Below are 278542 nucleotides of genomic sequence, written 5' to 3'. Positions count from 1 at the left end.
AGTTCCCACTTTCTGATCATGCTGAGGAAGTCAAACATGAAACGAAGGGTGATGAATCACGCTAGCCAGCATGCTTTCATATGTATGTAACAAAAATTCACACTTGATTTGTTCTTGGTTGTTTCTAAGAATTAGCAATTGGGGGGAAATGTGAGGAGAGAAAAGATGAACCTGTTTTCATGACCTTAAGTGTCGCTTTGAGTAAAACCCTTATTTTCATCATTGGCAATGATATTTTGGTCCCTGTTTCAAATGGATTGACTTTGATTAGTTTTCTGTAGTCCCAGTCATCTCAGATAAGGGCCTCCCTGTCTGCGTGTAACTTACCTGCCGGTGTGAACTGAGACAGTGCAAGTCCCCCGGCAGCCTTGCTGGCCGCCCCCCGCCGCTGACCTGGAGGAGGGCCGGCACTGTGGGTGTGACCCAGCTCTCCTCTGCAGTGCACTTGCTTCCGTGGCCGCCATCATCCCCCCGCCCCCCGACATTCAGCCCGTGATCGACAAGCTGGCAGAGTACGTGGCCAGGAACGGCCTTAAGTTTGAGACCAGCGTTCGTGCCAAGAATGATCAGAGGTGAGTGAAGGAGTTGATGTGGGGTAGATGAATGGTATTTGGGGTTTGGTTTAGCTTCTTTTTTTAATCTAGCTACATAATTGTTTATATATATGTATATATACATATATATATATTTTTATCCTTATGTGTTTAGATAAATATATCTTGTTAAATTACTTAGAGTTGGGGTGGTGGTCTTTTTTATTGTTATATTTTTTTTGTTTGTTTAACTTGTTTTGCTTTGTTTTTTAAAAATGCTGACCCTACCTAAAATAAAAAGCTGGGATTCATGCTTTTCAAGAATCTACTGTGGAAATTCAGACACACACTGCACTTTGTTTTTTCATCAAATAATGTTCCATGCTCGGGTCGTAGCTGTGGTCGCAGCATGATCTGTGCGATCGCCAGGGTCAGTCACTGCGCAGCCTCCGAGCAGCAGGCGTGGTCCGTCGGAGCTGAGGGGCGTCACAGCCAGCGAGCGTGTCTTGTTGAATGACCCGTCCCCTTCTCTGTTCCTAGGTTTGAGTTCCTGCAGCCGTGGCACCAGTATAATGCCTATTACGAGTTTAAGAAGCAGTTCTTCCTCCAGAAAGAAGGGGCCGAAAGCGCACAGGTACGTGTCTGGGAAGAAGTAATCCTCGGGATGTGCGCTAATAGGGTTGGTTGGTTTTACGCTCACTTTTAGGTGTAACGTATGTCTTGCATTTGCCGAATTTAACTTTTCCCACCTCTCTTGTCTTACATCTGTTGGAATCTTTGCCCCGTATTCATAGTTCATTGAGGATCATTTGTCCAGAATGTTGTAAACAAAGTAATCCTGTCTCTTCAAGCATTTGGTGTTTTGGTTGACTCTTATTTTTAACTACTTTGGATGGAAGCTGTGTATTATACTTCTGTTGTGTTAGCATGTACTTAAATGCCCAAGTGTAACCACAGGTGCTCCCAGCTGACAGGCTGGAGCCACACAGGTGCTGCCCACCCACTGGCCTCGAGCGCCACCTGCCAGCAGCTCGCCTCACGACTCCCATCCCTGCAGACGTCCCGCACTTGGTTCTCAGGCGCCTGTTGGAAGCATTGCCTCCTGTCCTTGTAATCCTTTTTCTGCCTCTCCTGTCGTCTCCTCAATTACATGGACACCCTAATGTCTTTCTAAAACCTGTTTTGGTAGAGAGATGACGTAGGCTTTGCGTATCCGTGGATTTCTTCAAGCTTTTATCTCTGACTGCTCCTGAAGAAAATGGACTCATCTGTAGGTGCTGGGCATAATTTGGTCTTCTAAACGTGTTCTCAGCGATCAGTCTCCAAAGAAGAGCTAGTTGGCATTGGTTCCCAAAACAGTATTACAGGGAAAATACCTCCTTCCGCTCCTCTTTTCATTCTGTTGTATCAGAAAGTAGTAAATCTGAGTTGAAAGTATATTCCGTGGTGTTACTTAGGCAGTAGCGTAGCCATGCCGTTGTCCCATGAAATGTATGTGCTGCATATCTTTTCTGACAAATCCTGTGTCATTTCCAATGGAGCGGTTCAGAGTCACGTTTAACCTCTGCAGGCTGTGTCAGCACCGGAAGAGGCTCCTGCAGAGTCTGCTCCTGAAAAGCCGAGTGACGTTGGGGACGATAGTGTGTCTGAAGACGTTGCCGGCGCAGGGGGCAGAGGTGGCTCCTCGGGGAAGAAGGAGGTGTTGTGCAGCAAAGCCGTCCCCGACGGGAAGCTGGTGAAAGGTATGCTGCCCTCGCTACCGAGGGTTCCGGTGTTGACCTTGTACCTCACAGGTGTCACTTCAAATTAGCAAGGAAGAAGGCTGGACCGCTTAAGGTCAGGTGCCTTTAGCCACAGGACAGGAGGAAATGGCTGCGCCTTTTAAGTTGCTGTTATTAATACAACTTGCTTAGTTCATAGTACTTTCCTGATTTCGGGTTTGGGGTCATTTGGATATAAGCTCATCTTAGGTATGCGTTCTACAGGCTGTTGCTAACAGCCTGTTCTAGCAATTTAATGGAAATGTTTAGAATTTTTCAAATAATGTTTTGTACCGCCCCCCTTGGACTTCTGAAAATATATGCAAACTATTGTGCCAATGGAATTAGTTTTCTTTATTTGTTAAGGCAAGTCCCTTGAGGGTGTCTCTACCAGGCGGTATTCCACTCGCTCCGTTCCAGTTACCTTTTATGTTCTTGGGAGGAGTTTTTCATCTACCAGGACAGACATACATGAAAAGAGCAAATATAAATAAATAGAAAGAAAAAAAAGCTGACACAGGCACGGTAGCAGAGAACTCTGTGGTTGGACGTGTGAAGAAGCAGTGAGTTGCACCAGGTGGGAATGAGAAGGGCTGTGCAGAGGGAGGAGGGTTCCCAGAGCCAGCGGAGCTCCCAGGCGGGACAGCGTGGTCTGAGCCGTGTGGCCTGTTCAGACACGGGAAGTGGTCTGAGGGACCTGGGTGTCAAGGGGGGCACACCTGCCCAGGTAACCATGGCCAGCTTGTGGGGCTCTGCCTTCCTGCCGGGTCCCGGGGCTTCCAGCAGGGGCAGCACACCTTACGGCTTAGATCAGAGGAATCACTTTCTGCAGTATGGTGAGTGTGTGAAGGGATGGAGGCAGAGAAGCCATGCGGGAGGTTCGGGGTGGAGCTGGTGGCCTGAAGTGGAGGAGGGGGCGTGGCCGGGACGTGCAGGAGCCAGTGCCCGGGTTAAAGGAAAAGCAGAGGAGATGCGGGATGGGCGGGACGGGCCAGGATTGCAGGAAGGCCTTTTCTGAGCATACAGATGCCTTTGCTGGTACAAAGATGGCGATGGGTAACGGGGAAACTTCAGTGATTTAGGAAAGCATGGAAGTACCTGTGAGCCTCTCAGTCCAGGAGGTCACCTGAGCACACGTGTTTAATCTCTCACCCTTCCCAGCCGCCTTCAACTCTCATTGGAATAACCTAAGGAATGTATTAGTAAGGAGAGAGTAAAAACAGTTACTGCTCCAGAGGCGGGGGGAGGTACTGTTCGTGTTTAAGAGGGACAAGCCAGGCCACCGGACTTCAGTTCATAGGAAAGAGCAGGACATCTGGGGACTCAGTGGCAGTGACCCTGGGGGAACCCACTGTCAGCCAGAGAAGGGGGCGGGCAGAAGGCCAGAACCACCGGGAGCATCCACGGGGCTGCGGGGCCCCAACAGGGTGTGGTCGGGGCGCAGTGGGCCAGCCCCCGCCATGGAGCACCCTCCACGCTCCCGTGAGCAAGCTCCCTGGGACTCGGCAGACGAAAGAGCGCTCGCCGCTTCCCTCGTCGTGCCCTCTGAGCCTGAGGCGCCCGAGAGCTGCGGATGTCCGAAAGAACCCACCGCGCCCTCAGCTCCGTCAGGGTGAGGACGAGGAGGCAGAGAATCACGGCTCCTGCAAAGAGGCAGGAGCTCAGAAGGACACGATCCGAGCCTCGGAGCATGTGGGCACCTTGGAAAGTTACTAAGTGACAGGAAAATTCTTTTAGTCTCTGATTCGTATTCTCACAGAATTAAAGGTACTGTAAAATGAGTGCAATCGGTAATCTGACATCTGGAAAAGACTGTTTAGAAAAAGATTGCCAAATTTTAAAATATAATAAAAACACTAAAAATCGGATTGGATGAGAAGACAAGTTCAAAATTTTCCTCAAATTTCCAAGGAAAAGGATAGAGATGGAAGGAAAAGCATCCAGATGGGAAAATAGGTTGTCCTTCACGGGGGAGAAAAAGCAGGCTGGCACTTCAGATGTGTATCTATAGCATTAAATGCCAGGTAGTTAAGATCTATCTGAAATTTTGAATGAAAAATATTCTGAATGCTGGAGGACAAAGATTCTTACAGACGTGTCAATGCCCTGAAATTAATCAGTCAAAGAAGGTGAGGACAATGAGAATATTATCCAAAAATTATCAAATGCAGTGAAAACTTAAAAGAAAAACCTATAACCTCATATGCTTATGTTGGTAAAGAAAAAGTAAAAACAGAACAAGCATTCAACTCAAGAACCTAGGAAGAAACTTTATATAAAATGCATGTAAGAAAAGCAGAAAGGGAGAATCAATAAAAATCAAAGCAGAAATGGGTGAGGATATAATAAAAGACCAGTAAAACTTATCATCATTGTACAAGTTTACAGAAAAAAAAGCAAATGCACAGCATAATGAGAGAGAAAACGGTATTTTTTAAGTACACGAGAACAATATATTTAACTAAATTTGAATAAATTTGAAAATAACTGAAAAAAATTGTCTAAGAAAATATATTGATAAATTGCTAAAATGTCTCCAGAGAGGCAGTATGATGACAGATCTATAGGCCTGAAAGAATTTAGAAAACATCGGTCAGTGAAATACCTCTACAAGTAGGCAGGCCAGGACAAAGTCACAGTCAAGGTAACTTCCCTCAAGAAAGAGAAAAACTTGTCTGATTAAAGCTACTCCAGAGCCCAAAGATGGGAAGTTAGGAAGCTCTCCAGCCCTAGTACCTTAACCCCATAAAGCTTAGCAGTGTGCAGGTCAGGACCCCTGGGAAACCCAGATGTTAGCACCTCAGATGGAAGCAAGCTTGGAATGACAGTGAGAGCAGGTATGAGCAGGTGGGGTTCCTTGCAGCCATCCCAGTGCGGCATCCCACCAGAAAAATCTCCAAGTACAGTCTTACCTTGCTAACAGATGCTGGAAAAGCACCAACATTTCCTGAGACTTTTATGATAAAGCTTCCCTAGTATGACAATAATTGATGTTGGAAAAACAGGCTCTCCATTTTGAAAAAAATAAGACTCTTACATTACCTCTGACAATTATAGTGATTCCAGATAGATTTAAGTGTTTAAACGTAAAAAATAAAATCATAAAGTAGAAGAAAATAAAGGTGATTTTTTTCTAGTCAGAGTGGAAAGGATTTTCTAAGAATTGAAGCCATGAATGTTAAAGAAAGATAGGTCTGATGGGAACTGGGCCTGTATAAAGTTGAAAGACAAATGTCAGGACGGCAGTGATGGCTAATATAACAAGATAAAGGTCAAAATCCTTGCTATAGAAAGAGCTCTTGTAAATCAGTAAGGAAAGTCACTGCAGTGGAAAAACAAAGGACATAAAAAGGTAGTTCACAAAAGAAGGAAAACAGTTGGTCAGTGAATAAACTTTTTTTTTTTTTGGCTGCATCAGGTCTTCGTTGCTGCGCGCGGGCTTTCTCTAGTTGCAGCAAGCGGGGGCTACTCTTCATTGTAGTGGCTTTTGTTGCAGAGCACAGGCTTCAGTAGTTGCGGCACGCGGGCTCAGTAGCTGTGGCTCGCAGGCTCTAGAGCGCAGGCTCAGTAGTTGTGGCGCATGGGCTTAGTTGCTCTGCAGCATGTGGGATCTTCCTGGACCAGGGCTCGAACCCGTGTCCCCTGCACTGGCAGGCGGATTCTTAACCACTGTGCCACTGGGGAAGTCCTAAACTTTTAAAATACATCCTCACTAACAAGATGCTGTTCTTTGCCTCCAATTTGGTAAAGTTAGAAAGTAAGAGAGTGGGTGCGAGTGGCAGGACCCTCACTCACGCGTTGTCCTTGGAGTGTTGTCGGTGAGGGCTCTCCAGGGGAGAGCCCGAAGATGGGGACCAAACCCTAAATGCAGATGCCCTCCCACTCCTAGAAACGTCTGGCTCACCGGGACGTCTCGACCAGGTGTTCCTCCCAAGGCTCATGGGCTTTTAAAAATAAAAAATTGGGAACCATCATGGGAGACTGAAATCAGTTGGCATATCCATACTAAGAAATATGATTGCCGTTTGTTAAAATGATGTATGTTGACGTGGAAAGGTGTCTAAACTTCTTCTATGGAAAGGTGTCGCTTACTAAGTGAAAACAGCAGGCTATAAAGTATGGTCCCATTTTTCGTGTGTTTGTACACGTGCACACGTACGTGCCTCGGAACCATCGTGTTCAGATCATTTCTTTCCCATATCTGAAGAGCAGTTGGTCTTTCAGTTTGTTCACCTGTGTTTTCAAAATTTCCCATAGAGAATATATATTACCTTAGAAGTTAAAAGTTAGTAATGAAACTTGATACCTTAAGAAAGGAAGCATATTTGATGTGGAAGGTGGAGGGCCGGGCACCGTCGGCTCCCTCACGAGTGTTTCCTGAGCACAGGCTACTCTGCATCAGTGCGCACCAGGGCCATGTTAGTCCTGCGGTCCTGCCCGCTCCAGGCTCCGGGGTAACCAGACCACGCACACAACACAGAACGTCAAGAGTGGCGTGAAGGAGAGGCCGGGCAGGGCCTGTCTGAGGAGAGGCTTCATTTGAGATGAGACGAGCAGGAAAGCCAGGCATGAGAAGAGGATGACGGCTCCAGGCAGAAGGCAGGGCGGGGCTGGAGCGCAGTGCAGAAGACGGGAGTGGGAGAGGGGGCCCCTCCACCGCGGCTGTTCATCCTTAACACAACAGGACACCGCTGAAGGCTGTAGGAAGTGCTCTTCACGTGTTGTGATGTGACTTGCAAATAAGGTTCCAGGTAGAAGCAGTAGTTGTGTAATTGAACAATTCTACAAAGAAAATAGTTCCTGATCCCCTGCCTTCTGGCTGAGCTATGCTGGGAAGGTTACTTGACCTTTTTAGCCTCAGTTTCCTTATCTGTAAATGGGGAGGCCTGGTAGTATCTGTCTCCTCCGGGGGTTGCAAGTGTTAACTGAGGTGAGGCATGGAGACTCTGCACATTAGTCAGTTCTTTTATTACGTCACTATTTTTTTAATATAAATTTATTTATTTTTGGCTGCGTTGGGTCTTTGTTGCTGTGCGCGGGCTTTCTCTAGTTGTGGCGAGCGGGGGTGACTCTTCATTGCAGTGCGCAGGCTTCTTGTTGCGGAGCATGGGCTTTAGGGCTCGCGGGCTTCAGTAGTTGTGGCATGCAGGCTCAGTAGTTGCGGCTCGCGGGCTCTAGAGCGCAGGCTCAGTAGCTGTGGCACACGGGCTTAGTTGTTCCGCGGCATGTGGGACCTTCCTGGACCAGGGCTCGAACCCGTGTCCCCCTGCATTGGCAGGCGGATTCTTAACCACTGCGCCACCAGGGAAGTCCCTAAATCACTTTAAAGTATGTGTCAAACAGTGGTGCTGTTTGGCACTGTATTTGACATGCATTAAACTGTGTTCCAGGAGTTTTCATTTTAATATATTTGTTGATTGCATATTTTTTAATTTGGAGGAAGAGATTGGGATTAATTGTTTTAAAATTATTTTGTGATATAATACTTTAGCCCAAGTTAACTTGAGTAATTTTGATTAACATTTAACTGAAATTTTCTTTTCTATGTTTCTTTGACTCTATTCTTAAAGAGACCATATTACTAGAGTATAGCCTATATAGAGAGAGTATATAAACGGTTAATATTATGAAGGTATTTTCTTACGGAGAATTTCAAACAAGTACAGAAACAGAGCCTGGTGTAATAGTCACACAGCGCCACACGCAGTGCTCAGCATCCAGCTCCTGTGGCCGACGCAGGACACATCTTAGAACTCTCAATCCAGCCCACCCCCAGGATATTCTGAAGCAGATCCCAACATCATGGCATTTTATCCATCAGTGTGATCGCACTTATCTCCAAAAGATAAGGGCCGTTCCTAACATAACCACGGTAAAATGGTTAATATTGACTCTCCCAGCAAAGTGTACTTTTCACCCTGTGTTACATCTTTGGGGGTTGTTAGGAAGGTAGACCTCAGCGCACCACGTACAGTGCAAGTGCATGGCGTTGCATAATCAACACAGAGACTGATTTTGCCCCCTTTTCATTCTGACTTATAAAATATCACTTTGCTAACATTTAACATCTTGGGGTGTGCTCTGTAGCTTGAGAGATTATTGACGAGAGATGATTATATGTCAAAGATCTGGGTTATTTACCAGCTTCAAGTCACACTTGGGTTTGGAACCGTAAAATGCTGAAAGTGGAGAAGCCCGGGGTTGGGGTGGGGGTGCCGCTGGGTGAGCTCACCTCCACAGTTATAGCCACATCAGAGCCTGCCTTAGGTAACCTAGATCCACTTCCCTCTCAGAGTCAGCCCGTTTGCACTGCACTTGACCTTGCCCTTCGCTGTGGTCTACTTGAATAGCTTTCATCAGTAATAACACATGGTTTTTAAAAATAAAGTATCTCATTACAACCAGTTAGGTGTTGTTAAGAGCCATTTACCGTAGTCTGAGGAGGAAGGGACCCAGTCAGTGAGTGTTGAGTAGATGGGGGGAGGGGAAGAAGATTGTTTCCTTTGGGGCCTTTGTATTTCTCTTAAATTAAAATTTCCAAATATTCTAGGAGAGAAAAATTGAACCACCTAAATTTTCGTTACACTAGGTTTAAAATTTTCTTAAAGGTTCAGAGAATAGTCTGACATAACGCCTAGCACAAAGTAGGCACCCAGTCAAACGTTTGCTGAATAAAGGAACAGTGTCTGCAGCTTGCTTTTGTAAGAAAAGGTTACCTTATACGGTTGGGATTTTTTAGAAGTACCTTTTCATAGTGGAGTCCCATCATATGCTTACTTCTGCAAACTCAGCAATGTGCTGAGCCCAGAAAAAAAAGGAAAACACCAACAAAAATTGACCATTTGCCCATGGAGTGACCCCAGCTGGCACTCAGTGTGTGCGTCCTGACGTGGCCCGAGGTGGAGCCGGTCCTCTGCCTTCCCCTCCGTCGGGCTCAGCACGTGTGATGTCCTTCTAAACGCCCTCTGACATCACAGGCACTGCCTGCGGCCCCTGAACCTCCCTCTGCGTAAGATGTGGCTCCACTCAAGACGGTGCTCGTACCAGCTCACGCTCATGTGGATGGTGGGGCCCGCGTAGATTTCTGCTCTGTGCTTCCAGTTACTTTAAAATGTATTACCATTTTCACCTTTTCTCAATAGCTTCATTTGCTCCAATAAGCTTTGCAATCAAGGCCAAAGAAAATGATCTACTTCCCCTGGAAAAAAATCGTGTTAAGCTAGATGATGACAGTGATGATGATGAAGAAAGCAAAGAAGGCCAAGAAAGTTCTAGTAGTGCTACAAACACTAACCCGGCAGTTGCCCCACCCTGTGTAGTTGTTGAGGAGAAGCGGCCTCAACTTACCCAGGAGGAGCTAGAAGCAAAGCAAGGTTTGTCAATATGTTTTAAACTTCTTAAAAGAAAAGTACATAAATACAAGATTAACCTACTAAGCCAAAAATACGAGACTGCCAACTCGAGTCTCCAGCCTTTGGAAATCAGAACCACTGGGGAGCCGTGTGGTGTTTTTGCTCATCTGAGAAGTTCTCTGTGGAGTGAGGAGCCCTGCTGTTCCTTAAGCTCAGATGCAGTGCCCTCGGCGGTTTGTTTTCAGTGGATACGCTGAGGGTGGCCAAGAAGGCTTTAATGGCAGCCTTGGGGCAAATGCCCAGCCTGCGTGCCCAGCTCGGGCTAATGGTCCGAGCTGGGAGACACCTCTTTGTGAGGCCGTCTCCCTGCAGAACCATCGGACCCTTGAAGGTGCTGGGGCCCAAGCTGGTTTTCAGGCTGTGGCTCGTCTTCAGGGGTCACGATGTGGCCACCGCTTGCCTCTGACGCATGGCTAGCAGTGTCTGTGGGGAACGTCTTGTCGTGTTCTGTCCCTCTTCCAAGATAAATTCTGTTCTGCTCTCACTAAAGTAGTGAATTAACAGTTGCGTTTGCAGTACTTATCTGTTCTAAGTGGTTTTGTGGATTAATTTTTCTTTGTATACACAAACAGATCACGCAACATTGATGGAAGGTAATTCTTTAACCACAGGATGCTCTGCCCTCGGGAACGAGCATTGCACTGCTGTCCCCGAGCACACTTGTGTTCATGCATGTGTACCTAAATCTGCATTTATTGCGTGTGAACTGAACAGTGTGTCAGATCATTTGGAATAAAACACTTTTCACGGTGTTCCTTACCTGGTAATTTGGGCACATGTTTATGAGAACCATTCCAAGGTTTTCATCATTTCAGGTTTCACTGCTGTGGAATCCCATCAACTTTCTGACTTTGATTTTGAATGTAAAATATGAGAAGTACCAATAGTAAGCATTATAAACTAATTCTCTGAGAATTCTCTTTGCCCGATTTGTTGACCTTTCCTGAAACCTGTATCATATTCATGTATGAAAATAACTGCATTATATTTCATGACCCTTTTACTGCCCATGGAAATTAAGATAGCAAGATATTTATACAGTACTGCTTGCTCTAAACATCTTTTTTTCTGTTTATTCCTTAAGCAAAGCAAAAGTTGGAGGACCGACTGGCAGCTGCTGCCAGGGAAAAGCTTGCCCAGGCGTCTAAGGAATCAAAGGAGAAACAGCTTCAAGCAGAACGTAAAAGGAAAGCAGCTTTATTTTTACAAACCTTAAAAAATCCTCTGCCAGAAGCAGAAGTCGGGAAAGTGGAAGAAAATCCTTTCAACGTAGAGGTAAGTTAAACAAGGGTCCATGTCTGTGTTCTGGGCAAAGCGCGGTTGGTAAGAGTGCCTTGAGTGTGGACTCCTCTGGCCACTCAGCTCTCGAGCCTGCACGAAGGCTGTGAGCAGACGCTGCTCTCCTGCCACGTGGGATCGCGTGCTTTTCCGGGCAGACCTCGGAGATACCATGGTTTCAGGTCCAGACCATAGCAGCGAAGCAAATCACACGCATTTCTTGGTTTCCCAGTGTGTATAAAAGTTACGTTTACATTAATCTGTAGTCTATTAATTGTGCAATAGCATTATGCCTGAAAAATATATAGATACCTCAGTTTAAAAACCCTTTATCGCTAAAAAATGCCAGCCGTCATCTGAGCCTTCAGCGAGTGGTGATCTTTTTGCAATAGTAACATCACTGATCGTAGATCTAATAGTGAAAAAGTTTGAAACATTACGAGAATCACCAAAATGTGACACAGAGACATGAAGTAAGCAAATGCTGTTGGGAAGGTGGCCCTGATAGACTTGGTCGACGCAGAGTTGCCACAAACCTTCAATATGTAAAAAACAAACAAACAAACAAAAAACGCGGTATCTGTGAAGTACAATAAAATGAGGTCTCTCTGTACTGTATAGCTGGGGTCAGTAAGAACCTGATGAAAACTCCCTGAATGCACATGCACACCAACTACTGGGTGCAGTGTCAGAGACACGGACCTCTGGGTCCAGGCTAGGAGCCGGTGCTTCGTGGTGAGCCTCCCAGGAGCTGCAGGAGAGCTTCGGCTGTGAGGGCCACATCAGGCCTAGACAGACTCGCCAGAGCACTGATGCTCCTGCCACAGCAGTGGCCCTTGAGCTCACACTGACGGCCAAGAATCTTGCTCAGGGGTCTGTGTTAATAGCAGCACTTTAATTAAAGTGCTTTAATTAAATTAAAGGGCCTCTGTATACCCACCAGATGAGGATCAGATTGCATATGCTGTTGGGAAAAAACGTGTTGACGTAGATGCTGAGAGAATAAGAAAGGCAGAAAACAAAACCATGTGTTGGGTTTGGGACTGTCATGTGAAATGCAGAATAAAACAAAAAAAAAGTTATTTAAAAAAAATTTTTTTAATTAAAGTGCTTTTAATTAAAAAGAAAAGTAAGATATGGTTACCATCGTCTTCTCTTAAAGGGGTCAGATCCTCACAACTCTTTCCTAAGCTGTAGAACCAGAGCTTAGCCCCCGGCCCATTTCCTCCCTTCAAATGGCAGTGGGGCGTGGGGTGTTGGACTGCTCAGAACACGGCCTGCCCCGCTTCTCTAGGGGTCCCCAAACGTCTTTCGCAGCTGCCTTTTTCCTGTAACATAGAACGAGCGCTGTGCGTTTTTTACTTTAATTATGTTGACATTTCTTAGCGTCTAAGGCCGTTATTAAAAACTGATTTTTGCTGCATGTAGCCATTGGTTTATTTGTTTCTCCATGGAAAGCAGCATTCTAAGTTCAGATTTTCAGCATTCTGTTGAAGGTCGAATCAGCTTTCTCACCTCAGGAGTCGGTCTGAAATTCAAATCTGGCAGGAGACCTCAAAAATATAGCTGGGTCAGACTGGGGAGGACGAATGCCAGCTTCCGTGAGAGCTTGTGGCCTGTGGGCTGCGCTCTGGCGGTCTGGGTGCTGTTGCCGTCCTCCTGGGCACCCGGCCGCCTGCTGGAGCACCGGCCTGGCCGCCTCTGTGCTTCCCTGTGCCGCTTCCAGAGGCAGCCGCTCGGGGAGACCAAAGGCAGGCGGGCCCAGAAGAGCACCTGCAGTCATGCCCTGGCTTTGGAAGCACCTCTGCGCCAGGGCAGGGATGAAAACATGCAGCCGCTAAAACCGCCACAGATGGAAAAGCGGGGAGAGGCAGAATATAGAACAGCTCCACGGTTATGGCTGCAGCTGTAAAAGCATGCATATAGTGCGGGGCGCGGGGGGCAGGGAGCTTAAGAAGGTGAGGAAGCTGCCACATGGGAGGGGTGTGAGTGGACTACTTTAATTTCCTTTATTGTTTTGATGTCATTTGTGCAGGGAATATAGGGCTTAATTAAAAGGTATCTGCATACATAGATACTGTAACCCATTATGTTACACGGTTACATCTATATTTTCTAATAAAACTGTGAGGTTTTTGTTCATTTTTGTTTTTTTTTAATAGCTATATTGGAGTATAATTGTTTTACAATGATGTGTTAGTTTCTGCTTTATAACAAAGTGAATCAGCTATACACATACATATACATATATCCCCATATCTCCTCCCTCTTGCGTCTCCCTCCCACCCTCCCTATCCCACCCCTCTAGGTGGTCACAAAGCACCGAACTGAACTCCCTGTGCTATGTGGCTGCTTCCCACTAGCTATCTGTTTTACATTTGGTAGTGTGTATATGTCCATGCCACTCTTTCGCTTCATCCTAGCTTATACCCTTCCCCCTCCCCATATCCTCAAGTCCATTCTCTACATCTGCATCTTTATTCCTGTCCTGCCCCTAGGTTCTTCAGAACCCTTTTTTTTTTTTTTGGATTCCATATATATGTGTTAGCATATGGTATTCGTTTTTCTCTTTGTGACTTACTTCATTCTGTATGACAGACTCTAGGTCCATCCACCTCACTACAAATAACTCAATTTCGTTTCTTTTTATGGCTGAGTAATATTCCATTGTATATATGTACCGCATCTTCTTTATCCATTTGTCTGTTGGTGGGCATTTAGGTTGTTTCCATGTCCTGGCTGTTGTAAATAGTGCTGCAATGAACATTGGGGTGCATGACTCTGAATTACGGTTTTCTCAGGGTTTATGCCCAGGAGTGGGATTGCTGGGTCGTATGGCAGTTCTATTTTTAGTTTTTTAAGGAACCTCCATACTGTTCTCCATAGTGGCTGTATCAGTTTACATGCCCCCCAACAGTACAAGTGGGTTCCCTTTTCTCCACACCCTCTCCAGCATTTATTGTCCGTAGATTGTTTGATGATGGCCATTCTGACTGGTGTGAGGTGACACCTCATTGTAGTTTTGATTTGCACTTCTCTGATGATTAGTGATGTTGAGCATCCTTTCATGTGTTTGTTGGCAATCTGTATATCTTTTTCGGAGAAATGTCTATTTAAGTCTTCTGCCCATTTTTGGATTGGGTTGTTTGTTTTTTGGATATTGAGCTGCATGAGCTGCTTGTATATTTTGGAGATTAATCCTTTGTCAGTTGCTTCGTTTGCAAATATTTTCTCCCATTCTGAGGGTTGTCCTTTCATCTTCTTTATGGTTTCCTTTGCTGTGCAAAAAGCTTTTAAGTTTCATTAGGTCCCATTTGTTTATTTTTGGTTTTATTTCCATTACTCTAGGAGGTGGGTCAAAAAGGATCTTTCTGTGATGTATGTCATAGAGTGTTCTGCCTGTGTTTTCCTCTAAGAGTTTTATAGTGTCTGGCATTACATTTAGGTCTTTAATCCATTTTGAGTTTATTTTTGTGTATGGTGTCAGGAAGTGTTCTGATTTCATTCTTTTACATGTAGCTGTCCAGTTCTCCCAGCACCACTTATTGAAGAGACTGTCTCTTCTCCATTGTATATTCTTGCCTCCTTTATCAAAGATAAGGTGACCATATGTGCATGGGTTTATCTCTGGGCTTTCTATCCTGTTCCATTGATCTATATTTCTCTTTTTGTGCCAGTATCATACTGTCTTGATTACTGTAGCTTTGTAGTATAGTCTGAAGTCAGGGAGCCTGATTCCTCCAGCTCCATTTTTCCTTCTCAAGATTGCTTTGGCTATTCGGAGTCTGTGTTTCCATACAAATTGTGAAATTTTGTGTTCTAGTTCTGTGAAAAATGCCATTGGTAGTTTGCTAGCGATTTCATTGAATCTGTAGATTGCTTTGGGTAGTAGAGTCATTTTCACAATGTTGATTCTTCCAATCCAAGAACATGGTATATCTCTCTATCTGCTTGTATCATCTTTAATTTCTTTCATCAGTGTCTTATAGTTTTCTGCATACAGGTCTCTTGTGTCCCTAGGTAGGTTTATTCCTAGTTATTTTATTCTTTTTGTTGCCATGGTAAATGGGAGCGTTTCCTTAATTTCTCTTTCAGATTTTTCATCATTAGTGTATAGGAATGCAAGAGATTTCTGTGCATTAATTTTGTATCCTGCTACTTTACCAAATTCATTGGTTAGGTCTAGTGGTTTTCTGGTAGCATCTTTAGGATTCTCTATGTATGGTATCATGTCATCTGCAAACAGTGACAGCTTTACTTCTTCTTTTCCAATTTGGATTCCTTTTATTTCTTTTTCTTCTCTGACTGCTGTGGCTAAAACTTCCAAAACTATGTTGAATAACAGTGGTGAGAGTGGACAACCTTGTCTTGTTCCTGATCTTAGTGGAAATGGTTACAGGTTTTCACCATTGAGAACGATGTTGGCTGTGGGTTCATCATACATGGCCTTTATTATGTTGAGATAAGTTCCCTCTCTGCCTACTTTCTGGAGAGTTTTTATCATAAATGGGTGTTGAATTTTGCCAAAAGTTTTTTCTGCATCTATTGAGATGATCATATGGTTTTTCTCCTTCAGTTTGTTAATATGGTGTATCACATTGATTGATTTGCATGTATTGAAAAATCCTTGCATTCCTGGGATAAACCCCACTTGATCATGGTGTATGATCCTTTTAATGTGCTGTTGGATTCTGTTTGCTAGTATTTTGTTGAGGATTTTTGCATCTGTGTTCATCAGTGATATTGGCCTGTAGTTTTCTTTTTTTGTGACATCTTCGTCTTGTTTTGGTATCTGGGGCCGCAGGCAGTGCCTGTGATGTCAGAGGGCGTTTAGAAGGACATCACACGTGCTGAGCCCGACGGAGGGGAAGGCAGAGGACCGGCTCCACCTCGGGCCACGTCAGGACGCACACACTGAGTGCCAGCTGGGGTCACTCCATGGGCAAATGGTCAATTTTTGTTGGTGTTTTCCTTTTTTTTCTGGGCTCAGCACATTGCTGAGTTTGCAGAAGTAAGCATATGATGGGACTCCACTATGAAAAGGTACTTCTAAAAAATCCCAACCGTATAAGGTAACCTTTTCTTACAAAAGCAAGCTGCAGACACTGTTCCTTTATTCAGCAAACGTTTGACTGGGTGCCTACTTTGTGCTAGGCGTTATGTCAGACTATTCTCTGAACCTTTAAGAAAATTTTAAACCTAGTGTAACACACTCCAAGGCATCATTAAAAGTTATACCTGAGTATGTAAAAATCACCTCTCCTAAGAGATCAATGGAACCGAACAGACAACCATGTACTAACAGAGCATGTACAGCTGGGATTGAGTGTATAATAAAGGGGCCCTTGAACTAGTGCAAAAAGATGTGTGATTTAGTGGGTTGTGTTGTGTCTAGAATGAGCTTGAGAGTGTTCCTCCCTCTGCCATATTTTGGAAGAGTTTGAGAAGGATAGGTGTTAGCTCTTCTCTAAATGTTTGATAGAATTCTCCTGTGAAGCCATCTGGTCCTGGGCTTTTGTTTGTTGGAAGATTTTTAATTACAGTTTCAATTTCATTGCTTGTGATGGGTCTGTTTATATTTTCTATTTCTTCCTGGTTCAGTCTCAGAAGGTTGTGCTTCTCTAAGAATGTGTCCATTTCTTCCAGGTTGTCCATTTTATTGGCATAGAGTTGTCTGTAGTAATCGCTCATGATCCTTTGTATTTCTGCAGTGTCAGTTGTTACTTCTCCTTTTTCATTTCCAATTCTATTGATTTGAGTCTTCTCCCTTTTTTTCTTGATGAGTCTGGCTAATGGTTTATCAATTTTGTTTATCTTCTCAAAGAACCAGCTTTTAGTTTTATTGATCTTTGCTATCGTTTCCCTCATTTCTTTTTCATTTATTTCTGATCTGATCTTTATGATTTCTTTCCTTCTGCTAACTTTGGGGGTTTTTTGTTCTTCTTTCTCTAATTGCAGTAGGTATAAGGTTAGGTTGTTTATTTGAGATGTTTCTTGCTTCTTGAGGTAGGATTGTACTGCTGAAAACTTCCCTCTTAGAACTGCTTTTGCTACATCCCATAGGTTTTGGGTCGTCATGTTTTCATTGTCACTTGTTTCTAGGTAGTTTTTTGATTTCCTCTTTGATTTCTTCAGTGATCTCTTGGTTATTAAGTAGTGCACTGTTTAGCCTCCATGTATTTGTATTTTTTACAGATTTTTTTCTTGTAATTGATATCTAGTCTCATAGCGTTGTGGTCGGAAAAGATATGTGATATGATTTCAATTTTCTTAAATTTACCAAGGCTTGATTTGTGACCCAAGATATGATCTATTCTGGAGAATGTTCCATGAGCACTTGAGAAGAAAATGTATTCTGTTGTTTTTGGATGGAATGTCCTATAAATATCAATTAAGTCCATCTTGTTTAATGTGTCATTTAAAGTTTGTGTTTCCTTATTTATTTTCATTTTGGATGATCTGTCCATTGGTGAAAGTGGGGTGTTAAAGTCCACTACTATGATTGTGTTACTGTCGATTTCCCCTTTGATGGCTGTTAGCATTTGCCTTATATATTGAGGTAGTCCTGTGTTGGGTGCATAAATATTTACGATTATCATATCTTCTTCTTGGATTGATCCCTGGAGCATTATGTAGTGTCCTTCTTTGTCTCTTGTAATAGTCTTTATTTTAAAGTCTATTTTTACTGATATGAGAATTGCTACTCCAGCTTTCTCGTAATTTCCATTTGCATGGAATATCTTTTTCCATCCCCTCACTTTCAGTCTGTATGTGTCCCTAGGTCTGAAGTGGGTCTCTTATAGACAGCATATATACGGGTCTTGTTTTTATATCCATTCAGCCAGTCTGTGTCTTTTGGTTGGAGCATTTAATCCATTTAAGGTAATTATCGATATGTATGTTCCTATTACCATTTTCTTAATTGTTTTGGGTTTGTTATTGTAGGTCTTTTTCTTCTCGTGTTTCCTGCAAGGAGAAGTTCCTTTAGCATTTGTTGTAAAGCTGGTTTGGTGGTGCTGAATTCTCTTAGCTTTTGCTTGTCTGTAAAGGTTTTAATTTCTCCGTCAAATCTGAATGAGATCCTTGCTGGGTAATCTTGGATGTAGGTTTTTCCCTTCCATCACTTTAAATATGTCCTGCCACTCTCTTCTGGCTTGCAGAGTTTCTGCTGAAAGATCAGCTGTTAACCTTATGGGGATTCCCTTGTGTGTTATTTGTTGCTTTTCCCTTGCTGCCTTCAATATTTTTTCTTTGTATTTAATTTTTGACAGTTTGATTAATATGTGTCTTGGCGTGTTTCTCCTTGGATTTATCATGTATGGGACTCTCTGTGCTTCCTGGACTTGATTAACTATTTCCTTTCCCATATTAGGGAAGTTTTCAACTATAATCTCTTCAGATATTTTCTCAGTCCCTTTCTTTTTCTCTTCTTCTTCTGGAACCCCTATAATTCGAATGTTGGTGCGTTTAATGTTGTCCCAGAGGTCTCTGAGACTGTCCTCAGTTCTTTTCATTCTTTTTTCTCTATTCTGCTCTGCAGTAGTTATTTCCACTATTTTATCTTCCAGGTCACTTATCCGTTCTTCTGCCTCAGTTATTCTGCTATTGATCCCTTCTAGAGTATTTTTAATTTCATTTATTGTGTTGTTCATCGTTGCTTGTTTCATCTTTAGTTCTTCTAGGTCCTTGTTAAACATTTCTTGTATTGTCTCCATTCTATTTCCAAGATTTTGGATCATCTTTACTATCATTACTCTGAATTCTTTTTCAGGTAGACTGCCTATTTCCTCTTCATTTGTTAGGTCTGGTGGGTTTTTACTTTGCTCCTTCATCTGCTGTGTGTTTTTCTGTCTTCTCATTTTGCTTAACTTACTGTGTTTGGGGTAAGTCTCCTTTTTGCAGGCTGCAGGTTTGTAGTTCCCATTGTTTTTGGTGTCTGTCCCCAGCGGCTAAGGTTGGTTCAGTGGGTTGTGTAGGTTTCCTGGTGGAGGGGACTAGTGCCTGTGTTCTGGTGGATGAGTCTGTATCTTGTCTTTCTGGTGGGCAGGTCCACGTCTGGTGGTGTGTTTTGGGGTGTCTGTGGACTTATTATGATTTTAGGCAGCCTCTCTGCTATGTTTGGCATAGGGTGTCCATGAAGCTGGGTGCTGGTGTTGAGATGGAGATCTCTGGGAGATTTTCGCCGTTGGATATTAACGTGGAGCTCGGAGGTCTCTTTTGGACCCGTGTCCTGAAGTTGGCTCTCCCACCTCAGAGGCACAGCACTGACTCCTGGCTGCAGCACCAAGAACCTTTCATCCACACGGCTCAGAATAAAAGGGAGAAAAAGTAGAAAGAAAGAAAGAAAGGGGGAGGGAGAGGGAGAGAGAGAGAAAGGATAAAATAAAGAAAATAAAATAAAGTTATTAAAATAAAAAATAATTATTAAGAAAAAAATTTTTAAGTAAAAAAAAAAAAAAGAAAGAAAATAAAACCGTGCGGTCAGAACCCTAGGACAAATGGTGAAAGCAAAGCTATACAGACAAAATCTCACACAGAGACATACACGTACACACTCACAAAAAGAGGGAAAGGGGAAAAAATAATGTATCTTGCTCCCGAAAGTCCACCTCTTCATTTAGGGATGATTCGTTGTCTATTCAGGTATTCCACAGATGCAGGGTACATCAAGTTGATTGTGGAAATTTTATCCGCTGCTTCTGAGGCTGCTGGGAGAGATTCCCCTTTCTCTTCTCCGTTCGCACAGCTCCCGGGGCTCAGCTTTGGATTCGGCCCCACCTCTGCGTGTAGGTCGCCGGAGGACGTCTGTTCTTCGCTCAGACAGGACGGGGTTAAAGGAACCGCTGATTCGGGGGCTCTGGCTCCCTCAGGCCGCGGGGGAGGGAGGGGCACGGAGGCGGGGCGAGCGTGCGTGGGCGGAGGCCGCCGTGACGTTGTTGCACCAGCCTGAGGCGTGCCGTGCGAACGTTCTCCCGGGGAAGTTGTCCCTGGATCCCAGGACCCTGGCAGTGGCGGGCAGCACAGGCTCCCGGGAGGGGAGGTGTGGAGAGTGACCTGCACTCGCACACAGGCTTCTTGGTGGCGGCAGCAGCAGCCCCAGCGTCCCACGCCCGTCTCTGGGGTCCGCGCTGATAGCCCCGGCTCGCGCCCGTCTCTGGAGCTCGTTTAGGTGGCGCTCTGTACCCCCTCTCCCCTCGCACCAGGGAACAATGGTCTCTTGCCTCTTTGGCAGCTCCAGACTTTTCCCCGGACTCCCTCCCGGCCAGCCGTGGCGCACTAACTCCCTGCAGGCTGTGTTCACGCTGCCAGCGCGCTCCGACCGTAGCCCGACCCTCAGCTCCCAGCCCCGCCCGCACCGGCGGCCGAGCAGACAAGCCTCTCGGGCTGGTGAGTGCCGGTCGGCACCGATCCTCTGTGCGGGAATCTCTCCGCTTTGCCCCCTGCACCCCTGTGGCTGCGGTCTCCTCCGCGGCTCCGAAGCTCCCCCACTCCGCCACCCGCAGTCTCCACCCGCGAAGGGGCTCCTAGTGTGTGGAAACCTTTCCTCCTTCACGGCTCCCTCCCACTGGTGCAGGTCCTGGCCCTATTCTTTTGTCTGTGTTTTTCCTTTTTTCTTGTGCCCTACCCAGGTACGTGGGGAGTTTCTTGCCTTTTGGGAGGTCTGAGGTCTTCTGCCAGTGTTCAGTAGGGGTTCTGTAGGAGTTGTTCCACGTGTAGATGTATTTCTGGTGTATCTGTGGGGAGGAAGATGATCTCCGTGTCTTACTCTTCCGCCATCTTCCCCGTCTCCGAAGTATCTGTTTTTAATTCATTTTTGATTGCATAAAATATACATGCAGTTTATCATTTTAACGCTTTTTAAGCATACAGTTCAGTGGTATTAACTACATTCATGTTGTGCAGCCATCCCCACCCACCATCCATCTCCAGAACTTTTCCATCTTCCCAAGCTGAAACTGTCCCCATTAAACACCAGCTCCCCACTCCCCTCTCCAAGCCCCTGGCACCCGTCATCCTATTTATCTAGGTATAGATTTTAAATATTACAATAATAGGACTGTGCCCTATCCATTATTCTGGTATCTCGATTCTTTTCACTTCTGCTAGGGATCTTTCCATATCAATGCCAGAGTAGTGCTTGGTGTGTAATAGACACTTGGTAACTGTTTACAGGATGAGTGACTATCAGTCCTTTCATACATCAGTCCTGAAATCAAGCACCACCTGCATGTGCCATACTTGGTTCACCCCTCCCTGCTGGTGGAAATGCAAGCCGCTCCTGGGGTTTTACTGTTACAGCAGTGCTGCTTTAAGCCTTGTGTACTCACTGAGGTGAGTATATCCACAGGATAAATCCCTGACTATGGAATTGATTTTTAAATTTCAGATTTAAATTTTTTTAAATTTATTTTACTGCTAAATTAGTGCCTAGAAAGATTATAGCAGTTTGGGGGGGGGTTTGTTTTCGTTTTGTTTGTCTCTGTGATGTGTGAATGTAACTGTCTTCACGCCCTGCCGTCACTGGCTGTCATCCACCTTAATTCTGTGAGTCTGATAGATGGGAAAAGATGATATCAGTTTGGTTTAACCTACATATTTTAATTATAGGTGTTAACTGAGTAACTTTTCATGGGTTTTGTGGCCTTTTTATTCCCCTGCTGTGAACCCCTTCCATAGCCTTTACTTTTCTCCTGGCTGGCTGGCTTTTCTCTCCTGTTTTGTGTTAGCTCTGTATCACCAGAGTTACCAACAGTTTCCTTTTTGTCTTTTAATCTGCACCACTGAGAATTTATTTCATTCTAGCATATAGCTAGACACAACACAACCCACTAAATCACACATCTTTTTGCACTAGTTCAAGGGCCCCTTTATTATACACTCAATCCCAGCTGTACATGCTCTGTTAGTGCATGGTTGTCTGTTCGGTTCCATTGATCTCTTAGGAGAGGTGATTTTTACATACTCAGGTATAACTTTTAATGATGCCTTGGAGTGTGTTTATTGATGTGGACAGATACTAGTATATTCAATTTTTAAGCAGTATATAAAATATTTAAAACACTATTCATAAGTAGTACTTAGAAATCTGTTTATATACCATCCAATTTTTGGTGTGTGTTTGTGTGTGCTCTTAATTCAAAACAAAGAGAAATCAGAAGTTTTGAATTGAATCCCTGTTGAATCATGCCGTCATTTACGTGGTAACAACAGACTTCAGGACGTTGTTTAGATAACAGTAATTTTTTCAAGTTAATGATCCTGCCAGGTTTACAGGTCCAACAAGAGTTTGAAAAGGAAAGGGGAACAAAAATCAACCCATGTTTGTTGAGCTTCTGTTACAATTCAGGGTGCTTTGGGATGTGAATTAGAAGCCTGTTTCTTATCCCGTGACCAGTCACATTCGTGTGGTTGGCATCTGCCTGTGGACATTTCCACCAGGTCAGCCCTGCGGGGCACAGAACAGCTCTGAGCAAGAGGGTGAGGGCCCCGGGCCCCCAGGACAGCAGAGGTGGCACAGGGCAGGGTCCGTAGAGTGCTTGGGGACTGGGCAGGGTCTTGGGGAACCGCGGTCATTTGGAGAGGTGACGGGGGTGAGGGCACTCTGGGGCCAAAGACCCACAAGCTGCAGAGGCGGGTGAAACCTGCGCAGGCAGCAGTGATTGGCCCAACCCCGCACTGAATGAAGGGTCTGTGGAGGAAGGGGGAGAACCAGCACGGCGGTGGGGACAGGTCTGGGAGAGGCTGAACCGCTGCAGGACGTTTCCACGGAAGAATATGGATACGGCGGCAACAGCAGTCTGAGTGGGCACAGCTGATTAGAGGGCAGGAGAGGGTGCCAGCAGAGTGGAAAAGGCGGAGTCATCTGGAAAGAGGCCTCAGCAATCAGATCTGGGCGATTGCCCTGCCTGGGAGGTCGACTCGGGAGACTCCGGCTTGACGTGCGCGGGTAGACATTTGCAAATGCAGTTTTAGAGGATGCGTTTCAAAGTCCGATTTCAAACGTATAAAAAATCTTGAGTCCTTTGTATAATTATCCCGTTTCGTGGTTAATGTAGTGTTACTTCAGAAATAAGATTTTATTTTAAAATGTATGTTAGTCTGCTTTTGAGCAATTTATTTTCCCACAGCAGGAAATAATAGTTGCTGGTTTGTGTGCTAATTTGTTGACAATACTTCATTGTGATCAAAGACTGATCAGTATTATTTCCCACTGTTACCAAAATAAGGGACACAAGTTTTTAAATACTCTTTTTTTTTTTAATTTACTTATTTTTGGCTGCGTTGGGTCTTCGTTGCTGCACACGGGCTTTCTTCTCTAGTTGCGGTGAGCGGGGGCTGCTCTTCATTGTGGTGCGTGGGCTTCTCATTGCGGTGGCTTCTCTTGTTGTGGAACACGGGCTCTAGGCATGTGGGACTCAGTAGCTGTGGCTCAGGGGCTCTAGAGCACAGGCTCAGTAGTTGTGGCCCACCGGCTTAGTTGCTCCACGGCACGTGGGATCTTCCCGGACCAGGGCTCAAACCCATGTCCCCTGCATTAGCAGGCGGATTCCTAACCACTGTGCCACTAGGGAAGCCCTTAAATACTCTTATAAATGACTAATCTTTCTCCAGTTCCTTCCTGATTTTGCCAGTCGTGACTCAGACCAACCTGTGTGTTCTCCTCCCCCATGATGATCTGTGCTTTGATCATTTTTGCTGGAGTATTAACATTCCATCCCCAAAGGGCCACTTTGCTTGTTGGACACTGGTTGCCGCACGGCTCTGTTGCTGTGTCCCCCGCGGGCATCACAGGCACATCCTCACGGGTCGCCCTGTGCAGAGCCTCAGCCAGGCACCCTCAGAAACCAGACAAGGGAGGTGTGGGGCTGCAGGGAGGGTGTTGACTCGGCAGTGACTGGTCTTGGGGTTTTCGTATAATTTATAGTACAAATTATCAGGGCCATTGACTCCTTCAGGATGCGCACCGTGCAGTATGGCCACCAGCCACACGTGGCAATTTCAGCTTAACCCAATTAAAATTCAGGATTCAGGTCCTTGATCACACTGGCCACATCTCAAGCGCTCAGTAGCCGCACGTGGCTGGCGGCTAACTGCAGTGGCGGGGGAGTGCAGAAACAGAACGTTTCCGTCACTGCGGCCAGCTCTAGATTACAGAGCTAGCTGAGTAGTTAAACCCCTTTTCCGGTAGTTTGAAAGCCTGGATTGCTGCATCCGTCAGGGCCCTGATTACACACGCTAGAAAACCACCCGACTGCCCCCAAATGACTTCAGCCAGTCCAGTAACTAGTTGGGTTCACTTTCTGAGTTGTGAGGGCGGCGCAGCTTGCTTGGGGCTCACGTATGTTGCTTGGGGCTCACGTATGGATTCCTCTGCGGGCTCAGCCTCCCGGGCGGGCTGGGCTCCACAGCTCTGTTCCCTCCGGCCCCCGTCTCAGCGCCTCACTCCGCAGCCCCGCCCCGCTCAGCCTGGCCTTGAATCTGCTGACCTGGGCCAGACTCGGGTCATGTGCTTCTCCCTCAACATAGCACGGTGGCCGGGGAGCGCAGAATGTCTTCTGCTTCAGCTGGAGATCTTCATCCAGAATTCACGCACCAAGAGGGCAGGAAGGGCCATTGTCCACATCAGCGGTGTTTTTGCAAGTAGGAGAGAGGGTGCCAGGCTGCAGAGAGAGCAGGTGGCCACCGCGCTTTTCTCAACAGCCCGAGGGACGTTTTCCTGAAATAGTCCTGTGGCTCATGTCGTTAATATCCACGAACCACTCCCTCTGTGTTGTTGAGTCCGTGCCCCCTGCGCCAGCTGTGCACCCAGGAACGCCTTGGATGTAGTTGGAGAGGCCAGAACACACTCCTGTCCTGACGTGTCCCAGGTGCTGGCCGCTCCCCGAGACTGGACATAACGGAGGCCCTGCCTCTGAGCAGCCCTGTAGGCCCGGGCAGACCAGGCCCTTCGGCTTGTGTTTGGGTAGAGCTCCTGCATCCAGCCGTCCTGTCTGGCAGTGCGGGCGGCCTGGAAGTCTCTTCAGCCTCACCCTGCGTGAGAGGCGTGACCTGCGCCTGCTTCCCCCTGGTGCGGTTACGAGAGCCGCCGCCCTGCGTGGTGGGATGCCTCATGAGGTTGGCTTGGTTTCAGAGGTGGAGCCGTGTTGGGGAGAGCATACATCTCAGGACCCCGAGACGGGCTGGCACAGACAGCCTGCCCCTGGGGTCACCATTGTTGGGGGGCTGCCCCTGGGCGTGTGGGATTGGTTATCCTTTCTTTTTTCTTATTCTCAAGTCTAACTACCAGGGTTTTTTTAAATATCCTCTTAGTACTTTTAGGCTGAAGAAAACAGTGAGGTCGTCACAATGCATCATCTTAATTCAGCCCAGCCAAGGCCCCCCACCTCAGTTGCTGATTTTCACTTTAATGGTGAAGGGTAATCAATCATTTTATTGGAATAAATAGACCCCATGACTTAATTACGAGTTATATTTTGAATATATTGATTCACTTATTCCCTCGCCTCAAAATGAAGTACTAAACTATAACCACAGAGGTGAAATGAGTACTCCTAATGACGGGCGTTAGTTAGGATGAAGGCAAAGAAGCAGTAATAAAGTCCAGAGGTACAAAGTATCAGGTTGGCAATAACGTATAAACAGGACTTCATCCACTGAGCTGCCACTCACCCTCTCCTGCTGCCCCGGCCTGGCCGCCGGCAGTGCCTCGCCCCCCTGGTTCTTACCCTTTGCGGCCGTCCATCACGGGGGGGGGGGGGGGTGTTTTCCCATCTCTCGCCGTTTAGTGCAGCACGAATCACCACTAATTAGTGTCGTGCTTCTGTTCTCATGTGCAGGGAGGGAGAACCCTGAGGGAGGAAGACAGCCATTCTGTGCTTCTCCTCACTCAACAAGCCACTTAGATAAAGGATGGAAACCATGTCTCAGTTCTCCTAAAATAGACTCTGCTTCCCGGGAGGAAATCTCCGCAGCAGTCCTGACTGCCCTGTGGCTCCTGGGGCCATGACCACTAACTCCCCATTGCTGGAGGCCTCGTGCATGCTGGCATGGAAGTGCTCACTGGCGGCTCTTACCCCTAATTCCGTCTCCTTGTTCATGCAATGTATATTCCTAATTTAGAGTCCACAGTTACTGGGATTTTTTTAATGCACTAAAAGCTGGTTCTTCCAGCCGAGCAGCAACAGCGTTCTCTACTGGGCAGCACGGCGGGCGGCACAGCCAGCATTTCCCTTCCGCCAGCCTTTAAAGTTAGAAAGCTCACTACATTTTATTTATTTCAGTCTTAACATACCATTTTGTATATATGTTTATGGAGTGCCAGAGTGGGAGTTAGGTGTTCTTAGAAGTAAAGGTTCATTTCTACATGTTAGAATTGTTTAACAGCAACCAATCATTTTTAAATGTAACCCCGAAAATATTACTGCACTAAAGGAATTTGAAGTGAGAAAGACCTTTTTGATAGGAAGAACTGTCTCACGATGACATGGGTTCCCTGGAGACAGTTTAGGCAGAGCCTTAAAAGTGAACTGGGCAGCGCTGACATGGAGGAGACGAGCGAAGCCCAACCGGGAGCGGCAGGCGGCCCGTGCGCCCCCCCTTCTGCGGTGGCCCCGGCTACAAAGAGCAAAGTGCTTGGGAACAGGGCGTACAGTTCTTGAGCGACTCTCAGCACTGCTGCCGCTCAGCTCACAAGGAAGGGAAGGTGTGCGAGAGGGTGTTGTGCGTGTAAACGGCAGGCGAAGCAATGCCCTCGGGTCGCAGCCCCGACCCCTAACCAGGGTGGCACCCTCGTCCGCCGCAGGAGCACCGCCGTGGATCCTCTCAGAGCCAGGGCAAGAAGCGCAACTTCAGAAGAACCATTTGCACAAAGTTGTTTTCCCTCATCCAGTTGGCCTTGTCCAAATGGACCTGCGGAGAAGAGAGGGGAGGCCGGTCCTGCTGGAGCCCAGCGCCGGCAGCAGCCAGCACCCACGCGGCCCGCGAGACGGGACCGGGCCGCAGCCCCTGCCTGGGATTGTTTTCCGTAAACCGTACAGCTGAATCCTCCAAGGCACGAGATGATACACTGCAGATTTCTCGGTATATCTCTGCGTGTGGTATTTACTGGCTGTAGTTTAAATTCATGTAAAATGAATTGAGGAAATGACCTTTCTCAGGACAAGGGGAAGGGCTGCAGGTGGGTGGCCACAGCTGCAAATATAAAATACTGGTGGTGGTTTTTCGGAGTTCTGGGTTTGTTGGGGTTTTGCTTTTTTTTTGTAAATTCATTTTTTCATTTTACAACGTGATGTGGACAAATGTTAACGTCAATAAAAATAGGGTCACCACATCATTTTTTAAAGTTGAGCACTAATTCACTGGTTGGATGGACCATAGTGAACCAGGAGTACCCTTTTGATGGTCATTCGGGCGGTTTATAATTCTTGTCATCACAAAGTGCGATGTGGTCCTTAGGTGCGCGTCTCCAACACTTAGGTGACTGTGTCTTTAGAATAAAGTCCTAGACATGGGAGCGCTCTGGTGCCACAGCGCTGAGGGTGGTGGCTCCTTGATGTGTGTGCTGGCGTCCCACTGTGAGAGTTTAGCAGGCGGCGTCCTGAAGGTCTGTGCACTCTTCTGTGTTCTGTCACGCTTGGGTAAAGAGGTTTTTAGGGATGACTGACCACTTACTAAGTGCGGTACCGTGGTCTGGTGCCTTCACACGTGTGGAGCACGGCTGACTTGCACCGATGGGAGTATCTTGTTTGTGATTCCCTTTAGTGGCTTTCTTTTTTTCTTTCAGTTTTACTGAGATATAATTGTGTCAATGGAAAAAAAGTGCACCACGTGAGAGTTGTGAGTTAAGTTTTATTTGGGGCAACATGAGGATGATAGCCCAGGAGACAGCCTCTCAGGAGCTCCGAGGAACTGCTCTGCAGAGGTTGGGGCCCGGGGGTCAGTAGACACGTGACTCTGGAGAGGGGGTGCATGCAGTCGAGCACACATCTTGGCAGAAAGTGGCAGCTCGTCACGAGGAGCCAATGTCACCATTAATGACATTAGTGCTTTTCTAGGCATGAGGAGGTGCGAGAAATCAGGCCCATAAAATCTTCTGAAACTGTCTATCTGAAGGCCTGTTCTGCCAGCTTTTCCCAGAGCACCGAGGGCCTCCTTCCTGATCTCCACCCAGAACTCCTTTCAGGGGGTGTCAGAGGTCCGCGACGGCAGTGGCCAGTGACTTCATCCTTGTAGAGCAGATGGCGAGTGACCGTTTTCTGGTTAGCAGTTGACACACAGCATTGTGTGTTCAAGGTACACAGCATGATCTCACTTGCATATAAAACAAAATAACTACCACAGTAAGTGAGTAGGAGTTAGGAGTTAACATCCATCACCTCACACAGGTACAGAGAAAGAAGGAAAGAAGTGTATTTTCTTGTGACAAAATCAAAGAGGAGCCTCTTTGGGTTCAGGCAGAGCAGAGGTTCATCAAAACGCGACACTAGAGGAACCTCCTTTTCGCTGGAAAGTCACAGTTATTTACGGAAGAGCAAGCGGGGCTCTTCTAACACAGAGCACTTCGTGCCGCGTTCCTTTCATCAAATCCAGCTGCCACAGCCCAGCAGGCTTGGGAGGGAACCCTGCGCGGGAAGGTGCGGCTGGGAGAGGCGGGCATTCAGCTCTTGACTTCGAAGGAGCCATCGTTTTCCCTAAGATGCCAGGGCAGTATGTTTAGCACCACAGAGGGAGGCGTGGTCTGCTCTAAGAGGTGTTGGTTTGTTATTGGTGAGAGGGCCCCAAAGTCGGAAGCTTATAAACACACATCTTTAAATGTCGCATTTTCCCTGTTAACATCCAGACGTTTGCTTCTGTTCCCAGGAAGCCAGTACTGTGTCCTGCCCTCTACTGGCCGGAGGCAGACCTCTGCCCACTTTAGACATTAAGCCTCCGGAAGGGCGCTCAAGCAAAAGCAAAGACCCGCCGAGAGAAGAAGAGAGAGAGAGGAAAAAGAAAAAGCACAAAAAACGGTCTCGAACAAGATCACGCTCTCCCAAGTACCATTCGTCGTCCAAGTCCAGGTCTAGATCCCACTCAAGAGCAAAGCATTGTCTTCCCAGTGCCTATCGGACAGCACGGCGCTCGAGGTGGGTGTGCAGGGCGCCCGCGTGGCCGTGCATCTGGTGTGGGTGCAGACCCCCGCACCTGGTCACCAGCAGAGCTGGGCGGAGCCTCCCTAGCCCAGCTCCCCGAAAGCACAGACCCACACACCTGCGTGTGTTGACGAGAGATGCGCCCTGCCAACCCAAATAAGATCTTTTCAAAATATTTTTTTAACCTGACTTTCTAAGGTTCATCAGCTACTGCCAGGTTTTTTAAAAATAGAGGTATTTACATTTTAACAGGTCTTAGAAGCAAGCCTAGCATATCGGCTGAAATGTGTGGAAGATCCACAGGGTTGGGGGTCTTTTGCTTGGTGTGCACGCGTAGGCTTTCCCAGGCTGACTCCTCATGACTGTGCAGACGGCGAAGCAGGAGGAATGTGTACTGTGCCTGTGTTCAGCTCCCCTGGCACAGCACCTACAGGTGCACGTAAAGGAGGGAGCACAGCGGCGCACATCTGTTTTCTCGATTAATTTGCTTCTGCAAACCTCTCACTCACAGTCAAGGAGCTGGCTTTTGAGGAAGCAGCCTAACATTTCAGGCAACAGAAGTAGAAAACCTGTAAGGATCACAGAATTTGCTGCTTAGTAAAGCAGGTATTTTTCTTTTTTTTAAAGCACCTGGCTCGCAGGAGGTTCAGGAAAGCAAATTTTTAATTTGAAAACTCACCTCACGCTTCTGCTTCATCCCTGAGTGTTGACTGGACGTCTCTCAGTTTCTCCTTAGTGCAGCGCTTGCACTGATCTAGTTCCTCTTCTACCGCTGGTGTTAGTTCTTTCCTTTCCGTGGGAAAAATGCAGGTGCCCTATATACCTTTTATTTTTTAATGTTTAAAAAAAAAAGTGTACTTGTATACACATCTGCCTGTCTTGAATATATCCTAGAGCAACATGCTTTCCCTAGAACAACATGCTTTCCCTATTTTTACCCAGACCAGACCTTAAAGGCTTGACAAGTATTTACACTTGTCTACAGTGAAATTAGAATAAATTTGATCTTTGGCTCTCTGCATTTCTTTTTAATAAATTTATTTATTTATTTATTTATTTATTTTTGGCTGCATTGGTCTTTGTTGCTGCACGTGGGCTTTCTCTAGTTTTGGTGAGCAGGAGCTACTCTTCGTTGAGGTGTGCAGGCTTCTCACTGCTGTGGCTTCTCTTGCTGTGGAGCACCGGCTCTAGGTGCACAGGCTTCAGCAGTTATGGTGTGCAGGCTTCAGTAGTTGTGGCTCACAGGCTCTAGAGCACAGGCTCAGTAGTTGTGGCGCACGGGCTTAGTTGCTCCGCGGCATGTGGGATCTTCCCGGACCGGGTCTCAAAACCGTGTCCCCTGCATTGGCAGGTGGATTCTTAACCACTGCGCCACCAGGGAAGTCCCGTTCTCTGCGTTTTTGCTAGTTCTTTAGAAGTTCCATCACTCCTCCCTCTCTCTCCTTTCTCTCTCTCTCTCTCTCTCTCTCTCTCTCTCTCTCACACACACACACACAGAGCTTGTTGTTGTTTAATTAAATGAACAACTTTGCTGACATATTTTTAATTTTTGAAAGTCCCCAGAAACTTATATGTATATATCAAAATTTTTAAAGCTTCTTATTTGAAAAAATTTCTTGTAACATTATATAGTGGAAATAAATAAATAGGCCTGTACCAGCCCTCTGAGTAATAACATACCCAGTAAAACTCTTCCTAGTTATCCTTTATTCCAGGGCTCAAAGAGAAGAGAGTATAATGCATTCATAACCCCCTATCTAGGGGACTGGTAACTCTCAGGGTTCCTTAGATTGTTTCCTGGTGTAAGAAGTGAGTAGGGTTTCATGGTGAGTGATCAGCATGTACAGTAGGTGCCAGTGTCTAGTACTGAAGGGAGCCTGTCTGGTCAGATGTGATGGCCACAGACCTTTCCCCCAGGTTGGTCCGTTCAGAACTAGAAGTGTTCGTGAAGCACTTGGAATTTTAACTTTCTAGGATTTATGTGATATTTATTGACTATCTATATATAATAGAGTAAGTCATTTTGTATGTTATTTTAATACATTTAAAATATTTTTTTATTTTAGAGTAGATTTACATATTTTATATGCAAGTATATTTTATATTGTTTTCATATATTCAGTGCTGACAAGTGCAAGAAGCAAAATCCTAATCCTTAGTTTGTAATTTTCAGTTAAAAGAAAAAGTTAAGTTCAAAAAATTTTTAGTGTGAGTTCTGTGAAGGCAAACCACCAATTTTACCTTAATTTGACCTATAGTTAAAATATTTGTAAAAAGAGCTGAGTATTTTCGTAACTCCCAAACTGTTTTTTTAATCTCAATAGTATCTCTGTGATACTTTTAATTTGAGTTAAATCAGCTGACTTAAGTTCACTAAATAAGTCAGATCTTTGATGTTTGATTTTGCAGTTTAGATAAAATATCAAGGCAGAGTGCAACTGTATTATAAAATTTTTTAAAAATAATATTATAAAATAAAACCTTCAAAGTATTTGTCCAGGAGTATTTGCCTTGAAAGCTTATATGTGACAGCGATGCTCCTTGAAATCAGACCACCTCTGAGCTCAGGGCCCAGAGGCGGGTTGCAGGTCTCTGATCGGAGGTATGGAGGAGAGACCAGCTGTCTTGTGGTGGGTCTCTGGGCCCTGGGGACATAAGTCAGATAAGTCACCTTCACCGGGTAGAATCCTGCCTCAGCTCTTATTTCTGAGAAGAGTGAGTTTTATTTGATAATACTGCCTTTTTTCTTAAGCTGGTTACAGGCCTGCTTTCTTAATCCAGGCTCACACTAATAATTTCTAGGGATCCAACTGGATTTATAAAATAAACAGTTATAAAATGAGAGAGGTTGGTATTCTTGGTGATATGAATTGTATGAAGTATAAAAAAAAGAAATTTAAATTTTAACCAAAATATTGAAGTTGCTAATGATACTGTCATAATTTTCTCTTTCACTATCTGTCTTTTCAGATAGACTAACCCATGACAGACATAATGTCTGCATAGGATATATGAGACTTGTTTCTTGGGCCTGACACAACTTAATCAATTGTTCTAAAAAGACTACCGCCAGCTCCAAGTAAAATGACTTTTGTTAATATTTCTTTCTACTTGTAGGATATTACAGTTGAAATATATTTTCTCTTGTATATTAAATTACTGAAATCCTATATAAAATGTAGAAAGTTAAGATTAAAAAGCTTTTATGTCATAAGTAATTTTTATGTTAATATGTTAATGCTCGTATGGTTGAAGTCCCATTTATCAAATATGTCTAAATTATAGATGACTCTGGCTCTCCAAAGGTGAATTCGTCATAGAAAAATCTTTAGTTTTGGAAATCAGTCTTTTGCTTCTCAGAAAGCATAGTGATTACCGAAAGACAGTATTTGGTGTTTTTTAAATCAACATTGATTAAAGTATAATATGACTTCTTTCTCTGTTGTTTTCTACTTTTATATCACATTAGGTTTTATACCTTAATGGGATGAAGATGTACTCATGCAATTCACTGCCTAAAATTAAAATCCACTTGTAACAGTGTAGGTATTTTAAAACAAAGTTCAATGAGACTAAAGCTTGAAATTCAGCTTATTTGTAAGGCTTTTTGATGAGATCACCTACGGCGTCGTGTCGTTGGTTAGTTGGTGGGGGTTGGCTTCGCCCGTTCTGAGGTTGGGGGGATTCTGGGTGGAACTGTGCAGCCCTGCGGTGTGAGGTGCTCTGTGTGGAGGAGGGTCGGGGGCCCCCAGGTCGCTTCCAGAAGTCAGGCTCCCTCGGGGCTTTCACCCGGGGAGGGGTCTGGGAGCTGGGGGTTGATGTGGCTTTTGCAAGTGCTATATTTAATGTTCAAAAAGAACTCAGGCGGGCAGAATTGGGGTCGTACTTTAGTTTGAAATTTGTAATTCCTTACGTTTTCCCCCTGGTAAACTGCGTAGCAAACCGGTGAGGGTGGTTGGTTTAATCTCCTGATCCTGGCCCTTAAAGGAGGATGGGGTGCTTGACATTCCCCCCGAGGCACTGGTCCACGTGCTGGTGTCCAGGAAGTGAGTCGTAACCCCAGGCAGAGCCCCGGCTGCCGGCTGCCGTGTTGGTAACCACGCTGGGGGAGAAGCTGTCCCCGCAGGAGGGGGGAAGGGCTTGCGGGTGAGGTCGGGCCCACAGTGCAAGCTTGAGAAGAACTAAAACCTGGGAGCCTCTTCCTTGTTCAGCCTGCTTGGTACCAGATCCTTGCTGCCGGGTCCCCAGTGCTGCTTGTGCAGTTCCGTGAGGACCTGTGTGTGAGTAGTAGAGTAACAGGAATGGAGGAAGTGGGTTCCTGAAATGGTTAAACGCTGCTGGAAAGAAGCTATTTGTAAATATCACTATCATGCAGATGAGAAGTCTCCTTCGGACTCTCTTTGAAAGCAAACCATTGTGATCATTTAAGAAAAACAATCTGAGTTGCATTATGCTTGAAAATTTTTTAATTCAGACTATTTCATTTTCTTTATGAGAAGGCCTCCGGTCACATTATACAGATGATTTACTTACAAACTGGAACTCCTGTTTCTTGCACTGTGCCATGGTAGCAATATTCAGACCCTACTTAACAGAATAAAAGCATTGGAGCTTCTTTAATTAAAATAAAACCTAAGTATCATCTGGTGGAGCTCATGGCCCTTCGTTCTGAGATGGGCTTTTTCCCAGGTAACTTGGAATCTACTGGTAACAGGCACTTCACTTCAAAGAAAGCTAGTACCAGTGGCCACTGCAAAGTGGTATTGTATGTCAAAGTTAGGGATTTGCAGACATTAAAAACGAATTTATTTTCCTGATTGTTGAGTTTCTTGTAGAAGTCTGTGTTTAAGCGTTCCGTAGGTGCTGTGGCTTTGATTGAGCAGAGCTTTTCTCGGGGCTCTGGCGCCGCGCAGCCCAGCACGTGTCTTTCTGAATGTGAAGGATGTGCCTCCGTGCTACAGACCCGTGGCCTCCCGGGGATGCTGAGCTCGGAGCCTTGTCAGAGCGGCTCACAGTGGCGGCAGCGCAGCAAGGCAGTTACCGGGCAGCCTCGACCACGAACAGATTTGACTCCTGGAGCTCTTTTGAGGGAGAGCCTGGTAAACTGTCAAGGTGTCTGACTGACCTCACCTTTGTAATCTGTTACTTAAATCTTAGGAAAGCTCTGGAAACAAAAATCACAACCATTGTATAAGCTGAAAAGCAGCTGTGTCCGAGGAGCCCCAGAGCCAGGGCGCGTTTCTCCCGGAGCAGGTCATTCCGTGGCTGTGGTGTTTTTCAGGAGTGACTCAGCGTTCCCCCTGTGACACAGAGGGTGGAATGTGATTACAAGCTGATCTTTGCAACATCGGTGTGCGTTGTTGGGGGTTTTACTGTGACTAAAATGATTCCGTGTAGAACTTCTTTAGATGACAAAATCAAAACACCTCTTCTGTATATCATTTTTTGAGTGGGTTGTCATAGAAATAGAATGGAAAGAAATTCCACCCCCCCAGATTTCTGCTTATTTCAGGTCTCCCCAAAACAGTAATTTCACTGAATGGACAAAAAACTAAAATAAGAGTCCTAAACCCATTGTTAAAGGGCCCTCCGTTAGGACCTTGACCCCGTGGGTGAGGGTCTCGAGTTGGAGTTCTGCGTGCTGGTGTCTGTGGGGCATGGTTGCCCTGTGTGGATCACGGCACTGCATGAATAGAAGAGTCCTTCTCCAGGCACAGGAAAGGGAAGAAAAAATATTAGACATCTCATAAACAAATGATTTAGCCAAAATTTTCATGGGAACGGCATGGTCTGAATTGGATTGAAGGTTCAGGCTTCCTGCCAGTGGGCCTGCAGCCTGTTCTTCATACTGAGAGGCCATAAGATGAGTGCAAACAAGAGAGACTTCCAGGGGGTCCTCGAGCTTCATCACGTTTCAGTTTCTTCCTCTCGCCAGTGTTCAGAACACGTAGAAACAACTCACTTGGATCTTGTTGCCTTTCCTCACCTAATTTTGACAGCAACACCAGTGAGCCGAACATGTTTCAGGGAGACCAGATGGGCAAAGGCAAGAGGAAGGAACAGCAGCAGCGGGCCTGTGTCTGCCGGGGGCCGCAGGGAGAGCCCGGTGGGCGGGGCTGGCTCCTGCTGACTGTGCACCAGCAGCCTCAGCATGAGTTGTGCCCCACTTAGAAGCTTAGCATTGGTGTGAGGAGCGTTCTGCCTCTGAGCCTGGATCCAGTTCCGGGTCAGCAGAGTAGGGAGGCTGGGGGCGGGCCTTGAAGGGACAGGCAGGGACCCACCACGCCCCACGGGCTCAGGCCAGGGCTGGCCTCCGTCTCAGCAGTGGAGGTGCTCCCCTGCCCACCCCACACAGGACTGAAATGGCTGCTTTCCTCTGCCAGGTCCCGGTCCCGGTCCCCTCGGAGACGAGCGCACTCCCCCGAGAGACGGCGGGAGGACAGGAGTGTCCCCACCGCCTACCGAATGAGTAACAGCCCTGGAGTCAGCAGGAAGCGGACCCGATCCAGGTAGGCGGTGGAGCTTTCGCAGACACGGGACCTGCGCTGGAAGGTGGGGCTCCCACGTCTCCGGCACAGAGCTGTCCGGAACCGGGGAGCAGCTGCTCTGGCCGATCCCGAGTCACCCTGGCAGTGTTTTCACTGCTCTGGAACTCAGAAGCAGAGGGCGCTTGCCTGTGCTGGAACACGTCTGTCTTTGCAGCTGGCTGGGAACTCTTGGGGTCACATTTCCCCCAAGTCTAGCTGCCCCTAGACCCCCACACACAGCTCCTTGCCCTTTACGTGTTGAGAAGGGAAAGGAGCGGAGGGACGAGTGACAAGGAGAATCCGAAGTTCAGGTTTCAAGTGGATCCCTCCTGCTGCCCAGGTGGCCACGCCTCGGCTGCAGCTCCCAGGAGAGTGCCACAGGGTCCTCGTGGGGTCTGAGAGCAGGGAGAGGGCCCATCCTCTGGCCCCTTGACCACTAGGAGAGACCTGTCTAGTTGAGGAGAGTGAGGGAGGCTGGGTCCCATGTCGCCATCACCCCCAGTCTGGGCCTTGGACGCTCAGCAAGCCAGGGCCCCTGCCCCCGCTCCCAGGAAGAGAGCTCCGGGGCTGACCTCTGCCACCAGAGGCCCTGGCACCACCACTGACTTGAGGAGACACAGGACCCAAGCCAGGAGCATGGCCGGTGGACCAGTGGGCGTTTCCCTCTCGGCTGAGGGGTGCCATCTGGGGATTGTCCCGTCCAGCGTGGATGATGCCACCTGAATGCTTTATGTCACTTGGCTTCTGTATTTCCATTCTCTCTGAAAATGAGGGCTTCCCATTTTTTGTGTCCCTGCACTGGAGTTAAGGCAGGCCCTGGCTCTGGTAGGTAGACAAGGAGCATTGCTGTCCCAGTGACCAAGGCACCCAGAAAAGGGCAAGACGCCATTGTTGCCTGTCGTAGTCTCAGAATTCATGATGCCATGCTGCTGAGTGTCAGGACACCCGGGGTTCCAGAACCTTCCAGAGTCTTCCAGAGGACAAATCTGCATTTCAGGTGTCCACCATTCTTGGACAAATGAACCCAGCCATCACCCAAACCTGCCTCAGAGACGCCCCTCCATCAGCAAACATCCTCAACAGGAGCAGTTCTTTTTTTTTTTTTTTTTTTTTTTTTTAACATCTTTATTGGAGTATAGTTGCTTTACAATGTTGTGTTAGTTTCTGCTGTATAACAAAGTGACTCAGCTACATGTATACATGCAGGAGCAGTTCTGAAAGGCGTTTCTAACTGAAAAATGTTCCTGCAGTCTGGCTACTTATGCAATAGTTCCATTAAATGATAAAATGTCATCTCTGTTTCTTAAAACAGAAAAATCAGGAAAGGAGCTGTAAAACTGATATATTTCAGTGAAGGCTTCATGTACAGACTCATTCCTTCTGTTTGTAAATTTCATTTTGTGCCTTGGAACTCACACACTAAGCATACGTGACTGTTGCAGGATAAAATGATGAAAATTGAAGTCCATTTTAAATTTTATTCCTTATGCAAGTAATTGACATTTGAAATTTATCATCACCCTTGGTACATGTAAAGGGCATGGTCTAAAATTAATTCCTTGTAGCCAAAGATCTCTCCTAACAGAAGAGTTCTTGCTTTGCCCTCAAATTAACCTTTGCATTAAAAGAGCTGTCACTAGAGAAGATGGTGATTATATTAGGATTCATCAGAGCTTGTGTTGTCATCAGAACTTTAATAAGTCAGACAAAAGAAGTTAAGATTCAGCTTACTGCAGGGCCTAGCTTCCCTGCCCTGGTAGATGGGATCAAGCCTGTGACCTGACTCAGGGGTCATGGACAGTGGTGGACTCAGGAGGAACCCAGTAGAAGTGAACACGTGCACGATTACTGGTCGATTTCCTGGGCTTGATTCTAAACCCAGAGTTTCTGTAGGCCAAGAATCTGTTCTGTTAGCAGGCGAGTTGTGTTAGCCCAGCAGTCAGGCTGTCCCCTCCGTCCTTCTGCTCGGAGTAGCTTCGGGGTCTCTGCTTCAGTGTGGCAGCAGGTGACTGACTCGTCCACCAAGTCAGGGTCACTTTAATCCCGTCAGGTCACCCCAACTGAGGGGAAAGTGCCTCCTGCCAGATTTGAAGGATTATTTCTACAAGCTGATCACTGAATGCTTCTTTCACTAACTTTTTTTTCTATTTTCTTCTTCTTCTTTCTTTAAACTTAACATTTTTTTAAATTTATTTATTATTTTTGACTGCATTGGTTCTTTGTTGCTGCGCGCGGGCTTTCTCTAGTTGTGGCGAGCGGGGGCTGCTCTTCGTTGTGGTGCGCGGGCTTCTCACTGCGGTGGCCTCTCGTTGCGGAGCACGGGCTCTAGAGTGCAGACTCAGTAGCTGTGGCTCGCAGGCTCTAGAGTGCAGGCTCAGTAGTTGGGGCGCACGGGCTTAGTTGCTCCACAGCATGTGGGATCTCCCTGGACCAGGGCTCAAACCCATGTCCTCTGCATTGGCAGGCAGATTCTTAACCACTGCGCCACCAGGGAGGTCCCTGACTTCTATTTTTGAAAAACTTTTAACTTACTAGAAAGTTTTTAACTTACTACTTAAAAATACCCATCTGCATGTAACTTGTAGCTGGATTCAGTGTTAATGTTTTGCCACATTTGCTTTCCTTTCTCTCTCCTCCTCTTCCTCCCTCTCTCATGCCCTCCTGTGAGTGTATATTTCATGACTTTGACAAGCCCAGGTCACCTGTATCATTGAAGGTCCCACACTCTGGATTTGTCTTACTGTGTCCTTTTGGCTGTGTTCATGTTAAGTATTTTTAGCAAGAATACTCTATAGTGATGCTGTGTAACTTCCCATTGCATCACACCAGGAGGCACACAAGTGTCCCTTTGTCCCATTGCCAGTGACACTGAGTTTGATCACTTGGTTAAGGTTGTGTCTGCTGTGTAATTGTACCTTTTCCTCTTTGAACTAACGAGTCATCTGTGGGGTGGCACTGGAACAATGTGAGTGTCCTGTGGCCAGCAGCTTCCTCCTCATTTCTTCTCTAAACACCCGCCTTTGTTTTAGTGTCACTGTGGACTTTGGGTTTGGGGGTTTGTTCTTTATTTGTTGTGCAACAGTCTGTTGCCATGATAATCTATTTGATGGTAACATTGTCTCACATTTGGCCCCATTGTTCTTTGAGTACTTTGTCACTTTTGGCCCAAGATATTCCAGGCTTAGCTGGTGCTTTCCCTGCCCCAGACCTGGAGTCAGCTGTTTCTCCTAGGAATCCTGGTTCCTTTTAGTGTTTGGAGATCCAGATCTGGGCAGAGTGAATATTTTTAAAAGTAAAATTCATGAAAATGTTTAGCCAAATCATATTACAGTACACTCCAACAGGAAGTCCCAGTTACTTTATGACAGTAAATAGTATGTGATTGGTTAGGGTGGGGGGCAGGGTTTAGCATTGAATCCCTACAGCTCAGCACTCACCGAGCACATCAGCAGACACTTGTTGAGTGAGTGAATGGGAATATGCTACTGTTCTGTGGTTCTTGTATCATAACATGAAGTGTTATTAATTCAGTGTAGATTATGACAATTGAAAGATGCATATCGTAATTCCGTAAAGCAACCACTAAAAATAAAAAGGTTAAAAATCCAATAGAGACTGTTAAAGAGAACCATAAAAATGCTTTATTAATGCAAAAGAAAGCAGAAAAGTGGGGAAGAGGAGGAAAAAGAACAAATGGACAGCTAGAAAACAAGAAGATTGTTAACACCATCCATACAAATAATTACATTAAATGTAAGCAGACTAAAAACTCTAGTTAAAAGGCAGAGATTTTAGACTGCATTAAAAAGCAAAACTTAATACTAAGCTGCTTATAAGAGATACTTTAAGTATACAAATAGGTTAAGATCTAAAAGATACACCGTACAATGCTAATAAGAAGAAAGGTGGTGTGGCCGTATTAACAGGAGACCATGCAGACTTGAAAAAGTGGTGCTAGAGATCAAGAAGGCAGTTTCATAATGATGAAGGGGCCAGCCCTTCATGAGGACATAATGTTTTAAATGCGTGCATTGAATACAAGAGCTTTAAAATACTTGAAACAAAACTGACAGAACTAAAGGGAAAGGCAGGCAGTAGAACACTACAGATGGGGCACATATGAACAGCACTGTTGACCAGCTAAACACTTCCACCTGCAGTGAAGCGTGCACACTCCCGTGACATGCGCATGGGTCAGTCACCTGGCTAAATCGTTCCCTGTAACACTGAATGAGTCCCGGCACATTCCAAAAGACTCAGATGATACAGAGTATGCTTTCTTACCACATAAAAATCCGTAGAAAGGTATCTGGAAAGTCCCCAAATACTTGGAAGTTAACACATTTTAAATTACCCATAGGTCAAAGAAGAAATCACAAGAGAAAGTAGAAAATATGTTGAAATGAATGATACTGAAATGATACTTCCTTCTGCAGCTGTACTCAGAAGGAAGTTAGTAGCTTTAAGTGTTTATATTAGAAAAAAAAAGGTCTAAAAACTAATCTTCTGTCTTAAGCTAGAAAAAGGAAGAACAAATTAATCTCAGAGTAAATAGAGGCAAGGAAATCATAAAAGTAAGATCAGAAATCAACAAAATAGAAAACAGACTGACAGAGGAAAACAGTAAAACCAAATGATGGTTCTTTTTTTTTTTTTTTTTGCGGTACGCGGGCCTCTCACTGCTGTGGCCTCTCCCGTTGCGGAGCACAGGCTCCGGACGCGCAGGCTCAGCGGCCATGGCTCACGGGCCCAGCCGCTCCACGGCGTGTGGGATCTTCCCGGACCGGGGCATGAACCCATGTCCCCTGCATTGGCAGGCGGACTCTCAACCACTGCACCACCAGGGAAACCCCAAATGATGGTTCTTTGAAAATGATTTTAAAAAATGATAACTCTTTTTTTAGATTGATCAAGAATGAAAGACCCTATAGACATTAAAAGGATAAGGAAATAAATCTCATTCCGGTTAATTTTTTTTTTAAAGACACATTTATTCAGCGTCATGATCAGACTATTACACTTAGCAATCAACAGCATGGGTGCAAAAAAAAAAAATCTACATTAAAACCCTTTGTTGGAATGCTTTACACTTTCCACAGAACAGAAACTAAAATAACCTGTTATACAATTAGTCACAAATACAGTCCTCGAGTTTTTTTGCCCGTACACATGAGTATTGTCTAAAACGTGTCTTCTTGGTAGCAGCTAGGCCCTGCCACCCCTGTGCTTGGCTGAGTTCACAAATCTGTTGTAACCTGTAGCTTCCCTGTCACTTCTCTGGCTCTCCTCTCCTGCTAAGCTTTGTCTCCTGGCAGTCATCAAAACCTTCTGCCACTGCCATAGCTACTGCTGCTGCGGGAACCACCACAGCCACCTTGGTTTCGGGGTTTGGCAAAGCATTGGCCTCCACCACCACAGGGGCCAGCACTTCTGCCTCCAAAGTTTCCTCCTTTCATGGGTCCGAAATTGGAAGATTGATTGTTGTAACTGCCCAAATCGTGGTAGCTTCCACCACCTCCAAAAGGGCTTCCATCATTACCAAACCCGTTATAGCCATCCCCACGGCCACCAAAGCCACCTCGGCCACTGAAGTCTCCTCCACGACAAAGCTGTCATTCCCACCAAAACCACCTCCACGACCACCACCAAAGTTTCCAGAACCACTTCGGCCTCTTTGGCTGGATGAGGCGCTAGCCATCTCTTGCTCAGGTAGGGCTTTCCTTACTTCACAGTGTGGCCGTTCACAGTGTGGCATTTCTGACTGACAGTCTTGTCTACAGAGTCATGGTCATCAAAGGTTACGAGAGCAAAGCCTCTCTTTTGGCCACTGCCTCGGTCAGTCATGATTTCAGTCACTTCAATTTTCCCAGACTGTTCAAAATACTCTCTTAGATGATGTTCTTCAGTGTCTTCTTTAATGCCACCAACAAAAATCTTTTTCACAGTTAAGTGGGCACCGGGTCTTTGAGAATCTTCTCTTGAGATGGCCCTCTTTGGTTCCACAACTCTTCCATCCACCTCGTGTGGCCTTGCATTCATGGCCGCATCCACCTCCTCCACAGTGGCATATGTGACAAACCCGAAGCCTCTGGAGCGTTTGGTGTTTGGATCCCTCATGACCACACAATCTGTGAGCGTTCCCCACTGCTCACAATGGCTCCTCAGACTCTCATCGGTTGTTTCAAAGCTCAAACCTGCGATGAAGAGCTTCCGCAGCTGTTCGGGCTCTTTGGGTGACTGTGACTTAGACATGACGGCAGTGGAGGGTGGCGGGGGAGACGTTAACGATGCTTACTTGGGGCTGTCCAGGAGCAGAAAGTCATTCCGGTTAATTTAACAGCATAGGTGAAATGGACAAATTCCTTGAAAGAAACAAACTACCACATGGACAGCAGAAGAAATGGAAAATCTAAGTAGCTCCACATCTGCTAAAGAAACTGAATTTATAATTTAAAACCTTTCCACAAAACTCCAGGCCCAGGTGACTTTTATCAGTGGAGTCTAACAAACATTCAAGAAAAAGGGGATAACCAATGTTATAGACACTTCAAAGGAAATAGAAGAGAGAACACTTCCCAGTTCACCTCATGAGACCATCCTAAAGCAGATGGACAGTGTATGCACATCTGTGTGGTGTGGAGTGTGGTGTGTTTTGTTGGGGGGGTGTGGATGTGTGTGCACACGCATGTGTTTATTCATAAACTAATACTCTCAGGAAAATAAGTGCAAAAATCCTTAACAAAGTATTAGCTGATTTGAGTCTAGCAATTAACTAAAAGGATAAAATACACCAGGACCAAATGGGGTTTGTCTCAGAAATGCAAGGTTCTTTAACATTCAAAAACCAGTCATTGTAATTCACAGTATTGACAGAATAAGTGAAGAAAATCATATGACATCTCAATAGATGCAGAAAAAAATATTTGACACAATTCATCACCCATTCATTAAAAAGAGAAAAGGTGGGGGAGAAAACTTGGCAAAAGCAGGAATAGAAGGAAATTTTCTCCATCTGGTAAAGGGCATCTTTTTTTTTTTTTTTTCTGGCCACACCCTGGGCTTGTGGGATCTTAGTTCCCCAACCAGGGATTGAACCCGTGCCCTCAGCAGTGGACATGTGGAGTCCTCATCACTGGACCGCCAGGGAATTCCCAAAGGACATCTTTGCAAAACCTACAGCTAGCATCACACTTGGCGGTGCCTTCCGCCTGAGATCAGAGACAAGGCCAAGGTGTCTGCTCCGTAATAGAATTCATAGCCTCAACAGTAAGGCAAGAAAAAAGAAATAGAAGGCCTAAAGATTGCAAAGGAGAGCGTAAAGCTGTGTCTTCTTACATAATCGTAAAATCTTGAGGAACCTCTAAGTTTATTTCTGTATACTAACCTAGAACAACCGAAAAATGAAGTTAAAAACAATACTAATTGGAACAGTATCAGAAAAACAAACTACTTATGGATAAATGTAAGGAAATATGTCTAAGACCTCTCTACACTGAAAATCCCAAAACATTCAGAGAAAATGTTTAGGAAACCTAAATAAATGGAGAGAAAGTCCATATTCATGGATCGGAAGGCTCAGTATTGTTCCTATGGCTCTTCTCCACAAAATGACCTGTAGATCCAATACAATCCCAGTCAGAACTGCCCTAGGTTTCTTGTAGATGCTGGCATACTGACTAGCAGTCAAAACCACCTTGAAAACTAAGTTGGAGGACTCTTACTACCCATTCAAGACTTGACTAGAGAGCTACAGTAATCAGACAGTGTGCGCTGTACACCTGAAAAAGGTGAAGAGGCAAAACAGTGCAGTGAGGAAAAGTCGTTTTTCAGCAAATCTTGACTGAACAGCTGGACATCAGAATGGAAGAAAAGTGACCTGTACCCCAAATACCAAGCTTAACTCAAGATGGATCACAGACCTAAACATGAAAACTAGAACCATTCTGTTTTTGAAGAAAACAAGGAGAATACATTTATGAGGTGGCAGAGATTCCTGAGGATGTAGAAAATGGCACCATAAGAGAAAAAAATTACAAATTTGACTTCATTGAAATTGAAAACTTCATTCAAAAGGGACAGTTAAGAAAGCGCATCGGCAGGCCCCGGATGGGGAGAAATATTTGCACTGTGGATCTTTGACAAAGGTCTACGTCAGTTCCAGAAAGGCAGCCCAATTAGAAGAGGGGCAGACGGCTTGAAAGACATTTCCTAACAGGATGTGTTTCGGGTCCATCTCTCCATCGGCCTGGAAGGCTGTTGTCACTGCGCTGTGAAGGAGAGGAGCTTCCCGTCCCATAACGAGGCCTCGGCCGGGCAGCCTCCTGGCCGAGCGCCTGCACTTTCCTACTGCCGGGGCGTTCGTTGTGTCCCCGGGTGTTGCAGCTGTCTGTACGCTTGCTGTGGCTGAACCAAGAAAGAAGGCGTATGCAGAGGTCGACAGAAGTTATGATTCCATAAAAGATTTTGAGGAGATGAGGAAGGCTGGTATCTCTTAGAGTGCAAAGTGATTTTGGAATGTAAAGGATTTATCTGGGTTGAGTTCCACAGTAGTTTGTCACATGCTTGTGTTTTGAAACTATGAACTATGCCTATCTGGGCTAAGGAATAATTTCTCTTGATAAATAAACCATAAATACCTTGGTGGAAAAAATATATTTAAATAGCCAGTGAAGGTAGCATATGAAAAGGTGCTCAGCTTCCTTAGTCATCTGTCAGGGAAATGCAGATTAAAACCGCAGTGAGATGCTCTTCACACTGACAAGAATGGCTGAAAACAAGCAAGACGGACATTACTAAGTGTTGAAATACTTGGGAAACAGTTTGGCGGTTTCCTACAGAGTTATGGCCTGACCGTGCTAGTCCCAGGTGTTTACTCGCCATAAACATTTGACCACAGACGCAACTTGATTTGTAATTGCTAAAAACCGGAAACAACCCAGATGTCTGTTAACAGGAGAAAGCCTCAACCAGTAATGGCAGATTCATACGGTGTAATGCTACCCAGCAGCGAGAAGAAACCCACCTCATGAAGCATCTCAGAAACATCCTGCTCGAGCGAAAGAAGCCAGTCACAAAAGACTAATACTGTGTGATCCGATTTATCTGAAGTTTTCATTTATGTGATAGAAGTCAGAGCAGTGGGTATCTGTGATGGTGGGGCAGGGGATGCAGGTGCCTGAGGGCATCAGTGGAAGAACCTTCTGGATGGTAGAAAGTTCCTGGTTGTGACAGGGTTCTGGGTTTCACCATGTCTGCCAAAACTCATCAAATAGCACTTCAGACCTTTGCATTTCGCTGGATATAAAGCACACCTCAATTTAAAAAACAAAAAGATTAGTTAATTCCTTAAGCGAACGCTTAGAAAGTTTTGTCATGAGATCAAGCTGTAGTGAAATTGAACGTGATTTACAGTTCAGGATTGCTCACCTACCTTTAATTAATTCATGTAGGCAGCCATCGGAACTTTAGCCGGATTTGGGGCTGAAATGATTTGGGACGTATGTCACGTGCTACTAAGTATTTTATTTATTGTTTTATTAGCTGCTTCCTTTGAAATCCTAGCCATGTGTTTACAGACAAAAAGTCACAAAATGTCTGCAGTGTAGGAAGTAGGCCTGTGGTGTGCACTTCCCACTTCTGTGTACCCAGCACCGGGAACAGCCTCTTCTTTACGGGCCACTTCTCTTGCTCCTGTCCTGCACGTAGGCCAGCGCACCAGGGACACTCCCCACAGCTGAACTGAGGTTGCCCAGCTGCCACCACCCAGGGCCAGGTCCTTGTTGTTGAGGCGGAGCCCGAAAGCCGCGCCCTGCCCGGCGGGAGGGTCAGCTTGCTTCCCCGGCCAGCAGCCTCCTGCACCAGGGGTCCGCGGGAGCTGCCCCAGGGAGGTGCCCTGACGAGTGACAGGCGGGCTGACAGGTGCACTGGTCTTGGGGTGGGTGGGCGTGTAGATGGGCCCCGGGGAGTCTCCAGGTTGGGAAGGGTCTGTGAGCCACCTGAGTCCCGAGGAGCCAGGAGGAGTGTGAGCTGTGCAGGCGGTGACCCAGGACGTCCGTATTTAGAGCGGTGACGGCACGCGGGGAAGTGACAGCGCCAGGAGCCCGTCATCCACCCTCCGGCCGCGCTCTGAGGACGAGGGCGCGGGCATCGGGTGGTGTCTCCCGAGGTCCAGTTCCCGTGCTGTCGCCCAGCTGCCCACGGCCAGGGATCCACCCTCTAGTGCTTTGCAGCAAGTCGCAGCCCGGGAGGAAGTGGGGAGCGACAGAAACTGAGACGGGGGCTGATGAAACCAGCGGTGACCTGTGCCTGCAGAGACTCTCCAGGAGACGGTCCCCGCAGGAGGGCGGCCTGCAGCCCAGGCGCCCGGCGGGTTCTGAAGGGCGGGCAACCGTGGTCTCAGGAGAAGCGGGCAGCGGCCTGCAGCTCAGCGCTTCCTCCACCTACACACTCCCTCTTTCTTGCTGTGTTTTAGGGCCGTGGGGAGGGGGGTCACGGGGCAGGGCGTGGAGTGCAGTGAGAGCTGCCTCTGGGCGGCAGGCGGTGGGCCCAGGCAGAGTGCGGGCTGCGGGTCTGGAGGGGGCAGGGGCCGGGGGGCGTTTCTGACGTGGAGTCACGGGCCTTGGCAACTCGGAGGACGTGGGCAGCGAGGCGCGGTGGGAGAGCGGGTGGCCCCGGGGCCCGTCAGCCTCAGGCCAGAAGGACACGCCGAGCGTCTGTGCTCGCAGTGCTCGGTTTTGATGATTTTCCACTTCTGGTTGGAAATTCCCATTAAGTCAGCGTAAATGAACAAGCAGTACAGACAGCACTTGGTTACTTATCTTGGGTTATTTTAAATGTAGATAAAGTGCTGATCGTGTTTTAAACCCACAGGCATCTGACTTCAGGACTTCTGCCGATAAGCTGGTCTACGTTTTTGCTTCTGCACGACTTTTATTTTGTTATGTCCATCCGTTTCAAGTTAATTAACTGTGTATGGTTTTAAAAAGGAGTCCATGTGTGTAGAAGGGTGGGTGGAATCGCCGACTTGTCCCATGGAGAGCACTCGGAACGCCTTCAGAGCCAGCGCTGTGCCGTTGTCTAAACCCGCTTTCCTTCCAGAAGCCCTCATGAGAAGAAGAAGAAGAGGCGCTCACGGTCACGGACCAAGTCCAAGGCCGGCTCCCAGCCAGCCTCCCCGAGCAAGCAGGCCGCGCGCCGGCACTCGGCCAGCATCTCTCCTGTGGAGAGTCGGGGCTCCAGCCAGGAGCGCTCCAGGTAACCCCGCCCTGACCTCTGGGCCACGGGGCGGGGCGGGGGGCACCGAGAAGGGGCGGGCTGGCAGACCCCCGGCCCCGGGCCCTGCGCTGCACATCGCCCCCGGGTGTCACTTGGGCTCCAGATGAGGAGAGGGCGCACACTGAGGGGGGCGGCCAGAAGCCGCCCCCGGCGCCCTGGGCCGCCTGCCCTGCGCTCAGGCAGGGGGAACCCTGCGACCGGGAGTGGGACGGCTGCATAGTGTGCCAGCGGCCGGTCCCCAAACCAGTGTCTCTCCAGGCTCCCCGCCGATGGTGGCTTGTGCTCACGTGGGCCGTATGGGGTGGGAGCTGGGGAGCCCGGTGTGACCGAAGGAGGGGGTCGGGCACTGGGCTCCGCAGTGACAGGGGCCCGGGACCCCCACCCACCCATCACTCCCTCTCAGCCCGAGCGGGCAGGGGTGAACCCGTCACTTCCTGACCGCGCAGGCCGTGGGGATGTCGGCGTCCACACTGATCGTCCCGCGGTCTCCCCGTGCCAGCGCAGGTGACCCCCGTTGCCTGGCTGCCCGTGGTTGTCGGGGGACATTTGCCAGACAGTCCTGTTTCGAAAAGCCGCCTGCCCACACCCACCCACCCACCCAGAGCCTGGGCGGGGGTCGGAGGCAGGGCATCAGGTCCCCCATCCCCCTGCTTCCGCAAGTGTGCGTTACGGTGCCCCGATGCTGGCGGGTGAGTAGCAGAGGCCACAGCTCACTGGAGGTGGGTCAGAATCTAAGGTGCGGCTTCTTTAAAGGTAAAACGTGACTCAGTACAGGCCCCGACCACCACTTGTGTGTGGTGTCCACGGCCCCGAAAGTCCTCACGATGCACCAGAGGCGCCCACTTGGGTTGTGGTCAGGCTCTGGGTGTGTGGCGCCAGCTTTCTGTGCTTTTGTCCTTTTCTTCATCTCTTTTTTTTTTTTTTAATGTGCCTTATATAATGTTTATATGAACATATCTTTTTTTTTTTTTTTTTTTTTTTTTTTTTTTGCGGTTCGCGGGCCTCTCACTGTTGTGGCCTCTCCCATTGCGGAGCACAGGCTCCGGATGCGCAGGCTCAGCGGCCATGGCCCATGGGCCCAGCCGCTCCGCAGCACGTGGGATCTTCCCGGACCAGGGCACGAACCCGTGTCCCCTGCATCGGCAGGCAGACTCTCAACCACTGCGCCACCAGGGAAGCCCTATATCTTTGAGTAATGTTGCATTTTATGAAATATTTCAAACGTGTTACATAAAATATAAAAGTGAAATACATATATTTATAATGTTGATTTCTTTTTTAAGGATACTGGAAACAAGTAAAACAAAATGGCTTCTTAAAGTATTTTTTAAGCCTCTGATCTCTCTCTTTACTTGCGTTAGGGGAGTTTCTCAGGAAAAAGACGGTCAGATCTCCTCAGCAATTGTTTCTTCTGTGCAGAGCAAAATCACTCAGGTAAGGTGGGAGTGGGTCTCTCTTTCCTCCCATCTTCCTCTCAAGGGGCTAGTCCACTCCCTGTCCCCTCATCTTGTGGGTCCTGACGGGGGGTCCCGGCTGGTCCCCTGGAGGGGGTGGTGTCGGCGTTGCCCGGGGCAGCTGGTCCCTGGGCCCCCCTTTCCGGTCAGCCCCGTCTCCTCCTTCCCGGCCAGGCCTGAGCGTCTCCTCCTGGGCCCTGAGCCTGCCTGGGTGTGTCCCCAGCCACCCAGTACCTTGCCCCCAGTTTCCTCCGTCTTCACCCGTTAACACGTTCGCGAGCTACTTCCCTGTGTGGAGCGTCCGCTTCCCGAGTCTTAACGGGAGCCCGCAGGGATGCCCTCTGTCTCTCCTCGCACAGGACCTCATGGCCAAAGTAAGAGCGATGCTCGCAGCTTCCAAAAACATGCAGACCAGTGCCTCCTGAGATTCGGCCGTGGGCGACTGGGCCTGGGGCCCCAGGAGCTGGCAGAGCAGAGCCCCGTCCCGCACAGACCATCCCGCTGGGGCTCCTGGACGGTTGGCGGGTTTTGTAAATTAATTTTTGATGACATTTTAGGTTTAAGATTTTTGACCAGCAGTCTCTTACCTGTATATTTGTAAATAATATCCTGTTTCTGTGAAAATGTATTATCAAATAAAATGGGAGGAAAACACCTTTTCTAGCTAGTAACCGTGGGCAGTTTCTTCCTTGTTTGGCTTGTGAGTTCTTTACTGTTTGCCGTCTGTCACTGGCCTCTAACACTTGCTGCCTGGGTGTCGCGCGGCATGGGGACGGCTGTAGGGGTCGCCTGTCCTGCTCCCCCGGCCCTGCACCGGGGCACAAGGCCACAGCCGTTTCAGCCCCGGCAAAGCAGGAGAGGCAAGTCTCCGGGAGGTCCCGCCCCCAGGGCAGGTCGTCGCTGCCGTTTGGGTGGGTTTCTTTCTATCTTTAGCACCAAGATGTCCTCCACGTTCACCCGGGTGGATGGTGCCGACTGAGGCCGTCCCTTCACTGGGCCCTGCTCAGCTGGCCCCTGGTGACCCCTGATGTTCGACCAGCCATACTGACCCCACCGCAGGCTGCAGCCATGCCACGGAAGGGCGCTTGGTGGCGTCACGCGGGGTCTCGGGCCTTTTTTTCTGCAGAGTGCTCACGGCCCCGGGTGGTCTGTGCCTCCTCTAGAGCCTCCGGCCCGGCAGCGCAGCCCCGCTCACACGCCCCTGCGCCGGAGTCGGAGTCCGCCTTCGTTCTGCCGGTCGTCCGAACCCCAAAAATGGAACCTTGACACTTTCCTTCTTAGAAAGTAGCCCCCTTCCCAGGAGTCTTGCTCCAGAGAGTCGGGAAAGCAGGACACGCCCCTGGGGGCTGTTTGTGGGTGGATGGGCGGGGGCGGGGCCATGGGGGCGGGGCCGAGGGCGAGGAGCCACTTCCCACTCCGGTGGAGGTCCCGCTGCCAGGCAGACGCGTGTGCAAATCGGTGTCGTGCACACCTGTCCCTTCGCACAGTGGTGGCCACTTCACGCCGAGTTCTGTACTTTGTCCTACGTGTTTGCCTTTGAGACAGGGCCGTGTGGGCACTTAAGGACCTGCCCTGGCCATCGCCGTCCCCTGGACACGGTCCTGGCACACGGACCGGGTCCGTGTGTGTCGGGGGCATCCTCCCGGATGGACGCCAAGTTTCCTGCTGTTTGAAGCGTCCCCCCACGAGAGCCAGCCACACTGGACATCCTGGTGCAGGCGTCACCTGTGCACACAGGTACCGCGGAGTCTGCAGACTCCACCCCTAGCGGTGGACGTCACAGGGAACGTGTGCTTTTGATTTTGATGCAAGTAATTGCCGTCCAGAAAGGGCTCCCTGCCAACCAACCCCGAGTGCCTTTTCTGCACCCTCACCAAAGCCGTGTGGCGCAAACGTTACCTTGGCTGAATCAGAAAGATACAAAGTTCTCACATTTTAATTTCATTTCTTTAATCATGAGTAAGATTGAGCAACTTCTCTATTTAAAAATCCATTTGTATTTCTCCTCTGTAAACCAACCTTGTACTTTGGCTGTTTGTTACTATTGAGTTTCTTACTGCACTATAAGCACTCCTTTCTGGATTATTTATTTTGTAAATAATTTTCTCCCAGTTTGTCACTTCTCTCCACTTTATTTTGTGTGTGTGTGTGTGTGTGTGTGGTACGCGGGCCTCTCACTGCTGTGGCCTCTCCCGTTGCGGAGCACAGGCTCCAGATGCGCAGGCTCAGCGGACATGGCTCACGGGCCCAGCCGCTTCGCGGCATGTGGGATCTTCCTGGACCAGGGCACGAACCCACATCCCCTGCATCGGCAGGCGGACTCTCAACCACTGTGCCACCAGGGAAGCCCTTGACTTTATATTTTTAACCTGCAAAAATTGCTTTTTTTACACGGTCCTTCATTTTTCTCATGGTATATGGGTTCTGTGTCCTTAGACAAGACTTGTGGGCTCCGACCGTGACTTTCTTTCTCTCTGCTACTTGTACGCCTTTGCTGTTTTGTGCAGAGCCGTCGATTGGCTGTATCATTTCCACTGTGAAGGAACTGGGATTATGAGCCAGAGAAAGAGTCTTGGCAGGAAAGTGACCACTTGGGCCAACACCAGCAGGACAGTCACTGACCGAGCGCTGTGGAGTGGGCGTCTGTCATGGGGGTGCATCCTGCGACGTCAGCTGCGGGGAAGCCCTGGCAGAGGACGCCCGGGCTGGGGCCGTGGGCTCTGTCCGGCGTCTGTCAGGCCCCGTCTGACACGGTGGACATTTCTGTTTGCAGCCAAGCGGGCTGGAGTGATGGCGGGTGACATCAAACTGCCAGGGGAGCTTCGTGGTGCAGTGAGGAGACGGGGTCTTCACACGGACGTCACCCAGACGACACCTGCCGTGGACTCGGTGGGTGGGGGGGGAGCAGCAGAGAGCGTCTCCACTGACCTGGCTGAGGGTGGAGTCGAGCAGGGCAGCTCCCGGCATGGGGCTGGGGGAGCCCGAGTAGGAGCGGCCCTTCCACCTCCCAGCGAGGGAGCGGGCGAGCGGCTGCCCTGCTCGGACTTCCTCCAGCTCTGTCTGGGCTCAGCGCCGGCAGGGGCTCCGGCGGCACGGCATGGCCATAGGTCCCCGGGCGAGAGAGGGACGCAGGCCAAGCCCCAAGGAAATCGGGCGCCGCTGCCCACAGAAGGTGTGAAGGACGCTGGGCCCTCCGAGAGCCAGCCGTCCACCCCGCTCCGTGCCCGCGGGTCGGGGGCTGCCCACCTGGCATCTGGGGCCGGTGCTGAGTCCCCTGACAGGCCAGGCCGCCCGCCGTCCACGCAGCCAGCAGGCGCCAGGGGCTCCGGCTTCGCAGGGCTGGCGGGACAGGACGCTGGCATGCGTTCCCTCCACAGACGGCGCGCAAGGGCAGGCCCCAACTCACTCCACCTCGGGGGCGTGAACTACTCATTGCGGGCAGCTCAGGGGAGCTGGGGGGTCAGGCGCTAACCAGGGGGTTGAGGAAGCACGGCCAGTGGCTCCTCGTTCACTCTGATGTTCAAGCTGCACAACCAGCGCCGGGGTCTCCGGGGACAGAGGGGGCGGGCGGGTGGCGGAGGGCAGGTCGGCTGCGCCCTCTGTAATGCGGAGACCTTCTGTGGGCTCACGGGGCTTCCCAGCTCTCAACTCAGTGTGCAAAACCCACCCCAGGGGCCAGCGCCCTCCAGCCCAGCGTGGGCCCGGGCTCAGCACACGAGCCAGGCGATGACAAAGCCCTGGAGGCGGGAGGCCCGACAACAGTCTGGTCCACAGCAGCGGTCGGTGGGCCTGGGGGAGAGGAGAGGCCAAGCAGAGGGCGGGAATGGGGGCAGGGCCAGGCGTTCCGGGCTCAGGGACCAATGAGGGAGACAGACAGAGACACAGAGAAAGAGAAAGAGGAGCCCCAAGTGACTCCCAGGGTCCCAGGTCAGCAAGGGGAGAGGCCGGATGATCCCTGTGGTGATGGACTAGATGCGGAGACCGCAGCGGGAGCACACGCTTAGCTGAACGTAGCTCCGGAAGGTTGCATGTGGAAGCGGTTATGCGTATGTGCGCGCACACAGGTTACTACACACACGGGTTACTACACGCACATACTTCTTTCAGCTGACACACGAGACCCCAGGAGCACCTGCCTGGGATCCCAGAACAGAAATAGGACGTTGGGGGGAAAATGAGAGTGTCTGATACAGCAGGGACCTCAGTTAATAATAATGCGTGGACATCAGTTCACTGATGGTGACAGCGCTCCACAGCACGTACGATGGTAACAGCGCAGGAAAGCAGGTGTGAGGTACACGGGCCCTTTCTGCACCATCTTCACACGTTTTCTGTAAACGCAAAACTGTTCCAAATTTTTAAGTTTTTTTTTTTTGGCCGCACCGCGGGGCACGCAGGATCTTAGTTCCCCAGTCAGGGATCCCCCTGCAGAGGAAGCAGAGTCCTAACCACTGGACCGCCAGGGAATTCCCAAAGTTTATTTTTTTTTAAAAAAAGAAGAAAAGAAACTCAAACATGCGAACTCTGCCTTCTAAAGCGGGCACCTAGGAACGCCGCGTTTTGAATGCGCGTTAGCTTGTACGGTGAGCGCACATAAGCCATCAAACCTGCTTGCCCAGTGTGCTTGGAACCCTGGGACCCAGAGTCCGGCGGGGAGAGGACAGGGGCGTCACTTGGGAAGAGTGGCCTCAGTCACACACGGCATCCATCGTATGCAGAACGCCTGGTGGGCACCGTTGCCTGCTGATGAGGCTGCCATCCGAACGCAGGTGCCCCTCGATTGGGCTCCAGAGCTAATCTTCCAAAACGTCGTGTGAATAGAGAGCTGGAACTAGGGGCTCAAACGCTACCAGAGGAAATATTTGTTGACTTCAATCAACTCAAGGTGTAGAGCTGCATTTCCTTTTGCCATTATTTGTAACAGACTTGTTCAGAATGAGCACTTCTGGGTTAAAGACACAGTAAGCAATTCTACAGAAATAACAATCACGCCCGGGTTTCCAGCCTGGGCTTCAGGGTTCACGGCTACACCTGCCATGGAGTCAGGAGTGCAGGGTGTGTGGTGGGGAGGTGATGCACCGGCGCTGAGGACACACGGGTTTGCCTGGCGTGGCTCATCCATGGGACTGTCCAGGGAGGAGGCTGTCGGCCAAAGGTCTCAAACAGGCCAGAGCTCGGGCGGCAGGGGCCTCATGCCCGCAGCACGTGGCTGGTAACTGGAGCCTCCAGAGTCAGCAGGACGGGCATCAGAGCAGGGAAAGAGCGACCCAGGACCAGCCTCTGGGAGCCCCACACTGAAGGGCTGAGCGAGGGGAGCTGAGGGCCCAGGAGACCTGGGGACACCAGGCCTCCAGAGCCCGGGCAGTGGCTGGTCCCCTCAGTCCCTCGCCGCCTTGGCGGTGGGCTGGGGCAGCCTCCCCTCAAAGGTGGAGCATCCCTCCTGCGGCCCTCATGGTGCTGCTGAGAGCCACTGAGGGCAGGACAGCAAAGCCCCCCGGCCTTGAGGGGCGCCCGGAATGAACAGACGAGAAGGTACCAGATGGCGGGTGGTGGAGACTGCACAGCGGGGACTGGGGCAAAGGCAGAGGCTGCTTTGCAGAGGCTTCAGCAAGGAGGCATCTCTCAGGAAGAGGCGCGGGCAAGACCTGCGGGAAGTAATGAGGGTTGGGGGGAGCTCTGGGGCTGGGGGGGCACGAAGAGCGTGAGCAAAGGCCCTGAGGCAGGAGCAGGCCTGGGGGGAGGGGGCAGGGGCGGAGCGGACTGGGCCCACAGGCTGGGGTATGAGCTGGGACTTGCCCCCCGAGCACAACGGAAGACCCTGACGCTGATGCAGGTGGCACCATCCCTCCACATGTGGGGAAGGTCGCCCTGGCCCTGGTTTAGGGAACAGCAGGAAGGCAGGGTGGGCACAGAGGACAGCTGGGAGGTGTGTCAGGGTCCTGGTCAGCCGCCCAGACCACCACTAAGCAGGGTTTGAAAACTCAGGAGTTTGCCCGCTCAGTCCTGGGGGCCAGAAGCCCGAGGCCCGGCTGCCGCAGGGCTGGGGCTCTGTGGGCGGATGTGCTGCTGCCCGTCCGCTCCTGGTGCTGCCGGCGTCCTGGGCGCTGCTGTGTCCTTGGCTCGTGGCCGCACGGCTTCTGGCTCTGCCGCCACCTGCCCATGTGTTTCCCCGCTTCTCACCTCCTCTCCAAGGACTCTGGGTTCAGGCCCCACCCGGACAATCCAGGATGGGCTCATCTCCAGCCTCAGCTTTGATGCCATCTGCAGCAACCTCTTTGCAAATAAGCTCATATTCTCAGGTTCTGGGTGGACGTGAATTTGGGGGGACACCACTCGCCCAGATACAGGGCCTTGGAAGGAAACCCCAGATGCTGTGCAGGAGCAGGCTTGAGCTCCGAGAACACACGGCTATAGGCTGAGGGCAGTGGGAGCGTCAGACCCTCTGCGTGTGTTCCCAGCCGGCTAGGCTCCTCCCGGACTATTTAAGAAGGAGAATCCCTCCCCCTCCCCCGCCCCTCCCTCTCCCCCTCCGCCCCGCCCCGCCCCCTGCCCCGCCCCTCCCCTCCCTCCGCCCACCCCGCCCCCCGCACAGGGACCGAGCACAGACCTGACAGCGCCTCCAACACCTCACCAGCCTGCTTAACTTTCCTTGCCCTTTACTGTGTGTTTCATGGGGATGCACGGTGAAGAGCTGAGTCTAGAAAGCTCTTCCCATAAGTCGGAAACCAACTGCACGTGACAAAGCAGCTTCCCCTTCTTGGCGCTCTCTGAGATCGTGGTACCGCTGATTCAGTGACGCACAGTAACTTGGCTTCTCAGTTTCACAACCTGCTGAGCCCTGCGAGCAGCTGTCAACTGTGCAGCCGGGGCCGGAAGAGCAGCGGCCACACAGCACAGACGGGGCAGGCGGGTCCGACCTGCCGGCCCTTCACCAGCGCGCCTGGGGCAGAGCCCCTGACCCGTCATCCCCGGTTTCCTTCTCTCCTTTTAAGCAGAGACTCACACACCATGCCATTCACCCCTTTAAAGTGGCTTTTGGTACACTCACAGCACCGTACAGCCATCAAGCACTATCCAATTCCAGAACATTCCCAGCACCCCAAGAGAAACCAACCGCCTACTCATTACCAGTCGCCCCCTTCCCCTCCCCCAGCCCCTCGCAGCCACCGCTTTGCTTCCTGTCTCTCTGGATTTGCTGGTTCTGGACATTTCCTATAAATGGAATCGTACACCTCGTGGGCTTGTCTTCCTGTTTTTTTCCACTTACAAAGTGTTTTCCAGGCTCTTCCACGCTGCAACATGCATCGAAACTTCATAGCTTTTTAGGGCCGAATAATATTCCATTGTGTGGATATACCACATTTGTGTGTCCATTCTTCACCGGTCAATGGATATTTGGGCAGTTTCCTTTTGGCCATTATGAATAATGCTGCAACAGACACTCATGCACAAGTTTGTCTGTGGACATAGGTTTTCAGCTTTGGTTCTTTTTAAATTGGGAGTAGCTACATCGCCTCCAGGTAGGGCAGCCAGAATTCACTGAGTTGGGTCTGTACGTCCTTAGATCAGCTCCCAGAGCACAGCGACCGGACGACAAGCCTGGAAAGGGTGCGGGAACATGCACTGTCGGCCGCTTTCCTGCCAACACCCCTTTCTGGCACCTGCACCCCAACTTTCCTCCGGAAAGCTGCCCCTCCCCGACTTGGCCCACGTGGTAAGGGTGGGGCTGACAGGCCCTCAGCCCAAGACCCCAGCCAGACAATCAGAACTCACCTCTGCTTGGCCCAGTGATGGGCTCAGGGAAGAGCACAAGACCCAAGTGAGACAATCCAGGACCTTCCCTGAAACGTTAGGAAGGGCCTCCTCAGGACTTCGCTGGCGGTCCAGTGGCCAAGGCTCCGAGCTGCGAGCACAGGGTGTAGAGGTTTGATCCCTGTTTGGGGAACTAAGATGCTGTGTGCCACGTGGCATGGCCCGAAAGAAGGGGGGCCTCCTCTTCTGGGCAGGGTGGGGGAGCACGCGAGGTCAACCAAAGGGAGGAAGCAGAGTCTGGGCCCAGAGCCCCTGGAACCAGCCATGCCTGAAACCAACCCTCTAATTTTTCCTCTTAAGCTGGGTTTCTCGGAGGCGCCTGAAATTGTTCCTCCTGCACAGGGACCAATGGGGCCAAGGGGGCCAGAGACTCGTCCTGGATGGAAGACAACAGGGAACGAGACAGCCTGAGTGCCAGAAAGCACGTCCCACAGACAATCCCAGCAGTTAGAGCATCTTCTCTTCAGATCCCAAGAGATGAATACAAGTATTCTGAACCGGAACTGATTTCTCTTGTAACGCCCTCTCTGGAGGCCGTGGCACGGGGACCCGCCTCCCTCTCAGGCAGGTGCCCCAGAGAGGGAGGGGCCGGGGTGCTCCCCGGGGGCACGGCCTGGGCAGAGGGTCCAGCTCCGGGACCAAGAGTTGCACTTGGCAGCTGAGTGGGGCGGGGCCCAGGGACACCAGCGACACCCCATCCCAGCCCCCACGGCCACTCGGCCCGCACAACCCCCTGCACACACGGTCCCCGCCCTGACGACCTCTCACCTCCAGCTACGACCCCCTCCCCCTCCATCTGGGCGTCTGCTATGGGCTGAACAGTGTTCCTCCAAAACCTGGATGTTGCGGTCCTCAAGATGTGATTGTACTTGGAGATGGGGTCTTAAAGGTGATGAAGGTAAAATGAGTCCATAGGGTGAGCCCCAATCCAGTGTGACTGGTGTCCTTATAGGAGGAGGAGGTCAGGGCACAGACATGCACAGGGACGACCACATGAGGACACGGGAGGACACGGCCGTCTACACGCCCAGGAGAGAGGCCTCGGGGGGACCAGCCCTGCGACACCTCCATCTCAGACCTCCCGCCTCCAGGACATGGGACCATAAATATCTGGGTGCTTGTTACGGCGGCCCTGGCAGACTCACACGGCATCTAGATACCAGCAAAAACATCCCAAATGTGGCGGTACTAATCATCTCTCAGCCATCCTGAGTATCTCCCACGGCTGCGGCTGTCCGGGCTCGGCCGGGCAGCGCTCCTCAAGGCCTCCCTGCAGCCATTCCCAGACCATCTGAAGCTTCTTCACCCACAAGCTGGCCCCTGAGCTGGGAAGACGCAAAGCGCCGGCTAGAGCAGCTGGGGCTTCTGTGCATCCTCTCTCTCTCTCCTCCTCTCCGCCCCCACTGAGATGGCAAGTGTCTTGCACTGAGTGCTGGGGGTCCAGGGAAGCCCGTGGCCTTTTCTAAGGCAGGCTCAGAAGTGAGCCTTCAGGCCCATCTGTTGATGGAGGTGGACACGAAGGCCAGGGGTGTAGCCCCCGCTGGGAAGCAGAGCCAAGAGTCCAAGGACAATTTTGTTGTTGTTGTTGTTTTTGGCCATCTTGGGTCATTGTTGCTGCGCGCAGGCTTTCTCTAGTTGCAGCAAGCAGGGGCTTCTCCTGTTGCGGAGCATGGGCTCTAGGCGCGCAGGCTTCAGTAGTTGCAGCACGCGGGCTCAGTAGTTGCGGCACACAGGCGCTAGAGTGCACGGGCTTCAGTAATTGCAGCACATAGGCTCAGTAGTTGCGGCACACAGGCTCTAGAGCGCAGGCTCAGTAGTTGCAGCACGTGTGCTTAGTTGCTCCGTGGCACGTGGGATCTTCCTGGACCAAGGCTGGAACCCGTGTCCCCTGCATTGGCAGGTGGATTCTCAACCACTGTGACACCAGGGAAGTCCCAAGGACAAGTTTTAAAACCACCTCCCCCTCTTGGCGCTCCAGCCCCATGGCTGAACCTCCAACACACAGAGGCTGCCCCAGGGCCTTTGCACGGGCTGGCCCCCTGGCTGACTGCTCTTCCCTCAGGCCTTTGCGAAGCTGACATCTCATCCTCCCGACCCCGCCCATGAGATGCACAGGAGTTTCCTGTGGCTGCAGTAACTGTGACCACACACCTAGTGTGCAAAGTGAGGCACATTTGTTCTCCCACAGTTCTGGAGTCCGGAGGCCTAGAGACAGTTTTGCTGGAGTGAAAGCAAGGTGTGAGCAGGGCTGGCTCCTTCTGGGGCTCCCGGGGAGGCTTGCTCCTTGCCTCATCCAGCTTCTAGAAGCACCTGCATCCCTCGGCTCCCAGCTGCATCACTCCGACCTCTGCTTTCATCACCACGTGGCCTCCTCCCATGACTCTGAACCTCCCCCGCCTCCCTCTTTCAAGGGCCCTTGTGAGGACGCTGCGACCACCCCCATCTCAAGATCTCTAACTTAATCACATCTGCAAGGCTCCCCCTAACACATAAGGGGACACATCCGTGGATTCCAGCAGTGGGGCCTGGAAACTCTGGGAGCCACTGTTCCACTTTGCACCCGATTCATCTATGCCCACCCTGCCGGGTGTCAGCCCCATAAGGGCAGGGATTCAGGCATGCGGCCAGTGCCCCGTCACTCTGCTAGACTGAAGGCCTGGGGCCTGGTCTAAGGGCACCACATCCCCTTGGGGCCCATCTTGGAGCAGGGACCTCCCTGAGCAAGTTGACCTTTCCCACCCAACACACACATGCACCCTGCTCTCCCCACTGACCTTGAGTTACACAAGCAAACCAGGAGTAGCTGCTCCTGGTAAGAATGTAAAACTGTGCTGAGACACCGAAGGCCTCGGTCCCTTCACATCCTGGTACCTACGTGTTGGTCCTCAGCTGGTCCCCTGAGCAGACCAAGCTCAGAAGAGATGGCACGTGTGTTTGTACATGGTTCACATGGTAAATGTAACTATGTAGTTGCTTCGTGGGGTTTTTCTGCTGCTTTTTTTCTCGTAATTTTTTTTTCACTCAACAATAGGCCTGAGTAGCCTCGTTGGTGCACCTGGATCTAGTCCGCTCTTTCTCACTCAGTGTAGTGTTCCATCTTTGGGGTACGTCCCAGTGTGGTCATCCCAGGGCAGCCACCAGCTTCCACAGCACCTGCGGGTCTTAGAAAAGGTGCCCTTTTCTGCAGTGGGACATGACCCCACCGCAGCAAACACAGGCCGGCAAATGGGCACAGGGGCTCTGCCCGTCACCCTCGTCCTTGACCACAACCAGCACCAGAGCACACAGTTAGGCAGTTTCTGGGTTTATTTATTTATTTATTTTGGTTAACCATTACATCTTGCATCAGCCGTCTTGTACAAAGATGGGAGGGTTTTTCTAGGGCAGACATCAAGAATGCTGGGCCATAGGAAATGTACGTTTCAAATTTTAATAGCTGCTCCCTGATGGCCTCCCAGCGAGGTTGTACCAGCTGGCACCCCCTCCAGGAGCACCAAAGTCCCCACTTCCCTCCTCGGTGAGTGATGATAGATGACTTTCTCAACGTCGCCCATCTGATGGGTGAAAAGTGGCCTCTCGTCAGCGCTTGTATTTGGGCCACATTCAAATGCCAGAATTCAGTGGCAGGCTCGAGGAGAAAACAGCAGCCGTGGTGCCACACGGCCCCCGCCATGAAGTGACATGTCCCCCGACACCAAGCATCCTTGGCTCCCGCACCGTTCACCAGGCACCATCTGGACCTACCTAGGGAGAACCATGTGTGTCTGTCGGCCGCTTCTTATGCTTGTGGCCCTGCCACTGCCACTGCCATGGCTCTTCACCGCCTTCAGGGCCTCCTACAGCTCCTCAGCCAGCGTCCCCTCTCAAATGCAGGAAGAACGGTTACACCATGGGGTCGACTGCTCCGGTATCTCTTCCGAGCCCCGTGAGCCAGCCCTGGCTGCCACCCACCCTCCTTTACTCTGATGTCAGCATCTCAAAGTTCCTTTAGAAAACCGCTTCCTTCCCATCATCAGTGCAGGTGGTCCTGCTCACTTCCGTCCCCCAGCCACATGCTTGGTGAGGATGGGCACACGGCCCACAGCGTCCAATGAGAGATGGCCCTGGGACTGTGGCCTGAGAATCGGTCGGCCGGGTTTGCTAATCTGGAAGAATGTCGGGTGCAGCTGCCCGCTCTGTCTTTGCTGCCATTTGGAGAGATCTCGCCTGAGGATGAAGCCAACACAGAGATGGGGAGAGAAACCGTATTCTGATCATGTCCTTGTGCAACTTGATCCAGCCTTGCCTGACGTCAGCCTGCTCTGAGATGGCCTAGTTTAATGAGCCCATAAATTTCCTTTCCCTGACCAGAGCCAGTCTGAGCTAGGTTTTTGCCAGTAGCACTTGAGCAAAGCTGGGGGATGTGCCTGTGAATGGTCATCGTATGCAGGGTCTTCACTGCAAGTGATCTCAGCGGGTCAATATAACGGTCTTCTGAGCAGGTGCAGAATCTCCATGCTCCAGAACAGACCACTGAGGCTTGGAGAGTAACAGGGTAGGATGAGCAAGACCCCAGCCACGGGAGGACAGTGGAGAGGAGGCTCTACCGGAAAACCCAGCCCTCACCTGGATGGAGGGGCCACCACTCCCCTTAGACTGGGGGAATGTGGGTCAAGCAGAAGCGCCTGGGCCTCAGTTTCCCTGTCCGTAGAATGGGACCTCAATCTTGATAGCACCAGCTGTGATGGGGGGGAGGGGAGCAGCTGTAGAAACAGAACTAAGGTGTAGGGGTATTTACATCTGAATGCCCTGCCCAGGATCCTTTGGCTCTGTGACCTCCCACAAGTTATTTAATTTCTCTGGGCCTCAGTTTCCTCATTTGAAAAATGGGAATGATAGTTTCTATCACGAAAGATGTTGTGAGAAGTGAACGATTATATATGGCATGTTCTGAGCTTGTGCCGGGCACGCACTGACCTCCCAACAGACGTCACCCATTTACATTCTCCTCCCCAAACCCACAGCGACCACAGACCCACGGCCCTCGCTGACTCCCAGCTGCGCCCAGACCCCACCAGAGTCAGGGCCGCCGCCCGCGCCCCTCTTAGTCTCTCACCCCACCCCCTCCCGCAGTCCCTCCCGAGCTCCCACCCCCAGCCCCGCTGCAGCCCGGCTCCTCGCACGCCCCCAGCCCCTCCCTGCTCCCACCCCTACCCCGACCCCTCCCACTCTCCCACCTCAACCGCCACCCGACCCCACCTCCCTCCTACCACGGTGCAAAGGCTCCCCCAAGCGTCCGCCGGGCGCGCTGCGGCTGCCGCTCCGGGTCCCCAGCCCTGACCGTGAAACCATGCTTGGCGCGGGGTCCACGTACGCGCGGTCGGGCGGGAGGCGGGGTCCGTTCCCTGGGGGCCGGCACAGAGCCCCGGACTGTGCCCCCGCCTGCATGCCTCCGCCGCCCCGGGGCCGTCTGGGGACACACAGGAAGCGTCTTCCTTCGGGCCGCCGCAGCCAAGGTCCCCGTGTGGACTCGCCGGGCGGGGCGTGGGTGAGGTCTGAGCATCCTCCAGGGGGCGCGGGACTCTGGCGGGAGAGGGGCGCGGGCCCTTTAAGGCGGGGGGAGGGAGCGCCGGCGGCGTTCATTAACATATATTAGTATGCCCCGCCCCGCCGCTGGGAGGCGGCGCGGGGCTCGGTTGGGCAGGCAGCCTGGCGCGGGCTCGGGGAGCGCGGGCGCGGGGCGCACGGGCGCGGGGACTGCCACCGCCGCGCCGTCCGCCCTATGAGCGCGATGCGGCGCCGCGCCGCCCGGGGGCCCGGCCCGCCGCCTCCCCGGGCCCGGGTCCCGCCGCTGCCGCTGCTTCTACTCGCGCTGGCCACCCGTGGGGGCTGCGCCGCACCCGCGCCCCGAGCCGAGGACCTCAGCCTGGGAGTGGTGAGTGCGCGGCCGGGATGCGGGGCTCCCGCAGGCCGGGGAGACCCCATCGGGGCGCCTCGGTGCCTGCGGGAACTCGGACGCCCTGCACCCATTTCCTGGGCAGGAAGGCTGAGGCTGGGTCACAGTCTGAGTGTCTTACGCGCGCGCACCCGGGTCTGGGAAAGAGGCGGCGGGTCCCTCCCGGGCTCCGTGCGCTCGGAGCCCGCCGCAGTCGCCGGAGCCCGCGGAGTTTGGGGGCTCACCTGGCCTCAGCCCCGTTTCCGGCTCCGTGCAGCCCCAAAGGGGCCCCTGAGGCGGGTGGGACAGCAATCAAAGCCGCCCAGAGCAGGGCGGTCCCGAGTGCGTTCCCCGTGGGAGTGGCGGGGGGGAGGGGTGCGCACCCACAACCGAGAAAAAGACAGGGCTGCTGAGTGTGGGCGCCCCGGAAAGTCGGTGGTTTCGAGTTTGCTCCGTTGAGGATGTTGAAGATGTCGGGGAGCAAGGGAGCCGGCCTCCCAGCCCCCTGCTGGGCATGGATCTTGGCCCTAGTCCCTGTCCCCTTCCACCCCAGGGTGGCCAGCCCTGCCTTGCCACCCTTGTCCCTGTCCTGAGCCTGGTGGAGCCCCCCTCCCATTCCCAGGCTCGGATGTAGCCGTCCAGGCTTCTCCTGCGCCCACCCCCCTCAGTATCAGCTGTCCCACTGGCTTGGAAACCATACTGGGGGACTGCGCAGTGTCTTCTTCCCACAACCCCTCCCCCGTTCAGCCCGCCAGGCTTGGAGCCTCCTCTTTGGGACCTGGAAGATTTAGATCAGACTTTGTGGGTCTCACCACCCCCAGGCCCCGGGAGGCCAGGCGAGGGCGAGAGCAGGGCGGTGGATTAAGCAGATTCCTTCTGAGGCTTCCGCCCCTGCAGTTGCCCTCACTTGCACAGATGAAGGGACAGGGCCGGGGACCTTGGCTCCCTGCCCCCGCCCCCGGCCCACGGCAGTCTCCTAAAGGGGTGCTGATAAGGCTCCTCTCCCAGGCCAGTGGCATTCTCGAGCTCCAGGTGGCTTTCGGGCCAGTGCAGGCGTTTGGGCGGCATCCGCAGCCCCGTGGTTGGCAGGACTCGGCCACCCCCGCCCAGCTGCCGCAACCCCTGCAGCCGCCTGGGGGGGAACAACCACAGTCCCTGCCGTCTGCATCCAGACGCCAGAGGGTCCCCAGCGCCGCTTCCTCCCAGCCAAACTGCTCTGAAATCGGGGTGCCTTTGCCCACCTCCTCCGGGCCCTGGGGTGTCCTGGACCCCCTCCCGGGGCGCACGCTCTGAGGGCATCAAGTCTCTACGTCTGGGCTGGGTGGTAGTAGAACTAGGCTCCCACCTTCCAGCTGTGAGGGGCCTCGCGGGAGGGTTCCTGGGGGTCGGGCCCGCACACGCAGGGCGTGGAGCTCCTGGCCCAGCCAAGTGCGTGCATCTCGTCCAGTGCTGTTCTGAAGTTTCTCGCCGCCCTCTCCCTGCTCTCCTGGGTTCCAGGGGACGTGGCTCCCCAGCCTGGAGCCCCAGAGACAACAGGGCCCTGGTATCCGACCCGGCGCGTAAAGAGCAGAGGATGCTGCCGCTGCCCAGAGAGACCCCCCACCCGGGGAAGGCCAGGCCCCCTCCAGCCCGAGTGAGAGAGACCTTCCTGCCTGCTGCCCCCGACTTGCGGGCCGAGGGCGGTCTCTGGTGGCCTTCGGGGGAATGACACCTCAGCGCGTCAGACCCGGAGGTGCAGGAAGGCTGGGAGACCAGCAGGGATTTGCCGGGAGGAGGGAGGACTCCTCTCCACCCCGCTCTGCAGGCTGCCCCCAGGGGCCCAGTGACTCTGGATATTCAGGTCTAGGGCTGCCAGTGAGGAGAAGGGCCCCTTTGTAAGTGTGACCCAGCTTCTGCCAGACAGAGCCGTGCCCAGCGGGTCTCTTGTGCGCTGGCTGTCCCCGGGAGGGGGCTCCCCAGCCCAGCCCGCCCGAGCCTCAGAGGAGAACAAAGCACCGGATTGAGGCCTGCCGCGCCGGTCCAACGGTGGTCTTTCAGGCTTCGGCGAGCGGGACAAAAGGGCCCCGTGCCCTCCTGGGGTTGTCGACTGCGCCGCAAGTCCTTCTGGGCCCGTTTTCATCACTTTATTTCTGAGTAGGTAAAACCCACAGCAAAATATTCAGGCCGTACAGAAGGGTCCGCGGGGGTCGTTGTCTCCCTCATTTCCCGAGGATCCTTCCAGAGGTTGTCGGCACGGAAAAGGGCATGGGGACCTCGGTCCCTTATTTCTGCGGATGACAACCTGCTGTCCACTGCTGTGTGCCCTGCTGTTTTCACTTCCCAATGTGTCCTGGAGAACGGTCCACGCTGGAACGTCAGGTCCTCCCGGTTCATTCTTTCCACGCATCGCATTTCACTGCACGGATGTCACATCCATTAGCCAGAGCCCCGCACGGACGTGCAGGCTGTTCCTAATAGTTCGCCATGGCCAGGAGCTGCCAGGACGCCCGCTTACTGCGACGTGAGTACGCGAGGGACCCGGCCCTGGGGGAGCCCAGGTGACAGGCGTGCACGTAACATATCGTATGTTGGCAGATCTGCCACCATCCTCTACAGTTTGTTCTCAGGTTTCTATCCCGGCAACAAAGTCTGTGAACTCTTGTGCCTTGTACCACGCGTGTTGGCAGGTCTTTTGATCTCTGACACCCAGACAGTGACAGTGGTTTGTGACTGAGAGTATGTGAGGGTGGCCGGGAATAAGCAGGGCCCTCAGCGGCCCAGGGGGCTGGGCAGGGGCTGGAGCTCCTCTGAGCACATGTCCCCTTCCAGGGGGTAGGGAGGGGGGTGGCGGGGGTGACCGTCGCCCTGGCCTCAGCCAGTCGCCTCTGGGTCCCCGCTGCTCAGTGCCAGCCCCCCAGCAAGCCTCTGGCACCTCGGTGCACTCAGGACCCGTATCAGACCTGGCTTGGGGCCAGGAACATCCCTCTCTGCTGCGGTCAGGGAACCCAACCAAGGGGACCAGGGGTGGTCTCACTGAGCCGGCAAGAGGGGAGCCTCGGCTCCCGGTTCCCCTCCCAGAGCTTGAATTTAAATGTGATGACGGTCCTAGGACCCAGCTGGGCCCCTCCCAGACCCTGGAGGCACGTTGTCAACAAGTGAGTTCATTTCCCAGACACTCATGGCCTTGGGCGTCTGGATGACTGAGAAGTCTTTGTGGTGCTTTCGAGGGGGCCTGTGGCGTGGGCAGGACCGCACTGGCCGCCTGTGGTCTGAGCCCGGGGACTGTGGATGCTGACTAAATGGGCTGGCGACCAGCTTGGCAGCTGGCAGCTGAGGAAATGTCGTTGCTCTTTCAAGGGGCTCTGGGACCAGCCTCTGGGTGTGGATCCCAGGCTGCTGCTCACAGCCTGGGATCTGAGTGTTGGGCCTCAGTCTCCTCGTCTGTAAAGTGGGGCCATGAGAACGGAGCAGTGAGGACGTTCCCTGGGTGATGCCCCTGGATCTCTCACCGCAGCATCTGCAGGAAGTAAGCTGCCTTCGTGTTCTGAGGAGGGGGTGTGGGAACAGGGACAAGGGCTTGAGGGCTCACCAGGGAGCTGCCTGATGCAGTGCCCTCCTGGGGGTTTCCGAGGGTGCTTTGCGTGCGTGTGGTTTTTGCCTCTCGGTTAATGGTGGCTCGGAGCTTCCAGTGAGATGCTCTGGGTGCAGGGCCTATGCTGAGCACGGGAGGGGTGACGGGTGCGTCTGTCACAGGCTAGCCGACAGCCTGCTGTGTCCCTCCCAGGCACTGTCCAGCTCTCAGGAGGGATGGACAGTGGCCTGGGCAGGATGCGGAACCCACTTCCCCCCTTGACCTGGCCCGCCTGCCCACTCCTCCATCCTCTCTTCCCTCTGTACCCCAGTCCTACCAGTTCCTTTCTGCTCCCTGAACTTCCAGGGCTGGTTCCTGCCACAGGGCCTTTGCACTAGCTGTTCCCACTGCCATGAATTCTCACCTCGGCTCATCATCTGACCAGCTCCTTCTCATCCTTCAGGTGCCACCCCCCCGAGCACCCATTTAAGGAGCCCCTCCACCCTGTCTCACTTCCCCTCATAGCACAGCGGTCCTGGGAATAGGCCCTGAAGCCAGATAGCCTGGGTTCCCCTCCCAGCTCTGCACTGTCTGGCTGTGTGACCGTGGGCAAGTGTCCTGACCTCTCTGCACCACAGTTTTCTCACCTGTAAAATGGTCATAATAATAGCGCCCACCTATAAGATCATTTCAGTAGTTCTCTATTGAGCGCCTACTGTGTGCCAAGCGTGAACTGAACCCCACAGACCCCTGTTCTCACAGCTTTCCCCTGTGGGTGCTGTGAGTAATTGAGCAGCGCTCAATAATCGTTGGCCATTAGGATCACTTATCACGTGTTTATCTTTGGCTTTTTGCGTGAGACTGTCCCTCCTGGGTAGACAGCAGGACGGTGTCTCCCCAGACCTACCCTGTCCCCTGGCACCTGGCACAGGGATCCCTCGGTGAGGGTGTCGGATGGATGGGTGGACCGTCAGAGGGGGTTCTGGGAGCATCCCCCTGGGGAAGATGCTGGGGCAAGGCGTCATCCCAACTGCCAGCAGCCCCTGGAGGAAGACCCACCTTGCCGGGGGGCCACCAACTCCTTTGTCTCTGGGTCTTTAGCGCCCTGACGGCCGAGCGGGTCAGACACAGACTTGAGCCAGAGCTGCGCCCTGTGACCGCGAGCCATTTCCGCAGCTGCATGTGGAGGTGATGGTGACATCGCCTTCGTGGGTGCCGAGGGATGAGTGGGTGAAGCTGCAGAGCTGGCGGCGCGCAGTGGGTGCTGAAGGGTCTGTTATTGTTCGGGTCTGGGGGTGGGTGCTCTAAAGCCACTGCCCGCCCACCTCCGCTGCCCCAGTGCTGTGACGGTGTCTGCACTGCCCTGGGCCTCCATGTCCTCATCTGTGCCGTGGGGCTGATGACACCCGCTCTCCATACCCCCTACAAACGAGGCTGGCGGACTCCAGTTAGAGATGGGGGGCGAAGGGGGACGCCGACAGTTCAGCCGTCCGTCCCCACTGTCCCGGCCAGACACAGGCCCCTCACGGGGCATCGGCGAGCCGACAGGCGTCCCGGGGTCCCGGCTGGCTTCGCTCCAGTCCTGCTCCCACGGCCAGCACGTCCGGTGAGCCCTCACTTCCCCACTTACAGGTGTGGCCAGGGACACTGTGGGAGCCGTGGCCAGGCCTGGGGCTGTGGGAAGGACCTGCGGCGGCACCGGCACCGGAAAGCACATCACGGCGCGGCCTTCCCTCGCCCGCGGGTCCCCCCTGTCTGTGGAAGGTCGGTTTGCTGCGCCCCCTGGGTGCTTGCACTTGATGGCTGACCTGCTGGGCGGAGGGGCCACCGAAGACGTGAACGCGGGGCCGCTCGGTGGCGGCGATGGCCCACTTGCCTGTGGCTTTGCTGAGGTCAGGAGGGGAGTTTTGTGGTGTGTGCGTTAAACATCGCTCAACAGCGTTAACGCCGTGAACAAACGCACGTTGTGTCAACCAGCAATAAACGATACAGAGAAAAACAAGAGCAGGCAGGGGCTGGGCGGGGGGAATGGGAAAGCCATGGGAGGGATGGTAGGTGACTGCGTTTGCGGGAGGGGCCGGCGCCCCACTTCCTGCCAGTGCCTTGGGCAGGACACCCACCTCTCTGGGCCTCAGTTTCCCCATCTGCAGTACTGGCTCAGCTCACGGGGGTCCTTGCGGGGAGGAGGGTGAGAGCATGTCCTTGGCTGTTAGGGATTCTCCAAGGCGGGGCAGCCCCTGCAGGTTTGGGGCTCCCCTTGCTCCCCCCCCTCCCCTCAGCCTTCTGGAAAGTTCACCCTCTGCCCACACAGCCTCGTTGCCCTGGAGACACGGTAGCCGTGGTGACAGTGAAGGGAGGACCAGTGGATGAGCACAGGAGGGGGCTGGCCCAGGCGACCCACAGTCTTTGTAGGGTACTGGGGGGCAAGGGGCAGGGCTGGGGACAGCTGGGGGGCAAGAGATCTGGGCCCCCACCCCAGGGGCTGTCCTGATGCAGGCACCACTGTGGTGGGTGCAGGGATCGGCGCTGTACGGGCTCCAGGGCAGCCGAGGCGGGGCTTTTGTCAGCCTTTGCCCCATGCAAGGACCCCGGCCCTGAGGACGGGTTCTCAGCCTGGTTCCTCTGTGATGTTCTAGCGTGTACGTACTACCAGGAAAAAAAATGAAACCCCGGCCCTTTGGGAATTTGCTTGTCTCCCCTGAAGTGGGGAACGAGCTGGCAGGGCGAGAGGGAGAGAGAAAGAGAGAGAGAAAGGGGCTGTCCGAGACGCCCCCTCCCTCCCAGGGCTCTAGGGCTGACTGTTCCTTCCCAGCAGGGATGGGGGCTTCTTGTTGGGGACACTTGTGTTTCCACCGAAGGCAGGAGAACAGGATGGCTCAGGGCTGGGCTAGGGTCCCCATGGGCTCTTCAGGCCCCCCTGATCCATGCATCACCTGAGGGCCGGTGACTGCCAGCAGCATCCCCCCAGCAAACCCACCAGGGGCTCGTCCTGTTGTCAGACACCTCCTGAGGATTTCCGCCAGCGAGCTGTCCAGGAATCGACACAGAAGCCACCACCACTGGGGGGGCCACGGGGAGGAGGTGGGCCGGGGGTGTGAAGAGAGGGGACCGGCTTTGTGATGAGGAAGGGAGCTGCGCTGGGGGCAGGTGGGATGTCTGAGCCCAAGCCTGCGGGGAAAGTGGGGAGGGAGCCCCTCCCCCCCGCCAGCCCCTCAGATCTGGTCCCATTCTTGCGCTCTTGCACGCAGCAGGGGCTGCAAGCTGCAGTGCCCAGGGCCCGGGCAGGCGCCAGCAGCTGCTGGCCGTGGTCAGAGCAGTGCTTGTCCCAGGCGGGCACAGGCCCTCAGCTCTGCCCTTGTTATGCAGGTTGACACAGAGCCAGCCACTCAGACCTGTAGCTGAAACCTCCTGCTTTGCAATGTTAGCAAACGTTTCCAAACCACCTGAAGTGCTCTTGAGGCCTGAAGCCCAAAGGTGTGCGTGGCCTCCTGGCCAGGCTGCCCAGCCCCAGAGGGCGCAGCTCCTCTGTGAGCCCCGTGGAGCCCCACGAGGGCTCGGAGCAGGGGTCTGCTACGATCAGACACCCAGCTGTTCTCCCAGCCTGGAAGGGGACAGCCGGGAGATGGGTGGTCCCCCCAGGCTGTCTCAGCCCCTGCCCACCCAAAGCACCTGGCCTGGGTGGGGAAAGGCACTTGCCTGGCTGGACCATTACCTGGTGAGGAGAGTGGGGATGGCACCCTCACCCAGCATCGTGTATGGCCTGAGGACACTCCCAAGGGATTCCTCGTGGCGCTGGGTGCCTCCAGGCTCTGTAGCTCAGTCCTGCAATCTTAACAAAGAGCTGCAAAACGTGTGTGTGTATTTTCTGACTTTCAGAAAGAAAACGGCAGAATCAAAACCTTAAAGCATGTGTAAAACTTTTCCCCAAAATGTGTAGCCACAAGTACACTTTTTTAAAAATAATTTTTATTGGAGTATAGTTGATTTACAATGTCATGTTAGTTTCCGTTAGTACAGCAAAGGGGATACAAACACACATCTGTCACCTGGAATGCTCTCTTGGGTATTTCCAGGGCCCAGACAGTGATTAGCCAAGGGACTCAGTAAATCCTGTTGACGGCTGACGGGATGCATTTAAATGTGTTTGAAGTGATGTGAAGGGTGGTCCTCCCAAAAGAAGGGTGCTCAGGGGTGGCAGAGGCCTCAGTACCACAGAGGGCCCAGCCCAGGGTCAGGGGTGAGCCTGCCCGGCCCTCGTGCTCCCCTCGTCTGAGCACAGGATGTCACTCGGGTGTCCACCGGGAGCACCCCTTGGTTGCTGTTCACTGTCCTGCCTGGGTCTAAGAGGGACCCCCAGACCTGAGGGGGGTCTCCCGGGTCCCCCAGTTCTGCGCATTCTGGGGGTTCCTTCAGGAGTTGGGGAGGAGGTAAAGGAACAGAGAGAACCCCAGCGAGGACTCAGTGTTTCCTGGAAAGGAGGGAATCCAGCTAGTCTGCTGCAGGTGTATGCAAATTATATGCAAATCATTGAGGACCCTCCTGGTCAGTTGCGTTCCCTAGGAATTCCAGGAGGATAGACCCCCTCCCACTGAGCACCCTCTGGGCCCCCTGTGGGGACAGGTCCCCGGGGCGGGGAGTCCTCAGGCAGGGGCTGCAAATGTGCAAGCTTCTGGGGGCCCTGCAGGTAGCATAAATGAATCAAGGATTTCTTAAATGTCCACCAAAAAAAAAAAATAGACCTGCAAGTCGGTGCATTTCTTGAAGCCTGGTCTGGGAGGGGGTGGAGCTCAGAGAATCTCCAAAACCCTGCCTTCCACCCACCTGTGGGTCATCCTGAAGCTGGCTGATGAGCCCACCCCCAGCATTGCGTCCATATGACTGAGTGCTTTTTTTTTTTTTTTAATCCTTTAGGACTTTTTTTTTTTTTTTTTTTTTTTGGCTGCGTTGGGTCTTTGTTGCTGCGCGCGGGCTTTCTCTAGTTGTAGCGAGGGGGGCTACTCTTCGCTGCGGTGCACGGGCCTCTCACTGCAGTGGTCTCTCTTGTTGCAGAGCATGGACGGGCTCTAGCGTGCAGGCTCAGTAGTTGTGGCACATGGGCTCAGTAGTTGTGGCGCACGGGCTTAGTTGCTCCGCGGCATGTGGGATCTTCCCGGACCAGGGCTTGAACCTGTGTCCCCTGCATTGGCAGGCGGATTCTCAACCACTGCGCCACCAGGGAAGCCCGGCTGAGTGCTTTTTATGGGATTGTCACACAGCTTGGGAAGTGGGCATGAGCACTGTGTGGCAGTTGAAGAAACAGAAGCCCCCCAGGAGGTCCCCACAGATGGCATTGGTGCCCCCCTGTCCCCGTCCCCCCACAGATGGTAAAGGGGTTCTATGTGTGTCTGTGGTATAAAGGGTTGCCCCCCATTCCTGCTCCCTGTTTGGCTCAGAGGACCCCCAGCGGGGCACTTTGCATCAGAGCTGTCCGCTGGCAGCACACACTTTATGTGGAGGGTACCTGTGTCAGGGCTGGTGTGAGCATTTCCACGTTCTAACCCTTTATATCCTCACATCCATAGGCGAGGAAACAGCCCAGAGGGGGTGTGACTTGCCTCAGTTGCACAGTGAGGAGGGGGCTGGGTGGGATGTGCACCCAGGCAGCCTCGCTCCGGAGTCTGGGCTCTTAACTGCTGTGCACATGCAGCTCATGACCGGATCCCTAACCCAGGTTCGGAGCCCACTGCCCTCAGCGTGGGTTTCAGACCTCGGGTCCTAAAGTGATGCCTCACGGCCAGCTCAGGGCCTGAAGTGGGCACTCACGACGTTACATAACCTCTTAAAATTTCACTTTCCTAAGTGTCCCCTGGGCATTTTGCTGCCTCAGGAGGAGTGAGGTGGGGCAGGCTGCCATGGGCAGGCTGCCATGAGCATTCGCACAGGTTGTGCACTGCTCAAGCCCGCCCATCTAAGGGGCATCAAGTTTATTAAGACACTCAGGCAAGGAAGGAGCATGAGACGCCCTGTGGGCTACTGGGCAGGGGCTGGAGTGTTGATCAGAGCTGGGAGAGGCCTGCCCCTCCCCGCAGTGATGGCCCCAGGCAGGCGGCTCTTCTGTGGGGCTGAGCACCCCCCTCCACCCCTCACTGTACTCTCTGCCCACAGGAGTGGCTGAGCAGGTTCGGCTACCTGCCCCCAGCAGACCCCGCAACGGGGCGGCTGCAGACGCCAGAGGAGCTGTCCACGGCCATCGTGGCCATGCAGCGGTTCGGAGGCCTGGAGGCCACTGGCGTCCTGGGTCAGTTCTCAGGGTGCAGTGGGAGATGGGTGAGCTGAGCCCAGTTCCTCCTAACTGCCCCCTCCAGCCTGCCCTGCTGTCCTGGGATGGAGGGAGGATTCCCGCCGCATGGGAACCCACCGTCATCCCCCTCCCCGTCCCCGGGCCGTGGGCACAGCCGGGGGTGAGTGTGTACCAGCTGCACCCAGACCCCCTTTCCACACTTTCAGTGGGGTCTCAAACTCCATGCCACGGGCCAGGCAGGCCAACTGTCGGAGTGGGGTCTGGCCACCCACGCCCCAGTTGAGTTGCCCCATTGGGGTGCCAGGCCTGTGCTGTTGAAACTGCCCGCTTTCCAAGAAAATCGGGGGGGTTTATGTGAGCACCCCACTTTTTACATTTTGGCTACAAATTCCAATTTTGTAAAGACTCTTCAAAGGGCCAGCTGATCAAAACATGTCTGTCCCCAGGCCTCTCAGGAGTAGACACGTGTGTCACACACAGAACCGGTCGGGTGTGTGTCCCGTGAGATGCAGGGAATGTTGGCCAATGGTCCAAGTTGGGGCCATGCCCCCTCCGACTGCTCAGGGCCCTGCCGTACATTAGTGAATGCTTTGAAAGCCCTCCATCCTGGTCTGTGGACGTACCCCGGCAGGGGGGCCCGACATAGGTGGAGGCCTGGGCCTCGTCCCCCCAGACCTGGTGCAGGGAGCTTGGTGCCGGCTCTCGGGGAGCTGCTGGGAATCCCCGGTTGGGGGTGCGCGTGTGCTGGGCCTGGCTCCTGACCCCCGCCTGCCCGTCCGCCCTGCAGATGAGGCCACCCTGGCGCTGATGAGAACCCCGCGCTGTTCCCTCCCTGACCTCCCAGCCGCAGCCCCGGCTCGAAGGAGGCGCCAGGCTCCGGCCCCGACCAAGTGGAGGAAGAGGAACCTGTCGTGGAGGTGGGCAGGCGGGGCTCCACCGGGCCTGGCCTTTCCGGGGGTCTGGGCGTTGGCCAAAATGAGCACCCACAGACCGGGGCTTAAGAGACAGGAATTTATCCTCTCGGTTCTGGAGGCCAGAAATCTGAGATCCAGGGGCCACAGGTCCCTTGGTGGCTGTGAGGGAGAATCCGGCCCAGCCCCCGTCCGGGTGCTGCCGGCAACCCTGGGCCCGTGGCTCTGATCCCTGCTTCCATCTGCACGTGTCCTCCTTCCAGGTGTCTGTGTCCCCTTCTGTCTGTTGTAAGGACACTCACTGGATTTAAGGGCCACCCTATTCCGGGATGAGCTCATCTCCATCCCCGCCCCAGTTACGTCTGCAAACCCCCCATTTCCAAATAAGGGCCCCGCTGCCCCCCACGACCCCAGGGCAAGTTGTTCCAGGGAGTGCAGTCCAGCCTGGGGCGGGGGCGCTGGGCCTGTCCCCATGACTGACCCGGCTCTGACCCCGCCTGCCCCAGGGTCCGCACGTTCCCGCGGGACTCGGCCCTGGGCCGTGACACGGTGCGCGCGCTCATGCACTACGCGCTCAAGGTCTGGAGCGACCTCACGCCCCTGAACTTCCACGAGGTGGCCGGCAGCGCCGCCGACATCCAGATCGACTTCTCCACAGCGGACCACAACGACCGCTACCCCTTCGACGGCCCCGGCGGCGCGGTGGCCCACGCCTTCTTCCCGGGCGACCACCACACTGCAGGGGACACCCACTTTGACGATGACGAGGCCTGGACGTTCCGCTCCTCAGGTGCGTCCGGGCTGGGGTGGCCCCGGGGACCCCGCAGAACCCCCAGCCCCTGACAGAGCCCAGGATGGTGTAGGGAGCCACACCAGCCCCCCAGGAAGAGGAAACCGCCACAGCTCCCCTGCCTAAAGCCGTGGGCACCTGTCCAGCTCAGGAGGACAGCTCTGCGTCCAGCCGTCTCTGCACGGGCAGCCCACCTGGCAGACCCGGGCTGGGCTCGCAGGCCTGGGACATGACTCCATGAGCCAGGCTTGTCCTCACCCTGGTCCAGCTCCCAAGTGGGAGTACAAGCTTGTAAGGCCTCTGCAGGCCTAGGCACGCCATCACTTCTGCTAAGTCCCATTGGCCAAAGGAGTCGCAGGCCCCTAGCTTCAAGGCGGGACGAGGGTCAGAGCCGCGTGGCACAGGCTGTGGGTATGGGCGGGGTAGACGGGGGCCTTGTGGGGTGAGTCTATATCCCAGGCTGGGGAGCCCATCCCAGCTGGAGGAGCCAGAAGTGGCCCCATAGAACCCGTGGGTTTTATACCTTGATGGGAGTCCAGGCCCATCCTGTGGGGCCTGGAGCATCTATTCAGTGCTGTGGGGTTGAGGGAGCTTACGGTGACCCCTGTAACTTGGGATCGTGATGGCCAGCAAGCCCTGAAATACTTACCATGTGGCCTGTACAGAATAGTTTGCCAACTTTGCTGTGAGGGGCACGTGGGAGGTGAGGGGGACCAAGAGACCCCCAGGGCCCGAGAGGCCCTTGTGAACTCCACAGGGCCTCCTAGGAAGCAGACAAGCCCTGAGTGACTCCATAGGACCCGTCTGTCAGGACCGGGGCCTCCTCTGTAACCAGCTTGGTGGACTCATCTCACCCCACCCCACGGGTCCCGTCCCCGTGGCCCAGCAGGACCTGGTGGTGCCTCCCCGGGCTCACTGGCTCCTGTGTCCCCAGATGCCCACGGCATGGACCTGTTCGCAGTGGCTGTCCATGAGTTCGGCCACGCCATCGGGCTGAGCCACGTGGCGGCCACACGCTCCATCATGCAGCCATACTACCAGGGCCCAGTGGGTGACCCGCTGCGCTACGGGCTCCCCTATGAGGACAGGGTGCGCGTCTGGCAGCTGTATGGTGAGTCCTCCCCACAGAGCCGTCACGGGTCAGCCGGGGATGGGGACAGCAATGCCGGGGACCCCCAGAGCACAGAGCCCCATGGAAGAGGGCTGGTTCTGTCTTGTTCGCTGCGTGCTCAGCATCTGAGACTGCCTGGCACACGCTGGCTGCCCCGCGGTGTGTGTGAAATGAATAAGCAGGTGGGTTGTGTCGCCAGGGGTCCCTAGGACCTGGGGCCCCGCTGCCCTCTCCACGGAGCTCGTCTCAGAGCCCCGGGCAAGATCCCACGTCCAGTCCCCAGACGGTTTCGGGTCGTGACAGCTGACATTGATGGTGACCCAGGGCCCACGCAAAGCACTTACATGTATTAAGTCATCCAGTCTTTACAACCTGTGAAGTGGGTACCACATCCCCACTGAGAGATGGGAGCGCTGAGCCAGGACTGACCCAGGGCCAGCGCCGGGCCCCGTTCTGCTGGGGACACATCAGACAATGTGGCAGAAGGGGCTGTGTCCTGGGAACTGTGAGAGCGAGGAGGGGGGCTGAACCTCCCCCGGTCACCCCCCCACTCCCTGCTGGGCTCCCCGACCCCACGCCAGACCGCCCCTAACACAGCGGCCAGAGCTACCCTCTGAAAGCCTGGGGTCGAGTGCCTCGCCTCGGAGGCCAGCCTCCCCTCATTCCACGTCGCAGCCTCTCCCCTCCGCCTGGACACCCCCCCCCCCCCGCTTCACTGTTGCCCCAGCGCTTACCACCCTCTGACGTCTGTGGACGTCTTTTATTGAAGTAAAATTTACGATTTTTACCCTTTTAAACTCAACTGTTCAGTGACATTTGGTACATTCGCAATGTTGTTCAACCGCCGTTTCTCTCCACTTCCAGAACGTTCTCATCCCGCCCCCCATCCCCCCCGCCGTCCCACCTCACCCATTAGCAGTCACTTCCCATCCACTCCCCCGCCCCCGGCAAACACTCGTCACTTTTCTGTCTTTCTGGATTTGCCTCTTCTGGGCATTTCACATAAATGGAATCATACAATGTGTGGCCTTTTGTGTCTGGCTGCTTTCACTGAGCATGTGTTTTCCAGGGTCATCCCCGTCATAGCATGCATCAGTAATTCATTCCTTTTGACAGCTGAATCATTTTATTTATCCATTCTTCCGTTGGTGGACATTTGGGTTGTTTCCACCTTTTGGCCATTATGAATAATGCTGCTGTGCACATTCATGTACAGCTTTTTGTTTGAACACCGGTTTTCTGTTATTTTGGGTCTGTACCCAAGAGTGGAGCTGGGGGGTGGGGCGGGGTGTCAACACTCCTTTAAGTCAGTGGGGCACCTGTACCTTCTGCTTATGCATCACGATGCTCTGGCTCCAGGGACGGGAGTCTCCCCTGCCCTGCTCACCGCCGCAGCCCGGCGCTCAGCTCAGTCAAGACGCAGTGCCACCCACCCGATGGCCCCGGCTCCGTCCTGGCGGCTCCAGGGAGGGTGGTGGAGTCTGCAGGGAGGCGGGTGTGCTGGGCCCGATGCAGCCTCCTTGTCTCCACAGGCGTGCGGGAGTCCGTGTCCCCAACGGCACAGCCGGACACCCCAGAGTCCGAGGAGCCGCCCCTCCTGCCGGAGCCCCCTGATGATCGTTCTAGCACCCCGTAAGCCGTGGGCCCCTTGTCGCCGCTCTGCGGCCAGTGCGGCCCCCAGCAGCAGCTCCGAGTCCTGAGCTCGTGGCTCTTCTGGGCCAGCTGAGCCCTCAGTGACAGTTAGTTTCTTTTCTTATGGACAGACAGCGGAGGGGACCCCCACTCACTCCAGCCCAGAGCCGTGCAGAGGCCTTGACTTTCAAATGTGCGATTTCCTCTCACCCTTCATCCCAGTCCGTCATCGACGGCTGCGTAACAAGCAGCCCTGCCTCGTGGCATGAAACCACCACTATGTCGTTAGGCTCGTGGGTTCTGTGGGTCAGGAACTTGGACAGGACACAGTCGGGGGTCAGGGGTCGGCTACACAGTGTTGCGGAACATCTGCTGGGGGCTGGAATCGTCTGGGGGCATCTTGACTCAGGTCTGGTGCCTGGGCTGGGCTGACTCGAAGGCTGGGCTCAGCTGGGCACCATCTGTGTCCCGTGCCGGAGGCTGGATTCCTGGAGTGGCCGTCCCAAGGGAGCATCCGGAGGACTGGCGGTGCTGGAGGCCACGCAGCAGCTGTCCGCCTTTTAAGGCCCAGCCTTGGATTCGTCTAGCCCTGTGGTGAAAGGAGTCAGAGCCTGCCTACTCTCACCCCCCTATCCCCCAGTGGAACAAGTGCCACAGAGTCTGCAGGGGGTGTCCCCGTCCACCCCTCCCACCTTTGCCCTCACAGCCTGGCACGCCTCCTTGCCACCTTCAGGCTCACACTAAACACAAAAATACAAACAGAAATCTATGTATTTAGGCTTCCGTGGTTTGGCTTGTTTTGAGGTTTGGTTTTCCAAACGTGGGATGTTTTTATGCTTTTCTCCCTCAGCTGTGTGTGGTGAATTTCCACTGAGGTCAACAGATGTTGCTCTGACTTGTGTTATTGTTCTTCATTGCATTTATTTATTGCATAAGTAACACCTGCCAGCAGTACACGATTCCACAGGCACAAAAAGCACTCACAGTGAAAAGTTAGTCCTCACCGCTGACCTCCCAGTGCCCTCCCTGGGGCAAACATTTGTGCGTGTGCGTGACCTTCTAGAGAGATTCCACATGTGTATAGAAAGCCAAGCGTGCAGATGTACGTGCGTGAACCCAGTGGGACATCTCCTGTGCTGCTCTGGGCCTCAGCTCTGGCCCCAGGGCCCGTGGAGGCCTCTGGGTCTGTGAAGATGCCTGGGTCTCGGAGCTGAGCTGCACTGCGGTACATGTGTGCCCTGCCCTGTTTTTAAGTCCTGGATCGGTGGGCATTTAAGTTCCTGACCTTTGGTCGTCACAAATGATGTTGCTGTGAGTACTGTCTGTGGATAGAGCTCCACATTCAGAACCGGGCTCCCGGCACGCACGCTCAGCGTTTCTGTAGGACGTGCCCAGCTGGCTTCTCGACGCTTCGCTGGCAGCGCTGAGAGCGCCTGCTCGTCCAAGTGCTCCCTGACGCTCGCTCAGCGATCCATCTTGCATCCTGCACGGCGAGCGTGGGGCTCAGTTTCACCTGCTTTTCTCTCTTGACTAAACGGCTGCGGTCGCTGGGCCTGCAGGCGGTGATGCGGGCGTGCAGGGTCCTTCGGGGATGCTTGTCCCCATGGCCTTGCCCAGCCCAGCTCGCCGGGGCAGCTCGGAGTGGGGCTGCCTCCCAGCCCGGCCCTCTCTCTGCCCCTAGGCCCAGGAAGGATGTGCCCCACAGATGCAGCGCCCACTTTGACGCAGTGGCCCAGATCCGAGGCGAGGCCTTCTTCTTCAAAGGTAACCCCCTCGGGGTCCAGCAGCCGCTGGACAGAAGAGCAGACCCCACTCTGGGCCCCAGGCCGGCCACCTGCAGCCCCACCCCCTGTGTCCCCCCCAGGCAAGTACTTCTGGCGGCTGACCCGGGACCGGCACCTGGTGTCACTGCAGCCGGCACAGGTGCACCGCTTCTGGCGGGGCCTGCCGCTGCACCTGGACAGCGTGGATGCCGTGTACGAGCGCACCAGTGACCACAAGATCGTCTTCTTCAAAGGTGGGCGCCCCCCCATCTGGGTGCCTGCTGGGCATCGCTGACCGGGGGCCACAGCCCGCACTCCCCAGGACCCCCAAAGCTCGCGTCCACACAAGAGGCCAGTCCTGTGCTTTGCTCCGTGGGTCCAGAGCTCGGAGCAGAGAGTGTCCTATTCATGTGTGCACTCAACCAATTTGTAGTTATTGAGCACCTGCTCTGTGCTCTGCACGGTGGTAGGCCCTGCAGACACACAATGGGCAAGACACGAAAATCCCTGCCCTCATTCTGGGGCGGGGGACACACAATAAGCACCTGCGAGTAATGAGGGAATTAATTTCAGATAGACCTGGGGGAACAGCATACCAGGCAGAGGGAGCTGCCAGTGCAAAGGCCCTGAGGCAGGAACAATCTTGCTGATTGAAAGAACCTGGAAGAGGGTGATAGGCTGGATCAGAATGAAGGGTGAGGAGGCGGGGGTGGGAAGTGCGGGTCGAAAGTGCAGGTCGACTCCCAGCGGCCGTGGGAAGGAGCTGGATTTAGGCTAAGAGCAGGGGGAAACTGCTCTCCCATCTCAGTGCAGGGTGACCGGTCCACTGGAGGAGGGGTGTCACTTCACCCCCAACAGCCCCGCTCCCGGGCTGGGCTGGGGTGGTGGTTCCTGCCCTTGGGGAGCATGCTGTGTCTGGGGAGAAGGCAAGGTGCCCCGCCTGCAGCAGGAGACTGAGCTCTGCCAGTTCTGTGGGCACTTTGGGGGCTGTGAGCCTTCCTCAGTCTCACGCACTGCTGTGTGTACGTGCAGCTGTGTTTTGGGGGTGCAGGGTCTGTAGCTCCCCAGAGTGAAGCCACCCTGCTGCCCTGACCCAGGCTCTCCAGCCTGGCCTCCCTTGTGTGGTGCTTGGGCTCGACCCCTCCACACTCACCCTGACACGCCCCCTGACAGTGGAATCACCGTCTCCCAGGCTGGATGTCAAGGGCCGGCCACAGTCATGGTGGGGGGACCTGTCTGGCATCTTCTAAGTAACTTGGATTATTTCTTAACATTTAAAAATCGGGAGATCCCCACGAGAAACCACAGCTCCAGACTTGAAATATGAGAGAGTGTGGGCACTTGGGGCCTGTGCACTTGCCCGGCAGCGTCAGGTGGAGCAGGTCGGGCTGTCCTGTCAACGTCACCCCGCGTGTGTGCCCACTCAGAGGAAAGCCTCACAGCCCTCCTCGTTGTGATTGCACGGGGGGCCCTGTCTGCAGCTGTGCTATCATTTCCTTCAGTTGTTGCCAGTCTCTGACAGATGATTTTTTAGAAATTATTGTTAATTGTGGTAAAACACACACACACACACACACACACACACAATGTAAAAGTTACCGTCTCAACCATTTTTAAGTGTAGAGTTCAGAGGCATTAAGTTCTTTCACACTGTGTGCAACCATCACCACCGTCCATCTCTAAGGCTTTTTCATCTTGTGAAGTTGAAATTCTGTCCCCGTGAAACACTAACTCCCCATCCCCCTCCCCATCCCCCGGCACCCACCAGCCTGCTTCCTGTCTCCATGGATTTGCCTGCTCTAGGGACCTCATATCGTGGAACCACACAGGATTTGTCTTTTTGCGACTGGCTTATTTCACTGAGCATAGTGTCCTCAAGGTCATCCACGTAGCAGGTGTCAGGATTCCCTTTTTTAAGGCTGAGTAGTGTTCCATTGTACGGATGGACCACGTTTTATCATCTGTCGATGGACACTTGGGTTGCTTCCACCTCTTAGCTGTTGTGAATGATGCTGCTGTAGACAAGCGTGTACAGATAGCCCTTTGAGGACTTGCTTTCAATTCCTTTGTGTATATACCCAGCGCTGGGATTACTGGATCCTGTACTATTTCTATGTTTAACTTTTTGAGGAACTGCCAAACTTTCTTCCACAGCAGCCGCTCCCATTTTACATTCCCACCAGCGGTGCCCAATTCCCCCCATCCTCACCTACGCTTGCTGTTTTCTGGGGGCGGGTTTGATCGTGCCCATCCTACCGGGTGTGAGGTGGTATCTCATTAGGGTTTTGACATGCATTTCCCTGATGACTGGTAACGTTGAGCATCTTCTCGTGTGCTTACTGACCATTTGAATATCTTCCTTGGAGAAATGTCTATTCCAGTCCTTTGTCCAGCCAAAGATTTTTTTAATGTTTTGCTTCTTTTTCATTTGTATCTTCTGTTTTCATTTGTTTCTTTTTGCATTTGTTTTGTTTTGTTTTTTTTTTGGCCACAGCTTGCAGGGTGAAAGCACAGTCCTAACCACTGGACCGCCAGGGAATTCCCTCATTTGTTTTCTAAATCACAGGGTTGATTTGTTGCTAAACCCCGGTGGGAGTGGGGGACCTGACAACACATACCCAAATTTAATTCCCGCCCTTCTGCGGCAGAGCAGCTAAGGATGTTTCCAGAGCCCAAAGTCAAGGATATACCCAACAAGGATCTCAGTCACACCATTTCCCGAAAGCTTTACATGCAGGTTTGAAGTTCTCGGTGATTTCTAAAGCCCTGCTTCTGTGTAATCTGACAAGGCTGCACACATGCAGGTCCGGTGGGCCTTGACCCAGTGCCCTTCCTGCTTTGCCCATGAACATGCTCAGCCCGCCTCACAGCAGAAGTGGACAAGGCCCCACTGACCGAAGTGGCTTCTCGGGGTGGGAGGGGGGAGTCTTGCCCCCTGACTGTGATGTGGCCGCCTCATCTGGCCCCGCGTCCCCAGGCTGCTGGCACGTGTGGGACCCCTGCCGGGAGCACAGCAGGCGCTCGGTGAACCCTCCTGGGACTTACGTGTGGGCACTGCGCATCGGGGTTCCCGTCTGTGGGAGGAGCAAGGGCTGGGGGCCCCGCCCGGCGGGCTGGGCGAGCTCCGGCCCACGGCTCTTTCTCTCGCCCCCAGGAGACAGATACTGGGTGTTTAAGGACACTAACGTAGAGGAAGGATACCCGCGGCCCATCTCGGACTTCGGCCTCCCGCCGGGCGGCGTCGATGCTGCCTTCTCCTGGGCCCACAATGACAAGACTTATTTCTTTAAGGACCAGCTGTACTGGCGCTACGATGAGCACACACGGCGCGTGGACCCTGGCCACCCCGCCCAGAGCCCCCCGTGGAGGGGCCTCCCCAGCACGCTCGACGATGCCATGCGCTGGTCCGATGGTGAGCCGGGCGCCGGGGGAAGGGCGAGTCCGGGGCAGCCTCAGCCTCCACCCCTGGGGAGCGGGGATCCAGGGGCAGATGTGTGCGTCTGCCCCGCCCCCAACCCCCGCGCCGCAGACACCACCCGCCCCCGGAGGGGCCCCTGGGTCGCCCCCTCTGGCGCTTGCTCACCTCTCGGGGTCCCTTCCTCGCCCCCGTCACCCCTCCAGCCATAGTAGCCTCGCCTCCTGCTCTCACACACACACACCCCCAGGGCCTTTGCACCTGCCGTGCGTCCCCCCCCCCCCCAACACTTTCCCCACCGGCTTCAGGGCTCCGCCCAAACGTCATTTCAGCGCCCCCTGGCTGCAGTGAGAAGTACAGCATCCTCCCACAGGGGCAGCTCCACCCGTACGGGAAGTTTCGTTTGTTCTATTTGCAAAGCCAAGTCCCCAGTACCTAGAACAGCCTGGCACATAGTAGGCCCTCAGTAAATAAATAGTAGGGAAAAAGCAGAGGTCATCTCATCCATCCCCCTGCCTCCAGGCGGCTCCTTGAGCTTTCCCAGGCCTGTAATGCTCTGAGTGCCCACAGATGGGCTCCCCGGAGGCTGAGACCAAGACTCTGACTCTCACCTGAGACGTTCTACGTCTGTCCTTCCTGCTGGCCCCGCAGCTCTCTGCATCCCGTCCCCCTGCCGTCTACACCGAATCCCGCGTGCTGCAGCGGCCGGAGCTCAGCCGCCTGCCCTCTTCTCTCCCAGGTGCCGCCTACTTCTTCCGCGGCAAGGAGTATTGGAAGGTGCTGGACGGTGAGCTGGAGGTGGCGCCCGGGTACCCGCAGTCCACGGCCCGGGACTGGCTGGTCTGCAGAGACCCGCCCGCTGACCCCGAGGGCGCAGACGGAGAGGCTGGGGCCCACGCCCGGCCGGGGCAGCGCGACCACAGCCGCTCCGAGGACGCCTACGAGGTCTGTTCCTGCACCTCCATCGCCGCCGCCGCACCGCGGGCCGCGGGCCCACTGCTGGCCGCGCTGCTGAGCTTCCTGTGGACAGCGGCCCGGGCCCTGGCGCTGTGACATTCAGCGCTGGCCTGCGACAGGACAGAAGGGGCCATGGCCCAGAGGCACAAAGTGCAAGGACTGATGCCCGCCCCTCCAGCGCCTGAGCCAAGCGTCCCTGCAGAGCGGACCCCGCCTTGCAGATGGGGACGGCGCCACCAGCCCCCGGGCCGAGGCCACCGGGTGCAGCCTCCCCGACTCGGCAGAGGCCAGCAGAGGGCGCTGCTCCCCGGGCGCGGATGCAGGGGGAGCGCCCGCCTGGCCTGCCTGCCCTCTGCCAGCTGGGGAGATTGCGTCACGTCCCGGCCGGGTCGGGGCCGGGAGCCGTCCTTTCAGCGAGCGAGTGACTGAATCTCACGGAGATTGACCGAGGAGCCAGGGGTAGGCTGGGCTGGGGGCGTTACATCAGGTCCGCAGGCCCACGGGCACCCCCTCCCCATCACCTGCCGCAGAGCCGCCCCTGGTGCTTCCGCCCGCCCGTGGGGCTTCCTCTCCTGGACCCAGTGGGCCTCCACGGGCGAGCCCCCAAGCTGGGGCCGTGGTGGGCTTCCCTTGTGACGCGTTTCAGACAAACACGATCTCTTTCTGCTTTGTAACGGCTCAGGCTCGGCTCCCTGACGCGCCCAGGCGGTCTGAGCGTGGGCGTCCTCCGGGGCCTCGAGGGGCTCTGCAGCCCTGGCCCCAGACCACCTGCACTCTGGGGTGGGGGGCCTCCAGGAAGGCCTGTGCAGTGGTCACCAACACCTTCCTGCCCAACGCCTCGTTGACGACTCCATGACCCCTGGGTCATTACACCCATTTCACAGATGGACAAGCTGAGGCCCAGCTCAGGGAAACGAGCCTCCTGCCCGCAGGCAGGGGTCGGGCCGGGTCAGGTCTCAGGACCTGGGGTTCTGGCACGTTCGCCCAACCTCCCTGATGGATGGAGTGACTACCTGCACGTGCAGGTACTGTGCTCAGTGCGGGACGTGCAGAACGAGACAAGGTGTTGGGTGAGGCACCTGGGACGCTGTCTGCTACCCCGAATGCCCCCGAGGGCCTCCCAACAGGAAGTGCAGGGAGGTGGCTCCGTCCCATTGCTCCTTCTGCTTCTGGCTCCAAGGCCAGGATGGCAGCCACCACTCTCCCACCCGGAGGGGCAAAGAGTGGGAGCGGTACCCCCTTCACCCAGGAGGGCGACCTTTCCCAGAAGCCCTGTCTGCCTGCCCGCTCTCACTGGCAGGGAGCGATTGATCAGTGCTTCTCCTGGGGGTGCGTGGACATGGGGGTGGGATGGTCCCTGCCCATCCCTGTTGCAGCCATAGATAACCCCAAAGGTAGGGTCACCTGGGTTGAGAACCTCTGGTCTAGAGGAATCACCACCCCTCCCTGGGGCTGGGGCAGGTGAACGCCTGCAGCAAAAATGGTGTCGGTTAGGAAGAGAAGAGTAGGTGAGGTGAGCGTCAGGCCATAAGGGGGGTGCGAAGAGCCCCTGCAGGGGCCGCTTTGGAGCAGGGGTTCTCCAGGCGGGGTGCCCAGCCAGCAGCATCCACATCACCCAGAGCCGGTAGAAATGCAGATTCTCGGGCCTGGCCCTACCTGCTGATCAGAAGGCTGGGGGTGGGGCCGGCCATGTGTTACCCTCCCCCCTTTCTGTGAGTGTGATACACAGGGAAGTTTGTGAACAGCTGCTTTCCAGGGGGCTCCGGAAAGGCCTCCCTGAGCCAGGGAATGAGCCGAAACAGAGGAGAAGGAGTTGGTTGTGCAGCGATCAGAGGGAAGAGGCCAGCCGGGGGGCGGGGCGGGGCAGGTGCACACGTTCTGGGGTGCAATGGGCCCGCTCAGCAGAAGACCCTGCATCCTGGAGATTTTCCACAAGGCCAGCCCACATGGGGGATGGTAGACTGCTCTAAGGTGCTGGCACTCATTCCCTGCATCGTGGGAGTTATCACCACCCCCACCCCCCCGCTCTAGGGTGAGGCACAGACGTTTGCATGTTCAGGAGAGGGCTCAGGCTCCTGCAGCTGCACACCTCCACCCCGACCTGATGCCTAGGTAGCAGAGGCAGGCTCAGGGCCCGTCCCGGGATGCGTGGATGCCACGGCCAGGCAGGCAGTCTCCGGGCCAGGCCCCATGCTCACTGAGCCAGGCCAGGCCACATCCCACATCCGTCTGTTCGCCATCTGGTCCCTGGACCCAGGAAGGGTCTCCGCCCGTCCGACCACACCAGATGGACTAAAGGTCCCTCCTGGGGGAACAGGCTACCTCTGCTCATCAAGGACAGCCCCGCGTGGTCCCACTTCATTCTCCAGCAGCCTGCGATGGGGGTGGGGGGGGCAGTCCTAGGCCCTCGTGTATTTGGGGAAAGGGCACACAGCCCGTGGGTCAGAGCCGGCAGTGGACCGGGTCTACAAGAACCCAGGCTCTCTCATGGTGGGTGGTGGTCTTACTCTTGTGTTAAAGCCAAAGACCATTTTATAAAACGTTCCCACTAATTCTGTCTCACATGAAGTAAACAGTAGACACAGAAGTGGTGCATCTCTGTGTTCAGTCCTAAAGGACAAATTAGCAGTAAAAGTAGTAGCAGCAAGAGCTGCTCCCACCAGGGGCTGCAAACCAGGGGTCTGGGCACTGAACAAACCCATGGAAATAATTGGCTTGAGCCCATCTTTTTATAAATACACATGCTTTTACATCTTGAAATAGTCTCACATATACAGAGAAGATGCAGGTAGAGTACAAGACTTTTTTTTTTTTTTTCTTACCTAAATTATTTGGGAGCACACTGATGACCCCGGACACTTTTCTGTGTATTTCCTGCAAACTAGGACTTTCTCTCAAGTCTCTGTAAAATCAAGAAATAATAGGACACATCAGACCCCACTTGGTTTCTGCATTTGTCCCAGCAACGTCTTTTATTGACAGGACCCAACCCAGCATCACACTCAGCTGTCCTGAGGTTTTATGCTCCCTGAGCCTTGGTTTTCCCTTGACCTCCATGACCTTGGCCCTCATGAAGGTCACAGGCTGGCTGTCCTGTAGACTGTCCCTCAATGCCAGCGGCCTTAAGTGTCCCCGTGGTTCAATTCCGGTCCTGCATCTCTGGTAGTAATGTCACAGAAAGAGAGTACGCTCACATAAAATTTTCAATTTTAGGTGAGTCACTATTTGCACACCTGGAGCTTTCATGTAAAATTTTAGGTTTTCGGTCAAAAGTCTCTATTTTCACCCCAAGCTGTGCTGGCGCTACTTGGAGAAGCTGTGGATCCCCCAGGGAGCCGGCAGCCATGGTGAGAGACCCAGAGAGATCCCTCAGGAGGAGAACGGGGCTCCCACCCACCTGTGAGAGCACAGACCCCAGGCGAGGTCAGCCGTGGAGGCCCAGGTGCTGGCTGACCTCAGCATGACTGGGCCTTGCAGGCAAACACTCATATGCCTGTGTGCATGGGCGTCAAGTATACAAAACGCGTCTACACAGGGGACCCCTGGGACCAGAAGGTCTCTGTTCTAGCTCCCATTTTACAGGTGGGGAAACTGAGGCTCTGGTCTTGGCTCAGGCTGTCATAACAAAGGCCGCAGTGCAGGCTTAAACAGCAGTTATTTATTTCTCACAGTCTTGGAGGCTGGACGTCCAAGGCCACGGTGATGGCAGATTGGGTTCCTGGTGACGGCCCCTTCTGGCCGTGTGTTCACATGTGGTCTCTTCTTCTTATAGGGACACTAAGCCCATCATGAGGGCCCCACCCTCATGACCTCATCTCAGCGTATCACCTCCCAAGGTCTCATTTCCAAGTACCATCACGTTGGGGGTTAGAGCGTCAACACACGACCTTCGGGGGGCACGAACATTCAGCCCGAAACACACAGGGAGGGGGGCCCCCAGCACTGCAGCTGCCCCTTGGATGGGACCGAGGCCAGACCCAGATCCCAGCCACACCTCATCCCCTCCTGCCACCTTTCCTAGGAGCCAATTATGGGAGGTTAGGAGGCTCTGGGTGACTCACCCTAGAGAATAATCATGATGGTGCAGTTACTGGTTCTGTTCTGCACTTGACAGGCACAAGGGAGGGAATGTGCTTAGTTTCATTTTCCAGATGAGGAAACTGAGGCTCGGAGAGGAGCGGTGATTTGCTGAAGCTCAGGCATTTAGTGGGTGGGGGAGCTGGGAGTGAACCCGTGATGCTCCTGCTCTGGGGGTCCTGCTCACAAGCTGCTGTGGCCCCTGGGTGGGGAGGGGGTGTGATTATGGGACAGCAGTGTGGGTGCCCCTCGTTGGAATCCCAAGGACGGTGAGCGGGTTTTCCTCCAGGCCTCTGGGACCAGGCCAGCGCTGGGCCGGTATCCTCCTGCCTCCCAGGTGTCCCTCACGACTGTGTGCCTGTGGGCCTCCCACCCCAGCTGGGCATTGGGCCCCTGCTGGCTCTGCAGCCCCTGCCCTCTCTGGGTGGACCCAGACAGGGTCCCAGTGCGTCCAGAGAAATGAGAGGAAACCAAAGCAGATGGCCCCCAGCACAGCTGCCTGCTCCCCTGCCTCCCAAGGCACTGGGCAAGCTCGAGGCTACAACAAGCACTCCCACCTGCCCTCTCCCATTTCTGGGTTCTCACCCGGGGCCGTTGTGGACTTGCAGCCAGGTGGTGACCAGGGCCGCGTCTTCCTCACCCACATGGCAGTGATGCTGGCTGTCTCTGGAGCCCCCGCCTGGCCTGGGCTTCCTTACCCGGCGGCGGCCAGTGCCAAGGGCAGGAGTCCCAGGAGGCTGAGCGGAAGCCACAGGTCACTTCTGCTGGTCTCATGCCCACTGGCCCCAAGGGAAGGGGACAGACCCCACCTCTCAGTGGGTGACAAGTGTCAGTCCACAGGCTGAGAAACCATGTGAGATCCAAGGACTTTTGCCCCTCTTGGAAAACTCAGCTGGCCACACTGCTCCCCTGAGCACCCCAGACCTGCTCCTCCACAGGCAGACAGCAGGCCACCCCGTGGCTCAGACGGAGACCTCATCGCCCTGCTCTCACCTCCCGCCCGGCCTCTCAGCCCCTCTGACCCCCAGGCAAGCCACCATCCGCTCTACCTCGTAACTGTCCTCTGCATCCGCACTGGCTACTCTCCCGTCTGTTCTCCACACGGCAACCACAGGACCCGTGAAAAGCTTCATCAGGCCAGATCCCTCTGGTCTCCAAACCCTGCCGTGGATCCCCTGGCCTTGGGAGTGAGCGTGAGGGCACAAACCCAGGCCTGACCATGGCCTAGATCAGGCCCCTCGTCCCTGCCCTCCACCTCCCCTCCCCGCCTTCGCTCCAGCCACCCGGACCCAGCCCCTCCCAGACCACAGCTCCTGCCTCAGGGCCTTTGCACACGCAGGTGCCTCCAGTGTCACCTTTGCAGTGGTACCTCTCCGACCACCTCCCTGGAACTGCAAACAGCCCTCCTTCCCCATAAACGCACCCACACCCCTTCCCTCCTTTAGTTTCTCCATGGCTCCCACTACCATCTGACCCACTCTATAGTCAGTGTATATACTCAGCTTGTATTTTGTCGGCTGTCTTTCCTCTCCACTAGAGTGTAAAGATTTGGCCTATTTTGTTCAACGCCGTGGTTCTGACTTACTAAATGTTTGCTGAGCGAACAAACAAAATGACAGAAATGCTGCAGGTGGACCCAGGCCCCATGCTGGTGGCTGGGCCAGGCCTTCTTTTCCCTGTGCCGTCTCAGGACTCCCCTCTTCCTCCCGGCCCAGGAAGCGGCCTTTGGGAGGGCGGCCGCTCAGTTTGGATGAAAACCAGGACTGTCCTGGATGGACCTGGACGGCTGGCCCCTCGTTCTAGGCCAGACCAGGAGTGCGGCGCCTGACTCGGGGGTAGACTCCCTGGGACTGAAACAAGCTCCATGCCCGGAGCCTCTCTCAATCCTGACTCCCTCCTGGGGTCCGTGGTGTTTGAATCTCTCTCCGTCCAGCGTTGGTTTCAGAGGGGAGAGGTAAGCCTCTTGCGCTCCGCTATCGGGAGGCCCGGGGATGGTTCAGCAGAGGCCGCCTGGCTGATTGCGGCGAGCAGCACGAGGACCTCGAATCAGCACCAGGTGGAGACACGAGAAGCAGCGTGAGACAGAACAGACTCAGCAGACGGACGCCGCGCAGCAGCCTCAGGGTCTCCTGGCCCTTTGTTTAGTGATGACACATGAGATGTGAACAAGTGATTCCTCAACGATGCGGCCACTCCCTGCCCGGCAGAGCCCTTCTCACAGAGACACAGGGGCAGGACGCAAAGTGCTGACCGAGCCCACAGAGGACACGGGCAGGCCCCCGAGACAGACTGCACCGCAGCATTTACTGTCAGACGCACTTCACAGTCGCACCCAGGAACCAACGGGTAAATGTAAGTCGGTGGCTCTGCAGGGACGGGGGCGCAGGTTGTGGGGAAAGTGAGTAAATAACAAGGAAAATGGGCGGTGACCTCACACCGTGAGTGAGAGGCGGGAGTTCTGGGAAGGACGGAGCCCCCAGGGGTCTGCGCGGAGCAGCCGGGGCTAAGAGCTGTCTGGGGACCATCAGAGGGTCATGGAATGTGGAGCTCCCAGGGCCCGCCCTCATCACAGTCACCGCCCAGGAAGGCGGCCACCGGCCAGGGTTGCATCACCCCAGCGAGGCCCCAGGCAGCCCCGGGCCACAGCAGCGTGGACCCTGATGCAATCCCCTGCCTGGACTCGTGTGGCCTCACTGGCCTGCCGGCCTGGACTGTGCCCTTCCGGGGGCCCCGGCCCCCAGCACAGCCTCCAGCTGCCCCCTCCTCGCAGGCTCCATCTAGAAGCACTTGGGGTTATTGCCTTGCGGTGCCAAGCAAGTCACTAGCGGCCTCCGAGGCTTCCTTTCCCACATCCCAAGCGGCCCGGGGGTTGGGGAGCCAGGTGCGTGCCTGTCGGGAGCGTGGGTCCCCCGGCCAGGCCCCCGTTCACACCTGCTAGTCTTCTCCTTGACGGTGTGACTCTGACTAGTTACTCAGCGCACCTGCCCGGTGGGCCGGATTAAACGAACAGCCACACCCGGCCGGGGCACAGGTGCAAGGCCAGAGCCTGCTCGTGTCACGACCGAGTTTCACCGAGTCCTTGATGAACAGTTTGTCACGTGAAATCAGGATGTGTCTTAAAGCTGATGGAGGGTCAAAGTACACCACAGGGACTTCCCTGGCGGTGCAGTGGTTAGGACTCCACACTTCCACTGCCGGGGCGCGGGTTCGATCCCTGGTCAGGGAACTAAGATCCCGCATGCCGCGCGGCGCAGCCAAAGAAAACAAAGGTACAACCCGCAACGTTGTGTTCTTTCTAGCAGCTCGTAAATGAATGGGGGTCTTACTATCAGAGGCATTTAGATTTGACTGAACACAGAAGTATTACTAAGCCGGAGAGCACAGGGTGTCATAGACTCCACGGAGGGGAAGCGGGGGAAGAGCTCTGTGAACCAGGAGTGGCGTTAACGGTGCCTGGGCTCGGGGACCCCAAGAAGGTCCCAGGCTGCCCCATGGGCACCGTAGCCCCTGGACACCTGGCCCCTTTCCTGGGGTCTCAGGGACTCCAAGATGCCAGCAGACGTCATGAGCTCTCATTCCAGAGGCAGAAGAGAGAAGTCAGTGCCGCCGTCAATAAAAGGAAGGTTGTAAGTGGTGATCACAGCGGCCGGGATGAAGGTGGGCGTGGGGCACTTTAGACCAGGTGGTCCCGGAGGGCCCCTTGGAGTAGACGACATGTGAGTGAGCCCTCCGTGATGGGAGGGCATGGGGGCAGTGTTCCAGGCAGAGGGAACAGCCAGAGGCCTCAGGCTGGAGCCAACTTGAGAGGCGGGGGAAACAGAAAGAGGCCAAAGGTCAGGGTAGCTGACCCAGGTCACCCGGGTCCACTAGGTGGATTTGAAGCCAGGGCCCAGGCACGTCCAGCTGCACTTACCGCGTTATTGGTTCTAACGAAGGAGAAGAGGAGGACAGGGGGCCGCTCCGGGCATTTGGGAGGCAGGTGGCCGGGAGCGGGTGGAGGGGGGCCGGCAGAGGCACATCTCGCATTCCGTCCCACGCACCTCTGACCGTCCCTGAGGAAGGCAACGCTCAGACCCATGGGGTCCCAAGGCCAGGTGGTCCTCCAGGTGGAAACAGGCAGCCGGGCACTGGGGGAGGAGCTGGGGGGAAATTCAAGGGTCTGTTTCTTTCTGAGCCCAGGCCCCTCCCCGCAGGATGAGATGCCCAACTGCAGGGGCGCCGGCCGCACCGCAGCTCACACCTCAGGTTATTTCGCCTCTCCACTGAAACTGTTGTATTGTTTCTGACAATGTAGATTTGACGTTCTTTTTCGCTTATCCATACTTTATTTCAGCTCATACCTTTTTCAACAACTGTATGCTCATATACACGACACAAAATTTACCATTAGTGACACTGAGTACACTCCCGGTGCCCACCCTGCCCTCCACCCAGCTCCCGACCATTTTTATCTGCCAGAGGGAATCTCCGTGCCCCCGAGCGGTCACCCCCAGCCCCTCACCAGCCCTCAGCCAACACGAATCTACTTTAAGTCTCTGTGCATTTGCTTATTACGGTAACCTCATCTGGGAGGAAATCCTACAATAGTCGTCATTTTGTGTCTGGCTTCTTTAATGTAACATGTTTTCAAGGTTCATTCGTGTTGTAGCGTGAATCAGAGCTTCATTCCTTTTTACGGCTGAATCATGTTCTCTTGTATGGCTGGCCCACATTGGTTTATTCATTCATCCCTGGACGGACATCAGGGTTGGCAACTGTGAATAACGCTTCTATGAACGTGGGTGTGTGTGTTTGCTGAGCCCTGGTTTTTGTCCTCCGGGGAGTAGACACGGAAGTCTAACACAGGCTTTACCGGGGAACCCGAGTGGGCTTCTGACAGCACAGCAGGGGTGCAGATGTGTAAGGTGCTGTGTCACCCAGCCTGAGTCAGGTCTGGAAGAGTAAAGCTCCTCATCCTTTCCCGCGCCCCTCCACCCAGCTGTTAGGGGAACCACTGACCAAAACGCCCCGCCCTGGCCAGACCCAATAGTAACCACTTGCATGAGTTATCTTACAACTGGAGGTCTTGGTAAGGAACGTGGAACTAACAAGCTACCACCAACCGGAAGAATTCGGGAAAGGCCCAAAGGAGAGAGGGAACGCCAGTCCGTATGTCCTACCAACTTCCCAGAATCCTTCTCTCTGGAATCCATCCAGGCTGAGCGATGCGTGCGCTACCAGCAAGGACCCTGAGTCAGAGTGATTGGCCAGAGACAACCCGGAAACTAACCCCGTCACCATAAAACCCCAGACTGCGAGCCTCGTGGCAGAGCCGTTCTCCTGGGGTCCCTCACCCCGCTGCTCTCCGCCCGGGCGCCCCTTCCCAACAAAGTCTCTTGCTTCGTCAGCACGAGGGTCTCCTCGGACAATTCATGTTCGCGTGTTCGACAAGACCCCACTCTTGGGCCCTGGAAGGGTCCCCTTCCTGCAACACAACCGCGACCCAGAAGCTGTGCCCGGGGAAGGGCTGCTGAATGGGTCTGACCTCTAGGCTGGAGCAGCGGAGTTCCAATCCACCAGCTTCCCAGACAGTCTGCTGCTCAAGAGTATAAATGCATGTGACAGCTTTGCCCGGGCCGTGTGCAATGTCCTGCACCCTCCATCTCCTGCAGAGGCTCTGCCGTGTCCCCGAGGGCATCTGTATTTGAGACCCGGGGCCTGTCTTGGTCTGGGGAGGGGAAAGGGGTTCCTGCAAAAGCCCATCAGGTAGGTCCTGGAGGCTGAGTACCACCTGTTCCAGATGAGTCCAGGGATGCCCAGGTGTGGACTCTGCAGTGTGGCTGAGCTGGACTGTTTCCTTGGGGTCACTAGGGGGTGAGGAGTGGGAGAGTCGCCAGGACCACAGAGCCAAGCGGATACCTGCGGGGACCCTGAGGTAATGACCCGCAAAAGCCACGTGTTAGGCAAATTGATTTGGAGCCTGTACCAAAGTTTATCATTTGTCAAGAAGGGAACTAGCAGGAGATAAGAGAGTGCCCTTCTGAGAGGGTTTGGAGAACGCGCTTTAGGTATTTGGTACACGTGCCTGTTGGATTTCATGAGGTCCTAAATCTTCTCACCCACATCGGTCAAGGATGTTGCGGCCATAAAGCCAACAGCCACTGAAGTTGCACCTGTGGTGCACCCTGAGGGGAATTCAGGATGCAGAAAAACAAGATACTGGCCCTAGACAAGATGCATATTAAAAAAGAGAGAGAGAGAGAGAGAGCCCATGCGAGAAGGAAAAACAAAGAGGCACATCAAAGGAATGCTAAACAGGAGATGTGATTTCCAACTCCTAACCCAAAGCGCACACAAAGGGGCCATCGAACAGCTTGTGGGCTCTCGCCCTGGGCAAGCAGAAGGATGGGGAGAGGGTAGGACTGACTTGGGACGGCCAGGAGCTCCATCCTTCGCCCCTACCCCAAGCTAGAGATGCCTGGTGGCCCAGGCCCCTCAGCTTTGCTCTCCTACCTGGGCAGCGCAGAGCAGAGGTGCCTGAGGTCTCGGGGAAACGTTGCCCGCATGCATATGCATTCAGTAGGCACTCACCCCCGTGTTCATTCACCGCAGAACTATTTGTGGAGCACCTACTCCGTTCCACGTTCTGTTCCAGGCACAGGGGATGGCAGAGAACTTGAGCCCCAGGGGCAGCCCCTCCTCCACCCTGGGCCGACCTGCTGGGATATGAGCAGTCACTTCACAAAAGAGGCTGGAAGAGCTGAATTTGAGGCAGCAAAGAGATGCTCTTTGAACTGGACACTGTCCAGTAGTGAGTGCTGTCATGGGCTGGTGTTAGCAGGGAGGACCCATGGGTCCGGGGACTCTGGTGGGTGTGTAGCCCTCTGCAACCCCTTTGGAGCATAAATGGGCATATGATTTTGTAAAGTGGAAGCTTTGCATACTTTGTTACTCTGCAATTCCACCCCTAGGTACGTCCCCCAGAGAAACTCTGGCAGGGGACAGTAGGAGACATGAGTGAAAGTGTTTGTAGCAGCAGCCAGTTCCTAACAGCAAAGATCTGGAAACGACCTACGTGTCCATCATCAGAACGGATCATGGCTCTGGGACGGACCTTACAGGGCAGAGTGTAAGGCAGCCGTGACGAGAACGGGCTGCTGCTGAACAACACAGAATGGATCTCAGTGACAAAATGTTTAGTGAGAACAGCAAGGTGCAAAGGACTACAAATGCTATTGTTAAAGATGATCAAAAAAGGAAAAATCATGATTCAGAGCTATAAAAAAGAAGAGGTGTTAAAGATTTTGCTCAAGGAGGGACCCAGGCTGATGTTAGAAACTTCAAAAGAAAATAAAGAGGGACTTCCCTGGAGGTCCAGTGGTTAAGACACCTCGAGCTTCCACTGCAGGGGGCACGGGTTCCATCTGCCCCTGGTGGGGGGGTGGGGGGACTAAGATCCCGCAGGCCCAAAGTTGCGGCCAAAAAGAAAAGAAAGGGGCCTCCCTGGTGGCGCAAGTGGTTGAGAGTCCGCCTGCCGATGCAGGGGATACGGGTTCGTGCCCCGGTCTGGGAGGATCCCATATGCCGCGGAGCGGCTTGGCCCGTGAGCCATGGCCGCTGAGCCTGCGGGTCCGGAGCCTGCGCGTCCGGAGCCTGTGCTCCGCAACGGGGGAGGCCACAACAGTGAGAGGCCCGCATACCGAAAAAAAAAAAAAAAAAAAAAAAAAAAGAAAAGAAAAAGACACCTTTATAGATAAGGAGTATTGAAGTGCATATGTAAATGGAGGAAAATCTGTATTTTTCCCCCTGGGGTGGAGGGAAGATAACTGAACCTCTGTGGATAAGAATTCCCATGTCTGTCAGTTATGTGCAATTTACAATGAGTTGTAAAACAGCTCAGAGACAACGGAAGCCCAAATTCCGATAGCCCTGAAGCACCTGAAGCAACAGGGTGTGTGGCTGACCCTTGGAATATTTTTCCATTCCTTTCCTTTCAGCCTGCCTGTGTCCTTAAATCTACAGAGAGCCGCATATAGCAGGCAGCACACAGTTGGGTCTGTGTTTTTAATCCACTCAGCCATTCAATGACTTTCAATTAGGAAGTTTAATCCATTTGCATTTATGGATTTACATTTATCCATTTACATAATTACTAATAGGGAAGGATTTGCTCTTCCCATTTTGTTCATGGCTTTCAGTTCACCCTGTAATCTCCTTTCCTTGATTGGGTTTGTTGATTTTTAAAATATTGATATGCTTTGATTCCTTTCTCTTTCTCTTTTGTATAACTCTATAGGTAATTTTTTTGTGTGGTTACTTTGGGACTTACATAAAATATCACAGTTATAAAAGCCAATTTTAAGCTGATAACAACTTATGTTCAGTTGCATACAAAAGCCCTATGGTTACCTCCCCCCTACACATATTTCTTTTTAATTGAAGTATAGTTGATTTACAATATTATATTAGTTCCAGGTGTACAACATAGTGATTCAATATTTTTATAGATTATACTCTATTTAAAGTTATAAACTATTGACTATATTCCCTGTGCTGTACAATGTATCCATGCAGTGTCTTTATTTCTTTGGAGTAGTTTGTACTTCTTAATCCCCTGTCCCAATCTTGCCCCTCCCTACTTCCCTCTCTTCACTGGTAACCATTAGCCTGTTCTCTATATCTGTGTTCCTGTTTTGTTATATTCACTGGTTGGTTTTATCTTTTCGATCCCACATATAAATGATAACATACAGTATTTGTCTTTATCTATTTCACTAAGTATAATACCCTCCAGGTCCATCCATGTGTTGCAAATAGCAAAATTTCATTCTTTTTTATGGCTGAGTAATATTGCATTTTATATGTGTATACTACATCTTCTTTATCCATTTATTTTAGATAAGCATTTAGGTGGCTTCTATATCATGGCTACTGTAGATAATGCTGCTATGTATCTTTTCAAATGTATGTTTACATTTTCTTGGGGTATACATCTGGGAATGGAATTGCTGGATCATACAGTAGTTTTATTTTTAGATTTTAAGGAACCACCATAATGTTTTCAGTAGTGGCTGCACTAATTTGCATTCCCACCACACACACACACTTTATGGTATTGTCACAATTTATATCTATTCATACTGTGTACTTTTTGACATATTTATTAGTTATAGTTATTGTTTAATACTTTTGTCTTGTAACTTTCAAACTAGAATTAAAAGTGATTTACCACCACCATTACAGTGATATTCTGTATTTGTCTATATATTTACCTTCACCAACAGTTTTCTTATGCTATCGTGTTGTGTTTTTTGTACACTAAGATGTCAGTTTTATAAAGCTTAAAAACAAGCAAAACACAATGTCAACGTATATGAATATACATATACAAATACATTCATACACATATATATATGCTAAGATTGTTTTGCAAAAGCAAGGGAAGGATGTGATCTCATAGGTGAATCTTATGGACATACCTCTTCCTGAATGAAGCCAGACACAGAGACTGAGCTCTGTATGATCCTTTTTTTTTTTTTCTGGCCACACCATGCGGCACACAGGATCTTAATGCCCCGACCAGGGATTGAACCCATGCCCCCTGCAGTGGAAGCTCGGGGTCTCAACCACTGGACCGCCAGGGAAGTCCCTGTATGATCCATTTTTATAATGTTCAAGAACAGGCAACACCAATCTATGGAGAAAGAGGCCAGGGTAGTGGTTCTCTTGTCAGGAGTGAAGAAGAGTACCTGAGAGCTTTCTGGGGCCTGGAAAGCGCTGCATCTTGAGCTGAGCAGTGGTTACACAAGTGCAGACATTTGTAAAATGAATCCATATCCTTAAGATTAGTCTACTAACTGCGTGTAAGTTACACCTCAATTAAAAGTTAAAGCAAAGGAATAATAAACATGAAACTCAGGCACTGGCAACCTCTGACTGAGGGGTCAAGTGGACAGGATGGGAAGGCACACGGACAGAAATGGAAATTATCAGGAATGTCGCCCCTCTTTGGCATGGTTTTCAAGGTTGTTCATTCTCTGGTTATGCCTTCCATGTGTGCTACAGATATTATTTTGTATGTATTGAATGGTAATAAAGAAGATTTTCAGAGTAAACATATAGGGATGCCCAATAACAAGTACTTTTCTATATCTCTTACACAGTATTTCTTTCCAGTTGTCGTGAAAAAATTCAAGCTTAGAAAAGAAAATAGTTCAGTGAGCAGTCACATACACAGCACCTAAATTTAATTATTGTTAGCATTTTGCCATATTGCTTCCCTTATTTTTGGTCTTGCTGACGTAATTTTAAAGTAAAATAGACCTCCTTGTTTCATTCTTACTGCATTTTATAAGAAAGTAGACTTGCTTTTTCTGCATCAGTTAAGGTGTTAGAGTATTACATTTCTTGGAAAACATAATTTGGTTTATCAGGAGCCTTCATTGTCTTAATGCAAAAAAGTTCCAAGTGCAGTGATTTCCAAGGAGCTAAGTTCTGACGTTTGTTCAATAAATGTTTCCTGAGTATCTGGTAAGAGCAAGATACTGTGTATTAGGTGCTGTGAAAGAAATCCAGTTGAGAAAACCATAATCCGAAAGGATACATGCACCCCAATGTTCATAGCAGCACTGTTTACAATAGCCAAGACAAGGAAGCAACCTAAATGCCCATTGACAGATGAATGGATAAAGAAGATGTGCTACATATGTACAATGGAATATTACTCAGCCATAAAAAAGAATGAAATAATGCCATTTGCAGCAACATGAATGGACCTAGAGATTATCACACTAAGTGAAATAACTCAGACAGAGAAAGACAAACATCAAGTGATATTACCCATATGTGGAATCTAATTTTTAAAAAAAAGAGAAAAGGAAAAAATGAACTTATTTAAAAAACAGAAACGGACTTACAGATATCAAGAACAAACTTACGGTTACCAAAGGGGAAACATGGTGGGGGAGGGATAAATCAGAAGCCTGGAACGAACAGGCACACACTACTATATATAAGATAGATAACCAACAAGGACCTACTGTATAGCACAGGGAACTCTATTCAATATTCTGTGGTGACCTATATGAGAAAAGAATCTAAAAAAGAATGAATATGTGTACATGTATAACTGAATCACTTTGCTGTACACCTGACACTAACACAACATTGTAAATCAACTAGACACCAATAAAATAAAATTTTAAAAAAGAAAGAAAGAAAGAAATCCAGTTGCATGAGACTTGGTCCTTGCTTTCACAATTTGGAAAGTAAAATAAAATATTTACACATATACCCCCCCAAATTTTTTAACATAAAGTAACATAATGACATATTACTCCTAAGTACCTTGTATGAGAATACAGACATTTTAATATGTCAATTATACGTCAGTTCAAAAGAAAAAGATCATTTTCCTGCATGACAGAGACAGCAACTCTCACACTTCCCCAAATTAACAATAATGCCCTAATGTCATTTCCTACGTGACCCTATTCACAGTTGCCCCCTTGTCTCCCCAAATACCTTTACAGTGGATTTGTTCAATCAATCCTGGTCCAGAACTACGGTTGCATTTGTAAATTTCTTTTAATCTACAACAGACCCCTATCTTCCCCATGCCCTTAACTTGATGAGCAACTGGGATTGATTGTCCCAAGACAGGTACTTTATTTTTTGTTTGTTTAATTTTTATTTTATATTGGACTCTAGTTGATTTACAATGTTGTGTTAGTTTCAGGTGTAACTTATATGGTTACTACAGAATACTGAGTATAGTTCCCTGTGCTATTCAGCAGGTCCTTGTTGGTTATCTATTTTATGTATAGTAGTGTGTATATGTCAATCCCAAACTCCTAATTTACCCCTCCCCGCCACTTTTCTCCTTTGGTAAACACAAGATTTTTTTTTTTTGAAGTCTGTGAGTCTATTTCTGTTTTGTTGTTGTTGTTGTTGTTGTTTTTTGTTTGTTTGTTTGTTTTTTTGCGGTACACGGGCCTCTCACTGTTGTGGCCTCTCCCGTTGCGGAGCACAGGCTCTGGTCGCACAGGCTCAGCGGCCATGGCTCACGGGCCCAGCCACTCCGCGGCATGTGAGATCCTCCTGGACCGGGGCACGAACTCGCGTCCCCTGCATCGGCAGGCAGACTCTCAACCACTGCGCCACCAGGGAAGCCCTGTTTCTGTTTTGTAAATAAGTTCATTTGTGTCACTTTTTAGATTCCACATATGTGATATCATATGATATTTGTCCCAGACAGGTACTTTAGACAAGGCAGACCAGGGTGAAGTGATGGAGATGGAGGGGGCGTGGCTTTGCTTTAAATGGTCAGGGATGCTCTCGGAGGAGGGGCCACCTGGGCTGACCCAAGAGCCAGCCACGCAAAGTTCTAGGGGGGAGAGTGTGCCCAGCAGGGGCGAGGCACAGGCTCAGCATGTTTGAGGTGGAGCGTGGAGGCCAGAGTGGGCGGGCAGGCGAGCCCGAGGAAGGGCTAGAAGTGCAGTCAGAGGAGCCGGGGAAGCAGGTCACGAGGAGTGAGCGAGCCAGTGGACAAAGGCTGGCACAGACATTCCAGTTGGATGACCGCCCGTCTCTGTGAATCATCTGCTGGGCATGTGCTACGTGCTGGGCACTGCAGCGAGCATTTTATGTGGTCAAGCCACCCGATCCCCACGACAGCCCAGTGAGTTCCTGACCATCAGTCAGGACCCGCTAGGCTCTGCAGCAGTAACAAACTGCTCCGAAAAGCTCTGCCGCTCGAAACCCTGCAGGTTTACTTCTTGCCCCTGCTGTGTGGTGATCCAACCCAGTGTTGGCTAAGGGCTCCAGAATGAATGTGGGACCATCTGGCATTGCCACACCAGGGGGGAGCTCAGGAGGGGCCATTAGGAGCTCCATTCCGGAAGCTTCTACTGACAGCTCATCCGTCAGAACTGACCGCACGGCTCTAACCACAAGAAGGACAGGAAGTTTCTTCCCACTGGGCGCCCAGAAGCTGGGAACCTGGAAATATCCTAGTAGCATTGTGGCCCCATTTTACAGATGAGAAAACTAGTTTAAAGAAGATAAAAGTAAGTTGCCCAAGGCCTCACACCTGGTTGCTGGAAAGGCAGGGAGAGCTGGCCTGGACTTGGGCTTTGATGGCAGAGGCCTCGGCAGAAGGATGGTGATGGGCGTGGTGGCTGTGGCTGTTCTTCCTGCCCCACGACACAGGGCGCAAGCGTTTTGCCCGTCTGCCTCCGAAGGCTGGAATCTGCCTCCGGACACTTGCTTCCTAGCCCAGAGGCACCCCAAGTCCCCAGAGGGCTGTGAAGCTGGTGGTGAGGGCTGGGACTGGGACCCCGGGCCTCCAATTCCCCCCCGAGAGGCGTGTCCTGCACACGCTCGGTGCCCCACACCCAGACCAGGCTCTGGGCCCTGGAGGCTGCGTCGCCCGGGGACCTCTGGCTTTTCCTGGGTTTGGCCCAGCAGAGGCCCTTAGTCCCCGATCCTCCACATCTGTGAGTTCTATGACCACCTCCCACCCGGGCCCTCCACCCAGCTCCAGCAGCCCCTGCAGGCCTGGCGAAGCCTCAGGTCCCCACAGCCCTGTGACTCCCTTCATTAACGTCCAGTGAGACCCTGCAGAGTGGGATTCTGTCTCCCGTCAGGATATTGACTGATAAGGTCCCTTCACCAAGAAGGTCTGGGAGGTTAGGCAGGGACCACTCACACAACAACTTCGACTGAGGGCTGCCTGAGGGCCAGGTACCGCCTGAGGTTCTGGAAAATCCCTTCCGTCATGGAGTTCCCGTTCCACTGGGAGACAGACAAGAAACGCCATTAAACGAGGTCTGTTAGATGGTGCTGGGTTTCCTAGAGGGAACAAAAACAGGGAAGGTGCGCGAGTGTGCGGGAAGGGTCATAACTCTAAACAGGGAAGTCAGGACCCGGGGTTGGGGGGGCGGGCTGGGTGACACGGGTCCCTCCCACCAGAGCAAATAGCAAGTGCAAAGGCCCTGGGGCAGGGGCAATGAATGCCCTGTGTGTTCAGGGGAGGCTAGAAGGGGGAAGCAAGGGTGTCCAGCCTGGAGCGTGAGGACCTGGGCTCCAGCTCGCAGCGACCTGGGCGTCCTTGGAGAGGGGCTGCAGGCTCTGACTTGGATTTTCCAGAGCTGTGGGCCTGCACAGGTGAGAAGAGACTGTGGTGGACCCCGGCTAGAGGCTGGGGATGCGGCCCAGGAGGGAGATTCTGGTGGCAGAGGCCAGCACCTCCCACCTGGATTAGGTGCTGCACTGGGCTGCATGGTGTGCCCACAATTCATGTCCACCAGGGACCTCAGAATGTGACCTTGGACTTCTCTGGTGGCACAGTGGTTGAGGGTCCACCTGCCGGTGCAAGGGGCGCGGGTTCGATCCCTGGTCCCAGAGGATCCCGCGTGCGGCGGAGCAGCTGGGCCCATGCACCAGGGCTGCCGGGCCTGCACTCTGGAGCCCGTGGGCCGCAGCTGCTGAGCTGCCTGCCGCAACTGCCGAGGCCTGTGCACCTGCAGCCCGAGCTCCGTGGTGGGAGGGGCCCCGCGGTGGGGGACATGCGCGCCCAGAGGGGATTGGCCCCGCCCCCTACCGCCCCCTCACCCGCCCCCGCTCACGGCGGCTGCAGAGCTCCCGCGTGCAGCCAAAAATAAATAAATTAATTTTTTAAAAAAAGGAATGTGACTTTATTTAGAGATAAGGTTTTTGCGGATGTACTTAAGTTGAGGTCATGTTCAGCTAGGGGGATTCTAAATCCCGCAACTGGTATTCTCACAAGAGGAGAGGATGCACAGTGGTCTAGGGACTTCCCTGGTGGCACAGTGGTTAAGAATCCGCCTGCCAATTCAGGGGACATGGGTTCGAGCCCTGGTCTGGGAAGGAAGATCCCACATGTTGTGTAGCAGCTAAGCCTGTGCGCCACAACTAGTGAGCCTGTGCACTAGAGCCTGCGAGCCACAACTACTGAGCCCACGTGCCACAACTACTGAAGCCTGCGAGCCTAGAGCCCGTGCTCTGCAACAAGAGAAGCCACCACAATGAGAAGCCTGCACACCACAACGAAGAGCAGCCCCCGCTCGCTGCAACTAGAGAAAGCCTGCGCCCAGCAATGAAGACCCAACACAGACAAAAATCAATCAATCAATATATATTTTTTAATAAAAAAATAAAAATTTAAAAATGTGGTCTATCCGAGCAATGGAGTATCATTCAGCAAGAAAAAGAAATGGGGGCCTCCCTGGTGGCGCAAGTGGTTGAGAGTCCGCCTGCCGATGCAGGGGATACGGGTTCGTGCCCCGGTCTGGGAGGATCCCATATGCCGCGGAGCGGCTGGGCCCGTGAGCCATGGCCGCTGAGCCTGCGCGTCCGGAGCCTGCGCGTCCGGAGCCTGTGCTCCGCAACGGGGGAGGCCACAGCAGTGAGAGGCCCGCATACCGCAAAAAAAAAAAAAAAAGAAAGAAAAAGAAATGAAGCACCAATACGTGTTCCGGTGCAGATGAACCTTGAAAACAACATGCTGAGTGAGAGAAGCGAGACACAAAACAAACCAAAAAAATAAATAAATAAATAAATAAGAAAAGAAGGAAAAAAAGAAATAGAAATAAGTCTGACACAAAAGGCCACACATCGTATGATTCCGTTCATACAAAATGTTCAGAACGGGCAAATCCAAGAGACAGACTAGTGGTCACCTGGGGCTGGGGGAGAGGGAGCCTGTCAGTGGGTGTGGGGTTTCTTTCTGAGGTGCTGAAAACGTTCTGAGATGAGATAGTGGTGATGGTCGCACAACTCAACATGCTAAAAAACCGCTGGAGTGTACACTTTAACATCCTGAATGTTATGGTATGTGAATTATAACATACATTTTTAAAAAAATGAAGACAAATGCAATAAAGATGTTTAAAAAAGAAAAAAGAAAAATGGGGTACTGCCTGACCCGCTTGCCTCCGGGTGCAGAGATTGGAAAAGCAGCCTGGGGTGGGTGGACGTCGAAGGCGCCACCGCTGTGCGCTGCCCACAAGACAGGCTGACCTGTGTGGATGCTGGTCCACAGCCGGGCTCCAGGACCTGCCAGGGTGTGGTTCTGGGCCAGCCAGGCCTCTCCTTCATCACCTGTAGAATGGGGAAGGTAATGGTGCCCACTTGGAGCCGGGGGTGAGGAGGAAGTGGGTGGGTTTCCGAGAAGCCCTAAGAGCAGGGCCTGGACGGGGCGCTGTGTTACCCGTCCATCCACAGAGCCCTCGGAACGCCTGTCCCCAAGCCAGAACCCCTCGAGATATTTTTTTCTGAGGTGCGATTCACACAACACAAAATTACCCACCTTAAAGTGAACAATTCAGGGGCGTTTAGCACGTCGACAATGCTGTGCAACCACCACCTCTGTCTAGTTCCAAAACATTGCATCACCCTGAAATAAACCCCATCCCAGTCAGCAGCCCCTCCCTCTCCCCTCCTCCTCCAGGCCCTGGCAACCAGTCTCTGTGGGTTCACCTCTTCCAGGTGTTTCATATAAATGGACCACTTGCGATATGGGACCTTAGACTTTCCCTCATTTGAAGCTGCTGGGAGATGAGAAAATAAAAATATGTCTCCACATGGTTATATGAATTGTCCTTTTCAAAAAAATTCTAAGCAAACCCCAGACGCACTGCTTGGATGAATCTTAGCTCGTGGTGCGTTGTCACCATCAGCCTGGACTTATTTATAACATAAAAATGCGTGAGTTCACCAACCCACCCAAGAACTAGAGTATCAACGATAACTTCCACCCGCCTCTGCGCCTCACACCTTCTCGTCCCTCCCAGGGACCACTGACTGTTGCACTGTGACCTCGCCTTTGTTGGATGGCAGTTTTAACACAAATGGACAATCACCCAGATATTCATCACACACGCGTTACAACGTCACGTTGCGTTTTAATTGTTTTCAGCTTTGTCGAAAGGGTGTCTGTCATGTTATAGGTCATCTTCTGGGACTCATTTTTTCCCACTGCATATTATGTCGGTAAGAAGCATCTTTGTTGTTGCAGGAAGTTGGCATCTGTTCCTTCTTTTCCACTACGGGGTAATATTCCATTGCAGAAACAGATCATAACAGAGGTTTGGGGAGGGGAGGGTTCAGTATTTTTCCTTTGATAAAGACCACTGCTGCCATAAAAAGGAACGAAATTGGGTCATTTGTAGAGACATGGCTGGATCTAGAGACTCATACAGAGTGAAGTTAAGTCAGAAAGAGTAAAACAAATATCGTATATTAACGCATATATGTGGAACCTAGAAAAATAGTACAGATGAACTGGTTTGCAGGGCAGAAATAGAGACACAGATGTAGAGAACAAACATATGGACACCAAGGGGGGAAAGGGACAGGGGGTGGGGGAGTGGTGTGATGAATTGGGAGATGGGGATTGACATATATACACTAATATGTATAAAATGGATAACTAATAAGAACCTGCTGTATAAAAAAATAAATAAAATAAAATTCTAAAATTCAAAAAAAAAAGACTACTGCTGTAAACATCCTAGGTTGTCCTCTGTGAGTGTGTGTGTGTGTGCATGTGTATGTGTGTGTGTGTGAGTGTGAGTGTCTGTGTGTCCAGGGCACAGGCCTGGAGGGGGCTCAGCAAGGACAGGAGCAAGAACAGGCTCCCACAGCAGAGAGGAGAGGCGGGTCTCCGGGGATGGATGGGAAGGTGGGAGCCTGGACACGCCCAGCCCCTGTGCCCCGTTCATTTGCTCATTCATTCATTCAACAATAGCGAACTGGGGACTTCCCTGGTGGCACAGTGGTTAAGACTCTGCGCTCCCAATGCAGGGGGCCGGGGTTCCATCCCTGGTCGGGGAACTAGATCCGACCTGCCACAACTAAGAGTTCTCAGGCCACATCTAAGAAGCCCTCGAGCCACAACTAAGACCCAGCACAACCAAATAAATAAATAAAAAACAATAACGAATTGAAGGTTTCCTAAGTCCCTTTTAGGCTAGTCACAAATTCAAGCTCCCTGTTTTGGAGCTTCCACATTGGTGGAGGGAGCTAGAAAATAAGAAATCAACAAGGAGAGTTCCCATAAGGATAAGTGAGGAAGGAAGTGGGGCTGAGGAGTTCTAAATTTTTTTAATCTTAAGCACTTTGGAGAGGGTGAATGGTAAATTTCTGCTGGAGGTGAGCGAAATAAGGATGTAAGTGTGTCTCCCATCCCACCTCCCAGACCCTTGACTGTGCTCCTTGGCCCACAGTCCCCTTTGTTAGAGTGCCAGAGGGGACCGGCTTCTTTAGATGGAAAGGCAGTCAGGGAAAGCCTCTGGAGGAGGTGACTGGCTGAAGCCAGCGTTTTGACCAAGAGCCGGTCAGTGCAAAGGCCCTGCAGCTGGGGTAGGTTGAGTGGGGCTGGATGAGGGAGGTGAAGAGGGAAGAAGACAGCGATGCTCCGAGCACTGTGCCCACCAGGAGGCCCCAGGCCCCAGACAGTGGTTTAGACCAGGGCGTGGCCAGGACTGGAACTGGGGGAGGAGGAGGACAGCAGGTTGAGGCAGGGAGGTGGGGGGGGGGGGCGGGGGGGCATGCGCATCATCAGAAGACACACCTGGCTGCCCCTTGAAACGGGGCTAGAGGGAGGGCAGGACACCACAGGATTCTGGAGTTGGGGCCCAGGCGCTTAGAGGAAGCCCAAAGTCCCGATCCTTGCTCCAGGCCTGGCAGGGGCTTCTGCATGCCTTTCCGATGTCCCGAAGGGCTCCTAACTCTCTGTCGTCCATCAGCAGGGTGGCAGTGGTCCGTGTCAGGTTGAGTCACCCATCTGGCAGGATGCAAAGGCCTTGGGGCACTCTGCTTTGACTTCTGCAAGAACCAGCAGCCGCAGGCTCTGGGCCAGCTTGGTTCTCACTCAGGAGCTGCTGACTTCAAGGGCTGGAGCCCTCTGGGCCTGGGAAAATGCGGGCTAAAGCTCGGCGCCCTGGACACAGCAGTCACTCACTCCTTCTCCCTCCAGGCCTTCGAGGAGGCTACTGGCACCCGATGTGCCTTCTAGAACCAGAGCCGCCAGCCCCCAGCACAGCCGCCCATGCCGCGGGCACAGTGGGAAGCCCCTACCCCTCAGCAGTCCCTGCCCCTCCCCCTCCCCATAGCCCCTGCCAGTCGCCAATCCTCTTTCTGTCTCTATGGATTTGTCTGTCTGCGTGTTTCATGTAAATGTCTTTGTACAAGATGTGGCACTTTGTATCTGGCTTTTTCACTCGCAGGATGTTTCCCAGGTTCATCCACACTGTAGACTGTGTCAGTGCTTCTTTTTATTTTATTTTATTTTGGCCACGCCACGCGGCTTGAGGGATCTCAGTTCCTTGACCAAGGATCAACCCTGTACCCCCTACAGTTGAAGCACGGAGTCCTAACGACTGGACCGCCAGGAAATCCCCAGTGTTTCTTTTTAAAATTAACTTTGGGACTTCCCTGGTGGCGCAGTGGTTAAGAATCCGCCTGCCAATGCAGGGGACACAGGTTCGAGCCCTGGTCCGGGAAGACCCCACATTCCGCGGAACAACTAAGCCCATGCGCCACAACTACTGAGTGTGCGCTCTAGAGCCCACGAGCCACAACTACTGAGCCCGCATGCCACAACTACTGAACCCGCACACCTAGAGCCTGTGCTCCGCAACAAGAGAAGCCACCGAAATGAGAAGCCCACGCACCGCAACGAAGAGTAGGCCCTGCTCGCCGCAACTAGAGAAAGCCCGTGCGCAGCAATGAAGACCCAACGCAGCCAAAAATAAAAAATAAATAAATTTATTAAAAAGTTAAAAAATAAAATTAACTTTACTGAGGTATAATTCACACACAGTTAAATACTCGCATTTCAAGGGTTTTGACAACTGTATAAAGCCATGTATCCACCACAACCCCAATCACCATAGAACACTTGTCACCTCCAAAGCCCTGCCTGTCCTTTCCCAATCAATCCTCCCAGCCCAGGCAACCAACAAGTGATCCATTTCTGACGGATGAATCCCTACAGCAGAGGTCTTCTGGGTCTGGCTTCTCTCGCTTTACACACAGGGTGTCAAGGTTCGCCCGCGCTGCTGCGTGGACAAGATGCTTATTCTCTCTACTCCAGAGTGCGGATATCCCCATTTCTTTCTGCTTTTGCCTGTTGACGGACATTGGTTTCCAGCTTTGGGCTACTCTGAATAAAGCTGTAATGAACATTTCCCATCAGGCACCCTCAGTAAACACCTAGGAGCGGGATTGCTGGGTTGTAAGTTTATGTTCAGCCATCCCTGCCTGGGGGACACAGGTACAGATCTTCCCTCTGGGCTTGAGGCTGGAAGGGGCTGGCTGCAAGGCCAAGGTGGGTGGCGCCCTGAGGTTACTCAGGGCTAAAACCAGCCCGGAGCCCCCTTAGAATCCTGGCTGTCACCATCCCAACCTTCTGGAAGCCAGGAAGCAAATTCCCATCCTGCCCCAAAGTCTGAAGTCCTTGAGATGAGCCTATGCCCTGAGAAGCTTTGCCTAAAGTCCCCTAGAGGAGGACAAAGACCTTTTCGGGATGAGATCACCAGCTCTCCCTTCAGCAGTGCTCCTTGATGGCTGGAATTCGCTTGGGATGGGGCTGGGAGGTGGTGGTGTTCTAGGGAACTCCTCTTGAGGAAGCTGGCTGTCTCCATTGTTCTAGTTAATCCTCTTTATTATCCCAGCTGAGATGACCTAGGCACAGAGAGGCCAGGTGGCTACCCAGGCTTCCCCGCTGTGCCTAGAGAGGACCCACCCAGACACTCACCCACTCTGCCGTCCAGCCCATGGGCTGGAGGAGGAGTGTCCTCCCAACACACACACCAGTAGTGTTTCAGTGGCATTTGAGGAGTGGATTCACCTCTGGGCATCGTGGACTGGGGTGATAGAGACAGGAACTCCTAGGTTTTGCTGGTATCCACTACCACTGTTTGGAAGAATGATCCAGAACTTGTAAGTAATGACTTCAGCATGCTCTTTCGTGGTCCAGTTGGAGCATCATTGAAGGACTACTTAGTAATTCAAGGCCAGGGTCACCAAACTCATTCTGTAAAGGGCCACATGGCAAATACGGCTTTGCAGGTCGCATGGCCACCTTTGCAGCTACTTAGCTTTCCAGGTGCAGCTTGAAAGCAGCCAGAGACACTAAGTAAGCAAGTGGGCGTGGCTGGGTTTCAATAAACTTTATTTACCAAAGTAGGCAGTTAATCTCTAGAATATATAAAGAACTGCAACTCAAACAATCCAATTAGAAACTGGTCAAAGAACTTGAGTAGACATTTCTCCAAAGAAGATAAACAAATGGTCAATAAGCAAATAAGATGCTCAACATCACTAATCATTAAGGAAATGCAAATCAAAACCACAGTGAGAAGCCACAACCACTAGGATAGCTATTTTTAAAAAGCAGAAAATAACAAGTGTTGGTGAAGATGTGGAGAAATTGTGATTGCTGATGGGAATGTAAAATGGTGCAGCTTCTGTGGAAAACAGTATGGTGGTTCCTCAAAATATTAAAAATAGAATTACTAGCAATTCCACTTCAGGATATATATCCAAAGGAATTGAAAACAGGATCTGGAAGAGATATTTGTACACTCACGTTCATAGCCGCCTTATCCACAATAGCTAAAATGTGGAAGCAACCCAAGTGTCCTTCACTGGATGAATGGCTAAACGAAATGTGACGTATACGTACAATGGAATATTATTCAGCCTTAAAAAGGAAGGAAATTCTGACACATTATACAACACGGATGAAACTTTTGGACATTATGCTAAGGGAAATAAGGCAGACATTAAAAGACAAATACTGTAGGATTCCACTTTTATGAGGTACCTAGAGATGTCAGATCCATAGAGACAGAAAGTGGGAGGGTGGGTGCCGGGGTGGAGGGAAGAGGGAGTAGGTGTTAGTGTTTTCGCAGGGGGTGGCATTAGTGTGTAATGGGGGCAGGGTTTCAGTTTGGGAAAATGAACAATTGCTGGAGATGATGGTGGTGACAGTCTCACAACAATATGAATGTATTGTACACCCTGAGGTGTACACGTAAAAATGGTTAAGACGGCAATTTTTAAGTTATGTGTATTTTACAAATATTAAAAAAATAAAAAGAAAGAAAAAACTGGGACTTCCCTGGTGGTTTAGTGGTTAAGACTCTGCACTTCCACTGCAGGGGGCACAGGTTCAATTGCTGCTTGGGGAACTAAGATCCCACGTGACGCAGGGCACGGCCAAAAAAACAAACAAACGAAAAACAACAAAAAAGGAAAAAACCAAGAGGAGGGCTGGATTTGCCCCCTTAGACCATAAGTTTGCTGATCCTTGATGTAGGGGTTCTGCACCCGTGTTTACCTTTCTGTTGACAATTGATTCAAAGCTCTGAGTCTGTGACATTATCTCCATGTTAACGTGTAGGTTTTTGTCAAACAGAAGACAGATGATTTCTCTGAGATAGAAAAGATAATCAAAGGTTAATGTTTTGCCCTGGGAAACAACAACCAGTTTTGAATCGGCCTGACCAATCTTACTCTAACATTCTTCTTTTCAAATCCCTGTAAATAAACAATCCCTCAAATTCTCCCCAGGAACCATCTTTACTGTCTGGCTGGTTCCCTCCTTACTGAGTTAGCTAAACCTCTAGCCCACTTTTTTGCTCCGTATTCATATGAGAGTTTGTTGGTTTGTTTTTTTAATTTTTCAGTCACACCATGTGGCATGTGGGATCTTAGTTCCCTGACCAGAGATCGAACCCACACCCCCTAGATTGGAAGCACAGAGTCTTAACCACTGGACTGCCAGGGAAGTCCCTGACAGTTAGTTTTTAACTTCTTGAAAATTACACTGGTGAAGTCACACTGACACAGGAATGCAGCCCTCTGTCTGTTTTAAGGCACACAAACCACCCCCCACCCCCAGCATCCGTGACAGACATTACTAATCCATCACAGAATTCTCAGAACTCTTAAGCTTAAGACTCTGGGTAGCTGCCACCAGTCCCTTTGAAACGACACCCATTCACCATTCCTTTCGTAGAAGTTGGCAGCAGTGCTGGAGGCCTGTCTGGGTGGGCAGGTGGCGCCTCCATGGAAGGTGGTGTGTTTTGGCTTGTTGAGTAAGCAAGTCAGGGGTGGTTTTCTTCACTCAACATCCTTTCCACAGGTTTCTTTACTGACTGCTGGGCGCTGGGCTGAGCACCAGAGGTCAGAGATGAACAGGATTTTGTCCTTGCCTTGGGAGGTTTGGAGACCTAGGAGGATGAGGTGCAAGTGCTTGCAGCAGAGAGGTATCACGTCTTAGTTGTATGACCTTGGGCAAGTCACTTCTCTGGCCATCAGTTTCTTCCCCCATTAAATGGGAGTAACCATAGGAATCTACCTCCCAGGGTTGATGTGGGCATAAGAGTTATTTCCTGTAAGGAGAGTTGCCTGCACATAGCAAGGGCAGTTGATTCTCACTGTTCATGGTACTGTGAATGAAGAATGTTTCCTGTCATATCAGTAAACAAAGGATGTTGCAGCCATCAAGCCATCACATTACAGCTGCCCCAACGGTGTACTCTGAGAAGACTCAGGATGAGAAGCAGAGGATACTGGCCCTGGATAGCTGAGGTGCATATCAGAGGAATGATTTCAATGCGCCCAGACTTTGCATCTTCCCATACACAGCAAAGCGCTTAATTCCTTAACTTGTGATGTCTGGTTTTCCTCATTTAACAGTAATCTTTCAATGTTCCGACTACCTGGTCTTTGTTTCAAAAACTCCTATAGATCCTGGCTCCCCGCCCCTTGCCCATTTGGGACAGTCTCTCAGAGTTTCTGAGATGCTGTGTCCCAGGCTTAAGTCCTTAGTTTTGTCCATCGAATAAAGCATAACTCTGAACTTTTAGGTTGTGCATTTTTTTTCAGTCGATAGTACTCATGCTCTATAACGTTGCCACCAGCACAGGATTAGCAGATTTTGAACCTGCTCTGGGAAAAATACATTTAGGTTCCTGCCACCCTCTGGTCACAACATTTTTGTCAATCGTTCAATACATCACTGTGTGTTTATGCGTGTTTCTGTTTAAAAGACATCTTATTTAATATATGCTGTTGATTCATTTAACATTGTTTACTTTTGAACAGCGAAATCACCAACAAAAAGCACAAAGATCCGAAGAATGTTGTAGGGCTCCAAGGACAAAGGACGACCCTGCTTGAAAAGGTGTTAGCGTCACAGCCCCTAGGGACTCTTACTCACCCTCCCCACCCTGTTGCGATGGTTACAGAATTCCTAAGCCCACCTGGGCGACACCCATCTGAGCAACAGGGACCTGTCCCAAATAAGGAAAGGCATCTGCCCTGTCCCACTGCCACCCTACAGAAGGAAGGTATATGTGCCTCGACCAATCAGTAAACGAAAATTTCACCTCGGACCATTCCTTTGTTTCCTGGCTATAAAAACTGATCAGTAGCACATGTTCGGGCTCGACTCTCCCAGAATGCTAGGAAGTCAGCCCGCTGTTCTGGCAGCGATGCTTCCCTCCAATAAATTCTATCTTCTTTACGTTCTGCCTTGTGTCTGGAAATTCTTTTCCAGCCCGCGTTCGGGCCGCGACAGATGTGGCCCCAAATAGACCACAGGACCCTTGTTTACAGTATGAGAGCTGCTGACGCAAGGCAGTGGCCTCCCTCACCCTCAGCTGGGGAAGAGGGCCTGGGGCAACAAACATTTTGCCCACAGAAGCATGTGAGTACTGATTTGGGGGTTACATGAAACACTTAGCGAATAGGCAAATTCGCAGATATGGAATCTGAATCACGAGGGGGGACTTGGCACAGACCATGGTGGGTGTGTCACAGAGAGGAGGGTGGCAGCCTGAGCAGCTGAGCTGGGCCCAAGGCCACGGGAATCGAGCATAGCTCGCCTCCCTTCTCTTCCACTGTCGAGGGCCCAGAAACCTTTTCCAAACGCACATCCCATCTCATCTGCCCCCTTCCTAACTTCTGCCCTGTCACTGCCCAAGTTTAGGGCAAATATCTCCTTCCCAGGGTGCGCTGGGATCCTGGAGGCATGTCTCCAGGGGAGCTAGGCTCCCTCTAGCAATCGTGGCTCCCACCATCTGCCCTGCCCATTCTCTGCACTTTCCTGGGTTGAAACTTTACAACTGTCTGTGCAATCATTGCCCGCCTTGTCCCCCGACCCCAACCACTGGATAGGAAGGTCTTGAAGGAGGGGATTCTGTGTTTTTCTTCTGTGGTGACTCTGGGTGTTGAAAAAACAGTCATTGGATGAAGTGAGGGGATGGATGAGGAGGTGAGGGCAGGCTACAACTGACCACATGGCACTGCAAGACCTCGTCTTTGGAAAACAAAGGTGTTGGGCCAGGAGACCCATTGTCCCTTCCAGCTCTGATGGTCTCTGGCCCCAGTCCGGGGTATGGAGTGCCTGGGAGCCTACCCCTCAGAAGTGTGTTCCCACAGGTTGGTGTAACCATCCAGGGCTATTACTGAAGACTGGGAGTGGCAGGGAGGATTGTTTAGAATTCTGCATTTGCAAAAGCAATAATGGAAGGTTATAGGAGCAATTCACACTCAAGGTGTAAAGTGGAAGGGACCGGCTCTTCCCAAAGCAACCACTGTTAACAGTTTCTCCTGTGAGAATCCAGGCTCTTTCTCTTGCTGGCTGTGTGACATTTTTTACCTAACTTCTCTGGGCCTCAATTTTCTCATCTGTAAAAGAGGGATACAACAGCAAGTACTTCATGGGATCATTGTGAGGAATAAATGAGTTAATATATGGAAAGACTACTGCCTGGCACATGGTAAGCAATGGGTTAGCTGTTATAATTACCCAATGTACTATATATGCATACATAGTATAGTACTAGGAACCCTATATATGTAGATACATACATAAAACTATATACACACGTAGGTATGGTATACACACATCTCTCTCCAGTGACTTTCTTTATTTTTTAATTAATTAATTAATTCATTCATTTATTTATTTTTGGCTGCACTGGATCTTCGTTGCTGCACGCCGGCTTTCTCTAGTTGCGGCGAGCGGGGGCTACTCTTCGTTGCGGTGCGCGGGCTTCTCATTGCGGTGGCTTCTCTTGTTGCGGAGCATGGGCTCTAGGCGCGTGGGCTTCAGTAGTTGTGGCTCGCGGGCTCTAGAGCGCAGGCTCAATAGTGGTGGTGCACGGGCTTAGTTGCTCTGACGCATATGGGATCTTCCTGGACCAGGGTTTGAACCCGTGTCCCCTGCATTGGCAGGCGGATTCTCAACCGCCACGCCACCAGGGAAGTCCCTTGGAGCACTTTTTATCTGAGCATCTCTGCCTCTAAGAATCTGCTGTGTATTATTCCATAGAAAGGATGCACCAGGATTTACCTAACCTTAGGACTTGTGGGCTATTTCTTAGGTTTGGTGCAGTTTGGGGGACAGTTTGTAACTATCGAGCGCAATTTTAAATTCATCACCTGCAACTCAGTCGTTCCCTTTCTAAGAATTTATTCTATCCAATCTCCAGCCTTGGGGTACACAGGCCACGTCCCAGGCATTAATGGCGGCTATGGCACATGTGCGCCCCCCAGATGCGCAGACAAGGGACGTAGTGTAAGGCTGCAGCAGGAGAACTGGTTGGAGGGCGACCCCTGGCTCATGCCCAGGCTTGCAGCTCCCCTGTCATTCCCAAGGAGGCGGGCCTGCTACTGACCCCGCCCCAACCATCTGGTCCCGCCCCAACAGGCCCCGCCCCGCCGCCAGCGCCACCACCCACTGAGCGCGGCCGCCCGGCAGGCCCCGCCCCGCCCCAGCCAGGCTAGCCCCCAGGCTCCGCCCCGCCCGGCACTCTGTGCGCTTGCGCCGGCGTCTCAGGCTCACGGGCCCGGCGGCCGCGGCTCTTTTGTCTCCCGGCCGGAGCCCGAGCCGGATCCTGAGCTAGGGTCGGAGCCCAGGTCAAGACTGGGTTGGAGTCGGATCGCGTCCGCAGCCCGGGCTGCCCGATGGGGCGCTCCCCCTGCCCACCACCCCCGGCCCGTGCCGTCGCCTGAGCCCCGGCCTGCCTGGCCCGGCCCGCGCCATGGAGTCCGGCCGCGGCGGCCTGGAGACCGTGGGCAAGTTCGAGTTCTCGCGCAAGGACCTGATTGGGCATGGCGCCTTCGCCGTGGTCTTCAAGGGGCGCCACCGCGAGGTGAGGGGCCGGCCGGCCCGGACAGAGCGCCGGCGAGGGCGGCCCCCCCGCCCCGGGGTCCCTCTCCGCATCCCCCGCTCCAGGAACCCCCCCTCATCCCCACCGCCGGCCACCCCTATCCCCACCTCCACACCCCAGAGGCCCCCTCATCCTGCCGGGGACCCCACATGAACACAGCCGGGCGCCCCTCGTCTCACCTCACAGCCCCGGGACCCCACGTCCCCCTCACATGCACGCCTGACCCCCTCATCTCCAGGGACCTGCTGGGCGCTTACCTGGCTTGGGCAAGGCCTTCAAGGGGTTCCCGGGTTCCCCGCCCCCTGAGGGACACCCGCGCTTGGTTTTCAGAAACACGACCTGGAGGTCGCTGTCAAGTGCATTAACAAGAAGAATCTCGCCAAGTCCCAGACGCTCCTGGGGAAGGAAATCAAGATCCTCAAGGTGAGCTGGCCTCAGAGGCCGGAGGGGAGAGGGTGATGGGTGAGTCCGCTTCACTCACGGGAAACTTGGGTTTCTGTCCTAGGAATTGAAACATGAAAACATCGTGGCTTTGTATGACTTCCAGGTAAGGCTGCGGGCCGCCGTCTTGGTGGGGAGGGGGTGTGCTCCCCTCTGCCCCCGCCCCCACTGGCCCCAGTACAGTCTCAGGCCCCGGTGACTTAAGTCGCAGTCCAGCCAAGTGCTGGAGGCCCTGGCCAGGAGTGGACTGTTCTAGGCTAGCATCTCGTACTGGGGGAAGGGGCTGGGCACCCCCCTGTGTGGATGGGCGTCGGAGGCCTGCGGGGACCTTGGAGACCCCGCCCTCAGCCCAGTTCTTGGGCCTTGGTTTCCTCTGGGCACGTTGGGAAAGCTCCCACCGTCCCCGGCCACCTGCGTGCCATGGGCGGCAGCGCCGCTCCACTGGGGGGGGGTCTGGCTACAGCGTGGCCCTCGGGGGGGTCTGGCTCAGTGGCTGCGACAGTGAGTCCTGTCCCCAGCGCAGGCTCAGGGCAGCCCTGCCGGCCTGGACCACCTGTCTGGGCCAGCGGATTGTTTGTTGACATTACCCCAGCGGCCCGGCATTGGCCACCGTCTCCCTGTGTCAGACTGGGGGAGGGGCGGGGCTCAGGGAGATGCCTTCTTGCTGGCAGTTGGGGCCAGCCACCCGGGCAGGAGGGAGGCGGGTGCCCAGCTGATGAGGCCATCTCCGGCCGAGCTGGCCCAGAAGACCGCGGCCTGTTTCCCCCAGTGACCCCGGGCCCCCAGGCCTCTCGGCCCAGGTCTGGGACCCTGGAGCCCCAGTTTGGGGACCGGGAACCTGAGGCAACAGATCTGAGGGCCACAGCGCTGACTAATGGTTTTGAAACCTGTTTACTGAGGCCACGGGACCAGCCCCTGGCCGAGGGGAAGTTCCCAGCCTGGCTGTCTGTGTTTTCGTGGCCTCCTCCCTCCTTCCCTGTCCTCTCCCTCCCCCTTCAGAGCTGGGCTGCGGCCTTGGGGGCTGTGGCATGACGTGAGGTGACTTGGGGAGGGCCCAGGTCCGATGTGACAGCGACAGGGGGAGTGCCTGGAAGCTGTGTTCTGGGGCCAAGAGGGCAGCCCCCTTCCCCCTCCTCCTCTCCCACCCTTCCCTGTCCCCTGCCCCCGCCTGTGTGCACCCTCCTTCCCATCCTGGCTGGGCCACACACCTGGTTGTGGGCAGTGCCACTTCCTCCAGGGCTGGCAGTGCTGTGGCTTCCCTTGTGCAGAGGAAGTGCTTAGAGGCCAGCCAGCCTCTCCCTTGCAGGGCCCCCCCCCCACACTGCCGGGGCTCTGTGCTCTCAGCCTTTGGGGTGTGGGGTGGCTCCCCAAGTCCTTAGACACTTGTCTGAGACACACGTGGGACCCAGGAAATTATGGCTTTTAAAAACAGTTAATGATTTGGCTTAAAAAAAAAATGAAGAAACAGTACCAAAGGGACGTGGAAAAAGGTGACTCTACCATCCCTGTGCCCATGAGCCCCATCTCCCCCAGAGGGTCTTGCTGGGGACAGTGACACATGCTCACGTACCTCCTTGCTGCTGCACCGTCCCCAGCTCTGCTGCGGCGTCTTTCACTTCAGTGTGTCTTTGAGAAGGTCTGGGTCACTCCACATTCACTCAATCCATATGTGAGAAGTGACACCCCTCCTCCCAAGAAAATTGTCCCCCATTCTTTCTGCAAGGTTCAGAGTCCAGACTCTGAAGTTAGGTGACCTAGTTCCAGTCCTGGCTCTGCCACTTAAACGAGCTGTGTGTCCTGGAACGAGTGTCTTAATCTGTCTGTGCGTCCATGTCTTTCTCTGTAAAACAGAGGGTCTGGAGTTGTTTGGTTGACACTGGTCCTAGGAAGCACTGTATGTGCTGGCGTTGCTGCGACCGTGGCTGTGGTGTTCTTTGCAGCTGTGTGGTGTTCCGTGGCCCTGTATTCCACAGTTGACCTCACCAGCCCCCCACTGGTGGGACGAGAGGTTATTCTGGGATTCTGACATGTCAGCAGTGTGGTGGTGACTCTCCTGGATTCACCTTTGCCGTGACTGTGTGTCTGCAGGGTGGATTCCTAGAAATAAGAGGATGCGTATTTTAGTTTGGAACGGTTGCCAGATCGCGGTCCACAGAGGATGGGCCGTGCACACGGCAGCGCTGCTGGCGGGAGGGGCTGTCTCCCCACAGCCTCGCCAGGAGGTCGGCTATCAGGCTTTCATCTTGGCCTGCCTGAGAGGTGGAAAATGACATCTCTTACGGTTCTGTTTTTCACTCTGGGGGGAGGCTCAGCATCTCTCTGTGTGCACGTGAACACCAGGAATGCCTCCTACCCAGGGACGTGCTCCTGTGGGCCTTGTGATTACTGAGGTTGGACGGCACTGTGGGTAAGCGGCTAACGGCATGGGCCCTGCGCCCTACTGCCTTTCTGAGCCCAACTCGCCCATTTACTTACCTGTGTGGCCTTGGGCAGGTTACTCAGCCTCCTGGTGCCTCAGTGTTACCCAGAAAATGGGAGATGATAACAGTACATCTATGGCATAGGGTGGTTGTGATGACAGCTTGAGTCCATGTATGTTGAGTGTTTAGATCTGTACTTGTTAGTTAGTAAGCGCTATATAAATATTGGTTGGTGGAAACTCTTTATATATTAATGACAGCCCTTCTGTGATAGGTTGCAAATCTTCCTCCTCAGGTGGCTTCTTGTCTGTTGAGGTGGTTTTGTTTCGTGGCCAGACGGCATAGTGACTGTTGTCAGGCCACGGTGGGTGCGTGGGGGAGGCCTCTGGGGCGGTGCTGTGCTCTGTGACCCGCAGACGTGTGGGCAGGCAGCGGGAGCCCCTGGCCTTGCCTCTCCTTGAGGGGCAGACGGCTGGCTCTGGGTCTTGCCTTCCCCTGCTGGGCCGTGGTTGGGTGTGCTCTTTCTGGGGAGAGTGGTCATCACAGGGGTCAGGGGACAGCTCTGCCCAGCGTGCACCCTGGGACGAGGGCCTTCCTGAGACCAGCACGCCGTCCAGCTGCTTCCCACAGCTGGGTGACTCACTTCCCAGCCTGGCTGACAGAGCCACCCCTAGTGACTTTGGGTGGGTGGACACCTCAGTCAAGGGGAGAGGTCTGCCTCGCTGTGGGGTCATTCAGGACAGTGCCAACCTTTGGCCTTGCTTTTTCTATCTAGAACGCTGGCTCTCGGTGGTGGGCACCATGACCCAGGCGGGCTTGGTGGGTCCCGGGCAGGGACGTGTGGATTCTGTGTTTTCCATTCTGGAAGCGTCCCCTGCTTCTCCCGAGTCAGGGGCAGGCCCGGTGTGTGGGAGGAAGGGGGCTGGAGAGGGCAGCTGGCCTCCCCCCGGCTCCCCGCCCCCCGGGAGCCACAGGCACACAATGGAAGCTGAAGGAGGCTCCCTGAGGAAGGGTGGGCTTCCTCCTCAGGGTGGGGCTGGGCATCCCTTCCTGTCTAGGCGCTGTCCAGGAGAGCCCAGCCTGGGGGCGGGGAGTGCCGCGGCTCCCGTGGGCTGCTGTGCTCCGGCCCTGGCTGTGGCTTTTGCCTCCTTCTGGAGCCAAGACGGCCCACTCCAAGGGGTTAACTAGGTCAGTGCCCGCCTGCCCACCTGCCCACCAGGCCCAGCCCAGGATCACCAGACAGAGTGGGCTCGGCCGAGCCCGGGAGCTGGGATCCTCTTAAGCAAAGCACCTTAGCGCCCTGTGGAGTCAGGGCGGCCTCCTGCGTGCCTGGGCGCCCATGCCAGGCAGCTTGGGACACCTGGCCCCGACACCCGGGCCAGCCCAGTCCCCGGGGCCTGTGGGCGCGCCACTGAGAGACGGAGAGGGCGCCGCTTCATCCCACCTTCAGGGCTTCGCCTGTCCTCTCGAGGTGTGCAGGTCAGGGTTCACTGCCCCCTTCCTTGGGGGCCACACGCACGGTGGAGTGGCCAGGACTCTGGCGCCCGGCCCTGCCCCTCCCGCGCCAGCTGGATGACAGGCAGAATCACAGGACCTCTCTGTGCCCGTTTCCTCCCCTTAAGTCGGCTGGGACGTCGATGGGACCTGCCCGGTCCCAGGTTGCACCGGGGGGACTGGTGGGCTGGGGGTGACCCCGCTGTGCTCCCTGTAGGCCCGGGGGCCTGGTGGGCCGGCGCCTCGGCCGTGTTGGTGGTTTTGCATTAAGAACATGACGGACTCCTGGGGCCAAGAGCGCAGCCAGAAGCTCCCTCATCCGCCTCCCCCAGGAGGGGAGCCCTCTGGCTCAGCGGTCGCCGCAGCCCCAGGAAGCAGTCCTGGTCCTTTCGAGTGTCCAGGCCGAGTCTGGACCCGACCCCGAAGGAGGCGGCCTGCTGTCGGCAGTCCCCTTGGTCCCCCCGCCTGGGGGAGCTCGTGGAGACCAAATATAGCTCAGGAGGAGGAAGGCCGAGGCGTGACCCTTCCGGGTCTTGGGTGGGCAGCAGGCTGCCAGGGGCAGGCCAGCTGTGCCACCGAGGCCGCACTGACCTCCCCCGCCCCGGGGAGCCTGGAGAGCCGGCTTCCTCAGGGGGCCTGGGCACGCAGCTGTCCTGGAGACCGCCGCACTGGGGGCGCTGCAGGCGTGGCCGAGGCTCGTGCCGGACCGCGGGGTTAGAGCCTAACAAGCTGATGCCACGGGCGGGGAAGGGGCCTCTGAAGCCAGGGCAGTGGGGGACCCCGAGGCCGGGCCTCCGCGGGCCCGCATCCCACGTGGTGAGGGGAGGCGGGCACGACTCCCCCGGCCCAGTCCTGCTGTGCTGTCCCCCTCAGGCCCTGACCCTCTGGGCTCCGCGCACAGTAGGGCCTGCGGGCGACACCCTCGGTCTCTGCTGGTGGCCCACGGGGTGAAGGGACAGCGGTCGGGGAGGAGAGCGGCCCCGGAGCCCCTGGTCTTTGCTCACTGAGGGCTCGCCGAGGCCCGGGGGCGCCAGGAAGGCTTCAGGGAGGTCTCGGGGGGCCGGGTTGTCAGGCGGTGGGGAGGGCTAGGAGCCCCGAGCCAGTGGGCGGCGGGCCCCGTGGGGTGGCCCCACGGGAGGGAGGGTGCCTGGCCCGGCGTTTGGAAGCGGCCCCAGCTGGACTGGGCTCGGGGGTCCCGTGCGGGGGTCCCATGGGTTCCTGGGCACGAAGGGCAGTGTGCTGTCAGTGACGCGCGGGCACCTCCTTTGTGGGGCAGGAGGTCCTGGGCTCCAGGCTGCGCGGGGCTCACCTCCCCGCGGGCAGGCCCCTCGTCCCGTCCAGCCACCGTTCTGCCAGCCCTGGGTGACTCCCCGGGGACCCTCAGGGGGCGTGGATGCTGCATCTGTCTCCTGTCCTTGTCATCCGGCCTCTGTCCGTCCTGGCTCGGTGGGTGATCGGAGGCTTTCCTGGGGAGCAGGGGGCCTGTCGGGAGGACAGCCAAGAGCTGGGGGTGCCTGGGCCCCGCCCTGCGCTGCCCCTCTGGCAGTGTGACACCTCTGGGCCACTCAAGACAAGGCTGCTCCCTGGCGGGCGAATTCGGGAGCCTGTTCAGCGTGTCCCCAGAGGTGGCCGTGGTCAGGGTGACGGCAGGTGAGGGAACGGGTGGCCTGGGTGTCACGGGGAGTGGCTGTTCTATCTCCTGGGTTAGTTCTGGGTCCTCATCTCTGGCCCCTCTGCCCGGGAGCCTCCGGCTCTGCACCCGGCTCTCAGAGCCTCCCTCCGTTGGGATCTCCCTCCTCCTGGTCCCCCTCTGTCCCTGTTGGCCTGGGCCCACCCCACCGGGGTCGGTCGCAGTCGCGGGCGCGGTGTGACCGGGGACTTTCTCCCTGCATTATCTCTCTCCGCAGCTGGCCTGGGAGGGCGGGGCCTGCGTGCTGGGCTGAGGCAGCTCCCACCTCTCTCCTGGGCGGGGGTTGGGGTGGCCTGCTTTGGTGGGCGGAGCCCGCCCCCTCCCAGAGGAGCCCGGCTGGGCAGTTGGGAAGGCTTCTGCATCCCTGCCGGACACGCGGCTGAGTGAGGGCCTGGGGAGCAGGGTGGGGCACGCGGCCCAGCCAGCCCCGGGAGCTTTCAGTGTCCACCTCTCAGCCCTGCTCCCCGGGGCGTCCCCGTCCTGGACCCACAGCCCCTCTGTTGGGGGAGCTCTGGAGGCATGGGGGCTTCTCTTTTGTTTCGACTATAAATGTATCTATTTTATTTACTTATTTTTGGCTGCGTTGGGTCTTCATTGCCGCACACGGGCTTCTCTCTGCGGTCGCTTCTCTTGTTGCGGAGCACGGGCTCTAGGTGCGCAGGCTTCAGTAGTTGTGGCGCACGGGCCCAGCTGCTCCGTGGCATGCGGGATCTTCCCGGACCAGGGCTTGAACCCATGTTCCCTGCATGGGCAGGCGGATTCTCAACCACTGCGCCACCAGGGCAGTCCCGTGGGGGTCTTCTCTTGTTTCAGGGGGCTGACATTTACACCTGGGGTGTCATCCAGTGGCTTTGTGTTCTACTGGTGTGGGTCTGAGCCCAGGCCCAACCTCCTGGGGGTAGGGTGACTGATCGGGGTCCTCTGTCCTGCCAGGTTGGGGTGGCGGGGGCATCCCTGGGACCTGAGTAGGGGTGGAAGGCGGTGGCCCGCTGCTGGGGATCAAGTCTGTCTGGGCCTCGGGTGCCCTCCCCCAAAGGCCGCTGAGAAATGTCCCTCCTGCAGCCACCTCCCTCCTCCCACCCAGGCTTCCCTCGGGGCTCCCCCCATGCCTTGAGAGCTCCGGGGCCAGCTCATGCACTTGCCCCCTTGCCCCTTGGGGGTTAGAAGCTGGAGCTGCCCGTGAGCAGCGTGCTGGTGGGGAATGGGGACTTGGTGCATTCTGCTGGGCGGCGGGGAGGGGCTGTTCCTGGTCCCCAAGGCCCAGCAGTGTACTGGTGCTGAAGGGGCTTGGGGACTTGCTCCTGGCTGGCAGGGCCCCTCAGTTAGGGAAGACCCCGCCTGGGGAAGAGGGGAGGGGACTGTCTGCAGGAGAGCAGAGCGGTTAGGACCCCACCTGCCTGGTTGACTTGGCTTCGCCAGCCTCAGTTTGCTCATCCGTGACCTAGGGATCTCAGGGGCCCCTCCTAGACGGACGCCGGGGCCGTGAGTGCAGGAAGGCGTCTGTGCGCTGGCCTGAGCAACGGGCTCCTCAGTCCTGCTGGCGTGGACCGAGCTGTGGATGCTGGTGGCACCCCGAGGCCATGGGTGGCCAAGGGCTGAGCCGGAAGCTGGCCGGCAGTGGGCTGGCGGCGCCAGTCTATAATGCTGTTGGCATCTTTGATTCCGGAGCCAGGAGCAGTTTCCGTGGCCTGAGAGTCAAGGCCCTCACACCCTCGCTGTGTCCCTTCTTGGGGGCCTGAGTCCCCCACTAAGTGCTTCTCCTTGGCTAGGACTCACCACTCATAGAAAAGCAAGCTGAGCCCTGTCAAAACCTCCGGGCCAGGGCTGACCTTGACCTTGATGGAGACCTGGGTTGCTGAGGGCTCGCCCTGGGAGGTGGGGTCCTTGCTCCACCCCTGACACCTCTCCTGCGTCCTCAGCCCCTTCCCCAGACTTGACAAATGGAGTGGTCTGATTGGCTGCTTCTCCGGTCACTCAAGCCCACTTGGCTCAGACATCCTCATCTCCTGGCCACTAACCAACTGGCTAAGCCCTGGCATGACAGGCCCCAGGGCTGCCAGGCCAGCCAGTATCCACACTCACTGGCCTCTCCTGCCTGAGCCCAGGTGGTGTGTTGAGGGCAGCTGCAGGTGCCGGGTGCCCAGGTCACACTGGGGCCAAGCCAGGCTTCCCAGACGGCTGCCAGACTGGGGGACAGGGCGTGCTGCCCTCCACCTCTCACTGCCTCTTCTGTGTCCTGCAGGAAATGGCCAATTCCGTCTACCTGGTCATGGAGGTGAGTCCTGGAGGCCAGCTGTGAGGACGGGGAGGCTGGGCCCTCTTGGCTCTCAGGCCCCTTGTCACCTTGGGGTTAGAAGTTGTTTTCATGTCCGTGGGCTTAGGGCCACCTCACCAGCGGCCACAGCAGGTGCTGGAGGGGCGGTGAGCACCCCCCATTGACCTCCTCAAGCACGGATTGCGGGGGGCGTCTGCCCTGGGCTAGAGACAGGGCACCAAGTGCCCGGGGAGCAGGCGTCCAGGGGTAGGGTCGTGGGAGACCTGGGCAGGGCTGGAGGGCCTGCCCTGGCCGCTGACCAAGGCGTGTGGCCGGTCTCTTGCAGTACTGTAACGGCGGCGATCTGGCCGACTACCTGCACAGTGAGTGGACACGTGCGGCGGGATGGGCTGCCCGCCGAGGCTCACCCTGGCCCATTCTGAGAGGTGGCCTGGCGTGAACGAGCTTTCCTGGGCCTGCTGGTGATGGCGGATCCTCGCATTCCCCTGGCGCCTGCTGGGAAAGATGGAAGGGGGAGTGGAGCCCCGCTGGGGACACATGCTGTATCAGAACCACGAGGGGTGGCCTCACAGGGCAGACCTGGTCTGCAAGGGTCACTCTTGAGCGGGGCCCCATGCAGCCCACTGTGGATGCGGTGCCCGGCAGGGTCCCGGTCGCTGGTCGGCTGCTCTGTGGGAGCCAGGCCTGTCCTGGGCCACGGCGGGGCCGGCTCTCCACAGGGGGCGGGCCTCCGCAGGGCCCTGGCGCAGGTGGGGGACTACCGCTGAGGCCAGGCCTGGGGCTCATCGCACAGCTGCTGGCCATGGTGCACGCTGTGAGCAGCGGGTAGAGGGAGCTGCTGAGAAGCGGCCCTCAGCTGAGAAGGGGCGGGGTGTGCTGGGCAGCAGCGCGGGCCTCGCAGGCGGGGAGGGGACACCGGGCCAGCTCAGAGTCAGACGGCGTGGCCGACAGGCCTGGAGACCGCAGGGAGGGGCGCGGGAGCTGTGCGGGGCGGGAGGCCCCCAGCTCGGGGCGCCCGGGCGAGCTGCGCCCCACGGAGCCCGTCTCCCCTCAGCCATGCGGACGCTGAGCGAGGACACCATCCGGCTCTTCCTGCAGCAGATCGCGGGCGCCATGCGGCTCCTGCACAGCAAGGGCATCATCCACCGGGACTTGAAGCCCCAGAACCTCCTGCTGTCCAACCCTGGCGGGCGCCGTGCCACCCCCAGCAACATCCGGGTCAAGATCGGTGAGGCGGCGGCCGGGGCCCCGGGAGACCGGCGGAGGTCCGGGGGCCGCGGCCACGCCTCTCACGCCTCTCCTCGCCTGCAGCCGACTTCGGCTTTGCCCGGTACCTGCAGAGCAACATGATGGCGGCCACGCTCTGCGGCTCCCCCATGTACATGGTAGGTGGGCCACCCCAGTCCCTGCTGCCCCGTCCTGTTGGAAGGGGCGTCCGCGGTGGGGTTCCCTCCCGTGTCCAGAGTGGAACCCCATCCTGTGGCCTCACTTGGGTGGCAACCGGCATGGCTGTACCATTTCCCGCCACGTCTGTGGCATTCGGCTGGTGTCTGTTACGATTGGCTGGCACCTGGCTGGAACCAGACTTTGCTCAGCGCACGCTCAGCGTCCGTTCTCGCCGTAGCGCTGACCGCACTGTACCCACGCAGGCCCCGGAGGTCATCATGTCCCAGCACTACGACGGGAAGGCGGATCTGTGGAGCATCGGCACCATCGTGTACCAGTGCCTGACAGGGAAGGCGCCCTTCCAGGTGGGGCCCCCGGCAGAGGGTGTGGGCGCGCTCAGCTCTTCAGCCCCGTGGTTGTTGGCCGCCACAGCCCTGCGGCCTGCCCTCACTGGAGTGACGTGGCCGCCCAGCTCCCCACCATGCAGTCACTTCAGGGCCACGTCCTGCTCAGGGCCGAGGCCGGAGTCTCCACTGCCTCTGGGGCGTACCTGGGTGTGTCCATGTGTATGTCTGAACCAAGTTTCGTGGCCTCCGTCCTGCCCATTCCAGGGCTGGCGTGACCCACCAAATTGGTACCAGGACCCCAAGCTCTGGGGTACACCCTGCATTTGGAAGGCAGTGGCCTGCTGTGTGCTGGACCCCAAAGGGTCCAGGGCTCTGAGCCCGTGCCGCAGGCCCTCGTGTCCCATAGTGGCCTCGTGGACCGACCCGGCAGCTCTCCACTGTCGCCAACTTGCCCCAAAGCGCCCTCTGCCTGCCCGGTGACCTAGGCTGCCCCCCCCCCAACCCCCGCACCTCCCTGCCTGCCATTTCCTGCACGTGAGCAAGTGACTAGTGGAGGGCTGTCCCCCGCTGGCATGTTGGCCTTGGGAAGGCAGGGGCTGTCTTGCTCTTGGCTGTACCCCCCGTGCCGTGAACAGTGCCTGGCACACAGCAGTGCTGAGCGCGTGACACATGAACAGGCGTGTGGGCGGGGCCCACTTGGGGGGTGAGCTTGTTCTGGGGCCCTTTGCTGGGGTGGGGTGCACAGGCCACATTTTAATTTCAAGAAGCACATGACCAGTCACACCAGATACCCAGGATGCACCCACACCAGGTGGGAAGGGGGCCCAGTCAGCATCCTTGCTCTGGGCCCCCCTGGCCCCCCTGTGTGGTCCCTGTGGTTCCACAGCCTGGCTGGGGGGAGGGGGGCCCTTTCCTTGGAAGCAGGCGGGGGCGCTCAGTGTTTGGACAGACAGGCTGGCAGTGCTGGACCAGGGGCCTCTCGGGAGACAGAGGCTCTGAGCGGCTGCTGGCCGAGAGCGGCGGGGATGCTCACACCTGGCCCCCCTGGCCCCCACTTCCAGGCCAGCAGCCCCCAGGACCTCCGCCTCTTCTACGAGAAGAACAAGACGCTGGTCCCCCCGTGAGTGCCCCTCCCGCCAGACACAGACACCCCGCCCCCCCACCCCCGGGCAGGCTGCCCTGTCAACGTCGTGCCCTGTGCCCCCAGCATCCCCCGGGAGACCTCGGCCCCGCTGAGACAGCTGCTCCTGGCTCTGCTTCAGCGCAACCACAGAGACCGCATGGACTTCGGTGAGCACCGCCTGGCCGGCCCACCCCCTCGCCCGACAGGCCTGGGGGGTCAGGGCCCTCTGGCTTGCGCCCCTGCCCCCCACGTCCTGCACACCCCGCTCCCAGGGGCCCTGTGGCGCCAGTGAGTGGGTTTCCCGGGGCCCGCAGCTCCTTTCCCAGCAGCGGAGATGGTAAAATCCCCGGTTTTGCAATGGGCAGCAGTGCTGGGAAAACCGTGGGCAGGGTGGGTGGACCCGGGCCTGGGCCGCGCTGGGGACGCCCGCTGTGTTCAGGAGCCGCCCGCTGGGGCTCTGCCTCCCCCCGTTCCTGGCGTGAGGCAGCGGAGACCCGGCCCAGAGCCAGCTGGAGCTCGGGCCCCAGGGCACGGTGGAGCCTGGCCTCGACCCTGGGAGCCCTGGCGTCGGACCCTCCTGAGCCCAGGCCCGTCCCTCCTCCTGCAGATGAGTTTTTCCATCACCCCTTCCTTGACGCCAGTGCCGCCGTGAAGAAGTGTGAGTCCCCTGAGGGTCTCGGCACTCCCGTGCCCCCCCCTTCTCCCTGTGGGCTGCCAGCCCCACCCTGGGAGGTTGGGGGCTACCAGCTCCTCAGCCCTCCTCCAGCCTGTGGTCCCCAGGGGCCCCTGAGGCCAGGGGGTGGGCTCGAGCTCAGCTGACTTGGTGCCGTGGGATTGGAGAGGTGAGGGCGGCCCTCGCCCAGGTCCCCTCCCGGCCCCTGGGTTCCTCCGGGGCGGGGCGGGCCCCGAGCCGGCAGCTATGCTCGGGCGTGGGGTTGACATGGGCAGGGTGGGAGCGCGCAGGGCCGGATGGGAAGCATCCCGTGCTGACGGGTGCTGACCTGTGCCCTCTGCCAGCCCCGCCCGTGCCCGTGCCCTCGTACCCAAGCTCGGGGTCCGGCAGCAGCTCCAGCAGCAGCTCCACCTCACACCTGGCCTCCCCACCGGTGAGTCACGCGCAGGGCGGCGGGCTCCTCTCTCCTTCGGGGCGTGCAGGCGTCCGCAGGAACCTCGTCGGGCCCCGCCCCAGCTCGCGCCTTTATTTCTGCTGTGTCGTCTGGTCCCATCACACCAGACTCAGACACGTTCTGCTTGTGAATGTGGCGGAGTTAGAAGCGGGTGGGGGCCTGTTTCAGGGTCCCTGTGTCCCGTCGGTCTCTTCAGCACCGTGTCAGCTCCGCGCATGCGTGTGCGCAGGCGCGCGGGTGGCCACGGGCGGGGGCCCCGTGTCCTGGGAGCCCACCCGCCCCGCAGCCTGCGTCCCCAGCACAGGGCTGGGGTGAGGTCTGCCGAGGTTGTGCTCGGGGGCGGGGGCCCTGGGGCTTGAACCTCCCTTGGGCCGTCCGTCTGTCTGTCCGTCCTGCCAGGCGGGGGCCGGGGCCAGGCTGGTGGCAAACAGCGCGGCTCTCTCACGCCCGAAGGCGGACCTTCCAGACGCCCCACCTCCCGAGCGCAGTGCAGGGCCACGGGGGGCGGAGGGGGTCGCTTGACACGGGGTCTCTGGAGCCTTTGGGGGCCAAGCGGTTCCTTGTGCTGGGCAGCAGGGGGCTCCGTGAGGTGACCGCTCCTGTGGGGGAGGTCACCGGAGAAGGAGTGGCCTGGGGGAGGAGAACGTGCAGAGCCTCTGCCTTGTCCCCACGGCCCCCTTCACCCAGGCCCTGGGGCCGGGTCTCAGCGGCCTCCCCTCTTAACCCCAGTCCCTGGGGGAGATGCAGCAGCAGCTCCAGAAGACCCTGACCTCCCCAGCCGAGGCCGCCGGCTTCCTGCAGGGCTCCCGGGACTCGGGCAGCAGCAAGGACTCGTCCTGTGACACTGACGACTTCGTCATGGTCCCGGCCCAGTTTCCAGGTCAGGGGGCCACCAGGCAGGGGTGGGCAGGGGGATCACTGCAGACGTGCCAGACGGAACCCCTAAGAAGGGGCTTCTGGAAGCTTCTACCCCAGATCAGCCTGGCCAAAGAGTCAGAGCTGAGTCCTGCCCGCTGCGGAGCATCCAGGGCGCCTGCTCCGAGGGGGAGCTGCTGCCCTCGCTGTGTTTGCTGACCTGCAGCCCCCCACCCAACCCCGCAGAGCTCTGTTCTCGGGTCCTCAGTTCCCCTCGCGACCCCGGATGCTGGCACTTCTCTCACGGCCTTGGCCACCCTGAGACTCCCGGGGACGGGGCTGGGAGGGAGCGGGCCCAGGTGTCCGACGGGCCACCTTGAGCCTGTGGGCTTGGCTCCGCAGGGGAGGAGAGGCCCCGCACCAAGCCGCCGGCAGCGCAAGGAGGGCAGCGGGAAGGTGGGGACCCAGCGGTCCTGGAGGAGGGGTGAGGCCCAGACTGGGAGGTGTGGACACCCAGCCTGGGGTTCGCTGAAGGCTGGCGTGTGGGAAGGGTACCAGGGTCTCCTTCGAGCGCCGTGAGGTCCTGACAGGCAAAGGGGGTTGTCAGCGCGAGCGACAGAAGCGGGGACGGGAGAGTGCTGGGCTCGCCGTGGCCCGGGCCCGCCCAGGAAGAGGCGCCTGGGTCCAGCCTCGCCCGTGTCCCATCCACAGGTGACCTGGTGGCCGAGGCGGTCGGTGCCAAGCCGCCATCGGACAGCCTGATGTGCAGCGGGTAAGCCCCCAGCCCGAGCCCCGCCAGCTCTGCGGGGAGGGCGACGCCTGCTCTCAGGCTGTCCCCTGACCTGCCTGGGTCAGGCAGTTTGGGAAGGGCCGAGTCTGCTGTGCCCAGTGCAGGACGGAGTCCCAAGGAGGGGCCAGGGTCTGCGCTCCTTTGGCCTGAATGTGAGGCCCTGCTGTCCGCCCTGTCCCCGCCAGGAGCTCGCTGGCGGCCTCTGCTGGCCTGGAGAGCCGCGGCCGGACCCCGTCTCCTTCCCCGCCCTGCAGCAGCTCTCTCAGCCCCTCAGGGTAAGCAGGGCCCAGGGCGCAGTCGGCATCACAGTGCCCAGCCCCAGTTGGATCCTGCAGGAAGCGGTCATGTCCAGAGGCCCTGCCTTCATTCAGGCCCGGCAGAGTGCCAGGTCCCTGTGGGTGGTCCAGCGGAAGGAAGGGATTGTGGTGGAAGGGATGCAGGGGGGCCTTGGGGCCCAGGGGTGGTTACCGGAACCACCAGAGACCAGTGTCGTCGCTCCCTCCCCCTCTCCCCGAGCTTGTGGGGCGAAGCGGGCAGGGACTCCCAGTGCCAGCAGGAGCTGGCCCAGCCCCGCTGTCCTCTGTCCACCCCCGCACTGGCTGGTCCCAACCAGAAGCCACCTGGGTGCAGAGAGTGGGGGGCATGGGGCACCAGGGAAGCAGTGCTGGCCGTGTGCAGAGACAAGCAGGTGGCCCGGAGTGGCCTCTGCCCCAGGATGTTAGGGCCTGGGGTTCAGCCCAGCGCCCCATCCGCGGTGACCCCGGCCTCTCCCGCCGCACAGCCGGGCCGGGGCATTCTCCAGCAGCAGGTGCGGGGCCTCGGTCCCCATCCCAGTGCCCACTCAGGTGCAGAACTACCAGCGCATCGAGCAGAACCTGCAGTCGCCCACCCAGTACCAGACGGCACGGTGAGTGCACGGGGCCCCCCCGTGGCCAGGCACGTCCCAGGGGACTGTCAGGAGAACCCCATGCAGCCCACTTGGATGGTGCAGGGCCATCTCGCACGCACGGTTGTGCAGACTGCACGCTGTGTGACTGTCGGCGCCACCGCTCTGTGGACATACTGGCTGGCACTCAGGCTGTACCGTGACTGCTTTCTGGTAGATGTCAGTGAAGTGTCTTGTGTCCACAAAACCGACGTCGATTTTTCTAAGTTTCGGAAGAGGAGAGGGCACCTTTTTTTGTAATTCACAGAAGCCCCTGTGGGTCGGGGGCTGCCCTGGTGGGGACTTGCAGCTCCCACCGGGTTGTGGCTGCTGGTGAGGCCCGTTATTTGGACGGAGGGGGACAGACACGTGGCATGCTGGTGGCCCTGGCCGGGCGTGGCTAGGGGCCTCACACCCTGTGCCTGCTTGCGTCCGCAGGTCCTCTGCCATCCGCAGGTCAGGCAGCACCAGCCCGCTGGGCTTTGCACGGGCCAGCCTGTCACCCCCGTCTCACGCCGAGCACGGAGCCGCCCTGTCCAGGAAGTTCTCCCTGGGTGGGGGCCGGCCCTACACGCCATCTCCCCAGGGTGAGCCTGCGCGCTGCTGGTGGACCCAGCCTCGGCGCTGGGACGGGGAGTCTCCACGCGGGGGGTGGGGGAGGGACTCACTCTCTGTCCCACATTGACCTCGGCAACCCCTCTTGCCCCCAAGTCGGAACCATCCCCGAGCGGCCGGGCTGGAGCGGGGCGCCCTCCCCCCAAGCAGCCGAGATGCGGGGTGGCAGGTCCCCTCGTCCAGGTAGGTGCAGCTCCGGCCCAGTGGGTGTGCAGGTGGAGCTGGGGAGGGGCGGAGGAGCTGGGCTGACCTCCCTGGGCCGGCCTGTCGCTGCTTGGGATAGTGGCCGTTTTCCTGGTTCACAAGCATCATTTCTTAAGCGTTAAAAGAAGGCAGGAAACTCCGTGAGACTATTTGAACAAGCTTAAGCCTTCAGCTTACGGAGGCCCACTGTGGGGCTCAGATCCCACCCCGACCCCGCCATGCTGTGTGACCTCGCGCAGGTGTCTCAGCTCCTCTGTGCCTGTTTCCTCAGGTGCGCAGTGGAGCCTAGGTGCAGTGCGGCACAGGTGGCCACGAGGGTAAAGGGAATCCTGAGCAGGCGTGGGGGTCTCCATACAGTGTCCTGGTTGGTCATGTGGGTGGGGCCAGGCAGTCCTTGGACGGCTGTGATTGGGCCCGTCCTGTCCCGCCCTAGGCTCCTCGGCACCTGAGCACTCTCCCCACAGCGCCGGGCTGGGCTGCCGCCTGCATAGTGCCCCGAACCTGTCTGACCTGCGTGTGGTCCGTCCCAAGCTGCCCAAGCCCCCCACGGACCCGCTGGGTTTGGCGTTCGGCCACCCGCAAGCCAGCCCCCCACAGCCCTCCCACGGGCTGCAGTCCTGCCGGCCTCTGCGCGGCTCGCCCAAGCTGCCCGACTTCCTGCAGCGGAACCCCCTGCCCCCTATTCTGGGCTCCCCGACCAAGGTAACGGGGCCGCGGGCCTCCAGGGGGGTGGGTGGGGAGTGGCTCTGTATGTGCGCGGGCCACCGGGCTTTCTGCCTGGTGGGATTCCCACAGGACCTGAGGGGCCCCGGAAGCCAGAGGCAGGGCTGGTGTGCTCCAGCACAGCTGGACCTGCCCTCTGTGCTGAGACCTCTTGCGCTGGCTGGTGGCTGGATCCGTGTCTCCCCGTTCACGTGTGGGGTGGCCACGTCCCCGTGACGAAGACTGGCTTCCAAAGCCAAAACATCTGCTCTCTGGCCCTTGACCGGAAGCGTCCCGACCCTGGCCCAGCATCTAGAGCCCCAGAGAACCCAGGCTGCCACCATGGGCACATTACTTAGTTCATCCCTTGCCTTAGTCTTCCTGTCTGTGAAACGGGGCCAAAACCTGCAGCTACCTCGTGGTGTCTCTGTGAGGGCATAGGTGCACACGTGCGTGGCCTGTGTCGGACGCGTGCGTCTGCGTGTATCACTGTCCTCCAGCACAGGGTGGAGTCAGCCTTCACACCTTTGCTGTGAAGACCTGGGTCGTGGAAGTTTGGGGTTTTGCGGCGTGGGGCCCTGCAGACTCAGGCCAGCGCTGCTGACCCCGTTGAGATGTGAATGTCACCGTGGCGGGTCGTTCTCAGCACTTCACCTGCCCCTCCTAGGCCGTGCCCGCATTCGACTTCACCAAGACCCCCAGCTCCCAGAACTTGCTGACTCTCCTGGCCCGGCAGGGCGTGGTGATGACGCCGCCTCGGAACCGGACGCTGCCCGACCTCTCCGAGGCGGGGCCCTTCCAGGGGCAGCAGCTGGGCCCCGGCCTGCGGCCCACCGAGGACACCAAGGGCCCCTTTGGCAGGTGAGTGGGTGGGGACTCCCCCGACGTGGCCTGCGGGAGGAGAGACTCAGCCCTGCCTGCTGTCTGTGGGCACCTCACTCCCTCTTCAACCCCTTCTGAGCCTCAGTTTGTGCGTCTGTTCAATGGGTGACAGTAACTGCCCGGGGTGGGTGGGAGGACCGGGTGGCCAGCACAGTCGGGACAGGCTGGGCATGCTGACCAGGCTTTGGGGCCCCCAGACCCTGCCTGGGGGGGCCGGGGGGCTGGCCCTGGGCAGCGGGTGGCCTGGTGCCTGGGTCTCTGGATCCCCTGGGTGGTGCACGGCACGTGTTCACCACCCTTCACCCTGCAGGTCCCTAAGCGCCGGCCGCCTCACGGATCTGCTCCTTAAGGCTGCCTTTGGGACGCAGGCCCCTGACTCAGGCAGCGTGGACAGCCTGCAGGAAAAGCCCATGGAGACCGGTGTGCAGGGGGGCCGCCGGGGAGCGTTCTGGGAAGTGGGGGCCCCCCCGCGGCGGGAAGACCCTGAGCCCCGCCTCTTGCTCTCCAGCGCCGTCTGCTGGCGTCGGAGGGAACCTGCACCCGGGAGCCCGCGCCGGGGGCCCCAGCAGCCCTTCCCCCGTGGTGTTCACGGTGGGCTCGCCCCCAGGTGGGACCACGCCGCCCCCGGGCCCCCGTGCCACCGTGTTCTCAGGTGAGGACCGTCGCTGGCCTCGCGGCTACAGCGGATCAGCAGCCCGTGCCGTCCGTTAGGAGGCGGGAGGGGCCCTCGCTGTAGAGTCAGGAGCTGAGCCGGGCGCTACCCTCACACGAAGCCCTGGGAGGGTCCTCCTTGGAGGCTCGGGGGCACGGCTCCCACAGACAGCCCCCTGCAGCCCTGGCCCTGGACTCCGGGGTGTCCCTGCAGTGGGCGGGGGCCCGGGAGGGGTGAGGCCTCCGCTGGGGCGCCTGCTCGCAGAGGGGCAGGAGTGGAGCGGGTGGGGACCGGGCTCTGTCACAGAGCGGCGGAGGCCTGATGGGGAGGGTGGCCGGCCCTCTCCCCACAGGGGGCCCCTCCAGCCCCCTCGGCTCGGCAGGCTCCTCCTCCGCCCGTCACCTGGCGCCCGGGGCCTACGGCGAGGCCCCCCTCGAGGTACCCGCCCCCGGCCACTGCTGCAGCTTTGCCGACCCCGTTGCCGCCAACCTGGAGGGGGCCGTGACCTTCGAGGCCCCCGACCTGCCCGAGGAGACCCTCATGGAGGTGAGGGCTGGGCCGGGGCAGGCGCCTGGCCCAGCGTGGCGTCCGGGCAGGGCTGGTTGCGGGTGCCGAGGTGCATCCCTCAGTCGCCCCGTCTCCCCAGCAAGAGCACACGGAGATCCTGCACAGCCTGCGCTTCACGCTCGTCTTTGTCCAGCACGTCCTGGAGATCGCGGCCCTGAAGGGCAGTGCCAGCGAGGCGGCCGGGGGGCCCGAGTACCAGCTGCAGGAGAGCGTGGTGGCCGACCAGATCAGCCTGCTGAGCCGCGAGTGGGGGTGGGTGTGCCCAGCGGGGCCCCGCGGGGAGGCGGCGGGGGTGCGGGCCCCACCCCTGACGCGTCCTTGCCGCCCTGCAGCTTCGCGGAGCAGCTGGTGCTGTACCTGAAGGCAGCCGAGCTCCTCTCCTCGGGCCTGCAGACCGCCATCGACCAGATCCGGGCCGGCAAGCTCTGCCTGTCATCCACCGTGAAACAGGGTGAGGGCAGCCTTGGCCGGTGGCGGCGGCGGTGACAGCGGCGTTCGGGGCACGAGACCCTGAATCGGGGCAGGGGAGTCGGGAAGGGAGGGAAAACTCTCTCTGGGAGAAGGTCAGCGAGGAAGAGGTGACGAGGGAGGCCTTCCTGAGGAGGTTACCTGGTGCAGGCCCAGCCCGGGGAGGGACAGTTGGGGGCGGCAGGTGCAAAGGCCCTGCGGCAGGGCCCCCACGGGTCTGGGGTCGGGAAGGCGCAGCGTGCGTTGCTGGAGCAGAGTGCCGAGGAGGTGGGGCCGGACGGTGCCCCGGGGACGGAGGGAGGGGCTTTTGCCCGCCGGTCGCGCGTGGGTTTCCTTCCTGGGGGCCGGCCTGAGCTGCCGGGGCGCCTCCCACAGTGGTGCGGAAGCTGAACGAGCTGTACAAGACGAGCGTGGTGTCCTGCCAAGGCCTGAACCTACGGCTGCAGCGCTTCTTCCTGGACAAGCAGCGGCTCCTAGACCGCATCCAGAGCGTCACCGCCGAGAAGCTCATCTTCAGCCACGCGGTGCAGACGGTATGACGGGCGGGGCCCCATGTGGGGCAGGGCGCGGAGAGCGGGCTGAGGAGCGGGCAGGGGCAGGTTGACGGCCACAGCTCCGCCGGATTTCAGGGGGCATCACTCCCGGGGTGGGAAGTTACACGACGCTGTCCCTGCAGCCAGCACATGTCACCCAGGCCCCTCCAGCCCTGGGGGGGAGCCGGGAGCTCACCTGGGCTTCCGCCTCGCTGTGAGGCTCCACGGCCCAGGCCTGTCCCTCCCTGAAACTCAGGTTCCTTACCTGGAAAGCGGGGAACCTGGTTTTCAAGGCTCTTAGCAGGTGAGTTGGTTCCTCCTTCTCTAGAGGAAACCAACGCAGGCAGCCCAGCTGGGAGGTTCGGCGTGAAGGCAGGAGGGGCTTGGAGGGGCCGTGCTCAGTGCTCTGCGTCTGTTGCTTTGGGGTCCTTGTGCCCCAAAAGCGCTGCTGCTGAGGCAATGCTTGTTTTTGAGAAAATTCACTCGTGCAGTAAAAACGCACCCCGAACAGACGTTCGGGAACAGTCGGCCTCCTCGTCCCCGAGCTCCCCCTCCCCCAGGGGTGACCGTCACCGATATGACTGGGACCGAGGGCGTGCTCTGCCCGGTGCGGGTGGCCGGTCGCCTGCCCTGTAACCCTGGCTGCCTGCGGCGAGCAAGCCTCTGTCGAGACTGGGCGTGACCCGGCGGCGCCCACAGCGTGCTGCACCGTGGCTCGTGCGGCCGTCAGCCCTGGGCCCCCCGTCTCTGTGGAGGGCAGCTGGGCCCAGCCTCCGCCCTCACCCGGCAGGTGCAGTCGGCCGCCCTGGACGAGATGTTCCACCGCCGGGAGGACTGTGTCCAGCGTTACCACAAGGCCCTGCTGCTCATGGAGGGGCTGCAGCAGATCCTCTCGGACCAGGCAGACGTGGAGAACATCGCCAAGTGTCAGTGCCCGCCGGGCCCCTGGGTGCGGGGGCGGGAGGGGGCAGCCGGTCCCCGCTCACCGTGGTGCCCGCCCCCCCTCCCTCCCTCCAGGCAAGCTGTGCATCGAGCGGAGACTCTCAGCCCTGCTGACGGGCATCTGTGCCTGACCTCCTCGAAGCCCGGCCCACGGCGCCCAAGGGGCTTGGACCTTCGCTGCCGATCCATGGGGTGGGGAGCAGCGTGCTGGCCGGACTCGGAGGGACAAACCCGCGGCCGTGACACCACTCGCTGGTGCTGCGGAAAGGACCATGGCTCCCCATCCAGCGTCCGGAGCCAGGCCTCTCTGTCTCCTGGGCTCCGTGCCCGTGGACTTCAGGGCGCTGGAGGGTCCCGCACAGCACCTCAACGTAGGCCAGTCCCCTGGCCTGCCTGACGGGCAGAACTCCCTGCCCAGCCGGCAATCAGAACTTCTCTCCCGGCTGCCTCGATGGCAGGTGGGGATATGTGGGCGTCCCCCCCCCAACCCCGCCCAGACCCCAGGGCTGTCTCGCTGAGGACAAGCAGAGGCCCTGAGACCGTGATGCCCACTCAAGCCAAAGCCGCCAGGCCTGCCCAGCGGATCCACCAGCAAAAGGTGTGTCCTCCTGGCTCCCTCTCCTCCCTTCCCCGAGACCACCACCCAGCTTTGTGAATCACCCAGCACTTTATGCAGGCGGACTGGACCCGGGGCTGCCGCTCGGTCCCGGCTCTTGCACCACCAGGCGCGTGTACACACCCGTAATCACATATCCGTGTGCAGACGGCTCCGCGAGCGCGCGTGCTGTGCCTGCCGCCCGGGTTGCTCGCGGGGCGACACAGCCGTCTTATTTAAATGTTCTTTTAGGGACGGACAGTACGAAGCACCGAGCTTCCAAAACGCAGCACAGACGTTGTTGCCGCCTTTCACACTTTACTCCTAAGATGTGTCTTATCTTCTGCAGCTCTTTTTCTTTTTTTTTTTAAACGAAGAAAACTCGTATGAGTTGACGTTTTGTTCTGAAAGGACGGGGGCAGGGTCGGGGCAGCCTCGGCCGCGATGCTGAGACCCGGGGGGCCGGTGGCGCTGGGCGCGTGTGGTCTGCTCGTGGCCGTCCGCCCTCCCGCCTGTAGGGCGGCCCTGCCCCTACCCCTGCCCCTGCCCCCTGCCTGAGGACGGCGGGCGGCCGAGGACCGTGTCGTGCGTGAACCTCCCTGTCCGGCTCTCACAGCGGGTCGTGACGTCAAGTCCTCCGTCCCCTCACCCGGTCCTGGCTGCCGTGGGGGGTCGGCGGGGAGGCCACCTTCCAGGCTCGGGGGGGTCCCTTTTCTGGTCTGCCCAGCTCCGCCGAGCCCCTCTCGAACGTGTCCTCAAGGATGCAGAGGGAGCCGCCCCGGTCCAGCACCCCCGGCGCTGAGGTTTCACCACAGGCCCAGGCGAAGACCCCACGTGTTTCTCTCTTGCGATACTTGAAATCTTGCCTCTGTGCTTGGACGCAGAAGAAGAAGAGCAGCCCTGGGACTCGTTTCTGTCTCCGCACCAGTGACTTGAGCTTCTCCTCCTGCGTAGAAAATGTCCGTATTTATTGCTTTACGGTTGGCTGGAACCAGGGCCTCTGAGGGGCCGGCGCCGCGGGAGGGGCCCCTCGGGCTCTGTCCGCGGGCCACCTCCAGGGTGCGGGGTGAGCGCCGCCCGCCCAGCCTGACCTCCACAGCACAGCTCTCCGCCCTTGGTCTACCTTACAAGACGTTCGTGTCACCCGGCCCCCCGCCCCCACCCCTTGCGTTAAGTTGTGTAACATCAATTTAAGGAAATAAACCTCTGGAGTTGTTGGGCTGCTGTTACCGATGGTTTGGTCACGGCCTACCCTTCTCCCGCCGCCTCCTTTCTCGGACTACACGCCCCGCCCCCCCACGTCCTGCAGCAGCAGCCGGAGTTTGGAGGTCAGGTTCGGGGCAAGGCTGGGAGCTCAGTCCTCCAGGGGTTCACCGGGTGCCAGACCTTGACAGCAGCCGAGTCACTTCCGTCCCCACCCGCGGCGCAGGAGGGTCCCCCGCCCCACCTCTGGGTGGATGTGACAGGCTGTGGTTTGGATGTGCACGCCCCCGACAGTTAGTGACCTCAAGTATCTTTTCATGTGTTTGTCAGCAATTTCTAGATCATTTTTGGAGAAATATCCATTCATGTCCTTTGCCCGTTTTTGAATCGGATGGTTTCTCTTTTGTTGAGTGGTAAGGTTTCCATTTTTTAGACTACGTGTTTTTTTTTGTGTTTTTTTTTTTTGCGGTACGCGGGCCTCTCACTGCTGTGGCCTCTCCCATTGCGGAGTACAGGCTCCGGACGTACAGGCTCAGCGGCCATGGCTCACGGGCCCAGGCATGTGGGATCTTCCCGGACTGGGGCACGAACCCGTGTCCCCTGCATCGGCAGGCGGAGTCTCAACCACTGCGCCACCAGGGAAGCCCCTACGTGTTGTTTTTTATTTATCTGTTTCTAAGTGTATTTTATTTATAAATTTATTTATTTATTTTTATTTTTTTGGCTGCATCGGGTCTTCATTGCTGTGCGCGGGCTTTCTCTAGTTGTGGCGAGCAGGGGCTACTCTTCATTGCGGTGCGCGGGCTTCTCATTGCGGTGGCTTATCTTGTGGAGCACGGGCTCTAGGCTTGAAGGGTCAGTAGTTGTGGCACACGGGCTAAGTTGCTCCACGGCATGTGGGATCTTCCTGGACCAGGGCTCGAACCCGTGTCCCCTGCATTGGCAGGTGGATTCTCAACCACTGCGCCACCAGGGAAGCCCCACGTATTGTTTTAATAGGTTAAAAGTATCTCATTAAGTTACCAAAAAGGCTAACCACAATGTGAAACGAAAGTTCGCGGAGGGGTAGTGATAGAGGAAGTGGAAGGTGGGGCCTCAAAAGGCCAGGTCCCAGCAGGGCTGCTCCAGTCTGGCTTCCTGGAGTGCGTGCTCCCGGCTCTGCAGACAGGAAGGGCCGTGCCTAGTGGAGATGCAGCCCCTTCCGCTCTATGGGGCTCCCGGTATGTTACACAAAGAAATGCCAAAAGAGGATTAAGACAACCGTGGCATTTTGTTGTCAAATTAATAGACTTCGTTTCTTACGGTGGTCTTAGGTTGACAGAAAAATTATGCAGAAAGTACAGAGTTCCCAAATACTCCCTCTCCCCCTGCCACCCACTTTACTTCTCCTGTTAACACCTTGCATGGGTGAGATTCATCTGTTACAACTGATAAACCTACACTGACACATCAGCATCACCCAGAGTCCATGTTTACGTTGTGATTCACTCTTGGTGCCCGTGCTGTGGGTTTGGACACACATGTGATGACCTGTACCATTTCAGTGTCATGCAGAGTAGTTTCACTGCCCTGAATATCCTCTGTGCTGTGTTCATTCCCTTTACTGTCTCCATAGTTTCGCCTCTTCCAGAATGCTGGAATCACACAGTGTGTAGCCTTTTCAGATGGACTTCTTCCGGGTCTTTCCATGGCTTGATGGCTCATTTCTTTCCAATGCTGAATGATACTCCCCTGTCTGGGGGTACTGAGTTTATTTATCCATTTTCCTACTGAAGGATATCCTCTTGCTTCCCAGTCTTGGTATTTATGGGCAAAGCTGCTGTAAAGATCCCTGTGTAGGAGCCTGACAGTAAGGAGGGCCCAGGAGGGCTGGCTGGGCCGGGGGTGCAGCGGGCACACAGGAGGGACCGGCTCCCCCCTTCCTGCGGAACTCACATTGCCCTGCACGCTCCTGGCAAGCTCACAGGGGGCCTTCGGCCAGGAGGTCTGGCTCAGGTGCCTGCCCCACTTCCAACTGCCCCCTGGGCACCTGTCCCAGCCTCACAGGCCTCAGTTTGTTCTCCGTAGATCAGAGATGTGGGATCGGGGCTGCTGGGTCCGGCTCGGTGCCACCATGGCCAGTTTGCAGGGAGGCCCGTCGGTGGTCTTTTTCTTTCATTCTCTCGGCTGACACAGGACCTCAGAGCACGGCCCCAAGCTTCCATCCTCTCCACCTGCTGGCCTGTGGCACAGCCTGGGGTCTGGGGCTTGCCCCTGAGACTGCCCTCACCCGGTCTGGGTTTCTCTTCCAGCACCGGGAGCTTCCTGGTTCACACGGGCAGGGGGAGATGGACTGCTTCCCGGGGCACAACCCGAAGTCCCAGCATCCAGTCTCAACTGCCTTCCTCTGTGGCTCTAGTTCCAGCCGTCACAGTTGCCCAGGTCTTGCGTTCACACGGATGGTTCAGCCTGGGCCCCGTGTCCACCTCATGTGCCAGAGTGGGCCCAGGCCTCCAGAGCTGCAGAGGCCGAGGGTGGGGAAGGAGTGTCCCCCGACAAAGGAGTCTCTATGGTAAGGGGTGCTCTGTGATGGTAGGTGCTGTGTGACGGGGTTCTCTGGGGGAAGGTAGGGTGCTGTGTTTTGGGGTGCTCTGGAGATGGTAGGTGCTCTGTGTGAAGGTGCCCCGATGCTTCCTAAGGCTGCTCAGCCACCTGAGTTCCCCAGACCACACGTGACCTTGACCTTTCCTCATGCCTGGAACCCTGGGGCAGCTCTTTCTTCCCTTCCTCAGAGAGGTGGGCTGTCCTGGGGATTGGTTAGCACAGGTGAGCTGTGCCCTCCCGCCTGCCTGAGCTCTTTTCCAACTAGGCCTGACTTTTCCAACTAGGAGGCTGAGTAGACTTTGGTCCAGGAGAGAATCCTTGTCAGCAGCCACTGATCCCCTTTCTTGCTTGTGGGTTCGCTTTTTCTGGACATTTCATATACAGGTGACGTGTGAGCAACGTGGTGGTTAGGGGCACAGACCCCCCCCCCCACGCAGTCGAAAATCCACATATAACTTGACAGCTGGCTCTCCGTGTCTGTGGTGACGCATCCGTGGATTCAGCCACTGGCAGACTGAGTAGTCCTGCACTTTGTATTTAGTGAAACAAATTCTGTATAGGTGGAGCCACACATTCAACCCTGCGTTGCTCAAGGGTCAGCTGTACATGGACTCATACACGCACGACGTGGCCTTCTGCGCCTGGCTTCTCCACTGAATGTGTTTTCAGGGTTCACCCCCAGCCGTAGCACGCGTCAGTACTTCTGAGTCGTTTTCACACAGCATTTAACACTTGATCACACACCCTCTTGCTGTTGGTCTGTCATTGTCTGTCCCCCCTAGAGTGGAAGCTTCCCGAGGGCACGGGTTCTGCTCCTTGTCTATTCCCAGCCTCTGCAGGCGCTGGGAACCTACTAGGTGCTCAGAAAATAGCTACTGACCGAGTGGCCATCTCCGGGAGGTCCGAGTCCCGTGCTGCCAGCCGCACTTCCTCCCACCTTCTGCGGGCTGTCACTCGCTCCCGCCAGCTGTGGTGACATCTGTACCGCCTCCCAAACCCCATGTGTGGACGAGTTTCCCATCTGTCTTCTACCAGCTTCCAGGAGGTCCTCACTCCCTGGAGCTCTCACACAGGCGGCTCCAGCATGACCCAGTCTCTCCCTGGCATCTGGGTCCCTCTCCGTGCCTCAGCTTCCTCAACTGTAAAATGGGGACAAGAGAACCTTCCTCAAGGCTTCATGAAGATTGAATAAGCTAACAGGCATCAAGCCACTAGAGCAGCACCTGGCACCGGCACATGGCAAGTGTTTTCTTATGAGAGGTTTGTGGGAAGGCGCTGGTCTGCACACTGTTGAAAGACAGGCTGTCATTCCAGATGCCGGGACTGGTGCTGTGTGGCTTCCGGCCGTGGGCTCAGCCTCTCTGTCCCTCGGGTTCCTCTTCAGTAACGTGCTTGCTCTTATAGTGGTTGCTCCCTAAGGCGGGCGAAAACACTTGTAACACGGAACAGAGCCTGGAAGCGTAGTTGTTAGGACGATTTGTTCGCCCTAAGAGGGCGCATCCACATCGGCCTCAAACCACCCCCGAGTTGGCAGCGGGGAACCGGGCTCCCGGCGCCAGGCCCCGCCCTCCCCGCCCCGAAGCCCCGCTCAGTCCCGGCCCTGACACCAAGCTCCGCCCCAAGCCGCCTCGGCCCGCCTCCCCCAGAAGTACTTTTGTCCACGTCCGGCCGCCGTCCGGCCGCGCGCTCCGCTTCCGCCTTCGCCCACGTGGTCCGGCTCCAGCTCAGTCCGCGGCTCCGTGAGTGGGGCCGGGTCGGGGCGCGCCCCACTAGTCCCGGCGGGGGGGGCCGGGGTCTCCCCGATTCCCGAGGGAGAGCCGGCTGGGCGAGGCGAGAGGACGAGGGGGGAACAGGAGGGACTGGGGAGGTCAGAGGTCAGCCTGGGGGACAGGGACGTCTTAGGTTATCCGCGGGCGGGGCTGGAGCGTGAGAGGGTCCCGGGAAGGTTAGAGTTCACAAGGGGTGGGGCTGGAGCATGGCCGTGGTCGGAGTTAAGGAGGGGCGGGCTGGTGTGTAGGGGCCCCGGGGAGGTTAGGGGTCTAGAGGGCCCGGTGGGTGCGTACTGGGGGAGGTCACGGGTCGGGCGCGTGCCCCCCCGCCCCTCCCGCGTCTGCATGGGGCTCCCCAGCCTGCGGGCGGCGGCCTGGGCCCTGAGGAGAGCCTGCGGACCGTGGACCCCGCGCCTGGGACCGCGCCTCCTCTGGTAATGACAGTGCACTTGTCCGTGACCCCAGGGTAGCACGCTGACCCCCACTGAGCCCGACTGCATGCCCGGCAAGCACCAGCCCTAATCGCATAAAGTGCTGTCACTGCTCCATTTCTTGGACAGTGAAACCGAGGCCAAGTTGGTGGTTGGGCAAGATCTACAGTTAGCGCCCAGCTGGGATTTGGACTCGGTGGTCAGCCCAGGGTGTTTACTGGACCATGCTGCCACCGTCAGTCTTTCACTGGGCCGCTTCCTTCTGTGTTTTGCTCACACCCCACCCCTCCTCGCCACCGTGTCTTTTCAGTTTGCCCCCCATGGCAGGGAATGGGGAGGCCCCCATGCCCGTGGGGACCAAGCAGGAGCAGGACAGGAAGGCCCGGCGTGGCTGGCAGGGCACGGCCAGGATCTGGGAGGAAACAGAGCAGCAGGCGAAAAAGCTCAAGAGCAGCGAGGACGGGGAGCAGCACAGGAAGCTGCCCAAGCGGAAGATCGTGCTGCTCATGGCCTATTCCGGGAAGGGCTACCACGGCATGCAGGTGAGGGCGCCCGCGGGCCCGGGCAGCTCTGACTTCTCTCGAGGCCCGTGTGCTTGGGGCAGGGACCTCGGAGTGACAGTTACCCAGTGAGCCATCTCGGGAAGTGGCAGAAAGGGGGGGTCTCATTCTTCACCTCCTTTACCGTGTGGGTCCCATCAGGCAAGATTTAGATTCACATTGAAGCAGCCTTGAGCCCTGTTTCATCCATGCATTGCTTGGTGGGGGGGGCGGGGGGGGGAGATGTGCATGAGTCTCCCAAGGTGGTTAAAGGCCCAGGCCTGCCGATGGCCAGAGGCGGCAAGTGACTCGAGCTCTCAGTCCGTCGTTTCCTCATCTTTCTGATCACAGTGCTGACCCTATAGGGCCTGAAGGGCCATTAGGCTGACCGATACCGCACGCTAGAACTGGGGCAGCGCCAGGGGTGCTCAGAAGAGGCAGCTGTTACTCTTCGTTAGACACGTGAAGGTGATGGTTGTAGGTACGCAGGCACGTGAGAACTCCCTGCCCAGCCCAGCCCAGCCCTGTGACCCTTTCCTGAAAGGCACAAGAGCCCCGGTACCCCAGCAGACGCACGTAGATCTTCTTCTTGTTCCTTGTGGCCAGCGTTGTGGCTCTTACACTTTGGTGCCTTGTCCTTTAAACTTCTGTAAGCTTGACTCGCAGGGAGGAATTCCCTGCTGTGTAGAGTGTCTCACTGAAGCGGGAGTTGAAGGAAACAGTGCCCAACCTTACCAGGTGCTGTGGTCACCTTTGCTGTACATAGTAGTAGTAATGAATACTTCGTATCCTATTTTAGTATTTTTTATCAAGTATAGGGTTGCACCCGTGAAAGCCATCTGATGACCTTTGGTGACCACGGGTAGATTGTGACAGTGGTGCAGACAGTGCTTCGGTCTCAGGGGAACAAATAAACCACCTCCGCTGCTCTTTGCGGGTGTTTAGATGCTTTTTTGTTTGAGGCTGACTGATTACGTGTGTTGTTGCCTTATGCGCTGTCTTGAGAATTTTGCCTGTGTCTCATCATCTTCTGTTTGCCTCAGTTTCCCCATCAGGGGAATGGATGGGGGGTAGAGGGGGACGGTAGCTCACAGGGTGACGGAAGGACACAGCGGGATGTGGGGAAGGGTTGTTATCCCCGTTTCTTAATATCCATTCCGATCGCGGGAGGAGCATTTGTAGCTTCTTGCTGAGTAAAGGGATTGGACTTAAGCTGCGGTGGGGACTGTGAGGTAGACTTTGGGAAGAACCTGCCCCCTGTGGTGCGTCTTGGCGAAGTGCTTGTCGCCCTGTGTCCCTTGCTTTGCAAAGATTTTCTTTGACGACGTCAGGGTGGTGATCTCACTGATGTCACAGGGTCCTGCAGGCCCTGGACTGTGATTGCACTTCATGCGCACCCACTAGGTGCTGGCAGCACCCTGGGGTGGCTTCCTCCTCCAGCAGGGGGGGCCTGCCTCCCTGTCGTGATGGCAGGAGGGCCTGCTCCCTGCTGTGGTGAGGGAGGGAGACCCTGGGGTGATGAGGGAGGGGAGTCCCTCTTTGGCCGGGTGCAACAGACAGATGGGTCTCCAGCAGGAGGGTGCTGGTCTCACATCTGACCAGGTAGGGGGAGATGATGTCTCAGGTGATGCCCACTGTCAGCTGCCCAGGGTGGGAAGTTTCTAGGACTGTGGGCACCCACAGGTGGCTTTCCTGCTTCCCACAGGTCGGGGGACGAGCTGCAGGGTCTCTCCATGCCCACAGGTGCGGTCCCCACCTGCCGGGTGCGGGCACAACGCACATGCCCCTACCTGGATCGGCCGTGGCCCAGGGCCCCTACTGGGGGTGGTGACCGAGTGAAAAACAAGTTTTCTTCTCTTTTCCTCAGAGGAATGTTGGGTCCTCGAAATTCAAGACCATCGAAGATGACCTGGTGTCCGCCCTGGTCCAGTCGGGTTGTATTCCTGAGAATCACGGGGAGGACATGCGGAAGATGTCCTTTCAGCGCTGCGCCCGGACGGACAAGGTAGGTGCTGTCCCCACATCCCCTGCAGGTGCAAGCGGCACCGAAGCCGCCGGTCTGTGGTGTGTGTGTGTCCTCGTCCCACTTTCCATCTCAGCGCCTTTATCTCTCAAGATTCTCTTGGTCACAAATGACAGATGCACAGCTCAGACTAGTGTCAGTGGAAAGAAACTTGTTGCCTCGTGTGGCCAAGAAACTGGGGCATTTCTGGCCCAGGTGTGGCTGGACCTAGGTGCTCAGGGCCACAAGGTCTGGCGTCCTCTCCGTCTGTGCTTTCTCCTCCGTCACTCCTGTGGGTGGCACGGTGGCCACGACATCTGCCTTAGATCCATCCATCTCAGGCTCGCGACACAAGTAGGACCGCGTGGCCGCAGAGGCCTGCCATGCGTGTGATGTTAAACTTCCTAGGAGCCACAGCCAAAAGGGAAAAGGAAACAGGTGACGCTGGGTTTTGTTATCAATTGTATTTAACTTAGTGTGTCCAAGGTAGTTGCTTTTCAACGTGTAATCAATATAAAAAGCGATGAACGGGAAATAGCTTCCGTTGTGCGTGTGTGAGTGCCACGTCTTTGGAGCCCCGCGGGAGTTGCACACCCAGGAGTCTTGGGGGGCCGTGACCCAGCACTGTCCATTCACGCTCATGAGATTGAGTCCTGCTGTCTGGTTGGCTCTCCCACCGTCCCAGGCCAGTCGCTGGCTGGTCCCACCCTGGCATATTCCCAGGTGTGGGGCTGGTGCGAGCAGGGGCTCCCCACAGAGGAATGGAGGGTGTCGCCGAGGCAGGTGGGACAACCTCTCCCCAAGGAGGTAAAAAACCCAAAGTGCCCGTGCACCTTTGAGCCTGCTCTCTCAGACCCGGGCCCTGAAATCATCTCTCCGGCCACCTAAGGTCACTGGGAGTCTGTGGTACACGTAGCTTTTTGCAGGTCAGGGTCCCGGGAATCTGAATAACGTTGTTTCAAAGGTACAGCGTCCCCTGGGATCCACAGGCCCAGGCCAGAGCCCCGGAACCAGAGCTACCGCACAGACAGCTAAGAACAAAAACAGGCGCCTGGCAGTCTCGTGGGTGATCCAGCCACGTGGTAGTTGGTCCAGGTAAAGAGTACCGGGGCTATTCGTGGTGTTTGTTTTCTTTTTAACTTTCCCACTTACAGCTCTCTGGTTGTTTTCAAGGCAGAAGAAAAGTAAACATTTGCCTGAGCTAATGAAGACAGCATTTCCAAATACAGGGCTAGCATTTATTTCAGTTTTCACTGTTATTAGAGATGGTTTTATTCGAATATGTTTTCCTTCTTACATTTTGGGAAATCTAGAAAACCTTTGATACTAACATCCCCATGGATGAACAAATGATAATATTTTGTTAGTTTTTGTTTCATATTAAAAAAGAAAGTTTCAAGGCGCTGTAATTCACTCCCACACATTTTGCCCATTTAAAGGGTACATTCATTGATTCTAGTCTTTTCTCACAGTTGTGCAGCCATCACCACAGTCAAGCTTAGAACATTTTCATCATCCCTAAAACTTCCCTGTACCCTTTAGTCATCACTCACTCTCCACCAGCATATCCAGAAAATTCTCATTTCAACGTGTAATCAGGGCTTCCGTGGTGGCACAGTGGTTAGGAATCCGCCTGCCAGTGTAGGGGACATGGGTTCGAGCCCTGGTCCGGGAGGATCCCGCATGACGCGGGGCAGCTAGGCCCGTGTGCCACAACTACTGAAGCCCGCGCGCCTAGAGAGCCCATGTTCTGCAACAGGAGAAGCCACCGCAATGAGAAGCCCGCGCACCACAACAAAGACCCAATGCAGCCAAAAATTTTTAAAAAACAAAAAAACATGTAATCAATATAAAAAGATAAGCAATGAGATGTATTTCCGTTCCTTTTCGTGTGCTGAGACTTTGAGACCTCATTTCAGGACAGCCATTTTATGCCCTCGGTAGCCACTCGTGGCCAGATGCCTCTGTGTTGGAGGGTGTCTGCCTGGGGAACAGTGGATTCGGCCTGTGTTCCATCTCACCAGTTTGTTTTTTGTCTTCCTTCTTTTTTACAAAAATCTCTCCAACTTTTTATTTGGAAAACGTTCAGACCCCCGGAAGTCCCAGGAACGATGCGTGAACACCCTTAGTCTTCCCCTAGACTCGGCAGTGTTAAACTTTTGCCATATTTGTTTTCGTTTTTGTGCCTTTGAATGGAACCATTTGAGAGGAAGTTGCAGACGTCATCACCCTTCACCCCAAAATATGTCGCATGAGCAGTGGCGTCCCCTGGCAACTGCTCGGTGTAGCTATCACCCTTGGGAAATTTAACACAGATACACTGTTTCTTATTGATCCTGTGTCTAACCCAGGGTTGATGGTTCCATTCAGTTGTCATGTCTTTTGAGTTTCCTTCATTTTTTTTTTTAATTAAAAAATTTTTTTTCTATTTTATTATTTCTTTTATTTATTTATTTTTTTGGTTGTGTTGGGTCTTCGTTGCTGCACGTGGGCTTTCTTTAGTTGTGGCGAGCGGGGGCTGCTCTTCATTGCGGTGTGTGGGCTTCTCATTGCGGTGGCTTCTCTAGTTGTGGAGCACGGGCTCTAGGCATGCGGGCTTCAGTAGTTGTGGCACATGGGCTCAGTAGTTGTGGCTCACGGGCTCTAGAGCGCAGGCTCAGTAGTTGTGGTGCATGGGCTTAGTTGCTCCGTGGCACGTGGGATCTTCTTGGACCAGGGCTTGAACCCATGGCCCCTGCTTGGCAGGCAGATTCTTAACCACTGCACCACCAGGGGAGCCCTTGAGTTTCCTTTAAAATGGTCTCCTCACCTCCTTTCTGTCCTTCCTGACGTGATGTTTTTGGATAGTTCAGGCCAGGTATTTTGACGAATGTCCTCAATCTGTTTGTCTGATTGTTCTCATGACTGGATTCAGACTAAAGAAATTTTTCAGCGGAGTGTTACATGCGTTACACAGTACTCTATCTTCTTTGCTTACGTTTAAAAACATCTTTTTAGAAAGTATGACTGTAGTAAACAGAAAGGTGCATACAGTGTCAGTATAAAGTGAAACGGGTGATTCTACGGTGAATGCCTGGATAATCTCCACTCAGGTCAACACGTGGGTCTCTGCCCGCATCCCAGGAGCCCTCCCCGTCCACCTTCCGAATCACACCGCTCCCCTCCCCCAGACCTTACTGCCGTATTGCCTTTTATGAACACTTGCTTTTAGAAAAAAGGAATAACATACAAGTGGGAGATGGAACTCTTCTTGAGGGCAGAGCTGAGGGCAGAGCTCGATCACTTTTACCTGTCACTAGCACCCCACCCCACAGGATACCTGCTGTTGTGACGTAGATGGTGACCTCTTCCTTGCTCAGCTCCAGAGTTCTGTCATCTAAGTTGCATTTTCTTTTTTCCTAAGTCCTTGAGAGTCACATCCAAGGTGGGACTTTATCTCCTGTCTGCAGGATTTCATGTACTTGTTCCCATGTTTTTTGGGCTCTGAAGTTCACCTGTAATATTTTATAAGTTATGTGGCACTCACTCCCTTGTTCTTGTATCTGATTATTCCCTTCAGAGGCACTTCTAAAAGCAGAATTCCTCCACGGAAAGATGTAGCGCGCGTGTGGTCCTTCTGCTGAAGAGACCAGCTTGCAGAGTGTCAGAGTGTCGTCTGCTTCCTTTGCAGGGTGTGTCTGCGGCCGGCCAGGTTGTGTCCCTGAAGGTGTGGCTGATTGACGACCTTTTAGAAAAGATTAACAGCCACCTTCCATCTCACATTCGGATACTGGGTAAGCCTTGCAGCGCTGGGCTGCACACTGGGTGGTGGCCGGTCTCACAGGGACACGAAATTTCTTCTTTCACCGAATTTCTCTGTTGCGGAGCTAAGATAACAGGGTGGTTGCTTAGCAGTTGGTAGGAGTGGTTGTGAGTCAGCTGTAAGAAAGGGTTCAGTATTCCCACCTCCTTCAGAAAGGGACACAGCCAGACAGACTTGGAAAGGCCCTCGGTGCAGCATCTTGGTGCTACATGCGCCTTGTTTTAACCAAATGCTTGGATATGAAAGTCCAGATTTGATAAAATTAAAACAGGGGCTCTGACTCCCTATTGTAACAGGCCTGATAATGGGATTTCCAGTCTGACCCTCTCTGCCTTTTAAGTGGCATATATGTGCCATTGATAATTAATGTGGTTACTGGGGTGGCTGGGGGTAGCTCTTCTTGCCTTCTGTTCTCTCTGTCCCATTTGTTTCCCTCTTCTTTTTCTCCCTCCTTTTGGATTAATTGATGTTTCTTATCATTGCATTTCATCATCACCTTGGTTAGCTAATGCGATGACTCGCTATGGGTTTTTTTAGTGGTTGCTTTGCCGGCCCTTAAAGCAAGGGCTGGCAAAGTCTTTCTGTAGGGGGCCAGGTAGTAAACTATCTTAGGCTTTGTGGCCACATAGATTACTGTCTCTGTTGCATATTCTTCTCCTTTGTTTCTTTTTTTAACCACCCTTTCAGCCTTAGCTCAGAGGTTGTACAGGAACGGCCATGGTTTTGGCCACTGTTTGCCAGCCCTGGGGTCAAAGCATCCATGGGCCAGTTACCACAGCTGCCTTCACGTGAAGCCAGGCCACCTTGCACGCACCTAACACCTGCAGCCATGTACTTGCACCTCTCCTGCTGTCGTGACGTGTATTTCAGGTCTGCCTGTGTTATCGCCCGCACACTACAGTGTCAGTTTTTCTTTAACCAGAGAATTAAAAACACTTTCCAATGCTTTTTAAAGTTGAAGTATAACCGGTGTACGGTAAACTGCATAGTTCATTATACAATTAAAAAGTTGTGATATGTGTCCATACCTGTGCAACCAGCCCACTTGAGAGAGTCACCCTCTCTGTCACCCCCAGAAGATTGGAACCCTCCCCACGTCCCTCCCACCCCATTTCTCACCAGGCCACCACTGATCTGCTCTCTTTCACTATAGATTGCTTCGTATTTCTAGAGTTTTATGTAAATAGGGTCGTATGGAATGGCTTCTTTCACGGAGCCTGGTTAAAGATTCCCGCACGCTGTCGGGTGTATCCGGTTTGTTCCTTTCCATTGCTGCGTGGTTTCCAGTTGTTTATCCACTTGCCTGGTGGGGAACGCTGCGGGTGTTTCCAGTGTGGGGCTGTTACAAAAAGAAACTGCCATGAACGTCTGGTCCAAGTATAAATAGGGATCTCAACACAAAGTCACAACCGTTATTTTTGGTTACTTTGCCCACTATTAAATTTATTTTTTAAATGTTTATTTATTTATTTATTTGCTGCACTGCACGGCATGTGGGGTCTCATTCCCCGACCAGGGATGGAAGCCGCGCCCCCTGCAGTGGCAGCACGGAGTCCTAACCGCTGCACCGCCAGGGAAGGCTCTGCATTTATTATTGGCATAACGCGGTTTTATTTTTATTACCCTGTGGTCTTTCTCTGCCTGGTGAGGATAATTCCCTCCTGAAGACCTTCTCCGGGAGCCAATCCTCTGAAAGTCCCGTGTAAGGCCTCTTGACATTCATTCCACGGGGATGTCCTCATGTACGCACAGGTTGTTCCCCACTTCTGCTAAAATAACACCAAAGCCTACACAGTTCGCAGCCGTTAGCACTGCTTACATAACACAACACAGCAAGGCTGTGTTTCCCTCATTAACAGCCCAGCCATGTGGTCGGCTGCCGGCCCCTTTCAGCCTTTTCTTGGCAGTTATGTTCCGCACGACAGAAATTAGGTGCACAAAGCATACCTGTGACGCTCTGTGTCGATGAAATTGGATTCTTAAAGCAAGACAAAACACAAAAATAAGATTACCCCAAATCAAACGCGACAGCAGAGACGGAAGACGGGAAGGGCGGTGCGGATGCAGCCTTGAACGGGCAGCCCCCGCGCAGTGTCCGAATCAGTCCTTGTAACATGAAGCCAAAGTTGGCCTTTAAGTCAGCCTCCTTGTGAGGCTGAGTCCTCGCGACCCCGTCTTGACTTTAGCGTGAGGACAGCCGCGGAGCACGGGGCCCCCAGGGCCGCAAGGCGCTTCGTGGTCCCCAGTTCCCAGAAACCGCCCCCCCTGACAGTTGTGATTCTTTCAGAAATATTCTATGCAAATACAGACATAATCCGTATGTTTGTGTTTCTCTCCAAAGAGAAATACACACGTAGCTCTTCGTTTTGCTTTTATTTTTTCATTTAACGGTTAAGAAGTCTGTTGGGAGGCCTGGCCAGGCACAGTGAGCGCCCAGCGGTGCGGCCCCCGGTCCTGGGGACGGGCGCCTGCTCTGCAGGGCTGCTTTCGGTTCATTCTGCAAATGTCTAAGAGCCGTTGATCGTTTCCCTGTTGCTGGACTTTTTAAGTTGTTTCCAGTTCTTTTGCTGTTTGAACACACTGCTGTCCCTGGCCTCACCTGCAGGATGGCTTCTGATCCAAGGCTTCTGGGTCGGGGTCACCGGCTGGTGCTTTAGTCCGCGTGGGTCCCCCGGGATCCGTGAGGCGAGAGCAGGATGTCCCGCACCTCGGCCGACCCCGGGGTTGGTTGGACAGGGTTTGGCTGAGGGTTTAGCGCACGGAGCCGGGGCCCCCTCGGGCTCGTCCGGGTTCGGCAGGTGACGTGCCGGCACTCAGACCTGCTCAGGGTGTCGTTGGTCCTCATGGCCTCCTCTGCCCCCAGGACTGAAGAGGGTCACGGGCGGCTTCAACTCCAAGAACAAGTGCGACGCCAGGACCTACTTCTACATGCTGCCCACGTTCGCCTTCGCCCACAAGGACCGCGACGCGCAGGACGAGACGTACCGGCTGCACGCGGAGACGCTGGGGCGTGTGAACCGGCTCCTGGCCTGCTACAGGGGCACCCACAACTTCCACAACTTCACCTCGCAGAAGGGGCCCCGCGAGCCCAGCGCCCAGCGCTACATCCTCGACATGTTCTGCGAGGAGCCCTTCGTGCGCGAAGGCATGGAGTTTGCGGTGATCAAGGTCAAGGGCCAGAGCTTCATGACGCACCAGATCAGGAAGATGGTGGGGCTGGTGGTGGCCATCGTCAAGGGCTACGCGCCCGAGAGCGTGCTGGAGCGCTGTTGGGGGGAGGCCAAGGTGGACGTGCCCAAGGCGCCAGGGCTCGGCCTGGTCCTGGAGCGGGTGCACTTCGAGAAGTACAACCAGCGCTTCGGCCACGACGGGCTGCACGAGCCGCTGGACTGGGCACGGGAGGAGGCTGAGGTCACGGCCTTCAAGGAGCAGCACATCTACCCCACGATCATCAGCACCGAGCGCCACGAGAGGTCCATGGCCCAGTGGCTGAGCACCCTGCCCGTGCATGACTTCAGCGCCACTGCCCATGCGGCCGCTGGCCCGGGCACCAAGGTGGGGCTGGGGCCACGGGGGCTGGGGGTCAGGGGAACCACGGGGGCTGGCGCTGGCCCTTCCAGGAGCTCAGCCAAGCACTTGTCCTCATCTGTCATTGTCCGTGGCTAAGCTTAAACCCACTCTGCCCCCTGTCGTTGTACCCATTGTATAGATGAGCAAGCTGAGGCACCAAGAGGCCTGTCGCTGCCCCGGGGTCACAACAGTGGGAGGAGCAGGGCCAGGGCATAGGACCTGGTGGCCGGCTCCCCTGCTCTGCGCTCAGTGACGCTGGGTGAGGGACGTGCTCGGTGGCCGTCTTCCCGTGTGTGAGATGGAGGTGCCAGTAGGACGTCCCCCTCTGGCTGATGCTGCTGGGCAGTTGGCACGTACCTGGCTCCAGAACATGGGGTAGCTTGACAGGCGCCAGGGACGCTGAGCGGCCAAGCGTCGTTCTCCTCGCCCTCTGGGCGGCGTTCCCGTCCAGGCCCGCGGTGCCCTCCTCCGTCTGGGAGGGGACGCAGGCTGTGCTTTGGGCTCCGCTCCCCTGGAGCCCTGCTGTCCGATACCGACCAGGGACCTGGCTCAGAGTGTGATTCGTCTGTGAGTTAACTGCCAACCTTACGTATGTCAGAAGGAGAGCGTCCACGATTGGAGGTGCTGGAGCTGAAAGTTAACATTTTACTTTAGTTCTCAATTCTTTACCCTGGGGCGAGGGAGGTCCGTCCCCAAAGCCATGTTCTCTCACGGTGTCCCAGCAGGCTGTCAAAGGGTGAGATTGGCACCTGGAGCTCTGGGAGATTTCTTCCCATTATCTAGATATCTAGAAAAACACTGTCCTTCCTCCCCAACCCGTGCGCGTACAGGTAAGGGGGGCAAGCAAGGTGGGCCAGGCGTGAGAAAGGCAGGGGTTGCGGGTCGGATGGTGAATTCCAAGCAGCGTCGGGGAGGAGACAGGACTTGGTGGAGACTGAGAAACGGCAGGGCTCTCGTTCCACCAGAAGGGCCCCTGCAGCTCAGCGCCAGCCAGTGGAGGGTGGGCCTGAGCGTTGTCGGAGCTTACCTTTTCTCAGGAGAAACTGGGATTCCAGACTTGTATGTGAAATAGTCCACTCTTTAAATGTTGGTGGTTATTAATTTTCCCAGCACTGTGAGGCCAAACGGAGCACGTGTACAGATGGCACCTGGGGGCCAGGCTTGCTCTCTGCCTGATTCCCACAGAGAGAGGCCTCTGACCGTCTGCCGTCTTTATATAGCGCTGAGGGGCTTGCACTTGACCAGCTTTGCAGTAGATCAGTTTTATGTCCCCAAGGTCATTGAAGCCTCTGGGAGCTGGAGGAGCCCGATGAAGACCCCCTCTGGTCCCCAGCCCTTGGCTTTGCCTGTTCAAGACAGGTTCTTGAATCAGTGAAGAGGAAGCCGGGGTGAGGCTGAGCCTTGCCCTGGGCAGCCCCCGAGCAGGGGAGCCCTCTCCGGGCAGCGTGCTCCCCAACAGCCGTTTCCTGTCTGCTCTCGCTCTGCAGGTCCCCCACCCCCTGGAAGGCAGTGACGGGGACGGGGACAGTGACTGAGCTGGCCCACGACACGCACGCCGGGACCCGCCAGCCTGCCTCGCCCCGACGGGACGGCCCGCGCCGGCCTCCTCAGCTCAGGATCCTGAGACCTGCATCACTGAGTTTCCGTCACAGGGAGAACCTGCTGCGAGTCTATTTTCAGCTCACGCGTTGAGTACACACAACTCAGCATGTAAAGACACTATTTTTTTAAAGAAGCGATTTTCTTATTAAATAAGTACAAACCTTGCTTAGTCACTTCTTTTACCTTTTTCTCAGTCTTTTCCACGGGTCTTTCACTGAGAGAGGTGCAAGGGAGCACCGTGTGCTGTGTCAGCAGCAGACCGGAGCGGTGGGAACGGGTGACCTGGCGGGGGCGCGTGCCTGGGCGGAGGCTGGAGCGGGCGGGACAGCGGGCGGCTCCTGGCAGGACTGGCTGTCAGGCTGTCAGGGTGGGGCTCGGCGGCCCAGCGAGCGGCGCAGACCAGAACAGAACGGGGGCCGTCGGGCCAGGGGTAGCAGTCCCCAGTGCTGGAGGACACGGGCTCCTTCTGGGTGTCCACCTGGCCCCCTGCGGCACGCAGCTTTCATCCTGGTCCGTGCATCCCTGGCGCCGTCCGTGTTCCGGGCGGGAGGGAGGAGGGAGGGCAGAAGGAAGGGGCACAGCTTTGCCTGTCCCGTAGCGAGAGCCCTCCTGGACGTCCCGCCAGCGGCCTCATCCCCTCGCTGGCCAGAGGTGTGTCACGTGGTCACTTCCAGCTGCAAGGGGGGCAGGGAAATGCTTTTATTAAGTGGCGCCCTGCGGAGGCTACGCTCTGTTACCAAGGAAGAGGGGTCAGGTGGGGGGCAGGCAGCCGGCAAGTCTGCTGCAGGAGACGCGTGGTGTGTGTGCACGTGGGACGCACGCGTGCACGTGGTGTGTGAGCAGTTTGTGCACGTTTATGTGATGTGATTGTAGGTGACGTGTCTGCATGGGTACGTGTGCACGTGTGATGTATGTGCAAATGCCGTATGGTGGGTTGCACACGTGTGTACAACGTGGCTGGGCAAATCTCCTCGAGGGAGCACTCCCTTTCGGAGAACAGAGCGGGTGGGGTGAGTAGAATCGGGAAGACTGGCAGTGACCTGGGGGAGAGACCAAGTGAGGTGTGCCTTCGGGTCCGAGAAACCTTAGCGAGTGGTTGCCGCTGCCGGGTGGCCTGGGGCTGGGACAGGAGGGAGGGCTCGAGGCTGACTTGGGCTTTGGGCTTTAGGAATTGATGAGCTAGCTGGGCCATTAACAGGTGGCGTGATTAGGAACAGGATGGGCTTGAAGGAGAAATATTGGGGCTTGGCTTTAAGCATGTTAATTTTACCTGTGATAGGGCTTTTTAAGTCACTTCCCAGGGCAGAAAGTAACCTAAGAACTGCTGGGATCGTGGGCTTCTCCCCATGAAATGTTACATGGTCTTGGTTTCAGGGTCAAATTGTAGACAATTCCCAAGTGTGACTCCAGGCAATTAGTGAGTCTTGTTTTGCTTTTTAGCAAAGAACAAACTCCTTTCTTTAAAAAAAAAATTATTTATTTTCTTGGCTGCATCGGGTCTTAGTTGCGGCACACGGGATCTTCGTTGAGGCATGTGGGATCTTTCCTTGCAGAGCGCTGGCTTCTCTCTAGTTGCAGGGCGCGGGTTTTCTCGCTCTAGTTGAGGCGTGTGAGCTCAGTAGTTGTGGTGCAAGGGCTTAGTTGCCCCACAGCCTCTGGGATCTTAGTTCCCCAACCAGGGATCGAACCCACGTCCACTGCATTGGAAGGCAGATTCTTTACCACTGGACCGCCAGGGAAGTCCCTGGGTGACTCATTTTAATCACCTTGGAGGATCCATGGGTATGTGATATTTTAAAATATGTACTTGGAGGGAATTCCCTGGTGGTCCAGTGGTTAGGACTCCACACTTCCACTGCAGGGGGCATGGGTTCGATCCCTGGTCGGGGAATTAAGATCCTGCATGATGCATGGCACGGCCAAAAAAATAAATAAAATAAAATAAAATATGTACTTGGAAAAACAGAGTACAAAAAAATAGAAGTTTCCGTCCCTCCCTAATTCCCAGTGTCTCTCCGTAGGCCCCTACTCTTACTTTTTTCTTGTGACTTCCAGAGATCTCTGTGCATATGTGAGCATGTCTGACCCTTGTCTTCACACAGACGGTGGTGGTCTTTGCTGTCACAGAAGTCTGTGTCATTCTTGCTGGTGGCCCACAGTGTACGCCGTCCATACTACTCAGCCTGCTGGTGGACATGTGTCCAGCCTTTGATTTTGCACACAATGACCGTCCCTATACATCCCTGTCCATGTGTGAGCATCCCTAGATGCAGACTCGGTGGTCTTGCGGGGTTCTAATGCCTACCTAGTTCTGACAGCCCCTGTCCACCGTACAAGTGTTTCCTGGGATCCCTGCCGGTATGATATGACAATGCCTGTTCCCCGACTCTCCACAACGCCAGGGAGCAAACCTGATCTTGGGGCCGGCCTTCTTTTGGGCCTCGTGCCCCTTCCCTGAGTGGGGAAGCACACTCAGGAGAAAGTCAGAGTCAGGGGCCTGCATAGTCGGGGTCTCACTTGTCAGCAACTGAGACTGAGTCTGGCTGATTTAAACAGAAAAGCAGGGCTCCCCTGGTGGTGCAGCGATTAAGACTCCGCCTGCCAATGCAGGGGACATGGGTTCGAGCCCTGGTCTGGGAAGATCCCACATGCTGTGGAGCAACTAAGCCCGTGCGCCACAACTACTGAGCCTGCGCTCTACAGCCCGCGTGCCACAGCTACTGAGCCTGTGCTCTAGAGCCCGTGCTGCACAACAAGAGAAGCCACCATAATGAGAAGGCCGCACACCTCAAGGAAGAGTAGTCCCTGCTCAAACAAAGACCCAACACAGCCAAAAATAAATAAATAAAATAAATTAAAAAACAAAACAAAAACAGAAAAGCACTGTATCCCCCCGATGCAGGAGGGCAAGCAGAGCCTGAGCTGGCACCTCCTTCCCCTGCCCCAGTCCTGGCTGAGGGAGGAGCTTGGCGGCCCATCATGCCAGCCTTCCCCGGCTGCCCCGCAGATTCCCACATTGGCCAGCGTGTAAGATGTGCACAGGAATCAACCATCCAAGAAAACAGTGGGAAAATCATTTAACGGTTTTTTTTAAATTGAAGTATAGTTAGTTTACAATATTCTATAAGTTGCAGGTATACAATATAGTAGTTCACAGTTTTGTTTTGTTTTGTTTTGTTTTTTTGCGGTGCGCGGGCCTCTCACTGTTGTGGCCTCTCCCGTTGCGGAGCACAGGCTCCGGACGCACAGGCTCAGCGGCCATGGCTCACGGGCCCAGCCGCTCCACGGTATGTGGGATCTTCCCGGACTGGGGCACGAACCTGTGTCCCCTGCAACGGCAGGCGGACTCTCAACCACTGCGCCACCAGGGAAGCCCGCGGTTCACAGTTTTTAAAGCTTACATTTAAGCAGTTTTGATCTGTGTGTATTGAAACTGCAGTTTGAGAGGGTCTATGAGGGAAAATGTTACAGTCTGCTTCTGGAAACGGAAACCACCCTGCAGATTTAGTTGGGCAGACATTTTCTACAGGAAATTTGGGGCTTGTGCATTGTTGGAGGGGCCTAATAACCTGGTTTGGACTGGGTCTCCTGGAATGACTCCCAAAACAAAACAGAACTGACCCCCCCACAAAGGCACCTCCAGTTGCTGATACTGCCTCTGGAGCCGAGAGGGATGGGAGGACCCAGGACCCCCAATAGCCCCACACTTGGAGATGTGTTATGGCAGGCCCAGAGCTGCGTCCAGGGTCAGGGATTCAGGTCAAGAAGCTACCCACCACTGGACCTCCCTTACAGGAGAGACTCAAATTTGTCAACTCATATTCGTCAGCAAGTGCAGCCAGGAGCAGCAGGAAGGAGGGCACCTCCCCGCCACCCCCAGTCATGCACAGATGCAGCAAGCCGGAAGGGCCCAAGTCTTGGCTGGGGCTCTGACCTCCAAGGAATCCGGCAGGTGTAGTTTTTAACTTTCTAACTTTGCTAAGTAGGAGGGTGGAGTGAAGATTGAAAGGGCCTCCCTACAAGTACTTAGAAACATGAAATCACTCCCCTCTTTCATCCAACTCATTTTATCCCTTTCATGTCCCTCTCCTGTCTCCCTTTTATAGTCAAGCTTTTTTTTCTCTTTAGAATTTTCTGTGTGTTTAATATCAGAGAGGATATTTGCATCTGCTTTTTGCTGAGTTGATCACTTTAGCCTGCATTTCTTTTTTAAAGATAGATTTCTGATTGAGATATAATTCATGTACCACAAAACTCACCCTTTCAAAGTGCACAATCCAGTGGTGTTCAGTAAATTCACGAAGTTGTGCAACCATCAGCACTCCCTAATTTCACCTTTTTCATCAACCTTGAAAGGAAACCCTGCATCCAGCTGCTGTCATTCCAATCCCCTCCCTCCAGCCCCTGGAAACCAGCATCTACTTTCCATCTCTATGGATTTGCCTATTCTGTACATTTGATATAAATGGAATCATGTGATACGTGGCCTTCGGTGTCTGGCTTCTTTCACTTAGTGTAGTGCTTTTTTCAAGGTTCATCTATGTTGTAGCCTGTGTCAGTATTTCATCTTCCTTTTTTTTGGCTGAATAATATTCCATCGTATGGATATGCCACATTTTGTTTATTCATCAGTTGATGGATATTTGGGTTGTTTACATTTCTTGGGAATTATGAGTAATGCTGCTAAGAATATTTTCATACACACTTCCATGTGGCTGTGTGTTTTTAATTCTCTTGGGTATATACTTAGGAGTGGAATTCCTGGGTCACATGTTAACTCCTAACAACTCTTTTGTGGAACTGCCAAACCATTTTTTTCAAGCGGCTGCATCACTTTAAATTCCCACCAGCAGTGTATGAGGTTTCCGATTTCACCATAGGCTTGTGCACCTGTTGTTACCTTTTTTTTTTTTTTGGCTTGAAACAACGCAGATTTATTACCTTAGAGTCATGCAGGCCAGAAGTCCAAAATGGGTCTCATGCGGCTAAAATCATGGTGCTGGCAGGAGGCTCCAGGGGAGGATTCATCTCCTTGTCCTTTTCAGCTTCTACCCACATTCCCTGCATCACAGCCCACAGCCAGTAGTCGTACCTGTCCAGCCTCTTGCTTCTCTCATCTCCTCTCCTACTTCTTCTGGAGTCAAATCTCCCTCTACCTCCCACTTGAGATTACATTCGGGGCTCACACGGGCTCATTCAGAGCTATCCAAGATAAAGATGCAGTTACCTTTTTTTTTTTTAAACAATGTCTTTTTAAAATTTAATTAATTTATTTTTGGCCTTGGGTCTGCGTTGCTGCACGTGGGCTTTCTCTAGTTTTGGCGAGCTGGGGCTACTCTTCATTGCACTGCGCGGGCTTCTCATTGCAGTGGCTTCTCTTGTTGCAGAGTATGGGCTCTAGGCACGTGGGCTTCAGTAGTTGCAGCATGCGGGCTCAGTAGTTGTGGCTCACGGGCTCTAGAGGGCAGGCTCAGTAGTTGTGGTGCACGGGCTCAATTGCTCTGTGGCATGTGGGATCTTCCCAGACCAGGGCTCGAACTTATGTCCCCTGCATTGGCAGGTGGATTCTTAACCACTGCACCACCAGGGAAGCCCTACCTGACTTTTTGATTCAAGCCATCCTAGTGCTTTTGGTTTATATTTCCCCGATCCCTAATGACGTTGAATATCTTTTCATGGGCCTATTTGTACATCCTCTTTTGAGGCATATATGCAAGTCCTTTGCCCATTTAAAAAAATTTTTTTAACTGAAGTATAGTTGATTTACAATGTTGTATTAATTTCTTCTGTACAGCAAAGTGACTCAGTTATACACATATACATGTATATATTCTTTTTCATATTCTTTTCCATGATGGTTTGTCACAGGATACTGAACATAGTTCCCTGTGCTATACAGTAGGACCTTGTTGTTAATCCATCCCTTTGCCCATTTTAAAATTAGTTGCCTTTTGACTCTTCAGTTGCAAGTTCTTTATTCTGGATACAAGTCCCTTATCAGGTATATGATTTGCAGCTATTTTCTCTCATTCTCTGGGTTGTCTTTTCTTAATGGTGTCATCTGAAGCACAAGTTTTTAATTTTGATGATGTCCAACCTATTTTTTGTTACTTCTGTTTTTGGTGTCATAAGAAACCACTGCCTAACCCAAGATCCTGAAGATTTGCATCTATGCTTCCTTCTGAGAGTTCTGTAATTTTAGCACGTACATTTAGGCCTTTGATCCATTTTGAGTTCACTTTTGCATATAGTGTGAGGCTGTGGTCCAACTCCATTCTTTATGAAAGCAGCTCGTGTGCCCCTTTCTTGTTTGCCCATTCTGTTCCCCTCTAACCTTAAAAGAACCTAATTATAGGAATGAGGTCACTAGGCAATTTAACCTAATTCCTGACTAATGCTCTCCTGAATGCACACATGCCTTGCCTAACCTGTTGATTCTTTCCCTAGATTAAAAGAAGTCAGAATGAAGAACTAAGCAGTTAAAGAATGACCAGCGCTCTGCCCCCAGCAACCCCCTTAGCAATCCTGCAGGCAGATCACCGAGGCAAGATAACATCTATAGAGTCAGCCAGTGTGCACGCAATGGAGAAGGACGCAGAACCCACCCTCCTGCTTCGATGACTGCCTGAGATTCTCCTCGCTCCTTCCCTTTAAAAACTGTCATGGCTGAGCAGAATCCTCGGAGATGATCTCTGGACGCGAGTCCACCTCCTCCCCAGACTGCCGGCTTTTCTGATTAAAGCACCTTTCCTTTCTCCTGACTCTTGCTTCCCGTTTATTGGCTTTGAGCAGCGAGCAGCCGAAGCTGAGCTTGGTAACAGTTACCAGTGGACACCCCGTCTCCCCGCACCGTTTGTCTGGTTCTGAGGGATGACTTCCTCGGCTCCCGCCCCCTTTCTGCGCCGTCCCCTCACTCCGCCCTCCGGCTGGCCCTTCCTCCTGCTCCGCCAGCCCGTCTGCCCGCCCCCGCCCCCGCCCCCGCCCCGCCCACAGCACCGGCAGCCGACCTCGCCCCCCCGGGATGGGCGGCCCCGCGGGCTTCCGAGACCTCCTCCGGAGGCTACCAGCCGGCGCGCAATAGGCGCTGCGGCGGGAGGACCGAGCGCACAGCCGCGCCCTCGTCCTCGCAGCGCCCCCAGGGCAACCTCCGCTCTCCACAAACCCGGCGCCCGCTCCGCCGCCGGCCCATCGGCCCGCGCCCTCACCTTGCCGCTCTAGCTCTCGCCGCCGTCTCCACGCCTCCCGCTCCGCCTACGTCACGCCGGGCGCCAACGCGCAGCTGCGAGCGCGGGGTGCGCGTCCCTTCCGGCTCGCCGTAGCAGCCGCGCCGCCGCTTCCTCCGGCCGGGCCCCGGATGTGTCGAGAGGAACGGTGCCGTCTGGGCCCGGTCCCCAGCCCCAGCCCGACGTGGAGGAGCGCGGACCAGACCCGGGGTAGGTGTGGGCGCGGCTGGGACAACGGGCCGGGGGTCTTATGGCCTGCGCCCCGGCCTCGGTTCCCCCTGGAACCTCCCGGCGGGGGCCCGAGGCGCCGGGGAGGGAGGCCCCGCGCGGCGCTGGCTGTGGGACGGGATGGGCTCGGCGCCGGGACCGGTCGGTCGTGAGGGGGGCCGGCGGCGGCCGGGGGCGCTGCGGGCCCGCTGCGGGCCGGCCCGTTGCTCCCGGTGAGTGGGCCGCGGGGCGCCTCGCATTGTTTTTTGTGCGCGGGATTCAAGTCAGGTCTGTTGCTTTCTTTTGGTCTCGTGGTCCGGGTTCGATGCCCGACCCTCTCCGCAGCATGGGGATGGCGCGGCGTTGCTTCTTCGCGTGAGGTGTCCCGCGCAGGTGTGGGCACAGGTGCCGAGGGAGAGTGACTTGTCAGACGTGTCGGCCAGGGAGCCCTGCGGCGCCACGGCGTGCGGCCGCCTCCAGCCCCCCTCCCTCGCCCACTTGCAGCCCTCAGCTGGCTAAGGCTTGTCGCCCCCGGGGTCTTCGCGTTGCCCGCGTCCTCCGCCCGGAACACCTTCCCGCAGAGATCTGCCGTCCGCATCTCTGCTCAGACGCCACCTCCTCAGTCGGAGAAGAATAACCTAGCGGCGGGCTAGTAGTGCTTATCCCGGGCGTTATAGATGAGTTTTATTCTCTTCGCTTATTTGTATTTTCTGGTGAATTTTTTTTATACCTGATATGTGCAATAAAATGGTTTTTGTAAATTTTTTTTAGTGGAACCAATGAAATATAAATATGCTCTCTGAATGGTTGGAAAAAAATGTAAAAATACATATTAAAACTCTAAATCATTCTATCACCCAAAGATAAGCACACTTAGCCGTTTCTTTGTGGCCCCTTGTTCTATTCATGTAATTTTTTTAAATAATGGGGATTGCACAGTGTAATTCTTTGTGCTTTTAAAAACGTGTAGTTAACATGATCAGGTGCCATGAAATCCTCTACAGCAATTGCTGTTAGTGGGGTACTATTAGTGAACCATTATCTACTTAATTTCTTGTGTTGGATCCACTCTTTCTTGCCTATCCCAGGCCGTGGCTTTAATATCCTTGTTTTGCCTTCAGTTTATCTCCTCTTCAGAGTATTCTCGTCAACGTACAACCCCTCCAGCTACCGTTACCCTTTCTAGGGCTTAGCTTCCTTTTATACCAGAATTAGGAAGACTCGCGAGCTCCCTATCGCTACTTCCTCCTCTTGTCCTTTCTCTTGAACGCTGGTTCAAGCTAAGCTTTTGGTCCCACCTCGCCTCTGAAACAGCTCCTCTTGGGGTTAGGTGACACCATATTGCCAAATCCCCCTGTTGGCAGCCTTTGACTGGGCCTCCCATGGCTTCTTTGAAGCGCTGTCCCCTGGTGGCACTGGGACACAGCTCTTTTGATAGTCCTTTTACCTTGATGGTTGCTCTCCTCAGCCTCCTTGCTGGTTCCTTCTCATCTCCCTAACTTACACAAATTGTAATGCCTCGAGGTGGTCCTCCCACCTCCTCTCTGGTCTGTACACTGGGTGATCTCATCCCGTGTCACGACTAGGTCACTTGTCAACACGCCCTGAATGTGTTTCTCCTGGCAGGATCTTCCAAACAGCCACTTTTACATGTGTGAAACCTGCTTACACACTGCTGCATGTCAGTCAGAGGCAGCGCCATTCTTCCTGTTGCTCAGGACAGAGCTCCTTGTGTGGTCTCTGCGTTCCTTCCACGTTCCAAATTTGATTGGTCGGCACATTAAAAATTGATCTCAAACCTGACTGCTTCTCACTGCCTTCTTGGCTACAGCTGTCGTTTAAGCCCCCCGGGTCATCTCGCCTGGGTTATTCCAGTGACCTCCTCCCTGCTCTCTGCTCACCTGAGCTGAGCTGCTCTGCAGTTGACTCTCAGCACAGATTCGGGTGATGCACTGCTTTGTTCAGAGCCCTCCATGGTTTCTCATCTCCCTCAGAAAAAAAGCCAAAGTCCTTAAGGCAGTTTATGAGGCCCCTTGTACCCAGGTCCCTGCTGCCCCTGTGACTTCATGTCCTGACCCCACTCCTTGTCACCTGGCTCCTGCCACACCCAGCTCAGGCCTGGGCATGCCTCGGCTCTGTCTGAAACATCAGGTCCCCACGTGCCATGGGTCTGCCTCTCACTGAGTTCTCTTTTCAGAAGTTCCCTCCTCAGAGAGGCTGCTGGATAACCCAGCACCTTGTCCACTCGCTCCATCCCTTACCCTGAGCTTTGCCACTGCACCGATAGTCTGGCACTTACTGCTTTGTGCATTGCCTTACTGCCCCCCATGGGGCAGGAACTATGCTTTGTTCGCTGTGGTACACACAGTGCTTCAGATCGTGTCTGATGGCGTACGTGCTTAATAAACGTTTGTTGAGTAAATAAGTTAATGAACACATTCTTTTCTAAAGCAGGTGGATTTGGTAGGGACCTAGGCACACAAGGGTAATTAAAAATTACAGGGGTTGCTGAGGAATAGACTTCGCATGCTGTGAGTTAGAGGAGGGAAATTGGCTTATCTAGTAGAGACTTAATGCACGAGGTGAGGTTTGGATTTCGTAGGTAGAAATGAAGAGAATTGAATTTGACTCCTGCAGTTGGAGATGGGAGCCGCGGAAGCCACTGAAGGAAGGGTTCAGCTGCTGGATCTTGCATTCAGGGGGCCCTGGGTGCAGTTGGACGTCCTGCACAGGCAGCATGGTGTCCTTCATGTGGACCGTTCACAGGGGCCGTCCGTCTTATGTCTTGAGTTCTCTCGTTGGCATTCTCTCTGCACTGCGACCCGCACCCCCAGGGCCCTGTGTTCCCAGGGTGCCAGCAGTGGGTGCCTGCGGGGCAAGCAGCTGCTGTGGCTGGGGCCTCACACCTTGCTCTGGAGCCTGCTTCTGCTCCTCAGCCGCCTGTAGAGGGACTAAGTACCCGCTGCCTTTAGGAGCCAAAACCCTGGCCCGTAGACTTTTCTTCTGGGTAGAGCATCCTTTGGGCCTGCTATCTCAGCCCCGCCCCTTCTGTGTTTTTTGCTTTATTCTAACCAACAGAAACTTTTATTCTGTTTTGGCGCACTATTATATTGTAGAAATAAATTTAAAAAGTCACTTATGTTCTGAGTGGAAGGGAAGGTCTTTGCATATCCTCACTTTGCTGTTTTACTTAGCTTTTTTTTTTTAAATGTACGTTTAATAGTATTCACTTTTTGGAGTAGAATTCAGAGAATTTTGACAGATGTGTAATTTCCATGACAGTTGGGGTACAAAGCAGTTCCTTCCCTCCCAGCAGTTCCCTTGTGCTGCCACTCTGTAGTCAACTCTTTCCCCAGCCCTTGGCAGCCTCTGACCCCTGAGTGTGTGTTTTCTGTTTTTTTCAGGATGTCAGCTAAAGGAACTCACACAGCGTGGAGCCTTTTGAGTCTGGCTTCTTCCACTGAGCGTAATGCATTTGAGATTCATCCAGGTTGCTGCATGTACCAAGAATGTTTCTTTTTGTGGAGTAGTAGTCCACGGTGTGGATGGACCACGGTTTATCCATTCACTCGTTGAAGGACATTTGGATTCTTGCCAGCCTTTTAATACAAGTAATGAATGAACAGTTCACATTGCATTATAGTCAGACAGTACAGAAGTACCCCAAGCATGATGAGGTTCCTCTTTGCTCTTTCTCCTCATTCTTGACTTCCCCAAACTGACTGATTTGGTATCCATTTCTTTATTTATTTTTAAATTAAAAAAAAAATTTTTTTTTTTTTTTTTGGCCATGCCACGTGGCTTGCAGGATGTTAAGTTTCCCGACCAGGGATTGAACCCAGACCCTCAGCAGTGAAAGCACCGAATCCTAACCTCTGGACCACCGGGGAATTCCCCGGTATCCATTTCTTTTCAAAGTGTATTCTTGTAAACAGCATATAGTTGAGTCTTATTTTCTTAATCTAGATTGTGACTTTAAGATTTTTATTTGATATTTGGTCTATTTAATTTTTTTAATATAAATTTATTCTACTTATTTTTGGCTGTGTTGGGTCTTCATTGCTGCATGCAGGCTTTCTCTAGTTGCAGCGAGCGGGGGCTACTCTTGGATGTGGTGCGAGGGCTTCTCATTGCAGTGGCTTCTCTTGTTGCGGAGCATGGGCTCTAGGTGCGCAGGCTTCAGTAGTTGTGGCTCACAGGCTCAGTAGTTGTGGCTCACGGGCTCTAAAGTGCAGGTTTAGTAGTTGTGGCACGCGGGCTTAGTTGCTACACGGCATGTGGGATCTTCGTTCCCAGACCAGGGCTCGAACCCTTGTCCCCTGCATTGGCAGGCGGATTCTTAACCACTGTGCCACCAGGGAAGCCTCTATTTAATTTTTAAATAAACGCTTTGGAATAACTTTAGATGTACAGAAAATTTGCAAAAATAGGTTTCTTTCTATATATTAGAAGCTACATTCTCTGTGAGGGTGATATCTCCCACAAGGGGAATCAGAATTGGTTCTTGAGAGGAAGGTGAGAAAAAATTAGGTATGACAGTGGGTTGTGGCATCCCAAAGAGTCATGGTACTTCACAGATAGACAGCATAGCTATGGTTTACAACTTCATGGGGGACGGTGGGGAGAGAAATTCCTAACTAGGCTTCTCAGGGGGACAGTGGGGAAAAAAAGGTTGAGAAATAGCAGCAGAATAATGCATTGGGCATTTGTAGCTTTATTGGCTGGTGTTTAAGGAAGCACTTCTTCAGTTTGTCTTGAATGTTCCTCTCAAGCTGAGATAGATCCCACCCGGTGTAGTACAGGGGGCGCTGGCCCATCGGGTTAAGGACCCACCACCAACACCATGATTTTAATCAGAAGGGACCTTGGGGACCTGAAGTCTGGGCTTCCATTTCCACTGCAGCCCCAGAGAGGTCAGGCCTCTGTAGTAGCACATGGTGTAATGCACCCTTAAAACTGAGTTTTAAAACTCAGTTTAGTCCATTTTATATCTTTTGGAACTTACGTATTTTAGGAACTACTATGGAACCTTCATAACCTGCTCTGAGGTGGGAGAAGAATGAGTGTTTTGTTAGCCAACAGGACTTTTGTTAAGTGACATCTGGAGTTACCATCGTAATAGATGCTAACAGTTTACTATGAAAAATTTCAAAGATACACAAAGATTGAAAGAATTTTATAGTAAACACCTAGATAGTGACCACCTAGTTTTCTATTATTAACATTTTACTGACCTGCTTTATCACACATCCATCTATCCATCCATCTTTTAAAAATTTGGGGGAGCAATTCAAGATGAGTGAAAGCATTGTTTTTAATGTGTTTAACTTCAGCCTTTCTTTTACTCCCTCTGGCAGAGGTAGTTGGTCCATTTTTGGGGTGTCTATCAAGTTACTTAGGGCCGCACAAAGACAACTTATAAAAAGCACTTGAATACAGGTTACCAGGGAGTGGAGGGCAGAGAGCATTCTCCACAGAGGGGAGTTCTGGAGGGCGGCAGTGCTTTTCCAGGGAAACAGGGAGGGTTCATGTGGCTGGACGTGGGGTGTCTGGGGGTGAAGGTCCTCGTGGTGTAGCTGCCACCGCTCTGCTGACAGGGGTCAGTCTCCATCCCCGCCTGGGCTCCCCCTGAATCACTTTCTCACAAAACTGAGATGTGGTGGTGGTGCCTGGAGCTCGCGGACCTCAGACTCCCCCGGCCGACGCTGCCTGCGTTTCAGCCCCGCACAGGCCTGCGCCGTGTGGACGCGGCCCCGGCGGTGCCCTGAGTGGCGTCCTTCACCCTGGCCTTTCTTAACCCGCCTGTGCCTGTTACTAGGCCTCCAGTCTTAACTCTGCTGGTTTCCAAGAGTGTGAGTGTGTGTGCAGCAGCATCTCTGTTTGAGGAGAGCCCCAGGTTGAAAGGAGACGCTTTACTTAGTCTTGGATTTGTTTGTCGTCCCATCGCTGACTTGACTTTGAAATACAAATGGTGTTAAACGATGGCGTGAGTTTCTTTGTTTTCAGAGACGGAGATGAAACAGCTGAGAACCACTGTCCTAGAATCTCCTAACCTTTCTCCCTGTCTTCCGTCGCCACCCCGGGCGAGGCTGTGTACATTGCTGCTTGTTCTGCAGAGCTCTCTGCCCCTGGTTTTCCTCCATTCTGCCAGGATGTCATTGTTTTTAGGCCATTTCAGGAGACAGGAAATGTGTTTTAAGGAAAAACCATGAGTTGATACTGACTCCCTGTTCTTATCCAGCATCATGGAGTTGACCCGTGCCTTCCTTCCCCGTTCCGCTGGTGATTATTTTGTCCTTTCCAGAGTTAGATTTGCTTCTGTTTGCGTTCAGTTTTAGGGAGTTCTTCATCCCTATTGATTTAATTTTGCTTTTTGAACATGTAACACTTTAGCATGATTCTAAGAGTCAGAACGATATGAGATGGTGTACTCAAAAGCGCCCCTTCCTTCGCTGTCCTGCCAGTCCGCTTGCACCCACCCCCTTCATTTCTGGCTTATTCTTCCTGAGTTCCTTTTTTGCAAAAGTAAGTAGGTATTTATCGGGTGGTGTTGCTTCCAGACTCTTTAGTGGACATAACTAGGAAATACATTTTTTAAGAAAAATATATATACAGATATGTATGTATTTGCTTATTTTTATTGGAATATAATTAACATACAACATTATATTAGTTTTAGGTGTTGATCATAATGATTTGACATTTGTGTACATTGCAAAATGGTCACCACAATAAGTCTAGTTACCATCTGTCGTCATACAGAGTTACAATTATTTTTTCTTGTGATGAGAATTTTCAAGATTTACTCTCTTGGAGCTTCCCTGGTGGCACAGTGGTTAAGAAACCGCCTGCCAATGCAGGGGACATGGGTTCGAGCCCTGGTCCGGGAAGATCCCACATGCCGTGGAGCAACTGAGCCCACGCGCCACAACTACAGAGCCTGCGCTCTAGGGCCCGTGAGCCACAACTACCGAGCCCGCGTGTCACAACTACTGAAGCCCACGTGCCTAGAGCCCGTGCTTCGCAACAAGAGAAGCCACCGCAATGAGAAGCCCGTGCACCACGACAAAGAGCAGCCCCCGCTCGCTGCAACTAGAGAAAGCCTGCACGCAGCAGTGAAGACCCAACGCAGCCAAAAAAAATAAATAAAATTAAAGAAAAAATTGATGTACTCTCAGCAATTTTTGAACATGCAGCACAATACTACTGACTACAGTTCCCAAGCTCTACCTCCCCAGGACTTATTTATAACTGGAAGTTTGTACCTTTTGATCCCCTTTAACCCACTTCGCCTCCCACCCAACCCCCACTGCAACCACCAATTTGTTCTCTGTATCTGTGAGTTTTGTTTAGCTTTCACATACAAGTGAAGTCATACAGTATTTATCTTTCTTTGTCTGACTTATTTCACTTAACATAATACCCTCAAGTTCCATCCATGTTGTTGCAAATTGCAGGATTTCATTCTTTTTATGGCTGAGGAATATTCCATTGTATATATCTCTATATCTATCTCTCTATATATCTCACATCTTCTGTATCCATTCATTTATTGATGGGCACTTAGATTGCTTCTGTATCTTGGCTATCGTAAATAATGGTGCATATGAACATAGGGGTACATATAGCTTTTCAAATTAGTGTTTTTGTTTTCTTCAGATACAGTGGAATTGCTGGTAATAGAATTGTCATATGGTAGCTCTATCTTTAATTTTTTTGAGGAACCTCCGTACTGTTTTCCACAGTGGCGGCACCAGTTTACATTCCCACCAACAGTACCTGAGGATTCCCTTTTTTCCCCCACATCTTTGCCAGCATTTGTCATTTGTGGTCTTTTTGATGATAGGTGTGAGGCGTGAGGTGATACCTTTCAGGTGTGAACTGCTATCTCGTGGTTTTGATTTGCATTTGCCTGATGATCAGTGATGTTGAGCATCTTTTCATGTACCTGTTGACCATCTGTTTCTTCTTTGGAAAAATGTCTATTCGGATCCTCTGTCCATTTTTCAGCTGGATTGTTTGTTTTTTTGTTATTGAGCTGCATGAGTTCTGTATATAATTTGGATGTTAACCCCGTATCAGATATATGATTTGCAAATATCTTCTTCCATTCTTCCTGTAAAAAGATGGCCTTTTTATTTTGTTGACGGTTTTCTTTGTTGCACAGTGCTTTTAAGTTTGATGTCTCCCGTTTGTTTATTTTTGCTTTTGTTGCCATTGCCTTTGGAGTCAGATACAAAAAAAGAAAAAAAAAATCTCCAAGAGAGATGTCAAGAAGCTTAACCACCTGTGTTTTCTTCTAGGAGTTTTATGGTCTCTGGTCGTACATTCAAGTCATTAATCCATTTTGAGGTAATTTTTGTGTATGGTGTAAGATAGTGGTCCAGTTTTATTTTTTTGCCTGTGGCTGTTCAGTTTTCTCAACACCATTTATTGAAGAGACTATTTCTTTCCCATTGTATTTTCTTACCTCCTTTGTCATAAATTAATTGACCATATATGTGTGGGTTTACTTTTGGACCCTCCGTTCTGTGCCATTGATCTGTGGGTTTGTTTTTATGCCAATACCATACTTTGTGACTACTAAAACTCTGTAATGTAGTTTGAAATCAGGGAGCTTGATGCCTCTAGCGTTGTTCTTCTTTCTCAAGATTACTTTGGCTTTTCATGATCTTTTGCGGTTCCATACAAATTTTTAGATTGTTTGTTCTATTTCTGTGAAAAATACCTTTGGGATTTTGATAGGGATTGCATTGAATTCGTAGATTGCTTTACGTAATATGGACATTTTAACAATATTAATCCTTCTAATCTGAGAGCACAGGATATCTTTCCATTTACTTGTGTCATCTTCAGTTTCTTTCATCAGTGTCTTACAGTTCTTAGTGTACAGGTCTTTTACCTCCTTGGCCAGAAAATTCCTAAGTATTTTATTCTTTTTGATGCAATTGTAAATGGGTTTTTTTCTTAACTTCTCTAATAATTCTTAGTATATGAAAATCTAACAGATTTTTGCATATTGATTTTGTATCCTGCAACTTTACTGAATTCATTTATTAACTGCAACAGGTTTTTGGTGGAGTCTTGAGGGTTTTCTGTACATCATATCGTGTCATCTGCAGATGGTGACAGTTTTACTTCTTTTTGATCTTGGACGTCTTTTACTCCTCTTCCCTGTCTGATTGCTGTGGCAGGGCTTCCAACAGTGAGTTGAATAAAAATGGCAAGAGGGGGGGCATCCTTGTCTTGTCCTGAAGTGAGAGGAAATGCTTTCAGCTTCCCACTGTCGAGTATGATGTAGCTGTGGGCTTGCCATATGTGGTCTTTATTACGTTGAGGTCTGTTCCCTCTGTACCCACTTTGTTAAGAGTTTTTATTCTAAATGGATGTTGAATTTTGTCAAATGCTTTTTCTGCATCTATTGAGATGATCATATGATCTTTATCCTTCATTTTGTTAATGTAGTGTAACACGTTGATTGATTTGCTGATGTTGAGCCATCCTTGCATCTCTGGCATAAGTCCCAGTTGATCACAGTGTATTATCCTTTTAATGTATTGTTGCATTCAGCTTGCTGACACTTTGTTGAGGATTTTTGCATCTGTGCTCGTCAGGGAAGTTAACCTGTAGTTCCTTTTTTGGTGTGTCCTCGTCTGGTTTTGGTATCGGTAATGCTGGCCTTGTAAAATGAATTTGGGAGTGTTGCCTCCTTTTCAGTTTTTTGGAAGAGTTTGAGAAGGATAGGCATTAAATCGTTTTTGAATGTTGGGTAGAATTCATCAGTGCTGCCGTCTGGTCCTGGACTTTTGTTTGTTGGAATGTATCTGGTTTTTTATTTTTTATTTATTTATTTTTGGCTATGTTGGGTCTTCGTTGTTGCATGCGGGCTTTCTCTAGTTGCAGCAAGTGGGAGCTACTCTTCGTTGCAGTGAGCAGGCTTCTCATTGCGGTGGCTTCTCTTGTTGCGGAGCACGGGCTCTGGGTGCGTGGGCTTCAGTAGTTGTGGCTCGTGGGCTCTAGAGCACAGGCTCAGTAGTTGTGGTGCACTGGCTTAGTTGCTCCGTGGCATGTGGGATCTTCCCGGAGCAGGGCTCGAACCCGTGTCCCTGCATTCTTTTTATTAAAAAAATAAACAGGGCTTTCTTGGTGGTGCAGTGGTTAAGAATCCGCCTGCCAATGCAGGGGATGTGGGTTCGATTCCTGGTCCGGGAAGATCCCACATGCCATGGAGCAACTAAGCCCATGCACCACAACTACTGAGCCTGCGCTCTAGAGCCTGCGAGCCACAACTTCTGAGCCCACATGCTCTAGGGCCCGCGTACTGCAACTGCTGAGCCCGCGTGCTGCAAATATTGAAGCCCGCACGCCTAGAGCCCATGCTCTGCAACAAGAGAAGCCACTGCAGTGAGAAACCCGTGCACCGCAATGAAGAGTAACCCCCGCTCGCTGCAACTAGAGAAAGCCTGCGCGCAGCAATGAAGACCCAACGCAGCCAAATAAAAATAAAAATGAATGAATGAATGAATGCAGGAAAGGTATGTCTCTGTCCTTCCATTAGTCCATCTGTCTGTCTTTCTTTTCCCCTTTCTTATACAAAGTTATGTCCTCATATATAGTCTTTTGCACTTTGTTTATTTGATTTAGCAGTATGCGTTCTGGAAATTGCTTTATACCAGTTCATGGAGATCTTCCTCATTCTGTTGTACAGCTACGTAGTACTCCATTAAGTGAATGTACTGTAATATAGTCAACCAGTCTCTGAAATATTATGGACATGCAGTTTATTTTGCGTCTACAAATAATGCCTTAGTGAATAAACATTGTGCTTGTGTGTTTTCATTTTGAAGGTGGATATTCATGGTGAATGTGTAGTGGGACTGCTGGGTCGAAGAGTAAGAGCATGTGTAGTTTCTTCTTTTTTTTGGCTGTGCTGAGTCTTTGTTGCGGTGTACAGGCTCTTCGTTGTGGCACGTGGGCTCGGTAGTTGTGGCATGAGGGCTTAGTTGCCCTGCGGCATGTGGGATCTTAGTTCCCCAACCAGGAATCAAACCCGCGTCCCCTGCATTGGAAGGCGGATTCTTAACCAGTGGACCACGAGGGAAGTCCTGAGCATGTGTAGTTTTGGCTAAATGGTGCCAGGTCCCTTTGTAGGGCTGTACAGCTTAACATCCCACAGCAGAGTTGAGAGGGCCTGGTTCCCACAGTCTCGCCAACAGAGTGTGTTGTCTGGCTTTTGAATTTTGTTAGGCTGATAGATGAGAAATGATATTTCAGCTTAGTCTTAATTCATGTTTCTTTCATTATGAGTGATGGATTTACAAGTGAATGTGCTTGAAAAATTCAGCTTCAAGTCTTACCTTGGAGTTTTACTTTGTTTTACTGATTTTTGCAATAGAAAATCCCATTTCATAAATATAGGCTAGGCGTGAGTGAAATGAATCAGACGTTTGGTTCGTTACTTGTGAGCAGCCTTGTAGAGAGAGAGTCATAGTGTTTTGGTGGGTCTTGATGTTAGTCACGAAGGCCAAGCCTGGGTTCTGGTTGATGCTGGTGGTTGTGTTAGGAAGTTGTGGAGCTGGCCTTATTTCCGGCAGGCCAGGCCTTCTCTGGTTTCTGCCTCTGCATACCTTCATGGCCTGTGAGGGGCTCTTGGATGCAGACGCTGCGCATTGGACGTGGGGGCTTCCTCCCGTTCAGAAATGGCCCTCTTGATGGTGCAGTATAGAAACGCTTCCCCACTCTTAACAGCAGGGCTCCCTGGGTGGTGAGCGGTGCCTGGCCCTTGGCTGTGGTGTGGGAGGCTCCTCGACTGTGGCGATGAGCGCAGTGAGCCTGGTGGCCCGGGGCGTCTGCTCAGCTCCCGCTTCTCGTTGCCGGGTGGGATGTGGCCCAGTGTGGCCAGTGCGTGGATGTTTCTAACGAATGAAGCTGACAACTTACGTTTTTTATGTGAAATCTCCTGGTTTAAAACTATCAATTGAAATGAACCCAAACAGCAGATGACGTCATACAGACTAAAACCGTTGCTTCGGTCTGCATAGAGCCAGGGCGGCCGTGATTGCGCATCTCCTTCCGAGCGACTTGGGGACTCCCCACCCAGGGTGGTGTAATGGCCCTCTGAGCCCTGGTGCTGTCTGTCTCCTCGGCCTTGGTCTTCAGCATGCTAATAATTCTAGCACTTTCCTCTCCTCTGCTTTTCCCCTGCTCGCTCGTTTACTCACCAAGCACCTACCGGGTGTCTCTCATACGCCAGGCACTGTTTTGGTTGCTGGTGGTTCATCGGTGAGCCCGGTCAGACAGCCCTCCCTTATACTACACGCTGTTGTGCTTGTCCAAAGACGTTTCTTTTAACGTGTACAGAGAGAGCTAGAAATAGGTATACGCCCATATATGTGTTGCCATGTCGAGATTTTAAAAACGTATGTACATATAATATATATGCTACACATATGTTTGGCTTTACTCAAGTTATATAACTTAAGTACGTACAAGTGTTTCCTCATTCTTTTAGTGGCTGCCTCTAAGGGGTGGTTATACCAAATTTTGTTAAAAGTTCCCTATAGGTGAGCATTTACATTGTTTGAAATTTGACATTATAAATAATATTATAATAAACATCTTTGGACAACTGTATATTTGTGTGAGTAGATCCCTAGAAGTGGAGCTCCTTGATCAGTGTACATTAAAATTGTGATAGGTAATGCCGCGTTACCCTCCAGAAAGCTATAGCTGTGCTTTACTTCCCTCATTTGTGTATGGCGGGTTCGCCATTTCCTAGCAGCCTTACTAAACCTGAATGTTATCAGTCTTTTGATCTTCACTAACCTGTCAAACAACAAATAATGGTCTCACTTTATTTCATATTTTGTTATTAATGAGGTTAAGCTATTTTTTTTTTTTTTTTTTTTTTTGTGCGGTACGCGGGCCTCTCACTGTTGTGGCCTCTCCCGTTGCGGAGCACAGGCTCCGGACGCGCAGGCTCAGCGGCCACGGCTCATGGGCCCAGCCGCTCCGCGGCATGTGGGATGTTCCCAGACCGGGGCACGAACCCGTGTCCGCTGCATCGGCAGGCGGACTCTCAACCACTGCGCCACCAGGGAAGCCCAAGGTTAAGCATTTTTGATGTTTATCTGTCATTTGAATTTCTTGTAGAATTTCTAGTTTATAGCCTCTTTTCTTGGGCTGTTTGGCTCTTTTTGATTTGTGGGAATTCTTAAGGATGAATAACCTTTTGTCATATAGGCTTCAAATATTTTTTATCAATCTCACTTTTTTATTGTAACGTTCTTCTTTAGTAAGGTTGTCAGTTGTTAATGCTTTTTAAAAATAAAGATTGTTTCTAGGTTTCACGCCATGTTTAGGAAACTCTTCATCACTGTAGGATTATAAAGATATTCTCATATGTTTCAAAATATTTTTATGGTTTGATTTTACGCCCCCTGAGTAATTTTTGTGAATGGTGTGAGGTGCAGGGGTGGGCGGGGCTCAGGGGGTAGATCTGACTTTTATTTTTCTGAATGGATCGATCTAAGAAAGTTTGGATTTTAATTCTCTAGCTTCGGGACTTCTCTGGCTGTCCAGTGGTTGAGACTCCGCGCTTCCAGTGCTTCCACTGCAGGGTGTGCAGGTTCGATCCCTGGTCAGGGAACTAAGATCCCACATGCCGCAGAGAGCAGCCAAAATATAAATTAAAAAAAAATAAGTGATAAAAAAAATAATTCTTTAGCCTTACAGAAAGCTGTTATGAACTTTAGTAATGCTTTAAAATGACTTTTTATTTTAAAAAATCTCAACAACAGTCAGAGAGTTTTAAAAATAGCATCTGTCTGTGAGAGGCCTTTTTCTCTTTGGTCTGCAGCTCTTGGTGAGGCACGAATTTGTGGGCCCCACGAAACCCTGAGAGGCTCACCGGGTGAACCATTGCTGGAGGTGGCAGGGAGGCAGGGACAGATATGTCAGCGGGGTCTTGTGTCTTAAGGCAGAGAACTGTGGGGGTTTGTGTGATGGGCTAGAGTGGAGGGTGTGGCGTCTCTTCTATAACAAAGTTTTTTTTTTTAATTGAAATATAGTTGGTGTACAATATTGTGTTAGTTCCAAGTGTACTAATGATTTGACATGTGCGCACATTATGAAACCGTCACCGTGATGAGTCTAGTAGCCATCTGTCCCTGTACAAAGTTTTATTACGGTGTCACTGACCATATTCCTTATGCTGCACCTTACATCACATGACTTCTATAGCTGGAGGTTTGCACCACTTAATTCCCTTCACCCATTTCACCCACCTCTCATCCCCTCCCTTCTGGCAACTACCTGTTTGGTCTCTGTATCTGTGAGTCTGTTTTCATGTGTTGTTTTCTTTATGTGCTGGATCAGCCAAGATATGCCTGGCTCTTGCAGCTAGCAGGTGTGCCCCAGGCGCTGCTGGCATCCAACACAGGGCGGAGTGCCCGCCACGTGTTCCCTGCAGTTAGCTTGTTTGTTGTGCTCCCTCGGGGCCTCATCTCTGTGCTCCCGTGAACTGCCAAGCAGGACCAAGTCAGTGTGGCAAACAGCATGCCCCTGTCTTTGCCAAAGCGTGTCACGTGACCACCCAGTCCAGGGCTGGGAAATGCACACCAGTGTTGTGACTGGCGGGAGAATCGGAGTGTTCGGTGAAGATCACTAACGACTGTGGCACAAGCCAGTTCAGGACAAACTTGGAAAGCATAGCAAGGTAGCAGGGAAGAATCAAAGTGTACTCTGTCACATATTCAGTATTAATACTGTTTGCATAGATGTATCAAAATGTATTGATACTTATCGTCGGGCATGCCACCTTTCTGCTACAAATAACATTTCAGTGAACATCCTTGTATATTGAACACAGCTCTGATTTTCTTCTTAGGCTGATCTAGAAGTGGGATTATCGGGTCAGGAGACGTGAATGTGCTGTGAGACTCGTGTACCTGCTACCAAGTTGCTCTCTGGAATTTCCACTTGAAAATATTCCCAGACACTATCTGTGCTCCCTTCACTCCCGTCATGTTCTGTCTGTTCCTTCTGCCCTGAGCTCATGCTCGTGTGTCCAAGCCCTGATCCACCCTCCTCCTCGTTCCCTTCTCCTCACTCTCCGTCCAGCCTGGGAGCTATTGACGTAGCAGAACTACCCAAAGCGGGAGCCTGGCCGGAGGGCCGGATCCATCCGGGGCGCTGAGGGGGCTGAGAGGGAGATGGGTTTGGGAAGGGAGCAAGGCTCATGACCTGAGCTCCCTGCTCATTGAAGGGGAGAAGAGGCTTCCCAATCTCTAGCTGCCTGGACTCTGGGAACACCGTAAGAGAAGCTGGGGAGGGAGGCCTTGGGGGGCTGAGAGCACGTCCAGGCCTCAGTTGGGGGTGAGGGGGTGGGAGCAGCTGCTATCGGGACCCAGTCTCCTGAGCCCTTCCCCCCTCACTCTTTCCAGTCTGACCTGGGGACCCCTGCCCTACACCAAGGATGGGGCCCAGGTAGGTGTTTCTTAGGGTGGCATCTTCCCGGCACCAGATGTGCCCCTGCGTGACATCAGCATTGCCCTGAGTGAGCAGCAGCCACACAGACGGCGCCAGCCCCGCGTGGCCCCGGTGGGCGCTGCGCGCAGTGGTCTGAGGGCTTGTCCCCGCTCCTTGCAGGCTGCGGTGGTGCGCTGATGCGGCCCGCTGATCTCGGCCTGCTCCTGGGTGGTGTCCTCCTCAAACCATGAGCCAAACAGCCCGCTGCAGCTGCTGGCGGACTTTACAGTTAGGGACATCGCCATCACCAGTTCAGGAGTTGTTTGGCCGTTGATGGTGGCTTTGCTTTCCACCAGGGTACCTGTACCATGTTCCGGAGGATGCTGTTTTAGATAAGCAGTTTCTTTACATTATAGTTGATTGGGTTTGTTCCTCCAACCTGCCTGTAAGCTCACTGAAGTCAGAACCTTTTTAAAAAGTCGAAGTGTGGGGCCTCCCTGGTGGCGCAGTGGTTGAGAGTCCGCCTGCCGATGCAGGGGATACGGGTTCGTGCCCCGGTCTGGGAGGATCCCATATGCCGCGGAGCGGCTGGGCCCGTGAGCCATGGCCGCTGGGCCTGCGCGTCCGGAGACTGTGCTCCGCAGTGGGGGGGCCCACAACAGTGAGAGGCCCGCGTACCGCAAAAAAAAAAAAAAAAAAAAAGTCGAAGTGTGGGCTTCCCTGGTGGCGCAGTGGTTGAGAGTCCGCCTGCCGATGCAGGGGACACGGGTTCGTGCCCCGGTCCGGGAGGATCCCACATGCCGCGGAGCGGCTGGGCCCGTGAGCCATGGCCGCTGAGCCTGCGCGTCCGGAGCCTGTGCTCCGCAACGGGAGAGGCCACAACAGTGAGAGGCCCACCTACCACAAGAAAAAAAAAAAAAAGTCGAGGTGTAGTTTACAGGTTTTTGAATTTGAACAAACACACTCATTCTTGTAACCATCGTCCCAAATCAAGTGTAGAACCAGTTCCACACCCCCGAGTTCCTTCCTGCCTTTTCAGCTCCTCCCCAACCTGCAGCCTGGCAGGGTCTGTCTAATCTGTCCCTGTGGTTTTGCCTGTTCCAGAATGTCTTGTCATGTCAGTGGCCTGCAGTCCGTGGTCCTTGCGTCTGGCTGTGCTCCTTGGCGTCCTCACGGTGTGGGTGTGTCTGTAGCTCGGCCTTTACGTTGCTGAGGCAGCTGTGTTGTGCGGCTCTTGCAGGTGTTTTATTCCTTCGCCAGGTGAAGGTCAGTATTTATGTTTCCGTACGTCTCAGTAGATAGTTTGTTAATTTATATCTTTAACAGAGTCGTGGTTAAGTTGTACAATTAGTATGCTACTTTTTTCACTTAATGATATATCTGGAAAACTTTTCCATGTTTATAACATAGTCTCCATCTAGAACTTGAATACTGGATATTTCTGGTTACACTTCTTTTGACTTTAACTGTATTATTCTGTAATAAATATATTTATGCATAATTTTAAAAAGTTGGTAGGTGAATTTCCGTAGTGATTCCCAGAGGTTGGATTCGTCGGTCAAAGGTAATGGGGCTGCTTCCCCACCGTCATGGGCCGCCCTGTGAGGCACGTTCTGAGCTCTGAGCCCTCTGAGGTCTGTGCCGTCTCCGTCCACACTTTTGCAACAGGCCAGCCATCACAGCGTATTCCCCCCCCCAATTCTTACCTTCCCCCTGGTTTTGTAAATTATTATACGTGAGAGAGTTTCTTTCTGGCCTTCGTTCTCTCTTATTGATCATCTTTGGTATTCTGGGAATGTATTTTAAGGAAATAATCCAAAATATGTCCTAATGTGTTTGTTTATTCTTTTTATTCTATTTCTGTGTCTGTTCTGCACTAATCTTCCTCATAATGTTTGTTTTAAAAGATCAGGAACAAAAGCTCTTTTTAAAAACTTGATTGATTGGGCTGCGCCAGGTCTTAGTTGCAGCATGCATGCGGGATCCAGTTCCCTGACCAGGGATCGAACCCGGGCCCCTGCATTGGGAGCACAGAGTCTTAACCACTGGACCATGAGGGAAGTCCCAAAAGCTCGTCTTGAAGGCAATAAGCATGCCTCAGAGTCCCCCGCCCTTGAGTGTCCCACAGCTCACAGTTCCCGCCCACGTTGCTGGGCTCTCTGCTGGGGGTGAGGGTGGGAGAAGGTTCCTGGGTTGATAATTAAGGCTGTGGTCCCGATTTCCCGTTTGGATGTGTTGGCTGCAGCTTGCCTGTGGTCTTTAGACTCCATCTTCAGAGACGGTCATCAGAGCAGAGAGTGCCTTCTCCTGCTAGTCTAAGCAGGCACTGATCTTTATGTTTCCTCAGCCTTCACTTGTGCACCCATGGGTTCTGTAGCTCTTGATTTCATACATATGTGTGTTTCAGCCAGGGGCCTGGGACTGTGGGAGCATTCATACAAATGTGTATTTCCATTTTTTAAGTCTTGTAACTTCCGGTTTATAATGTTTTTCATCCCTTATCCGTTTTCTCCGTAAAATAACAGTGACGCCCTGAAGATGAAAGGATGCTCCTGCTTGTCTTGCGGGGAGGGCTGGAAGGAACACCAAGAAATTGGGAGCTAGGTGTGTCAGTGAAGACTTGAGGATTGTAACCAGGGGGAGGATATTTCTGACCCAGCCAGTGGGGAGCAGACAGGCTGCGGCTGTCGTTCTGTTCCCAGCGGGGTCACCCCCTTGCAGACAGCGAGGCTCCAGCCCAGCATGCCTTGTGGGCAGCCTCCCTGCCTCACCTCGGAATTAGCCTCCTCCCGCTCGCCCTCTGCTTCCTCCTGTCCTTTCTCAGCATCCTGTCCCCTCTCCTGCCCTCTTCCCTAGTCCGCGGCCCTCAGCACTCTTGGGGCCATGAGCCCCTTTAAAGCCGTGTCCCAGCTCCCAGAGAGTTGGCGGACCCCTGACGGGGACTCTCCCGTCCTGGCCGCTCCCTTCTCTCCTGAGGTTTTCTTCAGGAAACGCCCGCCCCCCGCCCCGGGTGAGCTCGTAGAGAGGGCTGAGGTGCGAGGCTGCCACCAGGCCCGGGCCTCTCCCCCAGGAGCGCAGAGTCTGAGCCGGGATGGGGGCTCTGTGTGTTCACACTCAAGTAACCCGGGGTGTTCGCAGGGGCGTCGCACAGATGCTCATGAGAACTGCCAGCTGGTGAGCGGCGGTTCTGTTCTGATGACATGCGACGGTGGCATGCTTGGGAGCCTCTGGCGGCCTCCTGGGCGCCACTCCTCCACTGGGAGAGATGGGCGGACTGCCCCAGCACGTGGCGTCACGGAGCAGGGCCGCCGGCCGAGGAATAGCCTCCCAGGAAGAAACATGCCTGTCGCGAGCGCCAGCACCAGGTTCAGATCCCGCTGGTCTTAAGCAAGTGATTGCTAGTTAGCTTCCTCGGGAGCTGGTTGGGAACACCCACCTGCTCCTGCCAGGCCATGTCCTGGCCCCAGGCACAGCAGTGACCCAGAAGGCCCCGTCCCTCCTCTGTGCTGAAGGAGATGGTCTCTAGTGCCATCTCGTCGGGCTCGATGACAGTAAGACAGTGGTTTGTATCAGATGCTGGTGGGAACATGCCTTCAGAGCGTCTGTCCAGTGCTGCTAAATGGTACTCAGAATAAGTAGTGATCAGATGGTTATATTTGCCTGTAAGTAACTTGATTTTAACTTTGATTTTTCAGGAGAGCATTAAGTTGGATAAAAAGGAGGGCGATCATGCATCATGGCAGCGGCCCTCAGAACGTCCAGCACCAGCTGCAGAGGTCCAGGGCCTTCGCCGGCGGCGAAGGAGAAGAGCCGCAGGCCCGTCCCAACCCCCCGCAGTCCCCCGCCACACCCTTTGCGCCGGCGGCGAGCCCGTCCGCGCCCCAGTCCCCCGGTTACCAAGTTCAGCAGCTGATGAACCGCAGCCCCGTGGCCGGGCAGAGTGTGAACATCGCCCTTCAGAATGTGGGGCCGGTGGTGGGAGGGAACCCCCAGATCACGCTGGCCCCCCTGCCGCTGCCCAGCCCCACTTCTCCGGGATTCCAGTTCAGTGCGCAGCAGAGGCGGTTTGAGCACGGGTCTCCATCGTACATCCAGGTCACCTCGCCGCTGTCCCAGCAGGTGCAGACTCAGAGCCCCACCCAGCCCAGCCCCGGGCCAGGACCGGGCCTGCAGAGCGTGCGGGCGGGCGCCCCTGGCCCCGGCCTGGGCCTGTGCAGCAGCAGCCCCACCGGGGGCTTCGTGGACGCCAGTGTGCTGGTGAGACAGATCAGCCTGAGCCCGTCCAGTGGTGGCCACTTCGTGTTCCAGGAGGGCTCGGGCCTGGCGCAGATGGCCCCGGGCGCCCAGGTCCAGCTGCAGCACACGGGGGCGCCCATCACAGTCAGAGAACGGAGACTCTCGCAGCCCCATGCGCAGTCGGGGGGCACCGTCCACCACCTGGGGCCTCAGAGCCCCGCGGCCGCAGGCGGGGCCGGCCTGCAGCCCCTGTCCAGCCCCGGGCACATGGCCACGACGAGCTTGCCGCCCCAGATCAGCAGCCTCATACAGGGGCAGCTGATCCAGCAGCAGCAGGTGCTGCAGGCGCCTCCGCTGACCAGGCCTCTGCTCCCCGGGGTTGGGGTCGGGGGCGCTTCGGCATTTGGGATGACGTCCCCACCGCCCCCCACCAGCCCTTCCAGGACCGCAGCGCCCCTGGGCCTCTCCAGCCTTCCTGTCCCGTCTGCGGGGAGTGCGGGGATAAGAAAGGCTCCCAGGAAATTGGAAGAGATCCCCCCGGCCTCCCAGGAGCTGGCTCAGATGAGGAAGCAGTGCCTGGACTATCACTACAGGGAGATGGAGGCTCTGAAGGAGGCCTTCAAGGAGTACTTGGTCGAGCTGTTCTTCTTGCAACACCTTCAAGGAAACATGATGGATTTCTTAGCTTTTAAGAAGAAACATTATGCCCCGTTACAAGCTTATCTTAGGCAGAATGATTTGGACCTGGAGGAGGAGGAGGAGGAGGAGGAGGAGGAGGATGAGGAGGAAGAGGAGGAGGAGAAGTCTGAGGTCATCAATGATGAGGTGAGGGGCGGCGGCTCAGTAACCAGCAGGCCGGGCTGCTTGGGTGTGCGTCCAGGCGACCGTGAATTGCACGTGATCTGTGAGCCTGGGGTGTTCATGAGATGCGGTTTCATAAGGATTTGATCCAGGAGTAAATGGAAGATGCATTTGCTTTTTCCTTCATGGAAGGAAAGAGCTGCTCTAGTTGGGAGGATGGTGCAGAGTGGTGCTGTGAGTATCGCCGGTGCATTTAGAACAGGGATGCTTCCCTGGTTTGGGGAGCTAACCCGGCCTGACCCAGCTTTCCCCTGTGCTCTGCTGGGTGTGTGGAGATTGGCCGGCCCCCAAGGGCCTGCAGAAGCCAGGGGTGCGGACACCTTCCCGCTCGTTCCCCAGGTTTCACAGTTTACTTACGTACGTCCACCCGTTGGGATTCTCAACACCATGAATGTCATTTTTAAAGAAGGGATTTGAATCACTACCTTGTTACAGTATATCAGTTATGATTTAAACCACTAGATACATTTATAAGGTATCTTCATGATTAAAATATGGTTATTATGGCAAAGCAACTGAGAATTTTTTCAATTTTTAGATGTAGTCTTAGATTTGAGATCACGTATTTAACTCACACTGTTGCACATAGCTACTGAATGGTATTTAAGATAGAATCTTTTTTAGATAGTGAACTTTTTGGGTGCCTGGAATGGGTACTTAATAAATTCCCCAATTGGGATTCTCAATACCTTAGTGATTCCTAAGGTCCCTTTATTGGTACTTCCTAAAAAGGAAGCTGATCAGACAGGGCGACAGTGAGGTGCACTGTGATGCACTGTATTTGTGCCTTTGTGTTGTGTACTGTACACTGTGTTGGTGGAGCTGATTTGTTTTTTGATATAGCTAAAATAATGTAAATCTCTGTCAGTTCTGCAAAGAAATCAGCCTTTGATGAACAAAAGCTGGCCTCTTTGCTCATCTCCTCGTTGATATTTATTATGTGTGGCTTTGCCATTTGGTGTTTTCTTTAACACCCTTTCCAGGATGAACCATTTTTATGTTCTAAAAGGTTTATATGATTTTTTTTTTTGAGGATTTCACCTCTGTTGCCATGAAATAGTGAAATTCAGTTCTCTTTATGTTTGTACACCAATGTTGTCTTTAGGCTCAATCCCCCTTATCTGTCATTGCCATTCTGACCTGCACGTAGTAAGCCAGGGTGTAAACTGCCTATGAGGTTGTCAGGGCTTTGCTACTTGAAGACTGTCCGCCATTACCATTTTTAAAGTTTGAAGTTGCAGAATCTAAGGACATCGTACTTGTGACTTAAATTGGAGTTTATGGAAGATTTGCAGTTGAGTTAGGGTATTATAACTCTGTCATAAATCAGTTCAGTGTCCTTTTACGGGATTTGATGCAAAAGCATTCCATTTTTAAACACCAGACATCAGTGAGCTATCAGCAATAAAATTCTAACAAAATTTTGAGCAGTCTTAAAAATTATGTTGCCTTTTTTTCTCAAAATATTTCCTCTCAGGTAAAGGTTGTGACAGGAAAGGATGGGCAGACTGGTACTCCTGTTGCTATAGCAACCCAGCTTCCTCCAAATGTTTCTGCTGCTTTTTCATCCCAGCAGCAACCATTTCAGGTACTTTTCGATGGTTCTAAAATGTAGTCTCATCCGAAACTTTTCCTTCATCCAGATATTTTAACCTTCAATTTACTATTTGCTCTTCAGCATTTTTTTCCAGAGCCCATTCCTTATTTTAAAAAAGTAAAAAAGTCTTCCTGCATATAAAATTATACAACTAAATTGCATGAGTAAATGACAACACAGACCTTAATGCATTATTTTTTGTGTGTATTGACCTGTAATACAGTAGTAGCTTCAGCATGCATGTCATCTAATACCTACAGTCCTGTTGAATGTATGCTCAGGATTCCTTGTGTGCTGTGTTTTAAATGTTGGTTCTTTCTTGTGTCTTCTATCTGTATTTTTGAGAACAGTGCAAACAGAAGAAAAAAAAAAAGATTACACAGATGATAACTTGATATTTTCTGTAGCTAGAAGAAACAGTGAAATGAAACACTTCTAAAATACCAGAACCTTAGGCTTCTAAATGGATGTTAATTGAATGCAAACTGATTATTTTTAATTTTTTGAAAATTAAATCACTCAGTGTTACATTAATAAATGCCAGGAACCTAAAAGTACAGGTCAGATTCTAGTCATTTTGGAATAGATTGTGCTAGGTTCTGAAAGCAGTTGAATCTTGTGATATATTTTTAAAAATTTTTTAATTTTTAATTTTGGTATAATTTCAAACATATATAAAATTGCAATAACAGTACAAAGACCTACCATTATATCCTCTACCCAGATTCACCAGTTGTTAACTTTTTGCCCCATTTGCATTATTTTTATTCTCTCTCTCTTTTATATGTACACACATACACATTTCCCCCAAACTATTTGAGAGTAAATTGCAGACATCATATCACACTTGCATCCCATATCACACTTCCATCCCTAAGTCCTTTGGCATATGGTATCAGGTACGAGTGTTACCTGACCTAACCATGGTGTAACAATCAATTCTGGAAATTTTACAGTAACTTTTACTATGACTAAGCCACAGCTCATGTGCAAATTTTGTCTCTTGTTCCGGTGACATCCTTTGTATAGTTGTTTTTCTCCCAGTCTGGGATCACCCATTGTGTTTAGTTGCCGTGCCTCTCTGGTCTTCTTTAATCTGGGCAAACTCCTCACTCTTTCATGCCTTCACATTTTTGAGAAGTGTAGGTCAGTTATTTTGTAGAATGTCGTTTGACATGGGCCACTGATTCTGTCATCTATTGACGAGTCTTGCTGGAGTCAGGTGTCACGTTAAAGATCGCAAAGTGGATTTTCTAACTCCATTATTCCTTCTGCATTCATTAGCTAGCATTCTGCTGTAATGATGAGCTTTCTTTTTTCTTCCATTACGTATATTCCCATACGGATTCTTATTTTAATCAGTGCGTTTTCATATGTCATTAACGGTATTTATTTATTTAAATTTATTTAATTCAGTAAAGTTTATTCTTTTTGGTCTGTAGTTCTGTGAGTTTCGTTAAATGCCTAGAGTTGTGTAACCACCACCCCCCAAGAAACAGAGGGGTTCTGTCATCCCCCCAGACTTTCCTCATGCCACGTCTTTGTCGTCAGATTTTCTCCCTCCCTTAACCTTTGTTCTCTGTCTATGATTTTGCCTTTTCCAGAATAAAATATAAATGGAATTTTATACAGTATAGTATGTGCATGCTGCCTTTTCAGTCTGGCTTCTTTCAGTTAGCATAATGCGTTTGAGATTCATCCACGTTGTTGAATTTGCCAGTTGTTTCCTTTTTTTGCTGAGCGGTATTCCATTGTATGAATGTTCCCCAGTTTGTTTAGCCATTCACCCTTTGAAGGACGTTGGGTTGTTTCCAGTTGTTGGCATACCTAGGAGACAGGTTTCTGGGTTGTTATTAAGAGTACATTCAGTTTTATATACAACTGCCAAACTTTCCACAGTGGCTGTTCTGTTTCACTTTCCCACCAGCAGTGATTGAGAGTTCCTTTTGTTCTGCATTCTCCCCACTACTTGTTCTTGTCAGTTTTCTTCTGTAGTTATTCTAATATGTATGCAGTGGTTTTAACTTGTATATCTCTAAAGACTGATGATGTTGAACAACTTTTCTTTTTCATGTGTTTTTTTCCCATTTGTATATCTTCTTCGGTGAAGTATCTATTCATTTCCTTCACCATTTTTTTTCCATTGAGTCATTTGCTTTATTGCTGCATTTGAGAATTCTTTATATAATTTGGATATAAGCTTTTTGTCAGGTATAAATTGGCAAATATTTTTCTGTCATTCTGTGCTGTATCTTTTTTTTCTTTTATATTGTTTTTTACAGAGCAGAAGTTCTGAATTTTGATGTGGTCTCTTTTATCATTTTTTTTTCTTTTATGGATTGTGCTTTTGATATATAAGAACTCTTCGCTCAACCCAAGGTCATAAAAATTTCCTCTAATTTTTTTTTTTTAGAAGTTGTATAGTTTTATGTTTTACATTTAGGTCTGTGATCCATTTTGAGTAAAGTATTGTATAACATGCAAGCATCAGTAGAAGTTTATTTCTTTGTATATTGACAGCCAGTTAGTTGAGCACTGTTTCTTAAAAAGACTGTCTTGTATCTGCTGAATTGATTTTGCATCTTTGCCAGAAATCAGTTGATCCTGTCCGTATGGGTCTGTTTCTAGGCTCTCTTCTCTTCCATTGATCTCTGTGTCTATCTTTTTGCTTAAGGCCACACTGTCTTTACTGCTGTATCTTTGTAGTAAGTCCTGAAATCAGTTAGTGTGAGTTCTTCAACTCTGTTCTTTTTCAAAATTGTTTTGGTCATTCTGGCTCCTTTCACTTTTCATATACATTTTAGAATCAGCTTTTGTTGATATCCATAGAACATCCTGCTAGGATTTTGATTGGGATTGCATTGACTCTATTGACCTGTTTGGGGTGAAGTAATATCTTGACAACGTTGAGTCTTCCAGGCCAGGAATATGGTATGTTCTCCATTTATTTTTGTCTTCTTTGATTTCTTTCATCAGTATTTTGTAGTTTTCAGCATGCAAATTCTATGTATATTTTGTTAGACTTATACCCAGCTATTCCAGTTTTTCTGTGGTGCTGTAGATAGTACTTAAATTTAAAAATTTTTTTCTAGCTGTTCATGGCAAGTATATAGGAATACAGTTGATTATGCAACCTTGCTAAACTCATTTATTAGTCTTAGGAGCTTTTTTGTAGATTCCATGGGATTTTCTACCTAGAGAATCATGTCTGCAAAGAAAGCAAAATTTATATTTTCTTTTCCTATCTGTATGCCTTTTATTTCTTTTTCTTGCCTTATTTGCACTGGAAATGGCATGGACTGGCATGGACTTCCACTGTGATGCTGAATAAGAGTGATAAGAACAGACATTCTTACCTTCTGGATCTTCGGGGGAAAGCATTTAGCCTTTCACCATTGAGTATGATGTTAGCTGTAGATTTTGTAGCTGTCCTTTATCAAGTTAAGGAAATTCCTTTATTCCTAATATTTATCATGAATGGATGTTGAATTTTGTCAAATACTATTTGCTGTATCTATTCACATAATCATGTGATTTTTCTTTTTTGGTCTGCAAAAGTGGTGAATTATATTAAGGTATAATTTGTAGTCAGGGAATGCACAGATCTTAAATGTTAGAATTTGTTGAGTTTGACAAGTGCCCGTGTAACCCATACACGTGTCAGGGTGTCCACTTCCATCAAGTCTCCTCGTGCCCTGCCAGTCATCCGCTACCCAGCCCCCCCGCCCCAGTTTATTACTATTTATTCTATTACTGTTTATTTTGATGTTCAAATTATCTGTAATTTGACCAGTGGGAGCCCTTTCAAGCAGGCTTTCGTATACTTTTGACACATCCCTGTCACTCTCTAAGTACTTCCTTACATTCTGGCACAAAATGTTTAAAGTTTATCTTGCACATGCCTTGATTCAGTCCAGGAATCTGTCATTTCTCCAAGGAACTGGTTTCTTTTTGGTGGGGAATAATAATTTGAACCCAATATCTAGCTGTTCTTGTAATGAATTTGATACAACTGAAGATAAAATTTCTTGAATTGGAAATTGTCAGAAGGTTTATTAGTGGGACAAATTTCCTGTTAGTGCTTAGAGGAATGTAATACATCAGTGCGTTTATAGACCACATTGATAAATACTTGCATAAGAACCATGGGACAGTGGAGAGCAGGGAGTGCCTGTAAACTTAGGTTGCATGGTCTCCACAGTGACACAAATTAAACCCTCTGATTTACTGTCATACTCACCAGATTGCCAGAAATTAAATTGGACAGAATCTGTTGATTTAGGCCTATGAGATTCTTACCCACTGTTGATCGGGAGTGTAGCATGGAAACATTTCACATGATCTGGAAAAGGTGAGTGTGGGTAGGCCCTTTTGATCCAAACAGCATGCTCTAAAGGTATTCTTGTGTTTGTGTGCCAGAAAACACATCTAATAATGTTCCCAGCAACATCGTTTCTTCTAATAGCCCCAAACTGGAAAGAAGCATAATGTCCGTCAGCAGTAGAACAGATCAGTGGGTTGTGCACATTCATACAGAGGAATGCTAACAGTAATCAGTAGTGAAAATGAGTGAGTCGGTGTGGGCGGGTCTCAGCAGCGCCCTGTGGAACAGAAGGAGTTACGGGAGGGCCCAGCTGCAGCATTCCTTCAGGTAGAATTCACTAGGAAGCAAAGCCGCACACAGCGTAGCGTGGAGCTAAGCCTGTAGGTGATGGCACCAGGGGAGAATGTTCACACACAGGTCAGGTGGGGAGGGGGACGCCTTCATAGTGTGTGGGGGCTCCAGGGCGTGCGTAACAGCTTATTCTTAAGCCTCAGGATGAGTACACGGGTGATTGCTTTATCATTACTTTTTAAACTTAGAAGTTTTTCTAATTCTCAGCATTTTATTATGAAAAATTTCAAACAGGAAAGCTAAACAGTGTTCAGTGAACACTCACATCCCACTGTATAAATTCTGTGATTATGCACAAATAAGTGAAATTCACACAACCATTTTTATATTAACCACATAATATTCAGTGGCATTTAGTACATTCACAGTGTTAAGCAACCACTATTATGTATATCAATTTCTAAAATATCTTTATTGTCTTAAAAGGAAACCCCATATACCCAAAAAGCAGTCACTCCCCACTACCTGCTCCTCCAGCCACTGGCAGCCACCAGTCGGCATCGTCTCCATAGATTTACCTAGTGTGGAGTCGTGCAATATTTTGTGTCTGGTTTCTTTCACTTAACATGATGTTTTCCAGGTTCATCCACATTGTAGCATGCCTCAGTACTTCATAACTTCTTATAGTAGAGTGTATATCCACTGTATGGGTATGCTGCATTTTGTTTATCCACTCTTGATAAATATTTGGACCGTCTGCAGCTTTTGGCTATTGCGAATAATGCCACTATAAATACTTAGTAGCTAGCCCGTTCTACGTCCCATCAGCAATAACAGAGGTTCCAATATTTCTGTATCCTTGCCAACTCTTATTTTCCGTTTAAAAAAAATTCTAGCCATCCTAGTGAGTGTGAAGGGTGTCTCATTGTGTTTTCTTTTGCATTTCTCTTACGACGAATGATGTTGGGCATCTTAATGTGCTTGTTGGTCATTTGTGTATCTTCTCTGGAGAAAACCCTGTTCAAGTTTTGAAAAAAATTTTTTTAAAAAATTCTGTGATTAACTTTACTATGCTTTTAAAAATCACATTATTTAATATTATAAATATTTAAGAGACCTAAAAGAGGAAAACCAAGGAATCTCCATTTTGAATTATAGATCTTTGTCGCAAATACTAGTGGATGTCTAAGGAGACAAGAAAATGGAGAGTCTATCACGAAAGAATTGAATGAAAAAACATACCCTTTGTTTTCTTTGGAAAAAAAAAATCTCAGTATGAGTTTTATTATTTACAACCAGTTGTAGAATTTTTATATTGGCCAATGAAACTCTAGAAATAAATTCAGAATTCCTTGTATTACATACACAGTATATTAATTTCTGTCTGCTTCCAAAAGACTTTGAGGTAGTATTTTTTTCTTTTTTCTTTTCTTTTTTTTTTTTTTGGCCGCACTTGCGGGATCTTAGTTCCCCGACCAGGGATTGAACCCTGGGCCCATGGCACTGGAGGCTCTGAGTCCTAACCACTGGACTGCCAGGGAATTCCCCAAAATAGTTTTTATTACAGTTATTTAGATCTTAAAAAATCCTAAGCAGAGATTATTTTTCAGTGATTATAGCATTAAAGGGAATGAATAATTATAGTTCTGTAACCCTACCCCAACTATTGATTTTTTTTTTTGCCATTTAAAAAAATTTATTGAAATTTAGTTGATTTACAATGCTGTGTTAGTTTCAGGTGTACAGTAAAGTGATGCAGTTATACACACATGTATATATAAATAGATGTATATTTTTTTTACATTTTCTTCCATTACAGGTTATTACAAGATATTGAGTATAGTTTCCTGTGCTATGCAGTAGGTCCTTGTTGGTTATCTATTTTATATATAGTAGTGTGTATATTTTAACCTTAAGCTCCTGATTTATCCCCCAACTACTGATTTTTTTATTCTTTTAAAAATTTATTTATTTATTTATTTATTTTTAGCTGCATTGGGTCTTCGTTGCCGTGCGCAGGGGCTGCTCTTCGTTGTGGTGCGCGGGCTTCTCATTGTGGTGGCTTCTCTTGTTGCGGAGCACGGGCTCTAGGCGCGCAGGCTTCCGTAGTTGTGGCACGCAGGCTCAGTAGTTGTGGCTCTTGGGCTCTATAGAGTGCAGGCTCAGTAGTTGTGACGCATGGGCTTAGTTGTTCCTCAACATGTGGGATCTTCCTGGACCAGGGTTCAAACCCATGTCCCCTGTATTGGCAGACGAATTCTTAACCACTGCGCCACCAGGGAAGCCCCTTATCTTTTTATTTTAATGAAGTTCAATTTATCAGTTTTTTCACATGGATATCCAGTCTTCTAGCATCATTTGGTTGAAAAGACTTTTCATTCCATTTGGGTTGCATTGGAGTCTTTAGGAACTGGCAGGGTTGTGTAAGTCTGAGTCTCCCTCTGGGCTCTCTGCTCAGTTGTTTTTATCTGTCGTCCGTCCTTAAGCAGCACTATGCCATCTGCTGAGTCTTGAAGTCCAGGCTTCCTCTTGTTCTTCTCTCAAGAATCTGTTTTCAATTCACCGACCTCTGCGTCCCCACCCTACTCTTCAGGCTATCCAATGAATTTTTTAAATTTCAGACACTTTTTCTGTTCTAGGGTCTTTATTTGGTTCTCTTCCTTTTTTTTTTAATTTTTATTTTTTTACTGAAGTATAGTTGATTCACAGTGTTTCTGGTGTACGGCAAAGTGATATGTATATTCTTTTTCAGATTGGTTCTGTTTTTTAATCGTTTCTTTTTTTCTGTCAAGATTTCCTCTCGTCTTTCATTACAACATACTTTTATGTCCTTGGGCATACTTATTAAACCTACCGTAAAATCCCTGCTGCTAATTCCAGAATGTGAATTGTCTGGGGGGTTGGTGTCCATTGATTGTTTTGAGTATGGCTTGTGTTTTCTTGTCTCTGTGTTCTGGAGTAATTTTTTTTTAATATATATATTTTTAACATCTCTATTGGAGTATAATTGCTTTACAATGTTGTGTTAGTTTCTGCTGTATAACAAAGTGAATCAGCTATACGTATACATACATCCCCATATCCCCTCCCTCTTGCGTCTCCCTCCCACCCTCCCTATTCCACCCTTCTAGGTGGTCACAAAGCACCGAGTTGATCTCCCTGTGCTATGTGGCTGCTTCCCACTAGCTACCTATTTTACATTTGGTAGTGTATATATGTCCATGCCACTCACTCACTTCGTCCCAGCTTACCCTTCCCCCTCCCCGTGTCCTCAAATCCATTCTCTACGTCTGCGTCTTTATTCCTGTCCTGCCCCTAGGTTATTCAGAACCATTTTTTTTAGATTCCATATATATGTGTTAGCATACGGTATTTGTTTTTCTCTTTCTGACTTACTTCGCTCTGTATGACAGATTCTAGGTCCATCCACCTCACTACAAATAGTTCAATTTCATTTCTTTTTATGGCTGAGTAATATTCCATTGTATATATGTACCATATCTTCTTTATCTATTCATCTGTCGATGGACACTTAGGTTGCTTCCATGTCCCGGCTGTTGTAAATAGAGCTGCAGTGAACATTGTGGTATATGACTCTTTTTGAATTATGGTTTTCTCAGAGTATATGCCCAGTAGTGGGGTTGCTGGGTCGTATGGTAGTTCTACTTTTAGTTTTTTAAGGAACCTCCATACTGTTCTCCATAGTGGCTGTATCAATTTATATTCCCACCAACAGTGCAAGAGGGTTCCATTTTCTCCACACCCTCTCCAGCATTTATTGTTTGTAGATTTTTTGATGATGGCCATTCTGACTGGTGTGAGGTGATACCTCGTAGTTTTTTGGTTTTTTGTTTTATAAATTTATTTATTTGTTTGTTTTTGTTTTTGGCTGCATTGGGTCTTCGTTGCTTTGTGCGGGCTTTCTCTAGTTGCTGCGAGTGGGGGCTGCTCTTCGTTGTGGTGCGTGGGCTTCTCATTGCGGTGGTTTCTCTAGTAGTGGAGCATGGGCTCTAGGCGCGCAGGCTTCAGTAGTTATGGAACGTGGGCTCAGTAATTGTGGCTTGCGGGCTCTTGAGCGCAGGCTCAGTAGTTGTGGTGCACGGGCTTAGTTGCTCCACAGCATGTGGGATCTTCACGGGCCAGGGCTCGAACCCGTGTCCCCTGCCTTGGCAGGCAGATTCTTCACCACTGCGCCACCAGGGAAGCCCACTCATTGTAGTTTTGATTTGCATTTCTCTAATGATTAGTGATGTTGAGCATCTTTTCATGTGTTTGTTGGCAATCTGTATACCTTCTTCAGAGAAATGTCTGTATAGGTCTTCTGCCCATTTTTGGATTGGGTTGTTTGTTTTTTTTGATATTGAGCTGCATGAGCTGCTTGTATATTTTGGAGATTAATCCTTTGTCAGTTGCTTCATTTGCAAATATTTTCTCCCATTCTGAGGGTTGTCTTTTCGTCTTGTTTATGGTTTCCTTTGCTGTGCAAAAGCTTTTAAGTTTCATTAGGTCCCATTTGTTTATTTTTGGTTTTATTTCCATTTCTCTAGGAGGTGGGTCAGAAAGGATCTTGCTGTGATGTATGTCATAGAGTGTTCTGCCTGTCTTTTCCTCTAAGAGTTTGATAGTGTCTGGCCTTACATTTGGGTCTTTAATCCATTTTGAGGTTTTTCTGTGTGTATGATGTCAGGGAGTGTTCTAATTTCATTCTTTTACATGTAGCTATCCAGTTTTCCCAGCACCACTTCTGTCTTTTCTCCATTGTATATTCTTGCCTCCTTTATCAAAGATAAGGTGACCATATGTGTATGGGTTTATCTCTGGGCTTTCTATCCTGTTCTATTGATCTATATTTCTGTTTTTGTGCCAGTACCATACTGTCTTTTTTTTTTTAATAAATTTATTCATTTAGTTTTGGCTGTGTTGGGTCTTCATTTCTGTACAAGGGCTTTCTCTACTTGCGGCGAGTGTGGGCCACTCTTGATCGCGGTGTGCAGGCCTCTCACTGTCACGGCCTCTCTTGTTGTGGAGCATAGGCTCCAGATGCACAGGCTTAGTAGTTGTGGCTCTTGGGCCTAGTTGCTCCACGGCATGTGGGATCTTCCCAGACCGGGGCTCGAACCCGTGTCCCCTGCATTGGCAGGCAGATTCTCAACCACTGCGCCACCAGGGAAGTCCCATACTGTCTTGATTACTGTAGCTTTGTAGTATAGCCTGAAGTCAGGGAACCTGATTCCTCCAGCTCTGTTTTTCTTTCTCAAGATTGCTTTGGGTGTTCGGGATCTTTTGTGTTTCCATACAAATTGTGAAATTTTTTGTTCTAGTTCTGTGAAAAATGCCATTGGTAGTTTGATAGGGATTGCACTGAATCTGTATATTGCTTTGGGTAGTATAGTCATTTTCACAATGTCGATTCTTCCAGTCCAGGAACATGGTATATCTCTCCATCTGTTTGTATCATCTTTAATTTCTTTCAACAGTGTCTTATAGTTTTCTGCATACAGGTCTTTTGTCTCCTTAGGTAGGTTTATTCCTAGGTATTTTATTCTTTTTGTTGCAGTGGTAAATGGGAGTATTTCCTTAATGTCTCTTTCAGATTTTTCATCATTAGTGTATAGGAATGCAAGAGATTTCTGTACATTAATTTTGTATCCTGCTACTTTACCAAATTCATTGATTAGCTCTAGTAGTTTTCTGGTAGCATCTTTAGGATTCTCTGTGTATAGTATGATGTCATCTGCAAACAGTGACAGTTCTACTTCTTTTCTGATTTGGATTCCTTTTATTTCTTTTTCTTCTCTGATTGCTGTGGCTAAAACTTCCAAAACTATGTTGAATAATAGTGGTGAGAGTGGACAACCTTGTCTTGTTCCTGATCTTAGTGGAAGTGGTTTCAGTTTTTCACCACTGAGAACGATGTTGGCTGTGGATTTGTCATATATGGCCTTTATTATGTTGAGGTAAGTTCCCTCTGTGCCTACTTTCTGGAGAGTTTTTATCAGAATTGGGTGTTGAATTTTGTCGAAAGCTTTTTCTGCATCTATTGAGATTATCATATGGTTGTTTTTTGGTTTTTTTTTGCGGTACGCGGGCCTCTCGCTGTCGTGGCCTCTCCCGTTGCGGAGCACAGGCTCCGGACGCGCAGGCCTAGCGGCCATGGCTCACGGGCCCAGCCGCTCCGCGGCATGTGGGATCTTCCCAGACCGGGGCATGAACACGTGTCCCCTGCATCGGCAGGCGGATTCGTAACCACTGCACCACCAGGGAAGCTGTATCATATGGTTTTTATCCTTCAATTAGTTAATATGGTGTATCACGTTGATTGATTTTGAATTGGGTTTTGGGTGTCGTGAATGATAGGTTGCAGAGACCCTGAGTTCTGTTATATCCTTCTGAGGAGCTCTGCTGGTTTGCTTTCACATCTAGTTAATGTGATTGGATTGAACCTGTGGACTCTGCCTCCTGAGATCTCAGTGTGGTTATGCTGGCCTGTGCTTGGCGTCTTGGCATGTGGGCGGTCAGGAGGCAGCCAGAAAAACAGGGAGCTTGGGGCCCATCTCTGCTGCCTCCTGTGGCGATTCTCCCTTACCTGTCTCTGCTCTGGTCTCCTACTCTCCATCCTAGTGGTCTTCAAGCCAGTGAGGCCCTCCCTGTCTGGGTCTGAGACTGGGGCCTACCCTTGTGCCAAATGCCGTAAACCCAGAAACGTCTCCTAGTTTCATTCCCTCCTTGCAAGTATCGAGTCCCATGCTGTATCTGCCCACCTTTTCACATTTTTTATATCTCTTTTAGAGTTTATATTTATCTGGAATGTGTTTAGTCCAACACGAAGTACTTGGCCATTACTGGACACAGAACCCTGTATCAATTTCTTTTATTAAAAAAAACAAAACCTTTCTTTGATTACAGACGTAATACATGTTCACTGTAAAACATTTAGAAAATTTAGAAAAGTGCACACACACAAATTATAAATTGATTGTAATCTTGTCCCCAGAGACAACCACTGTTCACATATTGTCTGTTTTTCAAGTCATTCTTTTCTCTTCTCTCTCCTTCCTTCTCTTCCTTCCTCCCCCATCTTTGTTAAATGTAAACAGGCGGTGCTTACTTTCCCTTTTCATTACTCTGAGGCCTTTCCCCATGTGAGGCAAAACCTGCAGCGTGGCTGGTCCTGGCAGCGTAGTGTCCGTTCCTAGGGATGCTGGGGTCAAGAGCCACTCTCACAGGCAGTTTCTTCGTTCAGACATCTGTAACTTTGGCATTTAAAATGCCTCGCTAAGTAGAGTGGATATAATTGAATTATTTTAAAAGTTAGCAACTGTTAAACATCATGCTTAGCCTTCAGTAGCCCTTCAGGGGTAGTGCAGAGGTGTCAAAGGTGTAGGGCGCCCAGAGTCAGCTAGTTTCTGTCTTTGCCAGTAGCTTTTCACTTAAACATTTTAAATAACCTGTATGTATTTCACACAGTTATATATAAAGTAGGGTACTAACTGCAGTACCATTTTGAAGTCAATTAGATAGTTATTAATTGGAGTTTTAGTGCCATTTTCCAGTGGGAAGACAATTTCAGTCTTCTCATCGTTCAGCTTTTGTGATTTTGGCGGGCTCAGTGGAGACAGGCAGTGTGACAGGTCAGGAGGCTAAGCTGTGGTCCTCCGTGAGACTGATGTTTCCTGCGTTAGCTTCTGCCGTCATTGTGTGTGCAAAGCCAGCTCGTTTCTCAAGGACTCTAGATTTGCATTGAACTGAAATTCCATTTAAAACCAGAATGCAAATCCTTTTTTATCCTCCAGAGGTAAGTTAGAACCTTAAATTATGTATTATAATACATTGGGTAGATGACATTTCTCTTCTTAAAAAGAAGGGAAGTCAGTGTTTGGGATAATTATGATAGTGTTAGTTTATATTCATGCTTGTAATGCATTTAAATTATGAAAATCTCAGTTTTTCCTTTTTTTTTTTTCCAGCAGCAAGCCCTTGCAGGGACCCTCGTGGCAGCGGCCGGCAGTGTGATCGAAACGGACCCCTTTAGGAGGCAGCAGGCGGGGCCTCCGGCAGGTACGTCACAGAGCACAGGCCAAAGGGCCCCCGGAGCCAGTCAGCATCTTGGTTTGGGTGTTCCAGTGGGGTGGCCACCTGTTTCTAAAGCGTGGCCCCTAAGGAACTTAGTGTTGGTTAGTTTCTACTTTGAAAGTTAATTTTTCTTTTGGTGGTAATCAGCTAAACGAAATATTTATGTGCATGTTTATGTGTACTGAAGTTAGAAATTTGTCAGTTGAACAGGTATATTCCAGTTTGATTTTCTGTATGCATTTGTAGGCTGTTTAGTCCTCATGACATGATTAAGTGTAAAGCCATCTGCCTTTTCAAATTGTCATTCATTTTTCAAACTGAATTTTTTCTCCAACTTAGGAACTTAATACACATTTTGTGTAAAAGATGCAAACAGTTCAGGAGGGTGTAGTTTAAGTCTGTCTCTGGTTCGGTATTCCTTCCCCATTCCCTAGCCACAGAACTGGCTACGTTTGTTCAGTTTCACAGACAAGCATTGCTACAGGTGTGTCATTCTGAAAAGGTTCAAACGTGACCATATATATATATATATATATATATATATATATATATATATATATACAGTGTTATGTCTTTAATATTAACTGACTAAGCCATCTTTCCCAGTCATGGACCTCATTCTTTTTGATAGCTGCAAAATACTGCACCCACTGCATGGGTGCTTCCTTCTTTATTCATCAGACCCGTGTTAGCATTCATTTGTTAGTATCACCTTTTTTCTCTTATAATCAAAACCTGATTGAACATTTAGTTTCACATTTTTTTCTGTACATGTCTGTCCATGTATCTAAAAGCAGCGCTCCAAGAGTGAAATTGCTAGATCAAAATGTATGCATAGTTAAGTATTAGTGAGGCTAAGTTGCCCTCCAAAAGGGTAGGGTCAGTTTTTGCTCCCATCATCAATTTCTGGTTCTCTCAAATTTTGGCCATTTTATTAAGTATCTTTTAATCTTTGTCGATCCAATGGGTAAAAAGTAAAATCTTTGTTTTGATAATGGATTTCTTTAATTTTGATACGGTTTCAGTTACCTCTTCATGTTTTTAACCATTTGTGAATGTGTCCCTCTGCTCGTTGTTTGTGTTCTTTGCCCATTTTGTCTTTCTGGTTGTTGATCCTTTTCATATGGATTTGTAAGAGCTTTATGAATGTTGCCCGTTATGTATGTTGCAGGTAGTTGTCTCTTAGGTTGACGCTTGTCCTTTGCCTTTTTTTATGATGCTCTTCCTTATATTTACAAATTTTTAACGGAAAGAAATTATATTTATCAACCTTATCTTTTATGGCTTCTGCATTTTGGTTCATGCATAGAAAGGCCTCTCTGTTCAAAGATGATAAAAACACTTACACATGTTTTTTCTACTACTTTTGTGGTTTCATTTTTACATCAAACTGCACCTTTTCTGAAAATTATTCTAGAGCAGTCTAAGAGACCTCGACTCGAAGTGGGTCACCAAGGGGTAGTTTTCCAGCACCCAGGGGTGAATACAGGAGTTCCTCTCCAGCAGTTAATGCCGACAGTTCAAGGTAAGACCCAGCGCCAGAACCAGCTCTCTTAGCTCAGAAAGAGGGAGTGCAGAGAGGGCTTAAGGAAGCAGCGGCAGACTGAAGCCTGCGCAGTCCAGGTAGCATATCTGAGGCGGTTTCTGCCATTGGGACGTCCCTCGGAGTCCCTCTTCACACAGTATGAAGAAAGCACCGGAGACCAGCTCTTGTCCCTTTAGCGGAGCCGCACGTCCCACTGTCCTCAGCTTCTCTCCGGTTCTCCCTCCTGTGTGTTTCCTGACTCGCTGCTGTGGTAGGGACCCTGCGGTTACCCCGTGCCTGCTCTGCTTCATGCTAACTCGCGAAGGCCGAGGCCTTGCTTTCCTTTGTCGTGTGCTCCCGTATCACGTTAGGCCTGACGCACAGAGGTCTCCCGCCAGGTAACCCTCCCGTTTGAGTGTGTGTGCTGCGAGTGCAGGGTCTGAGGCGGCAACGGCCGGCGGGGTCTGAGCCCCGGAGTCAGGGCCGCCGGGTCTGCCCTCTGTTGCAGGGGGAATGCCACCCGCGCCGCAGGCCGCTCAGCTCGCCGGCCAGAAGCAGAGCCAGCCGCGCTACGACCCCTCCACGGGGCCCCCCGTGCAGAACGCCGCCAGCCTGCATACGCCGCCGCCGCAGCTGCCCGCCAGGCTGCCCCCGGCCGGCCTCCCCGCCGCGCCCCTGCCGCCGGCGCTGCAGTTCCCCCCGCAGCCGCAGACGGCGGAGCCTCAGACCCCGCTCCCGGTGCCGGTGAAGACGCAGCCGCCAAACGCCCCCGCCCCGGCGCCCCCGCCCGGCCCGCTCCCCGCGGCCCTCCACGTCCCGGTGCCCGCGCAGGCGCAGATGCAGGCCCCTCCGCTCCCGTCCCAGCCGCAGGTACTCCGGGCCCCTGCCGTGCCCCGAGCTAGAGGCGGAAGGAGACAGGCTGTGTGCTGGACGGCACGGTGCCCAGCGGGGTCACTCCCTCTCTCCCAGCGCCTCGCTCTCCGCCGTGCTGCAGTCGGTCCGTTCAGTAGCTGCAAAGTAAATTTACTGTGCGGTCGTAGTTCTTGTTATTAAAGCGTCAGAAAACGACACGATTCCAACCGCTGCTCTCGGCACAGGGAGCCCCGTGCAGGGCACGGTGGCCCTGGTCCCACCTGCTGTGCCCGTAACGCGGGGTCATGGGCGCGAGGGCCTGGGGGCGCTGGGGCTCCCGCAGCTCCTGGCCGCCCGCTGGGCTCTGTCCACGGCGCCCCCCCGACGCTCCACTCGACGAGCGTGGGTGAGGCTGCTGTCCAGGCTGGATACGCGTTTCCAGGTTCTTAGGGCCCCTCCTCGTCCACGAATTACCCTCCCCCAGACGTCTTTTTGAAACGTGTACAGTAGACCACGTGGGGCCCCTGAGGAGCAGTGCGTTTGTGAAGCACGGGTCTGGGGCACCAAAGGGGCCAGAGGCAGTGTTCTCAGAGGCTTGTCTCAGCAGCGTGTGGTCAGCCGCTCAGGAAAACCCCTCCTTCCTCTCCCCTCTCCCTCGTTAACAAGGAGATTTCCTAGCTGGGCTTGGAGTTCGAGTTCTTCTGGTGATGGTAGAGGTTTGCTCTCATGTAGGGATGCTGCCTTTCACTCCCCGCCTGCCAGGTGTGAGGCGTGGTGACGGGCGCCTCTGGGCCGTTACTTGCTCTCCTCTGCCTGGCACCCCTCTGTGGTAGAATCTTTATCACGCCCGTTAGCTATGAAAAGACCAAGGCCAGAGAGGCCAGATAACTTGGCAAGGTTGGTCAGCCAGTGCTGGAGGGGCTGTGACTGGCCCCCTGGGTTGATTCTGGAGCCTTTTGTGCACCTTGGGAAGGAGCACCCCCTTCCCCCGCCAGGGCGCTGAGCTTCTTGGGCCTTCGCAGGCTTGAGGTTTCCGTGCATGTGAGGCGCTCTGTTCTGAATACTGTCACTGAGCCTGGTGCCGACCTCACGCAGCACTGACGTTTTTCTTGGGTTTATTTCCCAACCTTATTGTTGGCAGTGTGATCTGTGCAATGTGATTTTAGAGAAGCTCCTTACAGAAGCCGTGGAATTCCGTTCCTTCCAGAAGCTGTGGAATTCTGTTCCTTCCAGTTTGGGCGGGGCCGGCAGACTTCTTCTGTAAAGGGCCACAGAGAGGGAGCGTAACGGTATTTCAGGCTTTGCAGGTGTGTGCTTCCTGTTGAGTCGCTCAGCTCCGCCGCTGAAGGTGAGAGCAGTGCCAGGGCCCACAGATGAGCGACCGTGGCCTGTGGAACTCTCCCAGAGTGTGTGGCCGGCCACAGTTTACCGACCGCTGAGGTGGAGGAAATCTCCTTAGAGGTGGGCGGAGAAGCTGTGCGCCGTGAGGGGCCCGGCCTTGGCCGCGGTGTCTGGTCCGCACCGCGGGTTATAAACGTGCCGCGTGCGCGTCGCTCTGTCCTCAGGCCTCCTGGCATGGCAGGGCCTTGCCTTCCCTGCTCTCTGTCCCCCCACTTCCTCCCGGCCGGAATTCCCGTGTGAATCTAAACTCACCTTCGGCCCGGGGAAGGCTGGGCGGAGGGGCGCCTCAGTTTTACAAGCTTGGCTCTCGGGACGGCACAGAGGAGGGTTTCCAACCTTCAGCTTGCCCACCACAAGAGGGCCGCGTGGAATTTGTCTTTGTCCTTCAGAGAGCAGGTGCACGGTGAGCATTTTGGTACTTCTCAGTTAAGAAGTTTCTACAATTAAAAATTCTAAAAAATTACTTGAAAAAGCTGGAAAAAGCAAAAAAAAAAACCCCAAAAAACCCGACATAAGACCATATGTGAAGGCACCGTTTACAGGGAGCTCTGATGTGGCTTTGTGGACTAGCAGGGCTTCTTCTCTTCTGTAGACACGGTTAGTCTGCGTGGCCCTGTGGTCCGCAGCGGGCCCTCTGGTCGGTCTGCGCTGCTGGGGAGAGGGAGGGGCGTTGCACAGGGGCCTCCAGCCGGCCTGTGGGTTCCGGGCACGGCGCTGAGCCCTGTTTCCCCTGCCAGACGGTGGCGCCGCCCAGACCGCCCGTGGACCCCGCCCAGACCTGCCCGCGGCCGCTGCCCTCCGCCTCCTCTGCCTCGACCGTTGCCCCCGCCAGTGGCTCAGGCCCGGGGCCTTCGCCTGCCCGGGCCTCCCCGGTGAACAGACCCTCCCCGGCAGCCAAGTCGCTGTCTCCGGTCATCGCCCGCTCCCCGGGGGCAGCCGTGTCGGCGCCCCCGAAACCACAGAGCCCCGCTCAGAATGCCGCCGCGCCCCACGACGGTTCTCAGGACAAGCTGGCAGAACAGATAGCGCTGGTAAGTGCGCCTAAAGGGCTCTTGAAGGTGCTCAGGAAGGACGCACCGTACATGCCAGCCTGCGGCGCGCGTGCGCTCTCGCTTTCTAAGGGGCAGTAGTGTAAGGCGGAGCACCTGACAGTAAAGGTCTGTGAGCCGGAGAAACCAAGACTAAAACCGCGTGGTTGGCCCCGTCCTGCTGGAGGGGCAGCTAGACTGGTGTGGAGAAGGTCTTTTCTGTGCTGGTGTCAGCAGTCGGGGGGAGGCGGGCGTGGGGTGCAGGCTGAGAGCTCACCAGGCCAGTGCAGCCCCCGGCCTGCACCTAGTGAGCGCTTGCTGTTTGTTGGGCGACTGAGCAGTTATTTGTAAGTGCTCCGCTGTGAGCACTGGTCTGGGAGCTCTGTCCCGGGTTTCCAGGATGGGGCTCCTGGGGGTCGCACGCCTTTGCCTCTGCCTTCTCGTAGAGCCTTGTTCAGCAACTCTTCTTTGTTGCTGAGACTTCCACGTAGCAGGGTCGCACTGACTGGGGTGTGCATCGGTGGCTTGCACTTAAACTGTGCTGGACATCTTGCACCCCTGTGCTCCTTGCAGGAGAACCAGATCCATCAGCGGATAGCAGATTTAAGGAAAGAAGGCCTGTGGTCCCTCAGACGGCTGCCCAAGCTGCAGGAGGCCCCGCGGTCCAAGTCGCACTGGGACTACCTGCTGGAGGAGATGCAGTGGATGGCCACAGACTTCGCCCAGGAGAGGAGGTGGAAGGTGGCTGCTGCCAAGAAGGTGAGTTTGAGACACAGGCCACCGCGGTGCCCAGGGGTCATCAAGCAGCGCCAGGGGCTTAAAGTGTGTGGACGGAGGTCTCCCAGCCCCACTTTCTAAACGGTTCCTTTTTCTTCTTAAATATTTATTTATTTGGTTGTGTTGGCTCTCTAGTTGTGGCACACAGGCTCCAGAGCGCATGGGCTCTATAGTTGGCGGTGCCTGGGCTCTCTTCGTTGAGGTGCGCGGGCTTAGCTTCCCCACGGCGTGTGGGATCTTAGTTCCCCGACCGGGGATCGAACCTGCGTCCCCTGCACTGGAAGGCGGATTCTTAAGAACTGGACCGCCAGGGAGGTCCCTCTAAAGGGTTTCTTGACTTACGATGTAGCTGAAGAATGTTCTGCTGCCGTTTAGGAAGTAACTGCTGCGTTGCTTCACTTCTGAGGGCTGTCCCCAGTGCTCTGGCGTGGACTGCTGGGAGCAGACACGGCCCTCCTGCTGCAGTTCTGTCCTGGGATTTGGGTTCTTCTTCTGGCCAGTTTTGCCTGGCAGTTGGCGTGAGGGTGCCTGCAGCCCCCCACATCCAGGCTGAGAGTAGGAAGGCGGAAGAGGCCAGGTGGCTGGCCAGAAGCTCAGGCACTGGTCCCGGCCTTCTGGCTGCCCGCAGCCTGCCTGCTCTGTGCTGCCTGGTCTTCCAGTCCAGCTTCTCTCCAGTTCTGGCTCAGAATGTATTTCCTTCTCTCTGCTCCCAAAGTAGGCATCCAGCCCGGGGTAGGACCTCTAGAAGATGCTACTGCTAAAGCTGGCAGTGTGGAAAGTGACAGATTTCTAGGGCTCTTGGGTCCCAGAGTGTAGAGCAGCTGTCCTTGAGTACGTGTACATAGCTCCAGGCCCAGCTGCTTCTCCCTCCATCGCTGTGTGTCTTTATTCCTCGGGACCTGGATGCTGCCTTCACATTTCCTATACTCTCAGGACTGGGGATTGATCCTGTGTGCCTTGCCTGTCCACCTCCCTCCTCTGAATTCTCCCCCTTGCTTTCCCCACGTAGTTTTGGTAGAGAGAAGCCGAGACCAAGGGGGTAACAGCAGAGTCTGAGTGTAAAGGGTCTTTAATCAGATTCATGTGTATTTAAGAAAAAAACAAGATCGCTTCTTAAACACTTCCTTTTTCACAAAAGTTGATGGTCCTGAGCATGTGGGCGCAGGGCTGGACAGGGCAGTGGCCGGCGGCGAGGGGCAGGGGTGGACGCCGGGCAGCGGGGCTGAGAGGCAGCTGAGCCGGGGGCCGCGGCTGTGCGCTGTGCTGCCCCTCCTCGCGCCGTCCCTCCACCCCCGGGAGCAGGCGGCTTCTTGCGAGGGGTGCGCGCTGACCCGGGCAAGGCCCTGGGAGTCCTGTGCTGGGCGGCTGCCTCGGGGTCATCGCAGAGCTGAGGGGCTGGCAGCTCCGCTGCACTCGGGGCTCAGGGTGTGTCCCTTTCTGAGTTACTTCTCTGCACCTTTTGGAGGTACAGCTGGTGAGGATGTAAAGAGTAGAAATTCTGGAAAGCGGTTTGGCAGTTTAAAGCAAAAGCCTTAAAAAAATGTGAATTATCCCAACCCAACTTTTTTCATACCTAGGAGTTAAATTTTGCTGCATTCACGCAGTGGAAATGATACGCATTAAAAATGATTTTGATCTGTGTTGATTGATGGAAAGATGTTACTCATATATTAAAGGGGGAAAGGAAGATTGTAGCACAGTGTGATATTCCATTTTGGAGAAAAATATGTGTATTTGGTAAAATAACACTCGTAGGAAAGTCAAGCAGACCGACCGTTCATTGGTGGTGGTTTTCACTGGAATCAGCATTTCTCCCATGCGCCTTTAGAGCAGGTGAGGGTGTGTCTCTCTGTGGATTATATGTAGTTACGGGCTGAGAAGATTTTAAAGAAGCGTTATGTATCTTTTTTCTGATAGCATGACACAGCGCACAACATAAAATTCTTGGACTTTGATTTACTAGCTTGTCAGAACTGTAGTGCGTCATCACGAAGAGAAGCAGCTTCGGGAGGAACGGGGAAGGAGAGAAGAACAGAACCGATTGAGACGGATAGCTGCGTCAACTGCTAGAGAAATAGAGTATTTTTGGTCAAATATTGAACAGGTAAATTCTGACATTTTGATGGGCTCCTGGGAGCATAGACTGTGTCGGGGTTGGTGAGGCTGCCTTCTGAGCCCCGCCTGCCTGTGCGATGGGGAAATCCCACAGGTAGAGCCTGCGGTGTCGTTCGGAAAGGCGGGTGCCCGCACCTCCTGGGCGCCTCTGGGCTGTTGGCTCATCAGGAGACCCGGTTCTGCCTCTGTGTTTCTCTTTGTGCATCGCAATCCCCATCAGCCGTGGCCCGCGCGCTCTGTGGCGTCTGGGAGCCTTCCTGAGGGCCCTTCAGGTAGTTCTGCTTAGGGTCGGCGCAGGTCACTAGAGGCTGCTTGGGTCCAGAGAGGCTTGCTCCGCCTCTCGCTTCCTTTTCGTACAAAGTCTCTTCTCACCGTCTGACCGACTTGGGGCAGGATGCAGCTGACACAAACTAATGAAAGAGAACCACACTGAACATGTCTCTTCGAACAGCACGGGGGGTTAAGGCCGCTGCACACAGCTCGCCATCCGCCCTCTGCATCTGCGGTTGCATGGCTGCGGGTGTCGCTAGCCGCAGACCATGCAGCTCTGTAGGATTTACTACCGGAAAAAATCTGAGTACCAGTGGACCTGCACAGTTCACATCCACGTTGTCCAAGGGTCAGCTCTTAACCTGAAATGGGGTTGGGACAGCTGTGCTTTTGGTCTACATGTGTGAGTTTTAATGTTTTCATATATAGAACTTTTATAATATGCATTCTTAGTAACATGCTTATTTATTTAACTCTTTGCATTTAGGTTGTGGAAATAAAACTACAAGTAGAATTAGAAGAAAAAAGGAAAAAGGCTTTAAATTTCCAGAAAGTTTCCCGGAAAGGTATGATTACTTTTTAAAAAGCCTTCCCCTTTTGCGGGCTGTGTTTGCTCAATTCTCTGCTCACCATCGCCTTGTGACATCGTGGCTTCCCGCAGAGCCTCCCCAGCGAGGCCGTTTACTCAGCAGCCTGGTCCTGGCATTTCAGCTCTTCTGAGATTCGCTAGTATGAGTCAGTAAGCCCCAGGGTGACCACCTTTGGGGGGCTCTCAGGACCGAGGTTCTGAGCCTGTGCCCTGTGTCCCCGGAGAGTGAGGTGAACTCCCCAGGCTTTGCCCCCCACCCCGCCGCGGTCCCCGTGTCTAGGCGTCGTGCTGCTCCCGCGGTGCTCAGCAGTAGCTACCCCGTCACTGGAACCTGGGGAGGGGGCCGGGAGGATTCCTCTATTTTACTGATGAGGAAACTGAGGTGAAGGAGGTGGTCCCTGTTGAAAGTCACGGAGCTCTAAGATTATGCAAGTCATGAGTGAGAAGCTTTGCCAGGTTGGAGACTCTAGGTTCCTGCTGAAGCCGAGAGTGGGCGTGGCGGTGTGGCTGTGCCGCCCTGCGTCGCAGAGGGGAGGTGGGACCCGCCTTGCTGTCCTCTCCTCTCCTCGGGGGGCGGGCAGAGGTGCCCATGGTCGTGTGAGGAGCGTCACCTCCTCCGCTGCCTCAGTGAAAGCGAGTCAACGTTACCTGTCTCTTTAGGTAAAGAGTCGAGACCTACAGGGCTTGATGCGTTACGGGAAAACTTTGTGGTGAGTTCGGGACTGTTGCGTCGCTGTGTGAGGGGGTGTCTGTCTGCAGGAAGGCGTAGGCCTGAACAGCGTTCTCTCTCACTGGAGAGCAGTGCCCCCTGGGCCTACAGCTGGTTCTTTCCAGCTTCAGGCTCACCTGGGTGTTACCTTGGTGGTTTGGGAAGAGCAGGAGTGGGTCTCGTCCTGCTTCCCCGCAGCCTCCTGCCCGCCGTGCGGCGTCTGTCTGCCGTGGACACCCCTGGCTCGGGCCCTCCCAGGTCCTCCCGGGTGCATGTTGAGTAGACAGTTCTGCTTTGGGTTCTCATTCTGTGTTTTCAGATCTCACGCTTACGATTTGTGTTCTGTGTCACAGGATTCAGGGATACCTGGAAGAAAAAGAAAAGCAAGCACATCTTTAACCGATGATGAAGGTCTGTCCCCCTGGTGCCTTGGCTGTCTGCAGGGCGCTCTGAAAGCGCAGCTGGAGAGCTCGCTCGGTGCTGCCAGGGCATCGAGGACCGCCTGGACTGGAAGAGTCCGGTGGCTCAGTGGCTTACGCTCTTGGGGGCCGGGGGCCTTGGTGGGTAGTGGGGTTTTGCAGTGGAGAGACGAGGCGTTGGATTGTGGAGGAGGGACGGTGTCGGACCGGGTGCGTGCGTGCGTGCGTGTGCTTTTTGTCGGTAGGGAGGAGAGGCGGTGCGTGTCGGGGGCAGGAGTCAGCGGGAGGGAAGGCGTGCCATGGTGAGGGCTCAGCTCAGATGGAGAGGCGACCCGAGGGCGGGTGGGGCTCTGCCGTGGGTGCTGGTGGACTCTTAGCCACCAGGAGCCGGCTGTGGGGTTGCAGGGCTGAAGCTGCCGGACAGGAGCTGAGCTCGGGGAACCCTCAGCTGGGCAGGGGCTGGGGCCTCTGAAATGGGCCATGACGGATTCATAGTGACACCGAACAGCATGCTTGTGGGTCTCTCTGTAGTGGGCTCTGCAGGTGGACAGGAAGTTCCACATCGCTCCCTGTTTTGGCCCGAGTAGGTCTGTCATATGATGAAAACCGACCTCTATCTCACACTGTGAAATGAAAGAGAAAGTATAAAGTATGGTCCCTGGTTTTTTGCTTACTTAATAAACTATCACTTCCAGATTTAACCTGAGAAATTAGGACTTAATTTTCACTTCTCTAATGGCTGTGCATGACAGTTTTGGAGCCTTGTAGCGTTTCATGAGTAATTGCAGGGAAGATGCCGTGGGATCTCTCTCGCTGACATTTGATGGTGGCCGTTCCAGTGGAAGACGAGGAGGAGACGATCGCAGAGGAAGAGGCACTGGAGGGGGCTGCGGACCACCAGGCGGAGCTGTTGGAGTTAGCCAGAGAAGGTGAGCTCCGAGCGGCTTCCTACGATTAAACATTTATTAAAACACACACGGAAGGTATAAAAACCGCAGTAGGTTGCGTGCGGTGTAAGCAGCCACGCCGCCCAGTGTAGGAGAGAGCGCCATTCTGCCTCTGCCCTCGTCCCAGGGGTGACTGCGGCCTGGATCTTGCATTTATCATTCCTTCCACTCAGTTTCCCCCTCCCCCTGCGTGGATCCTGAACGTACCGCTTTGTTTGGGTCTTGGAGCTTGGTATGAATGGAATCACTCTGGAGGCTCACCCGCTGGCCTTCCTCAGTTCCGTTCCCGAGTTTCGTCCCCGTGGAGGTGTGTTGTTACAGAATCAGTGCCCACGGCTGAATGGTGGTCTGTGTGTGCACGTGTCACGGGTTAGCAGTTGTGCTGTTGGTGGGCAGTTTGGGGGTTTCCCTGCGTTCGTCCTCACAGGCAGCGCTGCCTGCAGCACTCTCGTGTGTCCTGTGCACACGTGCTCGAGCGTCTGTGCTCAGAGCAGGGGGCCGGCTTGCGGGGCATGCGCACATGAGGTGGCGCCCCACCGTGGTTGGAGTGCTGGGCCGGGCCCCGCGTCCCAGGAACGCCTGGTGGTGTCTGCCTGTGCTGGGGGACCGTGACCCACGAGGTGCAGCGTCTTCTCACAGCTGTCCTCGCCCACTTGGTTTTGGGTTTTCTTTTCTGTACTGACTCTGGGTGTCCTTCCTGTGTTTTGGACACGTTTCCTTGTCAGTGACGTGTGTCCTAGTGACCTTTTTCCAGTCTGGGGTGGGTCTTCCCTCTCTTTATGGTGCCTTTTGAGGAACAGGTGTTCTTAATTTTAGTGTAGTTGAGTTTGTCCGTGTTGTTTAAAAGAAATTTTTTTAACCTCAGGATCAAAAGGATGTCTTTGTGCATTGTCTAAAAATTTTTGTTTTACGCTCGTACCAATGTTTGTAATCCACCAAGAATCACTTTTGTCTCTAGTGCAGTTTCTTTTTTTTTCCCCAAACGGCTAACTACCTCTCCCCGTGCCATCTGGAAAGGCCATCCTTCCTCAGTGATGCTCAGTGCCAGCTCACGTGTTAGTCACGTTTTCCTGATACGCACGGCTCTTTCTGGGACCTTCATTGTTTTACTGGTCAGTTAGTACCAGTACCACACTCCCTTGATTACTCTAGCTTTATAATAATTCTTGAGGCCTAGCTAGGTCAGTCCTTCTGCCTTATTCTTTTTTAGGAGAGTTTTGACTAATTTGCGTCTGTTTCAGATACAGCTCAGAATCAGTTTATCAAATTTCAGAGAAAAACTGGTTGGGGATTTTGATTCGAATGTGGTTGAATTAGTGGGTGTTTGGTGAGAATTGCATCTCTATGAAGAGCTTTTCCAACCTATGATCAAAGTAGCCTCTCCGTTTACTTAGATCTCCTTAAATAGCTTCCGCTAACATTTTATGGTTGCATATTTTTATTAGATTTATTTCTAGGTGCATTATATTTTTTGAAGTTGTAATCAGTGGTATTTTTTTAAGATGACGTTTTAATTTGTTGCTGGTCTGTAGAAATGCAGTTGATTTTTATTTACTGATCTTAAATCCAGCAGCTCTGCTAAATTCTCACATTACTTGTGTGTATACAACCTCTTCATCTCTGAAGAATAACAGTTTTTTCTTTATAATCCTGGTCCTTCTATTACCGTTCCTTGCAATAAAGTGTAGAAATAGAGGCGCTGATGGTGGGCACCTTTGGCTTGTTCTTTTTTTTTTGGATGCACCACACAGCTTGTGGGATCTTTCGTTCCCCGACCAGGGATTGCACCCGGGCCCTCAGCAGTGAAAGCATGGAGTCCTAACTACCGGACCGCCAGGGAATTTCCCGGCCTTTGGCTTGTTCTTGATTTGAGAGGGACATTTTCACCCGGAAGGGCAGTCGCTAGTGGTGGTTGGTCGTGACTGCTTGTTCCGTTTCATCTCTTCTCTTAGCCTTTGAGCTACACCTTGTCTCGCATTCTTGCTGCAGGCCTTTCTGATCCTTGGGTGCATCCCTGACGTGTAGAATCCGTGTTACCTTGGAGCCTCGGCTACTCTTCCCCTTCCTGTAGGGCAGGAGTTGGGAGCAGCCCGGCCGGGTGCTTCTGGCTCAGGGCTCATGGAGATGCGGCCGTCTGCAGGCCCAGCCTCCAGTCACCCCAGCTGGCCCCCTCGCTGGCCGGGTGGTTGGTTGTTGTCAGGCGAGCCCAGTCCCCCTGCACAGGGGCTTCTCCGGGCGGCTGTTCGAGCGTCCTCAGGACGGGGTGGTGCGGTGGCTGTGTCCCCACAGCAGGCGGTCACCCTGGTTAGCCCTGGCCACGCGGGGGAACTGACCAGGCTGTGACCGCGGGGAGCCGTGTCACCAGGGGCACATCTTCGTCCGTTCACTGGGGCGCCTCTTCCTGGTCGGGTCCCCTCTCGTGCCCCTCGTGAACCTTTCAGCACTTTCTTTATGTAGATGTTGTGAATTTTTTAAAACCTTAATTCTAAATATTTAAATACTTTCTATCTAAAGAAGTACAGAAATATTTTCTGTCTAAATAGAATCTTCTTTCCCATTATATCTTCAAACTAGTTTATATGTGTGAAGGCTGTTGATTCCTGTGAGTTAAATTTGTTCCAAGACACCTTACTGAATTATCTTATTATTGAGGTGGTTTTTCAGTTGTTTCTGCTGCTTTTTTTTCCTACTTTGATAGCCATTATATGATGTATATGTACATTTCCCTGCATTGTGTTATGAAAACATGCAGACAAACAGAAAAGTTGAAGAACCTTATTACAAACACCCATACACCCGCCACCTCCCTTCCACAATTGGTCTTACTTCGCTTTATCACATATCTACCTGTCAGCCCCATATGATGAATAGTTTAAATCATGAGCAAATGAAGTCACTGGATTATAAGTCTTAAACGAAGAGAGCCCTTAATACTGTTCTTTTGGGGTACTTCTCTGTGGCGTTTGTTACTTTGACCACAGATTTTATTGACATACGGTGTACATGCAGAAAGGCTTATGTATCACAGGTACACAGCTCACAGCGTTCGTTGCCTTGTTATGTATAACACCCAGTGGAACTGTGTTTGAATACAAACCTGGGTCCAAGTTTCCGATTACTCCCCTGGGCAGACCCATGGAGTGGGAAATAGTGACGTCAGAGGGCATGAAACTTAAAGCTCTTCAGCTTGTCATACTGGTTTCCAGAAAAGTTAAGCCTGTTTATACCATCACCCGCAGTGTTGAGACTGTTTGATTCATTATATTCGTCCAGCATTACGGTTTTAAGGTGGTTGCCATACAATGGGGGATACATTGTGCACTGGTTTCTGGAGATGCTCAGTTAAAGAGATACTTTATGAGCCCTTTAGAGTATTTTGTGTGTGAGACAGCTCCATATCCCTCGCCCACTGGGCGTTAGTGTGGTGGGCTATTTGATCAATTAGGGTGAGCTCTTTATACAAAAAGTCTATAACAATATTTTATCATCTTTTTTGAACATTTTTTGTTTTATTTTTGACTTTTACTTGATGTTTTGTATTTTTATGTATCATCTCCACTGATTATTTCTATCAGTAGTATTTTTATATTTTCATTTATTAATCTATAGATTTTACTGTACATTTATTAAGATTATTTCAGGAATATTTGTTCCTTTATGAATAAAAGTTGAGTTTCTTCATTTCAAAGATTCTCATCTTTATAAAGAAAAGGTCGTATATCTTGTATCAGTAACGGGCAATCATTATTAGTTTTTGGAAAAAAATAAATGTGCTTTTAGAAAATACATACATTTCCCAAGGAATTAATTTAAAGCTAGGAAAAGGAATATACATTTGACCCCTGAACAACACGAGTGTGAACTGCACAGGTCCACTTACTTACACGTGGATTTTTTCCAATAGTAAACGCTACAGTGGTACACGATCCACGGTTGGTCGGGTGTGGAGGAACCTCGTACAAGGAGAGCAGACTAAGTTACACTCAGGTTTTCCACTGCAGGGTTGGCACCGCTAACCCCTGAGTTGTTCAAGGTCAACTGTATATGAAAGGGCTCTTCTCCTGATTGTGTTTTCTTCCCTGCTGACACTATTGGTGTAAACTAATCTTTCTTCCTACAATCCTTTCCAGCTGAATTGCCCTTAATTGATCTGATGAAGTTGTACGAAGGTGCCTTTCTGCCGAATTTCCAGTGGCCCCAACCTAAACCTGACAGTGAAGAGACAAGTGAAGACGAAGGTCTGTTTTAACATCTTTGAAGAATTCAGCTTTGAAAACAAAAGCCAAAATACTTAACAGAGGAAGGGTGCTTAAAACAGAGTTTAAGAATTACCTTCACTTCTTTCAGTCTGATAAAAAGTTGAAACTATATTTAATATGAAAGTTTATATTAATACTTTCATTAAATTCTGTGCTTTTTATTTTTATTGGTTAACTTGGCATAATTATCAGAGTACTAGATCAAGTTGTGAACAATGTAGAAATACTCTTCTCCAGATTTACACAAATTTTACGGGCCTAGGTTTTATCATTGATCCAGGCTGTGCTGTGTTCGTTTAATTTAACACACCCACTTTAAGGACTTTACTTGACTTTTATTGGACGTTCCAAGGAGGTACACAGACTACGCCCAGAAGAGTCCACGTGTTCTTGTTTTCATCCCCCCTGTTTTGGTCCATAGACATGGCTGCCTGTGGGGGGCAGCGAGGGAGGGGCCCGGAAGATTCTGCGGGGAGGCCAGGGCTTGCTGGACCCCACGCTGCAACAGGACTCGAGGAGGGGCTGGCGGCCCCCTTGCTTGCCCAAACTATGATGCTTCCGATTCTTCCTTTCCTGGTGGTGGGGGGCGGTCACTAAACCCTCCGACGGCCGTACACCTCTGGCCGATACTAGCGCCTGACGCTGCACAGACATTTTCTAACGTCACCCGGGGCCTTCCAGAGCGGTCCTACAGACTCCACAAGAGTGCGTACCTGTTTATCCGGATGCATTGTTAACTATCTGAAGTGGGTTAAAAACAAAAATGTGGTGCTCAACTCTGTCTTTGAAGTGTTTGGGTTCTAGCGACTCCTTTTCTTTTTTCTCTTCTCTCTCCTTTTTTTGTCATGTTAAGTGGCCTCATAACGCTATCACAGCCTCTCAAACCTCGCAAATCCCGTTTTTCCATTGATCACAGACATGGAAGACTGCCGGAAGGATGTGGTCCTCATCGACTCGCTGTTCATCATGGACCAGTTTAAAGCCACAGAGAGAGTGGTTGTTGGGAAGCCTCACACAAAGGACATCGCGGAAGTGACCGCTGTGGCCGAAGCCATCCTGCCCAAGGGCAGTGCTCGGATCAGCACCGCGGTGAGCCGCTGTGCCCTGTGCGAGGGATGGTGTCTCTGTTAAGGGGAAAAGCTTCCTCCCTCCTTCCAAATGAGCCCTTTATCCCAATGGCAGAAGTTGTCAGGAAAAACAATTAAGGATCTTTCTTTTTCTATTATCTGTAAGTCATCTTCGTGGCTTTCCAGTAGGCTTATCATATGACTGCTCTGACAACAGTTGTAGTGGTTGTTCTGAGATGTGCCTGTTGGGCCCGTCTGCCCCTGCAGGTGAAGTTGAATGCTCCGGCTCTTCTGTACGGCGCCCTCAGAGATTACCAGAAGATTGGCCTGGACTGGCTGGCCAAGCTCTACCGGAAGAACCTCAATGGCGTATTGGCAGATGAAGCTGGGCTTGGTAAAACAGTGCAGATCATTGCTTTTTTTGCCCACCTAGCCTGTAACGAAGGTAAGAGCTTGTTGTTTTTTGAACAGTTCGTATTTGCTGAAACTGAACCGTAGGCAGTGCATCTGGCGTGCGGGTGGGGAGAGGCCTTTATTCTCTGCTCCTTTGCTCCGTGCTCTGGTCCAGACTCAGAGAACTGGGCTCAGAGGCACTCATCACTGGAACAAACAATGCACTCGTTCACAACAGACACTAGATCGAGTAACTCACCATGTTCCAAAGTCTAATGTAACATAAGACCCAGCAGGCCGTGTGACTGGGGCTTCGTGACTTCCAGGCAGCAGGGCCTCTGCGCTACTTCACATCGGCATGAGTCCTCTCAGCCGGGCTCTCCCCTCGGGCTGCCCGTGGGCCGGCGGGTTCGCGTCCCCCGTGGTGTGATTGGTTGCCCTGCCAAGGCCCATCGGCGTCTTCCCTGTGCTGTGGCTCAGGCCCTCCTGTCTCTCTGCTGGATCCCACCACCCCTGGAGCCCTGTGAGGGCTCGGCGTCTGTGCAGCAGCAGAGGGACGGAGTGCCCGCACTCCTCAGCAGGCCGTGCCCTCCGCCCCGGATGTCTGCCTCCTCACCCCTTGGCTCTTTCAGCTCACAAGGATGATCAGCCTTCGGCCCCCGTTCACTGCCCTCCGCTTGGCTGTGGGCCTGGTGCCCACCTGCTCTCCACCTGTGCCGTGGGGCTGTGGATGAGCCTGTGTGCGTGTCTCTAACACGGGACAGGGGCTTGTAGGCTTCCTCTCGCAAGGGAAGTGTCCCGTAGCCCCGGGGACTGGGCACGGAACCTCACGTTCCAGCACTTAGCCAGCTCCTGAGGAAGAACAGGCCATCACCTTCATCTCCGTGTCACAGCTTTAGTAGCAGGGAGGGGCCCCTCGAGTTAAGGGGGAGTTGGCGCCCTGAGTAGGCTGGATGGAGATTCCTTCAGCCCTGGGGTCGTTTCTTCCTCCCCGGCCCCTCTAAATTCTTTCACAGTTACCTTAGCATCTTTAGTAATTAACTCTTCTTTGCCCTTGGTTTTGAAAGCTTACTTGATCTTACTTTTAGTACAAATGGATCAACTTTGGGGCCTTACTTCCTTGTGCTAATATGTTTGTTTTTGACCCAGTACCACAAAGTGTCCAATGTAGTACTTTAAAATGAGTTTTTATATATATAGTTATCTCAAGATAGAAGAGCTACCTTGTCTTACTATTTTATTGTTTAGTTGAAAAAAGTGTTCATTATTGTATTTTATAATAGAAAGAAATTGGAAGCAGTGTACACTTTCAAAAGTAGGGGATTTTATTTCATTTGTTGAACAAACAAATGGATCAGTTATTCATTCCATAGGTGCTTACCTAGCACCTCACTGGTTCCAGGCACTGTTGTAGGCACCGGGGGTGCAGCTCTGAGCAGAACAAAGCCCCCCCACTACCCGGGAGGCTCACAGCAGGCACAACGAATAAGGAGTCAGCACGTGGGGAGCAGCACGTTGCCGTTGTGTATGGCGTGCGCGGCACAGCCTGTGAGCAGAGGCCTGAGAAAGCCGTGACCACCAGGATCGGGGGGCTTGGGAAGGTGGGGTGGTGGGTGCAGAGGCTGAAGGGGTTGCCGGTGTGTCCACGGGACAGTGCTGAGGCTGGTGCGGGGGCCAGCGGGTGCAGAGCCAGGCAGGCTGCCGGCCGGCCAGCTGAGGGCCTTGCAGGCTGCGCAGTGTCTGGCTCTTCCTGGTTAGAGGTCTGTGTTAGTGTGGGTGTCGGAGGGCACAGTAGACCTCCTTGGTGCTGGGAACAGACTCAGAGGGCCAGATGTTGGGAAGCTTGCCGCCCTGGGGGAGAGGTGGGTGCCCGGCAGGTCCTGGGGGGCCCAAAAGGAGAGTGGGCAGGCGTGTGCTGCCTGCTCTGCTTCCGCACAGGACGGGCCGAGCGGGTCCCACCTGGGACCTGGCTCCCCTGTCTGCCTCACCCCCCTGGGGCCCAGTGTCCTTGGGCTCCTCCTCACTGTGGAACCATAACACTGGAGTTCCCCAGTTCCTCCAGAGCAGAGGGCTGGCTCCGGGAGACTCTGAGCGAGGGGGTCCTGGTCAAATCCCTCGCCAGCTCACCAGTCTTCTTTTCAAAGTAAAACAGCCAACAGTCTGTAGCTGTCCACCTGCTTCCATCCCCAGTGGTGACCCCTCGGGGCAGTCTGGTGTGTGTCCTGCCTTGCTTTGCCCAAGTGTCAACAGACATGCTCACAAACATAGACACTTGTTCCTCCTTTCCAGAAATGGAACAGTGTGCTAAATGCTAGTGAAACAAACAAACTTGTTTGTGAAAGGCACCTGGGGTTGATTTGCATTTCCCTACTCACGAGGTCATGCCCTTCAAAGAGTTTATCCTCTGCTTGTATTTTTCCCTTTGTGAAATTTCTTTTTTCTTTTTCTTTTTTCTTTTTTTTGGCTGCGCCACGCAGCTTGTGGGATCTTGGTTCCCTGAGCAGGGATCGAACCCAGGCCCTCCGCAGTGGAGGCGCGGAGTCCTGACCACTGGACCGCCAGGGAAGTCCCAACCTTTGTAGAATTTCTGTTCACTTCCTTGTTCATTTTCCTCTTAGGTGTTTTTGTTTTTAATTGAAGTATAGTTGATTCATATTATTGTGTTAGTTCCAGGTGTACGGCAAACTGATTCAGTGTTATATATATATTTTTTCAGGTTATTTTCCATTATAGGTTATTACAAGATATTGAATATAGTTCCCTGTGCTATAGTAAATCCTAACTGCTTGTCGATTTTTTTTTTTCTTAAATTTATTTTTGGCTGCGTTGGGTCTTCGTTGCTGCACGCGGGCTTTTCTCTAGTTGCGGTGAGCAGGGGCCACTCCTCGCTGCAGTGGGCAGGCTTCTCATTGCGGTGCCCTCTCTCGTTGCAGAGCACGGGCTCCAGGCGTGCAGGCTTCAGTAGTTGTGGCTCGCGGGCTCTAGAGCACAGACCCGACAGCCGTGGCGCATGGGCTTAGTTGCTCTGTGGCGTGCGGGATCCTCCCACACCAGGGCTCGAACCTGTGTCCCCTGCATTGGCAGGCAGACCCTCAACCACTGTGCCACCAGGGAAGCCCTGCTTATCGATTTTATGTATAGTAGTTTGTATCTGTTAATCCCATACTCCTAATTTCCCTTTGGTAACCGTAAGTTGTTTTCTTTTTTTCTGTGTCTGTGAATCTTTTTTGTTTTGTAAATGGGTTCAGTTGTATTATTTTTTAGATTCCACATATAAGTGTTAACATAATATCTGTCTTTCTCTGACTTACTTCACTCAGTATAATCTCTGGGTCCACCCATGTTGCTGCAAATGGCATTATTTCATTCTTTTTTATGGCTGAGTAGTATTCGTGTGTGTGTGTGTGTGTGTGTGTGTGTGTGTGTGTGTGTACACACCACATCTTCTTTATCCATTCCTCTGTTGATGGACATTCAGGTTGTTTCCATGTCTTGGCTATTGTGAACAGTGCTGCTGTGACCGTTGGGTGCGTGTATCTTTTCTAGAGTTTTCTCTGGATATATGCCCATGGGCGGGATTGCTGGATCATATGGCAACTCTAATTTTAGTTTTTGAGGAACCTCCATACTGTTCTCCACAGTGGCTGCACCAACTTACATTCACACCAGCAGTGTAGGAGGGTCCCTTCTCTGCAGCGTTGACTGCTTGTAGACTTTTTGACGGTGGCCATTCTGACTGGTGTGAGGTGATATCTCACTGTAGTTTTGGTCTGCATTTCTCTGATAATTAGCCATGTTGAGCATCTTTTCACGTGCCTCTTAGCCATCTGTGTCTTTTTTGGAGCAATGTCTGTTTAGGTCTTCTGCCCATTTTTTTGATTGAGGTGTTTGTTTTTTCAATATTGAGTTTTATGAGCTGTTTGTATATTTTGGATGTTAAACCCTTGTAACTGTATTGTTTGCAAATATTTTCTCCCATTTTGGGTGGTTCTTTTTAAGGATCAGTAGTAATAACACTTTGCTTATGAGCCGTAATGGCTATAGATGAGTGTGTTACAGATATTTTTTCCAAGCCTGCCATTTCTGACTTTTAACTTGGTTTATGTTTATTTGTAGCACAGAAGTTGAAATGTATCTGTGTACTGCCCAGAAATTTAAGAAACGCTTACTTTTCCGAAGAATGCAGTTGAAACCGTGTGCTTTGGGCTGGGTTGGGATGGGTTTGGGTGTGTTCTGACTGGCGGCCGGGGACTGTGATGAGCGTGACTGGTGGACCGGCGCCTGTAGCGTGGGGCTGCCAGCGGGCCGTGCTGGCCGTGGGGCTCGAGGCCGAGGGTTTTTCCTTTCTGAGCATTGTTCGCTGTAGATGAGAGTCCTTGCCCTGCTTACGTTATGGGGTCTCTTTGAATCCGTTCTCATTTTACTGGCTACTCACTCATTCAGCTCCTCTCTGTTGAGTGCGTCCTGCCGGGGCCCTGGGAGCGGGAGAGAGACCCGTCCTGATGGTGGTGGCTGTGCTGTAGGGCAGGCGGGGACACCCCCGCATCCCAGTGATGTCTGCTCTAGCCGCGCCCGGGCCTCACGCACACCTGCTGACCGGGCACAGCGCCGGGCACCTGCCCTGGACGGATGGTTTTTGTTACAGAGGGCACTTGTATGTCTCCTGTGTAGGCAACTGGGGCCCACATCTTGTCGTTGTGAGGGGCTGTAACATACTCAAGTGGGAGCTCGAGCTGAAGCGCTGGTGTCCGGGGCTCAAAACGCTCTTGTATGTTGGCAGCCATAGAGAACTCAAGGCAAAGAGACAGGTATGTCAGTTTAAACCTGAACTAGAACTAAACAGAAAACATCTTAATTTCTATAGAAGACACATTTCAGAGTGTCAACGCATGCTTGTTAGTGTAATTACTGTCCATCACTCGTCTGTGAGATACGAGACCTTCTAGTTGTCTGGGCTTAGGGCCCCCTTGAAGCATAGACTATGCTCAGGAAACTGGCCGTTCCATGCAGGGCTTGTGTTCACCTCCCAGGAAGTGAGGGAGCTTCCCCCAGAACTCAGATGGTCTCTGGTGGTCCTGTCATCTGTTTAAACTGTAGACCTGTTGGTTGTCACAGGCAGAAATAAGAAATTGTGATGCATCCTGAGTTCTGAATTACAAATCCGTAAAATAATTCCCGTGGATGTGTTTATTAGGAATATTTGTGACAAACAGATGAGCTTCTGAAACAAATTTGGAGTCGTATTTTTCTATTTTCTGCCCAGTAGTTTCTAGTACTAGATTCTAAGTAAAAGTATGTTACAGATCACAATTTTTCATCGGAGAGAAAATTTTGGCTTATGATTAGACTCTACTGTGTTGAGTAATATTTACTTAAAAAGTGAGTACTTTGAGGGGTCTTTTCTTTTTTCTCTTTTTTTTTTAACTCTGGTTATTAATTTGCTTTTTAATAACTTGGAATGTAGTCAGCTGCAACATAGATATTCACATTTCCTATCATCTTCTGAATACGTGTTCCATCACTAAGATGATATACTATGAAAGCGAGCCCCACTTCTGGATACTGTGTGCTGATCTGTTTTCCAAAAGCGATTGTTAATGCCTCCAAAGCAGTTTCTTAATTTGTCCACACAAGTGCTTAGCCTCCTAAAGAAAAAGGTCATAAAAACATAAACAGCTGTTTTCTGAGTGGTGAGAGAGCAGGTTACCGAGGAAAAGGAGAGGTGACGGCGGTGGGGCAGGTTAGGTGGGTGGTGAGCGCGCGCGGAAGTCCTCTCCAGGCCGCTGGTTCCTGCGCAGACAGTGAGGCCCGGCTTCTGTGCTACAGGGGTGGACAGAGCCCAACCGCTTCAACGTCTGCATCACGTCCTACAAGCAGTTCTTCAAGGGCTACGCGTCCTTCACGCGGGTGCGCTGGAAGTGCCTGGTCATCGACGAGATGCAGCGTGTGAAGGGCATGACCGAAAGGCACTGGGAGGCCGTGTTCACCCTGCAGAGGTCTGGCCCCCCCCCCCCCCGCGCGCCGTGTGCTGGGTGTTGTTGGTGTAAAGGTTCTTTGGGGGGACCGTAGGGAACTGCAGACGCCCAGGTGGCCCTGCAGCTTCAGGGGCTGCCCTCGCCGACGGCGCTCGTTTGATTCAGTCCGTTCCTCAGGACGTGTGTGTGTGTGTCTGTGTGTGTGTCTGTGTGAGCATGTGTCTGTGTCTGTGTGTGTGTGTGTGTGTGTGTGTGTGTGTGTGTGTGTGAGCTCCATAGGATCGCTGTCCCTTTCCTTGAATATCTCCAGAAAAAGGCTCTGCGCCCAGCTTGACGTTTCAGGTGTCGTCTCCCATTGTGTGTTCAGCCAGCAGCGACTGCTGCTCATCGACGCCCCCCTGCACAACACCTTCCTGGAGCTGTGGACCATGGTGCACTTCCTCATCCCGGGCATCTCCAGGCCCTACCTGCACTTCCCCCTGAAAGCCCCCAGTGAGGAGAATCAGGACTACTACCACAAAGTGGTCATCCGGCTGCACCGGGTACGTGGCGCCGCCGCTGCGGGTCCTGCTTGACAAGCACCCCCGGCTTAGCATGGGTGTGTCACGACTTCATTTTAGAAAAGGAGAGCTTTCTTTTTTCAGGTGACACAGCCCTTTATTTTGCGGAGAACTAAGAGAGATGTGGAGAAGCAGCTAACGAAGAAATATGAACACGTCCTGAAGTGCCGCCTCTCCAATCGACAGAAGGCCTTGTACGAGGATGTCATCCTGCAGCCGGGGTGAGTTCAGGGCTGCGCACTCCTGGCCACCTTCCTGGGGAGGAGCGGGCCCCTCTGGCCTTCCAGAAGGCTCTTCCTCGGCGGGTGGGGAGGGGGGGCTTCTGCAGCTGGAGGCCATGCTCGCGCCCGGCCCTGGCGGCTCCGCTCCTCTCAGGCTGGCAGGCTGCCCCTCCCTGGTCCCGTCAGAGGCTGTGCCCAGAGCCGGCCCAGGAGGAGCACAGCGTCGCACGCCGCTCGGTGCCGCACTGCACTGGAGGTTCACGCAGGAGGCCGTGCTGATTGGGTGGCTCGTCCATTCACAGCCACATGTAGGACGTGGGACTGAGGCCCCCATGCCGTGTGGTCAGGCGCAGGTGGCGCTCCAGGGCCACACCGGGTGGCCGCGGGCACCTCCGTATGGACCCTAGAAGGGTGGGGCCCCGTCCTGTCCATGATCCTTCCCATGACCTGTTCAGCTCTTTTTGTCATGTACCCTGTGTTCTTGAGTTTACATTAAAAAAAAAAACAAAAATAAGCCCATGGGATTAAAGTTTCGAAGATTTTACAGGTACTTGCACTCAGTACTACAGCGCTCTGTGCAGAGCTCACCAGTTTCCCCACAAACTCACCCTTGGCAGCCCAAGCGGGGGCTCAGCATTCCACAGCAAGCTCCCACGTTTCTGTGCCAGGTGACGGGCAGGCTGCTCACCTGGCTCACCTGCCCGCTCCTCGTGGGCGGGACGTGGAGGGCGAGGGTGTGGGCCTGGGCACAGGTGCGGGCTGGGGCCCTGAGGCTCTGGAGGCAGGTGGTGGGGCGGTGGCCCTGCCCTGGGAGCTGGGTCGCCTGGCACAGCCGTACGTAGCACGCGGGCAGATGCTCTTGGGCTGGTTGCGAGCGTTGTGTGCTTAAGTGCGTAACGTGGTCCAAATAGTGTCCGCAGCAGCAGGTGTGCAGGAGAGGGTTTTGCTGTTACTGCCTGCTCGTGTCATAGGCTTCTTTTTAGACAGCTTTAGGACAGAATGTAAGTAGCCAGTCCTTGGCAGCCAGCGTTGTGCTGTGGCAGGCCGTTGACCATCTCAGTCAGGCATAGGAGCTGTGGAGACCCCACCCCTGACAACACGTGCAGTGACAGATCCTGCTTCCTGGACACTGCAGGAGCAGACAGCCCGCGGCACGGCTGGCGCCTGCTGGCGGTCAGCTGTCTCAGTCTGTGCTGATCCGGAGAGAATTGCAGTGTGCGCAGAGGGCGGGTCCTGGGCCAGCAGGCGCGGGCTCGTGCGGCCAGGGCGTCCCTTCACCCAAACAGACGGAGCCCCGGCGTCCTCGGGATGCCTGCCCTGTCGCTCTTTGGTGGCGTGCCCTGGGACGTCGCTTGGGTTGTGCTTGGCAGTGACGACCGCAGTCGCGCTCGTCGAGTGTGGGATGCTCTCTGTGTGCCCATAGGAGAGGCCCCTGCATCCGGGAGCCACTGGGCCAGCAGAGCCTAGGTTGTCCTGTGCCGCAAGGTCCCGATGGAGCGGCGGGGAGATTCCCCGTCTTAGGTCCCTGCACCTCTTTCTCTCGGGCCTGTTGGTCAAGTCACGGGGGGCTGTGAGCAGGCCTGCGCTGACCCCACGGCGGCTCCCGGGTGTGCCCCGCACACCTCAGTGCGTGTTGACGCGATGGTCTCGGGGTCCTCGGGTGGGCTCTGAGCATCGCTCCCGGTCAGCGCTTTCCTGCCCTCTGCGTGGCGACTGTGTACACGTTTCTACCGCCTTCCCGGAGAGCCCTGCAGACCCACCCGTGTGGACCCGCCTGTGGTGGCGCCACCTCCTCCTGGTTTCTGTTACAGTCCTTCCGGCGGGCTCTGAGCCCAGCCCCTCAGGAGCCTCCATTTGCAGTTTTCTTGGTCTCTCGTGTTTTCTCTCCTGTCTCATCCAGAGACATATCACTGGCCTCTGAACGGCCGCCCTCCCCTCTCCCCTTCTGCTCTCTGGCACTGCCTGTGCTCTGTCCGCGTCCCCGACTCCACCCTGCTCCGCCCCTGCGCCCACGCGCTCCGTCCTGGCGGGGGCTGCCTGGGCTGCCGGGCTGACCGCATCCTCCTGTGGCGGCTTGAGCTGCCCCCCGGCACCGCACATCCCATGTGTGCGGGACTGGCCTCCCCAGACGTGGCTCTCCACTAGGCTTCCCTGTCTCAGGATGCTGTTGCTCCACCGGCCGGGCCGTCCTCCCGTCCTCCCGTCCCCTCTCCTCCCCCGCTGCTCCCGAGTCCCTGCCCGCCCCGCTCCACGGCTCCTTCCTGCCTCACCCGCTGGGCACGCTGTGCTCTGTGGCCGCCCTTGGGGGCCCCCAGCCTGGAGGTCTCAGCTGGCCTCCATGCAGCCCCCGCGCCGTGGCCCCCTTGGCACCGGCGCAGTGTCAGGCCTGCGGGTCACCTCCTTCGCCGGACCACCCCGTCCAGTCGCTCTTACCCCTGCCCCTTGAGGGCCTTCTCCCCCAGGCCGGGTGTTCTCACCCCGCCACTGCCTGCCGGCGCTCATCGTGGCTACCGTGGAGAATGGCGTCGTCCCTGCCGGCAGGAGGCGAGGAGGGCTGCTCGCGTCTGCCGCGCGCCCTGGCTCTCCGGCCGCCCGTCCTGTGTCACGGGGGCGGTGAGCGAGTCTGAGAACCCTCACCGCACGGAGGTGGGTCTGGATGTCGCAGCCGTGTGAGCCAGGTCTGGGGAGAGCGCACCGACTGCGTGTCTGTGGAGCCCGGCCGGCACGAGCTCGCAGCCAAGGCAGTGCTTATGTCTCTCCCCACACGCAGGACGCAGGAAGCTCTGAAGAGCGGGCGCTTTGTGGACGTGCTGAGCATCCTCCTGCGGCTGCAGCGGATCTGCAACCACCCCGGGCTGGTGGCGCCCCGGCTCCCGGAGTCCTCCTACACAGCGGGGCCGCTGCAGTGCCGCTCGGCCTCACTCATCCTGAAGGCGCTTGACCGAGACTTCTGGAAGGTACGCAGAGGGTGCGGGTGGCTCTGCCTGAGGCCTGTTCCGGGTGCTTCTGGAACGTCAGTCTCCACTAACTCGCATCCTGCGTTTCGCCATCGCCTGATGCTGGGCAGCATCGAGTGGCGGTGTGATGGGCCTTCCCCTCGACCTAGAACCCGCTTTGGAACAGGCCCCGAGGGGTGAGCGTGAGGAGCAGGGAGGGTTCTCCTCGCCGGCCGTTGGCCCCTGAGAAACAGCAGAGCGTGTGGAGGAGCGCAGGGCTCGGGACGGCGGGACCGCGGGGCTGTCCTCACAGGCGCGCGCGGTCTGAGGCCTGCGGGGGCCTTTCCGTTAAAATGTTAGTAACTGTCTCTAGGTGGGGAAACTCGGTTATTTTTTGACCAAAAAAGTAGAGTTGTATACCTTTCTGTGTTTGGATTTTGGGGTAATTTTGGAACGTTTTTCCAAAACCAAAAATTTTAAAACAAAAGAGATCGGGTTAGGTTGGGTGATTCTGAGCACAGGTGTGCTGAGCTCGTGGCTCTCGGCAGGCCAATGCCGAGCCCTCAGGGGCTGTCGTTCCTGCTCGGGCTTCCACGCGGGAGGCCGAGAGCTTGCCCAGACCAGCTGGCCGCGGGCAGGCTGCTGCCTGAGTTCCCCTTGGCTGTCTCCACCCCAGAGGACCAGGGACCGAGGTCTCACAAATGCGGAGAAACAGGGACCAGCTCTGTGGCTTCGATAGGCTTGTGCAGGTTCGGGGTGTGGACAGGACAGGGACCCTGGGGCCAGATTGCAGGGGCTCACGTCCCGGCTCTGCCCCATGAGGAGTGCAGCCTCGGGTGGTCAGTCTGCCTCGGTTTCCTCACCACACCGGGAAGGCGTGAGGAATCGGTCAGTTAGTGTACGTCATGGTCTGAGGAGGGGCCTGGTTGGTAAGCAGTATGCGGTGAGTTACGTGATGAATGGGATTCCTGCCGCTATGCCTACTACTCTCCTATGGGAGTGTAGTTGATTTATAGTATTACTTTCAGGTGTACAACAAAGTGAATCAGTTATACGTATACATACATCCACTCTTACGATTACTACTCATGACGTAGGGATGAGTTTTTCGTTGAGTTAAAGAAAAATTGAGCCATGGGGGATAAAGATGCGTCAGAAGCAGGCTACCTCAAGGTACCGGTGGGGCGGGGAGATGTTTCATGGATAGTAGTTTTTATGTTGTGTTTTCATTTTAAAAACACTTTTATTGAGGTAGCTCATTATCGTAAAACTCACTGTTCTGAAGCGTACAGTTTGTTGGTTTGAGTATATTCACAGAGTTGTGCAACCATCACCACTAATGCTAGAACGTTTCATGACCCCAGAGAGAAAATCCACACGCACTGTCATTCCCATTCCCCCTCCCCTTCCCAGCCCTGGCAGCCACTTACCTGCATCTGTCTCTGTGGATTCACCAGGTCCAGATAATTTATATCAGTGGCTCATTTCACTTGAGCATAATATTTTCAGAGTTCATCCACGTTGCAGCCTGGGTCAGAATCTCCTCCCTCCATTGTCTGGATGGACCGCAGTATGTTCATCCGCCCACGAGCTGATGGGCACTTGGGTGGTCTCCACTTTCTGGCCACTGTGAGTGCACATTCATGTGCAGGTTTTGCCTGGGCGTGGGGCTCCCTTCTCGTGGGGCTCCTCTTGGGCACATGTCTGATGGGCGGGGGCTTGCAGGGTCACATGCTGAGTCCATGTTGAACCTTTTCATCACCTGCCTTGCATGGTGGCTGCCAGGTTTCCCATCCCCACCAGGGTGTGAGGGGGTGGGGGCATTCACGTCTCTACATCCTTGCCCACACCTGCTGTCCCTCCTGTTTGATTCCCGCCATCCTGGTGGGAGTGAGAACATCCGAGAGAAGCACAGGTGGAGTGAACGTCCCCAGGGCTCCGGACATGGCGACGTGCCACACGCCCACTGCACCTGCACCAGCGCGCTAGGGTCTCTCCCTCGGCCTTCCCAACGAGGCCGAGCATCTCCCTCTGTGGAGACGAGCGTTTTCCAGGCTCGTCCCTCTCTGCTGAGTCTAGTCTGTCTCTGAAGTGCCACCTCTCCTTTCCCACTGCCACTCGGGGTGACCACGTGCCATCACTCCCACCTTTAAGTTGGGGAACTGAGCACACCGTGGTCCGGCGGGTGCCGCTCAGCAAGACGGCTGCTCAGGGCCTGGCCTTCCCGGTTTGGAATCGACTTGGATTCCTAGTCAGCTGTTCTTTTCCTGCCTCCTGTAGCAAAATTGTTTTCTTTTTCTCCTTAGGAAACCGACCTTTCTATATTTGATCTTATTGGCTTAGAAAATAAAATGACTCGCCACGAGTCAGAACTGCTGGGTAAGAAGAAGGTGACACGGAAACTCTTCGAGGAGCTGTTCACCGCGCCGCCACCGTCGGGCAGGCCAGCGGCCGTCAGACTGAAGCCCAGCAGGTGTGTAGTGTGGTGTGGAGCGTCACTTCCTGCTCACCGGCCAGCTCTGGCTGGGTCCTGGCTGGTTGTGTGTCGGGGGGTCTGGGTGGCATCCCCTCTTCTCCTGCTGAAAGGGACCCCGGCCCCGCAGCCTCTCGGGCAGACCTGGGACCACCGGGTTGGAGCTCCACACGAGAACTGGGGCTACAGCCTGTGAAAAGAAAGGCTAATCATCTAATTTGGCTCTCTGCTTCTCCTGGAAATTAATTGCCCAGATGTCCTTGGATCCTGGGATAAACAGCAGGGGTGTGCAGGGCACAGGAGAGGCTCTTTTCATCATCTTGAAGAAGCGCTGGGCTTTGGGAGGGCTCTGCGTGGGGAGGTGGTCAGGGGCGGGGTGGTCAGGCTGCCTCTGACCTGGTGCGGGTGTGGTGGCAGCCGTCGGCAGGGGAGCACTGCGGGGGGGGCAGGGTTGGGACCCTGAGGTCTGGCAGAGGCTCCACCCCTGACTGCAGCATCAAGGGCCTCCAGGGACATGATGCAGGTGCCACGAGACTGGGAGGAGCGGTGCGTGCAGATGTATGAACTCGAAACACGTGATTCAAGACAGGCCACACCCGTGCAGCCGGATTTGTGCACAACTCTGTGCTCCAGCTAAAAACAAAGAAAAAGCAGACAGGTGTTTTCGAGAGAAACGGGCCAGCTCTGCAGATGGCAGCCCATTCCTGTTGCCTTTTCTCTGTGTGACCTCCCTGGTGACTTGGATCCGACCACCCTCGCCTCAGCTGCGTGGCCCACGCTCACAGGAGCCTGCAGCCCTCAGTTAAACACATGGCCAGGGCAACGAAGCCGCAGTCCTCTTGGGGCTGGCCTGGCCTCGTTTAGTGGCTTTCTGCTGGCTGCACATTGCACGGGGGTTTTGATATAGAAGTCCTGCCATCATGGTTTTCCAGGTTAAAGAAATAGGAGGAGCATGTTGCCTGTGATAAATCGGACAAAGCAGCCATGGTGCGGATCCCCCTTCACAGTTTTACCCACTGGTGCCTGTGGGGTGCCTTTACCATTTCTGCTGTTTCTCTCCATTTCCTGTACTGCCTTGTTATCTAGTTGTGCAAGTTGACTTTTCACCCCACTTTACTCTTATTCAAAAGAGTAGTAGAATGGACTTTATGTGTTAGATGCAGTTTTTCTAGTCCACGTTCATGGGAACTTAATCACATTCACCCCTGCATCGCCCAAGCGTTGGGGTAGATGTACCATTTTTAGGTACTAAGCACCTCCCTCAGGGTCCCTGGTGAGCGCTGCTTCTTAGCACAGCATTTAGAAATCCCCCCGCCCCTCTTTAAATGCACCCAGGGTGTGGGAACCCCACTGCCCGCGGGGCACCCTGTATCCCCGGGGCCCATCCAGGAGACTGTGCCTGCCACGTCTCAGAAGTGCTCGTGTCTTCCTGCCCGCGCTCGGGCGTCCAGGTTGTTTCAGCCCGTGCAGTACGGCCAGAAGCCCGAGGGCCGCACCGTGGCTTTCCCCAGCACACACCCGCCCCGGACGGCCACGCCCACAGCCGCTGCCACGCCGCAGGGCCATGTTCGAGGACGGCCGCCCATCGCCACGTTCTCTGCAAATCCGGATGCAAAAGGTATGCCTCTTGTGGGGGTGTGCCCGGCACCACAGAGGGTTTTTGTGAAAGAAGTTCCTCGTGCTTCCCTGGCCCCATGGGGACGTGTGACCACTCCTCTGAGCAGGAGTGGGACCGTCCACTCTGGCTCTGCCCAGGAGACCATGTGTAGTTCTCACGTGAGTTTTAAGCTTTTTTTTATGTCTTTGAACCGTATAAGATATCCCCTTCTTAGTCGAGTTACTGTTGATGTGATGGTGAAGATGTACCTCAGCAGAAACGTTCTCTTTTATGTTGGGAAACGCATGTCGAAGTCATTTATGAAACTTCTGAGGAAGTCTGCTTTTGTGTTCTGTGCCACCGCTTCAATGTAACCTGATTGTTACTTGAAGAAGGATAGGGTTAAATGGCAGAAAAGGTAATAAAAATTGTCTTCTAACCCTAATCCACGGGGTCCTCAACGTCAAGTCCCCTGTGTTGTTCTGAGATCTTCATAAATACCAGAGCTGCTTGTTGCAAGAGCTCTTCGTGCAGCTGGGGACGCCAGCGCTGCCTGACCTCCGTGCGTGGCTAAGATGTGGTTCTCACGGACACGCCCGAAGGGGCCGGCTTGTGACACTCCCGTTTACTCCAGAAATGCAGAAATGTCGTGGGCTGGTGGACTCGAAGTGAAAATACCAGTAGTTAACGATGGATAAAAAATTAGATTTCTCTCATCCTGTAGACCACCCACCCCCCTTTTTAGAGGAGGGTGTCTCCTTTGAGAGGCGGTATGAAGTAATGTTTGTTTTATTTCTTTAAAATTCGGGTTTAATACTGCATTTTCTGAAGAACCTCTAACAGCTTTGCACAAACCAACCTTATCGATTGCAGCGCCAGCAACCCCGTTTCAGACCTCTCAGGCCTCCACCGGTGCTCCGAGACACCAGCCCGCCTCGACCTTCAGCACAGCACCTAGCCCAGCCCATCCTGTGAAACTGCGGGCTCAGACCACTGCCCCGGCCTCCACCCCGGGCCCGCCCCAGCCCCAGCCCCAGGCCCCCTCGCACCCGGCCGGGCAGAGCGCGCTGCCTCAGGGGCTGGTGCTCACCTCGCAGGCCCAGGCGCGCCTGCCTAGTAAGTGGCTTCGCCTCTCCTGGGTCTGCCACCTCTTTGCACAAGGACATGGCGTTCACACGAGCGGCGTGTGAAGAGCCTTGCTGTCCACTCCCTTTGTCTCCCCAACCCCGTGTCCGGTGCTGCCTTTCACCACGCTGTCCTTTCCAGCCCTAAATCTACAGAAGGAGGGCTCCACTCAGGGCCGGCGTCCGGGGTCTTGGCCTTTCTCTGTCCTTCCTTCTGACCCCCTCCGTCAGCCTTGCTTCTCTCCCGTGCTCGTGCTCTGCCTTGGTGGCCGAGGAGGGCACTTCTCCTTAGTGAGCCACGGGTTTGTGCCGTCAGCCTCCAGGGCCCCTCGGAGAGCAAAGGGCAGCAAAACGAAAGCCTTGTGAGCTAGGGTTCGACTTCCTTATTACCAAATTTAAATCTGGAATGACTGTTGCTCAAGCGAGACATTTTGTAATAACTCACTGAAAGATCGCAACCTTCTTGCATTTTTTAAAGAGAACTTTTTATTGTGACCAGTGCGATTAGGGTGCTACCTCTGTCCACCCTGCTGTTGGAAGTACCCTGATGGAAACTGTCCTGGGCTACACCATTTCTCAGATGCACCTGGAGCACTCTATCTGTTGGCACAAGTTGTGTTGAGACCTTTCTGGAGAGACGGGAGAGAGAGAAGTAGTGTCATGAGGAGACACCGGGTTCAGGCTCGTTTTCTCTTGTGATGAGCCTGTCTTCCGTGCCAGCAAATGCAAAGCCCTTATCCTGGTTCATTGCCCAGGGGAGGAGAGCCCTTGCATACATTTCGGTTTTTCTTTCTTTTTGGCCAGGGGTAGGAGTCCCCGGGGGTGTACCCAGGAGCCGTGCTTGGGGGGCGTAGGGCCAGGCCGCCTTTCATGCCTCCACTTCTGGACTGAGGAGGGCTCGTGGGAGAGTCGTAGTTCTGTGCACAGATCTCTGCATCTCTTTTTCCGTTTCCCCTTCATGTTTATGGTTTCTGTGGGCAAGATATCCTTGGATGTTTTCCTCGTCTTTTGCTAACTATCCTCTTTATAGCATCACTACTAATTCTGGCCTGAATTTTCATGGGAGGAACATTTAGACTCGAATATCAACCATTGGGTTTAAAAAGAAAAAAAAAAGCCTTTAAAGCTATTATTCAATTACAGTTTGAAGGTGGTACCTTTTTGAGTTAGGTGCATATGACTCCATCTGAGTTTTGTTTTTTAAAAAAAAAATGCTTTAAGCAGTGTTAAATCTTCCATTTTTTCACAGTTAAAATTACAGACCGAATCCTACGATCTAGTTCAAATTAGTGTGAAACACTGTATCATAAAGTGTGATGTATTTATGTACTTAAATACATTCCCACATTTTGAAAAGGTTATGGGTATAATTGGAGCTAGTTCTCTATTTCATATCTATAGTGATAAAATCTTGTTTATCTCTGTGAGCTAAATTGGACATGTAGAAAGGATTCTGACGTTTAGAGGTTGATATGAGAGTTTCAAAGTGTATGACCAATACATTTCCGCTACTTCTGATGTTTGCTACTTTTTTATGGCCTGGAAAGAAAAGCAAAATGTTCCTTAAGGGCTTGGTTAATTATATTAACATCTGATACTCTAAAATTTCTACCAGTTATGATGAAGTTAACCATTAAAATCTGGTGTTAATTTTAATTGTTTTTTCTTTTCTATTAAAATATTTTCTGAAAGTGTTAGAAATACCTAATAAATGTTTCTGTGACACTTCAGTTTGCTACAGACGGTCATTCTCTGTGACAAGTGATCGTCAGTATAGCAGTCGAAAACTTTTCCCAAGAGTTTTCTTTCTCGTCTCCTCTGCGTCTCTGCAGGTGGAGAGGTGGTCAAAATAGCCCAGCTGGCTTCCCTCGCGGGCCCACCGAGCCGAGTCGCCCAGCCGGAGAGCCCCGTGACGCTTCAGTTCCAGGGCAACAAGTTCACCTTGTCGCATAGCCAGCTGCGGCAGCTGACAGCTGGCCAGCCCCTGCAACTCCAAGGTAGGGTTCGCTGACGGGCGGTGACCCACGAAGGCTTTAACCCGGGGCGTCCCGGCAGCTCCCCCCTGCAGCTGTGACTTCGGCCCCCTTAAGCACAGGTGCTTCACCTGTAAATGGCCTTAATGAGTCTCACCTCGTTGGTGTTCAGAGGACTTGGGAGGTAACGGGTAAATCACCTGGTGGCCTGGCCCTTGACACACGTTAAATAGAGGATAGTCGTTTTTAAATAAAATCTGCCCCCTTTTTTTTTTTTTGGTGCACCATGAAACTTATTTATTCAGTTCCACACTTACACAAAAGTGCTGTAATAAAATATCTGTACACTACTTTTGTTACAAATATAGATAATATTTAAAGTGACTATATATTCTAATGTAGGAGTTTCATGCTCTAGAATGGGAATGAACACATGATAATTCCTCACCAGTTGTCTCAATAAACAGCTCCATCTGTTTCCCTTAGTCTAAAACTATTGTATTACAAGATGTTAATATAAGGCAATGAAATGAACTTATGTTAATCCCCTTAATTTTTCTATCAATTTACTAATGGCATACAACCAAAATAATTACTAACACATTGCTTTTTCTCTGTCATTAAGATTAATACTAATTGAAAACCAACTGCACAGCACACTGACACCGTTTCCCTGTTTTAAAAATCAAAATAGAAATATTTACTCCTTTCAAATTTCATTGTGAGGTAAATTGTCCTAAAAGTGCCAAAGGTCCAGCAATTTATGTAGGAGAAATTATTTCCTTTTATGTACAGATTCCAAAACTTCCAGACCAAAGCCCTCCCAAGCCTTTGGCTGAGAGCACCGTGTTCGTGTAGTAACTGCTTCTCGGAGGAAATGAGGGGATGCAGCTTAGCTCATGTTAACCCTCAGTGACTCAGCTGGAGGGTAGGACCCAGAGGGGGGACCCGGCCACCTCCCCAGGCAGCCGCCCCCGACGCGTCGTCGTTCACGGCTCTCATCGGCGCGGGAGGTTCAGTTGTCAGCCAGGTCTGGGGTGCTCTGTGTGGACGCTGGGGACACGCACCTCAGCAGAGCAGAGGCCCCCAGGAAACCCGCAGCAAAGAAACGGGTTCATCTGGTTTTATTCCATATTTCTCTGGGGGTTTTTTTTTGTTTTTTTTTGGTTTTTTTTGCGCTACGCGGGCCTCTCACTGTTGTGGCCTCTCCCGCTGTGGAGCACAGGCTCCGGACGCGCAGGCCCAGCGGCCACGGCCCACGGGCCCAGCCGCTCCGTGGTATGCGGGACCCTCCCGGACCGGGGCACAAACCCGCGTCCCCTGCATCGGCAGGCTGACTCCCAACCACTGCGCCACCAGGGATGCCCATTTTCTCTGTTTTTTTGACCAAAGGGGCGAGGTCATCTCTTAAAATTTCTGGTGAACTCTAGTTTTTGTAGAGGACGATTCCGGAGTAAAAGATGCCAGGAGACTTCATCACAGAGAGGTTGAAAATGGCAGGCTCCTGGGACAGTGGCTATAGAGCCACGGCATTTGGGCTAAACAAAAAACGAGTGTTTTGATATTTCTTCATCCAGCTTGTCTGGTTGGCAGGCACCCAGCATGGGATCTGGGAGCTGGGACCTTGCAGCCCGTGACGGGCTCAGGCCTCGAGCAGACGTGACGGGTGCTGAGCGGGCACTCGCCGCGTTACCCGGAGTCGGTCAGGCACCGCAAGGAGTGGGGGAGCTTCTTCTCGACGTTAAGCCAAGTGACCTTGACCCTCGGCGTTTTCGCTCATTGTGAACGAAATAGTGTCATTTTTCTCCAAGTCACTGAACTTGGCATCGCCTCGTTGGAGGAAATTTCATTTTGGATTTTCGGTTTATTGCCTTGTTTCTGTACCTTAGGAAGTGGGTGTAGCCTGGGGGTTGAAGGCACACTCGGCTTGTGACTGACCCCCGTGCACGTGTGCTTGCAGGCAGCGTCCTCCAGATTGTGTCCGCGCCCGGGCAGTCCTACCTGCGACCTCCAGGCCCCGTGGTGATGCAGACAGTGTCTCAGGCAGGGGCCCTGAACGCCCTGGGAAGCAAGCCCCCGGCCGGCGGCCCAAGCCCCGCACCCATGACCCCGCCAGGTAGAGTGCTGTGAGCCGGAAGGAGACTTGGTTTTGAAACTTCTTTTCTTCCCTCCTTCCTTCCTTCCTTCCCCTTTCTTTCTTTCCTTTCTTCCTTCCTTTCTTTCCTTCCCTTCTTTCCTTTCTTTCCTTCCCTTTCTTTCTTTCTATAAATTTATTTATTTATCTCTGTTGCCATGCGCGGGCTTCTCGTTGCAGTGGCTCCTCTTTCTGCAGAGCACGGGCTCTAGGCACGTGGGCTCAGTAGTTGTGGCTCGCGGGCTCTAGAGCACAGGCTCAGTAGTTGTGGTGCACGGGCTTAGTTGCTCTGCGGCATGTGGGATCTTCCCGGGCCAGGGCTCAAACCCATGTCCCCTGCGTTGGCAGGTGGATTCTTAACCACTGCGCCACCAGGGAAGTCCCTGAAACTTCTTTCTGACTTTCTTTGCTTCTGAGGCAAGTGGGGAGTGTGGATGATTTCTGTGATGCCTCAGAACGGGTAGTCCCAGTTGTGGCCACCTCTGATTTCCATAGATGGCCCGTGTCAGCTTGGTTTCTTTTCTTTCTCTTTTGCTCCCAAAGGTACTGGTTGAACATAACCACCCTCACTCAGCCTTTAGATGTTTGATTTGGTTTTGCTCTGACAAGAAACTTGGAATCATGAGAAATTTTGCTTGTTAATGTTACAGATACACTTAGGGAACGTGCTAGAAGTTCTTGGACAGGTAACGGAGCAGGGTTTGGCCCTGGACCTGTCTGCGGCCAGCGCTCCTCCCTGCCTGTTCCGCAGCCTGCTTCCCGCCGGGGTCCCCTGCTCTCCAGACACACCCTCATTGCAGACATCGGGCACGGGCACTTGGTTCGGGTTGATGTATGCAAGCGGCAGGGACCTCTCCCGAGTGGAATCCCTGGTCACTGCCCAGCCCCAGGCCCTGGGTCATCTGTGGTGCCGCTGTGGTGGGGCCTCTGCACCCCGTCCCCACTGGGCTCTGTCAGTGGGTGGGTGCCGGAGGGACCGTGAGGCTGGCAGCATTGCCTGGCGGCCGCTCTACCTCCCAGCCAGGCCGTGCAGCTCTACTCGGTTGGTCTGTTCTTCAGGCTTTTTTCCTGCTTCCTGGAACCAACTGCCAGCACCCTCCCCAGAGGGCGCTCAGTCCTGCTCTGCGGGCCCCAGGTTCCCGACCTGACACCAGTCCGGCTGCTAGGTTCTAGTCACCTTAGCCCTTCCCTGTCGCTCCCTGCAAGTGGCCCCTTCTCGGTCCTCAGCCACCTCTTCTGCAGGCCCTCGCGGTAGAGCCTGTCAAACGGGCCGTGTGGTGCGGCTGACGGGAGCAGGCCGCTTGGGGCCCAGGCTTCCCTCTGTCCCGGGCACGCAAGTCAACGCTGCCGAGATGCCAAGGGCAACAGAGCGCTGGGCCCGCGTGGCTGCTGCTTGGCGCAGTGACGGGAGCGACCGCGGGTCTGAGGTCACGCTGGGCGCTGCCGAAGGAAGCAGATGGCGGCGCTCAGCTCAGACCCTAGCCAGAGAGCGGGAACACTTCACTGGTGGTTGTGAATGGTTGACACACTCCAGAAACGTGCGAGTGAAAGCTGACGATGTTCCGGAGAGCGTTGCCGGTCGTTTTGTATGCCAACCCTTCGTTTTTGCCTTTGTAGTGGGTGTGCCCAGCCGAGTGGCAGTCAGTCCCCTGGCAGGAGAACCTGGAGTGGCCTCCAAGCCAGCCTCTCCCGTCGCCGGGCCGACCCAGGTACGGGGCAGCAGACCCCAGCACGCGGTGCCAGCGCCACCCCTGAAGGCGCGGAAGTCGTTCTCGGAAGCTGCTTGTCACCCGGGAGGGTTGTGGTACTGAACCGCTTCTGCGAGGCGGCGTCAACTTACCTGCTGCTAAACACACGCCGTCTCTCCAGATTAGAGAAGTTTATCCTAAAGATGCTTTTCCTACGAACAGAAATGAAACCAGGCTTTAGGATTGCAAACACCCCCGTTCCCATATTTTTATATCCTTCTGCCGGTCTTCCAGGCGTTAGAAGCGCTCACTGTGTCTCGAGAAGCACTTGTCACGTTGGCGGAGAAAACGGCGCCCATGCGCTCTGCTCTCGTTTCTGTCACTGTTTCCCGTGGAGCCAGGCCCCCCCGCACGTCTACGCGTGCTCTGCGGCCGGTCACCACGCGTGAGGGACCCATGGGGCTTGGTGAGGCCGGGAACCGGCCGTGCTGTTTCTCAGTAACCATTTTCATCCCTGTTTTTGATGAAGGAGGAAAAGACCAGACTTTTGAAAGAGCGGCTGGACCAGATTTATTTTGTCAACGAACGGCGCTGCTCTCGCACCCCCGTCTACGGCAGAGACCTATTGGGGGTTTGTTCCCTGCCCGGCAGAGGACACGTGCCTTGGCTCGGGGCTCCTGACGGAGGTCATAGGAAGGGGGCTGGGCCCAGGAGCCGGTACATGTCACCCTCGACAACTCACAGGGACCTGATTTTGACGCTGACTCAGCGTCAGGAATCCCTCCAGGACGTCATGGACAGGTAAGGTAGCGGCTGTAAGCGTTCTCTACTCAGTTGCTGTGTCACACCCAAGCAGCTTTTGTTGTTCTGTGGACGCTCATCTCATTCCTCTAAGTTTCTCCCCGGGTTGTCCCTTGGAGTCTGTCCGAAATCTGTTTCAGAGTCTTCAGCTTTGGCACCAGATGGCCTTTCCACCCTCCGGGAGCCTGTGTGCTCCTCCCTGCGGGTCAGTTCTGTACCCCACGGGCCTGGGCCCGTGTACAGAGCACAGCACCGTGCTCATTCAGGGCTGGGGGCCAGACCATTGTGTTGTAGACCGCTTTCTCCATTTTGCTCTTGTAAAATAATATTTTAGGGACTTCCTTGGCGGTGCAGTGGTTAAGAATCCGCCTGCCAATGCAGGGGACACGGGTTCGGGCCCTGGTCCAGGAAGATCCCACATGACGCAGAGCTGCTGAGCCCGTGTGCCACAACTACTGAAGCCTGTGCGCCTAGAGCTTCAGTAGTTGTGGCACATGGGCTCAGTAGTTGTGGCTCGCGGGCTCTAGAGCACAGCCTCAGTAGTTGCAGCGCCTGGGCTTAGTTGTTCCGCAGCATGTGAAATCTTCCCAGACCAGGGCTCGAACCCGTGTCCCTTAGCATTGGCAGGTGGGTTCTTAACCACCACGCCACCAGGGATGCCCAATAACAGTATTTTATTAAGAAACCACAGGAATGATTTACCGTTGCATGATGAGAAACATGTAAGAGTCCAGGGGTTACGATTCCACGCTTCCGCTGCAGGGGACGTGGGTTCAATCCATGGTCGGGGAAGTTTTGCATGCCGCTCAGTAAGGCCAAGAAAAGAGAGAGAGAGAAACAGAAGCCCAGATGCTGTTGGGGCCCACCGGCCGTATCAGCCCCTCCCCCGCCAGACCCGGGTCATGGTCTCTCTGCCCCACGTAGAGTGTCAGGCCCTGCTTGCAGCTTCATTCACTGCTTTGGCCTGATTTTTAGGTTCAGCCTGAGGGTATTTTCTCTCCCTTCTGTTCTGTTTGCCCTGGCTCTGGCTTTCAGGGCGTGTCCTCTTTAGGCCTCTCAGATCAGGAACAGCAATGATGGAAACGATGGAACTGGGAGTGGCCTCCAGAGAAGCTCCTTCCTGCACTCTCTGTGGAGGGAGGTTGCCGCCCTCCATGCACTTGTCTTGTTTCGGATGCTGACTTGTCTTTTTGCCTCCTTTTCCTCTGACGTTACAGATGACTTTTTAAGACAGAGGCTGCTTGTTGGAGCAGCCTCGGGTTCCCAGCAAAATCGAGGGGAAGGCGTGCAGGGTTCCCGCCTTCCCCCAGCTGCCCCCACCGTCAGCACCCCGCGCCGGAGTAGCGCGCTCGTTACAGCCCACGCGCCTCCGGTGATTCCTCCTCAGCGCCCAGGGTCCGCGGTGTACAGGGGGCTTTGCTTCTGGCCTTGGGTGTTCTGTGGGCCCGCACAAGTGTATAATGACACGCACCCGCCATTAGAGCATCATACGGAGTCGTGTCACGGCCCTGGAACCCCGCTGTGCTCTGCCTAGTCATCCCTCTGCCCCCAGCCCCGCCCCGAAACCCTGGCAACCACTTATCTGTTCACTGTCTCCAGAGTTTTGCTTTTCCAGAATGTCAGATAGTTGGAACATAGAGTAGGCAGCCTTTTCAGATGGCTTCTTTCACGTAGGAATGTGCACTTAATGTTTCTCCTTGTCTCTTCATGGCTCGATAGCTCATTTCTTTTTAGCCCTGAATAATATTCCATTGTCTGGAAGCACCACAGTTTGTTTAAAAACGTTCACCTACTGAATTCAGGACAACGTGGTTGCTTCTAAGATTTGGCAATTATGAATAAAGCTGCTACAAACATCCATGTGTAGGTTTTTGTGTGGACATGGTTTTTAATTCATTTGCGTGAATACCAAGGAGCGTGATTACCAGATCATACGGTAAGAGAATGTTTAGTTTTGTTAGAAACTGCCGAACTGCCTTCCAAAGTGGCTGTACCATTTTGCATTACCACCAGCACTGAGTGAGAGTTCCTGTTGCTCCACATCCTCACCAGCAATTGCTGTTGTCAGTGGTTTGGATTTTGGCTGTTTTAATAGATGTGTAGCGGTATCTCATTGTTTTAATTTGCATTTCCCTGATGATATGTATGTTGAGCATCTTTTCATATCCTTATTTGTCATCTGTATACGTTTGGTAACATGTCTCTTAAGGTCTTTGGCCCATTTTTAAAACAGGTTGTTTGTCTTTTATTGTTGCATTTTAAGAGTTCTTTGTGTATTTTCAATAACAGTTCTTTTTTTTAAAAAAAAAATTTTATTTATTTATTTATTTATTTTGGCTGCATTGGGTCTTAGTTGTGCGCATGGGCTTTCTCTCGTTGCGGCGAGCGGGGGCTACTCTTTGTTGCAATGCGTGGGCCTCTCATTGCGGTGGCTTCTACTGTTGTGGAGCACGGGCCCTAGGCGCACAGGCTTCAGTAGTTGTGGCACGCAGGCTCAGTAGTTGTGGCGCGCAGGCTCAGTAGTTGTGGTGCACGGGCTCAGTAGTTGTGGCGCGTGGGCTGTAGAGCACGGGCTCAGTAGTGGTGGCTCGCCGGCTTAGTTGCTCTGCGGCTTGTGGGATCTTCCCGGACCAGGGCTTGAACCCACGTGCCGTGCATTGACAGGCAGATTCTTAACCACTGCACCACCAGGGAAGTCCTTGGATAACAGTTCTTCAGCAGTTCTGTTTTTGGCAAATATTTTCTTCTAGTCTGCAGATTGTCTTTTCACTTTCCTGACTTTCACAGAGCAGATGTTTTGTGATATCATCAAATGTCTATCCAGTATTCACATTTCTGATTATTTCATAAGTATTTTTTTATATCTCAAACCAGAGTCACAATGAGGTAGATATACAGCCATCAATTCATATCTCTTATGTATCTTTTAATCTGTAGGTTCTATTTCTATTTCTCCGTTTTTTTCCTTGTAATTTATTTGTTGAGAAAACCTGGTGGTTTGCCGTGTAGAATTTCCCACAGTCTGGGTTTGCTGATTGATCCCTCAAGGTGTAATTTAACATGCTGCTTTGTTCCCTGTATTGTCTGTAAACTGTTCGTTAGATCCAGAGGCTTGATCAACTTCAGGTTTATTTGTTCTTATTTTGTGGGTTTTTTATTTTTTGTTTTTTTGAAGAATAGGTGTTACTGTATACTGCCATTAGGAAGACATTGTGTCTGGTTGTCCCTTTTAGATTCATTTTTTTGCACGTGGATGCCCAGTTCTAGCACTATTTGTTTTTTGGGTTTTTTTAATAAGTTTATTTTATTTACTTTTTAAATTTTTGGCTGCGTTGGGTCTTCATTGCTGGGCACGGGCTTTCTCTAGTTGCAGCGAGTGGGGGCTACTCCTTGTTGCGGTGCGCAGGCTTCTCATTGCGGTGGCTTCTCTTGTTGCGGAGCACAGGCTCTAGGCGCGTGGGCTTCAGTAGTTGTGGCTCACGGGCTCAGTAGTTGTGGCTCACAGGCTCTAGAGTGCAGGCTCAGTAGTTGTGGCTTACGGGCTTAGTTGCTCTGCGGCATGTGGGATCTTCCCAGACTAGGGCTCAAACCTGTGTCCCCTGCATTGGCAGGCGGATTCTTAACCACTGCACCACCAGGGAAGCCTTCTAGCACTATTTGTTGAAAAGAGTGTCTTTGCTCCCTTGTGTTATCTTTGTTCCTTTGCCAAAGGTCAATTGACTGTATTTATGAGAATCTCTTTCTGGGCTTTCTGTTCTGTTCCATTGAACTGTTTGTTTGTTCTTTTGCCAGTACCATGCTGTTGATTACTGTAGCTTTCTGGTAAGTCTTGAAGTCAGGTAGTGCCAGTCCTCCAACTTTTTCTTATTCAGTATTGTGTTGGCTCTTCTGGGCAGTTGCTTCTCCGTATAAACTTTAGATTCAGTCTGTTGGTATCTACAGAATAGCTGGCTGGGATTGCATTGAATGTCTAGATCAAGTCGGGAAGAACTGACATCTTGACAGTATTAGATCTTCCTGTCCATGAACATGGAATATTTCTCCATTTATTTAGTGCTTCTTTGATTTCATTGATCAGAGCTTTGGTCATAAGTGGTTTTGTAGTTTGCTTGCAGTTGGTACCAAGTCATCATGCAAGCCCAGCTTGTGCTGAGTCCCAGAATGAGGGCTTTTCTGGAGCAGGTGGTGTCTGCAGGTTGGGAGGTGGGTGTCAGGTTGGCTGTAATGGCTCATCTGAGTCGTCATGGTGCTGCTCTCTGCGGGGCTCCTCCTCCCAAGTCTGGCTCCCTTCCTGGTGGCACGGTGGCTGTAGCAGCTTCAGGGCTCACATCCTCCCGCAGGCCGTCCAGGAGACAGAGTGCCTGCATTCCGGAATTCCCACCAGAAGTCGGCAGGCTGCCTCTGCACCCATCCCTCTGCCCTGGGGGGCGCCCCGTGCTGGTCACTTTGACCTGGGAGCCCTCACGGGCTGGGACCGGCCGGGACCCGCCCCCGTGGTGGCTGTGATAGTGTGGTCCAGCAGCCCGGTGACTGGAGCTCGGCACTCTGGCTGCTCTGGGGACTCCCGGCTGCCAGGTGGTTCTGCCCTCTTCCTTCTCGAGCCTTCGCTGCCTGAGACGGAGGGGCCGCTCGGTGGGGACGCCCCAGGCGCGCCGCCTGTGACGCGTGTGCTCCTGCTTCTCAGGGTGGCGTGTGTGGTCCCGCCGGTGGTGGCCGCGCCCCCGCGCTTGTGGGTGGCGAGGCCGCCCTCCCGCTACGGCCACAAGATGAGGCTCTTCAGACACTGCCTGCGGGAGCGCGCGGCACCCTTCGCCCAGCAGCTGCGGCGGGTGACGGCCCTGCGCTCACTGCGGTTTCCCGAGCTGAGGCTGGTCCAGTTTGACTCAGGTACGAGACACCCCGTCTGTACTGCTGACCGTGTCGGATTTACTTGCTTTGGATTATGAGATGCTCTTGATATTACTCATTTCATAGGAAAGCTGGAAGCGTTAGCTATCCTACTTCAGAAGTTGAAATCTGAAGGACGTCGAGTGCTGATTTTATCACAGATGGTTCTCATGTTAGACATTTTAGAAATGTTCTTGAACTTCCATTATCTCACCTACATAAGAATTGACGAAAACGCCAACAGTGAACAGCGGCAGGTAGGGAGGAAATCATCTCTTTTGTTACCGTTTATGACTCAGTTGGGTCAACTTTGATGGCCAGCTTCTAACCTAGTTTCTCAGAGCTGTGCAAACTCAGTGTTGTCGTGCTTTCTAAGCAAGGGGAAGAACTTCTTAATGTCTTTGGACTTTAAGCTCCATCCTTTGATATTTTTTCGTAAGTCCTGTTATTTGGGAAATGCAGTCGGCTCGATGTCTCAGAATCAAAATTGGTGACCTGCAGTCCTTACAAGGAGGAGATGGGTGTCCTTCGGGAGGCAGCCACACGAAAACAGGGAAGTTCTCCAGACTGATCTACAGTTAAAGAATCACATGCCCGTTCTTTACCTGTCAGGTTAGCTAAGGGTAGCTTGAGTCCATCAGGCACAGTGAGAGCAGCTTTCTCGTGCGCTGCTGGTGGGGCGCAAATTAGCACAACTTTCTAGAAGGCGGGCTGACAGTGTGGGTTGTGAGCCTGAAAAGCGTATGCGCCTGACCTGCTAACTCTGCGTCTAGGGTTGTCTCCTTCAGCAGCACTCAAAGATGCACATGCACAGTTGTTGATGGTGGGAATGTTTGTGACAGGCCCCAGTTGGGAGCGAAGTCCCAGTCCAGGAGTAGGAGAACGGGTCAGTAGTGGTCTGCGCGCCACAGGGCTTGGCTCTGTCCCGAGTGTCCCACAGCGTGAACTAGGAAGCCATCTTCAACAGCATTTCAGAACAAGGCAAAGCATTCCCGAGTGCAGACAAGCTGCTGGCCTGTGTATCGCATTACCCACTTCACGCCGTCCAGCACAGGCAGCCCTCCCCACGCTGAGAAGGCCTGGAAGGAAGGCACCACAGTCTTGGTCACCGGTTCTGTCCGGTGACGTAACAAATTATACAGAGAATGTCTTGAAGGAAAAGGGCAGGTCACACCTGCTAAGGTCTGTTTGGGCGCTGAGGTCGTTGCAGGAGGGAAGTCGTGGGAACGAGGCCACTTCAGCCGGAGGCCCTGCGGGAGTGGGGAGGCCGGCGGCTGCTCCCTCGGCCTTACTCCAGGGGCTTTTGCTGTAAAGCGCCTGGCATTGCCGGAGGGTACATGAACGAGCACGCATCCCTCCCCAGGGAGACTGCTGTCCTGTGGGGCCCACTCGTGGAGCTGACAGCACATGTCGGGTGGGGTCGGACACGCTCCTTTCTGTACCTGCTGACGGGCGACGCTTAAACAGGGTAGAGGCGTCGGCAACCGGTAAGCGAGAGATGCCACACATGCCTGGAAGAGCCAGAATAAAATGCTAAAGTCCGGTGTAATTGGAACACGGACCTCGCGTCCAAAGAAACACAAACCGAACAGTTTTGTTATGGAATCATTTCTAACTGATAAGTACCAGAACACGTCAGAGGTTCCCTGTCGTTTGGCAGGGACGCTAACTCGGGGCTTTATTCCGCCTCAGGACCTGATGAGGAGTTTCAACCGGGACAGGCGGGTCTTCTGTGCCCTCCTTTCCACACACAGCCGCGCCACGGGCGTGAGCCTGGTGGAGGCCGACGCGGTGGTGTTCTACGACCATGACCTCAACCCCGTCATGGACGCCAAGGCCCAGGAGTGGTGCGACCGGATCGGGCGGCGCAAGGACGTGCACATATACAGGTGAGGCGGGCGGCTGGGCCGGGGGCTGCCGCGTACTGCAGAAGCTTCCCCCAAGTTCTGTGTACTTTGCTTCAGGCAGGCTCGTATTCCTGCCGTCCTGTCTGTTCTTTCTTTATACTCAGCATCTGCCTGGGACGTAACTGAGTTTGTTTGCAGCGGTGACTGGGTCGTGCTGCTGAGACATAACTGCTGTCCTTCCGACGTGTACTTGTATTTCTCCTGGAGTCCCTGACCCTTAGGAGGGTGCTTCATGTTCTAAGTTGTTTCAAGTATTTTCAGATATAAATTATCATAACTTAACAGTTAGCAATTTGTAAATTCCCTATTGAAAGCATTTAAATCTTATAAGCGGCCAACCACACGCAGTTGAGGAAGGCAGAGAAGGCTCTGCCGTTGTGTCTGAGCTCTGGGAGTGTCGACGGGGACAGCGCGGCAGCACTCGGCCCCCGCTGGCTGCCCGTCTGGTGCCCGCGTGTGCCAGGCACGCGCCGCGCCCCTTCCCCTGCACTCCTGCCACCTCTGGGCGGGGTCGGCACTGAGGGTGCGGTCCCTGGCGGCCAGCCTGGGACGGAGACCCCAGCCCACGCGCGTAACCCTCGCCGTTTTCATCAAGACGTCGTCATCCATGCACTGTGTTTAAATAGCTTTAATTTTTTCCTGATTATAAATGTATTACTCGTTCATTGAAAAGAAAAAGAAAAAAAAAAAAAGGAAAGCACACGGAGAACATTAGTATCCTGCCCAGACGGCAGTTAGTAGCATTTTGGTGTGTGTCTTTCCAGACATTTCCCTGATTTTTTTAGATGGCTCATGCCAGCAGTCAGTCTTATTGCCTAATCCTGTTTTCTTTTAACAGTATATTATGAGTGTATTTCTGTGTTAATACATATAAATTTGATACATTGTTTATAGAAATGAATAATGTTTCATTGTGTAATCCCTTCCTTATCATTGGCCCTTTAGCAATTACTAGCTAGAAATGGGGAAAATGTTTTATTCTCAGGAGACACAATCCATAAACTCTCAGGAATGACCTTAGCAGTAAAGGTGCTGGATGTGTTAGGAAGTAGAGTGTAAAATCGTGAAAGGGCTAAGCTGAAGAGATGTCACCAGCAGGAGGATGTGCTCTGTTCTTAGACAGGAAGACCTGGTTCATAAAATTGTGAAGTTTCCCCAAAGCGATAGTGAAGTTTAACATCATTTTTTAGTGAAAGCGCTGATCATGGGTGTGGGAATGGTTACTGCAGCGTTCCGGGGGCACAAAGCAGGAGCCAGGGGACGCGCATCCTTGGGCTGCAGCCACTGGACACGGGTTCATTTGGGGGCGCAGTGCAGAGAGGTGCACAGTGATGCAGGGGTGCCCGCCCGCCACCGTCAGCGCTGAAGGAGACAGGGCTCGAGGGTCCGGAGGCCCCCGGGGGCCTTTCCAGGTGGAGGCCGGTGGGGTACATGGATGGCCAGCATGGGTGGCATGTGGGCCTCCGGGGCCCGCCCTCCTGCCGTGTGGGAGGCGGGACAGGCATGGTCACCTCCGGGCACCACACGAAGGAAGGAAGCAGTGCAGAGTGGGGCTGACAAGCCATGCCACGCAGGTGCTGTTCTGCTGGGCGGTCCAGGCACCGTGGCCCTCGTGCTGTCCTCGGCTCCCGGGGACTTAGCTGTCGCGTGTGTGTTTGGTTTATAGGCTTGTGAGCGGCAATTCCATTGAAGAGAAATTGTTGAAAAATGGAACCAAAGATTTGATCCGAGAAGTGGCTGCTCAGGGAAACGACTACTCCATGGCGTTCCTCACGCAGGTACCTTCGTCCACGTGGAGGCCTGGGGCCGTGGGGCGGGGTTGCCACACGGTGACGGGAACCGGGCGGGTTTAATGGTTGAGGGGGTGGCCGCTGGCGGTTTTCCGCGCGCGGAGGTCTCAAGCTCAATGGTACTCATTTTTGTTTCAGCGGACGATCCAGGAACTGTTTGAGGTTTATCCACCCATGGATGACACTGGCTTCCCAGTGAAAGCCGAGGAGTTTGTCGTCCTTTCTCAGGAACCTTCTGTCACAGAAACCATTGCACCCAAAATTGCCAGACCTTTCATAGAGGTGAGGGTGGCCGGCGCCGCCTGGCAGCGTCGGGCCCGGGGCTTTGGGTCTGCCTTCCGCTACTGCGGCACTGCTGCTCCCCCCGCCCCCCACCAGGCTCCAGCCCCTCGAGCCTGGCCTGTCAGCCCCTCCCTCCCTGCTTGTGGTTGGGGGATTTTAGCTGTAAAAGAGGTGGAGGACGCGCGAGAGAGCGGGTGGGCCTTGCGTGCCTGCCGCCCTCCCTGCCACCGTCACCCTTTCACCCACGCTTCTCGGGCCACCCCTCGCCGTCCTGTGTGACTTTGTGCCCCGACCCCTCCACCCCGCTGTGTCAGCACCTCTGTCACAGCGTTGCTGGGGAGGATGCCCCGCTGTGCAGGGAGCCCCGGCGTGAGTGTGGGATACACGTCCCACTCTGAGGACAGAACCAGAAAGAGCAGCAGCTGGCTCAGCCTTCCTGCGTTGGTTACCCGCTAAGATGATAATGCCTTGGATTCTCACTGAAACCTTGGCTTCTGTGTTGCCGGCCTGGACACTTGAGATCGCAGACCGCGTGCTTGGCTCGCATGCTGCTGCTCTGGGGCAGTGCTGCTGTGCAGACCTGGCACACACTTGGCTGTCAGGCCCCTCGCTTCCCTCCCCGAGGCCCTGCTCCCACCCTGCCTCCTGGGGGCCTTTGACTGCAGGACACCTCCTCTCCTGTTTTTGAAACTTGACTGTCCAGTGATTGAGAAGTAATAAATGCATGATGCATGTGGTAAAAAACCTTCAGGAATTTATAATGAAAAGTAAGTGTCCTGCACCAGGCCCTCACTTCCCTCTCAGAGACAGCCACTGTCAGCTGTCTCTCACGTTTCCTTCCAGGAGTTGTCTGTGTGTAATGTCACTTGCACAGAAGTACCTTACAGCTGTTTCAGTATCAGGAGGGACAGATAGATGTACCGTTTTCTTTTAACAATTGGTGATACGTGCATCAGGTTTTTTCTTTTTAAAAAAAAAAAAAAACGTCAAACAGCATGACGTAAACCTCATAACAAATGATAGTAGGGAAACAGTAGGTTACCTGTCCTGGAGGTGACCACTGAACCATTGTTAAAAGTCTTATGGGGTGTCCCCGGTGGCGCAGTGGCCAGGAACTCGCCTGCCAGTGTGGGGGACTCGGGAGGATCCCACAAGCCACGGAGCAGCTGAGCCTGTGCGCCGCAACTACTAAGCCCACGTGCCACTACTGAAGCCTGTGAGCCACAACTGCTGAGCCCGCGTGCCGCAACTACTGAGCCCACGTGCCACTACTGAAGCCTGTGAGCCACAACTGCTGAGCCCGCGTGCCGCAACTACTGAGCCCACGTGCCACTACTGAAGCCTGTGAGCCACAACTGCTGAGCCCGCGTGCCGCAACTACTGAAGCCCGCGTGCCGCAACTACTGAAGCCCGCGTGCCTAGAGCCCGTGCTCCGCAACAAGAGAAGCCACTGCAGTGAGAAGCCCGCGCACCACAACGAAGAGTAGCCCCCGCTCGCCGCAACTAGAGAAAGCCCGCGTGCAGCAACGAAGACCAAAAACACAGCCAAAAATAAATAAATAATAAATAAGTTTTTAAAATATATATATCTTACATGGATCCTGGAAGAAGCATGAGACCTGAAGGCATGTGTGTTTGAGGACTGTGAGTGTGTTACACACCCTTGCTGTTGTTTCTCAGTGCGTCTCTGAGGTGTTGGCACAGTGAGGTTTCAGCACACAGAGTCTTTGAAGTGTTCCGGCTGCACGTCTTACTGTGAGTTGGGCTCTGCTGTAGGCAGGAGGGGTAGAGCGTCGGGAGAAGGAACTCTCGCCTCCACAGAGCTGCTCTTGTAGTGACGGGACAGATGACACGCCGTCACCCTGCGCAGGTGGGGTGCCCCGCGGTGTCCAGGAGGAGTGCTGGGGTGGAGGGGTAGCACCTCCGGGTCCGGAAGTAGGGGTCAGGTATGGCCGGGGGACGTGTGGGTTAGGACCATCACCTGGCTCTGTGCTGACGCTGGACTGGGGCCCAGTTCAGAGGTGCAGGCGTGGGGGACAGTGTGGGCACATCTCTGGTTGAATTGCAGTTTGCTCTTGGCTGGTGAGCTTTGTGTTCATTGGCGGCGTGGATACCTTTTTAAGTGCTCGTTTGTGTCTTTTCCCTATTTTTTTTTTAACTGGATTGTCTTTTTCTCTTAATGGCTTGTGGGCTTTTTTTCTGTATTCTGGATGCGAGGCTTTTGTGGGTTACCTGTAAAAGGTCTTCTCCCAACCTGTGGTTTGCCTTTTTTAATGCTGTCTTTCAGCGAGCAGAAATTCTTGGTCCTAATGCCACCAGCAGACTATATTTATCACATGGTTGGTACTTTTGCATTCTAAGAGAGGTTCTTCTTTATTTTCTTCTACATGTTTCAGTGTTTTGTTCTTCATACTTAGACGTACGGTCTGTCTGGAAATACTTCCTGGGTATCGCGTGAGGAAGGGTTACATTTTAAATTTTGCAGATGTTGCCCAATTGCCCTGGAAAGAGGTACCATTTCTTAACTGACATCCTCTTAGCTGCGTGGTCCCCCCAGCCCCAGCCCCGATGTGAGCATGTGTGTCTGCATTTGCCAGCCCTTGGCTGTCGGGTGTCGGGAGAGGCGCCTGCGGCATCTGCTAGTCTAATGGGCGTTTCTTGAGCTGTGGTGACACTGACCTGTATGTGTCTGTCGCCGTCTGCAGCACGTTTCCTGGGGGCTTGGTTTCTGTCTTCACCACGGACCACGGCCTGTATCTCGTGCACCACGAAGAATTGTTCTCATGGTCAGGACCGGGGCCGGGTGGTGGGTGGCGGGTGTGAGACGCAGCCGGACGCCCCATCCTGCTCGGTTCTCTGAGTCTGGGTGCCGGGCTGTGCGCGTCAGCCTGTGTACCTCTGGCTCTTCTCGAGGGCGTGCCCGTTTTCCCTGTGCCCGCGGCGCCGTCGTTGCAGGCGTGCGAGGGGGGCCGAGGAGAGCAGGCGTTGCTGTGGGAGGCCCGGTGTGCAGTGGGGGCGTGTAGCCAGCCGTGTGGGCTGCGCCCCTCAACTGAGGTGCTGAAAGCGCGTCCGAGTCACGTCCACTAAGGGCGCACTTCCCGCAGGCCCTCAAGAGCATCGAGTGTCTGGAGGAGGAGGACGCGCACGAGCCAGCAGAGGAGTTGGCGCCCGGGTCTCGGCGCCCGGACGGTCCCCGGTGGGGCGAGGAGCCCTCGCCGCTGGAGGAGCTGGCGGACTTCATGGGGCAGGTTTGGCGTTTCCTACTTCCTTTGCTTCTCTGCACCTAAATGCTTTAAACGTGTGACCCTTCTGGGAGATATTTCTTGCTCATCTTGACCAAGAACAGTCGCTGTTTTGATTCAAGTGTTGGTGGGGGGTTGTAAGAGGAACTAAATCCTTGTGAACTTGCTGTTAACCGTATTCAAAAAATACATCTTGAAACAGCTCACACCAATTGAAAAATATGCTTTGAATTACCTGGAATTATTCCATACTTCCACTGATCAAGAAAAGGAGAGAAATAGTGAGGTAAGAGAATGAACTTCTGACCATCTTAACACGTGAGAATCTCAAATTCTTCAGAGTTAAACTGGGTTGGAACTAAGTGTGACTTGCCTAGAGTTAAAGGAATAAACCCAGACCCACCCGTGTACAAACTGATTGGAAGGGAGAAGCCTCAGGAACCTGCAGGTGCAGTTTTCCTCGGTTCTGAAGCAGCTTGGGGCTCGAAAGAGGGTCCTGTATTGGGAACAAAGAGAAGGGCCCGGTCCGGGAGCAGGGGGCGGTGCAGGGCGGGGGGCGGGGGCGGCAACGGGAACGACCGCTGTCTCCCCAGGGCGCCGTGCTGGCCGCCGTGGGCGAGTGGGAGGCCCGGCATGCGCGGGCACTGCGGGAGCGCGAGGCCCGGGCGCGGCGCGAGCACGAGCAGCAGCAGCTTCTCACCTACACCCGGGAGGACGCCTGCAGCGCGGTACGTGTGCCCGAGGGCTCCCCTCACCTGCCCTGGCTTTCCCCGCCGTCCTGCCAGCCGGCTGCGGTGCAGACGCACCATGGGGCTTCTCAGCAGCCACGCTGTGAGCTTGTTTTCAAGACTTGACCGGCGTGAAGGTAGATGCTTGGTGGCTGCAGCTTGAAGCCAGGGCTGGGTGGACCTGAAACGCTCCCGTTCTCCTGTAGGAATTCGTGTGTGAGGGCGCTGACGGGCAGACGGAGGTCATGCCGGTGAGTGCCCACCTCCCCGTGTCCCTGGGCTCGCCTCCCGCCTCCTGCCCTGTCGGGCGGCTGCTCCCAGGGCCGCCGGCTCAGGGCTCTCCCTTCCGCACGCAGCTCTGGACGCCGCCCACGCCCCCCCAGGATGACAACGACATCTACATCGACTCGGTCATGTGTCTCATGTACGAAACCACTCCCATCCCGGAGTCCAAGCTGCCGCCCGTGTACGTGAGGAAGGAGCGCCGGAGACACAAGACGGACCCCTCAGGTGGGTTCCTGTGGCGGGAGAGGGTTTGGCGCTCCCGGCGGTCTCGCTAACCCTCCTCCGCGGCCCTGCGGCTCCCCGTGCCCGCTGACCCGCTGGCTGAAGCAGCCTCTCCACGCAGCCGCAGGCAGGAAGAAGAAGCAGCGTCACGGGGAGGCCGTGGTCCCCCCGCGGTCGCTGTTCGACCGCGCGACGCCCGGCCTGTTGAAGATCCGCCGGGAGGGGAAGGAGCAGAAGAAGAACATGCTGCTGAAGCAGCAGACGCAGTTCGCCAAGCCTCTGCCGACGTTCGCCAAGCCAGCCACCGAGTCCGGTCCCGACAACCCTGAGTGGCTCATCAGCGAGGACTGGGCGCTGCTGCAGGTGAGTCCTGGGCTCGACCTGGGCCGGCCGCGGCCTCGGGGCCCTTTGGAGGGCGGGGAAGCCGCTGACCTGCAGCGCCTTGACCCGCGGCACCTGAACTTGGTCTCCAGGCCGTGAAGCAGCTGCTCGAGCTGCCGCTCAACCTCACGGTCGTGTCCCCGGCCCACACGCCCAACTGGGACCTCGTCAGCGACGTCGTCAACTCCTGCAGCCGCATCTACCGCTCCTCCAAGCAGTGCCGGAACCGCTACGAGAACGTGCTCATCCCGAGGGAGGAGGGGAAGGTGAGGCCCCCTTCCTGCGGGGCACGCGGCTCGGCGAGGGGGCGGGAGGGGCGTGGGGCGCGGCCCCGAGCTGGGGCAGGCACAGTCCCAGCCCCCGTTCCCGCCGGCCGGAGTCCCTGCGCCGAGATCTTGCCCGATAGAGAGCGTCCGCGCCGCTGCGTCCTTTGGAAGCTTCTGTGCTGTCTGTGGCCCGGCGCCGTCCTAGCGCCTCGTCCTCCCTCCCGGGTTGGGTGTGTAGACGGGCACGGCTCTGTGCTGTTAGCCTCATTGAAGGAGGGCCTGTCGGTGCCTCCCGCTTCGTGCATCGCCGTGCTTTCCCGGGGTCTCGGCCGCTGCAGCGGCTTGACAGGCGCTAGACACTCTGGTCCCAGCCGCGGGCATCACAGACTCTGAGTGCAGAACAGCCGAGTACGTGGTGTCTGTCATCAGGAGGCCACCTGTGGGGCAGCCAGGCCCCTCGAGTCCGCGTGGCTACTGAGGAGGTCTCCAGGGCGCTGCCTTTTCTCGTCTCCTTTGGGCTGCATTTGTCTCTTCCATTTCTCCGTCTGCTCTGTCCCCGCCTTGCTGCCTCTCACTCCTCGCCTGTCCTCAGGAGGGTGTCTGTGGCCTCCATACAGAAAGCCTCTGCACGCGGCGTCGGCCTGGCGTGTACCTGTGGCCGGCGCCCAGTCGTAGAGTGGGAGCGATGACCGCGTCTCCCGCCTAGGACGGGCCAGGGCATGCGTGGCAGCGGCAGACGTCCCGGGCTTCGATGAAGTTTGCTCCTGGGTTTCTAGTTCATGGAAATCACTTACTTTGTTTCTATAAGCACTCTTTAACGAATCTCGGTTTTCATTTTTCTAAAAACAGTTGTCTCCAAATTGGGGGACAGCCGCCGCTTGGTGCCCCGGGGCCGACCAGGGTGAAGGCGCTCTGGCTGCGTCAGCCCGGCCACTCGGCCTCACTGCTGTCTGCCGAGCTGGAGGTGGGACGGACGGGAAAGCGTAGCCCAGGCTGGGGAGTGTGTTTGCGGTCGGTGGACGACGACCGCTATGTCGTTGCTGTTCCATCTGTGTTGAGTCTCAGAGAGAAGGGTGGGAAGAAGGGACTCATTGTTTAAGCCGGGGATTTCACGTTGGACCTCCACTCAGGGACCCTGTTCGCAGGGTCAGCGCCTGACCCTGCTGTGCCCCCCACCATCCTGTTTCAGAGTAAGAACAACCGTCCTCTGCGCACGGGCCAGATGTACGCTCAGGACGAGAACGCCACGCACACCCAGCTGTACACGAGCCACTTTGACCTGATGAAGATGACCGCGGGCAAGAGGAGCCCCCCCATCAAGCCTCTGTACGCGCCCCGCGCCCCTGCGCCGGCTCCGCGGGGTCGGGGTCTTGGTTTCCACTGTGTGTCCTTGGCCTTCCCTTCCTTCTTCAGTGCATTGTCCTCTCTTCAGTAATTCTGTCCCTTTCTGTGTTACAGGCTTGGCATGAATCCCTTTCAGAAAAACCCCAAGCACGCTTCCGTGTTGGCAGAAAGGTATTTCTATATTTGTGACACGGTTTTCATCATTTCAAATGATTTCATTTTAATGTTTTCTTAAACCCTACAAGTTAAGTGAATTGTTGTGCGAATGGCATGTCCAGGCATCAGCTGGGGGTGGTGTCGAGGTGAGGTGGACCGGGCACACTCGTGTCCCCGTTCACGGGATGGGGTGTCCTGCCTGCAGTCTGACAGCGTCACAGCGGCTGTGCCACCTCTGAGCTGGCATATGTCTGCTCGGCCCCGCCCTAGAAATGTACCCAGTTGACTGGGGGTGGGGGTGAGTGTTCTTTTTATTTAGTTAGTTAGTTAGTTGTGTATTTGTTTATTTATTTATAGCTCCGTTGGGTCTTTGTTGCTGCGCGTGGGCTTTCTCTAGCTGCGGTGCGTGGGCTTCTCATTGCGGTGGCTTCTCTTGTCGTGGAGCATGGGCTCTAGGCATATGGGCTTCTGTAGTTGCAGCATGCAGGCTCAGCAGTTGTGGCTCGCGGGCTCTAGAGCACAGGTTCAGCAGTTGTGGCGCACGGGCTTAGTTGCTCCACGGCATGTGGGATCTTCCCAGACCAGGGCTCGAACCCATGTCCCCTGCGTTGGCAGGTGGATTCTCAACCACTGCGCCACCAGGGAAGACCTGGGGTGAGTGTTCTTGCCTTGAAATTTTGCAAAGGAAGAAAACTGACTGGGTAGATGGGTAGGTGTGAGAGAGCAGACAGAGGGAAAGAGAACTGTACGGTCTGAGTTGCTCGGCACGTGGGCCTTTGCTATAAAATCCCTGCAACTTCCTGCATGTTTGCCTTTTTCTAATAAACCATCAGGAAAAAACACATGTTCAGATGGAGCTCAGTTGCTCCTCTGGCTCAAGCCTTCCTCGTCACCAGATACTGCCTGACACGGGCCCGGGCCTGCTGAGGGCCCCCGGCCGCACCAAGGACCAAGGCCTGTGCTGCCCGTCCGCTCCGTGCACCCTGGCCTCCACGGCCTGCTCCACCGCCTGGCGGCTGGCTCTGCCTTGCGGGTCGCTCCGTCTGGGACCGTTTCTCTGGACCCGTCGGCCCCCCGCCAGGCCCTCCCTCACACGTCACCTTCTCCTCGTTGGTACTTGCGCCCCAGCCCCTCTCTGTGTTTCTTGCCGGAGCGGATTGTCTTTGCGTTGTTTTTTTTTTTTTTTTGCGGTACGCGGGCCTCTCACTGTTGCGGCCTCTCCCGTTGTGGAGCACAGGCTCCGGACGCGCGGGCTCAGCGGCCATGGCTCACGGGCCCAGCCACTCCGCAGCATGTGGGGTCTTCCCGGACCGGGGCACGAACCCGTGTCCCCTGCATTGGCAGGCGGACTCTCAACCACTGCGCCACGAGGGAAGCCCTGTCTTTGCGTTTTTACTTGACTCCTTCAGCGTCTTGTGTGAGCTCCGTGGATGTAGGGGTGCTAGAGGCACAGAGCACGTGTTCCATATGTGCGTATTGATCAAATTGATGATTAATTTCATTAATTGGTTTTCTTAACAAGAAAAACAGGCTGGGCCGGGGGTCAGCAGTGAACAAGGCGGGCCCAGCCCTGCCCTCCTGTTTCTCTCGCACAAGACACAGACTCTGAGTAATCCTTACGGAGGCGAGGATTCATCCTGAAGGGGAACAGAACCTACAGCCTGGCTGAGCTGGGGAGAACGGGCCGGGTGGGAGAGCAGACACTTGTTCCTCCGAGTGAGAGCCGGCGCGGGTGGGCAGGCACGGAGGGCAGGGTGGGCGAATAGAAGGCTGGCCTGCGGGATGGGAGGGAGGAGGTCTGGGGATGGTGCCACCATTGGTGGGGAGCGGGGCAGCGCAGGGGTGGCCCGCAGTTTGGGCGGAAGCAGGGGTGGTGTGAGGCCGATCAGAGTGAGCTGGAGAGAGGCTGCAAGGTGAATGCAGACCTGGAGGGCATCTCGGTGGTTCAGTTTTGTTTTTGTGTGTCTGGCGCTGGTGGGAGAGGTTGGTGGACAGGATGAGGGTGGAGCCGGGCTGGCCTTGGCTACACGCAGACCAGGTGTGCTGAGGGGGTGTCTCTAGGTAATGGCCAGGGTCAGGGTCTGTGAGCAGTGGGAGGCCAGGCCGTGTGTCCCAGGAGGGAGCCGGATGTGGAGCAGGAAACGCTGGGGTGGCTGGACCGTCGCCACACCCAGCGGTTGAATTCCCCCCCAGTGGTGGAGGCCTGGGGCAGGCGGAGTGGGGAGTGCTCTGAGCCTGTGGCTTTACCACCAGGCGTGATGGAGAGACACGGGGTGAGGGGGACCAGCCTGCTAATATGGGGGCGGCAGGGTGGGTTGCAGGACTTCCTCGGGGGGTCGGGGGACTGAGTGGACTGACGTAAGCGAGGTCAGAGAACGGGAGAGAACGCACTGCGCGAGCTGGGGCACGTGACGTGGGAGGGCTGGTGTCCAGAGGGGCCCGACAGGCGCAGCAGCGGCACCTGCGCTGCCCGGAAATGCAGAGGCGGCGCGTGAGGGCACAGCCAGCCTCCCTGCGGCAGGACTCAAGGCTGGTAGGTGACCGTGGTGGGCTGGGAGCCCAGGAGCCCCTGGAAGCAAGGGTTCTGTGAGAGGCTGCAGAGGGCTGTGGGGCGCTCACGGCACTGGGCAGGTGGCCGGCTGCCCTCCGCAGGGCAAGGGCTGGCGCTCAGTGCGGGCGGGGGCGGGCCTGGCTTTGGGGGGCGGGGCCGGTTGCTTTGCGGTGAAGAGCAGGGCGCCGAGGGGCTTTCTTGCCCCACGTGTTCGGGGACGCGTGGTATTCAGGCGCCACGCCAGGTGCCGCTGCCGCGGGGGACCGGGCCCAGGCCCGCCTCTGGCAGGTGGTCCTTGCCGCGAGGGAGTGGGAGCTGCCGGGGTCTGGGGCTGACTGGCAGCCCCTCTTCTCCAGGACCGAGCCGCTCGGGCCCCGGCCTCGGCGTCCCGGCACCCGGCGTCGTGGGAAATGAGGACTTTGGATTTCTAGCGCGTTTGTCTACTTAGAACTCGCAGTTTATTTCTCGTTTTTCCCTTGTCTTTAGTGGAATCAACTACGACAAACCCCTGCCTCCTATTCAGGTCGCGTCTCTCCGGGCAGAGCGCATCGCCAAGGAGAAAAAGGTGTGTGGGGTACAGCGGGCAGCGGGAGGGCCGCGAGGGGGGCCGGGGGCTGGGGGTCCCGCCCGGGCCAGCTCCTCCACACGGCTCCGTTCCCTCCTGCCCCGTAGGCGCTGGCAGACCAGCAGAAGGCGCAGCAGCCGCCCGTGGCGCCGCCGCCCCCGCCGCCGCCACAGCCGCCGCCACCGCAGCAGCCGCCCCCGCCACTGCCCCCGCCCCCGTCGGCCGGCAGCCAGCAGCCCGCGGGGCCGCCCGCCGTCCAGCCCCAGGCCCAGGCGCAGCCCCCGGCGCAGCCCCCGCCGCCCCCGCCGAAGGCGCCCCCCGCGATCACGACGGTGGGCAGCGCTGCAGTGCTGGTGAGAAGGCCACAGAGCGGTCGGCTCCAGCGTGCCCCGGTCCAGGGTCCTGCGGCTTCCAGCCCGCGGACCCTCCTCTCAGAGGAAGTGGGAGGCCGGCCCAGTCTCCCCCAGTCTCCCCCTCGAGGAAGCACGTGCCTCACTCCGTCTCTCCCGTGCTGGGTCAGCTCCGCCCTCTGGGCTGGGTTAACTGGGCAGTGATGTGGGAGACGAGGTCACTCTTCTAGGTGGAGGTGAGCGGGAGGTGTGGAATTAGGGTTTTGTGAAGCGTGAAGAGGTCGCCCTCTCTTGTCCCTACAGACTCGAAGGGCAGGTACTGTTAGTGCAGACTTCCCTCTCCCCACCCTGCCCCACTTTCCCTCAGAGCTGTGCACACGCGTGTGCATCTTCAGTGCCCGCGAGAGGAAGGTGGTGAAGTGCATAAAAAAGGAAAGGCAGGGCCTCCCTGGTGGCGCAGTGGTTGAGAGTCCGCCTGCCGATGCAGGGGATACGGGTTCGTGCCCCGGTCTGGGAGGATCCCATATGCCGCGGAGCGGCTGGGCCCGTGAGCCATGGCCGCTGAGCCTGCGCGTCCGGAGCCTGCGCGTCCGGAGCCTGTGCTCCGCAACGGGGGAGGCCACAGCAGTGAGAGGCCCGCATACCACAAAAAAAAAAAAAGGAAAGGCAGCGTGTCGATCCTACGCACCCCGCGCTGTCGCCGCCGTGCCCTGCCGCGTTCCCTCTCTGCGTGTGCCTGGTGACACGTTAGAGTCCCACGTGGGGAAGCACTGCTGCCAGGCGCGGGATGGTCTTGTCGTACGGGGTCATTTCCACCCCGTGTTCTTTGTTACATTTGCCGCAGTGGCATTCGATGAGCACTTGGCAGCTCCGTCCTTCGTTGTTCAGAAAACTAAGCACCTGCCTGGTGTGAGGGCTGCTCCCTGCCCAGGAGAACAGTGGTGGGTGGTCAGGAAGAGACCTTCTGCAGGGCTGATCCCTGGGCTGCGGCCAAGTGACATTAGTCAGTCAGAAAAGAATGGAAAACAGCCAGTACAGAGGCCCTGAACTTGGCAGGCGTGGGGCTCGGAAGGGTCAGTGTGGCCAGAGCCTGGTGACCGAGGGACAGACTCAGCACTGCGGGAGGAGGTGGGGGGAGGGGGCTGAAGTCAGCCGTGTGGCCGAGTGACCGTGACCAGGAGTTTGGATTCGATCCTGATGAGGGGGAGGGCTTTGGAGTGTTTACGCAGGGCGGAGCTTGACCGGAAATTCAAATGGCTTTCTGTTTTCAGCAGGCAGGAGCCATCAAGACATCCGTCACAGGGACAAGCATGCCCACGGGTAAGAAGTCACACGGGTGAGATGCCGCGACTGGAGGTGAGTTCTTCCCTGCTCTCCTACCTCACGCCCTCTCCCCGCAGGCACGGTGAGCGGAAACGTGATCGTGAACACCATCGCCGGCGTCCCCGCGGCCACCTTCCAGTCCATTAACAAGCGCCTCGCTTCACCCGTGGCACCTGGAGCCTTGACTGTGAGTTGTCCCTGCTCGTGGGTGCTTTTGGTGGCCCACATGACCCAGGACACTGCAGTAGCTGTTGGCTTCTTTAAAAAATTCCATTCCATTGGTACGGAAAGTCCTGATCTTGTTTGCGTTTCATAAAATACCGAGGACATTGAGGGGTGCAGAGGATGCTTTCCACGTGTGCCTTCTGGGAGAGAGAGTGTTGAAATCCCCCACCGTGGGTCCAGGAGGAGGGAGGGGGTGCGAGGGCACGTCTCCAACTCCACGGACAGGGTGCCCACGTGCCGTAGCGGCAGGTTTGCCCGTGTGTGTGGACGTGGCGCCATTGCACAGCGGGGCACAAGGCGGGGCAGTGTGTTTATGGGTGTCTAGGCCCATGCGTGGGAAGCAAGAAGGGGCCAGGTCTGGGCAGAGGGAGAGACGCAGAGCCACAAGACCTCGGAGCATGTAACCAGAAGGAGACAGGGCGCTCACCTGGACACACCTGCCGTCTGTGGTGTCACCATAGAAAACAAAAATAAACGACAGAAAATAAGGAGTTTACATTTACATCCTGAGTTCCAGTTTAGTCACAGATCTAAAGACAACATGTGCCCTGAGTGAGAAGCTGCTTCAAAGTCAGCAGTGCTTTGGCAAATAGAGTGATGTCCCTGTTGGGTTCTGAGAAATGTCTTTCCTATGAAGGTGTTGTTGGTAGTGAACTAGACAGTGTGGTGTTGGGAAAAGGATGGACACATAGATCCATGGAGTAGGATAGAGAGTCCAGAAATAGACCCACATGTACATAGTTGATTAATTTTTACTAAGAGTGCCGGGGGGAGGGACTTCCCTGGTGGCGCAGTGGTTAAGAATCCGCCTGCCAGTGCAGGGGACATGGGTTCAAGCCCGGGTCCGGGAAGATCCCACATGCCGCAGAGCAACTAAGCCCGTGCGCCACAACTACTGAGCCTGCGCTCTAGAGCCCGCGAGCCACAACTATTGAAGCCCACGTGCTTAGAACCCGTGCTCCGCAACAAGAGAAGCCACCGCAACAAGGAGCCTGTGCACTACAACGAAGACCTAACGCAGCCAAAAATAAATAAAATTTAAAAAGAAAAAAAAAAGAGTGCCAAGGGATTTCAATGGAGAAAGGGCAGTCTTTTCAACAAATGGTGCTGGAGGAACTGGGGAGCCGTTCAAAGCCAAATGAACTTTGAACTGTTACTAATACTGTATATGAAAAGTCACTCAAAGTGGATCGTGGGCCCAAGTGTAAAACCCAAAACTATAAAATTTCTAGAAAAAAACAGAGAACATCTTTGCTTGGTTTTAGGCAAAGATTTCCTAGGATACCAAAAGCCTACAAATTATGAAAAAAAATAAATGAGGCTTCATCAAATCAAGAACTTCGGTTCTTTGGAAGATATTGTTAATAAAATGAAAAGCAAGGCATGGAAAATATTTGAAGAACATATCTGATAAAAGACTGGTACTTGGATTATACAAAGATTTTTCAATCAATAATAACAAAACAACTTTTAAAAGTGGACAAAATTTTTTTTTAATGGACAAAAAGACTTGAGCAGTTACTTCACCATGGAAGTTACATACAGATATATATACACACATACACACCATATGGATAGCAAATAAATAGGAAAAGATGTTCAACATTGTTGGTCATTAGGGAAATGTAAATTAAAGTTACAGTGATCTACTGCTACACATCTCTGAGAGTGGCTTTAAAAAAAGAAAAACCTGGCAGTACCAAATGCTGGCGGGGATGCAGAGCAACTGGAATTCTCGTTGCTGATGGGAATGCAAAACCTTAGCAGTCAGTCTGGAAAACGGTTTATTTCTTACAAAATTAAACGTACACCTACTCTGCAACCTATCAGTTCCACTCCTAGGTTTTCTCCCAGGAGAAATGAAAACACGTCTGCACAAAAAAACCTGAGCATGAATGTGTTTGGCGGCTGTGTTCATAATTACGACCTAAGGGGACAGCCTAGATGTCCTTGAGCAGGTGAGCGGAAGGGAAGGTGGTGCAACCGTGCCGTCCGGCACTGCCCAGCGGCGCAGGAGACTGCTGGCACGTGCGGCTGCACGGGAGAGCTCAGTGGCCTTGTGCTGGCTGATAGGAGTTTTGAAAGCCTTCATATGTGTGTGATTCCATTTAAACCACATGGAAAAGGCAAGGCTTTAGGGACGGAAAACAATATGCTCTGTATCTATCTGGTGGCCACTCGGCCTTACACATTTATAAAAATTCATAGAACTGTATTCCTGAAACAGGTGAATTTTACTGTACGTGAGTTACACCTCAATAAATCGGGTTTAAAAAATTAGAATACTCTAAGCAGTAAAGTAAATATGAAAACAGTTTTTCTAGAATGTGACTTTGGCTTATTTCGTTTATTTTTCTTTCTACTTTGTAATAAACCACTTTAGACTCAGCCACTTCACTGAATACAGAAGCTATTAGTTAGGCTTGTGGCATTAAGATCATTTCCTATGACCAGTGTCACTACTTCTGTGAGGCTGGCAAGCCCAAATCATTGCACTTGGTATTTTATTTTGAAAAGACCTATTTCTGTGGTCATATTTTTAAAAGATAAAGCAATTTATCCGCAATGTATTTTTTGAACAGCTCTTACAGACAAGATACTTTCCATGGTGATGTGGGCTAGAAGTAGGACTCACACATGGCTTGCTTTCATGGGGTTCTTACAGTCAGTCCTGTGGCCGCACCTAAAAGAGGTACAGATGACAGGGAGGCTTTCTGGAGAAGGGAGCATTGGGCTTCCACAGAATAGGGGGATGTCATCCACAGAAATGGCTCTTTGGAAGGCAGGGCAAGTCGTACAAGCAAAGTTTCAGTGGTGGGAATGTGAATGGTGTATACTGGGCACAGCAAGCGGTTCTGTTTGGATGGAGCACAAGATGCATCAGCAGAGGCGTGGTGGTTCCCACAACCTCTCAGAGGCTCTTGAGCAGCTGTGCGTGCTTGGTCTTGGGCGACAGTGAACCTAGGCTGTCATGGTGTTTGGATTTCAGGCTGAAGAATGTGGATTTCATTCACCAGGCGATGGGGAGCCCTTGAGAATCTTTGAGCAGAGGTGTGTTTTAGGGAAATTCATGTGATGTTTTATGTGTAGAGTAGATTATTGCCGAAAAGGTAGAGAGAAAGCTATTTCAGTCGTGCGGGAAAGGACTTCTGTTTCTGGTGATAAGGTGAGTTAAGATATTTATACCACTCTCCTAATGAAAAGAAATGAAATTATTGGATAAAATTTTTAAATATCCTCTTCAAAATTTCAAGGAGCTGACAAAAGAGTAAATAATTATTAGGCCAAAATCTAAGGGAAGAGGCAACCCAGAGAGATACACAGGGTGCCCTTGTGTCCGCCTTGGAGCACACTTCACCTTCTCAGACAGGGGGACCCCCTGTTCAAGCCCAAGGCTCAACTCACCCAGGTGGAGAGTCTAAAAGGAGGCATTGATGCCTTGAGACAGGCCCCCAAGTGGCTAAGCCCTTCAGGCAGGGTGAACCAGAAGTAAAATCCATCATGCTGAGCAGAGGGTGGGGCGGGGGCTCTTCCCGTGGAGCTCTAGCCCCAAGTCAGCTGTCAGTTTGCAGCTCACGTTGATGGCTCCCCAAAAGGGCTCCCAAAGCCCCTCAAATCATGTGCCATAGAGCTGGATGAGCAGTGTTCCTGGGTAAGTGGCCAGAATCAAATGCAGATTTTCTGGAGGAATGTGCCTTCATCCTGGACTTTTTAGAATGTCCACAATGCTTTCCAAGTATAATGAGCCACATATAATAGAAGATAACCAAACACACACGGAAAGAGGGCACCATGAGTGAGAACCACCAGAAACAACAGACACGGGGCAGATCCTTAAAGACTTGAGATGGTGGGGTTATCAGGCATAGATTACAAAACGATTATACTTGCTATTTTAAAGAAGTAAAAGAGAAGCTTGCGAATGTCTGTAAAAACCAGGAAACTATACTTAAAAGAATATAGAGAACTTTAAGAAATGAAAAGTATGGTTACCAGCATTGAAAAATAAATATCTTATAATCGGGCTTAATATCACTTTCCACACAGCTGAAGAGAGAGTTAGTGAACTGGAAGGTAAATCAGAAGACGTTACCCCGAATGCAGCGCAGGGAGACAGCAGGTGGGAGTACGGACGAGAAGTTAAAGCCATGGAAGACTGAGTGAGAGGATGTAATCAGAGGTTAATCCGAGTTCCAGACAGAGAGGAAGCTGAGCAGAGATAGTACGTGAAGATGTAAGAGTTTCCCAGAACTGATTGATGACACTGATCCATACACACCAAAGCTCAGCTAATCCCGGTCGGGGATGACGAAAGGGACTCCACGCTTACATAATGCCAGCGACAAGGAGGTCTTCAGAGCGGCCTGAAAAAGTCAGGTTGCCTTCAGAGGTACAGCTGCTTACGTCTCAGCAGTAGTAATGAAGCCAGGAACTAGCTCCTGGAATGGAATGACATGTTCACTGTAGTCAGAGAATATAACTGCCAGCCCTGAAAATACCTTGAAGAACAAACATTTTCAAACAAAACCTAAGAGAATTCCCTATAGATCTCGACTAAATGAACTAATTGAGGTGAAAATGGACTTTACAAACAACAGTAACTTACTGTAGGGTCAACAAAGGCAGACATAACACACGATACAATGACGTGAGCAGGGCTAAGGATGTTGAAACATTCCAGAATCCCTTTATTGTTCAGGAAAAGTGTGAAATGATGGATTAGGCTTTTGTTAAGTTCTTGATACAATTTTTAGACAAGCCACCAAAAGAATAAGAACAGAGTATAACTTCCAAACTTTGGGAGGGGAAAGTGGGATGAGAAGAAAGTAACCTGCAGGAAGGCAAGAGGTGATTAAAAGGAACACGGAGCAGGCAAGTTGACTAGAAAGCACAGAATAAGGTATTGGATTTGGATTCGGATATGTAGGTAATGAAATGTAAGATTAGGGACAAGCAAACTAAATGGGAAAACATAATGACCATCTGCACCAAGGGGGCCAGCAGGGGCCAGCGTCACGTTTCAGGGTGTTTTCAGAGGCGGACTCGGTGGAGCTGGGCCCAGTCCGCTGAGGGGCTGCGGCAGCCGTAGCGCCAAGGGACGAGGACACAGCGAGGCCAAGTCGAGACGCCGCGTGGGTCCGGGGCTGCGCCCTCCGCACCTGGCTGGGGATGGCCCTGGGGGGTTAGGGGCCTGTATGTTTCCGGGGGATAAACACGGGCATCTAGATGGTTTCTGGGACCAAAAGGTCTTCTGAGCGAGGACAGCGGGACGGGGACGGGCAGTGTTTTAGACTGGGGGCGGCAGCGTCGTGATCCTCCCTTCTGCGGGCGACCCATCCACGCTAGCCCTAGGCACAGGCTTTGAGTTCACAAGGGAAACAGTCTCTCAGCACTCTGTCAAAAGGCCAGAATCTGGAATGTGCTTCGTTTTCTAGGATTTAGAGTTTGGTGCCCTTTTCTCTCCACCCGACGACTGTGAAGAGTCTTGAATGTTGCGCAGCAGCCTGACAGTTTTCTTCTCTTCGCCTCTTCCAGACCTCGGGAGGCTCTGCTCCTGCCCAGGTGGTCCACACCCAACCTCGAGCAGTTGGGTCCCCAGCCACGGCCACGTCCGACATGGTGTCCCTGGCACCGACTCAGGGTGTTCGAGCGGTCACCTCGGTGACGGCCTCGGCTGTGGTCACTACCAGCCTGACCCCGGTGCAGACCCCGACCCGATCTTTGGTGACTCAAGTGTCCCAAGGTAAAGGCAGGGTTGGTTTCCTGTGTGGCCTGCCCCGCTCTTCAGGCCCCTTAGGGCTTAGGCTTGCACACGTGTGCGGGGCCGCAGTCTCACCAGACGACCTCTTCAGCCACAGGGGTCCAGCTTCCGGGGAAAACCATCACGCCCGCGCACTTCCAGCTCCTGCGGCAGCAGCAGCAGCAGCAGCAGGCCTCCCAGGTGCAGGTCCCGCAGATCCAGGGCCAGGCCCAGGCGCCGACGCAGATCAAGGCGGTGGGCAAGTTGACACCGGTGAGCGTCCTCTAGAAAACCGAACGCACACACTGTGTGCTGATGCCTTGGTGTGTCCTGTGATTCAGAGTGTGTTTTGCACAATCTGCCATCGTCTTTATGTGGGAAGTGTGTTTGTGTTGTCTTTAGAAATCACTTTGCACACAGGGCCGCTTCCATGATCATGCGACCAGCTTGTTCACAGCTCTCTGAGGCCTTAATCCCCGTTTCTGGATTCATCTTCCCACTCGCTTGCTTGTGCTCTGTGCTCAGGCTCCAGGGACCCTTTCCCCAACCTGAGAAAATGTCAGTGAAAAGTATTTCTCAACCATTTTAAGAGATGAGGTGGTGAAGACTTGGTTTCTTGAGGAATAGTTCACGTGCAGTATTGTTTCTCTCATTTGAGCGCTGATGTTCCTGAATTTTGCCAATCTGTGTACGACCTGTGCTGTTACATGAGTAAACACATTCATTTTAAAAGGAAATACTATATTCCTGCCACAAATGGAAAAGCATTAATACTCAACATAGAAAGTAACCAGAAAAATGTGTAATAAAAGCAAGATGGTACTTCAGAATTCCAGCTCGCTGTCGGGCCTGCCACAGTAAGTACCTGACCTCGGGCCTGCCCCTTGCGCGTGACAGAGGGGGCGAGGGCGCTGGAGGGCAGTGAGGACGTGCGAGCACCAGCTGAGACTTCTTCGCCCCGGAGGCACCCGAATGCGCACCAGGGAAACGAGGCGTTCCGTCCTCCATCACACCAGCCACAGCTCAAGGGCGCAAGGCCACACGTGGCTGTGCCTACCACATTCGACAGCCCAGCTCCAGAACGTGTCTGTCGCCGCGAAAGCTGGCGGCCAGCAGACAGCGCTGAGTTAGGGTCGCCCTGCCCAGCAGAGGCGAGCTGTCAGAGCTGGTCTCCTCCGCTCCTGCCCCACGGCCTTCACTTCCCACCCCGCCCCCCCCGCTCCTCGCGCTCTAAGGCAGCGGGGCCTTCAGTTGCCCCTGCTCCCCTCTTGCAGCTGCTCAGAGCCCCACGCACCGGCTCGCTTGCCTGGTTCTGTTACTCCCTTCCCTTCCCTCTCCTAAACCAGTGGCAAAGTCCTTTTCTTTTTCAGCACCTTGAACAAGATCGGACGGTCATGAATAATTCAATATAAGTTTCCTTAAAACATTTTTATCCCCTAAAATATTTCCTGAGCTATCTTTATCTTGATATTTTGACTTCTTTTAGAGACATGGGTTTATTTACCAATTAAACTTTCATTTGGAGACAGGTGGAGTACAAAGTTTAGAGCTAATGCTTATCTTAGAGTACGTTTTACAATTTCAAGAGGGACTACGATTTTAAGACTTAAGGAATTTTTGGTGGTATTGCAGGCTTGAACCGCCTTGCTTGTAAGCGATAAGAGCCCAGAAGTTTTGCTATGCATTTGCTCATCCGTGAGAATCACTGTTGCTAGTTTTCATCCGTGGTAAAAGGGAACGTTTAAGAAGTGTTGGCAAGGCCTGGAGGATGGTTTGCGTACTGCACATCAGCAACTGTTTCCTTCGGCACTGAACGGGTGGTAGACCAGTAACTTAGCACCAAGCTATGTACGAAACGGCATGCGGTTGACGTTGATGCAAAGCTGACTTTATCTGGGTTCTAGGAGCACCTGATCAAAGTGCAGAAGCAGAAACTGCAGCTGCCCCAGCAGGCGCCCCCAGCGCAGGCCCCGCCGGGGCCCCCGCAGCCAACGGCACAAGTGCAGCTGCAGCCCCCGCAGCCCACGCAGCAGCAGAGCCCCCAGCTCACCACGGTCACGGCCCCGAGGCCCGGCGCCCTGCTCACGGGCACCACCGTGGCCAACCTCCAGGTGGCCCGGCTCGTAAGTTCCGGTCGATACGCTTCTTTTTCCAGAGCAGCGTCTTCTTACGTTTTAACCGAACCGTGGTGGCTCGCTCAGGCCCTTGCAGGTGTGGTGGCGGAGTGACAAGTAAAGGCACGGTCGTTCCCCCAGGAACTTAAGTTCTCCTCGGAGAGGGCGAAGCAGCACGTGGGAGACGTTGACACAGTCACGCTTTCCAGAATGTCGGGGTCGCAGAGCTTATGGTGGCCTGAGAGACTGGGGCTGGGGTGGGGAGCGAGCCCGACCACGGAGAGAGGGCAGGCTTTACGTGGGGGGGCAACGGGAGGGCGAGATGTGGCCCCTGGAAGGTGTCCCGGTGCTGCTGGGGCAGGGGCCAGGCACGAGGCCCGTGGGGTCAGAGCAGAGGGGAGGTGGAGGGGCGAGGGAGGCCCCAGAGCCAGGCTCAGGGGTCGCGGTGCTCTGCAGGCCCGGAGAGGCATCGAAGGTTTCTGAAGGAGGGGACGATGGTGGGGTGAAGGGGTGTCTGGGAACGCCAGCTACACTCGGCACGTGTCGAGGGGGTGTCCTGGAGCCCAGACGCTGTCACGTCAGGCAGGCCCATGCCCAGCGCGGGCGGCTCCCTTTCTGGCACTGGCGACGGCTAGCATTAGGGACCCTGCTCGGGGTCGGGCGCTGCTGTGGGCGCCCCACCTGTCACCTGACGGTGCCGAGGCAGGAGTGGGCGCTGTGATGCCAGCTCCGGTTTGCAGGTGCAGAAGCCGAGGCAGACACCGTCAGGAGCTTAGCCAGACCTACAGCTTGTCACCCGCAGCACAGCTGTGACCTGGGGCTGTGGGGGCCCAGGCTCTGCATCCCGTGTGCTGCACTCCACTTTAAGACTGTAAGAGAGGGGATAGAAGCGGATAAAAACTGTGAAAGCAAGCTTGGTGTTACCTGTGTTCACAAGAAAATGCCAGTTCGAACGAGCAGAGTAGCAGGCGCACGATGGCCCGCCTTGGGGCAGCCCACGCCTCGGGCAGGGCTTGCCCGCAGGAACCGGCTCCCTCTGCAGAGGTTGTAGTCAGTTGAGCTAAGAAATGTGCCCCTTATTTTACCCAGTGATTCTATCTCTGCTATATCCTTAAGAAATGATAGAACAAGTACAAAGTAATAAACGTACAAACTTGTACCAGGAGTGTTAGGGGGACCTGAATCTCCATTACTGAGGAGTTGACTATAAATAGACTGTACAGCATGCACGCATGGAATAGCACGCAGCTTTGGAAAAGGATTGTTGTAAGAGGAGGAGAGTCAGGTTACAGATATCTAGAATTCATCCCATTTTACACACCTTCCTGGCAAGCCGCACAGATAAGGACAAGGTCTGGTGGGCGGGGTCTCATTTCCACATTCACACGTGGGCACCTTAGGGTTAGGGCTGATTTTTACTTCCTCGTATTTTCTTAGGTAGTCTGAGTTTTTGTATGTATAAAAACGGATCTACTTCCGTTTTCCTTTTAAAAAATATAATTTAAGGAAAAAAGTGCTTGGTAGCCGAGTGATAAGCAAGTCGCAGGAGGTGGAGGCCGAGGCCGTGATTTCGGGCTGATCTTCCGTGGCCGCTGAGGGATAGGAGACGAGCGTAGGAAGTGAGGCCGGAGCGGGTGCTGTCAGGCCCTGAGATGCAGGAGGCAGAGACGCTCGCTGTGGGACAGGAGCGCATCCGAGCAGCAGTGCGCCCGGGCGTCCGGGGGCTGCCGAGCCCCGCTCCCTGTGTCCGCTGGCAACGGTCAGGGCACGTAGGCGGCCCACAGTGAGCTGTTTTCCATTAGCTGCCCGCCACGCGGCACCTTTGTGAATGTGTCAGTTTCTCACCACCTGACCGCTGGTGGGGGAATGTCTGCAGATGTGTGCAATGCTGAATGTCTCTGGACTCTCCCATTGTTTTTACTGTCTAGACCCGGGTCCCCACTTCACAGCTGCAGGCCCAAGGGCAGATGCAGGCGCCGGTGACCCAGCCGGCCCAGGTGGCCCTGACGAAGCCCCCGGTGGTGTCGGTGCCCGCAGCCGTGGTGTCCTCGCCGGGCGTCACGACGCTGCCCATGAACGTCGCTGGGATCAGTGTGGCCATCGGGCAGCCCCAGAAAGCCACAGGTGCCTGTCTCATGCCACCCCTCGCCCCCCACCGCTCTGCGTGCAGCCTTGAGTGGGGCTGACAGGCCTCTTCTAGTTAGTAGCTGTGGCCCACAGCCGTCTCGGGTGTGTCACGGTGTATTTCAGCAGAAGTGTCCCTCGATTTAACCGTTCACTTTCTTAGCTTCCCCAGCCTTTGTCCAAATGTTGTTGTGAACCTAGAAGCATTTTAAGCAGATGTAAGGGAGGCTTTATTTAGCTCAGCATCGTTTCAGCGTGTAGTTTTCTGTACAGAAATCACTGAAGCTGAATTCACTGTGAGCCCTGAGACCTTGTCCCTACTCGGTGCTTGTGATTAAATGACCTGATCGGTGTTCTCAGGGCAGACTGTCGTGGCCCAGCCTGTGCACGTCCAGCAGCTGCTGAAGCTCAAGCAGCAAGCCGTCCAGCAGCAGAAGGCCATCCAGCCACAAGCCGCCCCAGGCCCAGCCGCCGTCCAGCAGAAGGTACAGGATTCCTGGTTGTCCCCTCTTTACGTGAGTCGGGTCCCGCTGCCAAGCGTGGGATGCACGGAGGTGGAGAGGGTCCTGAACCGGCCCTGCTTGGCTGCCTGGCCTCCACGCACCGGAGACCCCGTGGTTGTGGCCTTGGGCCGCACAGAGGACGGCCTTGGGGCTGGCCCTGGAGGGAGGGCGCGGTTCACGAGAGGGGGAGCCCCCATGTACTGCGGGCTCGTGGGGGCAACTGTGAAGGACGCAGGCTGTGGAACTGCATGACTGGGAGGGGCCGGAAGGACTCAGGGAAGCAGGTGTAGCTCCTGGTGTGCGACCCATCTGGGTGCACAGGAGCCAGCTGAGGACCATCTCCGTGTGTGTGTGTGTGCGTGTGTGTGTGTACGTGTGTGTGTGCATGTGTGTGTGCGCGCGCGTGTGTACACACGTGCTCGCCATCAGCGGATGGATGGAGGGAGGGGAGAGAGGGGAAGGGGTACTGTGAGGGGAGTGCTGTCAGCGACTGACTCAGAAGGCTGGGAGGTAGCTCTGAGCTGATTGAGGCCCCAGAGGCGCGTCCTCCTCGGAGGCGGGGGTTCGGGGCTGCGCTGGCGAGCGGGGACAGAGTGCAAGGCCCTCTGCTCCCCGGGGCTTCTGCCTTATCTGCTCCTGGTGACACAGAGCCTGACGCCCAGATGATGACGTCTTGGCTCTTGAACTTCGTGTGGTATCTGTGCTGTTTCCTGAACCGGAGCGAGCCAGCGCACTGTCCCCGTGCGCTGAGGGCTCTGCAGGCGACTGGTGCTCCTTCCCAGAGACTGACAGACGCGCAGAGACGTGAAGTGACTTCCGGGGAGGGGCGTGCGGGCTGGGAGGCACTGTGACAGGACGGAGACCGGGCTGGGTCATCGCGGAGGCTTAGCCCACGTCTGAAAGAGAAGGAGAAGGGCTTTAGCCAAAGTGCCCGTCGGTATGTTCACATAACTTGAAAGAAGACTTCTGAGACGTTAAAACTGTCCATAGCTGTGGCTTTGTAAACCGAGTATATGGGCCACATACACGCATGGCTTTCTGAATAGTATTTAAACGCTCCTGGCAGGGAAAACTGAAAATTAGACTAAATGTGTAAAGATTGTGCGTACAGGTTTGTTTCTCTTTTTGCTAAATAGTTTTGAGTATGGGCCAAATTCTTCAAGTTAGATTTGGGAAACTGTGCGTGTTTCCTGTATTGTCATGTTCGCTCGCTTACATGATGAGCAGACGTGGCACCAGGTGCCGCAGAGGATGGAGATGAAGCCCAGCCTGGGCCGTGAGGGGACCGCCCGGCAGGGGAGGAGATGGGCCAGGAGCCGGGGTGGTCACGCTGTGGGCGTCCGGGGGCAGTCGGGGCCCACGGAGGAGGCCCGGTGGCTCTGAGAAGGGGACCCAGAGCCTTGCCTGCTCCAACCCTGGGTGGCCTCTCTTTCCTCAGATCACGGCACAGCAGATTGCCGCTCAGGGCCAACCACAGAAGGTCACCTACGCCACCCAGCCTGCCCTTAAAACCCAGTTTCTCACCACGCCCATCTCCCAGGCCCAGAAACTGGCTGGGACCCAGCAGGTGCAGACCCAGATCCAGGTGAGCAGCGGGGAGCCCGAGGGCTGGGAGCAGACGCGGCGGGCGCTCGGAGGTAGAGCAGGGGGACGCCGCCAACCAGCGCCCCATGGAGAGCGTCATGGGGCCCCGCAGCGTGGCCTGGGGACCGCGCTCAGGTCCTGCTGCGGTGGCAGCCTTTGTGCTGCTGAGGTTCCTCCAGGGGTCGTGGTTGTCCCTCCGCTGCCGCCGGCTGCCCGGCACTGGCCAGTCCGGCATTGCATGTCTCCTGGGTCCTGGCATGCGTGACGCCCGGGTCGGGGTGCGGGGCTGTGGGCACGCGCACCCGCCGAGCCCCTGTGGTCCCTCAGCCTCGGCCCGTGCCGACCTGCCGTCTGCCTTCCTCTGGCAGCGGTGCGAATCTGCTGACCGTTGGGGCCCCTCCCTTGGGACGAGCCTGTTCGGGGGCTTCCCGGTGGGGCTGTATGTCCCGGGTGTCTGCCTTTGGGTCTGTGTGCCACACTTCTCCCAGCTTGTGCCTTATCTGCTCACTCACTTTACGAACAGAGCTTCTGAATTTTAGTGTATTGGAATTTATCAATCTTTTTGTGTCTGAATAGTGCCTTTTGCACTTTGCTTAAGAAATCCTTCCCAGAAGTCATGGTGCTGTTTCCTAGATCATCTTCTAAAAACTTGATAATTTTTTTGTTCACATTTATGTCTTTAACCTTCCTGGAATTGGTTTTTGGAGATGATCCAAAAATAGGGGCTCAGTTTTAAGTTTTCCACGTGAACACAACGCCCTGTTACTTTCACACTACTCATTCAGGAGTCCCTTCTCTCCCCCGGCCCACCGTGTGACCAGGCACGCGTGACGTGCGGTTCCTCGGGGGCTTCTCTTCAGCACCGTGGTCTCGGTCCCTGTGAGCCCACACTGCCCTCTCTTCATCACTCTGCTGCATGATGATTCTCGGCATCCACCTCCGGCTGTCGGGAACGTCCTGCTTTCCCGGCTCTTTGCACTTCCGTATCGATTTTGAGTCAGCTTATTTAGTATACACACTGTGGTCAAAACTGATGGGGTTTTTGTTAGAACTGCATTGACTCTGTAGATCAGTTTGGGGGAGAGTGGACATCTCTATAGCCTTGACTTCAGATTCACCAACATGATACCTCATTTGCTGTTTAAATCTTCTTTAATGCCCTTTAAGTAAGTTTTCCGATATTTTTCCATAAAGATCTTACTGCGTGTATTAGATTTATCCCTAAGTAAGGGCATTTTCTGATACTCTGCTCTAAGTTCCCTCTTCTTGTCTGTGTCTCTAGGACACTGTGTGTTGACGTTTGCATCCCACAGCCTCCATCTGTTCTAGTTGGTTTGCGTTTCCCTTGTGTCGATCACATCACCTGTGAGTCCTGGCGGCCGCATCTTCCCCTTCGGCCTTCTCTTTCTCATTCCCGCCTCGTCGTGCTGGCGATGCCCACAAGGCAGTGTGACAGGCGCAGACAGGAAGCTCGGCCACATCGTTCTCCTCGTGGTCGTTCTTGCGGGTTGGGTTTTTTAAATCACCCTTCAGCACAGTAAGAAAATTCTCTTCTTTATCTAGATTGCTACAGCTTTTTGTTCCTTTGGTTGTGGTGTTTTGTCTTTTTAAAAACCCTCTGTCTGCACCCCTCCCCTCGTGGTCCCTCCAGCCTCGAGGCTTTGAGCCCATCTCTGTGCCCATGAGTCCAGATTCGCATCTGCGGCCAGCTCTCATCCCGCCCAGGGTTTTAATGCTGGCTGCCTTTGGACGGCCCCCTGGAGGTGTGTGTCTCTGGTACCTGAGCCCCTCCTCCTGCAGCTCTGGGACAGCAGTTCTGTCTTCCCTGACCTTCAGCCTGTCCTGGGCCAAACCCTCCGCTGTTCTTCACGCGCCACACCCGGCCCAGCACGGATCCTGCGGTGAAGTGCGCTGAGACGTGCTTTGTGGCGACGCGGGGTCCCTTTGTCACCTCCAGGTCAGGTTTATCCGGGGTGTTGTGCCTACTAGTTGGCTTCGTCTGTCCGTTATGAGAGGGGTGAGTTAAAATCTCCCATTCTGGGACTCCCCTGGCGCTCCAGTGGTTGGGCCTCCGTGCTTCCACTGCAGGGGGCGCGGCTTCCATCCCTGGTCGGGGAACTGAGGATGCCACATGCCGCTTGGCACAGCCAAAAAAATGGAGGAAAAAAAAAACCCTCCCATTCTGGTTATGGGTTTATCCGTTTTTCCTTATATTCCTTTGCTTTTTACATTAGGTGCTCTGTTATTAGCTGCACATAAATTAAAATTTTACATTTTATTATCTTGAAGTACTGTTTTGGTCAGGCAGCCTGTTGTGCCTCATGCCGAGAACTCCACCCATGTCACAGAAACGGTCGCTGGATGCCGCCTCACTGTCATTGTCCCGCGTCTCAGTTTTGGTCCTTTACCTGTGACACATTCACTCCCTTTATGGTGAGGCCTGGGTGGAACGGCCTTTAGCTTCCATTTTGTGTGGGTTTTCAACTTGTTCTGTTTTCTCTTTCCAGCCTTACTTACCTTCTCTTATTCCAGTTACGTAGTTATTTTTTGTCATTCTGGGTTTTTTTCCTCCTCTGACTCGTTTGATAATTACATGTTTTCTTTCCGTTCTCTAAGTGGTTATCCTAAAATCTCCATGTGCACATGTACCTTTCCAAAGGATAGCACAAACCACCATCTCTGCTCTGCTCTGGAGCACTGGTCTGTCAACACTGTTGCTCCCTGGCCCTCTCAACTCACGTGCCGCTGCAATCACGCAGTTTCCTTCAATCCTGTTTCATTTTCACTTTTCATGTAAAATTACTTTTCTTCTGCTTGAAGTACACCCTTTGGAGTTTCCCATAGTGTTTGAAAATGCCTGTATTTCACTCTTGTTCCTGAAGGATGCTTCTGCTTGGTATGGAATTCTAGATGGACATTTATTTTCTCAGCACATTAACAGTACTCCCTGGCTCCTGGTCTTTTGTTGTTGAGGAGAAGTCAGATGTTTGTCCAGCGGGTCGCTGCTTCGATGGTAACCTGTCTTTTCTCCCTCTGTTTCCTTTTGAGATCTTTTCTTTGTCTTTGGCGTTTTATAAATGCTATGACGCTCTAGCTTGGAATTGGTTGATCGTCTGGAATCTGGGCATTGATCTATCTTGCCAGTTTAGGGAATGAGCAGCCGCTGTTTCTTCAGATGCCGCCTCTGCCCCATTCCCTGCCCTCCGTGTCTCTTCAGTCTCTGTGCTTTCCTTTCATCGTCTCTCTGTGCTACGTTCTGAGTAATGTCCTCTAACCTGTCTCCCATTTCACTGGTTTTCCTTTCATTAGGTCTCATCTGCTGTTAAGCTTGTCCATTGAATTTTTTTTTTTTTTTTTTGCGGTATGAGGGCCTCTCACTGCTGTGGCCTCCCCCGTTGCGGAGCACAGGCTCCGGACGCGCAGGCTCAGCGGCCATGGCTCACGGGCCCAGCCGCTCCGCGGCATATGGGATCCTCCCAGACCGGGGCACGAACCCGTATCCCCTGCATCGGCAGGCGGACTCTCAACCACTTGCGCCACCAGGGAGGCCCTATTGAATTTTAATTTTGGTGATTATAAGTATTTTATTCTTCGAAGTCCTGCTTTTGTCTCAAGTCTGCTTGGTCTTTGTAGTCTCTTGTTCCCATACGTGTTTTCAGGCTGCACAGGACGGCACACTGTTTTGTGCGTGCCTGATAATTCCTCTATTTGAAGTCCGTGTGCATCTGATTTTACTTGTTTCTGCTGTTCTTGCTTCAGGAACTGTGGGGGGTTTGTCATTATAGGCGTTGTCTTCTTGTGAGCCAGTTTCCCTTGAAGCTCTGTTTGTGGGAAGGCTTTGAGGTCTGGGTTGAAGGTGGGTTCTTCCTTGTGCTGGGCTCCCATGGGTACCATCAGGACCACATCTGCTGTGGCTTGAGGGTTTGGTCTGCCAGCCTGTGTCTCCCCCTCCCCTGCCTAGCACCGAGGCCTAAGGCTGGCGGCTTCCTCACAGACCCTTTGAGTGCCAGGATCGCAGCTGCGGGGGGCGTCGGGCAGCCCTCTTGTTAGCTCCTCCTGAGAGTGGGTTTGGACTTGGTCTCTTTGCTGCACCCGGGAGGCCATGAAAACCCAGTGTAAGGCTTCCCCTGCAGCACGTGGTCTCGGGCACGAGCTGCCGTAGCGCCTTCTCATGGCTCAGGGTCCCCCATTTGCTTAAGTTTGGGCACTAGGAGCTCTGGACTCCCTGCAGGTTTATCGATGCATTTTAAGACGTCCCCTTGGTGTTGTGCGTGCCATCTCAGCATTTTCGTGGCTGCCGATCTGGGCTGTGGCCCATGCGCTGCGGTAGCTGACCGAGCGTCTCTCCCATCAGAGGAAGCGCACAGGCTCACTCAGGGGTTCCTTTGATGTCAGTGAATGCGGTTCACAGTTTTTGATTCAAGTTACAGTAAACTAGTCAATGCCTTCTGATTCATTTTAATTTCCATGAGAACTCATATTTACTTGGGAGCTTGTCATTTGCAAGTACATCATATAATTTCACATTTCCTCCAGGATTATCTTGGGCAGGACTTATTTTCATCCCTGTTCCGCCAGTTAGAGACCTGAGGGGGCTTTCCATGGCCCCCAGCAGCTACCCACTCGGGAGCGCCTTCTGCTTCTGTGAGCCGGTGTCCCCAAAGCCCTGAGTAGACACAAGTGGCCTGAATCGTCTTATTACAGCAGGACAGCAAGATAGGCAGGTTTATAAAAAGTGACCATTGGGTGGAAGGTTTTGTTTTATAAAGAGGAAGATCTCAGTCATGATGAAGAAGAATGTAGAAAAATGGTGAAATAACCACTTCAGAGTTTGGGCGTAGATGTCTCTGGACTAGGGCTGAACCTTGGTGTTGGTCTGGGTCCCCTGACAGGGGGGGCACACGTGGAGTGGCGCCCAGGCACTCCATCTTCCATGTAACTCTCTCATATAGACTTGTAGCGATTTTTATAAAAGAAAAATGTGACTGTCTGAAATGTGAGACCGATAATAAGCTTCAACTTACGCGTGATTATACAGATTAGGAAGGCAGTCGTTACTCAGTGCAAAGGTGAAATAACTTGTTCTCTCGGGGTTCCAGGTGAGCACACTTTTGAGAACTGCTATTTTGTGTCATCTGACCACCGTCTTTTTTTTTTTTTTTTTGCATTAAAAACTGAGAAGGAGAGAGGGCAAGAAATCTCATTTGCACACACGTTCATTTGGCATCTCCATTTGGCTTTTTTGTTTTGTCCAAGGTTGCGAAACTCCCTCAAGTCGTCCAGCAGCAGACACCTGTGGCCAGCATCCAGCAGGTTGCCTCTGCTTCCCAACAGGTAGGACCTGGAGACCCGCCCGCAACTGTCGGGGGTTCCCACGAAGAGAGTTCTTGCTTTTCATCCGAGGAAATAGAATTTTAATTCCTAGAGAACCGCTTGTGATTATCATAATACAGAAAAGAAAATTAACTTTGGGGAAGACACTTGATATCCTGAGACTAGCAGGAAAAAAACCTGAACAAATGTGTTTGGACTCAGTGTCACGTGTGCTGAGGGGGCTCATTTCTGGGCTCCTTCCTTCAGCCAGTAAACCTTCGGTGCATCCTGCCAGCGGAAGCCACCACACCTTCGTTTTAGGGAAACGAAGAAAGAAAACAGAATCCGTTCATATCGACCTTGGGTCTTAGCGTAGAAATACTACTGGGGACAGCCAGGACTTACCTTCCCAACAGAGCCTAGCTTTCGGTTCTTACCGTTTTTTTTTACTGCTAAAAATGTGGCTGTATAAAAGCAGTGCTTTAAAATAATTTTAGTTTGTTCAGAATCACACTGGTATGTAGATTTCACGAAACCAGATAGTATTAGAAGCCGCACCCCAGCAGCACCAGTGCCCGTCGTCATTTCCCCAGAGGCATCCACTTGTAGCCTAAAAGCAGCAATAATTTCGTTTTCTGTTTTTGTTTGGTTAGGAACCGGAGGTCCTATTTTGACAGGTCAGGTAGTTTTTACGTTTCACGGAAGCATTCGCGCTAGTTAGGTTTCTAACCCCCACCCCTAAGGATGTCTCCTTTTTCACGTCGCCTGATCTGCGTCTTCTAGGAGATGTGTTTCTGTTTTGGTCCAGGCTTCCCCGCAGACTGTGACCCTCACCCAGGCGACAGCAGCCGGGCAGCAGGTCCAGATGATCCCCGCAGTGACAGCAACAGGTCAGGTGGTCCAGCAGAAGCTCATGCAGCAGCAAGTTGTGACCACGGCGGCGGCCCAGCTGCAGAGCCCCGGTGTTCCCAGCCCAGCCCAGGTGCCGGCCAGCTCTGACAGCCCGAACCAGCAGCCCAAGCTCCAGATGAGAGTCCCCGCCGTCAGGTTAAAGACGCCCACCAAGCCTCCGTGCCCCTAGTCGGGAGAGCGGCACGGCCCCAGGCGGGCCGCCCGTGCCCTGCAGGACGTCCGGCGCCTGGGGCCGCGGCCCTCAGCGAGCACCCCGTCCCGCGTTGTGTGGCTGTGGCTGAAAGAGCGGCGGTGGCAGTGTTTCCTCGATGCTTCACCGTTTCGTGTCTCCTCCAGAGCAGTACTGCTGGGTCTTGAAAGCCGTTTAGAATTTCTCTGTTAGTGTGCAGTGTTTCTGGCACATCACAAGTAGCCATTTGGAAGGTGCAGGGAGTCATAAAATAGACCTTATGAAGCTAAAATGTGGTCTGACAGCATCTGTCTCTGCCTGGTTCTTTATTCCTAACTGAAAACACGTTACGGTCCTTCAAGAGGAGAAAGACTGTCTAACATCAAAGGTGGGTCACCTCAGGTCAGGGAAAACCTGGCGTGCGTTGAAGCACATTCATGACGCGTTCCCAGCTTGTGTTGAAGGGGAATCATCTGTGACTGAACTGTCATTGCAAAGAGCATCGCGCGCGGCTTCCCTCAGCGACCGGTTTCCACGTAAACGGAACCCTTGGGGCTGCTCCCCGTCCCAGCACATCCACGACATTTCCCCAGGTTTCGGATAAACTTGTAATTGGACTTAGACTACTGAAGCAGCGCCGGCAGACTTTGTGAGGCTCCTGTCCGGGATGGTTCAGGGCCCAGAGTGCTGTGCAGGCCTTGTCACGCGGCAGATGGCACTGCTGAGTGCTCGGTGAGGCGAGACTCTTGCTAAGGGGGCGGCCTGCCGTCGCCCCTTTGCTTTCGTGCCCAGCCCAGGCGTGACGTGCAGCGGTGAGAAGCCTCCTTGTACAGGCGGTGTGTGTATGCACCTACAAGTGTTACCCACAGAAGTGGGTGTGGTAAACTCTTCACACTAGACGGCCCTGTCTCGTGCGTGAGCAGATCGCCCACTTGGGGCTCTGCATAAAGCAGAGAGCCGTGCAGGCTCTTTGGGGTGGGCGGCCCGTGGTGGAGGGGCAGAGAGGACGCCCTGGATTTGCTGTTTTTATTTTTTTACTGTGGCAACTGCAAAGGGCTTGATTGGCTGACGATGTCTGCTTACCTGGAAGTGTCCACCCAAGCGAAAGGCGCGTGTCTGATCACACCCTCTCTGCTCTCTGTGCCTCCTTTACAGTTTTGGTCCAGGAAATCAGGTTGTGTTAGGTCTGTGTGTACTTAGGAACAGTTCCAGCATACTGAGAGATTTTTCATTTTTCATCAGTCTGTTTCCTCCCCCTTTATATCACTTTATATGACACAAAGGAAAGTGTCCTGTCCCGAATTTTTTTGTTTCCCATCAATATATGTGGACAGTAATATGGCGATTGATCCCTTAGTGAAGCCAACCGGGCAGCTCATTTTTGAGTTCTTGGTGAGAAATTTGGAAAAAAGTAAAGGTCAGTTGTTCAAAGTGGACAGGATTTAACGTTCTAGTTAATTGAACATATCAAAACAGAACACTATAATTTGCCTTCTAACTTGTTCATTGTGGGTTCAGCACGTGCTGTAATGAGAGAGTACGGCACGCAGGAGGCTTTCTGTGCTTCGTGTCTGGGTACTGAGGAGAGTTCCTACTTTTCTTTTTAAATCCTCAAATGTGCAGAACTCGAAAGGAATTCTCCTTTTCAGGTTATCTTGTGCAGCCTGTTGGTTTTGTTCTTACCCTTCATGGGGTGTTGACGGTCTCTTTGTAGGTGATGGTGAAGTGTTGAGTGTTTAGAATATCCTAGACATAGCTGCCTGAGTAGAAGTCCTCTATTAATCTAGAACACTAGAAGAGAATTTAGAAAAATCTCTCAAAAGCTTTCTAAGAGAACAGAACTAGGGTCTGACTATTTGCAGTGTGGGACTCCTGCCCTGTCTTACTATGTGAGTGAAAGAAGTGTGTTTTCTTCAGCGATTCCCTGTTGCAGAATATGGGACAGAAAATAGTGTTACTGGTATCAGTCGATTTAGTTAACATCTAGATGTCAGCACTGACCTCATAGTCTTCTACAGTGTCATTTAGGTAAAGGGTCCAGTGTATTGTTTTCTTCGATTTCTGTTTTAAAGGTTAAACTTTCCATATTTAAGAATAAGTGTGGGGCTTCCCTGGTGGCGCAGTGGTTCAGAGTCCGCCTGCCGATGCAGGGGACACGGGTTCGTGCCCCGGTCCGGGAAGATCCCACATGCCGTGGAGCCGCTAGGCCTGTGAGCCGTGGCCGCTGAGCCTGCGCGTCCGGAGCCTGTGCTCCGCAACGGGAGAGGCCACAACAGTGAGAGGCCTGCGTACCGCACAAATAAAAAATAAAAACAATAAGTGTTGAGTTTAGGACGATGTTTTCCAGGCTTCCTCAGATTGTTACTGTTGTCAGAATCCCACATTACCTTGTAGAACAGGGTTCCCACCCAACGCATGGTAAGGATTGAGAGAAATCTTCAGAACATGAAATATAAAGACAGCAGGCAAAAACACCGTCAAACTGGAATTGGCCACCACGGAAAGCAGTCGCGCAGTTTTTCTTTTATTCAGAGACACTTGTTCCAGGGACGCCGGGGGGTGGTTGGAGGATCCAGGGCCAGGGGACGCAGGAGGCTGGCGTGAGCCTCCTGAGGCAGGGGCTTTCCCTTTTGCCACCTTCAGGACTTTTTGTTGACTGTTGTAACCCGATAGCTGTTGTGTTTTAAAATATAAAGGAAGGAGACCGAAATTGTAAATACTTTGTAAACAATCATTTGTACTTGAATAGTAGGGTTTTAAAGGGCACTGATATCCCACCAGACAAAAGGTGTAATAAATTGACCTTTTTATATGCTTTTTTGTTTTGTCTTTCATAGAAAGCTACTGTTCAGGTTAAAATAAGATACCAGTCATATTCATTTCATTGTGTGAAGAGAAAACAAGACACAGGGAAACCAAGTTAGTGTTGCGAAGGAGGTTTTCTTCTCGCCCCTCCCCCAGAAGGTAGCCAGAACTAGAAGGGATGGAGTTTCTCAGTGAAGTCACCATTTCTCTCCGCAGAGACCACGTGCACCTGGCCACTGTGTTCCAAAGCCACACGAGGAGGAAGGACCCGGTGCGTTTTTCTTCGTAGTGTTCTTGTTCTCCAGTACTACCTCGTACTGGACAGCAGCGCTTCCCAGCTGCACTGTGGTTGTGTCCCTATGCAGCGAGTATTTATTGAAGCATATTACATGCCATCTTTATCACTAATGGTGGAAATTTTTTTAAAAAAGCAACACTTGGCTTTTCAAGAAAATCAAAACTAATGAGAGAGAGATGGGTCAATTACTGGTTTATTCAGCTGATGCTTACTGAGTGCATACTGTGTGTCTAGGCCCTGGAGCTACAGCTACGAGCAAAGTAGTGCAGACAGATGATAAAATGATTCAGAACGGTGTAAGCACCATGAAGAAACAGGGACAAGGTCACGGCCGGCGATCTGGACTTCGTGCTAAGCAGAATCCTGGAAGACAGCTTGACTTACAAGTTTGAAAGCTCACCGTGTCTGCCGGGGAGGTGGTGGTTGAAGGTAGCCAGAGTGAAACCAGGGACAGACCCGCTGGACCATCTCCCTGGTCACAAACAAGGGAAAAAACCATCCTTGTGGGTCTTCAGATCCCAGCTCAACAGCCTTAGGAGGCTTTCTGACTGCCGCCCCCTAACTTAAAACGGGCACTCAACCTCCACCTCCTTTTCTCAGCCGCTCGGCCCTACTTCCTCTAACCGGGCATCCGTGTGCCGATGTGTGCCCCCTGCTCCCTAGGCCGCAGGTCCTGCCAGGGCAAGGACAGGACGTGCTTGGTCAACGCAACTCGCAGTTAAGTGTGCGATGAGGGGGTGGGTGGGCAGGGGAGGAGCGGACGAACGGGTGGATGGAAGGGTGCAGGCGAACGTAGGAACGAACGGAGCCTGGCGCGCACGTGACCGCGGGCGAAGGAAGCCGCGGGAGTGCGCAGGCGCGGGCCGGGGGCGTCGCGTGCAGGTCCCGCCTCAGCCGCCGCTGCTTCCGGTCCTCCAGCCCTCGCCCCGCCTGCTCGCGGCGATCGGCCGGCGCCGCGCCTGCGCACTGGGTCCAGGCCGGCCGCCGGCTTGCGTCGGGTCGGGTCGGGTCGGCCGGGCCGGGCCTACCCTCAGCCGCCGCCGCTCTCGTCCCCTCCGGCACTCTCTGCCGCGTCGCCCGGCCGCCGCGGTGAGGGCCCGCAGCCTGTCCGCGCCGGGGTGGGGGCGGGCGCTCAGGGCCGCGCGGCTCTCCTTCGGCCTCCCCGCCCGCCCGTTGCTCCAGCGTTCCCCCGGTCCACCTCCCCCTCAACGCCCCCGTGACCCTCGTCGCTGACCCCCGTCCCGCCGGCCCCGGGAGGCCGCTGTCCGCGGTGCTGACGCCGCGGGCGCCGCGTGTCTGGAGGGGCCGCTGGTCGGGGTGTCCCCGCCCCACACCCGGGAGGCAGAGTGGAGTCCGGGCTGCGGCGTCTCCTCGGCCGGCCCCGCCGGGGCGTCTGTCGGGAGAGGCGCCTCGCCACCCCTGCCCCCGGAGGCCTTTCCCAGGACGGAGAGCGAGAACGGCGCTCAGCTTTGCTCTCAAGCCCGAAGACCGCGCGGCCTAGCAGACACTTCACAACCCGGCCCCAGAGCCGAGTGAGGATCCCTTCCTCGCCGAAAACTGCTTCGGCTACGCGCAGCTCGCAGCTCGCGCGCGAAGCCCCAGCTCCCAGGTCTGTTCCCGGGCTTCACGGGGCCGGCGTCCGCCAATGACACGTGAGAACGTGGAGCACCTCTCAGCCCACGTGACTGCCTTCCAGTTGTGGTGTTGGGTCTTGATGATTACTGGGTGCTTTGTGCGTTGAGTGGGGATGCCCAACGCCTACACAGTGACACAGGTATTGCGCACGCATTTCTGTAACCTTTTGCCAAGTAAATAGGATGTTCGTTTATTTGTAAAAGTGTCTTCTTAATGTTCACATCAAGGTAGCCAGAAAAGTACGACTTTTTCCTTTAAAGGTTGTCAGCTAAACCGGCTCCTGCAAAAGTGGAAACGAAGCCCAAAAAGGTGGCAGGAAAGAATAAATCTTCAGACAAAAAAAGGTGCAAACAAAAGGGAAAAGGGGAGCAAAAGGAAAACAGGCTGAAGCGGCTAACCAAGAGTCTAAAGGAGTACCCTGCAGAAAATGGAGAAACTAAAAACAAGGACAGCCCAACCTCTGTTGACGCAGGAGAGAGAGAAGCCAAGTCTGATGAGTATCACACACCTGGTCCTATCAGTGGTCCCTGTCTCTCTTCCTGCACAATCCAGAGGATTTTTTTTTTTTTTTTTTTTGCACAGTATGCGGGCCTCTCACTGTTGTGGCCTCTCCCGTTGCAGAGCACAGGCTCCCGACGCGCAGGCTCAGCAGCCATGGCTCACGGGCCCAGCCGCTCCGTGGTATGTGGGATGTTCCCAGATCGGGGCACGAACCCATGTCCCCTGCATCGGCAGGCAGAGACTTTCAACCACTGCGCCACCAGGGAAGCCCCAGAGGAATATTTTTATCAACTATTTCGTAAATGACAGTTTTTTAGTAGCTCTAGAAACATTTTTAAAAAGGAGGGAATCCCCCCTCATCCCATTTTTTAAGTGTAAAAAAAATTTTTTTTTTAAGAGGGAAATCAGGGCCTCCCTGGTGGCGCAGTGGTTGAGAGTCCGCCTGCCGATGCAGGGGATACGGGTTCGTGCCCCGGTCTGGGAGGATCCCATATGCCGCGGAGCGGCTGGGCCCGTGAGCCATGGCCGCTGAGCCTGCGCGTCCGGAGCCTGTGCTCCGCAACGGGGGAGGCCACAACAGTGAGAGGCCCGCATACCGCAAAAAAAAAGAAAAAAAAAAAGAAAAAAAAAAGGAAATCATTCGCTGGTTATTTATTTTTTGGTACAACCAGAAAATAGTGGGATATTGAATACGGGAGGCTTTGACTGTCTTCGCTGTCAGCTTAACATTCCATAGATGGGGGTTGCTTTTATATTCTGTAATACAAAGCATACTAAATGGCAGTTTGGAGTCAGTTGTGCATTTAATGTCTTGAACACTTCTTTTTGTAATTTTTATTAGAGTACAGTTGCTTTACCATATTGTGTTAGTTTATACTGTACAGCAAAGTGAATTAGCTATACATATTCATACATCCCCTCTTTTTTGGATTTCCTTCTAAGTTAGGTCACCACAGAGCAGAGCAGCATTCCCTGTGCTCTACAGTAGGTGCTCATTAGTTGTCTATTTTATACATAGTATCAATAGTGTATGTGTGTCAACTCCAATCTCCCAATTCATCCCACCCCCTGACCCCCAACACTTTAAAATACTTCTCGTCCCGTGTTGTTTTTGGTAGAATTTTTCCTGAAGCAAACCCCTCACCCCTTGATCTTGGCTCTCCTGGTCAGAACTCTGTGTGCTCTGTAACACCCTTGGTCGTGGTGGTACAGTTCTAGTAACTTCGTTCATGTGCTGTGAACGATTGACAATTTGAGTATGTACAGTATATGATATTAAATTGTGAATTAGTGGGACTTATGATGGACCAGCATATCAATATTTGAAGATATTGGTACTTGCTATCCTGTTAAGGAAAATTTGCCTCCAAATTTTAAGCTGGAAAGTCACTGGAATAACTGTTTAGAAAAGAATAACAACTACATGATTTTTTCAATTTTTGGTACGTATGTTAAGAATTGTGTGCAGGGACTGCCCTGGTGGCGCAGTGGTTAAGAATCCACCTGCCAGTGCAGGGGACACGGGTTTGAACCCTGGTCCAGGAAGATCCCACATGCCACAGAGCAACTAAGCCCGTGCGCCACAACTACTGAGCCTGCGCTCTAGAGCCTGCGCGCCACAACTACTGAGCCCGCGTGCCACAGCTACTGAAGCCCGCGCACCTAGATCCTGTGCTCCGCAACAAAAGAAGACAACACTGTGAGAAGCCCACGCACCACAATGAAGCGTGGCTCCCACTTGCCGCAACTAGAGAAAGCCCACACGCAGCAACGAAGACCCAACACAGCCAAAAATAAATTAATTTTTTTTAATGCTTAAAAAAATTTTTTTTTCTTCAAACTGAGTTTGAGAATTCTTCTGGATAGAAATTCTGTATTGGATCATGTGATTTGAAAAACTTTTAACTGTTTCCCCTGA

The 278542-nt window shown here is 53.2% G+C and overlaps 5 protein-coding genes, 1 long non-coding RNA gene, 1 other non-coding gene and 1 pseudogene across 25 annotated transcripts in view; 6 read left to right on the top strand and 2 right to left on the bottom strand.

The window, feature by feature from the left end:
• Positions 1–49040, top strand: part of SFSWAP (splicing factor SWAP) — an 84105-nt gene extending 35065 nt beyond the window's left edge. For 2 of the 4 annotated variants that reach the window (XM_060118467.1, XM_060118470.1), the window contains 10 exons: positions 441–572; positions 1074–1167; positions 2104–2275; positions 9436–9666; positions 10790–10980; positions 28843–29108; positions 35498–35623; positions 46739–46894; positions 48277–48349; positions 48729–49040. In XM_060118467.1, the coding sequence (XP_059974450.1) occupies positions 441–572; positions 1074–1167; positions 2104–2275; positions 9436–9666; positions 10790–10980; positions 28843–29108; positions 35498–35623; positions 46739–46894; positions 48277–48349; positions 48729–48794 (1507 nt within the window). In that variant the 3' untranslated portion in view covers positions 48795–49040. Of the gene's footprint in view, positions 1–440; positions 573–1073; positions 1168–2103; positions 2276–9435; positions 9667–10789; positions 10981–28842; positions 29109–35497; positions 35624–36638; positions 36728–46738; positions 46895–48276; positions 48350–48728 lie in introns of those variants that run through there. The other 2 variants (XM_060118468.1, XM_060118469.1) reach the window with 2 other exon arrangements.
• LOC132502927 (heterogeneous nuclear ribonucleoprotein A1-like) lies at positions 40903–41929 on the bottom strand (annotated as a pseudogene).
• A 12846-nt stretch (positions 49041–61886) lies between the features above and the next one.
• Positions 61887–83161, top strand: MMP17 (matrix metallopeptidase 17). 2 transcript variants are annotated; one of them, XM_060119372.1, is made up of 10 exons: positions 61887–62095; positions 71790–71922; positions 72713–72842; positions 73343–73626; positions 74561–74737; positions 76270–76369; positions 78051–78133; positions 78234–78386; positions 81287–81544; positions 82287–83161. In XM_060119372.1, the coding sequence occupies exons 1-10, from the start codon at positions 61943–61945 to the stop codon at positions 82598–82600; spliced, it is 1785 nt and encodes a 594-aa protein (XP_059975355.1). In that variant the 5' UTR covers positions 61887–61942; the 3' UTR covers positions 82601–83161. The 2 variants fall into 2 exon arrangements, with proteins under 2 accessions (XP_059975355.1, XP_059975356.1); XM_060119373.1 differs by lacking the exon at positions 61887–62095 and adding an exon at positions 64512–64595 and having other exon boundaries at positions 71790–71951.
• A 30274-nt stretch (positions 83162–113435) lies between these two features.
• On the top strand, positions 113436–134429 carry ULK1 (unc-51 like autophagy activating kinase 1). 3 transcript variants are annotated; one of them, XM_060118397.1, is made up of 28 exons: positions 113436–113757; positions 114106–114198; positions 114281–114322; positions 122063–122095; positions 122421–122457; positions 123150–123323; positions 123407–123480; positions 123745–123846; positions 124890–124948; positions 125036–125118; positions 125559–125609; positions 125969–126057; positions 126808–126958; positions 127645–127705; positions 127909–127998; positions 128505–128630; positions 129087–129235; positions 129360–129446; positions 129901–130169; positions 130837–131030; positions 131362–131471; positions 131560–131703; positions 132056–132249; positions 132350–132522; positions 132603–132721; positions 133114–133271; positions 134062–134197; positions 134289–134429. In XM_060118397.1, the coding sequence occupies exons 1-28, from the start codon at positions 113647–113649 to the stop codon at positions 134342–134344; spliced, it is 3165 nt and encodes a 1054-aa protein (XP_059974380.1). In that variant the 5' UTR covers positions 113436–113646; the 3' UTR covers positions 134345–134429. The 3 variants fall into 3 exon arrangements, with proteins under 3 accessions (XP_059974380.1, XP_059974382.1, XP_059974383.1); XM_060118399.1 differs by lacking the exon at positions 127909–127998; XM_060118400.1 differs by lacking the exon at positions 113436–113757 and having other exon boundaries at positions 114110–114198; positions 123194–123323.
• A 5827-nt stretch (positions 134430–140256) lies between these two features.
• Positions 140257–152482, top strand: PUS1 (pseudouridine synthase 1). 2 transcript variants are annotated; one of them, XM_060118585.1, is made up of 6 exons: positions 140257–140333; positions 141105–141336; positions 143201–143338; positions 147006–147108; positions 150001–150692; positions 152195–152482. In XM_060118585.1, exons 2-6 carry the CDS (start codon positions 141115–141117, stop codon positions 152240–152242), a joined length of 1203 nt encoding a protein of 400 aa, XP_059974568.1. In that variant the 5' UTR covers positions 140257–140333; positions 141105–141114; the 3' UTR covers positions 152243–152482. The 2 variants fall into 2 exon arrangements, with proteins under 2 accessions (XP_059974568.1, XP_059974567.1); XM_060118584.1 differs by lacking the exon at positions 140257–140333 and adding an exon at positions 140340–140797.
• Positions 148227–159561, bottom strand: LOC132502606 (uncharacterized). 3 transcript variants are annotated; one of them, XR_009534507.1, is made up of 3 exons: positions 159515–159561; positions 148761–152983; positions 148227–148476 (listed from the first exon to the last, which is right to left on the bottom strand). It is a non-coding gene; the product is annotated as an uncharacterized LOC132502606 (long non-coding RNA). The 3 variants fall into 3 exon arrangements; XR_009534508.1 differs by having other exon boundaries at positions 148227–151337; positions 151420–152983; XR_009534509.1 differs by having other exon boundaries at positions 148227–151337; positions 151735–152983.
• A 43-nt stretch (positions 159562–159604) lies between these two features.
• On the top strand, positions 159605–274170 carry EP400 (E1A binding protein p400). 10 transcript variants are annotated; one of them, XM_060118575.1, is made up of 55 exons: positions 159605–159742; positions 176312–176473; positions 178903–180268; positions 181782–181892; positions 194484–194574; positions 196007–196114; positions 196623–196984; positions 199105–199398; positions 199969–200154; positions 202136–202276; positions 203045–203123; positions 203807–203856; positions 204209–204266; positions 205114–205203; positions 209352–209459; positions 210397–210569; positions 210815–210992; positions 215612–215748; positions 216767–216936; positions 217283–217457; positions 217560–217696; positions 220467–220653; positions 222939–223105; positions 224557–224723; positions 225576–225818; positions 227659–227823; positions 229760–229915; positions 231551–231642; positions 232151–232422; positions 237107–237309; positions 237397–237566; positions 239002–239198; positions 240883–240994; positions 241145–241288; positions 244393–244536; positions 244733–244816; positions 245124–245258; positions 245465–245509; positions 245615–245768; positions 245887–246128; positions 246239–246412; positions 247602–247738; positions 247871–247927; positions 250950–251028; positions 251136–251381; positions 252650–252698; positions 252779–252888; positions 258462–258669; positions 258779–258939; positions 260571–260789; positions 262709–262904; positions 263265–263389; positions 264846–264992; positions 270248–270325; positions 271113–274170. In XM_060118575.1, exons 3-55 carry the CDS (start codon positions 178937–178939, stop codon positions 271383–271385), a joined length of 9318 nt encoding a protein of 3105 aa, XP_059974558.1. In that variant the 5' UTR covers positions 159605–159742; positions 176312–176473; positions 178903–178936; the 3' UTR covers positions 271386–274170. The 10 variants fall into 10 exon arrangements, with proteins under 10 accessions (XP_059974558.1, XP_059974560.1, XP_059974559.1 ...); XM_060118577.1 differs by lacking the exon at positions 176312–176473 and having other exon boundaries at positions 194487–194574; XM_060118576.1 differs by lacking the exon at positions 176312–176473 and having other exon boundaries at positions 252653–252698.
• LOC132503319 (small nucleolar RNA SNORA49) lies at positions 238587–238714 on the top strand. The gene has a single exon (XR_009534573.1). It is a non-coding gene; the product is annotated as a small nucleolar RNA SNORA49 (small nucleolar RNA).
• Positions 274171–278542: the final 4372 nt, after the last annotated feature.

This window comes from Mesoplodon densirostris, chromosome 15 (assembly GCF_025265405.1).
Source record: "Mesoplodon densirostris isolate mMesDen1 chromosome 15, mMesDen1 primary haplotype, whole genome shotgun sequence".
Taxonomy (NCBI): domain Eukaryota; kingdom Metazoa; phylum Chordata; class Mammalia; order Artiodactyla; family Ziphiidae; genus Mesoplodon; species Mesoplodon densirostris.
This window is presented reverse-complemented; position numbering and strand designations above follow the sequence as displayed.

What these genes read in the sequence shown, in the direction of transcription:
- MMP17 (XM_060119372.1), top strand. Translation starts at nt 61,943, where the DNA reads ATGAGCGCGATGCGGCGCCGCGCCGCCCGGGGGCCCGGCCCGCCGCCT. An exon ending in GGAGGCCACTGGCGTCCTGG is followed by an intron (nt 71,923 to 72,712) that starts GTCAGTTCTCAG and finishes TCCGCCCTGCAG; the next exon opens with ATGAGGCCACCCTGGCGCTG. An exon ending in CGAGGCCTTCTTCTTCAAAG is followed by an intron (nt 78,134 to 78,233) that starts GTAACCCCCTCG and finishes TGTCCCCCCCAG; the next exon opens with GCAAGTACTTCTGGCGGCTG.
- ULK1 (XM_060118397.1), top strand. Translation starts at nt 113,647, where the DNA reads ATGGAGTCCGGCCGCGGCGGCCTGGAGACCGTGGGCAAGTTCGAGTTC. An exon ending in TGGCTTTGTATGACTTCCAG is followed by an intron (nt 114,323 to 122,062) that starts GTAAGGCTGCGG and finishes TGTGTCCTGCAG; the next exon opens with GAAATGGCCAATTCCGTCTA. An exon ending in AGCTCTCTCAGCCCCTCAGG is followed by an intron (nt 127,999 to 128,504) that starts GTAAGCAGGGCC and finishes CCCGCCGCACAG; the next exon opens with CCGGGCCGGGGCATTCTCCA.
- PUS1 (XM_060118584.1), top strand. Translation starts at nt 140,709, where the DNA reads ATGGGGCTCCCCAGCCTGCGGGCGGCGGCCTGGGCCCTGAGGAGAGCC. An exon ending in AGGGCTACCACGGCATGCAG is followed by an intron (nt 141,337 to 143,200) that starts GTGAGGGCGCCC and finishes TCTTTTCCTCAG; the next exon opens with AGGAATGTTGGGTCCTCGAA. An exon ending in CCGCTGGCCCGGGCACCAAG is followed by an intron (nt 150,693 to 152,194) that starts GTGGGGCTGGGG and finishes CTCGCTCTGCAG; the next exon opens with GTCCCCCACCCCCTGGAAGG.
- EP400 (XM_060118574.1), top strand. Translation starts at nt 178,937, where the DNA reads ATGCATCATGGCAGCGGCCCTCAGAACGTCCAGCACCAGCTGCAGAGG. An exon ending in ATCTTTAACCGATGATGAAG is followed by an intron (nt 204,267 to 205,113) that starts GTCTGTCCCCCT and finishes TGGCCGTTCCAG; the next exon opens with TGGAAGACGAGGAGGAGACG. An exon ending in TTGCCTCTGCTTCCCAACAG is followed by an intron (nt 270,326 to 271,112) that starts GTAGGACCTGGA and finishes GTTTTGGTCCAG; the next exon opens with GCTTCCCCGCAGACTGTGAC.